The sequence below is a fragment of the Truncatella angustata genome (assembly GCF_020726525.1).
Source record: "Truncatella angustata strain MPI-SDFR-AT-0073 chromosome Unknown BKA67scaffold_9, whole genome shotgun sequence".
In the NCBI taxonomy this organism is placed as follows: domain Eukaryota; kingdom Fungi; phylum Ascomycota; class Sordariomycetes; order Amphisphaeriales; family Sporocadaceae; genus Truncatella; species Truncatella angustata.
Window position 1 is genome coordinate 1,169,462 of NW_025763389.1, and position 268,391 is coordinate 1,437,852.

Genomic DNA, 268,391 nt, shown 5'->3' on the forward strand with positions numbered 1-268,391 from the left:
GAACAACCCCGACGAAGGTCGTACGACCCACTTAGCTCCCTTGTAGTAATAGTACAGCCAACACTCACTACTTCAATATAACTTAATGACATAAACCTTTAAATCTTTTTAATTTATCTTGAAATTTATGTTATTTATTAAAAACTATTATTATTATAAATATAATTAATAAAGACTACATCGAATTAAAGGCTAATTATTAAGATATTAAATAACATTATAAAATCTTATAAGTTTAGTCTAAAAAGGGCATAAGATTACGTATTACTAATAAGACTAATAGTGAGTTTTAGTGCTAATGCATCCCTCGAAGTATTTTACAGTCCCACTTTAAAAGCCTAGTTCAAGCTTTAAGGAAAAAGGTATAACGCTTACAAAAGTAGTGACGAGATAATTCCGTCACTTGTATTTAACTGATTTAGCGGCTAATCTAATAGTAAACCAATGTGCCTTGAGTAAAATTGCAAATAGAAGGCCTTGCTTTAGGGCTAGTCCCTGAGGCAGCGACGATTTTAGAACTGCTAAGTAGGCGGAATTAAACGCTTCTCTCTCTAAAATAATACTTGGCCGTAATGCAATCTGATCGTATCGGAAATAATCATCAACGTAATTGCCATCGATCTTTCGATCGCCATACCTAATAATTTTCGCATGTACTGGGGAAAGCTTCCTCGTAGTTTTGATCGTCCCTTGAGAATCTAGTCCGACTGGAACCGCAATGCCGCAATCCGGTCTCTTTGGTATTTTGCGGCATTATCGCGATAGAAATTTTAGACTGATCCTGTGTAGGCACTGGAAAACCAAGGCGTAATGCTTCTAAGGCATGCGAAGGCTGTCGACGGCGGAAGCAGAAATGCAATGGCCTGGATCCTTGCGACATCTGTCTGAAACGCAGCTTACCATGTTCGTATAGGACTGTGACTAGGCAACGTCAGAGTCACCAAGGTGCAAGTTCTGGACGACAGCCAAGCTCCCCACATATCGCGAGTGTAACTACATCGATGCCTGATGGAACCACCCAGGCGCCTCTCGCAATCTTATATGATTCTCAGGTCAGAGGTGTACACGCAGCGCTTTCGAGGGAACAAATATTCAACTGCATCAGAATTATACATGCGAAAGGAAATTATTCTTCAAATTGTCCTGAGGTCGTATATGGTCCTTCATCCAATATCTCTCTTTGGCGTCACTTCCGCGCTCACCTTGACCCGGAGGTGTCTGTGGAAGCTGAACATGAGCATTCGAGTGGGTCTTACGAAGAGGTCGATGACGATCTCAACACATACAAGTGCACAAGGCCGGCAACCCTGGGCTTGGGACACAGTATCAATCAAGCGTTCGTTCGGTACGAAGTTGCGAATAGCTTAACAGAAACATTCCTGCGCATCACTCACCATGTTTTCCCTGTTGTTTCTTCTGAAGAGCTAAAAAACAGTTTGGAGCTGCTATACGACTTTGGAGGCGATGATGTCCTGCCACATGCCGAGAAGGCGCTCCTTCTCGCCTCAATGGCAATTGGATCAGCGCAAGGCTCTCCTGCGCGCTGCACGGATACTCTTGCCGCTAAGGCCCGGAGGGAATTAGACTACGCAGGTGACGCCCTCAGCTTCCAAGCTGTGCAAGCTGGATTGTTACTGATAAGTTGGTTCCTCATTTCTCACAACATTGGATACTAACCGTTGGTGCTGTCCACTCTTATCACCAATTTATGGTTCGGGACCAGAATCTTGGATACCTGTATTTGGGAAACGCTATTCATAAAGCACTAGCAATCGGTCTTCATCAGGGTGTTTTTGGCCAATGGCTGAGTAAAGAGCAATCCGAAATAAGAGTAAGGACTTTTTGGACGTTGTATTGCTTTCAGAGGTAAGAAAAATTCCGAAATTGTGCAAAACCCACTGAAGAAGTTTGGCAGCTTTGTTGGTTTGGCCCTTGGGCGACCTTTTGCGTTCGTTGCGTTCGACAGGGGTACCCTAGATCTGGCGCTCCCCAGTCGTTCAAGTTTTGAGCGGGCTACGGTAGAATTATGCATTATTACCGAACTAATCCATAAACTGTACCGCAATCAAAGGACATCCATAGGTGCAGACCTAAAAGCTGCATACGGTATCGCCAGGAGGTTACAATCATCTGCCCAAGTAATACAAGATGGTTTAGGAATCGAAATCGTCGATCATCCTCGTAATCAGGAAGGGAGTAAGCGATTAAAACAAATCGCTATATCATATCGTAAGTAAAATCACTCGTCTCTTTTCCAGCTAATGTTTACGGGGTGCAGAATACTTTCACATAACCTGTCTCACATTTAGACCTTTCCTTCTACTCTCATTAGAGCTCAAAAAGCGAAGCGACCGAGCGGATTTGATGGAGCAAAGAAACATGATGGCAATTATTTCGGCTGTACATGATGCCTGCCAACGTTGCATTTCTGCGTCACGTTGCATTATAGAGCTGACCGAAGCCGTTCTCTCCGTTCAACCATCTAACGAGGTAACAATGATGGTCTCCAGATGAATACAAGAGTTATGCTTACTTTTGTTAGTGGATTTGCAAATATGAATTGTACATTGAGACGGCATTCCAAGTCCTCATTGTGGCAGTATTACAGGATGAGATTTCTTATAGTACCAACTCATCTTACACAAGCCGGGCATTGGACTGCTTGGAACGAATGTCTGAACGCGCGGGCGTAACCAACTCGCTGTCCGAACTGAGGCAATTACTAAGGAGGGCAGAAGCGACTATGTCAAGACGATTCTCATGTGGACAATCCCTACATGAGCGGCTGCCCTCGCAATCCTTGGATCAAACGAAACAATCGTCCGTTGAAAATGTGTGCCTTTCGCATGGTCCAGCTGATATATCCGAAATACAACATTGTGGGACAAGAATTCCGCTGCGTGATTCTGGTTCTAACTCTATTGAAGCAGCGGTTGAGAGCATACTGTCTGAGCGATCACTAAGTTTTTCTCAACCATTGACGGATACGGCCTGGATGAATGAGGAGTGGAGTATCGATCTATCTACCATAAATTGGGATTGGTCGAGTTAGATGTGGCGTTTCTCCTGCCATGCGTGCCGTGGATGTTCCGGGATGCACATCTCGCGTCATTCGATCGCTACTGGGGCAGACAACAACGTTGTCGCCCTGAATAGTCTGCAGATGATGCAATATAGGAAAAACACTGGCCAGCTATTAGCAAATAAAGATGTTTACTTCGGTTATACATAAGGCTAAAGAAAAACAGAAGAAACATTTAATTTCGTAATAGCGTCTCCAGGAATAAAGAAACAAGCTTGATAATTAAAGGTAAGTATTGTAGACGGAAACCTACGATCGCAAACTAGATGGAGATAAGGCTTTCGCGAAAAGTGTATACTGGGCTGTGTGGTCACCGCCGACAGTTTTGTATCAAAATCAATAGGTTTTTACGAGCCATATTGGATGCCGATCCGTGCTGGCCCAATTGTCCTTGGTCGGCTCTCTCCGACGGCCACAATGCAGCTTGCAAACTACAGCATTATGGAAGAACTACCGGCGATTCCAGAGGGCTGCTCATAATAGCCTCATTATGTCACTAAACCCACAATCTGAAAATTCTGACAGATTAGTCGTATGCGAATTACAATGTGTTGTCCATGCGTTGTTGATCGTTGGAAAGGGAACCTCGTTAGTTATAGGAATTATGAAGAGCTTAGTTAGACACCGGAATTATTAACTGGGTACGCAGCAAATCGCGACAAGCGCTTTGCAAAAAGTGGAGGATAATATTGTAGTATGCTGGGTCAGTGTCCTACTCTAGCCAACCCGGAATTATCATGCTCGGAATTACAAGCTCGCCTTAGCATCCATAGAGCTTTCTAGCGCACGGAAGATTCTCCCGAGGTACTGCAACGGGAATAGAGAATGCAAAACGTTCATGAAATTAATAATGAGGAAATATCAAGAATAGACATAAATAAGCAAATCGCCTCGTCTCCAGGTCACAGAATTCGGCATCAAACATCAACCACACTCTCAATCTGGTCTTCTCGATCCTCAAACCTGCCAACTTACATAGTACTTCGTGTGTATAATCTTCAAGATGTTCTCCCTTGTTGCACTCTCATTGGCCGCTGCCGCGAACGGCAATGCCATCAACCGCCGTCAGTTGGAACCTGCTGCTACTTTTAGCTCTGCAACTCCAACAGTCAACGCTGAGGTCATCTCGACCGACGTCGCTGCACTTGAGAACTCTACCACGGACTACTATATTGGATTCCAAGGAGCCGATTTTGACCTGCCTTATGCCAAGTATTACAACCCTAACGTTGCGCCGATCTCCGATGCTTTGGTTAACGGCCTGGCTGGCAGCCCGTGGCCCAGCGCTTTCAGTAGGATTCCGATCCTGTACCATTTGCTACGATATAATCGCTAATAACCGCAGCCTACTCCGCTTGGGAAGCCCACAAGTATCTTGAGCAACCTGGATACCTTCAGCTTGAGAACGGTTGGGCTATTAGCGCCAATGGGACGCTCATGATCACCGTCCGCAGCGAAATTCCAGAGGGTAAAGAATCTTAAATCCTTGCCATGGAACCTCTACCTCATACTAATATAACTTAAATCAGTGACCGGAGACCAGTATGATTGGTGGTTTGGCTGGCACTCGGTTGAGACCCAGCGCTACAAGTTGTGGAACCCCATCGCTCACCAGTACTCCTACCGTACGCCATATAGTGAGAACTGGACCAATGAGACTTATGCTGAACGCTACATTGGAGCCACTTCATACATTGATGAATACGTCGGTAACGATGCTGCTAAGCTGAGCATTGAGTTCGTAGAGCCTGAGTCGATGGGTTTCAATACGACTGCTTGGCCAGATTTGGGTATTGAGACGATTGTCATTGGCAAGGTTTTGATTGGAGGTGAGTACGATTGTGATGTTTCAGAGACCACACCGGGTCGCTGACCATCCAAAATACTAACACAAAGGGTGCTCTAGACTATTCCGTGGAGGAATTCGATGGCATTTCATACCTGATGCACCAAGTCCGCCGTATGCCTAATGGTTACCGCGAGCTCCGTTCGCGCTTCTTCATTGACTCAAACAACCACGGAAATTCTCAACTGGGCCATGATCTTGCTGTTCACTGTAACATTGAAATGACACGTGAGTTTGAAGTATTTGACTGGATTATATAACGAGCTGACAAGCTGGGACAGACCTAGGAAGGTTCCTTCCCGCCATCTTTGAGGAGTTCAAGGACATCAAATAAAACACATTTGAGTACTGTATGGTTGACAGGCTGTTCAAAGTGGCTCTTTTTCGGAGTAAGCATAACAGGACTGTTTGCTACAGCGAAGTCATTGCTTTGAAATGTCTGTTCTATAGCAGCAAACTTGGGCGAGGCACGGAAACTGGCACATGATAAAGAGCCAGTGACTGATACCCCTGTTCAACCAGAAGTTTAAGAACCTCACCTCTCTGCTCCCTATGTAAATATCTTTAGAAAACTAATAAAATTATCATGTAGTAAAACGGTTGATTCGATTCGACTGAAATAGCATTCTAATTCGGGATTGAATTTCTTGTATCCTCTGGCCGAGAATATAGCCAATTTTTCTTATTCAAAGTCTGATGCTAAACACCTGCTTCTTAAGAGACACGGTGCTACCCGCTTCAACGCCTGCGAAATTCAGCAGTACCTTCTATAGGCCAATTAATTTCTGCTTGAAGTTAGCTTCTCCAAGTGTTCAGAGTCCTATCCTCGGCGGCTAAAGTGCGACCTGCTGGCTAGGTTAGTATGCTTTAGGGATGTCTCTACTATTATACATGATTGTGTTCTTTATTATCCTAAATTACTTATTTTCCTTGCTGTTAATTATAGTCGACCTATCGCTATATCGAACTCAATCGTAGCCCGAACTACTTCCACGTCTAGTATCTAGTCCTTATCGTCGCTATTTATCTTCCCGCCTAAACGGAACGAAATACTTCCTCTCCGGTTTTATATATAGTTAAGTAAGTCTTTACGATAGTTTATCCATTTTCTATAGTATAGGACGAAATACTCTACCGTCTCTTTCGCATATCCGTAATCACATTTTAGTAAAGCGACCACGCCGATCTAGGCCAGGTACTAGTTAAGTCGCGTCATTCTTTTTAAGAACCTCCGTCTCTAGTCGACTTCCTCGATCCATTCTTTCACCAACCTCGTCTATCTAGCAATTTCTCCGCCTAGTAGCTTATATTCTTCGGATCCTTCCGCCCTCGCCGGTCAGGACAGTGTGGCCTGGTTGTTCTGGAGTAGTGGCGATTGACAACTGAGCCGCAGTTCCGTGCCGATTGGCTGGCCATATCACGTTGGAAAAGAATATGGAAAATCCTCGGCGTACGCGCTTATACGCGGCTCATTTTCTGGAGTTGTCAATCCTTGATACTGCCTGACTATCAACTGTAAGTTAATGTCCATACATATAAAATCACCAGTTTACTAGGAGGACTCAGGCACGCGGAAATGCCGTAGCTGTTTACGAGGTTAGATTCAAGAACAATAGGACAAACCCCACTGTCACAGAGCCGCTTTCTTGTAGCGTCCACTTACGAACAATAATCTACGTAGATCACCTCCCCGCCATAGTCATGGACTGCCGTTGCAAATCATGAACCAAGAAATTGACCCCACCCATGGATAGACTCGTGCTTAAAATAGATCGTGGCGCATGATCTCCAAGGTCTGATCCAAACGGAGGTCATCCTCATCGTATAGCATAATATCTGGTCGAAGCCATCCAGTATCGACTACACGTTTAATCTCATGTTTTTCTAGTAGTTGAGCTTTGATTTCAAGTAATTGGCAATTTGTGGCAACTTGTCATGGTACTCCGGTTAAATATGGGCAATCGTCATTTTGAAAGGGAAATTGGATTAATCCTGTCCGCGAATAAACTCAGGGGTCGAGTGTGGAGAGATCGGTGTTCGTGGTCCCGTCCTCCAGATCTCATAATTTGGACAGAGTAGTAAGGATGGAAAGAATGTTAGGAGAAAATAAAACGAAGGGTACAAAGGAAGGAGAAAAAGAGCCGGAGGATGGGAATGGTAAATTTTTGCCTCTACCGTGCTTTCCTCCTGATTGAAGCGAAGCTACCTGGGTACCGGGACCCGTTGCAGGACAGCGACCTTTCTATACATAAGCACGTAACACAACTGTTGAATGTTACGCTCGACAGTAAATTTGGAAAGGAATGGCTAAGTTCATGTGCCAGAGGATAATGCTTTTAAATAAATGGCCACCAAAAAATAACTTGAATTTAGGGACCAAGTGACACCGGTCATAGAAGCCCTTCTCGCACTACTACCTTCATAACCACGCTTTCTCATCAGGCATTATGTCCTTTAGCCTTTGGCGGATGATAAAAGGATAATGTGTTTCCATGAAGATAGATTTTGCGGTTTAATATGAAGTGCTCGCAAGCAAGTGAATAAAATGGAGGATGGAGCTTAAAGCATGAAAAGCTGTCGGGCAATTCACACCTAGATAAGGCCATATCATTTTGAATGGATTTTTATGCGTTAGCTTGGTGAAACAGGGAAAAGAATTTTCATGGCAGCTGCTGCCTCGCAGCACTTATAATATCTGCTTGTCTTGACCCCAGACTAGTCGTACTTTCAAATAGACGCCCTGTAATGTATTGTCGTATTAGACTTGATAGTAGACATGAAGCTAGAATATGGTACCATTTCGGGACATGTCGGACTCCTGGAGGGTATAAGAAACCACAAATTCATCTATAAGTTGCCCAGGGTTTCAGGGAAGCTCGAGTCCTCTCGACTTTTTTGATTGTCAGATGTTCGTTAAACCACAAGAAAACGAACAAGAAACTCAAAAGAACATAACAATACAATAATTTCAACGTTCGTAGCCAAGCACGCTAAGTATGGAATGTCGGCTCAAGCGGCATTGCCAAGTTGAGGTAAGTTTAACATCTTGGATTGCGCAAGCGTCTCTTATAAATTCGTTTTCAACCCGGTAATTGGATATCTCCAAGTATCCACTGTTTGGAACAGAAAGTGCGGTCTACCATTTTCTGATCCCATAACCTCCAGTCTTGGACGTTGCTATGCCGGAACGATCATCTAGCGGAACATCTCATGGGAACGTGACACTGCGACATTATAAACACTTCAGACTTGACCGTAGTTGTGTTGCAATTTCAATGCTAGGATCAGCCGCAGCAATTTTCGAACTACTGCATATCGTGCTTTTGCCATCGATCATCACGACGTTCTACATAGCCTTGCTAATGATCCTTATACGCTTACAGAAAAGCACAGTTTATAATACGGAGAGAGAGAGAGAGAGAGGGAAAAAAAAAAAGGAACAAGAAAAAAAACTGAGGTATCTGATGACAATCGCGGATCTTACGAAGGCTTATTTTAGTGGAACTCGGCATCCTTACATAAGGACACTTTATGGTCTACTTACGTTACTATTAATGAGAGACAAATAATTTTTTCAGTCTAGTTCAAGTCTGTCGATTGGTTTTGAATCTTTCTGGTGGCTATCCGTTAGTCATTTCCCCTTCAACAAACTTTATTTTACAACAACTCTCGTGTACATCCCTATATATCAAGAAAGAAGAGTATCAGTGGATGGCCTAGAGCACTTCTCGCAGAAGACTACCCGCCATACCAATTCTGAGTACCCTAACTCGTCCAAAGATTAACGCTCATACGAGATGGCTCTTGGAGCCGACGTTTACAATGCGCTGTAGCGTATGGATAAGAAAAATGTATTAGGATCCTACTTGAAGCTGAAGCGGACATCGACTTCGCAGATGTCGCAGGAGTCACGCCACTCTGTGAAGCTGTGGCTAGGAACTTCAATTTGATAGCCTCTGTGTTACGGCAGGCAGGAGCGGATTCATTTATTGCACTCGATTGTGATATTAGGCTGGCGGAGGAAGGATTTGGTGTTAGCTTTCTCAGTAAAAGTCCCGACTGAGATACTCAATGGTTCGCGGCGCCAACCTAATCTACTAGTATAGTAGACATGTGGCAAAACAGGGGATCACCCTATTCGGGCTTTGGTGCTCGCTCGTGTCAATCCCTCTGATGCTAGAGCACTATATAAAGAGTTTTACGCTCCCGTTCATTCATTTTATATTTCCTGTCTCCTTTAAATTCAAATATTATAATAAATTCCTTTAACGTCATTATTTAGCAAGCGAGTTATGTCACTTTGCGGGTCGCCATTTTTAAAAATGAATATTACCTGTGTATCTCGGAAGCCGATACTCTAGCTGAGCTTTGCTAGGACATGGTGAGCATCTACACTGTGAGATAGGCTGTTAAGCAACCGACGTTGCGTTGCGTATGAACCTCTGAACTCAAGCTAGCTGAGAAGGTTACGATAGGTCGTCTTTTTTGCGCTGCCTTCGACTTTTTTTTTTTTAAAGCATGTTCGTCAAACAAACCCCTTATTTGCTTCCCACATCCCCTTAGTAGATTGCGGCCTCCGAGCACTCATCTCGGAAAGCTATAGTCGTCTGTGAGTAATACGCTATTGGGGGCTCTATCCACTATCGGTATATAATGCAAAACGCGTACGGTATATTGAGGAGCCAATCGCATGTGCATTTGGAGCGGTGGATAGGAGGGCAAGTCTTATAGAGTAGATATCAAGTGGTTCAAACTGATTTGGTTAGCTAAATGCGAGATCTAAATGCATGGATAGAGTCAAAAGAGCGCACGTGTCTCGTTCACGCATACCGCAAGTGGACATAACTAGTTAATGATAATTAATAATAATCTATAGAAGGAAGAGTTCTTGGACACACCCTCCCTCCTGGCGTATAGCTAAAAATAGGTGAAATCTGGAGAACAAGAATGCTAATTAATAGAACCCCGCAAGGGCGTATATCTAACGCTAAAAGTACGTACTTCTAAACGTAGCAGAGAGGTTGGCACCTGAGCTAGCAAGAGCCGTACACATTTTACTAGAAATAGTTAATAGATAAGGACGGTACTTTAACATGAAGAGCTAATATAAGGTAGGTTTAAACGCGAAACTACAACTCCTCCGTTATTATCCGTTTTTAATAATACCGTTTAATAAACGGTATTCGCTTATATTAAATGCTAGATATAAGACCTCCTTTTTTAAAGGAAAGGTTGCTTATAATTAGTAGTACTAAAGCGGGTAAATTAGCCTTTAAACCGTTAGATTAGTAAGTAGGTGGGTGATCACTAGGGAATCCCCCGTGTTATATGTGTTGTCTTTTCTTTATTCTACGCTTCTTTTCTTTCCCTAAAGGTCTATCTATATGTATCTTGCTACAACACCCAAATATCACATACGACCATAGCTCCTAGAAAACTCGGCATCCCGTCCGCTCTGCCCTAGATAAACTGGGAAGCGCTGGATTAGTACTCAGGTGGGTGACCACTGGGGAATCCCCGGTGTTGTATGTTTTTACATTTTTGGGTCACTCTTCTGAGTAAAAAGCACTTACCAGATCTGGCCATATCCACAGTAGCCTAACCTAGATTAGTGCCAGTCCACTTAACGTCAAGCGTACCCTCCGTGGACTTTTACATGCGCCGCTGACCAGCTTGTCAAGGGAAGCGTGTTCGTGACACGGCCACCTGTTTGAGCGGTACGCCTCAGGAATATTGCTCAATTTTTGCTTCGTTTCGCCGTAGGTCAAGTGGCGTCACAGGGCTTTGCGCGCGTTCAGCAGCAACTTTTATACATGATTGATATGGCTGTGCCGGAATTTCTTACGAAGCATGTAATGACCTAATATGATAGGCACAAGGCTACGAACAACGGGCGTCTACATTGAATCTTCCTTATAGACAAGGCTCAGATATTATACATTTTCAAGCAATCTAGTAAAGCGACTCGAAGTATTTTCAACACTACATGCTTCGTACCGTGTGAAATCTTGACAACAACATGATGAATTCTTTCATTGGCGGTCTCGTCATTGAATTAGTCGGCCGGAGTCTGGCAGTGGTCGCCACTGATGGTGTAATGGCTACATTGGGCTATTCCCTTACTATGTCCCGACACGGTGTCGATGTCTTCACACGCAATCCTGGCATGTACATAGAATCAAAGGAGACAATGCCACGTAAGGCCGAAAGGTCTCAGATGCCAGCCAGCGATTTTATAATCCATAATCCTGTGCCAAGTCCTCTCCAGATATTCTCCAGCTACTAAACTCTAGTGTTTTTTTTTTTCGGGCGAGCCATACGGAATAATATGAGCGAGCACAGTAGAGAAAGCTTCGTCACCTACGTATTTCTGCACATGGCTGTGCCTATGTACTAGTATCTTGCGAGCCATCGTAGATTCGCATCTATGTCGGCTTCATTAGATGCGAATCTACGATAGCCAGCTCGATATCGAACCGTATCGGTCATTTCATCCTGATCACAACAACCTGTGCACACGGGAGGGTCTACGGAAATGCCGCGAAAGCCAAGGATCACCCACGAATAATAAGGCTTGGATATCCCGCTGGAAAAAAAGGCTCGACCTCATCAGAACATCCCAACTAACGGGATTGCAACATTGGGTCCGAATACAACCAAGTGAGTGGGAGCCAAGTTAAAGCTGCGCCTGACGGATGCTATCATTTCGGCTTCATGCCGATCCTACCTGTCTGCCCCATGACGGCGCCATATTGCGAACGCTGAGAACCCGAGACAGTTGACACTCCAACACAATAAGGCTAGGTCGGGCTTCGATGCTGTGTTTCTGAGCAATGTGAACGCGGTGGCACCCGCACGGTACGGTCATATAAGCATGGTGAGTTGTTTTCAGAGACATATCAGATTAAAACAAGTATTTGTTCTCGTACGGATTGGCAGGTCGAGCCTGCAGTTGCCATCTGTTCTGCGTGTTCTGGTTGGCTCAAGGTATGACCGAGATCTTGAATGTGTGCTACCCGAAATAATGCATAGTCTCAGTCACAGACTGGGATGGCGAGGCCTTGTATGTCAAAGGGGGAAAATTACAACATACGTTGTTCGGTCACCCCGTAATTACTAACTTAGCGGATGCGAAAGATAAGTATCGTTTTGGATGAAGAACAAGTCTGAGTCCATATATATGGATGGATTAATACAAAGCTGTACATGGACCTTTATCTACAGAATACCGAGGTCTCTCTGTTTCTACAGCGTATGTTTAAGCAATAGCAAAGTGGCGGCACTCCCCGGCCTGCGCCTACCATCTTTCGCCTATGCTGTTAAGCTTGGCGGTTTTGGGCACGACAAAAAGCGCCTTTGCTTCAACCAAGACCTTGCCTTCCAATGTCTCAATGGACCCTCGGACTCGGAGCTTACGATCGCTCTTCTTTGTGCCGTCCTTACCTACCACTTCATCCTCTTCTGCGATGACTGGCTCCGTCTTGACCACGTAGAACGCATTGGTCAGTGTGGGTCTCTTGAAGGCAACTTCTAGGCTTGCCGTAACGCCTGTTTTCGCAGGAAAGCGTGCAATCGCACACCTGCCCAGGCTCTCGTCCAGTATGGTTGACAGGATGCCGCCGTGTGCCACGCCTGGAAATCCACTGAGCGCAGCACCAAAATATACAACATTGGTCATCTCGCCCGTGTTCTTGTTGTAGAATATGCGCTGATATGCCAAACCACGACATCCTTGGAGCGGGCCTGATGTGATGCTTGGGTTCCGTTGCCCCTGGCTTCTATCCTCATAGGCGTGCCACGACTCCCACGACGGGTCGGATGATAGAGCTTGCACGATGGGTAGGCTCTCGGCTGTCGCGTGGATGTCAGAAATGATGTATTCATCCTCTTTCGTGCCAGGTTCTGGTAAGGGGGGCGGCGAGACGGAAAGTCGGAAGAGCGAGCCTATACTCGTCCCGACCAGCAGGAATATCGCTGCGTATACATAGCCGCGACGCCAGCGGTCGGGTTTGGGTTCTTGCAGAGGCTGTGTTTCGGGTATTGTCGAGCTGGCTGCCAGGGTCTGGGGATTCAATTGCTGAGGATCGCGACGGAGTGGTGTTGTCGTGAATGCCCTCACGGTAAACCTCGGCACTCGAGCAAGGTTGAAGCTACTACTGCAAGATCGTGGGCCTCCAATCGGTAGGAGCCGTTGGTAGTTGGGGACTGGCGGCGCTACCAGCTTGGAGATCTGCTGTGGTCGAACCATGGTTGCCGGCCTGTTGCGCATCGTAAGTTGCATGTACTCCCCCGGGTTCTGCTGGTCTCAAAAATGTGTGGTGTATGGGGGGCGAGCTTGAAACATTCTGGGGAGAATCGAGTCAGACCGCACTCTGACCACAATCGACGGCACTCAACTGCTGCGAGCAGGTCTAAACTAAACCAAGCCAGGCAAAATAGAAAAGCTTATCTAGTTACTGAGTAACCTAGACAAATGGCAATTCCGCCGTTAGCCTTGGCCTTTGGTCTCTGCGCGTCTGTGCAGGGCAGTGTGCTGTGCAAGCTGTACCGCAGTCAAGCGTGCCGACAGTAGTGACTAAGGTTACTAACTTATGTGGCATGCGCGTAAATCACATTACAGCCCGGGATTATGTAACCATGTACTAACCTTACACTTGTACGCAGGGGATCAGTTGGCGACGGAGGTACACAGTACGACAGCGCCAATAGTTTCCTGCGATGGCGCGCTGCACTCTGCATTCTGCTCGCTTGGTGGACCTCTGCAGCTCTGTTCTCCAGATTAGCGCTGGTCTCGTGGCGCAGCAAAGAAAAATTCGACGGCACTATTGGTTGGTTTTCGTCTAACAGGCCAGAGAGGGACAACGGCGCCTTGTTAGAGCAGTAATTTGGGATGCCTCTCGACTGCATTTAATTGGCGGCAGCTGTCGAGCCCCGCAGATGCCGGCCTAACAGTTGCTCTCCAGATCCGTGCCCTCAGCACAATCAAATGGTGGGGTTGGGAGGACTCCAACGCCTCGAGGAACGGTCCAGCGTTCGGCCACCGCGCTCAGGGTGTCTTCTTTTAGGAGGAGCAGCCCCCAAGCCGCCGATGAGGCTGAACCTGGTTCCTTGGAAATCAGGGCCAATTCCGACGTCCTGTCATCAACCACACGTCAAACATGCTCGTGGTTATCGTCAATCGCTCATATCTATCAGTCGACGTGATCAGCTAACATCGGCTTCTTGAGGCAGCCAAACCAAAGGGCGGCTATAGCTGTAGCTGACCCGTCTCGCTGCCCTACAGGTCTCGCTGGGCGTCTCACCTCACCTCACCTCACCTCATCTCACACCACGCCACACCAAGCACCTGGGTACTCATTTCATGTGCGTCGGGGCACAATCTCCTACAGGCGCCAACTCTACCCGAACTGCGCTCGGAAACATGGACCCTCTTGTCCAGGTGCCCTCCTCTCGTCCAGCGGGGCTCATTAAACCCGTCCTGAAGTTGCAGTCCCCCAACTTGGAGACAATCCGTCGAATAGGTCGGAGGCGCCTGGAATCAGGCGGGATGGACCCACATCTCAACTCCAGAGCTGCAATTGCACCACGGTCAGACATGAGCGGAGGCGCAATCGCCGGGGCTGTCATCGGCGCCATCGTCGGGGTTGCCATCATATCCATCGTCCTAGGCTTCCTATACTTTCGATGGAAGCGGCGGTCTCATGACGAATCTACAGATGGTGATAAGCCATCTATAACTGAGCGAAGGTTATCGTTGTCTGGACTAGACCGCTCGGCTGAGCAACCTCAAACTGCACACGACTCGGACCATCAACAGGATTCTCAGCCATGGCCAGGAGACGGCCAGTTCGATCCTGATGGGATGCCATCCTGGGCGTATAGCATGGACTACAGCCAACAACCATTCCCAGGTCATGACCGAGAGTCCCCGGTCAATGCTGGCGGCTTTCAAGCTCGCCATCACGACCACTCCACTCGGAATGGTGACTCCACCTCACACCCGCAGGATCTCGAGGATACAGTTCTTGATACCTATGTTCCACCAACTACTGGCCCGGAGGGTGGTGCTGCAGATTACTATGATACGAACATCATTATGGAGTCGGAACCAGAGGCTGAACCTACCCCGGGTGGGCCAACACGGCAGATGACAGAGTTGTATGAAGAGCAACTCAAGCAAGCACGCCAAAGTCGCAAGAATAGTAAGGGCTCAACATGGAGTCGTCTTAAACAAGGCCTATTGCCAAAAAGAAAACGATCCACGCGTGTCTCGGAAATCGCCATGGAAGAAGGTCATCGTCAACCATCATCCTCGCCAACCCATCCTGACGTCCCTATCACTTCGATAGAAGGCTCTAGTAACAAGGCTTTGGAAGGCGATCATAGCTTCGGTCCGGTCACTGAGCTCTTCGAGGAACCTCAAGAAATAAGCGATTCAAGCCGTGTTGATTTGCATGCACATAAAAGAGCAAAGCGGCGTGGGCCCTCGGGGGACACATCTGGAATTGTTGCACATAGGCTAGATTCCCTGCAAACAGAGTTTACTTCGGATCCCCAGCTCCCTTCTTCGGCCCTGCGGCGCAAGCCAACGCTTGCTGATCAGTCCGCGACTCGACAGCCAACGAGGTTTCAAAGTCCTGATCTTCCAGGGCCTATGGAACTGGACGACAGTCTTTTTGTCGATGGCGACAGAACTTCGGCTGTACGCGGATCCCACTCTCCACCTAATGACACAGCGGGCTTTAGTGCAGTCAACCCAATGGAGATCATGAGACCTTCAAACGCTGCAGAAAAGGCCGTCTTTACAAATGCCGAGCTGACACGACTGACTTCTACATCCGTTTCGCCGCCAACGTCTCCTCCGTATAGTGCCTCTACCCCACCCGAAGCACATGTACAACACAACCCAGCTGTACGCGAGGCAGAGGAGGAGGACGACGACGATGCCGACGAGTCTGACTACGACGTGGAGGGGGATTTTGACGAATATATCCAAACGTTCGAGCAACCTCCGCAAATCGCCATCGACGAGACTTTCACCACGGACGGTCCTTCTGACTGGTCCACCCCTGCAGGAACGACATTGACCAATGCCTCAAGTGGACGTACACCGGCCACTGAGATGCTGTCTTCACCTTCCCCAGCTCCCTCGAATATGCTGCAACCTGACAGCAGCGCATCTCCGCCCGAAATATCCTCTTCTCCCAAACCACATCTCACATGTGAAGAGTGTGGTCGCATGTTCGATCAGATCCATAAATTGAACCACCACAAAAGATACCACGATCGCAAGCATGTGTGTCTCTACCAAGATTGTGGCAAGAAGTTCGGGACCAAAACGCATCTTGACCGACACATAAACGACAAACATGAGAAGAAGAAGGGATTCCATTGCACGCAAGAGGGATGTCAATACTTCAAAGGCGGAAAGTCCTTCCCTCGAAAGGATAATTGGAGGAGACATATGATCAACAAGCATGGAATTACACCGACAGTAGATCCCCAACCTGCTGAGTAAGACTAGAGAAGCTTACTTATCCGGACGCGTTCCTCTAAACAGATAGCAACGCAAGGCATGAACACAAGATTGGGCACGCTCCCGAACTTGTAGCCCATCTGCCACCTGCTGTCATGACATGGAATAAGAGCAACATGGCGCTAGAACCCAATAGGCGATTAGGACTTTCGAAGCGGGCCTTACTAGAATCTCCAGGATGACGCAAGTGGCTCGGGTTACGCTGTCAATAGTAAAACCCGTGGCGACTACACCTATTATTGTGCCTACTGCTTGCCAGGACACCTTTATACTAACCTATACCAACGGACCAGCAATTAGCGTTTTGTGTTTATTGTACATAATCGACATACATAAGTCACATGCATTGGCGGCGTTCTCTTACTGGGGCTCAACGACTATTCGTATTGAGCGGTGTTCGACGGTGGCGTTGTAGCACTCTTTTTTACCGTCTGGGCAACACGGAGCCAGATATAAAAATAATCACAGCATGCTCAAGAAGCTACTATGAGAAGCTATGGACAGACAGTGTACCCTGGCATTATACAATCATTTAAATATCTTTCAACGGTGGGTTACAGCCTGCTAGCAATCTAGACAACTCAATATGCTGCTATGAATTTTGTAACCATTACCAGCAACGAATCTGGGGTTTGAAGCGAGACCATGAAAATCTGTAAACAGCAACTGCAATGCCGATACCAACACATAACCCTGCATGGGTCCCCGTCCATCTCGTCACTGCCCCGTCGAGTCCCTTCTCAATTGCACATGCCGTTATTCATTAATGATTCAAATTGACTAGGGCCGTTTGCTTTCCAAAAGCCAAACAAGCTTTAGACTTAGCCCTGGCGATCCCAAGTTTGGCGGGTGGAGACGACAGGGGCTTCCTCAAACGCCAAGACAGCCAACGCCCAGCGCCTACACCACAGACGTTTTTTTTGTATCAGAAAATTGTATCCTCAAACGACTTCAGTTTGACACTTTTGAGACGATGCTTCCAACGGCGTTCAGCAATCACACCTTGATCGTGGAAATGACCGCGGCTGCTGGCCTGGTGGCCATAAGAGGGGCGTAATCGCCGGCAAAGTGCAGAGGGCTCTGCCATTCCTTGGCACTTGGCGTTTCTGCTTCTTCGCCTAGTCCAGCCAGCACCGATGGGTTATGAAGGGAAAGGGAGCATTGCGGCTCAAGGTGCAAGGGCTGCTGTCAAGAGATGGGCGACATGGTCACACTCCCCAGCGTGCGGTGCCGCCACCCTTCTGGAAGGTGGTTATGGTGGAACTGCGACGGCGTGAATGCCAGGAGGAGCCGTCTCGTTCTCTCGTTTCTCATCTCTTATATAATCGTTCCCCAGATTTTCTTAGAAAAGAAAGAAACTCCACGATTCAGGGACAGAAGTGACTCGGTCTGCCTCTTGTAAACTTCGTTCTCCCATCTCCTTTTGTTTCTTCTGCTTCTTCTTGCGACTGGTTCGTGCTTTTGGTAGCTACTTAGTCATTCTTCTTCCACATTAATTCTTCAGAATGTTGACCATTCGATCTCTCCTGGCCATTGGCCTCCTCGCCACGGCCGAGGCATTCCCCGGCCCTCAGCTCAACTCTCGGGCCAGGAACAAGGCCACCAGCGGCGGAGGCAGGCAAAAGGCGCAGACGGCATTCCAGCAGGCAGCCCAGGTCCCACAAGGCATCTCGACCGCCACTGACGGCTCGACCATCCTGGACATGACAGCACAGGTCAAGTGAGTCTCTCCCGGATTCTTCCTCTCCTTCTCCCTTGTCTCCGATGTGGCGGACCGCTGACGCCCAGCACACACAGCGGCCTCCCCCTGCGCTTCAAGATCTCCGGCCCGGCCGACCAGTTCACGACGGACTCGGGGGTCGACGGGGCGGCACAGGCGGCCAACGGGACGGGCGGGACGCTGGGGCTCAACGTGCTGCTGCACGGCGACGGGGGCCAGTCGTTCTTCGACTTCCCGAACCAGGCGGTGCAGCAGAACCTGGCGGGCGTGGCGGTGCTGGCGCCGGACCCGAACCTGTTCTGGGGCGGGGGCGCGGGCCTGCAGCGGACCGACGGCGTCGCGCACGCGCAGGCCGTCAACGACCTCGTCCGCACCGTCCTGCCCCAGGTCATGGCGTTCAACGCCTCCGCCGTCTCCTTCACGGGCGTGTCCGGCGGCTCGCTGATGCTGTCGGGCTTCTTCGTGCCGGCGCACATGACCAACTTCCAGGGCAACGGGGTGCTGCTGAACTGCGGCGGCCTGGCGCCGCAGGTCGACTTCGTCGACGCCGATGCCGTCGTGGCGAGCACGCGGATCCACTTCCAGAGCACGCAGCAGGAGCTCAGTTCCCTGCAGGGCAGCATCCCGCAGAGCGTCCAGGCGTACGAGCAGGCTGCGTCGGCGGCCGGGCTGAGCGCTGACCAGATCGGGGCGCTGCAGACGGTGGACAACTCGCCGAATGGTGGGCATTGCGAGTTTGACGAGAAGGACTTTGTGACCGGGGTTCAGCTGATGGCGGATAGCTTCTCGGCCGTCATGCAAGGCGGAAATGGGCAGGTCAACGGTGTCAATGTGTTGAACACTGTAGTGGGCAACGAGGATTTGAAGTTCACGGGTTCGTCGAGATGAAGAATTGATAAAATCCTGATGGAGTCAATCTGAGCAAAGAGACCGGCGGTTATACCATACTTCCTCAATCGCTTGGAGGCCTTGTTGAGGATCAAATGAGTTTTCAACTCCGGGAGAGGTTTAATATAATTGGATATCATCTATATATCATTCAATCTAAATTCTGAAATGATGTAGCCCGGCTAGACAACGCCAATGAAAGTACATTTAGAAGAACTTGCTGTCCTTGACGGTATACAGATCAACATACTCGTCAATAGGGTAGGACTCCAACTTCTTGCCATCGAGGCCAAGGGCAACCAAGTCCTTGACCTTGTTCTCGGAGAAGTGGTGTCCAAGATGTCTCTTGTACTTCTCGAGGATGTGGGGCTTGGCCTCTTCTCTTCGTAGTCTGTGGCCGAGGGGAGCCTCAACAACAACCTCGTCCAGGACAGTGCCATCGTTGAGCTCAACCGTCAGAGCATTAGAGATGGTTCGGAGAGCAGGGTCATGGTAGTCCTTGGTGAACTGTGGGTCCTCGACGCACTTGATCTTCTGGCGAAGAGACTCGACCAGCTCGGAAGTGGCAGCCTCGCCACCGTCAGTGTAGTCGGTGGCCTCGAGACGACCGAACACAAGCATGACGGACATCATGTACTGAATGCAGTGGTCACGGTCGGCGAAGTTGTCCATGGGCTTGAACTGCTTGTCAATGATGCGAACGCAGGCCTCGTGTGTTCGGACAGTAACACCCTTGATGTCGGCGGCGGATTTGCCCTGCTCCTTCAAGATGGCGTGGATCTTCTCCGATGCCTCGACAGCGGTTTGAGAGTGGAACTCGGCAGGGTAGGAAACCTTGAAGAGGACGTTCTCCATGACGTAGCTCGTGTATGGTCTCTGGAACTCGAACTTCTTGCCCTTGAACAAGACGTCATAGAAGCCCCAGACAGGTGCCGAGAGAACGGTAGGAATGCCAGGCTCGCCCTTGAGAACCTTGAGGGCCAAGTTGACAGCACGTTGACAGGCATCACCAGCGGCCCAGGACTTTCGCGACATGGTGTTGGGGGAGTGACGGTAGGTTCGCAAGCTTTGGCCGTCAACCCAAGCTTGGGTGACAGCATCAGCAGTCTGCTTCTCGGTCAAGCCGAGCATCTTGGAGACAACGGCAGTACTGGCGACCTTGACGAGCACGACGTGGTCAAGACCAACCTTGTTGTACGAGTTCAGCAGTGCCAAGCCACCCTGGATCTCGTGTGCCTTGATCATGGCCTCGAGGACATCCTTGACGGTGAACTGCTTGCCGCCAGCGAGGTTACCACCAGCCTTGTTTGTTCGCGTGATCCAATCAGCGACAGCCAGAATGGCACCTAGGTTGTCGGAAGGGTGTCCCCATTCTGCAGCCAGCCAGCAGTCATTGTAATCGAGCCATCGGATCATAGCACCAATGTTGAAGGCGGCATTAACAGGGTCCAGTTGGAAGTCGGTGCCAGGGACTTTGGGGCCATTGGGAACGACAGTGCCTGGGACGATTGGCCCCAGGAGCTTTGTGCATTCCTTGAATCTAAGGCCCTCAAGACCGCAGCCCAATGTGTCGAGGAATACCCATCGTGCTGTGTCGAACTATTATTGTGACAACAGAAATCAACGGTTAGCCGCGGCTGTTTTTTTTGTGGGAGTGCGGGACGCGGGGTACAAGTAAATGAGGAGGACTTTGGAGATGAGAGGAGATAAGATGAGATGAGATGAGATGAGATGAGAGTGCTTGGCATAAGGCATTGAAAAGGCTAACTTACAGCCAAGTCAGAGTCGACCGGAGTGTTGTGGACATAGCTAGCAATGTCCTTGATTTCAGGATCGTATTCTCTTCCTTCGGCAGGCATTGCGGGCGGTGCGCTTTGTTGAGCAGCTGTGGTGGAGAAGGAGCTTGTTCGTGATGCCGCGGCAGACGCAAGATAACTAGAAGCTGAAGCTGACCGAGGGGCAGCTCCGACCTTTGCTGAGAGGGCTAGAGGAGCTGTTCTCTGCAGCTTGCTGGGCTGGATACGCAGTGTTCTCGAGGCTGTGCGCAGGCTTCGGTTGACAGCAGACATCTTGTCTGAGCGATCAACTCGTCTGGTCTCGTCAGTGTCCCGGAGAGAGAGTGAATGTGTTTGGAGGCAGTTCGGGAAACGGAAATAATAATAAAATAAAAAGAGGTCAGGAAAGTCAATTGACGAATCAATGCAACAAGCAACCAACACCTGCCAAACGGCTACAGTGGGCTTAGCATGGCTTTAACCCTCCAAAGGCCCCCGCGCAATGCCGACTCCAGCTTGTACCCCAACCATCTCCAGCGAGCCAGCCTGCTTTAAGCCTCGGGACCCGCCTCCAAGGTTAGACTATTGGCCATTCTTTTCTGGGGAGGTCGAGTGGCAGAGTGGAAGCCTGCCCCACCCACGTTATCCTCGGCTCGCGACCTGTGACTTCATTGTAGCGGGCCAAAGGACCTCCTCCAAAAGGACTCGGACGTATGCTGAACCCCAGCCACGACGCATGGCAGCACATACTGGGTCGTCGGGATGCGGCCACTCGATGTCTATTCGCTAAGGGCTCCCGTTTCCCGCCTTAATAGATGGCAACGTATTTGGTGTAATAGTCTAAACCTTGGCGGCCTAGATAAGCCCTTGAGTATGGTAACGTCGAAGGGCAGATGTACACAGTCTTTACGAACAGTGCAGCTTATGGCAAGTGAATCGACATGGCTTACGCAAAACGCGAAAAGTGACTTCAACGTAAGATCAGCAGCCTCCACAAGCAAGACAGAAATGCAGTTTGGGGAAGGATCCGTCCTGCCCCAAAGTGGCGAGTAGACCTGTCATGTCTTTCTCTAAGCAAGAGAAGTCTTTTGGTTCGCAGCGTACCTACGCCCTAAGTTACTAGGCATCGATTGCACGTACTTTTATCATATTCTGTTCCATGATTCTGATTGCATGGCTCCATATAGCAATCGCGTTTAGAAATAGATTAAAGCTATACTTATATTTCACTTTTTCATCTTATCCTTCACAAGCGGAGTAGTATTAATCATATTTGTGTGAACACTAGAGACAGGTCATGAAAAATTAGCAATAGGATACATAGTATACAGAAGGAGGTAACATGCTCAACATCGACTGATAGCAATTCAACTCCAATAGCCTGTCATAAAGGCTGCAGATGCTTCTAGGCCCACCAGGACTTGTGGTTCGGTCTTGTACCACGTCCAGGAGAGCTAGATATCTTCCAAAACTTTCTTTGACTTTCCCATTCGTCCCTAATGAATCATTCGAAGAGACTGCGAAGCCGTCGTTAAGATTTCCGATGAGTTCGACCTGGGCGACCTCAATATATAGTATCAATATAGACTTAGACCATTGGAGGCGCGTGGATATGCTCGCGTGTTGCTCGTCATCGACATCGCCAGACAAAATTGCAATAAATAGATGATGCATTACTTCCTTCTGCTGGTCGTCTCTCAGCCTCTTAGATAACGTGTTCAGGTCTTCATCAATATTTATAACATCAGTAACTTGTTGGGTAACGCTTGTAGTCAACAACCGGTCCTCGGCTTTGACCAAGGTGAGAGTCTGCACGAGTGCCTCCAAATACTTAGAGATATCATCGAGGCCCTTGGAGGTTCCTTTACCCTCTTCCGGCCTGCCTCGATCTTCTGGATCTGGCCTTTAGCCATTCCAAGTAGACCTGAAGCAGCAGCAGCTCCAATGTCCTGGTCGTTCGTTAGATTAATTTACCGCTGTATAGGCGATATACGTATTTAATGACATTCCAACTTTCATCACCATGATTAATTACGATTGATCCGGACATTTTCCAAAAGATCGACGAGCCCGTTGTCGCTACTAAAAAGCGTAAGTTCTTGAGGCGTAATATAGCAATCAGTCAGTCTATTAGTCACTTTGAGTGCAAGGTTCTCAGATTATGAGAGACACTCTTTCAAAAAGCATGAGATCTTTCCAAACTTGCTTAATTGCTCTTGAAATGACTTTGCTCAAATCAATATCGTGGCATTGTCAATTGCCGCTCTCTAATGATCATCAAAATCCGACAAGCGTGCGGCCTTCGGGCTTTCTGTCATTCAGATGAAACAGAACTCACCGAATGGCTCTTCAGCAGTCGGGCAACTGCCCGATTGTAACAGAGCCCAGCTTGAAATTCCAATCAATTGAACCACAGTGTCTAACAGCCAATTTCAAGATCATGCGGCATCTTCCAGGGCAATGTTAATATGCAATTCAATGGCGTCCAGCGTAAGTTCTGCAATATATGCTTACAGACCAGCTGCTTACAATGCTGAAGCGGAGTTTTTGTCATCCATTCTAGCTGTGCTGCCGCTTATAGACCCTGTTGATAAGGGAATAGTAATGTTCAGACCTTGAGGTAAAAGCTCATGTGTCCCTCGCAAATTTCCTATGAAGCTAATATTGAAGAGTGAGCTTCGCAGATATTGCTTCTCTGTATCAGTGTTCTGGAACAGAGGCCCAGCGAGCCTATTCTGAGTTCATACAATATCCGTCTGTTGATCACCTCTGTGACGAATAATTACCTCAGTGGCTTTATACACAGGAACCAAAGCCCCACAATTGCGGTTTTCCGGTCAAGAGAACTATTTCGTGTCGGTCGGATATTATCGGGGAAGAATATGACAGCTATGAAAATATAGCGGCCTTCGTTCTGGACAGATGATAGGATCCTGTGTCACTGAGCCACGCTACATATTCCCCTTTGTTCAGTCAGCACCTAACTGATTCGTTCTATTGGCATAGACACAAACCAGTCACGGGTCCCTAAGATTACGGTCTTATTATGGCTAAGATGGCACGTTAGTATATTCTGCAAGCTTTACCATTTTTGACTGGTTTAGAAGCTCCAATTTCAGGCCTCTAGACCGCCCAACTTCAGGCTTTGTCAAACCAGCGTGTGTAGAGTTATGTAGAAGTTACTCTTGTATAAGAACGAAGAGGGAATTAACATCGCGGCTCCCAGGTCACTGCGTATGGAAAGTGACCATCAGATCACCGATGCAGATTTCGATCAATCAAATCTAAACAGTATCAATGAAATGACTTCTTTCTTATCAAGCTCGGAGAGCAATCCGGAGGTCGACTACACAAGTCTGAATCAACTAAGTCTAGACACTAGACTAGTGAACAAAGCGATTATGCGACTTTCATCCTGCCGAGCCATCTTGGAAAGCTGTCCACGAGCAGGCTATTATGCACTGCAATCGAACATAATAGGGATTCTTCCTGGGTATTTGCTAAGGAGTGACTACCACTACACCTATCGCTATCAAACTCTCTTCGGCAGCTAGGCGAGAGACAATACGCGAAGAAGACATGGCGTATTGTATGCCCGGGCTGGTGGGCGTAAACATGTTGCTGCTCTATGGTGAAGGCTGGAAAACGTTCAAGCGTCTGCATAGAGAGATTCTGAAAACAACGCAAGATCTGAGTGTTCTCGCCTGGGGCTTGGGTATGCAAGGGCAGGATATTATCATCGGCTGCTGACAACACCAAGCCCGCGATTACTCTGGGTAAAGTGTTTACACCATCTGTGAAACACTTCGGAAGCCCTAAAAGACCTTATTGGATTAATATCATAGTGGAGAAAATATTGCCAGATCAAAGGGTGGAATGGAGGTCGCATTTCCTAATGGCGAACTATGGGCTGCAGATAGCGCATCCTGTACCCCGTTACAATCGTGGTATTGCGTGTGCTTTGCCTTAGTCGCCAGGCAAGGCCGTTGGGGTTCGCCTAATAAAGTAACAGCTTTGCCTTTACGGCAGACAAACGAAATACGACCTGCCTCGCAACTGTGGCTCAAATATACGCATACCTCACAGAATCGAATCGTGTTGTCTTGTTGGTACTGCTCAATGGATATCGGCAATAATCATACATGGTACTAAGGGTAGGCATCCGGCTGTAGAGTGATTATATTGCAACGCTAATACATACATTATCTCTAATGTAACTTGAATATTTACGCCAGAAACTAAAACAACTTGTTATCAATAACAATACATCATTTTAGGTTTTCTGAGGGCAAGGTAACAATGAATTATAGCATCCGTGTAAGGGCAAGTGTACAACTGTAGTATAATCTAGATATCATCGAGCCACGCTTCCATATGCAATTATGCCTCAAGATGTGAAGGATGTATCAAGTTACTGTGCTCTTCTGCGCGTTATATCATTGAGTGTTCCATCGAATACTCCAAAAGCTTTAGCCAGTAACACAACTGTGGTGATTCATCTTGAAGACGTCTCCTCTGCATTGAGTCAAGGTTCTCATGATTATAATTTATAAACGGGTGTCTAACGCCCTTGACTTTTGGGGTTATGGGTTGACTCCAAGGAAATATTTTCAGTTAGGTCAAGGACTCTATTCGCGATAAAATAGGGACGAATAGCCCTGCGAGGCTCGAATATCTGGTATGACTCATGGCTCTCGATAATAATCATCTTGAGGCTCAGGTGACTTTGCAATGGGCGCCTGACTGTCAGCTTGGCCCACAGCGGGCACTTCGTGAAGCCGCCAGATCCGCTGGAATAGCGGCTAAATGGCACGATATACCCACAAACGGGCTACTATAATCCGTAGACAGAAGCTAGTCCTAGGGCGAAAGGTAATGTTGTTTGTGATAATTGTTAGAGTAGGCTTGGTATACAATCGTCAGACAACCACCTTGGTATGCACCTGCTCGCTGCCGGCTGTGTAGCCAATTGGGGTTCTGGTCATCCGAATTCGTATGGAAATTCGATGCCGTGAAGCAAGCTCATGTCAACGAGTCTCACGAGACCCTGCGAGACGATTGTCCCAACAAATGCAAGGTCAGTTAATCGTCATAGCCTCGCAATGTTGTGTATCGCGCTGTCAAGCGGGTATATGCACTTCACCGTGGCACAGCATAGCCCCGTTGTGAGGCTGCGATCATTGATGCAGATATTCTGCAGTCCGTAGGTCATTTACCCCACCGTTTTCTTCTAACAGCACTGCCCATTGTCTCTCTCCCGCATCGCAAGCTCCGGCAACCAGGTAGGCGAAGCACATTGGGTGGCAGGGTGGACTTCGATGGCACCTAGCACCGACCGAGACGCAAGCCCACACGGACAGCGCGACGGCTTCAGTCCGCCCTTACTGGCCTATCAATGCGGCCCCCAATGAAGTCCTACAGGGGAGGGGCAAGCCGCTCGTGTTTCATTTGCAGCTTCATCGGACCAGCCCCTCTTTAGGACGCATTGCAGTGGAGATTGCGCTGAGCTGTGCCTGAGTGATCCTTCGGCCTAGTAGAACCACGATACACATTTTTAATGATTCTAAATACATAAGGTTCCCTTGTGAGAGGCTCTCTTCCAAATTTCCTTCAGTTTCATGAGGGAGAGGCGTAGGAGTGACAATCTACCTAGTCAGCCTTGAAAGTGGAACAATCTCACGTTGCGATACCCCGCAGCCACTAAGAAGACAGACTCTCAGTAAAGACGGTCACGTTTGCATTGGCGCTTTCGAGCTCGACATAACAGCTTGAGATGTCTCTACAGGTTGATGACAATGGCCGCCGCGGTCGGTCCCGATCGCCAGGAGGACATCCTGGAGACGAACGCGATCGCAGCCGCAGTCGCGCCCCATCGCACCCTGACCCTTATATCATGGATGCGGTCAGAATGCCTTCACCTCCAGCGGGCTTCAGCTACAACGATGGCCACGATGCACCTTCGAGACGGTCTACTTATGGCTATGATGACCCTCGAGGCTATCGGGTCACATCGCCCACGGATGAGTCTTCGTATCGCAGAAGCCGTGAAAAGTTCGAGGACGATAGTGATCACAGCAAGCACTCAAGACGTCCAAGAAGAGAAACGGAGCGAGGCTCGGATCGTGATGCTGACAGAGATCGCTTGGCAAAGACCATTGGCGGGGCTGCCGCATTCTTACCGGCAAAATATGCCGAGAAGGTCATGGATAAGGCTCTACAGTCCGATAGCGACAAAGAGAGAAAGAAGCAGGAAAAGAAAGCCAAGCTGGAAAACGACCTCGCTTATGGCGATGCTGTCACGTTACCAGGTGGATACCCCCGGGATGACTCGCCGCCTCCCTCGGAGTTCAAATATGCCAAAATGCCAAGTTGGGAAGTCGATAACGTGAACGGCAATGTCGGATATAATATCAGGCAACCCGAATATAACGGCGGACGATTGAGCCCACCAAAGACCGAAAAATACTCACGCCGCGAACCAAGTCCGGGTCCGCAGAGGACATCGAGCAAAAAATATCGTGATGATGACCCGCGATCGTCCAAGTCAAATGTTCTGACAGTCGAGCCAGGCAGCAGCCGACGGGATCGGTCACGATCTCCTGCACCACCAGTGAAGGGCATGTCTTCACTCAGTGTGAGCACAGGCTTCCCTACAGGTTCCCACCTCTCGTTGGCCAATGCCCCCGGTTCTCCTTTGCTCGAATCATATCATGGAACTTACCAATCAATGTCGCCCATGCCTTCTCCGCTACTGACTGCCTCCAATGGCCCTCTTTCTCCTATCGAACCTCTCTCGCCTGGTGTTTCAGACGATGAGCGGGGCGACAAAAAGAAACGTCGTGCACGATTCAGCGATCCTGAGGATGATGCTGCCAGGCTTGCGAAAGCGCTCAAAGGCGAGAAGCGCTCACCTGACGTGGAACCGTTGATAGAGATTCTTCCTGGTTTAACCCATGAACAGATTATGGATCTGCGCACGGAATACAAGAGACTAGTGAAGACTGGAAGTGAGCGCAAGGGTGTTAACGTGGCAAAACACATCCGTGCCCGGCTCAAGGACGAGGATCCATTATTGATGAAGGCTTGCTATACGGTCGCGCTTGGCAAATGGGAAAGTGAAGCTTACTGGGCCAACTACTGGTACCAAGGCGATAAGACACGGCGGGAAGTACTTATTGAGTCCATCATGGGCAGAACGAATGACGAGATTCGGAGAATCAAGGACGGGTTCAGTGACAAGAAATACCGTGACAGCCTTACACAATGCATGAAGACGGAGCTCAAGGAAGACAAGTTCAAGAGGGCCGTGTTGATGGTATTGGATGAAAGACGGATGGAGGAGTACGACGAATATGGTCGACCACTCTCCATTGACAGAAGGCTAGTAGAGGACGATGTACACGATCTTCGAAAATCTGTCAAGAGCGAGAAGGGTGGCGAGTCTGCCATGATACAAATCGTCGTCATGCGAAGCGACTCGCATTTAAGAGAGGTGATGAAATTGTATGAGAGGACATACGGGTCCAACTTTGCTCGAGACGCGCTGAAAAAGAGCGGCAATCTTGTGGTCAGTACCGAGCCATCCGCCATGGCCAGTTGGCCAACTAAGCTAACATGAGATAGGGTGAACTATTGGCGCATATCCTCAACGGAGTGATCAACAAGCCGGTCCGTGACGCGCTCCTTCTAAACCATGCCCTCACCGCATCGAAGAAGGACAGTATGCGTCGCGAGCTTCTCATCAGCCGTTTGGTCAGATACCACTGGGATCGCCATCACATGTCAGCAGTAAAAAGAGCTTATAGAGAGCGATATCGCATCGATCTTGCGGACGCCGTCAAAGACGGCACAAGCGGCGACTTGGGACTGTTCTGCGAGCAATTGGTCGTCACGCGCATGCCGGACGATGTGAAGAGGTTCTCAAAGGTTGAAGCCATTAACCGATACTAATGTTCCGAGTAAAAGTTGCATACAATTAGTGCAGCGCTATTCATGCAGTCTGGTTGCATTTCATTTTCTTCACACCATTTTGAATAGATCTGGTAGCTGGTTGGAGGTAAGAGAGGATTTAACTGGGTTGGTCTTTTAGCAAACAGGATGAGACTAGTACCATGATAGGATTCGCAGTGTCTAATGCCGAATATTTTGGTACCAAACGCAATGAGACCATCGGCATTTGCCATTACACATATAGTGTGTTCGCTCCAATGCTTTCATGCGACTATTCTTCAAATCATCAAGACAGAATTTGGGTCAGCAACTGGAGGTTTAGTAACTCCTGTATATTGGTAGAGAAGTTTGATACGTGAAGATCCGCTCCATCGCACTGCTCGAGATAATCAAAATTTTCTCTACTAAGAGTCTATCTGTCTGTGCTGCTCTTTTCCAAGTAGAGAGTCCTCAGATTCGCATTCCCTTGATGTGAATGGATTGATCATAGCGAGGACGTAGTCATGATGACGCAAATGACAGCCAACCACGTTGCGCCAGTAAGTTTCCACCCTCATAACCACAAAACTCTCAGGTTTCAATAATGGTCGCTCTGTATATCAATTTGCTAAGAGTACATGGACGCGGAAGCTTTCCTATCTACCCATTGCCGTTACAGGGTGCATGGTTTCGAGCACTGTTTTTCAGTTGAGGCCCGTGGGCTTGTCCGACCTAGACCAGGTGAGGACCAGTGGGTGCCCCGCGATGCATCTGAGCAACGGCATCTCAGTCATTCCTCAGGTGGAGGAGAAAACCTAAAAGTACAACCGCAGGATCAGCACATAGTCCACCTTGGTTTTGTGCATCTGTTCTGTTTCTGTACTTCAAAGGCTGCAGGCGCACTCGGCTGTTTGCCTATATTTGTGCACTACAGGATCTTACGTCACATGCTCCAAGACAAATAGGGATCCTCGGTGACCCGCTTGCTATCAATGAGCTTACATTGCAACTTCGCGCTTCATCATTCGCAGATATTGCGACGCTTCCGAAATGGGTGATCCAGAGTATGTTTGTAGATGTCTCTCGTGGGCCCCACAAGTAGTGATCTGACAAGACGTGGAATAGGCGAGCCCTCCTAGCCTCACGAGCTGATCGCGGTGCGCTACTGATAGAGGAAGAGCGTCAGCTGCAAGAAGCTATCCGAATATCCAGATTCGACCAAGAGGATGTCAGCACAGCTAGCGAGGCCGGCAGCGAAACAGCCAGTGAGGATGAGAGTGTTGTTGAGACAAGTTCGACAAAACGCAAAGCTGAGGAGGACCTATTGAGCAAACGGCCAAAGGCTGCCCGGCCTTCCGTATCGGTTGGGCCTCCATCGAGCACAATGAAGTTTCCTGACGGCGCCATTCGCATAACACGTACCCCTGGTAGACAGCATGAAAAGAATTGTGTCAATCTGAAGGATGTCATCGATAAGCGAAATCTTGTCTCGGCATGCATTTACGCTTTCTTCATAGCGAACGAGGAAGTGTTTTGTCATCTGCCCTTCTCTCGTTCTTCGAATGCCGTCCCTGTAAGTGCAGCAGACTTAATACTTTAGACGCAGCTACTTAACGTTCGTTTAGATCTATGTTGGCCGGGATCCGAACATGGACCAAATGGTGCCGATTGCATGCGAGCAAGCTGGAATAACAATCAAGGGGAAATTGACAAGAAAACAACTAGAAACGGTGAGTGCCAGCTTGGATCAGCTGCATAAAAAGCAATATGGTAAGAATTACCATACCTTCTACGCCTGGTCGTCCGGCTCTTCGCACTCCAAAATTCTTGTTCTCCTTTACCCGGAGTTTCTAAGACTTGTGATTACGTCGTGTAACCTCATGGATATTGATACTGTAGAGGGCGATAATCATTGGTACATACACGACTTGCCCAAGCGCTCTTCCCAGATCAAGGGCTGCCCAACTCATTTCGAGGAGAATCTTTTAGCCCATCTACGAGCACTCGGATCGCCCGAAGATTTTATTGACTCCATTGAAGGCCGATACGATTACTCGAAGGTCAAGGCACATTTAGTTACGTCTCAGCCGGGCACTTGGTCTGGCGCCAAGGCTGAAGAGCAAGGTCTTCTGCGTCTCAGACGGGTTATCAAAGACCTCGATCTGGACTTGGCAAAGAAAGCTGAGAGCAATAAACTGCAGTTAGAAGTATGTGCCGCAAGTATTGGCAACCTCAACACCAAATGGCTCAATGGTTTCAGTGACTGCGCCTTGGGGAAGGCAAATCTAGCAGTGGCAGCGGCAGATAGCAAGGTTCCGAGACTGAAGTTGTTCTATCCCACCGTCGGCGACGTCAAAGGCGCACATGAATCAGCACAAGACGGTGCAAGCAACATAGGATGCCACACGCGCCCCTGGGCTTCTGCACCGAATGACATCAAGAACATCTTCCATCATTACGAATCCAAGGATGCCGGTTGTCTCTTCCACCAAAAACTTATCATGGCCTACAACCCTCAGGACAGCAACTCGCTACCTTACTTTGTTTACCTTGGCTCTGCAAATTTCTCACAGTCAGCTTGGGGTGCCCTCGAGCCAGACAAGAGCAAAAAAGCAAATGTAGAGACGGGTGGCACGAAGCTTGTGAAGATGAGCAATTTTGAATGTGGTGTCGTGATAGCTGGACATCTGATCACCGGCCTCCTCGAGACAGGCACTAAGAACTGGACTGATGGAATCGTACCCTTCCATCAGGACGCGGCACGTTATAATATAAGAAAAGACAAGCCTTGGAATGACCCGAGATGGGTAGAAGGCTATAGGGACGATTGGAATGGAGGCTCATGATTCGGTATATAATCTTGAGCTCGATATCGATAAATACTAAAGACCAAGCCTGTTTGTATGAGAATTGCTGGCAACCTAACATCAGTGAGTAGCCAGAATGGATATAAAATCGTGTAGTGGCTATTCAATGCACAGTCGTATCAATGTAGTCCCCAAGAGGGGCCATCCTCAGGGACGAAGACAGTGGCGCTGTGGATGGTTGCGGAACCGTCGGTCGCACTCCCTTTGTTTGTCGAGAATTTATTATAAGTTGGCAGTCAGAGGAGCTATGGGTCGGGTTGTAAGGTTTTCATTTTCGGAAGTTGTTCAAGTTCGACCATAATTGTATAGGGAATCCCCGGTGTTGTATGCATACATTTTTGCTTCGCTTGTGATCGTCTGATGTTTTAAATGTCGCTTGGTATTTTTTTTTTCGACAAGCATATTTTCCCAATGTTCTCAAAGTATTACGTATTTATGTATATTAACCTGGTGAGTGTATGTGGTATGCAGTACCTCCGATCCTCGCCGGACCCTTGGGATATACCGAACCAGACGTGAATAACAGTCATAAATTCGTGGGAACCTGCGATCCCCAAACATCCCTGTCTCTTAACGTTTGCTTTCCGCAGCAGGCCTGAGACGTCGAGTTATTGGTTAGACCTCAGAAGACGGGCGCAAAGGGGCAATAACGACAGGCCGACCAATCACAACGCAGAAATACTCGTCTAAGCGCTCACAACCATAATCCACCAACATGCAGATAGTGTTGGTTCCATTTTGAAATGTCTTGAATAACATTTGAAGTTGCCTCAAGCGATTTGAATTCTTCTGATAACCTCGTTATGCTCACCTCTTATATTCTGCGCGAAAGAAAAAAAATTGCCGTGTTGCGCAAATTAAACATCAGCTCCCAGAGGGACAGACATGTCTTGACAAATCGACCTCCTCATATTTGCTTCTCTTTTGGACTTCTAGTTTTTCTGAAACTATTATTAACTCCCATTTTAGCTTCGATCCGGGCTGTACTCACTGACTAGTCCACCACATCGATTGTTGGCCGTCCACGACAGCGGTCTCATCTAACGGTTACGAGGACCTCGAAGACGTGCTAATCCCCTAACGCATATCTTTGAATCACGATTCACCTTACAGACCTGTCATAGAAAATCTATCTCGAGAAAATCACTTTATTTCCAGCACATGTGGCACTATTTGTCTACTTCACGCACGGCGCTGGATAACTGCGTAATGTCTTTGAACTTTGAATTCAAGTCTGGTATAGTGCCAACGTGGCCGCGCCTCTTGGCATTACGAGGACCAAGAACTAAGATATACTTGATCACTCTTACATTTCTTATCCTGCTTTATCACTTTCGTGTGTGGGATGCCAGCCGCAGCCTGAAGTTGAGCCCGTCGATGGGTGTATATATCCAGCACCCTGCAGATGCAGCGCCGGTCCTGCTCCTCGACACGTCGCAGCCGCCTGGGCCGCCACCAGAGCCGCCAATTCCAGAGCCGGTGGGCATACCCAAGAAGATGTGGTTCAAGCTGGGTCCAAAAGGACTCGGCTCGGACGCCCGAGTCTGGACGGCATCCTGTATAGATCAAAACCCCGGGTACGACGTACAGTTTCTCACAGACGAGTCCGCGGCCGGGTTCGTAAATGAGAGCTTTGCGCATCGGCCGGATATCGTGGACACATACAACGCTCTCACGGTGCCTATACTCAAGGCAGACTTGCTGCGCTATCTGCTCTTGTACGCAGAAGGTGGTGTCTGGTTCGACTTGGATGCCTCCTGCGAGGGCATCCCGATAGACGATTGGATACCTCCGGAGCTTGAAGAGAGGGCCGATCTCGTGGTAGGCTGGGAGTTCGACGCAGGCTACCGCTTCCAGTTCCGCCAGTTCACGACGTGGGCAGTCCTGTCGAGGAGAGGAGTTTCACACCTGATGGCAGTGGTGGACGATATCGTAGATGCCGTGCATGAGGCGGCGAGGGCACACAATACCACGGTTTCGATGCTAGATAAAAACATGGTCGGTGACGTGGTGGACTTTACGGGGCCGATCAGGTTTGCGCAGAGCGTCATGAAGAGTATTGACAGGTCGACGAATATGGCTTATAAGTGGGATGATTACCATGGGCTATTGGAGCCCAAGTTAGCAGGCAATATTTTGATACTCCCGGGGTATTCCTTCGCAGCATCCTGCAATACATACGAGCCTAGAGACCAACATAGAATACGCCCACCCCTCGTTGAACACCATTATGCTGGGACTTGGAAGAACGACTACGGCGGAGAAAGAATCGAATAGAAATCACTACAGACGCATAAACGTGAATGTTATCTATTTATTTAGATAGATAGATGAGATCTTAGACTCTTATAATTCATTTAATAGCAGTAAAATACGCAGCCGTTTATAAAGTCAAACCAACGTACGCACAAAGCCATGCTCTATTCAACATGAATGAATATAGCCCACGCACAGACAAACATAACCGCTATATACCCCACCCCGTTTATGTCGTATTTGTGGAAGGATCCGTCCTTCATAAGTTGAGGTGCCATGAAAAGAGATAAGCTGAAGTACACGTTTCTCCGCGAAGATGAAGGTTTTGAAGTTATACAGATATCGTGATGGGCGCTTCGCAAATGTGTGACAACAACCTAAGATCTCTCTACATGGAATCGACCTACTATCTAGTAGGCTGAGACATAGGACAGGACCTTCCGTCCTCGGCAGGCTTAAGTCTACGGCATAACTGGCTTGACCCCCAACTCGCCACAGCGAGGATAGCCCGCCAAACTGCGTCCGGATCGTTGGCCCTCGACAAGCATTGATGCGAAGATAGGGGACCCGGTGGGGGATCATACCGCTGCGACGGGCTCGGGCGCACATGGTAGCGCGAAGCTTGTAGTTTGTCGCAGGAGGCTGGTTCGTGGCGAGGGAGATAAGCTCTTAGTCTGATGTATGGTTCGATATATCGGAGTATCTGCAAGATGTATGCGTGCAAAGATAATGATCCCACGATCCTCAACGTTTAGGCACCGTGGTGGAAGACGTGTAGCTTTTTACGAGCCACTTGATACTATTTACTAAATGCATATCAAGTTTTGTAAGGTGGCTTATCTGATAGAGCGTATTTGTTGTTGTTTGTAGTAAAGTTCCGTACTAGACTAGACTGGGAATACTTTTATATCGTCGCATTGTTCTCACATGCCGGGTCTTGAAGCAGTGGTCAGAACGAATAACCATGCAATTCATGCCATCCCAACATCAGTCCATTAACCAGAGAACCCAAGTCATTAGTGATTCCCCATAGCGAGTGCTCTCTAAGCTCAATCTCCAAGCTGTCTGTCGGAAATGCGGGAAATAACAGCAACACGGAAAAGCCACGTTCGACAGAATAACAGTCGCCTTAAGCTTAGAAGATACTGTTGACCAAATTTCCACCCAAGGTAGCACCGGCACCAAAGATAGCAGCATTGCCCAGCTTGCCACCAATCTTCTTTCCGTACTTGCCCATCTTACCCTCCTCGCCGGGTTGTTGCTGCTGCTGACCAGCACTACCCTCGGCGACGGCCATGGGCGGCACGCTCGAGTTGTACGGGTTTTGGCCCTGCGGGGGCGCCGGGTATCCCCCTTGTTGGGGAGCATACATTGGCTGGGCGGGGGCACCGTAGTATCCAGCTTTCTCTTGGGCGTGGTCGATCTCGACGTAGTTCTTGGGGAAGATGCCCTCGGCGCCGGTGCGCTGGTTCTTGCCCATCCACCAGTCGTCGTTCATATATTCAAAGACGGCGATCTTGTCGTCCCGCTCAAAGGTCAGGTCCCGGTCGTCCGCGGCGTTGTACTTATACAAGGCCTTGGCGTGTGCGATGATGGGCTTGCTGGGGGGCGGGGGAGGCGGTGGGTTGTTGCGATGGGGGAGAGAGGGAGGGCCGGTGGTGTTGTACGCTGGGGGTGCCGGAGACGGGGTGTGCATGGCCAGGTTGGCCATGGCATTCACGGGAGGTGAGATTGGGTTGTGGTGGCTTGGTGGCGGGCTGGCGACTGAGGCCTGGCGGGATGCTGGGGTCGCGCCAGAGAGGGGGGACTCGGCGGGCAGTATGGTCATGATCTGGTCGAAGATGCTGTCGTCGACGATGCCCTTCTCGAGGAGGCTCTCCAATTCCTGGACAAGGGGTTAGCGGTGAAATCGATATGAGACGCCCGTGAGGACCATGAACGCACATTCTTGATCAGACGCAACGACTTATTCGTCGCAATGATCTCTTGTCTGTCCGGCATCTTGAGTGACTGCTAGCCCGGGCCGCGCGGGTTGTGCTGGGGTAGGTTGTGTTAGGTTTAGGTAGTGGTGTTTTCTTTTTCGTCCAGAACTCGTCGGCTTCCTTGAGCTCGCAGAGCAACGGGTCTCTAATCTGCGGCTGGGTCGTATCGTATAGGAGATGAGTAGCAAGTAAGTGTGTAAGGAAGAGAGAGGGACGTTGGTGTTGCCAATCAGGTCATGCAAAAGCTCGTGTTTCGTCGTTTCGGTGGTGGGGTCGGTTCAAAAACAGAGTTAATGGAAACATCGAAAACCACCCTCACTAATTGAAGACACTACCTATTGTAAACTAACTAATCTTAACCTAGACTTCCTATGGAATGGAACACCCATACCTTACATAGCCCAGGTTGGGCGACTTTGACTTAAGGCTTTGCAGTATGGCGGAAGGCGGAGCAACAAGTGCAGCCCTGAGACCAAGTTGGGCCCCGCTTGAGTTCTAGCGCACATGCACTGCGACTTTAGGGTCCTTGGGCTGCCTGGGAGCCTGGATCTGTCTTTACCGAGCGACAGACCCCCCCGGCTTGGCGGGTTTTAGTGCTCAGACTTCAGGGTCCGCACCTTGCCGATCACCTTTGACGGGCCAGGGATGGGGTTGCGTGCATATGCCGACTTATCCAGCCCGACAGTTGAGCATCAACTACGCTATCCCATAGTCCGGTCATGGCTGCAACAATGTTTACTGAATATGCCCATAGTCCCAGGTGGCCTTCTTTGTGTGATGATAAGGCTTGAAACGAACCTTGGTCGGTATTCCGGCACCCTCCAGAGCACATGCCAGTCAATCGACATGCGAGGGTTTCTGCAGGTAAACCCCCCCCCAAAACTATTACCATTCATAAACCTTAACAGGAGCCATGCGCTCACTTCTATTCCTCGTTATGCTACTCATCTCGTCTCAATTATTTTAGAGCATCCACTCAAGTAGGCCAAAGAGGCTTCAAGTAAAACCAAGGCGGCCCAAGTCCCATTGCGATTTATGTTGTGGTGCGCGTCTATGATAGATTCGTTCCGAGGGTTGTCTATAGCCCAAAGCAGTTGCTTTGTAGCAAGTCAGGTCTACAAATTGTGACGCATGAAATGGTATCCCTTGCCGCAAGCCCCCAAAACGCCGTTCCTATTTCCAACCCAATGCTTATCCCAAGATTTCCCAAATAATAACCAAATTCAACAATCGTGTGCTTGTATGTAAATAATTTCCCCAGAGTGTGGGAATTTCAAGGGAAATCGTCGTGAGAGATTCCTCTGGTAGACCGGCTGGCGAAACTTTTAGTCCTCCTCACTGACATCGCTCTCCGATCCGGCCCCCAATTCGGCCTCGAGGGCTGCTTCCAGATCATCTTCTAGGTCATCGCCCATGTCTTCATCCTGATCCTGTCCTTGCTGTTGCTGTTGCTGTTGCTGTTGCTGCTGTTGCACTGGTGCTGGGGCCGGTTCTTCATCTTCCTCAGATGCGGAATCGTCATCGAAAGTGAGCGAAATCGTGCCTGGATCAGGCGCCGAGGTCGTGGTCTGGTGAACAATTGGTGACGGCAAGGGAAAGTGCTCCTGTTCGCTCATCTCCTCGTCCTCGTCTTCCCATCGGCGTCGTCTTCCTCCTCCTCGTTTTGTGCAGCGAACTCGCTGAATCTCCTGGGCGGGAAGGCAGGCGAGAAGTCGCGGTTCGGCGCAGCTGTGTCTCCAAAGTCTATTTCCAGGCCGCCGTTGTCATCATCGTCGCTCTCCTCCTCATCGTCGGCGCCGGGTTTCCGCTTGGCTGGGGCCGACGCGGCCTTGGACTCTGTTTTCTTTTGTGCCTTTGTTCCTTGCGACGTGGCACCGGCCTTGCCTTTGCTGGAGGGGGCATCTGTGCCGCTGTTGGGGAGGTGCGGGTGTTCCTTCTTCAGGCTTTCGGCATTCTTGTTCTCGGGCGTTGAGGTGAGGTTCATGTTGAATGTCGAGTCGACCTTGTGCAGTACGAAGACCTCCCTCTTTGGGTCGAATATGAGGACATATTGGTTTCCGTCGGTGGTGCGGTTGCCCCGGTATTTGTGCATGTTGCCCTTGTCGCCATATATGAGATCGTAAGAGCCCTTGAAGGTGATGTTCTGTCGTAATTTGGCCGAGTCCAGCGGTGCTTCTGGTCTATGGTTGTCTGGTTCCGAGCATGTCAGCCAGCCGTCGTTGTTCGCAGCAATACTGCCCGTAAGAAGGAGAGCACTTGGCGTCGCTTACATCTTACACCTGTGTAGACTTCGCTCGATCTCTTGCCCAGGAGGGCATCACTGAGGACGACTGGGTATTTGCCCGCTTTGGTGGGATCTACAATGCCCGCGGCAGCCATGATGTGAAGAACACTCGCGTGGCAATGGAATCAAGCTTCTCGACGGAAAAGACAATGTATACACATACATACATATATATCTATATATATGCATGCAAAGGAGCCCATGCAGAGAGAGACGGTCTGTATGGTGGGTAGATGGGGGAGGCAGGTTTATGTTAGGCAAAGAGGGAGACCAAGGTTAGCAGGTGGAAAGGGTGCAATTGAGGGTGATGCGCCGACGGAACTATGGACGCGGACGCCGATCACCTCTTTGTGGTTGGAACTTGGGGCGGGTCTGGGTCTGGGTCTGGGCTGACCTTGGCCCTTGAATCCTGCAAGGTTCCGAGCCGTCACTAACAGCGCCAGCCAAGGGGGCGGCGGCACACTCCAAAGACACTCTCCCAGGCTGCCAGGTTAGACTTGGCTCGACGCAGGGACGCACAAGTATAACTTATCCAAGGTTACATACATACGTGCATCCATTAACCTTAGTGTAGTCTAGTCTATACTATACTAGACTGGTCTTGGATTCATCGTACTTTCATTACATAAAATGACAGTCCCATCAGCTACAAGTTTAAGTGTTCGCGCCAAGCGGGGCACTCGATTCGGTCTATATCCCTTTGTTCTGGGTTGTTTCTTACATACATCGCACATCTTTGCCCTTGTTTCGGCCCCACTCCTCCGTGCAGATCTGATACCCGTTTATGGTGAATACTCACCGTTGATGCCTTTCTCTTTCATAGGACGGATTCTTGCGCTGGATTAGTTGACTCTAGAGCTCCAAATTTACGGTGCCAACTTGTAGTAAAATTCGTAGGAAAATTCCATGCTTCTGGTCAGTTACTGCAGTGAACCAACTCTGCGCTCCGGCACACAGAGAGGGTTGTAGCACCATAACAGTGCAGGGATCTATGTGTAAAACAACGTATGAAGTCACGTATTAAAATCACACTGTCCTCTTGGGAAAATCCATTCATTCTCGTGCTTGATGCATTCGATACAATGTTACACAGGATATATGCACGGCACCCAGCCCAACCTGTGGTCGTGCACTGTTCACTTCAACTGAGGAGAACACGTCCCAGAATTAGTCGACTTTTGTATACTATGATAGTATTCGGTCTCCATTCTAGACTAATCTTGGGTCGTCAACCAAATTGTGGATCTACCTATATTGCCTAAAGTAGTCAAAATGTTGGAAGACTATTACGCCCTTCTCGGGATCCCCAGATCGGCCAACGATGCCGCCATCAGGAGCAGTTATCGTCGTCTCGCGTTGTTAACCCACCCGGACAAGAACAGGGGCAACCCCACTGCAACCAGGAGATTTCAGCAAGTATGCTTAATGACACGTACGATATCGTCTCTGAAGGAGTACACTTTACTCACGTTGAGTTCTGCAGGTGGCCGTAGCTTATGAAACCCTTAAGGACCCATCGAAGCGAAAGGTTTATGACACTCAGTGGGCAGGAACAGCCCAATCTTCTTCCACGACGTCGGCGACGAACGACTCGTTTTCGAACAACACCACGGCAAGCGAATCTTTCTGGGGTAAACCAGACTCGCCGTCCACGCAGCAGATAGTAGAATTGGAGAAGAAATTGCAGGAGCTTAAAGATAGAGAGTTGTCACTACGGAGTGAGCGAGACCCCTTGCTCCCGATATTGATTGGCATGCGTAAAGTCATGGAAAGGTTTGCTGCAGAATCAGATGAAGATGACGAGCAAGAGAATGCAGCGAAAAGCTGGTTCGCGTATTTCTTCAAGAGAGAAAACTCGGAGGAAATCATCCAGGGCATAAAACGGCGCAGAACAGAACGGGCCACTGGACGACTAGTCCTCGAGGCGAGGCGAAGCTCTCTAAACTTGCGTTATCGTGCTCTTGAGAAGGATATACAGGAGAATACAGCTGCCATGGCCACTTTGACAAGGCAGATAACCGATGCAAGATACGCTGAGGCACAGCGTGAGCGCGCTGAACGTGCGCGCCGATATAACGAAGAGCTGAGAACGAACCATCAGCGGGCCGAGGAACAACGAACGAAAGAGCAAGAGGAGTTGAGAAAAGCGGGAACGAAGCGAGACGAAGAACAGAAGCGACAAGGTGAAGCCGGGAACCGGCCGCGGGCACACGCTTGGAATCAGTGGCAGCCCGGTCACGATCATCCCAAGCCAGATTCCAGACACCAACAGACCAAGAAAAATGCACAAGAGGGCAGGAAACCCGCGACCGGATTCGCCGAAAGCTTTTGTGATCACAGGGAGTGGTGGTCTGAAGTAATTGGTAGGCATGAGTGCTCGCGTTGTCATATCTTCATGGCTAAGTATGCATTTAAATGCCCCTTGTGTTCAAAAATAGCATGTGCAAGATGTAGAACGCAGCTTAAAGGTGGTCGTCAACAGAAGCATAGAGCGTAAAAACATTTACGTGGATTATCACAGAGCAATTGGGGTTTGCTCGAAAATCGGCAATGATGGCTGTAGCACGATGACAACGGCTACATAAGTATCAGCTATGTACTTGGGTTTTTGTATTTAGTGTACGCATTTCATCCTACTTTTGATGTCGAAGACCAACGCATTCTACATTGTGCCTTGATAACTTCATCACACACTTTGAAGCTACTGTCAGTTGGACAAGTACACATATTGCCATTTACGTCTTGAAGCCCAGGTACTTCAATGGGGCTTCCTGGCATGGCTGTTAACATGCTAGACCGGTAAGGTATCATATCTATGATCTAGAACGTCTTGACACTTCCACTTACGTTTAAAAGTGCTGCTGCCACTCAGCAGGTAGTATATATACGTTTCGCCTGGTAACCTATAGCATACCGCAGGAAATGATGGTATATGCTTAGAGCGAGTAACCTACATATGTGGCAAAGGGTCTTGGATTAATATATAAACCATTTCATCAACTCTAGGTATGGTTTACTGTATACCAAGGACTTGTTGACCATTTCATTCACAATGCGCACAATCTTAGGCTTTTCGTCACTGGATGCTCGCGTACACTTAGCAATGTGCCGTTACAAGATCATTGCTATGATGTAGCATTTGTGAACAATAGCTCTACGTCTTTGTATCCTGAGTGTAACGTTCTATACGAAACGGGTATTTCTTCAGACAGTTTCCCGTCGACGGCCAGTTGACCCTCAGTAAAAAGTCATTGCAAGTGACTTCTTTGGTGGGATCAAGAAGCAGTGTCTCATCTTCTATAGTTACTTCCCGACATCTATCAGGATCTTTAACCACGCGATGGGAGGGCGAGGGTTTCAGCTCAAGAGTAACAACTAAAGTGTGTAGAGACTTTAGCTCAGCCATGGCGGCCCATACAGATGCCCATGGAGTATCGCCAGGGGCACTGGCTGCATCCCAGCCTGGCCAATTTCGACTGAACGAATTATGAAAATATGCACTCATATGCTTCCCACGACCGTGGAGAGCTAGAAACAACCTGACATGATGCAGTGCTTCGAGATGCCGGGGGATCATGGCGCGAGGAAATGTCGTGATTGAAATCATGTTGTTAAAGTGAAGAATGTGCGTTCGGTACAGGGTATCAACGGACTCTAAGTATCTGTCTGTTATCAGTAATGAATGGAAGGATACGTGCAATACTGGGTATCATGTACATGGTGCGACAGACTGTCAACAACGCACCAACATGACGCTTTTCTTCGGAAGCCGTGCGCTCCTGTACCTCCTTGTATTTCCAGTTGATCCCCGGCGGAGAGTCGGTATTCGGCATGCCAATGCACGTTTCGTGGCCAGTTAAACCCAGTGATGCGGGATTCAGGCACCGTAGGGTGACTAGATTTTGCTCGTAGACAAAAATATGCAAATTCCCTTCTCCAACAATATATCCATAGATCATAGAACGGATTTCAGGAACGAGTCTTGTCAGGAACAGCGAGCTGGGTTGTGGTTCCGGTCTAAGTATCGCAGTTAAGGCCTGAGGCCGTGTACCAGACATCATCAGCTACTGTCCAGCTATCTCCTTTCCAAAGATATAATCTTGGCGGAAGCCCTTTTTTGTCCCAATAATCACAAAGTCATCTCCAATGACTGGCACTTGAGAGGGACAGCAACAGCAGCCAATTTCGATGACTTGGCAATATGTAGACGAGTTATGTCTTTATCAAACCACCACGGCGAAGGCAGAATGCGAAATGCGAAATGGCGGTGGTACCTAGATTTTTTTTTTTTAACTATTGGTGGTGAAGTCCTACGTCAGTCCTTGATTGGCAAGGAGCACAGCAGTAAGCGTTCTAACCTTAATGTAGTAGGCTCGAGTGATGACCACATTGCGCTCTGAGCTGAGCAAGGTTACATCTCTTACCAATTGTGAAGGTTCATTTAGACTATTGCCTTTGATGTAATTGTTGGCCTGAGTTATGTCGATAATGCAGTCGTTAATCGCTATGGCATGCTTCACGATAAATATTGGAGATCGGCGTTTGTTCTTGCCTGCCATTGTCGTGGTTCAATTTTATTCAAATTCTATACACCGGGTGGCTACGCAGCCACAGTTCCATAGTTTTCAAGTATTCCCCGCCACTGGAGGCAGGATGCCCATTCTCGAACGAAACCACACTATATCGACGTGAATAGAACAGAAAAGCATGGCAAACGGGGATCTAAGTCTATGTGATCTCGCGGATATTCTGTTAGCAGCTAATAACATGGTGCGAGATTATTGAGATGCAGACGACTGTGCCAAGCTATATCCCCGTAGATTCCAACAAACCCGCGATCACCTCACGGAGAAGTCACGTGTATAACCACAGTGACTGAAAACGGGTTCGACCTTACGGTAAGTTACAATGTACACCAGCTCCTTGCTCTTCACAAGTCACTGTTTTTAGGAGCATCTCTTAGTGTTCTCAGAATCCAAGGGTCTTCCTCGGAAGTCACAACATTTGATGTTTAGGTCCGAGTCTAGGAGAAGATTCCCAACATTTATATCGCAATGGAGAGCGTTCTCAACTTGGATAAAATGTAAACCCTACACAGCCTACAATGCCCATTTCATCCTTCGCGTTCAATACGTGGCGGGATTCTGGCGCAAGAAAGCTTCAATCGAACCGCCCACCATGTACTCGAGTAAAGAGGCCATCGTCGTACATACCTGTAGTGTGGATTTTGCGCCTCGACTTTCAGACCTTACAAAGTAATTTTTCTGAATTGTCAACGGTAGTTCCGGCCCTCCGAGGTGTAGTTGCCCGTATCTTTAAAGGATATGCCAGAACGGCTTTCATGTCGTAACCCTCCCTAAACAACATTCTTGCTTCCTGCCGTAATAACATCACCGGTTCTAACACTATTTGGGTACCAAAGGGGAAACCTGTTTGGATTCATGGCCGAACATGGAGCTAGATGTCAACAACACAGAACAAGAGAGGCTAAGGTAAAGTGGTGTAGATTCGGGCCAGGGAATCTCCCTTAAGTGACCCTGAACCATACGTCAAAATGGTTCAAAACACCCTTGCAGGCTCTATCACCAAATAGTTGCAAGGTTTATCAGCTCGCCTGTTATGCCATGCTATGATAGAGGAAGGCAGCTACTGTGACTAGTAGGTGACATTGGCGTACGGATAGAGCAGGACAACTCATAGGTAGGAGGCTGATCTTGCACGTCGTAACACGACAAGATACAGGTTTCTCTCCTTTGTTTGGATAACATTATTTGCTCATGGTAAGATAGTATTGAGCATTGAACAGTTCATTTAAAAAAAGCCTAGCAGCAAAGTAGTATATATTCAATGTCTTCTGCTTACAATTTGTATATCGATGATACTGGGTGCTTCAATTCTAACACACTACATACGCTTTGACACGAGTGTCAAGTCACGACAGGTTGCGAAGCGCATACTTACTGACCAATACCGTGTTTCTCTGCATACGCTGCTGACGTTTATGCTAGATTAGATCCCTACCTTCCAGGCGTGCAGACCTAGATGAATCTTCTGACGCTGCTCGATTTTGAACTCAGAATAGGGACTTTGTTATCAATCAGCGCCTAACCTAGTGTTATCACCACTAACTACGGTCAAGGCAGGTTGCTCCAAAACCATGATACTAAATTCAAAGGCAACACACCAGCCAAGAGCTTGCATTGGACGCACTGATGACTTGGCTGGGATGTGCCATTCCCCCGAGCCACGATTGGGGGAGGAGGCATGTCAGCCACGGTTCGCATTTCTTTGGGAGTCGTTCGCCGTCAATGAATCTGCAGTGGGAGATGTAAGGGGGTTATGTATAGGCATTATTTCGAGCTTTCAAAACGCGGGTACCCCTGTAGCACTCCAAGCCCCTTGAGCCCCACTCTTAACGTTCGAGATGGGTTTGGTCGTGACCTCCGTCCTGTCACCACCTTTCCCGCCAACAATCAACCCAAAACGCCCATCGACAACTTTATCCAAAAGCTTGGTACTAAAGATGTTCACTCTAAAAAGGATTTAGACGTGCATACGACGAACTCATCACGGACTACCCAAGTGCTAGTTATACTCCGAGTCTTCCTCGCTGCAAGTTGGCGACAATACCTTTTGTCTTGTCGCCGCCGAGCAAGCGCCCAGAGCACCTGTTTCGTGGAGGCTGAAACCGCGAGCCGTTCATCTCGTCGTCCCTTGCGACAGGTTCGGTCTCACACGATGTCATGCCCAGTACTCCTCACTGCCTCGATGGGCCACGTCCTCGTACCATGCAGACCACGGTGGGATGTCTCGTCTTGGCGGGTGGCCTGTCTTTGTTTAGCCAAGCTGGTGGATCTTGCTCTTGCTCTCGCTCTCGCTCTTGGCTCCTGTCGCCTTCGCCCGGCGCCCGGCATGATGCCAAATTGACAGGGCCCCATCGCGGGCTTGTCCGCTGGTTTTGTGTCGTGAACCTCTCTTCCTGTCTGTTTTCTCTTCCCTTTTTCCGCCTTTTCTTTTTTGATGCTATTCACGTCAGTTTGAAGATCCGTGATCTACGTGCATTCCTTTTCGTGTGGTTCGCAACTGTTCTCTTCTATAGTCGCTTGAAGCGTATTTTTATTCGATCTCTATATTCTTCGTCCCGACAGCTGGCCTGCCATACTACATTCCAGAAAAAGTGAATCGCCGCTCATTTGCAGACTCCACTATACCTCCAACAAAACTCACGACAGCTCGCCCCAGAGAAGAACAATGAAGACTGTTTTCGCCCTCATCCTCGCGGTCGCCGCCTCCATGGTCTCTGCTGGTGTCATCATTGTCCCCATCAAGCGAAACCAGATCGTGCCCAAGAACGCGGACGATTGCTTCTTCGGCGTTACGACGCCGAATGGTTGCGGGTACGAATTTATAACGTCTGGTTTATTTTCACAGTATAAGTAGGCTAACATGTTCCGCCAGACTTTTGCGGAACTGAGGCAGGCAGCTTTCCAAGTGCCACGGCAGCAATACTACGAGAGCTACGAGTGGATGACAGCGTGTTGGATTATAATTTAGCTTCCCATGGGAAAATGGGACGTTTTTGGGCGACTTTGCCCCGCCGCCAATGCCCTTATGTACGAAAGATAGAGCGCAGTTGTTGGCAAACCACTTTGGTACCATACTTGGACTGGCATCAGTCGTGGTCAACCGATCATGTCACTCAGACAAACGGACTGGACTTGGCACGTATGGAACAAAAAGGACAGGGCGCAATTTAGGGGTACCCTTTGGAGGAGGCCTGTGGTGGAGTTTTGCTTCGTGTCATAATATTTAAGATATCACTGAATTAAGAATAGACGTAAAAGCCAACCATCGAGATCCCGTGTGAATAGAGCGATACAATGTGCAATCGCGCATGCATATTAATGCGTAATGCTAAACCTAATTCGTACGAGTCGGGGTTCAGCACGACGACGAAACAAACCCGGCGATAGAACCAACGCGGCAATTTAAGGAGAGCTTTTCGAATCCAGAAGCTGATCAACTATACCCTTAAAACGCCTTCGATATGCGAACGTCACCATGATGCAAACCGAAATATAATGCTAAAAATAAGAGTCCTTCCAGTCGTTGTCCTCATGCACTTTCATTGTCATCGATGGCAAGGTTGGCCTTTGACTGCCGAGACGGGTCGTAAATACGGAATTGATAGAAGATAATCCCATCTTCGACCATGGTGCCGAAGGAACCTAGTAACCAGGGAATCGCCTTGACAATATAATCCGTCTCCTGAGAGTAGGCGAAGACGCTCGCGCCGTATGTCAGGTTACCGGTCAAGGACAGGAGAAAGAATAGGAGAGCAAGACCTGCATCTATGTCAGTCACACGACGAATACAACCAGAATCGATCGACGGACCTTCGCAAGACTTCTCTCGATAGTTCTTGATGATTTGGGGGATGCGCGCACACAAGTAACACAGCGCACTTATATAACCCAGACTCATGCCCACGATTGTGGCGGATGAGCTGGCTGCTGTAGGCGCGACTGGTTCCCCGGATCCGTTCCACGCTCCAGCTTTGTACGATACGAACCAGCCCACAATACCGACTATGTACACGGCGGCCAAGCTTAGGGTGTTATGCAACCACCGGTGGTTGTCCGGTGTCTCGTCTTCGCCCGTCACTAGATGCGCAAGTGAGTCGCCTAGACCGGATTCTTCGCTCCTGGCAGATGCTCTGCGCTGCGACCCCGGAAGGCCGGCCGACGATGTTCTACGGCGGCGCAGCAAGGGCTCGTCCTCGGAAGCGACGGAGTCGGTGGACTGGGCTCGTAGCCTCGCAGCCCTGCGGGCGTTGATGGTGTTGTAATACATACATTGGCTAATAAGCACGAGGTCGGTGAAGCAGAAGTACGCTGCCAGCGTAGTCGCACTTGGCGCGAGCCCGGTTACGAGTGCGCCTGCAGAGCCGTTGAAGTTAGCATATTTCTTGGACAAGTAAGCATGTGCTGCGATGGCGTGAAGGATATGGCCCGCTCGGATTGGTTCTTGGATCACGAATCTGCGAATATCGCGATGCGGGCGCGGACCAGGACTTGGGAAGAAGGCGACTCTAGCAGTGCTCAATTGCATATTGCGTACCAGACAGGTTCGTGATATCACCGAACAGCCATATCAGCAGGAATGGCATAGACAGGCCGTCGGCGCTCCGCGACTTGTAGTTTGTGATAAGCTGTGGGATCTGTCGCTCAACTGTCAGGACTGCCTCACGGGAGGGATGTTCTACCGGATTGGACGTACCAAAAGACAGATCCATGCCGTAAGACTAATACTGCCAAAGACCCCCGACAACGCCTCGTTCACCGGAACTTCACCCTTCGATAAGGAAAACATGTTGGCCGAGGAGGAGCCAGTTTCGAGACAGCTGGTTGAGAAGGAGTGCAAGGAAAGGGGTGGGAGGTGCGAGTTTCTAGGAATATAGGTAGAGGTGAAGTAGGAGGGGCTCGTCAACCTGCCGGCTGGGTCATGCGATCAGAAATCGTGGGGTGGAACAGAATGTTCGACATGGATATGGAAGTACTAAACCAAACTATAGATATGGGAATTTTCTCTCGACTTGCTGATAAGACGACTCGCTCTTTGTTGCGAGATAAGAGAGATTCCGCCTGTAATAGCTCATGCAAACGGTCTAGCGCCCGTGTAGTTTGCATGCAAATCATCTAGTGCAGCGGAGCTGACCGGGTTCCAGCCACTGAAAGTCCAGCCGTTCATCAGCGAGCAGGCAGCGCAGGCAAGGGACCGCCCACTGACGTCGTTCCTGCGCCTGTCTCTGCAGCAGCAACCCCACCGAAGTCGCTCTCCACGACCCCGTATCGTTGTTCAAAGGAGCCGCGGCTTTGTTGGCCGGATTGCAGTCAAACCCGCATACCAAGCAGCTCTACATCTGTGAACGGCCCATCTGAACCAAACAACAAGCAACTGCATGCTTTTCTACTTCTATTTTGTCCACTTAGATGAACCACTGCTGACGACTCGCCTTGTGTCCCATGATAGACACCGCCTGGTCATCTGATAAGCGACCGGGGCGAATGATACAGACCTGATTAGCGGTCACGTTTCCTTGCCAACCAGCGACTGTCGCTGGTTGAGCTGGCGCCAAAGTGCCTGAGAGCAGCGCGCGACGTGTCGGGCCCATTTAAGTTGACTCGACGCTATAGCCGTGACTCGGGCCCGGGATTGACCTGTAATCTAGTTCTATTACTTGACATGAATTGATACCTTTTCTTGTTTCCTCTTGCAATTGCCATTGACCAAGTATATCTATACGACGATGAAATTCGGAACAAGTGCTGCAGCTCTCGGGCTACTACTACCTGGTGTCACAGCCTGGGGAAGTGAGTGCACACTACTGCGCACGAACATGACCGATGTAGACACTAATCCAAGCGCGTAGGCTTGGGTCATATTACTGTCGCCTACATCGCAAGCAATTTTGTCAAGGAAGACACCGCAACCTATTTCCAAGATCTGCTGCGAAACGACACCGAACATTATCTGGCTGGCGTTGCCACATGGGCCGACAGCATCAGGTACACGAAATGGGGCCGTTTCACGAGCAACTTTCACTTTATTGACGCCAAAGACGACCCCCCGTCGTACTGCGGTGTTGACTTCGACAGAGACTGCAAGGAGGACGGGTGCGTGGTCAGCTCAATCCAGAACTACACGACCCAGCTGCTGGACAGCGACCTGTACGCCTGGAGACGGGCGCAGGCCGCCAAGTTCGTCATCCATTTCGTCGGTGACATTCATCAACCGCTGCACACGGAAAATGTCGCTCGGGGAGGGAACAGCATTCATGTCAAGTGGAATAACGCCGAGTTGAACCTCCACCATGTCTGGGATTCCAGTATTGCCGAGCAGATGCTAGGGGGCATCCGAAGGAAACCATACGTCGCGGCCCACACGTGGGCCACGAATCTCACGGCAGAGATCAAGACCGGCAAGTACCAGGCAGAAAGCAAGCTGTGGGCGGACGACCTCGACCTTGATGACGCCATTGCCACTTCGATGAAATGGGCAAACGAGACGAATGCTTATGTCTGCACACACGGTAGGCACTCATTTCCCAGTTGTGGTGTCTCGTAGGACTAACGTTACTCTCAGTCTTCCCCGAAGGCCCTGTTGCAATCGAAGGGCAACAGCTTGCGGGTGATTATGCTGCGAAGGCTGCACCGGTGATCGAGATCCAGGTTGCCCGAGCTGGATATCGGCTTGCTGCCTGGTTAGATCTCATTGCTGACAGGATCCGTGATCAAACTCAGACTGGTCGTACCGGCGAGCTTTAAAAAAACCCCCCCGACTACGTCAGATACAATATCTCATCAAATTATCGCGTAAAGACAATAATAGTTTTTGAAAATGATAACAGTTTTGGTCCACCCATACACGTGCTTGAATGGAAATGTGGAAACGTGGGCTGCAGGAGATGATATATCCATCCATTATTACATGCCTGGCTTATGTGCCTTGCAAGTCGTTAGAGCAACTTGCACGGTATTTGCTACTAGGACTGCCGAACAAAATCTTCTCTCTGTCAAGCGTCGCGAAGGTGACAGTTCACAGGCAAGGAATAATCGAAAACCTTATTTGAATGTGATATTTCGGAATTGAACTGACACAAAGATCCACGCAGTGAAGCACGGATCGCCTGTAGTGTGACCCGTAGCCTTGTAAAATAGAGGTCACAGGTTTTCGTTCGGAGCGGAAGACCCATGGCAATTCAGCAAAGATGTTTTCTGAGTATCTCCCCCCTCCAACAGCTTTCTGAACCACATGCCATCCTTTCTTGGAAACAATGACATATGGACGAGATTCTGCCAGGGTGTTTTCGGCTGAACTTTTTCTTTCGTGGTTTCAAGATCTGTCCTATTTCACGGGGCGGGCAATTCAAATCATTTTGCTCAAGCGCAAGGGATCTACCACGATCGTGAACCAGGGTCTTGGTGTTTCAGCACCAAGAGCTTGGTACATGCCTCAAACACGAGCGTTACCGCAAAGAGATCCCATCAAATGCATGCCGATTGCAGTCTGAGTCCTAAAAACCAGAGTTTGGTTCGGTGTTTACACTCCGAACAGGTCAGTTTCTTGGAAAATGGTTGAGACTCCAGTAAATTGGAAGGATTATAAGGTTACATCCAAGCAGCAAGGAAGCGCTCAGATTGCGGTAAGCTTGGGGTCAAATCGAACCTTTCACAAACCAGAAAGCATGCAGTTCATTTGAAGTGCACAGTTACACGAACTGCTTTTGTGCACTTCTGCCATTTCGTTGAAAGTTGAGATGCTTCTCAAAATAGATTACATCTCGAATAGATCAGAACGCTATGTTTGGATGACGTCCAGAAGCAGATTGCAGAGCTCTCTGGCCGATGTGTTGCACGGCACTTTGTCGTCCGAATTTCTGATGTTGGAAGTGTTTGAAACGATGCTTTCATCCCATATGGTTTTCTCAATGTTTGGAGGTTAAGCGAGTGGATTGTGTGGATTGATGTGTGATAGGGGGGGAAAGCACAGTGAATCCCCAGAGGCGATCAGTACGGATCACGAAATAGCCAGGTCTGAAGCCCAGTAAGTACGTGTGTTTGAGGTCTTGGCGCGGATGACAAGCTTGACTCAACGGCATAAGCGATTGTGAACGTCCGGCTTCGGGTAGGGTGCGGCGAGGCGAACCGACGCAGTTGCGATACTGATAGGAGCCAGGGTCCCAATGTGTCGCTTTGTGGTTGGGTTTGGGGCGTCATAGTCCTACGGCATTTCTTCGCTCCTCCGGCGCAGTTGTCCTAGGCATGGACCAACGATAAGTTCGGATGTCGGCAGGGCGCAGATGCCTCATTGCTTCGAGCCACGGTATATGGAATAGGGTTGGATTCTGGGTGGTTGAAGGAGCAAGCGCGTGGTGCATACTTGTTCGACCACTCCGAAATAGGCTAGACAAGTTCAATAGGAGTTGTCTCAACGCCCGGAGGGGTCTTGCTGGAGCCCCCAGAATCCTCGCCAAGGAGGCTCTGCAAGGGCGGTAGTAGCATTGGACAAGGCACCCTTGCAGCGATTTTAAGCTTCTTTTTGGGCGATATTAGATCCATTAACTTAGGCTTGAGGCGCGTGCTGGCCTTGACGGTGACAATGACTGTGCTAGGTTAGTTGTATCTATACAGGGGCTTGAGCATGGGCAAGGCGCTGTGCACTTGGGTGCTCAGCCTACTCCGTACATGTATGTAAGTTGGGAAGAAGCACTCCATTAACTGATTGTCGGGCCACAGGTAATTCGATTGTCCGGCTTGATGAGTTGAAATGTAGGTATCTGAAAGCTGTGCCTGGTGCAAGATCAACTACGTGTAGCTTGGCGGCTTCCTACAGTAGTTTCGCCAAGATCAGTTTATTGGGGCTGATGCAGTTGCGATTCCACTACCATCTTTGGATTGCGCCGATCTTATTACCGTACGGCGAGTAGCAACGAGGATGTTGTTTCGACTTTGCGCCGTTGGGATGCTGTACTGTAGTCTTGTGTGCATCCACATCGCAGTGCAAGTCCGGATGGTAGGACACCAAGGGATGAACAGCCACACACGATAGCTGGAAAATATGGGACGCGAGTGCACAATGCAGCAATACAGTCGCATTACAGGTGCGGTATTGTGTGCGCTCAGATTTCGCGCTTATCCATGTCGTCTCGGTCTGCTTCATCGTCGCTTGAGCCGAAACATGACTTGCTTGATATTCAAAACTGGGGGCGTTCGGGATTGGCTGCTTTCTGGCTGGTAGGGGTCTGGGGTGGGACCTGCGACATCTTGAGCCGCAAACCAAATCCATTTTCAAGCGACCTAGGCAGGCCAGGCCCCCGCAAAAGGGACGGGCGCCTTTCTCGATCATCAGCGGACTCAGTTCAGCCTTTACATACGCAACATGTGTATTCCCTTTAGGGAAATCTTGATAATATAATCAGAGTTACTGCGTATACTTCACTAAACTAGTCCAGTTTATGCAACGACAATTACTCGTGGAGTTATGTATGTAGTAACCTAACCTAGGTCAGTAACTCTGTTAAGCGAGCAGTGGTTATCGCAATAAACACACAACAGCTCCTCCACAACACCCCCGAACATAGGGCTTGAGCATTATTTGGATGGTGCCTGATCTATCATTGGGTATTATCATTGGAGACTGGGGCATGAGATTTGACGAGCTGAAATTGTCCCGGCTGATCAGTGTTGCAGTGCCATCTCGTTGTCCGTAACGTCTTCAGTCTGGCATTGGGGTCAGGACCCCCTGGTAGCGCCAAGAGTCAGACGAACAAGGTTCTTAAGTCTAACTTGTCGAACCGGCTCAGATACTCGCTCGCTCATCCTTCCCGTGTCCCGCTTCGAGGCCTGCCCGGGACTCATGCAAAGTCCTGTCATCTTCTCTACTCCGTCTCTTCTCAAGTTCCCTGTCGACGTTTAGAGATTGTGGATACGGGTCCTGCCCATGACACTCGACATGGGGCGCCGTGATGTAGTGCTGATTGTGGAAAGCTTGGCCATGCACCACCACCTTCAAGCACCTGGTCAACCTTGAAACCATTCTCTCCAGTCCGTATATAAGAATGTCAAGTCTTGGCTTTCATGCCATCTTGTTCAATCCATCTATTTCGTTCTTGGGTTCTCCAACATTTTCATCATTCTTTTCTTCTCTTCTCGCATTTGCGCTGGTAGTGTGGTCTTCCATTCATTCGTTCCTTACAGCTTCTTCTGTTTCTATCCACCTTCAACAAAGAGTCTGTGACCTTTTTATTTCAGCTTTCGAAAACGGTCTGGAACCAGTTTGAGCATACGCCCTAGTATTTATTATTACTTCGAAAAGAGTCGTCCAGACAACGAACGAGAATCCACGAATCATCAGTTCAGATCACGTTATCAGTCACAATGTTGGTCAAGAGTGTACTTGTTGGGCTCCTAAGCCTGTCCGCCATGGCAGAGGCTTCCGTTATCCGGGATCCTTTCGACAACGTTCTTCACCAGCGGGCTAGCCGGTCTCTTCAGGGTCGACAGAATCGTGGCGGCAACCGCGGCGGCAACGGAGGAAACGCAGGCAATGCAGGAAACCAGAACAAAGCTACCTCCACTGCTGCCGCTGCCACCAACACCGCGGCTACTGGAAACAATGGCAATGCCAACAACGGCGGGAACAACGGCGGGAACAACAACGCCGCCGGCAGTGCTTGTCTTGCTGCCAATGCTATTCAGACTGGCAGTGCCGCCGACGGCTCTCAGGGTGCCAGTGCCGGACAGGCCAAATCCGCAACGTGAGTGATATGGCATTTTGAGGGGCACTTTCCTCTACTAACATTGCGATTAGGGACGCGGCCAACTTCATCAACTTCTGTCAGGGCGAGACTCTCACCAACGGCCTGCAACAGAAGCAAGGTTCTTGCAACGGTATTCCCATGGGCAAAATGCCAGCCCAGGCCAAGATGATCTCGGCCGTGTTTGTTAACCCTCAGAATGGCGACAACATTGCTGCGAACCAAGACTTCAAGATTTCTGTTCAAATGGCTAACCTCGCTGCCGGCACCTTCACCAACCCTGATAGCACTTACTACTCTGCCCCTCAGGATCTTGATGGCAGCGGACAAGTCATCGGCCACACTCACGTTGTCGTTCAAGATACTGGCAACAGTTTGAACCCAACCAAGGCTCTCGATGCCACTCAATTCGCCTTCTTCAAGGGAATCAATGATGCTGGTAACGGAAACGGCTTGCTATCCGCTGATGTCGCAGGGGGTCTGCCCGCTGGAAACTACCGTGTCTGCTCGATGACTGGTGCCGCCAACCACCAGCCTGTCCTCATGCCCGTCGCCCAGCGTGGCCCTCAAGATGACTGTGTCCGGTTCACTGTTGGAGGCAATGCCAACAACGCAGGAGGCAATGCCAACAATGCAGGAGGCAATGCCAACAACGCAGGAGGCACTGCCAACAACGCAGGAGGCAATGCGAACGCAGGAGGCAATGCGAACGCAGGAGGCAATGCGAATGCAGGAGGCAATGCGAACGCAGGAGGCAATGGTAAGTAAATCTTTACTTTCAAACATTCCTAGAAGTCAAGACGCTATAGTACCGTCTCCGATCTTTTCAACATAAGCCTCACACAGATCATCCTGCCTTGCTTTACAAAGCATCAGATACAGTCACAGACACACTCTCCACAGCAGATTACAGCAGACTCTTTCCATCACAACAGCAGCTTCTTCCTCCACTACAACAGCAGCTTCTTTCCAATCACACAGTTCCACTAGCTCCTCCAGCCACTCCAATCATACATGATCTCACCACACCGTCAGTCGCAGCTTAGCGACTTCCAGCCTCCTAGGTTTGATTAGGTAACTAACAATAATATAGCAAACGGTCGTGGAGTAAGTACAAACAACAACTCCGAATGAACGTGTGCTCGGTCTACGAGGAAGAATCAGCTGCTGTTAAGATTGGTCGAGAGTCTGCTGAAGTCGATGCTTCTTACTTACACTATTGTCTACGTTGTTACCAAGTACCATTTACTGACTACATTCCAGCGGGGTCGTCAACGACAGTAAGCGCCGCCGTGGGCGGAGCGGCACCGGCAGTGACACAGTCTGGTGACCCGAGTCGGCCGTTTGCAGTCAAGTAAGTGGTCTAGTCAAAATCCAAATTGCAAGTATGTATGCTGACTCTCACTACAGTGGTAACACATTTGTCAACCAAGCAGCGGCAAAACAGCGGTCATGCGATATACAGTTCAACTCGTGCGCGGACGCAGTCAACGGCGGAAAGGCTAAAGGTGCCACGCTTGCGCAGTGCTCGGCACAGCAGACCACCTGTAATGCGTCTTAGAGCTTTTCTGGGAAAAGTTCGAGACTAGGACGTGTCGGGCCGGACTGTAGATGGCTGGCTGTAGAGACGAGGTAATGGGTTCATGCATCGGCAGCTGTCCGATTATGGGGGTTCTGAACTTGATGGTTCTTTGGATGAGAGGGATGGATATGTTCGCCTTCCTCGTTGTGTTCGTTGATTATTGCTTGCAATACCAGCCGACCGAGAATGGTCAGAGGCATATGACTCTCTATTTTATTTATGTTATAATGATGCTCTATACCACAAGTCGCTTGTACATTTAGAAGATTGATTGTTTTTCGAAAATTAGTTACATTTCTTTGTGTTCGTCCAATGGTTGCTGGATAGCTAGAAGAGAAATGGGAGACCATACTACAAGCAGCTCGTTGACGAGTTCCAAGCTAGACTAATTGGTGATCCTACAGTCTCCCTTGAGATACCGAGGGACAGTTCCCCAGCGCAAAAGATAGCCCACCGCACTTGAGATTGATGCGCCAACGATCGTGAGTCTCTTCTCAGCTGAAGGCAGCTCTGCCGAGTTCATTGGGATCGGGCGTCCCGACCTGCCGAAAATAGCCGCCAAGCTGGTTTCGATTCTGCGACACGGGACGGAGACTTAGCGGTTTGATCCACCCCCGACCCGCATACATCCTTTTGACGCCCATGGGAGCTTGACGCGAGCTGCGAGGTGGTCAAGGCATTTGAGCCCTGCACCAATTCTTTTGGGGGACTGGAAACTACCACCTAGATTAATTTGGGAGCTTGATAATGACAATGGCATACTCTAAAAATAGTTGAAAACAAGCTCAATTGCTCGATGTACTAATTATGCTCTGGACGCATTTGTTACCGATGGTCGAGATCGCATCTAGACGACTTGCACAGGCTCCACCTTCTACTGCTTGAGTTAGGCTTACAAACCCGTGCTGGTGTCAAGATGTGGAACGTGAAGCGTGGGAATATCATCATTAGAAAAAGAAATGTGTCATTGATGACGTCTCTCTTCCTTTGTCTTTCTGGGTACTTGCCCGTAGAAACGGGACCTTCCACTTCAGTGCCGGCTAATCATTCTTGTGGAGCTCTATGTTCGGAATGTACGTCTTTATGGCCTTCCCAAGTAATAACAATAATTGTGGCTCTAATGACCACCTGAGCGGGCTTCAATATGAAATAAGATGTTCCTCAAATACTGGTTACGAAGAGTTTATGATTGTTACTTTTTTTCTTGAGTGCCTTAAGAATATGTCCCGTTTATACGACTCTGAGGTCCCTACACTATGCGGCGCTAATAAACTGTGCGCGGGCTTGATGTCCCTGAGAAATTTATTGAACTTGGAAGAAGTCGATGTTGAGGATGGGGGATGAGAACCGATGAATGGCCGCCACTCGGTTGGAGCCGGGTTCCAGGAGAAACGGCAGGAAGAAAGTCAAGGAAGACGATCACTCTTATTTAACAAAATCTTAACATATTTGGGCGATAAATACCAAACACCTTGTCTATATCGACCTCGAAATTCGATAGTATACACTATTGATACTCTATACCTTCTACGGGGTCTACCTGGTTAACGTGAGGCGCTCACACAAGGCATGAGAGTTAATTCACAGCCTAGGTTTGATTGGTGACGTCTCGTCTGGCAACTTGTTATGTCATGGTTGGCGAGAGACCTTCTAAGAACTTCTTACCAAAGTCACATTGAGCGAGACAGGCAATGCGTTTGGTACTATCGACCCAAGCAAGAACAGTTCACGAGATATGTGGAGGGACAATTTATTGAACACTACGCTTCGTATTTCATCTACGGCAAATTATTTGTCCCTGCATCACTTTGCTCATGGTCTCACTTATAGGCATTATATCCCAAGTTCCGGGAATAGATCTGCCTGGGGAGCACACCCTCAAGAGACCAGTCCGTCGGCGCGATGGCCTATGCGGCGGTGGCTTCCTTCAAACTCGTCCCACCTTTAAGCTCTCCCACCTGGTCAGGAGCATTTCGAAGCTGGGCCGATCAGTAAAGAAATCCAGGTATATGTGATGGAGCTTATTGACAGTATTGATCACGGTGTCATTTCAAGTCGATGTTTTACGAACCAGACCGTAATAGTTGGGCGGGCGGTGGAGTTTGAAGAAACCCACGAATGCTACATCTGTTGAGTGAGCTTTGACTATTTATATGAAGTAATCCTAAAAGGTACCAGCACTAAATAGATGTACGATAGTTTTGAGGGAATGCTGAAGTATAAAACAAACTAGGTGGGTTATTGTGGTTGCAGCAATTGGATATTGGTTTCTATGCTACCGAGAACAGTTTGTATGTGCTTGCTTGGACACTGAAAAACATTGAGCTGAATGGCATCATAGCATCAGCTAGTCTAAAATAGAACTAGCACTACTACACGTCTGTATTCACTTCAGCAGAAAGCAGTTATGTTTCTGTGAGATAGTATTCTGGCTATGGTGAAAGTATCGACGAAAACCGGTTATTGAACCAAGAAACGATTCGAGAGCAGCGGTGCGTATAAAACCCAACACGAGCCTTGAGAATGAAACAAAGGTATAAATACCCATCACCTCGCTATTATTTATTCAGAACTTCTCTATGCCAACGTCCAGTAAATGCGTGCTCGTTGCCAATGATGGCTGGGTATATCCATAACTGAAGTGCTTCCAATCAAATGAAATAAAGGATGCGACGCGCCACAAGCTTGTCACAAGCTTTCCCAATGTGGTCGAAATAACAAAAACGCCGTGCCCACTTCCTGGTATATCCCTTTCGAAGCCAATGAAAGTATCACTACTGCGTATTACTCTGCCGGAACGCGTATTATGTTTCGTATCTCACTTTCCTGCGCCCGGTCGTAAATCATTCTTCCACAGCCCATAATCCGCCTTCGGAGGATTCCCTCTCCGGAGGCCACTCCATGGGGACCAGGATTGAGAACCTGAGACCAGTCTCTGCTTCTTTCTCTTTCTGCAATATTCTCATAGACAAACCCCAGCGCTTAGTGATGGTCTGCCTGCGTCGATGCAAAGTTATCGCAAGAGTGTCCTCCTGGTCTGCAAAGATAGATTCCACAGCCTCAACTTCCGCCCGGTTCTTGTCCTGGAGCTTTTCCAGCTCATCCTCCTGTCGTTGTTGGAGCTCCTCTAGAGCCTTTGCTTGCCGGTCTCGCATCACGTTTATTTTTGCTTGATGTAATTGTCGCATGTTCTTCTCCAAATTATACTGTTGTCCGAGTTCGCGAAGATCTCTTTCAGTGACAACGCGTTTGGGCATATCTGGATTTGTCTTCTGGCCAATACCGTCGCAATAGGCTTCCATGTGCTTGAGGCGAATGCGAACATTTCGTTCGCTTTGCTCCAAAGTGCTGCGTAGCTCGATTTCCGCCTGGACTTGGCGATCTTCCAGATTGGTCGTTGTTTTCGAATGCCGCTCTTTCATCTTCTCGATCGTACTTGAATGCTTTTCCACCAATGCCAATTTTTCCTGGGATTGCCTGGACCACATAAGCCATTTCGTCTTCCTTTCGTAGACCCGGAAGCGCTCCATTTCTTCTATTTGAACCTTTCGCAATACTTGAAATTCTCTAGACTCCTGGGTCCGCTTCTCGGCATCAGCTCTGCCTGCAGCTTCTTTCTCGGCTTCTTCTTTCGCGAGGGCTTCTTCCGCCTCTCGTGCGGCTAACCGTTCTGCTTCTTCAAGTCTTCTGCGTTCCAACTCCTCCTCCCCGTTACAGAAGTTGGGACACCCAACAGAAGCGTCCCAGACACCGCCACAGACGTAGCAAAACTAATAATGGCATAAGCATGTAAACCAGTGTCGATTGGCGGCAATGAAGGTTGACTCACCTGGGCCCGGCATCGACAAGTCATGTGGCTACAGCCCTGAGTAAGCTCGACCAAGTTGCGACACTTATAACACCTCCTCCAGCCCGATGCCTCGCCAATTTTCAGGACGGCTTCTAATTCCGTATCTGATGGACAATCATATCCTAGAGGATGTGCACCTCTTTTACACATTACACAAACTTTGGTATGACATTCGCGGCATGTGACTTGGAAGGGGTGTTTCGGGTCGACTTTGGTCTTTGGTGGAATGAACTCGTCACAGTTTGGATTTGAACAGAATACACGGTTCTCCCACGGAGTGGAGAACTGCTGTACTGCCTTCAGGAAAGCAATCTGTTCCTCACGGCTCAGAAGTGACCGGATGACTGACCCTGGTATTGGCTGCGTGCAACACCGTGGAGGCATTTTTGTCTCATCCCTCGTAGATTGGTTGATCATGATTCGAACACAGTTTGTACAGTAGCTATGGCCGCACGGCAGCTTCTCAAGTGTCTGATCAGGCTTGAAGTCTTCTCGACATGCGCTACAAGAACTATAATTGTGTTAGCCCAGCGTCATGCCATTATGACGTACTCACGTACTTGACAAAAACTTCCGGAAATGGTGAGGTTTTCCTTCTCCCGCGCAGCCACAAGATCCTATCCCTGATATCAAGATAGCCCTTTCTTGTGCTGATACTGAACAGACTGGGCGATGAATGGTGGCGCTTCGTTGGTGGAGGAATGTGTATGACCTTTGGTTGGCCAAGGTTGGGGTCAACTTGACTCAGGTACTTGTCATATTGAGAGAACGCCAAAGTCCGCGATCTTTTGCAAGTTAGCGCATTCGGCGCAGGCTCAATATAGTCATCGGCAGACGTGAGAGTAGTGCTGGCTGAGCACTTGGATTCGGCCGAAGCAGTTCGCGCATGGCTGGTATTCGATGTGGCGCTCGAGTCTGCGCTGGAGGTGTTGCGTGTTGCATGTGTGTCGGCGCTTGCGAATACGTTGGACGATCGCGGCACTGCGATGCCCAAACTTGCAGCTTTCTTGATCAAGTCTTCGACGATTGTCGCCGAGCTATCCGGCGTAACTTGAAATACCTGACTGAGGAAGTCGGCCTCTGCTAACTCAGGGAGGCTGTTCGCATTCATGGCGGTTGTGCTTCCATCTGGGAACGGAGGCTTGTGAGCCGGCATGGTCATCGCACGCTGGCGGGAAAGGTGAGAAGAGACGAAAAGCCGGGCAATGAGTGTCGAGATGTGCCCAACCCTCCGGCCGATAGTGGTGGGGGTGTGACGACCGATCAGTTGCCATTCAGTCAGTCCCTACAGTAATTCATTCAGTGGGGTTGCAGTGATTGGACAAGAGCATGAACAACAACTGCATCCATGAGATGACCGCCAGATGGCCCGGTAAGGCGGGACGGTATAGTGGAGAAGTGGTGAGAGGATGGGACCCGTCTTGGAGCCTCCAATCCGCCTCGTCACGGATAGATTACAAGATGAGGGTCTAATGAATAACCTTTGAAGATGAACTCAAACGCTGTAGTAGGAAAGAAGTCTTGCAAGAGCATATGTTCAGTAATCGGACAGACGTGGCGACGGAGCTGGCGCTTATGGTAATGAAGCTTCGATCACAATGAAGCGCAGCTGATGGGTCGATCACAGCGCAGACGTGCGAGCTAGATGTCCGGTGACAAAGTCCCAGTCCCTTAGACCGCTAAATCCGCTCGGGGTGTCCAATGCGAAAGCTGCCAGGCCCCTCGCAATGCAACGCAAATGCACGAAGAAGGGGGGTTGAGCCGCTGCACTATGGCAGGCCGGCAGCAGAGGAGAGTCTGTGATTCGCCAACAACGATGAGGGGATTATGCTCCAAGGCTCCAAAGATCGAGTTCGCCAGCTACAGAATAAGTGACTCTAGGTTGGAGGATGAAAACAAGGTATATCCCTCGGTAATTCTGAAGATGGACTGTTTCCGTCACGAGAGGTCCATCGCTGGGTCCATCGGTCGACTTCATGCAATTTGCTACATAATGGGTGGGGGCGGCATCACTTGTTGGTCTGTGGATGTTTGGCAACCGCCCTCCTGATTCTGAAATGTGTGAGTTGTAAAACAGCCATAAATCTTGCAGCTGGTTAACCCTGTGTGGCGTTCGAACCAGAATACCACAATTGCTAAATGAGGCAACAACGATAAACAGCTTCCGTCTGTGGGGGAAGGGGAACTAATTGATGGCTTTGAAGGAGACGGATGACTAGGGTGCTGGTGACGGCATTCCATGGGTCAACCGTCAACCGTCAACCGAGCCGACTTGTGGCCGCTGATGGTGCATTACTACTGTAGAAGTGGCTCAATGGCCGGGCCTCCCTAGCGCGAGGCGGGAGCCAAAAATGGAGTTAAATCTGATAGCGCCCGAACGGCGACGCCTTTGTAGAGAGTTTAGCCCAAGAAATAATACATGCAGCTGTCATTCTGATTTGTTGGCCTTCGTTTGGTCCTCACGATTTACAGGCTCGCCTGGGCAGTTACCTTCGGGGCTTACATGATGAGACCTGTGCAGTTTTCCGGCCTACGGACATCGTTCCAGACCACAAGAGACCATGAAGACGTAGATTTGGTTTGCTACTTAAAGCACTGCAAATCGATCAAGCAGCTAGACACATTAAGTATAACCCTTAAAAAGAACTCATTTTATTCTTCAATTTACTCGAACGATTACTATTTAATTATTATTCAAGTTAAAAAATCACCGTATTTAGCGGGGTTATAACCTCTATTAGTTTTCAATTAACTTAGACCTCGCTTTCCGAGAGCAACGAAAAGGTGCCTCAAGAGCACGGGGTGAAACTAGGACAGTGGCGCTTCTAGGCGAGCAACATCCATTTATACACGACCTTAGGTCATTCTTTTGGGTGTTCTTTTGGGTTTGCACCCCATTACGACGCGAAGAACAGAAACATCGGGCCAACGGAGTGTGATAGTTGGAATTACAAAAGCTATCATAAGCTAGTCTGATCAAAGGTTAGCACGATAAGTGACTAGAGTGATTTCTCAAGGTTATAGTAGAAAACTTTACGTTGTACTATCAGCCATTAATACCTTCAGTCAATAGACTACGGAGGAAGGTATTCCCGAACGGCGAGAAGTGGAAGGGACCGGAGCCGGAGCTCTATCTTTTGATGGGGGAAATCCTTCGCGAAGCCCGGGAGGACCCAAAGGTGTTGGCAGACACATGGTATCATTAGGTATTCTTCCCACGACCGTTGACGTGAGCTGAAAGCGATACTGGGACGGTAGTATAGCCTAGATCAGTCGGAGCAGATCGATGTTGGTGGGCGCCGTATGCCCGACTGAGTACTCATCATGATTGCCGTATAGCTTTTCAATATGCGATGTACCTTATGTTAAAGGAGGCGTAGAGCAGAAATAGGCGGTGATGGGGATCGGCTCTAGATTGAAGCATTTGAATACGGTATGTTCCCATGAATGCAGTAACTTCACAACTTCAAGCGATGCACGAAGACTTTGTTGGGCCGCTTCTCCGCCGTGGGGTCCAAGTTTCAGAGCCTTGCCAATCGTGCTTAGCAAAATGGGACTAGAAGACAGTACTGCGTTTCGCTAGCTAATAAGATATTCCAAAATGCTATGTGCGCTTTGAATGTCCCATCATGCTCGAGTGAAAACACCGAAACTATTCCATCAAATTGAGATTAACAAATCCAATTGTACTAATTAGCAGAAGCGACCGTCACTTTCTCTCTCTTTTCGATACTTATCGAACTGGTCCATCTTCCGTTTCACAAAACTTTCCTTCTCGGCGAGTGTCGCCATGTCCAATATCCCCCCGCGCAGATCCTTTTTATGCAGTGCGTCCCAGAAAATTTCGCCGAAGTCGAAGCTACTTCGTGACGCGAGGTTGAACCAGAAACGCCCGCTGTCCCAAGAGTCTCGCATGCGGGCTGAGAGGCGTAGTTGCCCAGCTATAGGCGGGGACTTGGCCTCGATGCGAATCACCGCACGTATGAATTGTTCCATTCGCGGTATAAAGAGGTCAAGAAATTCCTGTATTTCACCATCGCAAACCCAGCTTGCTGGCTGCTTAAGGAGCAACCACCAAGGTACGTCATTGGCATATTGCGATGGCATAGTATTGGTGAACTCCCAGTCAAGCACTGCGGTGATGCGAAGGGTGTTCGGGTTTACGAGCATGTTTGTAGGCCGCAGGTCGTCACAAAACAGCAGGAAAGGGCCATTGTCATCGATGATGCCGTGCTCAGGGATTAGTTTGGCAAAGCCGCGGCGTGCAACAAATTCATCCCTGGCGAGGTCTTCATCATCACCGGCAATGTTCCGTTGAGCTTCAAGGTGTGCTTGGAGGCATTGTGCGCGCGCCGCGAAGTAGGCACCAGAATGATCGAAAGGCTCCTTAATGACGAGCTCTTCCGCAAGGTAACCCCCCAAGGTGACAACTTCATTCATATCGTACGTTAGTGGCCGTCCAGTGACGGACCACTGGCCAGTGGCATTCTTGGAGATTGCACCGATTCGTGGAAATTCCAAGCGTGAAAGCTCTAGCATAAAGCTAGCAATCTGCTCATAGATAATATCCAGCCTTGTCTCGTCAATATCCGGGTCTAGAATTATGGCATCCTTCTCATTTTCGGCCGGCAGCTGCAAGAGATCGCTCAGGTCCTGCCCTCCCACAAAGTCCATGATTATAAAAGGTCCTAGCTGCCGCGGGCTGTCCTTGGTAAGCCCCCAGCAACGAACACCAGGAACAGGAATGTTAGAATTCTCGGAGAGATACTTCATGACCATCACCTCGTTCTTGACTTTCTCATCTCGCCATGGTCCATATATATTTCCTGGGGCAGGGAAACGAATCAGGACGTGCTCTCCGTTATCGCCTCGTTTCACATCCAGGCTTATATTGAAAGAGCCTTTGAAAAACCCGTCGTACTTCCCGGCGCCATCCCACTTCAGACGAGAGTCTACAAAGGATACAATCTCGTCGCGCGCGTCAAGGAGTTTGCGAGCGAACGCTAATCGTTCATCCTGGTTGTTTTTCTCCGCGATGAAGTCATACGGTGCCATTTTCTAAATATAAAACACAATGCTATGAATTGCTGCTGATGGTAGAAAACTTGAGTTATAGGCTCTGTCGGCACACGAGTTTGTGATAAAGAGTGAAGGAGTACGGGGAATAGGTGTAACAATCCAAATATGTACAGTCTTGCGGTGGTGAAAGTAGGGTGCTGAATTATTGACAGCCACACAGCCACGCAGCCATACAACATATTAAACGAGGTGGCTCAGCTTGGTACACAGCTGAAAGTAGAGAAATCATCACAATACATACGTTCTCCCTAAGCTATATCCTCCGCGGAATTCAATTTCTCTCTCTCTCTCTCTCTCTCTCTCTCTCTCTCTCTCTCTCTCTCTTCTATTGCCAATGCGCCAAAAGATTTCTCTTTGTTGTCCATTCATTTGAGTCAATAGTACGTCTATCTATCCTATCTGGGGCAAACCAAGTAAAATTTCTTTCCAAATGAACAAAACAGGAAACGACAAAAGGGCGATGCAGATAGAGGAGCATCCATCGACAGAATCTCTCCCCGCCATCCTCCTCATCCGTAAACCATCCGGGTAAAGACAAACTAGTTCTCCCCAGGCGACTTCAGCAGGCAAGCAGGCAAGCGGGTCATACTAAAATTGACGAATGTGCCCCATAATTGGCACGCAACCACAATTTGGGTTAAACTCTGCTCAACATTACTGTACTTGAACAATATAAAGTAAAACTTAAAAAGATAATCTTTATGGATTTAGTGCTTAAATCGGTGTTATCTATATTTATAAAAGTAGCCTTCGAAAGCCTCCAGAGAATTTTCATTTTCATCTAATTAGTGTCTAGACTAGACTTACCTCACGGATGTATCAAAGCTAAACATGATATTCGAGCATCTACGGATCCGTAGAATCTGCACTAGCTTTACACATCCCTTAAAATTAACGCCGATCTGAGGAAGACGTCAGTCACCCTAGAGGCTATTTATAGAACGGGCATATCCATTTAAAAAGGTCGCTCTAGCAATACTTAGGAGCAATTTGCGCTTCCAATTTATTAATTCATGATACGAGGTCTCAACATGCTCACCTTTCGTATAAATCTCGCGTGGATAATCGGCTTGAATTATGTTATCAGATAATCAACATATCAGGTCAAGATTGCAACCATATTCTTTTAAACGGTATCCAGATAATATTCAGATTCTATAAGACTCACTTTCCAATTCAAAACTGACGGATATTTTATTATATAAAGTTACGTTGCTTGTTGGCGTCGAATTGAAGGCCAGGCTAAAAGAAAACTCCCCGAATGCGTAATTTAAATATAGAAACAATCCATGACATATCTCTTTCGTAACTCTCTTCTTGAACTGATTACCGATGTGTAGTGGCTCTGATAGCCCCTATGGAATAGGAAAGGTGTGGCACTGCCAAAAAGATTGGAACAACCGTTATTCGAACAGTAGTTATCACTGTCCAAGTCATAGAGCAGGATGCTCTATTATATCTAGAGAGGCAAGCAGTGGCTGAAGACTTTGGTACCCGCGTCAGATCAGATAAAAGTGACAAAGTCATCATACATGTAATTGTCGCTATAAGACTTCGATGCGTACGTAGTTAAGGTGATAAGAATATGTGATGATGTTCATTTCCATTGAAATTGCCTCTATTACTTCTAAGGCCATGTCCCACTATCCCTGTTGCGAATAGTTCGCCAGTACTTGTACATCAAAACGAACAAACTTGGGATGGCAACCCTTAATATGGTAATAAATATTCACTTCTTGATGACGGCTCGGAGAATCTGCAATACTGCTGTTTTCGTGATCCGAGAGTGGTGACTCTCTGGTATTTCGATAGTTCTCGCAGCTAGAGAACCCGTAAAATGAGCCACGATATATGTTGCATCCATGTTTATTTTCGTGGTGAGGTTCTAGGACATCGGTTACCATCTTTCTTGTAGCATTCTATAAGTGGAATTTCAGGTATCCGTACAGACGCCTAGCCCATCGTTGCCATTCGTCTCCCAGACGTATGTTTATCTTGCAGGGCTGCCTAGTGGAAAGTTAATCATAAGTAGTTCATATGGTTCGGGCAACTTACAAGGATAGCAAGTCACTGCTTGTCCCACTCACATGAACGAATGTTGCGTCCGACCAAAACATCTTTTGGAGTGCCTGTGGTCTGTGTCGTCTTTGCATTGAGATTACCCTCTTTACTTAGTTGAGTCTCTGTTGGTTGGTGCTAAGCTTGGGCTCTTGCTAAGGGCAAAGTAATGATGAAGCTATAAGCATTAGAACGTAATCACATGGACACATGTCCAACTGAATTGTGGAACAGAAACCAGACACAAAAAGACCCTGGTATTATCGTCATATAGATAGATAGATAGATAGATAGACTGAGCTACCATGGCCGACTTCAGCTAGACTACCGCATGTAGACTTACATCGTGTTTCTGCAACCTTAGCTGCTGATACTTATATACAGGTTTGAGGTTTTACCGTCGTAGCGAGTTAAATCAAGGTTTTATGCTTGCTGAGAGGGTTGGCTGTGTAAACCGCCTTCCAAAAGTTCCTCCTGGTATGAAGGTATCCCTCCAGGAAACATTGATTTCAAATACCATCAGCAGTGCTACATTGTGGCGTGGTGCATATGCTCGCTCGTGGCCACCCCACCGTCACAGAGAGAACGAGATCACGTGGCTGCGAAAGGCCGTGAATCGTGACTGTTTTGTTTATGTGTTCTTAAGTACTTGTATTCATAGCTGGACAGTCAAGCAAGAGAAAACGAAATCAATACAGCGTTTGTATTACATCTTGCACAAATAGAACGGGAGGTGATAATATAGCTCAATTCACGCTGCACCTATTTGCAGGTCTGCAGCATTGCATCGCCCTGTGAGCTTCTTGCCACCCCTGTTTGATATTTGTACGTCTGGTGTGGGCTTCTTAGGTAGTCGTAGCTTTTGTGCTAGATAGATGAATGAAGAAGAGTCCACAACCAGTTACTATCCATCAGGTAGGCCGCAATGTGCGTGCCCGAAAGTTTGAGATACATGTACGGGAGAGCCAAAATGCGTAGTAGATTGATCGCCTGAGGATAAAGCAGAATAGAACAGCGTTGAACATGGACCAATAAAATGAAGAACCTGAGAGTTTGCCACCTAGACACAAGAGATATTTTAATTGATCTGACAGGGACAGCTAACTGACGGCCACCAAGACAAATGGTTACACTTGAAACACTGATCAGGGATATTCATCTCATCTGTGCTAGGACAGCCCGCAGATGGCAGCACAGACATAATCCAGGTTGTCCAGATCATAGCGGGCCCTCCATCGCATGGGTTGACTATAAATGAAAGGGACGCTTCTGGCGGTAGCATAGCTGTTGAAGCGTGCGAGCTTGTACTGCAGTGGTGGGGTATATTGCCGGTTGGGGACCACATACGCGGTAAATGAACCTCGAAGTAGGAGCCGCTCCAGTTTGAGGTTTGAGACTTTCCGTGTTCCTCAAATTGATGTCTGCCATTTCAGGGTGGTTCCAATTCGCCTGTTCTGTGTTGTCCAGTGATTCATGTCGATCAGAATGCCAAGAATAGATGCAGTACCCTTGCGCAAGATCGTCTTTACTGGCTCATGCTCGTGATGGGGAAAGAAAAGGCAACTCCGGCACACGAATAGGTATGTGTTCACCCTTGCTTGTGGACTGGCGCTGTCGTCCGGTACAGAATATATCGGTCGACGAGATTCTCCACCGTGATGCCCTCTTAGTACCCACGGCGGGCTAAGGTTAGTAACGTACCATGTTGGTGAAGGTCTAAGCCTCCATAGACTCGTCCCCTAAAACTGCAGGTCGAGACATACGAGCTTGCGGAAATTGATGTGCGCGAGCGCTGATGTATTTCTCGTGTCGTTGCGTCCATGTGGTCGCCCGAGGTACTACACTTGCAGTGCATCCGGCGTCGACGGAACAGGATGCTCTGCTTCAAGCGACCGGGTCTGCGGTTCACTGGGGGGCTACCAGAAGCAGCAGCCGAGCGGTTCCGGGGTGATCCAGGGGTCCAACTAGTTGACGATAGTAGCTTTTGACGAATAGCTAGCAAAGTTGGCGCATTAAGCATTGAAAATCAGCTCCTGCCATGTTTCAATGCTTCCTCCTGACCTGGTATTGCAGTTGAGTTCCTTTATCGAGATCCTACATTCATATTTGAACTTGGTAAAACGTATTACGCATTTGACTTGTACAATGGGAACATAAATAACCTAGCCAAGCTGTCAGGGTTGAGAGCGGGAGGAAGGCAGCCTAACGTTAGACTGGACTAACTTTTGCACTGCCATCGTCTTAGAGCCTTTGCGAATAAAGCTAGGCCTCGTAGAGCACTGAGCATTGAGCATCGAGCAGTCGCAACGCCTGTGCGTCTGCGCCCGCGTCAACTCAACGGGCGGCGGATCCACCTGATTGACAGTAGGTCACCCCGCTGGAACACCAGCGAGAGAGCACTTCCCTTGCGCTACCTGCGCTACTGGCTACCCATCCGGGCCCTGGAAGCTGGAGCTACCCTTAAAAGTATGTAAGTAGGTAGATACCCACCCACCCAAGCAACCCCCCCCCCCGACTTACCTAACCTAAACCTGATGGGTGCCAATGTTCACTTTCACCGGCACTGGCATTTGTTGATCCTCGACGTCAGAGACGTTTCTCATACCCAATACCCAGTACCCTACCTGATCAATGTGGCATTCCTAGCGAGAGCGCTTGACCTTCACTCAACATGGCAGACTTTACCCGCCTGTCAGTCGACCTTCCCGACTCCCAACAACCTTACAGCATGTCGATCGGAACCAGTCCCGTCGCCGACAGTGGCGGAGAAGCGCATCCATCGAATGGTGCAGGTGTAGATACAGGTGCAGGCACAGATGCCGGTGATGGTCCTGGTGCTGCCGCTGCTGTGCCTGGCGCAACCACCACCGCTGGTGCCGAGATGTCAAAGCAGGTTCAAGATGTCCTCGAGTCTGACGTACGTCTACGCCCTCGGGTGGTGTCCCCGTTGGGGTATCCCGTACTGACCTGCTTGCTAACACTTCGTAGATTGGTGTCTCAACCATGCTGAACCGACTGAAGCAAAGCGTAACATCGGCCAAGGAATTCGCACAATTCTTGAAGAAGCGTTCAATGGTAGAAGAGGAGCATGCCAAGGGCATGAAGAAGCTGTGCAGATCGACCCAAGACAGCATTCATCATATGGACCACAGGCAAGGCAGCTTTTCCCTGGCATACGAGGAGATGCTTCATCTACATGACCGAATGGCGGAAAATGGTCAACAGTTCGCTGCTTCTCTGCATCAGATGCACGATGACTTGCACGAGGTCGCCGCCATTTCAGAGAAGCATCGCAAAGGCTGGAAACAGAACGGTCTGGCGGCGGAACAGCGTTTGTCCGACATCGAAGCTGCTATGCGCAAGTCCAAGTCCAAGTATGATTCGCTTGCCGAAGATTATGATCGCGTACGAACTGGCGAAGCACGACAGGGCGGCAAGATGTTTGGTCTGAAGGGGCCCAAGTCCGCAGCACAGCACGAGGAGGAGTTATTGCGCAAGGTCCAGGCTGCCGATACCGACTACATGGGCAAGGTCCAGACTTACCAATCTGAGAAGGCCCAAATGCTTGCCACTACCAGACCAGAGGCAATCAAGGCCCTTCAGGACCTTATAAAGGAATGCGACGCCGCAACCTCACTACAAATGCAAAAGTTCGCATCCTTCAACGAGAAGCTGTTGCTCAGCAATGGCCTCGTCATCAGCCCACTTAAAAACCACCAAGCCAGCCACTCCCGCAGCCTCAAAGAAGTCATTCAGGCAGTAGACAACACCAAGGACTTGGAGGATTACATTACCAGCTTCTACAGCAAGGTACCACCTAAGGGGTCCGAGCCGAAATACGAGCGCAACGCTGTTCTGAATCCGCAGGCCAATATGTCCATCTCAAATATGGCACAGATGCATCAACAGCAGGTTCGTCCGCCGCCCCAGCAGCCGCCTTTACCTCAACCGCCACAATCACAGCCTCCAGCCTCACAAGCCCCCGTAATATCTCCCGTGGGACCGGGACCTCCAGGATACGGAGGTCCTTCCCCAATGGGACCTCCTCAGCCCACAGGCTTCCCCCAGCAGCGACCAAACTCGCCGCAGGGACGTGAGAGAAGCTTCAGTCATGGCGGCATCCTCAACCAATCATCTTTCCCGCAACAGCAGCAACAACAGCAGCAGCAGCAACAACAACAACAACAACAACAACAGCAACAGCAACAACAACATCAGCCGGCGCCAAATCAAAGGAACTCCACGCAAGCATTGACAAGCTCACATCAAAGATACGGTAACGGGGTCGGTTCAATCAGTCAGGCAGGCCCGCCTCAATTAGGCGCCCTGCCATTCCAAAGTCAGCAGAATCAAAGCCCATCTCCACCAAGGCAAACCGGCCCCTATCAGCCACCAGACTCACTGCGCTCGGTTTCTCCGCCAAGCACTGTGACCGGGCCATCCGGAAACATTGGCGCAAGACCAAAGCAGGTGTTTGGCATAACACTAAACAATTTATACGAACGTGATGGCACCGCGGTCCCCACAGTTGTCAACCAATGTATTCAAGCTGTCGACTTGTTTGGTCTAACGCTCGAGGGTATTTACCGGTTGTCTGGTTCAGCGACACATATTCAGAAACTTAAGAACATGTTCGACACAGGTAAGCAGATAGACCGTGCCCATTTGTGTTACAAAATTTTGCTGACGACATCAGATTCCGGTTCGCATAATCTGGATTTTCGTAATCCGGAGAATTTCTTCCACGATGTGAACAGTGTTGCTGGGCTGCTTAAGCAGTTCTTCCGAGATCTGCCGGACCCTCTGTTGACGTCAGAACGATACCCTGACTTCATAGAAGCGGCAAAACTCGAGGATGATATCCACCGTCGCGACGGCTTACATGCTATCATCAACGGATTGCCGGATCCCAATTATGCTACCTTGCGGGCGCTAACGCTACATCTACACCGGGTCATGGAAAACTCGGGGATAAACCGCATGAACTCGCAAAACCTAGCCATTATCTTCGGACCCACGCTCATGGGCACGGCGCCAAGCAGTAATATTGCCGACTCGGGTTGGCAAGTAAGGGCAGTGGACACGATATTGCAGAATACTTATCAGATCTTCGACGAGGACTAGGAGTCGAGTCCTCGGCTTGAAGAAGGGCAAGAGGCGAATCCGGGTTTGGTTGAGCGCGAGCTACCACCTCGACATGGCGGTATCACGGATAATGTAAATGACGAGTGGTGGTCCTGCTCGTTTGATGCTTGAAGCTGATGTACGGGAATAATGGAAACGCGTCACTTGTGATAGTACTTGAAGCGTTCAGCCAGTAAATTGTATACGGAAATGGTGTTTTCAAAGGCACAAGGACGAAACGGAAAATTGAATTACTGCTCTACTCCAGAGGTGTCGACAGTTCGGTACCCTGCGACTACCACCGCGTTCTTGTGATTTCGTAGTGCTCGGCCATTTTGAGCTCGTATTGCGCTACGCCGTCATGCTTATTCATCATGCTTATTGATACAGTCAGTTCGCAATTCTTGGTGAAGCACCCCGACACGGCTCGAGATGTATCCACCAAGATGCCGCTTCTTCTTAACCCATGATTACCAGCTAAATCTAATATTGGTCCTTTTCATATAATCTTACTTGTCCCAAAGTAAAAGTTCTTTACGCGGCTACGGGTGCAGCAGGCTGGAACCTTCAGGTCAGCAGTTGTCACTTCAATGTAATTTTGGGGTGTTAGGGAAGTAATGTGAAGCAGTTGCAACGAGCCCAATTGTCCCCGATAGGCAATATTCGCTCCGTGTACAAGCTAGAAGAGGGCAGAAGATAATTGCGAAAGTTGCGAAAATTGCTTACTCCGGTGCCAGTCCCTCTCGCGTTCGGGGGTGGTGGCAAGAACATGGGAAGGTATGTAGTCGCAAGAGCCATGACTGTTTGCACAAGACGATTGTTCCATTAGCACATTTCCCCATCCCATCAGGACTGACTTGTGGTTTCGACGTTTCCGCGTCCAAAGCACCAGGGAATAACATACCGCTCATGCCGATGGTAAAGTAACCGGGCGTCGTGCTGTTCTTGGTCGCCTCCTCGCTCTCTCCCAGCCAGTTCTGCACGCTGAAGACTATCGAGGCCCAGCCGATGTACCGGTTGCGCGTGAAGATGGCGGCCATGGGCAGGGTGGAGGACAGCGTGGAGCTGAAATCGGAGCTCTCGCCCTTGCCGGCGGGCGCCTGGTATGGGACAACTGTTGAAGGAGATGGCGAGTTAGTGCGCAGTTTAGGTAGATAGGGGGGGGCGCGGGAAGGTCAATTGGGACTTACTCAGGTCCGCTCGGCGCATATCTTTCTTGGTGGAAGCCATGGTTATCGTTTATCGGGCTAGACTAGACTGTGAGCTGGGGGAGGACTCAATGAACACACAGGAGGATGCTGTTGATTTGTGATGCTCACGATACGCTTATGCGCAGGCAAGCTCGATTGCGACGTCGAGTCGCGGCCCTCGCAAGGTACCGTATCGGAAGCCAGCTGGGAGGTTCCGCGGGCAGCAGGAGCGAGCTGGCAAGGGTCTAATGGTCCGAGCTCTTTAGCGTAGTCGATAACGATATCTAGCATTCGCCGCGATTTGCGGGGGTTGGCTTATTATGTCAGGGCACAAAGCAAGCAGCCCGCGCAGAGCGCCAAGCTTATTCCCTCTCTCTGGCCTGGACCCGGACGGCTATCGTAGTAGCCATTCGTCTCATCAGGCTCCTCCCCCCATCGAGACATTCTTGGTCATGTATCCGGTTTCGAGATCGTGGTTGGACCGAGACAAGTTCGTTAAGCATCAAGTGCATCTAGTCCCTCACAATCATTGGCTCGATAGTTCCATGGTTTAACACATAGTGCCATGAAACGAGACGGCATGTGCCACGACATGGAGGTACTATGCATTCATCGGGACCCCAAAGGAGATAGGAGGGCACACTCCTCGACGATCAAGGGAGCCAACAGTCTGCACAGCACATTACGCAGCACCCCGAAGTATACTCCTCTTGCACCGGATGCAGCAATTACCCAAGCCGGGAAATTCGAATCGCTGACAATTGTCAGTACCGCGTTTCCGAGACGACATGCAGTCAGCATTCGGGCCCCGAAAACAAAGGTGGCCTATTTTCGTGCCCGGGAATTAATCCCGTAGCCTGTTGTCCCGCAAGTAATGCGTGGTCAGCAAACCCATTGCGCCGCCGTGGCATTTGTGCTGCTCTGTAAGCCAATTTCGAGGCTGGCTGACAAAAACCCGAACAGTCCGTCCGAGCGATATCGAACTTGAAAATTCCCGCTCACGTGCCAATCACTTGGCAGACCATCCTCAAGGATCTAACTAGTATATCTGACATTCCTCGCGAGGGCAGAACTGGAAAAATGAAGCAGCGTTGGGGGAACATGTCCTTAATCCGAATCCACTGCATGTGTATGTCGTGGCACGCGAGATGATCGTCTCACCTCACGATCAAGCAATCGCTAGACTGTACGACGCGTAGATTCTACATCAGCAACTTGCACTGTACGCTACCGTGCCGGATGGGATACGCCAACTGTACTTAACAAGCCACTGGCACAACACAGCATGAGATTGTATAAAACATTTTATCCTTTTACATTGTCGTTGGAGAGGCGGGTTTTACGCAAGTGCGCGAATGTCCATCTACTGCTTGCTTTGGCAATCCGCAGCACCCTTCCCGTAGCCTCGCCGCCATATTAACAGCGCACCAAAGCCGCGCATACTTGGTGGTTGTTCTTCGGCCTGGTTTACCTGTTTTGACTAACAGCCAAGCAATACTGCCTGAGCCGTCTCGTTAATGGGACCCGACTGGGGGTCACGATTCCGATTAGCCTCGCCTAAGTGTGGTGGAACTGGGGGACAGCTGGGAAGCTACTGCACAAGCACAGTTTTTATGGAGTGACAGAAGCGCAAGCAATCAACCGCCTACCCTACTGTAATAATAATGAGTTCCGGACTGCAGCACTGGCACTGGATGGCAACGCACAATAAAGTTTGTGCGCGGACGAGGCCGAGACGCCCAGGCCGATAATAATTGGCAAACTATGCTGTCATAGCCCAACGCCTCAGCTGTTATCTGGGCCTATCGAGAAGGTGTTATTCAGAAGTGAGCTGTGAGGAGCCGGCCGTAGTGCTAATTAGTGGCCGAAACTTGACTTTCGGAGAAGCTGCTATGGGCCTCAGTGGGTTCAGAAACATTCGGTCAGATACAGCACAGCGTGACCGAACAGGAAACAAAGAAATGTCCAACGCAGATCCGATGCAACACTCGGCGATGCTCGACGCTCGACCCACGGGATGTTCTTGTTTCCAACTTGCATCGGACCACGAGTCACCGTTGAATAATGTATGTAGCCCGGAGTCGAGAAGCATGACGATGGGGCCTTGCAGTGTTTCCTTGAACGGCGAGCACTACTTTAATCTTTCCACACCAGAAAGCCCCTGCTGTGCTTGTGCTGTGGTGTCTTGGTTTCTTGACGACAGTTTCCCGCAGTTCCGATGACACCCTAAGACGGCAAGTGCAGATCATACCCTTGACAACCACGAGCATGGGGACAAGCTGCGGTGGCACGGCTGTTCCGATAGATTGAAACCCACGGCCACACCATGCCATTTTTGACGAACCTGAGCGCCGTGCTGCATCCACTACACCCTGGTTGGGCTCTGGACCCCATCCTGCCCGCTGACTGCCTCGACATTCAGGACCCAGGTCCCGTCTGCCTCTCAACCGCTGCTCACCAGTCACCACTTATCACTACGGATCCGTGTATCGCATGGGTCTTGTGCGTGCGGCGTGCTTGCGTGCTGGGTCATTCTCCAACGTCGTCTCAATCCGCCATCCCTTAACTCACCTCATTGCCCTTCCGTACCCTACGATTTAGATTTACTGCGCAACCACAACCCACCGCCCCCTTTCCAGTGCTTTGCCATTGCTCGAGGTTTTGGGCCCTTGGTATCCCCGGGCTGTTCCGGATCTCTCTGCCTCGCATACCGAAGCCGCCTAGACTCGAATGTTCGCATCGCGACCGCTGCTTCGCATCAGCCTTGCTTACACCTTGCCCTTTGCCTCCTCGCCCGTCCCCTCACGCCACGACACCATACCGAATACCACAAACTACTGAAGCGATGGCCCATAACGCTTTCCTTCCATCATGACCTCGCGGCCCCCTTTGGCCGTGCAGCAGCGGCAGCCCCAGCGGTCCATATCCGGCTCGGGGTTGTCGCAGCGACCGCCGCATCAGCGGACACTTTCACAGCAATACATCCCGCCCTCGCCCATACGGAAGGCGGAAACCTTTGGCGACTTGTCTTCTAACATGGCAGGATATGGCACCACACCCCGTGCGGGAGGATCCAAGCTCAAGTTGGAACTGTCCAACGATGGCATAACTCACGCCGGGTTCTCCGAGTCCCCTCTGACTCTTGATCCCCTCTCTGCCAACAAACCATTCACACCGTCACGTATGATGCCCATGGGCGACGTCTCACCTCTTGGCGACATGAGCGCACCGCCTTCGAGATGTCAGACCGCTGACAACGACTCGATACCGTTTCCCATGCCACCGAGGCGGGCACGTTTCGCGGCGCCCGCATTGAGACTTGGCAAGCCTGCATCAGCTCCTTCCGCCCCGGCCAAGAAGGATGTCAAGCCGAAGCCTTTTGTTCTCGAGACTCCCGCTGCTGCGCCTCGATATTCGAATATGGGAAAGGGGGAACCCTCAGGTAGCTCTGCCAAAAACACACAACCGGGCTCCCACGCGACTGACACTGGCGCAGGATATGCGGATTTCAGCCCATGGAATGGCAATGGCCCGGAAGACCGCTTTTCCGACACGGCCATTCGGACAGGCGGCAACTATGATAAGCCGCCGACTCAACCCCAAACCGAACAAGGGTCGGCGAAAGCCACATTGTTTCCTGCGCTCAAACACAAGAGTGGCCTACACACACTATCAACTCTATTTACAGGCATCATGAACCAGAGGCGGCATAGCGGCCAGATCACGTCGGCTTCGACTTTCAAGCCACCACCTCGTGTCACGCTTACTGATACGAAGCGTGAACTATGGCTGAAGGACCTTGCGAACCCTGCTATATCTCTTCGACGACTAAGCAGGACTATTCCACACGGAATCAGAGGAAGAGTATTATTAGACCAATGTCTTAGCAAGAACGTACCGAGCGACCGTGCTGTGTGGTTAGCCAAGTGCGTGGGCGCCAATGAAATCCGAGCATTCAAGAGAAAAGGGGTCAACGGCCATTTTGTGATGGGTGGTGAGACCAAATGGATCAGAGATTGGACTGTTCATATCGAGCAATTCGTCGACAGTGTGGTGAGCGCGTTCGGGGAGATTGAGTGGAAGGCGAGAGTCACATACGCAATCCGACTGGCCACTCACCTCTATTCTGAATACTTGCTGGAGCGGGATCACTATATGGATTGGCTTGTCTCCGGATTAGAGAACACTAGTCAGGCCAGGTTGCCCATGTGGATTTTGGTCATACGGATATACTGGCAAGACCTACTCCGATTAAGGAAGATTGGAAGGCGACTAGTAACTGCCGTCCTCAGCCATCATGCCGCCATATACCATCATCCGGACCGAGACGTGCTTTTACCATTGGCAAATCAGTTGCAATCTTTCATAAGCGTCATGCTGCTGGCTAGTCCGGACAGCTTTGTTCATCCACCGACTTGGACCAGGTATCGGAACGCCGTCCTGCCTCTGTTCTCGACGGGCCACGAAGCTCAAATCCATGCTGTTGAGCTGATTGACCAACGCAATGAGCGACTTACCAGCACGAACATCAGATCGCGGCCTGCGGTCCGTGGCATCGTCGTCAAGTTCCTGGACACTACACTTCGGAAACCCTACAGCCCAGAACTGGCAGTAAGTATTTGGAAAGTAAGTGAAGACAAGACGGGCCTTGCTGCAACGCTTCTTGAGTGGGGCATGTCGCTATATCGACCCGGAATCGCAAAGATCTACGTCACCGCAAGCATTTTAAGAGCATGGTCGGCATTCGGTATTGATATCACAGCGGCCATCCTCGACTTTTTGGACCGAGACCCGCTCCAAGACTCCGATCGAAAATACCTGGCATATCATCTCGTGTCGGAACTAGTTCGAACCAACCATTTCTCTGTTGCGCACTATCTCCAGTGGCTCATCGCCAGGGGTGGCCTAGTTGATCTGTCTGAGACGCAACCTGATGGGTCGTGCCTAACAAGGCTTCTAGTTGAGATACCGATACACGCTATTAAGGACTCAATCCGCAGCCTACGCGCTACAATACTTCGCAAGGGTGGCTTCTCTACCGAGTATGAAAGCGATGATATTACGAATGCAATCAAGTGTGTTCAACACTCGTTTGGGATTGCTTCTGATGGCTGTGGTTCAGCGCACCAGAAGAAACCATTGAGCATAAAAAAAATTGCGAAGCGTCTCACACTTAGTAGCCGAGCGCTTCAGGCAGAGGTGGGAAACTGGCTATGCAACGAATTCGTGGCCAGTTTCTCCCAACATACACATATGGGAAAGGGCAGCGTTGAACTCAGTGGTTCTCAATTCGACTCAGTGCGACGGCTTTTGGAAGCTACTCAGGATTACTCAATGCTTGAGTGCACGATCAAATTACTGTTGATCTCTTCAAATGCGGAACTGCTTGCATCCTGTGCGGACACCGTCAATCTGCATTCTCAGGTCTTCGCTGCGACTGGGTCTGTAAAATCGTTGTTCGATAGCCTTTTGGAACGCCTCAGGACGGTGAGCGAGCTGCAGGGTATCGGAGCGCGCCCGCTGCTGGCATCTCTAACGCGGCTTGCACCAAGACTTGTTGGTATGGGTGATGTAGCATCTCGTTTGCAGCTCGATCTGATGAGAATCGATAGAAGCAGCGCGCTTGATGCTTCGTCGCCGCTATCTGATAACATGGCTATGCAGCTGGAAGATGAGGAAACCGAGCTGAACGAGCAAATTGAGAAGCTAGCAAGCTTTACCAGTGCTGACAGGCCAACGATAGAGCGATTGTTCCACACGATCATCAACCGCCTGCAGAGCTGCTGGAACAAGGCCGACGAGAGACAACGGCCGTACTCCATCCTCCTGACCAGGCTGAGGGTTTTCGACACCCAACATTTCGATACTCTGATGAGGGGCTGGGTTCAACATATCCGTAGGCTCACTCACCGACCACAGATGACTCAGATCTACCCGCTGTTGATAAGTTCGGGGTGTTTGCCTTGGACCGCGTTGTTTGCAACGGCCAATAGAACCGGCATGCAGGGTGGCACCGCTATTGGGTTCGCGTCCATCTACATGCAGGAAATTTTACAGCTGCTGGTAACAACGTTGGCGCCAAATCTCTTCATGACTCCCGAAGACTGTTACCGATTCCGTATCATGCAGGAGCAAGCAAAAGTAGAGCGTGTTAAAGAGGTGACGCTTCTCATTAGGGGTGCATTAGCAGAATACTCTATATCACGCACTTTGCAACCACCAATTTCGCAGCCGTTGGATGACGACAAGACCAGAGCTCAGCTCTTGGAACTCCTGCGCAGCTTAGTACTTGTCGACCCTCAGGCTGTAAGCCAGACTTTGTCTCTCAAATGTCCAGACCCGAAATTATCACTACTTATCGAAAACATCACGACAAATCTGCTGGTGCCTGAAGGTGGTGGGGGACAGAAGACCTTCGAGCAGGTACTGGAACTGGCCAACGAGTTTACGTTGCCCTTTTGCCAGGTCAAGCTTTCCTTGAACATGGCGACTGACGACTCGAATGGAGACAGTGGAGATCGGCTTCAGTCACAGCTGGCGCTGCTATCCAAGGCCTTGGATAATGCTATCGATGCTAACAATATCATGTGGACTGGCATGTTATCGTCTATGAGCCCAGAGATTACACAACATATGAAGAGTCGGGCGGAAGCGCGATTTTTAGAGATGATGCCATCCCTGAAAACTGCTGCTACTCCCGATGCCCTTGATAATCAAGGTATCGGCATGGCTGAGAATCTTCTGGCAGTGATTGACATGATCATTCGCGGCACACCTGGGTCCAGATCAGCTCAGATTTCTCCTGTAATGGCGGAGAAACTCGCTGATCTGTGGGAGATCATATTATCTACTAGTCCGGAAGCCACAATCCTAAAGGAGACAACCCTTGAGCACTGGCTGCCACTTCTGCTTTCTTACGTCAACCTGCACACCTCAGGTACAGCTGATGCCTCGAAGCCTGCAAACGAGACTCGTGCTCGATCACTTCTGGTGCTCGCTGGTCTCGTTCAAGAGCTTGGTCACTGTCGAGCGTTAGAGTTGGCTGCGCGCGCTTATGACCTTGCCTTGCTCCTGGCGGATAATCTTGCTGATGATGCCCGCCTGCAGTGTGTGCGCGCTGTCAAGGATTCCACGTCTCATCATCGTATACGCTATCTCTTCAGCTTCACGCCTAATCCAGCTGAGAACTTGATGTTGGCGCACAAGGAGAAACCGCCATCCGGTATGAGCCTCAACGAGCGACGAGCGATGGCTCTTGGCATTGGGATGGGCATGTTGCCAGAAAAGCTCACGCCCTTTACCATGAGAAGATGGGAGATTCTTAGTGAGCCTACTCCGAATGTGGGCGAGAACGACACAAGTCTGAGCCTTCACCTATTTGATGCAAGAAAGATACAATGACTTTGACACCAAGTGTCACATACCACATACACATATCATAGCAGGGGTTGGAAGACCTCCCCTTTTTCATTTGTTTAACGATTTTGTTTATAGCTTATATCATAGCGGGCGTCTGTCTTGGAGTTAGGATTGGGGAGATCCAATTGCCTGAAACGTACACTCGTAATCTGCTGTACACCATGGGTGATACAAGGGGTAGATGCATCGCTCGTCATGGCATGGCATTGCATTGGGTTGGCGCTGGATTTCCTTTTTGTACCGTTTAGTCTAGTGATACCTTGATGTAAACTGGAAGCATGGAGGAAGCAGATGTACTGAATAGCGGAGCATCTACCTGGGGATGTGGGAATGAAGTGAAAGTGTTCTAGATCATTCCTTCCCTGCAGACCTGTTGTTCAGTCCGGTGGAAGTGTCATGGCCATACACTACTGTCGTGTAGCAGCTATTGGCTACATCTGCAGCGGTTTAAGTGCTAACCATACAATGCCTTTGCTGCACTAACAAAAAACCACAGCCGTGCATGATCCAGCAGTCATAACGCTTTTACTGCGACAATGGACAGAGCCAACTATCAGACTGAACACATTCTCATCACGTTCGGCTGTTTAACCTACACGATAGGAGACCAAACGGTAGGTGGAGTCAGGGAAACCTTTTTCTCTGAATATCGCGTGCAAGGCTCTGCTTAGCTATCCGCTGATTATATGATCATGTCGACGAACAATGGGAGGCCACGACAGGGATCACCATTGCGTAAGTTGAAAGCTTGAAGTGATGATTTGGATGATGATCTACCTGGCAACGAATTCGTGGAGTTTGGCCCTCCATCGGATCGAGTGTTCAACGTTGGGCGCTCTCGGAAGGACACGCAGCAGGTTGTGTGCGATCCACGGGACGATTTTCCCTAGAGTCGCAGGTAACTATGTGCTACCCAAACCAACGGATTTTAAGTTTCGACAGAAGACTTTGGGTTCCGATGAGCTCGCGGGTGAGCTCTGTCCGCCCCAGCAGTGCTAACACTTACCGGCGCATTCCATGCGACTGTCACTTCGGAACAGCTCCACTGCCGACACTGCCTGTGGCGTGGCAGAATGAGTCTGGGACTTTGCCTTTTTGTAGTTGTGGGCTCAAGTCCGCACCGGGCGTCGTATCTAGTTCTTCTTGCGCCAGCAGCTCTTCCTCTTTATGAAGTTTCCTAGAGCACGAATATGGATGAAGGGGTATTTCTAGCTTTAAATGAATTGAAGTCTCAGCTCTGATTATTAGTTCCGGATTTTGATATATTTCTATTACTGACAATAGTTCGCGATAGTATCTTATTAGACATATTGTAGACAGTGGTGGTAACAATTGAGTAAATATCTTTGAAAACTTCGATTAACGATACCTATCACAAGAACGTCAAATCAGGATGAGGATAGCGGCTAGAGTCGACATGGGCTTGAAAGAAGTGGCGAATTGAAAAGGAAGGCCTGGCCATAATCTTGGCGTGCACTCCATCGGTTTCTCCCCAACTGAGCACTTGCGGAAGCATCTCGATATCATTGCTGTAACAACGCCAGTATCACATTTACTGAGCTGGAGTGTGGGCCCTCAATCACACACCCGACGGGACTGGCAGTATGAGCTGTCGAACCCCCTGTCTCATTCTCCAATCACATATGTGCAACCTTCCTTGCCCACCCACACTTCATGAACGCGGCCAGCATCGACATCAAACCGATCACCGACCGAAAGCGTCTTCTTTACGGGGCGCTCATCGTTGGGGTACGTGAGTGTCAGCTGCCCGTCAAGAATGAGGTGCGTTGTACGTCCAGGGTGCGAGTGAGGGCTGTAATGTGCATTGCTATAGTCGTTTCCGTCAGCCTTGCATAGCGCATAGAAACGTGTCTCAGAATTATGCGACATACGGCCCATCCGTCCATGTAAATACGTGAGAAAAGCCCCAGGATTTCACCTCAGCTTCATACTCTTGTCGGGACTTTTGTGTCATGATGGCAGTGCGCTTCAGAATGCGTCTGTAGGCTCAAGTGAGCTGGTAGTTTCCGAGTTTTCGTTTATCCTTGGTTGGGTATTGGCCAAAGGCTCTTCACGTAATGGTGCAACGTCTCGTGGCTGTGTAGCTGGAAGTTTTCGCGTAGACCTGCGTCATGGAGCGTGTGGTGCATCCCCCCACAATTGAGTGTTGTCTTTACCATGGATGACGTTTGGAAGCTTTGTGCATATCACCTCACTGCCTCATATGGGGTCGCCTGACCAATGGACGCTCCGTCTGTCAATCGATGGTATGCCCAAATGCAGCGACCGAGCCAACCGGAGTTTTGGGATAAAAAGAAAAAGAAAATTTCGGAAGTGCGCCATTCCATTACTGCGGCTGAGAGGCACACTGCACATGTCCGGCATGATGAAGACACGATTATTCAAGTTATCAATCAGCAACTGGATGTTACGGATCTGCAATGCACATTCCAAAACAATTGACACTGTGGTCTCGCGACTATCCCCGGAGACCTGCACACTACAGAAATCAAATAAGCGTGTCCATACACAGGGGAGTGGTGAATGATGAGGATTTAAATAGAACAAACAATCTAAGCTACATAAGACTACTACATATGTATTCTGGGGGGGCGCGCTCGCTGGAAACTCTAACAGCGGCCGCTAACTTGGAAAGTGGAGTGGAAACCGCCGCTATGAGCCAAATTGGGGGCCGATCAAATAAAGACTAACTAATCCACACCAAGCCGAGAACTCCAAAGACTCAGCCCCCTCCCAAGTCCTACCAGGCATTCTGATCCCCGTTGCTGAGAACGGCTTGTCTCTCGATGAGTTTCCATAGCGCCCGTTGAGATATCGGGGTAACCTAAGCTAGCAGGTGTGTATCTCTTATGATACAGCAGCAATGGTCTGCCCTTCGTTCCAGCTGCTCGTATTGTGTCCCGCGACGAACCTAGAGGTCCGACGATCACAAGTTTAGCGACGCCACAGCCCTACGATTAGTTAGAGCTTCGTGCGAGGCAAGTTGATAAGTTTGGACTCAAACTTGGCGCCTCCGAGGCCCTGGATCGGCTAACTAACCTAGAACCTGTCCATTGGTGTAACGACATGGTACCTCCATCCATGCAGGCGGAGACGAGGCTGCCCTGAACCTTGAAAGCAGTCAGCTTTCCCCCCTGTCCGCTGACATTTTGATGTGAACTTATTTCATGACCATTCAATCTCTCCCCAGATCCCAAGTGTGTTGATCTTTCTGTTTGTCGTATCCCTCTTCACCATAGTTGCCGGGTTTATACTCCATATACTACCTCCCCGACTCTATCTTGTCAACCTAGAAGCGTTGGCAACGGGGTTTGCAGCATGTCGTAACTGAACGCCGCCCCTCTCTTTCTCTCTCTCTCTCTCTCTCTGTCTTTCAGCGACCTTGGAGATACCTATCTCGCAGCTCTCTTAGATTCAACACACGATAGGAGCTGCTCGTTAGGATCGCGCGATCCAAGTGCAGACCCAATGTGTTTCTCAGTATGTCATGGCGTCATGAGTTAAGCGACATTCTTTCGCTGCAACCCCGAAGTGCTATCCATCAGTGACTAACTATGCATGTGTTACTAGATGCGCAAATCGGCCAAGTCGAACGACCCGCAACCCATACGGCGCCGTCTCACGTTCAATCCTCATGGGCTCCGATCCGTCCAAGCCCTCAAGCGGGCTGCCAATCTGGCCATGTTCATATCGCCAACGGTCATCCATTTTCAGGGCGACGGCACGGTCAATGGCAGGAGGGATATTTACTTGAGTGCGATCATACAAAAGCGATTAAGAAAGCTCTTCGACGATTTACGGCAGAAAGACACGCTATTGTCGCGGCGACAGTTCGAGAGATTCCTCATTGACGACCAGGGGGAAACAGAGCCCAAGCTGGAGAGGGAAACCTACACTTTTGAACATTTCCTAGAAGTATGGTGGCTACAGTTCGGACTCAATGCATTGAAGCCAGTGGATGCCAGCAAAAAGGATCTGTCAAAGCCACTGACCAACTACTTTATCAGCAGTAGTCACAACACATACTTGACAGGCAACCAGTTGAAATCACGAAGCAGTGCAGACGAGTACAAGAAAGTACTGCGGAGAGGCTGTCGTTGCATTGAAATCGACGTTTGGGATGGCGACTCTCCCAGTTCAAGTCCTGATAGGTCTTTGAAGGCACCCACCAAGCCTGATCATGCGCGTCACTTGTCAGGAAGTAGTATGCACAGCGCTGCTGCCACGTTCGTCGAAACGGTCGAAGAGAAAATCGAACAAGCGAAACAAATGTTGACGGGCGGCGAGAAGGCTCAAGCTAGGAGCCCGAATTTGGCCCAGCGAGAGCTCGCAGGTTCTGCGTTTGGCCGCGAAAACTTGGCAACCCCAGATCACGCACGGCTCACCGACAAAGCTTCAGATCACAATGCGCGATCAAGATCGCGGCAATCCTTCCGCAGGGAGGAGCCGATCGTCATGCACGGATTTACGCTCACAGCACCTGTTGGTTTTCGAGATGTGTGTCGTGCCGTAAGTGAAAGCGCTTTCGAGACCAGCAATTTACCCATCATTGTCAGTCTCGAGGTCCATTGCAGTTTCGAGCAGCAAGAACTCATGGTGGATATCATGAAGGAAGAATGGGCTGGATTGCTTGTGGAAAGTCCCCATGAGGGTTGCCCGAAAGCCAGAACGCCCAGGCTGGAGGAGCTACTCAATAAGATCCTCGTCAAGGTCAAGAGAGCGTCGACTCCGGAAACGTCAACCGTTGGGTCTGTTCTTATACCATCAACCACCTTGGAGGATGATGCGGATTCTGACGATGAACGCATGACACCAAAAAAGCCCAAAGTTCCTATCTGTGAAAGTCTCAGCTCGTTGGGGGTCTACACCCACAGTGAGCATTTCAAGGCGTTTGAGGGCCAATCAGCCAAGGTTCCATCCCACATTTTCTCCATCAACGAGAATAGGATTCTTGATCTATATACAACGAAGCAAAAAGAGATGCTCCTCCATAATCGTCACTACTTCATGCGTGCTTTTCCCAAAGGCATGCGATACGACTCCTCAAACATGGATCCTTCACTTTTCTGGCGCAAAGGTGTGCAGATGGTAGCCATGAACTGGCAATCATGGGACGAAGGCATGATGCTCAATGAAGGCATGTTTGCTGGAGAGCAAGGCTGGGTGCTCAAGCCTTCGGGCTATCTCAGTGACGATAACTCTACATCTTTCGCCGATATTCCAAATCATACCCTCAACCTACGTATCGCCGTACTAGCCGGGCAGCACATTCCATTGCCACTTGAAGGCGCCAGCAGTGAAACCGGCAACACGAGGTCATTTCGACCCTTCGTCAAATGTGAACTGCACATCGAAAAACAGGAAGACCGGCCTGGCGTCGAAGGACTCACCCGCGTGGTCAAGAGGAAGCAAGAAACTACCCCCGGAAAGAGTGATCATCCCGACTTCGGAACTAGCAAGAACATGTTCGAGTTTCTCAACGTTCCGAATGTAGTGGATCAGCTCAGCTTTGTAAGGTAAGCGCCATGGTTTTCCTTTCTGCCTAAAAACTCCAGCCTTTCACGTCTCACTGCTCGCTTTTTGAGCCCTCAACAACGCTTGCCTACATGTTGGGTCCGGACGGTTGGAACTCCACTTTCCGCCACGGCCAATAAACCAGTTGGTGTGGGAGTCCACGCGAGCAACGACTGAGTTGGCATGTGCAGACGTCCGTCAAGTGGCAGGCCAAATCATATTATACGACACGCAGTAGGCCGAAGATGCAAGATTTTGCGCTAGGTTGCAGAAAGAAAAACGATATGGCGGTGTTGCACGGGCGGCTTCCGTCTTGACCGCTCCTCGCACGTGTCAACCTGACGTCTAGCCAATTTTGCACCGACATATGTTGTGTAGCGACACCACGCGAATGTTGTTTCCAGCCTTATATGTTGTCACGTATGCTAACCCAACGCCCTACACAGATTCAAGATTGAGGATAATGCGTCGGGCCTCATTGCTAACCCGTGTGCCGCTTGGGCATGCATACGTCTTGACCGTCTTCAGCCAGGGTATCGTTTTATACACCTCATGAGCCCTAAAGGCATCGAGACCCCTGGTGTACTTCTTGTTCATATTACGAAGAACTTGCGGTGACGTGGATGTTGTGTCGGTGTACCACGGAACGAACACGTGCCATCACGGCCCGCCTGCAGATATGGCGTAAGGCCTGCATGTTTTCTCCTCACATACTTCCGTTTGGCGTCTCTTTCGTTGTCACTGTTTTCGAGTTTGGCGTTTTTGGCTTTAATAGATACACAGCGGGCAACCGGCGCAGGAAAGGATTACAGGACGCAATGGGAAACAAATTCGCCGTTGTCATTTATGCATGCTTTGTATTTGTCCGGATTACAAACGGAGAGGTCATTGGGATACCCCGGAAGTCTTATAACTCCAGTACATTTGCGGGATCGTATTTGGGCAGATTGAGCATTATGGTATTTAGATCTTGAATACAGCCAAAAGAAAAACCGTGGTACACACCGATACTTGTTCTCGTCTGGTTTGTTAGTTTACGATTAGACCGATTGTTGTTGCTGAGCTTGCTCGCGCGCTATGATGAGGTCTGGTTATAGTCCTTGCTGCAGTAAAAAGAGAAAGTACCAACGCCGCTAGGCACCAACCCGCCCAGCAAGGTATCCGGTTGTGGACTTCCAGAAACGTTCCACCGCGACGCCCCGCCCGTGGCCCATCGGCAGCCTTCCGTAGGAACGACGTGCTTGTATTGTATGACACGCATCCGGACTGGTCACAATACGCTCACTCTTGCGGCTATGCGTGGCCTTTCTTTTCTTGCCAAGCCTCCGGTGTTTTGGTGGGGCTCTCCGGAGGTGCTTGCAAATCTGTTGGGCAGCAATGGCATGAGTTACGGCCGTGTAGATAGAGAGAGGTCTGTCTACGTGGTTGTTAAGAGCAATCGGAACCATTTTAAGAAGTTAGGGAGAAAAGGGGGGGGAGGGAGTGGACGATGGCATTTTCTGCATTGCATTGCATTGCATGGCCAAAAAAAAAATTTAGTTTCTTGTGATCAAATCCAGCCAAACCTCCGATCTCCTGCAGAATCGTCCGTGGCTACGCTGATAAGGAAGTTGCTTTTTGCTTCCTCCTCCTCCAGGCCATGCCCCATCGCTTCGCAGCAAGAAACTTGGTCTCACCCAGGGATATATTGCAGTAGCATGTACTGGTACTTGCTTTTCTTCCTTCCTTTTTATTTCATGTGATATGAGGAAGAGGTATTGCGGCATCAAGGGCAATTGCGATAGCTCAGGGAGGGGGAAGGGTGGAGAATATTTACAGTCATTGTTGGCGGAAAAAAGGAAAACAAAAGACTGACAAATTCTCAGAACAGGTCGACAGCGGCGTGAGGCATCGGCGCTGGAACAATATGACCATCTGTGATCCGTGCAGCGATGTGAGCGATCTCTTGTTCGATGGGCATGGGCGGCTGAGTCCAGCGGTGCCTCAAGTCTTGCCAGGGTTGGGTTGTGATTCGAGGTTCTCATTGGCACGAAATTCGTGCTGCCTACATGCAAGGGAAACCTTAAAATATTGTACTCTATAGCTAGTGATAGGCCTAAAGGTTTAAGTTCAAGCAATACGTGATGTTGCTCAACGAGGGACGGCATTGAAGTATACGAGTGACACACGGATGATTGAATTAGTATGATAGATCCACTTCCGCTTTAGACATCCGTATGACGACGAGTATAGCTACATTTTGTCTGCGGCTCTCCCTGAAATCTTTTCATCACACCGGCGGTGGCCAGAAGAGCTTCTCTCTCTGGTCCCGGAGGGTTATCTGAGGATTAGCAAGCATGGATTGCGCGGGAACGGCGCGTCCCTCTCGGGGGTTTAGCTAGTACGTCCATAAACGGGTGCTGAGAAAGGAGTGCGTGTCCCATTGTGGCATCAGGAGGAATAATGTCTATCTGTCAACCACGTTGCCGTGTAACTCAACAGGGTAGTGCTGCATCTATTCGCGGCAGGACGGATTGGTGGCTTGGCTTGTGGGGGGGCGAGGCGGCTTTTCGAGAACTGATGGAATGTTTTGTCACCCGGACTTTGATTCGTTTCCGGGAATCTGGCTCGACGTCTGCAGGTCTCGCCGCTTCTGCAGTAGTCTGATCCATGGCAACTTGGTACTCCTCTCACTAGCCAGCCAGGTACCTGGGTCGACACATAGCGATTGAAACCTTGATACCTGCAACATATGCAAGATCCCGGCATCTGAAGTGAGCGGTGAAATGTGAGATGATCCGAGGCGTTCATAGCCCTGGTTGCCTGATTGCCTTACTCGAAAGACCGGACTGAAGATGGCAACAACAGTAACGATGAGACTGCATAGTAAACAGGTAGCCATATACGCGAACGCCTGGAGCCGTAGTCAAAGTAGGAAGGAAGCAAACAGCTGGAAGTCGTAAAGAAGCATAATCACGAAGCTGTGCTTCCGGTTGTTATGAAAATTCGTCTTCCTGTTGTGTCTGGAAACATTTTCTATAATGCCTCCTCGTCCGCCGCGCCGGTAACGAAAGCTTTCAGAAAACTCCGCCGAGCCATTCCAAATACAACGATCCACCAGCGCGAGACAGAGAATCAGTTTCCGATCGAGCCTTGAAACTGACCGGTCAAAGGATCTGGCATGGTGGAATTGTGACAGGTCATATCCATCATAAACCTTAGTCGATTGCTTCATCAGATCGCATTTTCTTTCAACTCTTCTTCGGTGATCCATGATCACCCGCAGGATTGCGTTGTCACCAAGAAGGTTCGATTGGTCACTGACTTGATCGAGTAAGATCCGCCAGCTGGTCAATCAATATCTGGGGTTTTATTTTATTACAGAAATAGTTGAAGTAGAGTTGTGATGTGCTTCTTGATTATGCGTTTGACTACTAAGGTGCGCTATGACCAGGCGCTATTGCATGAACACGCCACATGATTTGACTGACGACGCGCTGCAAGCCCGCCGAGTAGAGCATTGTGAGGTGTCTGTCATATCTCGCTTTTACGATGGTCTTTCAGGTAGCATTCCCAGGTTCCAACCGGTTTCGGTGCGAGAACCGATGTGGATCTCGATATCTTCAAATTGCAACATTTAATTGTCGAACCTCGGGAATACCCATAGGGCAATTTCGAATCAACAACGTACCAATCCATCCTCCCCGGCCTCGCAATGATTTCCAGAAACTGCCGCCGGAAGGCTATTAATTTCTGGAGCAGCAGCAACGTTATTACCATCTGAGATAACAAAAGATTGTGGGGTTTGCGCAACACGTGTGATCTGATGTATTTGACACGCACTATTCAGGGAAATGCAACACACAGGAGGCAAGGGGCTTGCTTGCTTCGACGAATATACTCGAGGGCCCGTGGGGGCAAGCGCAGCTTCAGCGCACAGAGGCCAACGTTAGTCTAATGGCAGCTCTCCAGAAGCAGGATCGCCCCCGTTGTCAGTCCTAGCCTTGGCTATCGATCAAAAGTTGTATTTAAACCTCGGGATGCAGATGGCAGATGGCAGATGGAAGTAGTGGACTGATTGCTCTTGTTGCTAATATGGCCTAATCTGCGTTATGTTAGATTATTGTCCAGACTAGGGCTTTCGAGCAAAGTTGGTTGTTGCGACGGGAATAGTCCATTGGCCCCGTTTAATTCGCAGTTTGGCACTGGGTGTGCTGGAAGTTGGAAAGCTGCCGGCCGTAAAGATTGATCGGAGGGGCTTGCACCCTGCAGGATCGATCTCGAAACGCAAATCAACTGTGAATCGGCCAGGGTGGTTGCTGGCCAGGTTAAAAGTATTATGTCTGTGGAGATGCTGCCTTGAAGATGCCTTAGATGCTGCTTTAGTTCCTGGGCTTAAGTGCAAAGGTGGAGTTCACAGGCAAGAGAAAATAGACCTGTCGTAAAGTACGCCGGCAATCGACCCATACGTGCCATGAGCTGAATCTCGGGGGTTTGTTCTTTCAACTGCTACAGTTGCATACAGACTGCAAGCAAATCTGATGAGTGTTGTTTCCATCTACCCAATGGGCGATACATGGCAACGCGGTGTACCTGTTTCGCACATATCGCAGTATACTTCGACCTGCATCAGAACCCACCAAATAGGTCTTAGCTCTAGTGTGCAGCTTTTGAAGATGCAACCATGGGGTTTGGTTGGCTTTCCAGGTGTCTGGAACTTGATCCCGGCAGATCCTTTGTCACATCGCTCACGATTGGATCTCCTATCAAGAACCGGGGAGGATCGCAAACACCGTTTTTGCTTTTTTAGTTCTTCTGGTCACCCTGACCCATCATGGCCACGGTATCCCTGGTATATGGCCGATCAGACCGTCTCTGTTCGAGCCAATCAAGTTGCCCTTCAGCTCAGCTTCAATCACAGGCAGAGCTGCCAAGTCCCTCGATTCCTTTTGTACGTCTGTTGCTCCATGAGCGCCAAAACCCCACTCTCCAGGGACGGAAGCTCCCCATACCTAGCGTCATCCTCTACTCGGATGCTTTCTGTGTTGAGTGATTGCCGAATGATTACAAGGCGCTGCTGGCTCCCTAGACTGTGCTGTCTGAGGGGAAACTTCATTTGCCCGTTCTCCATTATCACTATCTTGTCCGATGTTCTTGCTGCTATGTGGCCCACAATGTACCCTTTGCTCCTGCGCCTAGCCTTCCTTGACATGTTTCCCATTGCTCCCATGCTCGGCGGATGCTTGCACTTCAACTAAATGGCTGGCCGGCATCTGTCACTTCCTATCCACAAGGACTTGCGCACAAGCCGTAACCGGCGGGGGAAAGTTTATGATAGTTCAGGCTGCTTCGTTTTCCTTTTTTGTTTTCTTCGACTGAGCACCTCACCGGTCCCCATTCCCTATTACAAAGAGCTTACAACGAGTATAAATATCGACGTGTGCCCTCATGAGATTCCCTCTACACCAAGCTGACAATACACTTCTCCAACTTCCTTCCATTCACTTCACCCATCCAAGGCTCATTGGCTATTGTTTCTGAAAGCTCCAAATCATACACAACTTATCAATCCCAACTCGGATAAACTTCACAATGGCGCTGCCTCCTTGCGACAGTCAACTCTCGATGGGCTCAGCCCACCCTGAATCAAAGCGTCTGACTCAGCACAGCTGCCCCAAAATCAATGAATCAGTATGTCCGACTTAACGTGATCACATTCGATAACTAACTGCGCCCATAGACGCCCGGCGTTAGATGTGCTACTTGTGCCTCGAGAGGCAGGGAACAATGGGTTTTGCCTGGCCGACCCTGTCCCATCTGCGGTACACCAGCCTTGTAATCTGCTCGAACTTGTGGGTCTGGAGTTCTTCATTCATGTGACTATCGATGTCACTAACCATGGTCAGATTTCTGGAGGCAAGAGCTATCCAATATCACAATCTATACCTCTACTACCCTTCATCGGGATCCCTCAATTGTCTGAATTCTTGAGAAGCGGCGTTTCTGGGGGGGAAAAAAGCATTGCATATTAATGATGTGGAACTATGGCCGGATGGGAGTCGCCGGCTAGAGAGGGCGTTGCAAAATTGCTATCATGGGTTCGGGTTTGGCGCATTGTGTTCATTGAGAGCATGTCTCGATCAATTTCTGATTTGGAGGGCATCGGGGCATCAGCATTGCAGATTGTGGCTTTTCTCGTCCATTGGTCATAAGCGGTTGCTAGAAATACTTAGAGATATAATGTTACATGCCGTAAAGCACTCCGATCAGTCGCAGTTTTTAATTGAAGCCGTTGAGAGCCTGAGACAGTCAAGTGAAAACATCATGGCTAGCACGCGCACAAGTCCAACGACCTAACCTTAGTCCAGTGAACAAGTGACAAGAATGACCACGCAAGAAGTCAAATCGGTTCGAACCAATTTCTTTGGCACCAAACGATTGAAACTGTTGCCTATATCCTGGACAGGCAGTCTTCTTATATTCGAAGGCGGTAACGCTCAGGAGATGTGATTAGTGTTACCCAACTGAATGAGCACAGTTGATCAAGAAACCTAGACTAGTCTAGTGGTTAATCAGCTTGGGATAGTCAGCTTGCAACTCGGGATACCAGGCGAACGATGTGACGCTCGTGGCCTGAAAAGACAAGTGGTTGATCAGATGGTTTTATAAGACTGGCCAATTAATCATCTGCCGCGCTTGCCCTAGCTGATGATAACAAATGAAAGCTCATGCTGAGCTAGGTCTTATCAACTCAAACCCTGTGTAGTCTCGACAGAAAGTTTGCCATGACCTGAAGTAGACTAACCTAAGGTTAGGCTAGCCTCGGTACCAATACATAATTGCATAGCTGGATATGACTGCAGCCCTATCCCAGGTGCTGCAAAATAAATCCGTACTTTAGTATCATATGTGCAAGCCCAATTCCATGTAAATTTTCTGGCAAGATAAGTAATGAGCAGGGGCAGTATGGCAGGCTTTGCCATAGCATATCGCCGATGGAACAATAGGCAAATAGGCCATTGACGGGAACATGATTCGTCAGCAGATGCCCTTAAGTATGGGGTTATAGCCAATCAATTGAAGTCATATAGATGGAAAATCTGGGGAAAAGTCGGGACCCTCAAGATCCCCCGAGTCCGTGAGGTCGCTTTTCTCTACTGTAAGGTTATTGTCCTTTGTAACTGCCGGAACCCCGCCTCCACTTCTTCCGTAACCTGTCCCGCGGCATTCCTCTCTGCCACCGTGCCTCATCGCGCATCGTCGCAGCCACGATAGCCTGCTATACATGTATATGTCAATATGACGGAGCAAAATGGCATGGATATACTTTGCGATGCCGTAGAGTCCGATCTTCTGACTTCTTTCTTGGCCCCTTCGCCGCAAGAGCAGCGCAGCACAAAGCGCGTCAAGGTGGCCGACGATGGTGCATCCCCGCCTGCTTCACCACACATTTGCCATATCTGCAAAAGGGTATATGAAAGGTACGACCGACCCGTAGTCCTGGACTTGTTGAAAGCATGAGAATGTGACTCGTTGCTGATCATAAAATGTGTAGAGCGGACCACCTGACAAGACATTTGCGATCGCGTCCGTCCCAGCACCCAGAACCATTATACGCTACAACATCCGACTGACTCTCCTCCTCAGATGAGAACGCGCGTCCATACCAATGTTCACGGTGTCCGAAGCGATTCAATCGAGCGTCAGTACCATTGTCCTATTGTGTACACGGTATAATGGGCTGACAGTCTCTAGTGACCTGCTAACACGACACGAGACAACACACGACAGGGATGACGGCGGAAAAGGCAAGTCCATTATACGGAGAAGTGATCGCGCAGCAGAAGCTTGTGTAAACTGTGCTGCCTCCAAAGCGAAATGTGACGACCAAAAGCCCTGTGGCAGATGCCGAAGCAAGAGCTTAGCGTGTCAAACTTTTACCAAGCGCGGCTCAGCATACGGCAACTCGGACGGTATGTCTTCCAAATATTCGGTCACTTTGATCCTCCTTCTGTTGACGGGGGCTAAAATAGTTGGCTTTGTGCAGCCGACCTAACTGTTATATCAGCACCAACAGCCGAGCCATCCTCGGATAGCCCAGGGATGACAAGTAATTCGGCCACAACGGTCGACACTCATAACGGGATGTCTTTTCACACGGAGCGCAGAGTACAGTTTCTTTCGGATCAGAGCTTGGAAGTAGAGAATAGCGTTACGGCGACTTCGTTCAGTACGGATTTTGTGCCGCAACCGTTGGCCGCGGACGACATGTTCTACTTCAATCCTACTCACAGTTTCTATCCGGATATGGACTTTACTACTTCTTGGGAGCTCAATTTTGACAGCTACACTATACCGCAGGTTGATCTGATAGGACCGAGTCCCCAGTCATCTACTACGTCTGCAACTAAGCATCCAGTACGCGATCCTAATCGCGGCTATGCGGCATTCAAAAGATCACCATGGCTCTGGGAACCGAAGACAAAAGACTCACTCGGAAATGAGCAAGAGGGCTTGATGTTTAACGAAAAGTCTATCGCGCATTCTCCAGCCTACGAAAAGATGCTAGCCTCCAGCACCAACAAGCGTTTAAAGATGGATCCAACAATCCGAGACAAGCTGTTTGCTCTAGTCTTATCCCAGCATAAACACCCTACCAAAGTACCCTCGTTTCCTAGCCTAGATCTGCTCAATTATCTGCTACAAACGTATTTTGTTCAGGATGACTACCAGACGGACAGTTGGATACACTCAGCTTCTTTCGACCCTTCGTCTGCTATACCCGAGCTCTTGGGAGCTTTAATATCAAGCGGTGCGACATTCATCGCAGACCCTGCGATCTGGCAATTTGGTCTTGCTCTGCAGGAAGTTGTGAGAATGGGACTTTCTGTAGTGGTACGAGGCTGAGCAAACTTTGACGCTTGCAAGTCATGCTGATAACTTGCAGTTCGAAAACAATAATTCCAAAACCAGGGATCTCCAGTGCCTTCAGGCTTTCATATTGGAACTCGATATAGGCTTATGGAGTGGCTTCAAACGTAAGATGGAGATGGCAGAGAGCTTTCTCCTGCCCCCGGTCACCGTAAGTTAGAATGGGTCATTGGCATGTAAGTCATATGCTTACACTTGATAGATGATGCGACGCGCCGGGACATTCTCTACACCAGCTGACACGCCGTACCTCGTCCCTTCTCCAAAAGACTCGCTCGAAGAAGTTGAGGCGAAGTGGCAGAAATTCATCAAACGAGAGTCTTACAAGAGGTAAATAACCATGGTACCAACCGTGGTTGGACCACAAACTAATGCGACCTAGACTTGCTCTCCACGTGTACTTCCATGATGGCCAGGCTTCTGTCGCATTACAGAATAAGCCACTCATGTCATATACCGAGCTGTCCTTCAGCCTCCCAGCATCTCGAGATCTGTGGCGGGCACCGACCGCTGAGGCTTGGAGGGAGATCTACCTTCGAAAGAAGCCATTACCTTCCGGCATTACGCTTCCGAAGGTGAATGAGCTCATGCATTCCATCACGCTACTCGACACGTTTGAAGAGTTTGTGGATATGGAGCTTTGTTACAGTGCCGTATTGTACGGATTCTGGGGCCAGATAACTGCATACAGAGAAGCAGTACGATTTTACGACCATCACTCAACGGCAGACAATCGCCGAGCATCTGTCACCCATCGTCTTTGGCTGACTTCTCAGCATCAAGAACTCTACCGCGATGTGTCAGAGTTCGCCATGCTTATTAGTAGCTCCCCAAAGCTGGCAACACAGTTGTCAGTTGTGGCAGAATTGTTCATGATGATTTTGCACGTCTCACCTGATGAGCTTCAGCGCTTCGCAGGCAAACACGGTGAGGATGAAGCAAGACATGCTGGTGGAAATCTAGAAGACAACTGGGCTGGCAGCCGAGACGCGCGTCACGCCGTATGGCATGCTGGCCAGGTGATTCGCAACGGACGAATACTGCCTCCTGCATCTTTGCGAGGGTTCAATGCTATTGCCGTCTATTACGCATCGCTGGCCCTATGGATTTATGGTCTTCTGTCGTGCTCCAACTCTACCCAAGGACAAAGACCACCGCAAATGCTTGCGCCGCCGACTTATGTGCTGGTAGACGGCAACGAGAGCAGGGAGACCCGCGCTTTTCTCCAATTGGACAAGGGAATACCGGGCATCACTCTCAACGGCGATGTTCACTCTGGCGTTGAGTCCTTATCGAACCCGGGGATGGTCCTGAATGTCACGAGGAATGTCTTCAGAGATAATTATCCTGTCCGCACAGAGCCGTTGCCTCCGCTGGTTGAGAGTCTAGGCAATCTTTTGAGAGACCTTGGAACCGGGCCTGCGGGTCGCGCTTCCAGGGTACAAAGTCGAGCGGCCAGCGAGGACAGAGGGTCGTAGGCAACGGGCGTTTAACGTGAAGGTACTATATATAGAAATTCAGAATTAGCAACTACAGGCCGATGCCTTGCTCAATCTACGGACTGCTTTCTCGGCAAAGGATCTCACATGGCGTCAAAGGGCGTTTACCGGACAGCTGTGCAGGTAGCTATCACTTCAAGGCTTTGAAACCGCAGCAAGACCATGCGGTCGCCGCGTAGTTCGGCTGAGACAACAATTGAGAATTGACGAAAGATGCAATGTTCTCGATAGCTTTGTCGGCATAACGTTTGTTAGTGTCGACCACAGGGGGACAACATCGTGACAGCTGGGCGTTGCGAACTCGGGCCGCAAGACTGCGATAATTGTTTGCAGTGAATATCAACACTGAGATGAGTTTCTCTATTGCAATCGTACCCGTAGTTTAGTTCACCTGTTGATAAATTGTTAGTACCGTCGCTGATGGAAATAATCGGAACATAGACGGTTGTGAATAGAGTGACTGGCATCTGTAATGTTGTGACAATGTTAGGTCTGTTAGCCAGTCAACTGTCAGTCTTCTGATCTGGACGAGCACGACTAATCGCGACGATGAGGTATAGGGAGAGAGTACTAGTCAAATCTTTTTGCAATGAGACGCGCGGGCTCAGTTAATCCAGTCGCTGGCAGAACTGTAGCAGCCGTGTCTTATTGCAATATAGTTTGACTAGTACTCTCTCTCGAAGAGCCACCGTCGATCAACAGATGATCGAATACCATCTGCTTCGCAGGAGGAATGGTTGCTCGATAACACCAAAAAACGCGCAAGAGAAATTTCGAAACCGTCATCCATCCATACATACCTAGGAAGTATCATACATAGATCCATGAAGCAACGACCATTGGCACCCAGTCGTTACATGCATATATCTACACGAAGCCTTGTTTCCGGGCGCAACGGTCATGCTAATATGTGTTCACACGAGCGATTTCCAAGCTATACGACATTAAAGAAGAGGGTAAATATAAAAAAAATAATATAAAACTAAGAAGGTTGTCCCACGACTAGATTGATGTATCACCCTAGGATAACAAATGGCCGCAGAACGTGCGGGTCCGGAACAGTTCAGCTCACAGCCGACCCATCTGCACTACCAGGGAATCCTTGTACAGAGTTGACTGATGCGAGTGGCGTCTAGCTCATGTGGACCGCCGTCTGTATGTTTGTGCACAGCTTTGCTGTTCATGCGAAACGCTGGCTTGAATAAGAACAGACACCAATTGAACTTGATAATATACGTCACTGAGCGGGCAGCTATGAGGGATCAACACGATTCATTACGGTGGGCTGGCTCGTTGGCACAGGTCCCTGCTTGGTCTTTGATCTGGTGGCATGCATGAAATCATCTGAGCCGAATGGTGACCTCGATATGGGCTGTACGACCCTTCACAAGTTACAGATGTGCAGCACGTTGACTTTGAATAAGTTTATATTCCAAATATGCTAAATACTTCTGAGCCTCTGCTGACTGGCCCCGGTGACCTGTGGATATAATGATAGGTTTAGTGTCTCTGAAACACCTTTCGTGTGCAATGGTATAATTCTGATTTTACTCGTAAACCCATTCGTGACTGTTGCTTTGTGCCAAAAACAGAACGCCCGCTAATTGTAAGACCATCAACGCAACCCAATGTATACCATCAACGGAGCAGTGCCAGACCAGGATGAATATGAAGACCTGAGAAAAATGAATGGTGGTGCAGATTGAGATAAAATTCCAATTTGCAGTATGCAAACATGACTCGAAACGCCGGCAATGCGGGATATCATAGACGTTGGGAGTCTCGAATAAAACAAAAACGTAGTATGTACGATGATTTTAACGTCCAAAGGAGAATAATGAGAGAATATGGTTGCTGGCCCATGGACGACTTTCGTGTTGTGAGGTTCAACCCCAGATCGGCGCATTTTTATACGCAGGAGAATTGTAGCTGTGAAGCACACGGTAGGGGGCTGAGACACCGTGGGACCCTAGGCTGTTCGTTCTCGCGTGCCTGCGAGACACATGTGGTGGAAGGCGGCCTTGCTGATCCAGTGACTGTGGCATAGACCGACCACTCCAGGGATCAGCAACGTACGATTGCCCATCTGCGTGCTTCATGGAAGGGAAAGGACCGTTATCTTGGTATAAGCTCTCCTCGTGGAAACGATCGGCTGCTGCTTCAGCCGCTGCCTTAACCTGCTCATAGCTGTACCCGTCATAACTGGATTGGTGACGGAGTACCATAGGCCTGGCAGATTTATGTACATGTAGATGTGACCTCGGCTCCAGAGAAACGGGATTTTGATGGCTAGCCTGGTCTACGGGGGAAGCACCACGGCTATTGTTGACAAACGAACGTTGAGAAAGTGCGCCATGGTCTGTCTGGACCTCCCAATTGGGAAGACGGTGCTCACCCTCCATGGAATTCAAACTTGTTAAGCGTTGTGTGTCGACTGGGGCGGGAGACCGACTAGTGATACAGCGGTCCAAGTTCTCATACACAGCCTGAGCTGGTGGGTAGCTGTGGACATTGTCACGGCTCGACCTTCTTGACAAGAGTGGCTGAAATGTTGGATAGCTGCGCATGTTCTCTCTACTGGATCTCGTACTCAGAGGCAACGCAGTAGGCCCCTGGCCACTAACTGGGGGGGTGGATTGCGCCCGTGAAGGAGGCCTTTTCTGGGAAGAACCTTTATTGCGCGTCCTCATGCTGACAGGTGGCGACCTCGTTCTTTTCATTTGGTCCGTGAGGGGATCTTCAGATAGAGAGGGCACGGAATGTGCAACGCTGATGGCGACGTCCTCAAACCCTAATTTCAAGTGTTGCAGTTCCGAATATGCCTTATTTCCTTGAGCGGCTCTTACTTCGGGCAGAGTCGACTCAAAAGAATCTTTTCGAATCGGTAAGGGCTTACGAGCGATTGCCGTGGGGCTAGAAACGAGTTCAATGGAATTTGATGTCAGTGAGACGTCCGCAGACCAGAAGCTGGCGTCAGATACGCTGTTCACGTCCAGCGCAGCTGCGTCGGCCACTATCTTAGGCAGTGCTGGTACCGCTGGCACTTCGTCGTTTTGACGTTTGCTCTCCACGTTGGTAGTGGGCTCTAAAGCCGCTTTACTATGCTCAGCCATGAGGCCCAGACGCTTCATGGAGAGGGTAAAAGATCCACCCCGCTCATTGAATCTTCCTTTAGGGCGCGAGGGAATGCTGGTTTTGTCGGAGGGTTGAGAGGCCTGGCTTGCAAGGGGCTTGCGAGCACTGTTCAAGAACCGTCCGAACTTCCCGGGCTTGCGATTGCCGCTACCCTCGCTCGAGCCGGATTGAGAGGAGCTTGAACTCTCAGGACTAATCAACGACTGGCCGGTTTCAGGAGGGGTACTGCTCGTCTTGCTTCGACCGTCTTGAACTGAAATCCCCGAGTCATAGGAAACATGACCAAGACGAGAAGCCTCGCCTCCTCGTGGACTGGAAGGTGGAAGATCTTTTGATGCAACGTCCTGAGCTGTCAATTGCTTCTGGGACAAGTGAGGTGGCACACGCGCCTGAGCTTCAGGCCCAGCAACTCCTAAGCCATTCGGATTGGTGTCGGCAGGATTTTCATGCACTGCCGATAACAGATCCTTTAGAGGCGTTTGCGGCGGGTCTTCTGTATCGGCCATGTGCTCTTCCTTCTCGGACACAGACGGCCTCGCGGAGAATGAGCGGAGTGACATATTGGAACTGTAGCCGGAGTCGCTTTTCGCCAGCGCTGCTTGTGCTTGTGGGATTTCCTCGAGAATAGGGGTCGCAACCACTCCGCTATCGGATCTCATCATTTCCCGACTGTTTCTTCCTTCCGATATCAAACGTGGACGAGGCGGCAGAGACTTCGCATTCAAGTCTATACGGACATCCAAGACTTCAGACTGACAGTACTCTGACTGGTCATCCTCGAACAGATCATCCTCCAATGCGGTGTGCTTGCTGGTCGTCAGAAGGCCTGTAGCATGTGCGTCGGAATAGTTCTCCACATCCACCGGGCTCAATTGAATTTCTGGCAGGTACTGTGAGAACTTTGTCGACGCAGGCACTGCAATCATATTGCGGGAAGCCTGCTTTGAAGTTACGAGCGGGCTTAGCAAATGTGTTTTCTGCGGTGTGCGCTCATTGTCGGTGGTAAGCAAGAGTGCTGTCGGAGCACTGTTGGATGGGTAGTCTGATTCGCCTGCAAAGTAACTGTCTCTCTCAGTTCGCTCCTGAAGTGAAGGCAACATATCCATGGGAGTTTCGACGGCCGGGCTCATCGCTGGGCTACCATTTGTGATTCGCAAAGACCCTATCTTGAAAGCGCCAATGTGGCCATAGTCCTCGTCGCAGGGAGTCGTCGCACGGGGGAATGAGTCAGGATTGATGCTCAGTGGCGGAATTGAAAGGATGCTACCGGCTATGGAATCTAAGGAATCCCGGCGAGCTGGTGTTGACGGCAGACTGAATCTCGCATACGACTTCCGTGGCATTGCCGGTACTGCCGGTACTGGTGGCGGTGGTGCTGGTGCTCTAGTGGCCACTCCAGGCGTCGCGATAAGCGATTTCCTCCTCATGGGCACATACAATGATACATCGGAGCTCGCCCTCCCAATGTTAGCATTTGCGGTTTTGTCTCCAACGGGGGACTGAATCGAAGCTCTTCGTTGAGGGCGTACAGCCTGGAAACAGCTCTCTGAGGCTATCGAGTTCTTTTCGTAGGCCGGTTCCTCCACCAGGTTCAGCAGTCGCTTTGCTTCGTACGAGTTAAGGTCGTAGGTTACAGAGGTACGACGAGATCCCGCACTCGGCCGGCTACGTATCACCACGCGTTAGTTGCATAAACCCCTCGACAGGACAAACTCAAAGCTTACACAGGAGTGTTCCACACAGCAACATTTGACTGAGCATAGTGCGGCTCGGAGCCGCCTACGATAACTGAATTCGCCCTGCTCGGCCTGGTGCTTTGGGAGGTGTTCTGCACCCCGATGCTATTCTGCCTCCGCCGCGGACTCTGCGAAGGCTGTGATGATCTTGACCGGAACAGGGCTGTAGCTGTGCGGGATATTGAACGAGACCGAGACTTTCTGTTCGTCGTCTCCTCTTTGATCTCGGGAGGGCCTTCCATTGCGGACTCGGTACTGGGAAACATTGGAGATGGAGCTGGCGAGGTGCCATAAGGAAGAGAGGCAGTTCTTGAAACTGAGAAACGCCGTCTTGGGTCAGTCAACCCGATAGGGCCTAATAAGGTGTTGGTCTCATGACTGCCGACTCGGGGTTTTGCCAGCTTATAAGTTGTTCTCCGGCCCTCCTCGACCGAGGCTGTATTACCCATGTTGGGCAGGTGAGGCGAGGAGGGTGCCGGAGGAGCGGCTCAAGTGTGCTATGCGTTGAATCATAGGTTCATTCCGCGAGTAAGGGAGGTTTCGATGGGCAGAGACCTTCGGAGCCTTGGGTATGAACACAGAGCACACTGATGGGTGAGCGCAAGGAGTCTCTGGTTACGGCTGGCTGGTTCGGGTGCATGAACAGAAGTGTCGGGGGTTCCAGGACGATGGTGGAACAGGGACAAGCCAACAATGTGTCAAACAAGGGACAGTGCTATGTTGCTACCAGACTGAGCGTATTGGAATTGAATTTCTTCTCTTTTTTTTTTTCCCCTTTCCCTCTTTCTACCTGATTTCGCTCATAATGATCTAAAACATGAGATGGGCAAGGCGAGACAAGACAGCAAGGAACGTGGAAAGCGATGGGCTGGTGGGTTCGTCGCCTATCATGTAGAAACCTGCAAAGGCGGTGGGTTGCAGTTGGTTTCCGGTTCTTGGTGGAATGGGGATTGTGAATCGCGATGTGTAGGCGGATTTAACAGGGAACTTGGCGCTACATGGAGCGCCAGCCCTTCTGGGTGATGTTGAAGGTAGCCTTCTAACGACTCTGAGTATAGGGCCTGTGAGTCGCTATCGCTGGCGTCTCAATCCCATCCCTGTCGGTGCTCCACGGGGTTGAGAGAAGACCAGTGAAGTGAAAGCTTGCCGGAGCGGAGCCTCGCACCCTTGACGAGTTGCAGCTAAAGTACAACTAAGTTTACCAACGCTACTGTAATGGAGCTGCAGCCAGACTAGCTGTAGCAGCAACTGTAGCAGTGCAGTGGCTGTAGCCGTAACCGTTAAATCCGGATTCTACAGTGCATGCCAACGAAACCTTGTGCCGCTTTGTTTAGAACCACGAATTCAACCATCACGGGTGGCCAATCTCGTTAATCCAAGTGACCCTAATCGGAAGGCATGATACAGAAAGCAAATGCGGGAAACACGATGGAAACTATGGATTCAATCTCCTTTGGTTATTAACCAAGACTGTGCGTGCCGCCCAGGGGTCGGTTGCGGTTTTGGTTGTTTCAGAAGATGAAGGGGTCACAGTTGCGACTCGTTGCGTGCTCTCGGTAGCCGGCTGTATCTCATGTCATGTCTCCTCCCTTTTGCATATTAACTCTATCTTGTCGCAAAGCATTCGCTGCCAGCGGTGCACTCTTCACCAGCCTCTGTTGGCCATTAACTTAGTCTTTCCTAGTCTGCTTTTGCTAAATCGCGCTCGTAATCATTCACCCTATTAAGTCTATTTCGATGCGAGCTCACCATTTTGGTTATGATCTTACAGAAGCCCTGCAGTTACCGCTTGCTGGCGCCTCAGATTGCGACAACAGTAAAGATGATATGCCCATATTGCATCATTTGTACCCAAAGGTACTTCGGACATGCCAACTTGTAATATCATAGTGGTGCTGTACAAACAAACTTGTAGCAAGAAACATGGTCAAGGGTTCCGGGCCAATTTTGCTTTCGGTTTTTGGGACGATTTGAAAATAGTCTCTGACCAAATCTACATACCAGAGTAGTAACTCTAGCCTCGAACCCCACCGTCTCTCATAATTCCGAGCTATGGCCCCGTTCCACTCTAACTAGAAAAAAACCAAAGACAAAAGGCGTCGAGTTCAGGAAAACGTCATACCCCAGGAATTCCCAGCTGCCAGCGCACACAAGTCCCGTTCCCATCCATCGTAGAATTAAACAAGATTTCTCGTTTCACGATATGGTTACGCGAAACAAGCGTAGTTCGTAGCCGACGAATCGGGCAGTTTCTTGCAACCTTCGGTGCCAAAGTGGCTGGGCAAGCTGGCACCGGCCGAATGCGTTCATCAATTACATGGAAGTCAGTGGGCCTTGCGCACCTCGCTTCACCTCGCTCACCTTTCCGCCTACAGTAAAGACTTGGTACCCCTCGAAATTGTTGGAAGACGCCCTGGAGGAGATCCTGGCAACAACCTTATTCTTCTTTCTCGGACCATCGTCTCCTGCCTACTAACGAAATTCGGAATCATACCGAAATAATTTAAGATCTACCAAGCATCGCTTTGTTCTTGTGACAGAATTTGTTTGCGATTCTTCAGCCTAATGACTCGTAGGGTTGTCTTTGTTACGCTCTCCGTTACGCGCTTTCCTGCAGGTTTTCAAGGATATGCACGATTGCCACCGGATCGCGAGAGTAAGATCTAGGCCTCAAGAAATCGAGATTTAGTGCCACAGATGCAGCTGAGGCCGCCAGCCATTTGTATGCATACTAGAGCTGAAGGCCGAGTATCCAGGAGCTGTTGCGGCGTGGTGACAAAATCATGACCGAATAATGTGTTCAAAAGCAGGTTACGCGGCGTGGGGTCGGTCGCCATTCTTTGTTCAGAGCTGTGAAGAAACTCCTTCGATCCATTGGGGCCCGGTATTCATTTTAATATCGTACCATCGCTCCTATCCAGCGTTTGGAAATTATATGCCAATATCGCAGACCATGTTCTCCAATATTCATCTTTCTGTCAATCTCCAAAAGCGGTAATACGACTACTGATAACACTGTCTTGCGGCGCAAGGGGTTTACCTGCCTGCCTGCCAAGCCTTCCGCCATTCCGGCTGCTTTGCATCCAACTCAATAGTATTAAAGTAAATTAAGATAAATTAAACTCGAGCTGTGATATATCCACCACTTCATGTTACGTATAGCTTAACTAGTCGATCACCTCAGAAAACCTTCACGGACGCGTACTGCAGTGGCGAAGTGCACAAACGCAGCCAAGGCAAGCGGCTTTGCCGGTATCCGGAGTCAGCGAATTGCTTGTATGGAAACCCTGTTTGTATGCTAACGGCTAAATGTGTTTTTAGCTACATCCAAGTGTGACAAAATTCTATGTAACTCAGTAATATAAACAGAAGGTCGGAATATATTCGGAATAGGCAGGTATCTGATAAAGTTGAAACAGTCCAATGACCTGAGTGGATCTGTGAACTACTGTGGTACATATGCGATCTACAGCGTATAGTATATTAGTGAGCGCCGTTTTTATGACAACTAGGTTAGGAGACTCATGTAGGTTCAAACGAAATTTCCAAATCTCTTCCCTTTCAACCCGCGGCGTTATTGCTTTGTACAGGATATTGATGCACCATATGTTCTCTACAACAAATGCTTCCAATCGTTAATCATTTTTGACACTGACATACGAGAGCCCCTGAATATCTTGCGTATAGTCCACCGGTTGTATCGGTAGGCATGGTTGACGAAATGTATAGAGTACACGAACGGCAGACAGACTAAGCACCGCTCTCTCATCATATACTATCTTGTGACATCTCATAACAAAGGTGAGTCTGATCAAACTTGTTCGCCGTACATCCGTCTCTGTGCAATACAAACCCAGGCCCGGACTATGACTGGTCGATAGCGTTGACTGTGTGGTCATGTGAAGCTATTCATAAATACAAAAACCAAGGATTAATACTCATGAGGATACTTAAAGTCGTAGCTCGCCCTCACAAGCCATGTGCCATAGTTCCAAGTGGTAGTACCTCATGGCGTGTTCCATGGTCGATGAAGCAAAATGTCGACATCCTACTGCAGAATCAAATTTCACGAAGCTAAATTAAAAAAATATATATAAAAAGTCAGTTCGAGATCATCTCCTTTTCCACACTCTTCTAAGATGTAACAGGTGTTACTAGGCGCATGTGCATAGGAGATTAGGTATTTTATGTACGGTCTTATGTTCAGCAATTGTCCCAGCGGATATCTTTATGCCCAGCCGTGAATATGTCAATATATATGCAGCAGAAATCGAAAGCAAGAAGAGCACAAAAATGGAACATTGAAAGAAACTTGATGTAGGTTATGACACCATTCCTCTGAACACAGGATTCCTGACAAGGTCATCGAGATGATCGAAGATAACCAGTATCACCACTGTTAAGGGCTTGCCTTTGAGGAGTCGACCAAGTCAAGGTGAGCCAACCCACCACAGACAGTACTGGTTGAAAAGAATATAGCTCCGTAGATATTAATACGTTTGGAAACTTTCTAGTACAAGTAGTCCAGTTCGTCATTTTCCATTACGTCGTCTGTCATGTAGCCGCAACCCCAAAACGCTCATCCTTCGCACAAAAAAAGAAAAAGGTCATGGTCAAGTAATACAGTGAAGTCAAGAAATTCTTTTGGTTCCATCTCATTATAACCGACCAGGCTGAGTCCAGGTGAAATCGTTCTTCTCCGAACTCCCTTCAAAACCCTTTACCCATGGATTTGTGCTCAACAGTGGTACTCTAAGTACGGAGGAAGGTAGGGGCCGGACCTAGTACCCAGGAGAGCGTCGTAGAGACACAGATTTCACCCGCTGGGGTAGCGCCCGACTCGAAAATATCTTGCGAGAAAGGCAGCCTTGTGGTAGCCAGACCGTCGCCAATGCCCCCGTTGCCATTGCCGCCAGTCGGCGCTGGTGTGGGTGTAGGTGTGGAAGGAGGGGCAGAGACAATAGCTCCGTCCACACATTGGGAGTCTAGGATTTTATCAGTATGCTAATCTAGGCCGGAACAAAAAGACACTTACCTTCGTAGACCGTAAGAGAAATAGGGATACAACCAGCGGGCCAACCAGACGACGCCACAAATGTGATGTAGGTCTCTCCGGATGGAACCCTGCAAAATCCAGCCTCGCCCTGGTAGAAGTCTGGGTGATACCAATGTAGGACGCCGTCGACCGATGAGAAGGTCTGGACGATCGAGCCAGTGGTAGGCTGCACAGCCAGTAGGATATAGGGAAACCCAGGATCAGTAGAAACGAACTGTCCGCCACTAACCAGTCGACCATCAGTCAGGTTGAATGAGGTGGCAAGACTGCAAGAATCAGGGTTGATAGGACCGGCATCACCAATAAAACCACCAGGTGCTTGTTGACGCTTTTTGATGCCCGGGAAGACGCGACCTCTGGTTAAGTTCGAAGCTGATCCCTGGTCTAGCACAACACCGAAGAAAATAGAACTATCTGCCACATCCTGGATGCCAGGGATGGTAGGGGATGCAGATGCAGCAGCACCAGTTTCTGTTCCCGTACCGGCCCCAGTCGATGGGTTGGGACCACCTCCGCCAGTGCCAGTGCTCTGAGGTCCCGAACTTCCCCCAGTACCAGACTGTGATGAACCTCCAGCATTGGTGGTGGTGTTTTGATATCCCGAACTAGCTCCGGTACCAGTTTGTGCTGCACTTGCAACGTTGATATCAGTGCTCTGGGGCCCTGAACCAGAACTAGCACCAGTAACAGTCTGCGATGAATCTCCAGCGATGGTATTAGTGGTTTGCGAGCCTGGGCCGTCGCCAGTTTGCGATTGGCCTCCAACGGAAGTGCCTGTGCTCTGTGAACCCGAGCCGTTGGCGGTCTGCGTCGCAATTTCAGTATTGCTGCTTATTGAGCCTGCACCAACGTTAGTAGCCGTAAAAGAACTGACTATGCTAGTGCTGGTGAAAATAGTCGAGGATGACGTGGTGGAATCAAGAGCAACAATGACAGCGTCAGCAGAATTTTTGGCAACAATGATGTTGACGAAGGAGGCATCTCGTCTCGAAAGCCACCGTCTTTTGGTGGATGGTGCGAGTCGATCACCTCCACCACAGCTTTGGTTCGGGTCATCCTTGCATGGAACAGCGCAGTTGCCTCTGTCTTCTTCAAGAGTCAAATCACCCAAGTTGGCAACGTTTCCACAGAAACAGTCGCCGTTGTTGTTCGCAGAAAGAGTGAAGTTGGCACCAGCGCAGACACCAGCACAGCCGGAAGCTGTACCACTCGCAATGGGATTTTCTGTGAAGTTGCGGGTATCATTGGCAGTGAATGGATTTACGCCTTCTGGAACCAGATAACAACCGAGGTATTGGATGACAAAGAGATCAGTCGAAGGCTCTCCAGTGACGGGATCATAGATGGTAAAGTTGACGAAAGCGGCATAGTCATTGGGCACCGCCGTCATGTTGAAGACTGCGTCGAAGCTCACTACATTAGACGATGCAACCGTCACGGTTGGTCGTGTTGAGTCATGTGCAGCCGATGCAGATGAAGGGGCTGTAGTTGTAGCTGGCGCAGAGGAAATAGTGCCTTGACTTGGCACTGCCGTCCTCGTTAAGCCTGAGTTACCAACATTACCGCCAGTGGGCTGCGTACTGCCACCATTGCTCTGCGAAGCTGCGGCACTTGCATTTGCGTTCCCACCGTCACCACCGGTTGACTCGGGTCCGGAGCCGTTATTTTGCGAAGCTGTGGTGCTTGTAGTTTGACCACCCTTGTCACCATTACTATTAGTTGGCTGGACGTCGTTGCTAACAGCGGTGGTGCTTGCAGATTGACCACCTGATCCGCCGTCGCTGTTGGTAGGCTGTGCACCATCACCAGCTGTTGTCGTCGGAACACTCGAGCTATGGCCTCCATTGCCACCGTTACTGTTGGTGGTTTGGGCATTACCAGCAGGCTTGGATGAGGCGCTTGTGCTCTGGCCATCATTTCCATCATTGCCGTTTGTAGACTGAGCATTGCTACCAGGAGATGTGTTTGACGTACCGGAATTTTGTTCAGCACCATTTGCTGACGTTGTAGATGCGCCATTGCCTTGACCATCAGTATTTTGAGTCGGAGTACTAGTGTAGCGGGTCGCCTCTCCAGAGGTTTGAGCAGAAGTATGTGAAGCAGATATAATGGTGTCAGGGTTTGAGACGCCGCCGCTACTTAGAGTTGGGGTCGGACCGCCAACAGTAGCATCGACCTTTTGGCTAATGACAGTGTTCGTCGAAGAGGTGATGGCAGTATCGGACACAGAAGTGTCCGAAACTGGAACACTGGTCTCAGGAGAAGCCGTTGCGCCATCTGTTACTGAATTTGAGCCAATTGCAGATCCGCTGTTGCTAGAGCTGGTAGTACTGTCAGACGCAGAACCACTCGTAAGGACGGTTGTGGAGTGAGAAGAGCCAGCTGAAGAATCAGCAGTGTTAGAGGCAGTACTGATAGAGTCAGTGTTGCTCGCTAACGAGCTTGTTGCAGATTCGCCGCCAGTTACACTTGTAACCGTGATGCTGCTGATCTCACTAGACGTGGTCCCTGCGCCTGCAGTGGTGGTAGTCCCTGACACAGAGGCAGAGCTCGTCGGTGTCGTCCCTGTCGACCTGTCGGTGTCGCTAGAAGACGGACTGGTTGAAGAAGTCGCTGTGAAAGACGAAACGTTAGATGAAATATCTGTAGATGTGGCGCTGCTTGAGCTTCCGGTAGTTGCGCCCGTCACAGTTTCTGACGACGTGCCTGTAGAAGTTTCTGTAGACAATGTACCTGTAGAAGTTTCTGCAGACGATACTTCTGTAGATGTACCCGTCACAGTTTCTGTAGAAGATGTGCCTATAGAAGTTTCTGTAGACGATACTTCTGTAGACGATACTTCTGTGGACGATACTTCTGTAGATGTACCCGTCACAGTTTCTGTAGAAGATGTGCCTGTAGAAGTTTCTGTAGACGATACTTCTATAGATGAGGTCTCTGTAGATGTGCCTAACGATGTTTCTGTGAATGATGTCTCTGTAGAAGATGTGCCCGTAGAAATTTCTGTCGAAGATGTACCTGTAAAGGTTTCTGTAGAAGATGTATCTGTCGAGGTTTCTGTAGAAGATGTTTCTGTAGAAGATGTGCCGGTAGACGTTTCTGTAACAGATGTTCCCGTAAAGGTTTCTGTGGAAGATGTACCTGTAGATGTTTCTATAGACGACGTCTCTGTAGAAGATGTGCCCGTAGAAATTTCCGTGGAAGATGTACCTGTAGACGTCTCTGTCGAAGACACACCTGTCGAGGTTTCTGTAGATGACGTCTCTGTAGAAGATGTGCCGGTAGACGTTTCTGTAAAAGATGTACCTGTCGAGGTTTCTGTAGATGACGTCTCTGTAGAAGATGCTCCCGTAAATGTTTCTGTGGAAGATGTACCTGTAGAGGTTGCTGTGGATGACGTCGCTGTTGAAGATGTACCCGTAGACGATGTTGCTGTAGAAGATGTACCTGTAGAGGTTGCTGTAGACGACGTCGCTGTTGAAGATGTACCCGTAGACGATGTTGCTGTAGAAGATGTACCTGTAGAGGTTGCTGTAGACGATGTCGCTGTTGAAGATGTGCCCGTAGACGATGTTGCTGTAGAAGTTGTGGCAGATGTCGTTGTAGTCCCTAAGACAGAAGTCAGCTCTGGGATGCCTTACTGGATGGAACGACATGTGTAACGCGGGACAGCATTGGCTGCGCAAGGCCGACTGGCCCCTGAGTCTGTAGATTGCCGAATCGAGCACACGAGTAGTGCAATCAACGTACCTGTAGGTGTACAGCTGTATGTCGGTGTCAAAGACCATGTACTGGAGTACTTTTGGTACCAGGCACCGTTGAGGCCTGCGCCACCGACAGCCTTGTTGACATATATCAGACCTCCGGGGTAATTAGAGTCGAAGCCGCACAGCTCAGAATTAGATCCGGAGCACGGCTTGCTGCAAGATGCGAACGTTTCCGTGTTGCCCAGGTTTGCGCCGATGTCTGAGCCGCAGATGCACTGAGAAACACCGCCGACGCTTCCCTTCAAAACTAACCAGTTGTAACTGTGCGTGTTGCAGTACTCGACACATGTATCGACGTTCACGACACTTCCTGTTAGTGACTGAGTCGGCACAGGGAATGCGTTTTGTACAAGTGGTGTGCCTTGCGCGCCGCCATAACAGCCGTAGGGTGTGAAAGTCACGCCTGGAGTCGCCGCAACCGTAGCGGTGGCAACAAACGACGCCGATCTCGTGATTGAGGCTGAGTTGTAATCGACATAACCAGTAGCTCTGTTGGCGATGAAACTGGGCGTGGCGATGCAAGTAAAAGAAGTCGCCACTGGCGTATCAGGAGCATTGGTCGGCTGTATGCCAGGAATCCTAGGGATGTAGCAGCCCATGAGAAGGGGATTCGCATAGACAGGTGCGACATTGTTGTTGCCTTGAGCACAGCAATTTTGTCCTTGGCAGCCACTGTACACGGTCAATTTGCCGTACTAAGAGAAGAACTTATCGAAATAAGGAACCAAGGAGACCAAACTGTTAGTTTGGACGTAATAACTTACCTTATCGAGCCGTCTGAACATTTGCTTTGGCAAAGCCCCAAGGTATCTGCGCTGTCGTCAAAGGACCGGACACCAACTCCAAAATCCCCTCCGCAAAAACAACGGAATCTGCAAAAGAAGGTCAACACAGGTTCAGCTCATCTCGGGGGACGGAACATTATACGTTGTAGCACCATCTCTGGCCACGCGTGCAATTGGTAACTTTAGGTCTGCGCAGTAAGAAAAGCATTGGTCGGCGCTCGAAACCGTCTTTCTGAAGTAACTCGGGCCTGGGATGTTGGGCCCACCACCGGGGCCATAGAAGCAACCAAGTTTTTGATATCCAAGAATCACAGAGGGCTGTATGGTATTGGTTCCCGAGGTGGTGAGGTCAGTCTCTTTGGTGAACGACAAATCAGCCCAGACTCGAATCGCAGTAGACGTGCCGCAGTTCTCGTTGAGATCTCCAGCGCATTGGTTTGCGCAGTTAGCCTCGGCTATTCGCGACCCCAAGGTCCTGACCTGGTCGTTGAGCGACGAGGCACATGTACACCCGCCATTGTACATGCCGGTATATTTGAACCCGTGGTGGCGGCAGAGTCGAGAACAGAAGTAAGGGTTGTTTGTAGCGTTATAGTTATCGTTGTTGTCGTATTCAACATATGAGAAAGATGGGTCATTGCTGCCAGCGATGTCGGTAGGGACACCGGGAACAAAACCGAAGGGGTCCTGACTGCCAGGCGCCGTGAAACACCCAAGGTATTGGAAGGTCTTATCAACGCAATATGGTCTGGTATCTTCGTAGAAATAACCTTGAGCCTTGACCCGGACGATGAAGGCGCATATGCCCACGAGGACGGCGGCCCTCACGGTGAAGGTCGAGACCATGTTGGCAACCGAGTGCTCAGCACACTGCAGGTCTCAATAACTTCGGCGAGCCTGGAAGACGAAGCACTACGTGATGAATATCAAAAGAGCGAAACCGGCAAATCAGGTGAGGACACGCTATGTAGTTGGGTAGATCATGTTTCGTCGAGACCGTGTGGTGCGGCGGCGGTGGTATTTGAAAGCATCGACCTGGAACGGCCAAGGGATGAGAGTCAACGGCATCAGGGGAGGAATGCCGAGCAAAGTCTGGCTTGCCCGCCTTGATTCATTTCCATCACAGGGCAATGCCATTGCAGCGTGGCGGCTGACCGACGCTTTGCACTTGGAATGACAATGAAGATCCAAACTGAAGCTGGAAGACGACTTGTGGGAAATGCAGGACGTTGTGTTGTGCCACCGAGGATTGCACACTTTCAAAAGACACTTTTCGACGTATCATTTAATATCATTGTGTCTTTCTATGGAAAGGTACTGTAGGCATAATAGCTACAGGTGTTTGCTGTTGCTGCATCGCCAGAAGATCCCCGTTGGTTCTCAACCAGTGTCATCGACGAACGCCAACAATAATTGTAGATCCAGAATCCCATTTCCCTGGATTCTTGAGGCTGGTAGTTGTCTCAGCCACCAACAGGGGAGACATGATAGTGGTGCCTAATGATACGGAATTCCTTCCTTACTGCTGTGGTTCAGCCCTAGATACACCCTAACGCAGAAAGCAAGCAACTCCCAATTCCTCATGAGTCCAATCCAGTCCAGTTCCAACCAAACTCCGCCCTCAATACATGCAACTCATCTAACTCTCAAATTCCACAATTCCAGGCTTTGAAGTGCTCGAATCTTTGATTGGTGCGCCCTGAGTATCGAGTAAAGTTTGACTTGAGTCTTCTTGGCCCTTAGTTGCTCCAGCTTCGGCATCGGCTCCATCCAGTAGATCTCGGTCGGTTGACCGCACACTCCGGCGTTCGGGGTCTGCAACGGCAGACCTGAGCCCAGGGATGTCATCATCATCTTCGTCCTCGTCGTCCTTTTGCCCGGGGAGAGCGTTCTTTTCTAGTTCGCGCTGGGCTTCCTCCATGCGGCGCCGCACTTCAGCTGCCACCCGAGAAGCGTCTGTAACAATATTATCCAGCACGCCTCGTAAGCTCCGCGTGGGCCCGCCAGGTCCAGGATGAGGAACCGGAATAACCGGAGCGGTTGCGCGGCTGAAGCTCGAGAACGTAGTCAGCGATGAAGACGGTGTGGCAGGGGTTGGCAGGCCGTCAATAATATGAATCGATGTCGGGAAGGACGATTCGAAAAATAGTTCAAGTAGTTCGTCTGCAAGCACTACCATGCGAAACGTAGGCAGCGTCATATATAACGGGTTGGAAGGATCGAGCGCTGCGTTTGCTTTCTCCGATTGTGCCTTTGAGACAGTCCTCTTGAGTTCGCCGTCTCCTGAAGGCTTTCCAATGGCTGCAGGTTGTGCGGGAAGATTTGGTCTCTTCTGCGCTGATCGAGGGCTATCGTCAGCTTTGTCGAAGGCCAGAAGATCATCCTCATCCTCATTTTCATCCTCATCATCGCCGATTGCAAATGCGCTGTTGTCGGCTGGCTGGGCATCGTTACGTGCCGACCCGCCACTCTTTTCATCCTCCTTGTCCAAGGGGTCTTGGTTGATTGGATGATCTGGGTCTGCATACTCAAAACACCGTCTAATGAAAGCACTAACGCTGCCGAGAAACCGCTCGTTCACACTACCTCCGATCGGCGGACTTCCTGGGCCATTAGCCTCAGCCAAAGTGTTCAAGGCGGGATTCGAGCTAGATCCACTAAGCGTGCCTTCCAGCCCACGACGAGACAGGAATAGTAAAGCCTCAGAGATACGAAGAATTCCTTCGCGGTCTACTTTGTCATCTCCATCATCATCGTAGAGCTCGAAGAAGTATGTGATGGTTCCCATGATGTCTCGCTTCCCTTTGATTTGAGCCAACCCAGTGACGACGTTTTGAAGTGTTAGTGTTGAGCTTGAATCGATATCCCAGCGTCTGAAAAGTCTCTGCATAAACTCATGGTCAGCTGGCTCCGGTCCTGCTCCCCAGGGAGACAGTAGATTACTGCTCGACTTTCTGAATGACCCAAAGTACAGACTCGGGTCTTTCTCGTGAAACTGGTCCCGCGTGGGCGTTTTTGGAGCATCCGAAATGGCCCACTTCGACATGGCTGCAAGAAATTCTCTGAATGCATCGTAATCCATCAAGCTGGTGCTTGGGCCAAGTCCAACACGGCCTTTGTCCACGCCGTGATCTTGATGGTCCGAGAATGCAGCAGCCGCCCGAGTTTTGCTTGCCTTCTCTCGCCGCAATTGCTCTTCCTGAATGATGCAATCGCGTTGCTGCCTTTCGTAGAGTATACCATAGAATCTGTCATAGACAGCGCCAAGCTCATCCGGGCTGAGGAGCTTGCTGTCGGGGCCAAGATTGCGAATAGCTGTTCGCTTGGCGAAGTTTTCAATATTATTGAGAACGGCGTCCTTGTTCTTCAATCGCAAATCCTGGATGCTGCTATGTGTGATTCCAGAGAATTCTTTGAAAGCCACAACCATGAGTTCCTGGAAGCGATTGATGGCGCGTAACTTTGGGTTCTCCGACTTTGGATGCGCTGATTCATCCAGGCGAGAGAAGTAGCCCTTCAAGACGGATATAAATGCGCCGTCGTCTGTTGCATCCAACAACTCCTCGCCATTGATCCGTAGTATTGCCAACCCGACCTGAAACAGTACCTTTGGGCCCTCAACGAAGAAAACATCGAGAACTCGGAAAGCAAATACTAGAGGCATTGAGTTGATGTACAGCGAAAGGAACCACGGAAGAGAGACAACTGAGAGTTGAATGTCGTTTTTGACGAGATGCTCCCACAAGATGGGCATGGTCTTTTCGACTAACGATTCGAAAACCTTTTGATCCAACAGGGTACCGTACATGGTAGTCGAGTAATAACCAGGGACAAGCCTATCGCATAGAGCACTCAGTAGAAAGAAAGCTTGAGATTCCGACATATAGATAAGTAGTGCTGCCACCACGATATTCATGGCCTGACAATAGCCGACGTCGGTGTCGACCCAACTGTAGGCAGTGAGGACGCGGCGCAGTCTGCCAATACCGTCTTCTGACTGGAAACCAGGATATTCTGGCAGACTGCGATTCAGGTCTTTCTCGATCTCGTCAATAGCGAGGGATTCCTTGCCCGAGTGTTTTGCCAGAGTGTCCGCATAAAGTGTGGGATTCTCGAGTCTGAGATAGAGAGAGCCTGATGTCAACTCCCACATTTCCCCCCTGAGACGGTTCGGCAGGCCAACGCGGATAAGTTTGTGGAAGGTAGGCTGGCGGATTATGGTGGCATTCCGGCCGTTGTCCCGAAGATACTCGGCCCATAATCTCATCTTGGCTCGGTCTCTGAGCTTCTTCGGATCGCCGGGGTATCGGAACACCATACCCAGGCCAGCATCGGGAGGATGCGCATCCTTCTCGGTTTCGGGGCGGAGAAGGTACTCGGAATAGCACTCGGACACGACCTTTTTCAGCTTGCTCACGTGGCCTACGGCATTTCTCAGCCCTTTCTTGAGCCCGTCGCAAAATCTCTCGCAAGCTGGACGACTGCCAGCAAGCTGTATGGTTATGCGTTGTTCTCTGAGTTGGCTCTTATCTTTGTCTTTGGCAGCCTCTTGTGTGATGCCGTTCCATGTCGTGATGGCAAGGGCGAACTTGGTGGAAGGGGGTGTCGTCAGCCTGGTAAGTGCTTGATGGGGGTGGAAGATTCTTGGCCTACCTGAAAGCTCTGGCTATTCAACCGCTCAACTCTTCTGATGGCGCAGAGAGGGAAGGTGAAGCCGTTACCGCCAGGGCCACTGCCGTGAGTCTGTCCCGTGAAGCCTGACGAGGAGGAGGTGGTAGCAGAGTTGACAAAGCTTGTGGGCGTGGTGGAGAAGCACATGTAAGCCTCGGAAAGGTGCAGCTTTCCAGCGTAGTGCCATCCTCGCTCGCGCTCTCGGTCGCCCTGTGTCGCGTTTGTGGGATTGGAGGGCGGGATAGTCAACTCGGCGGCAATCTCGTACAAGGGGGTCTGGGTGCTCGGAAGTCGGAATTGGTGCTGGAACAGAGTAGATTTGGCAGGATTCCTGTCCGAGTTGGTCAGATTCAGACCTGACATGGGATCAATCAGCTGCTGTGCAGCCGACTGAGCCTTCTGCACCAGGTTCGAGAGGTTGAACATGTTTGCTGGTTGGTCGCCTTGGAGGTCCAAGGACGTCGGTCAAAGCATGTCGTGGTGCAGCCGGATTTCAGGTTACGGCGCTGTGCAATGCGATGCCGAACCGAACCGAACCGAGGTGTCTGAAGCTTGTCTCTCGCAGTTGTGGTCTATCTATAGAATTACAGCATGGAAAGGAAGTGGCAGCAAATGAGAATGTGGTCATACGTCGCGGCTGGAGATCACCGTGGGGTTCAGGTTCAGGTTCAAGTGCAAGTACAAGTCAGTTAACCTAAGGTTAGTCTAGTCTGCAGTGATATGAATGGGCCAAGCTCAGCCCCGTTCGGAGAGAATCAAATCAGGGGTCAGCTTTATTAAGCCACATCTGCAGCCTCGAGAACGCTAACCATTGGGCAGGTAGTTACATGCTGTACAGACTATATGGCCCGCACAGTAGGTTACTACGGTTAGTGCACTTGCGCAGTCTACTGTACATACATACATACAGAGTGCCTGAGCCTGAGGCATGTAAGGTTAGGTTAGTACAGTAGTTTGCAAAGAGTACAGCTACTGCAATAAAGCCACCACTAGCTTAAGGTCCCCTGACGGCCAGAGACAACCAGAGACAGCCAGAGACGATCAACCCACCCAAATTCACATTGGTTGCAATCCTAGAGCCTCGTGTCGCGTTTCATGTATGTATGCAATGCGTGCGTGCGTGCGTGCATGTACACATGCTCTTGCGATCGTCGACGCAAATGCAGTCTCAGTCATGATAAACGACTCACATACGCATGCTACGTATCTGCAATGCCTGCAGGTAACCTTTAGTCCGGAAGCTTAGATAGCAAAGATCCAGACTATGCATTTACCTTCGTGCAGTGACGTAAGGGTATATTATCGGTTCGGTCGGAGAACTCAGATATGCTTGTTCAGTGGGCATGGTTGATCTCGAATGGTATTGAACTCTGGAGACGGTTGGAAAGCATAATTGGGAATCCCCATCGTCACCATGATCGTGCCATTCGGGGGTGCCGTGTCCAAACAGTAAGCAGGTGATTTGCTTTCCTTTGGATTCAGGTCCAAGACAGCATATGCTGTTTGGATGCACCTTCGTTATCACCCTTGTTAGATCCTTATAATTACTTCACCCCCCACCCCCCCCTCTCTTCCTCACTGGCTCAAGAACCATGACACTCTCAATATTTAGCCAAAGAAAACACCCTTGCCGTTCTCTCATCGTATTACTCTATTTTCCAATTCGCGCACTGGGCTTTTTCTGAAGTCATCCCGTTGTGAAACCCACTGTAAAGAGAGAACTCTGTTGCATGAACCCTGCTGCTAATCACAAGTGTGCGCTTTGGCTCATTTGATGGCATAACGAGAACACACACAGCTGCAGTTCTGAACATCACCGAAGGGAACATCTTACGCATTGGTGACTATCCAGTCGCTTGCCGTGTGTGAAGGGCGTTTGACACAGCGAACACCAGGAATCGAGGTAAGAGCTTGCTGCCCATGTTGGTTCATGCTGGATAATACGAACCAGAACAATCCGCGAATGCGTTTTCATCGGAGTTCAGATGATATGAATGAACAGAAACTTGCCCGTACAGCAGATCGTATTCAATGGGTGATATCGGCCAGCAGGCTACGATCATATTCAAGCACTTATTCCTGTACACTGGAATCTAAACGCTTCTGGTGGTGCCGTACCACTCAACACGTTGCGCGTCACCAGGTTACGCGATACCAGTATATGCTCAGTAACTATGAGCTTCAACTAAGTAGGTTAGGACTTAACCTATATGTGGGGCTTTTGCGGAATTGAAGCCTTCTACCGGTAGTACCGGTACCGCTTGAATGCTGGGTTGAACACAGAAGCAGTCTTCGCCACCATACTTTATGCTCCGTCGCTTTCGCCCAGCGGATATTGGCCGATCCGCTAGAGCAGAGCGACTTCAAATACAGCAGTTCTACGAGAAGGCGACTCTGATTGTGGTGATGCACAGGTGCTTTGAATTCGAGAGTTAGCGACAAACGAAGGCTGTATAAGGGTATCGAAACCTCTGAGGTGGGGGGGTCATCTGGGGTGTTGAACAAAGAACCCTCTTATCGGCCGCAAATCGCTAATTGGAGTTTCTGGTATTGACACCGAAGAATTGTACTTGGACTGAGATGAGACTTTTTATGAAATCGTGACCAATCAACGCTCAGATCGAAGAACCGAACAGCTGACATGTTCAGGAGAACAAGTGCCAAATACACATCTCTCAGGGACTATAATACCTCATGATTATCATGCCCTACAGTAATAACAAATCACGACTAATGCATTAACCTAGTTCTCGTAACCCCTATCTCCACCAGCGCGGTTCTACGGCAAGGACTGCCAAGATGGGCTCGAACCTCTAAAGCCGAAGTGGCTTATTTCCAGTGACATGCCTCATGTTGTCGGCCAAGGCCGTTCTGGAGAAGGCGATAATGGGGACACTTCCCAGTCGGGCAATCCGCGAGTCAAACAGTCAAGGATGGGAGTTTTTTCTTTCTTTTTTTCTTCCGGCTTCAAGGCAAGCCACAGGTGAGCTCGGCGAGATTTTACTCGCGTCAACGACGGTGAAACGACGTTACAGCAAGTTCATGCTCAGAGCCAGCATAAAAGCTCCTGACGTTGTGACAACTGCACATGCATAGTCCCCTTCTATCCGTACGCGCTGCGGTGGGCAGGCTCCCGTCAGGTGATGGGAGCTGCAAATCAGAGACGTGCTCTGCAAACGTGACGGCGGTTCAAAAGTCACGTTGACAGCTACATATATTAGTACCCAAACAGGATGGGGCTAAAAATAAAGAGTGCCCACACCCATGACTGGATCGAGACACTGTAGATTTTGAGGCCTAAAGAACGCATGGCACCCCCGCTTTCATTGGAGCCGCCTGCCCGCACAGCGCCCACCCAGCGCCCGCGTGGCACTCCCAGCGCAACGCTGACAGAAGTGGGAAGGTCGCAGATGTGTGGTGCAGCTATAACGTCATATGCCCACGATCGATAAGCTTGGGGGAGCCCGGCGGCACTTGAGTTAGAGCCCGCGCGATCCTCTGCGTCGGTAACCCGTCGCACTGATGTCAGTCTAGACTGTTTCGCCTGGTGTCTTTGGCTTGTTTTGTTCTAAAGGGGTTCTTAGCGAAAGGGGAGAGAAGTTGGAAGAAGAAGAAGAAGAGGAAGAGGAAGAGGATGAAAACAAGAACAAAAGACACTCCCTTTCCCGTAGTCCCATGCCCTCTGCCATGCGTTACATGTAAACATACTGCGGCGGTTCACGATCCTTGATCTGACAGAACCCCCATTTGCCTGCCCTGACGGAAAGTGAAGTGTCAGGTCTTGGTCGATGCGCCTGATGCCCGCTTCGTCTTACTCCCCAGCCGAAACAGCCTCTTATTAGCCCTGGCCACGAGCAAGAGACTCCACCGGGGGCAGAACAACAGACAAGTGAATGGAATTTGTGGATTGAGTTTTCGTCTGAATCTTGTAAACAAAAGAGCTTGGTGGAAGAGAGGTGACTCATCACCACCACCGCCGTACCTGTCCAAAGCCCTACTGCCATACCACTACTATTCGGGCGTATCTCGCCAGGGCCACGGGTTAAGGGTCATCACTTCCACTGGAATGGCTGCTGTCGCAACTCAGCCGACTCCCATTCCAGCCGGTGGGATCAAGGACACTGATGCCATGGAAATGGACCAAGCCAATGGAGGGGGGTCGCTCACGGGGCATGCGGGGCAGGAAGCAATCGTAAATGCCAACAAGAACGTTCAGCAGCCGCCAATACAGCATGCGCAATTGAGGCCCGACGATTTCAAGGTGGTGCGGACGCTGGGAACTGGTAAGTCGACCTCCTTGTCTTGGCCGCCCTTTTTTTATACTTGTATACACGCTCCTTAATCTTGTATCGGAGCGCGCTGGTACGGTGCTGCCGCTGCCGCTGCCGCTGTCGCTGCCGTTGCCACACATACCTAAGCCGTGGAAAAAGTTACTAAGGCGCAGACCAACTCTAAAAAGGCACCTTTGCGCGAGTTTGTCTTGTGCGACCAGCCGATCTGCCCGACGACCAGAACAACGACCAGGTCTTCGCCCTCAAGATCCTCCGCAAAACCGAAGTCATCAAGCTCAAGCAGCTCGACCATGTCCGACACGAGCGCGAGATCCTGGCCGACGTCGCTGGCCACCCCTTCATAACACGATTAATAGCCTCCTTCTCCGACCACGACTCCCTGTACATGGTACTAGACTATGTCCCGGGAGGCGAGCTCTTCAGCTATTTGAGGCGCCACAGGCGCTTCCCCGAGGACTGGGCTCAGTTCTACGCCGCCGAGATTGTCCTCGTCCTCGAGTACCTGCACGAACAACAAGGAGGGGTCGCCTACCGAGACTTGAAGCCCGAGAACCTGCTGCTGGATGCCCAGGGGCACGTGAAATTGGTCGACTTCGGCTTCGCCAAACGTCTAGGCCATAAGAACGACAAGCCCGTCGAGACATATACGCTGTGCGGCACGCCCGAGTATCTGGCACCCGAGGTCATCCAGAACAAGGGTCATACAACGGCGGTTGATTGGTGGGCACTGGGCATCCTGATCTACGAATTCCTGACTGGCTATCCGCCATTCTGGCACCAGAATCCCATTGAGATTTATAAACAGTAAGTCTTTGTCGGAAGCTGCTTGGGTTACCGCGACCACTAATCTTCTGCCCACCAGAATTGTCGAGAAGCCGGTCATGTTCCCAGCAGAACCTCCTGTTTCGCACCACGCACAACACATCATCCGCTCCCTCTGCACCGTGGACCGCTCGCGCCGGCTAGGGAACATCAGCGGCAACTCAAACGCAGTAAAACAACATCCATTCTTCAAGGCCGTCGACTGGGAAGCATTGTACAACAGACAGGTCCGCCCGCCTATCCAGCCGCACGTCCGATTCCCGGGAGATGCCCAGTGCTTCGATGTCTATCCCGAGGACGACGGAAAGCGGGACCCTTACACCGACGAGATGGCTCAAAAGTACGACCAATATTTCACAGGGTTCTAAACTAACTTGCTAGCAAGCAACGCGGGACGTTTTCTTTTTCCGGGGGGTACTTATCCATCATGTAGCCGATTGATGAAATGGTTTTTCTGCAGAACCAGAAGTTGTACATTACTAATGTCTTCACGAATGATTTATTCCCCCATAGCTTCGTAGAAGGGGTGGCGGGGAGTGTATTATACTTAAATGTAAAGGGGGGGACGAGAATGATTTAAACATGCCTATTAATGGCAGGGGTAAACGAAGAGCGTTCGTTGTTTGGGTTTTTCCCCCCCCAAATAATTTTGAATCAACATGGCTACAGCGTCTGGAGATGGGAGGGATCCTTTGTTTTATACCGCCTACGCTCATGTTTGAGCCTTTTGCCATTCAAAGTGGTTTTGTATATAGCTTTGCTTTTGGGCAATAATCGAAAAAGAAAAAGAAAAAAAAAGAAGAAGAAACAATTTTATGGTACTAGCAACGATGTCGCCGCCCTTGTACAACACATGTGGACTACTAGTTGTGTCTGTGAAGTTGCGCAAGCACAAGATACACCCGATGGACGAGCTGTAGGAGTCAAAACCACGATGTGAAGATCAAGAGCTCGATCCCCATTCCTCTATAATATTGTCACCTCGTATGCATCGGGACTTCCCGGTATATATCGTAACCGCCCCAGCCCGACAGGCCACGGCCCAGAAACCGTTCTGTCTGCAGGCCTCAGCCGCGTTGTTCATGACGACCGAGCGCCGGTGCTTGAGGGGTCAGCTCGTTCAAGAAACAGGAATATCCGAGAAGGGTCCGGGACGCGGAGACGCCATCGGGGTCTCGAGGCTGATCGCAGACGAAAAAGCCGCCCTTCCTAGCATCGGGGGATGATGCCACACGAGTATATTACAATCAGGCACGTACTGTTCCGGAGGGATGGGATAATGATTTTCTCTCTGGCAGAATCCAGGCAACGTTTCTTTCTTTGCTCCTTTGGGCAGAACGGGAACTACCCCTTCGATGTGGTTTCGAAGACATCCCACCAGGCGAAAGAAAGTCTGACCTCTACTTGCTCTCCGTGGATTTGGCATGCTACAGTCTCTTAGAGTGTATTAAGGAAGTGTAATCTGGAAGCCTTCATGTCACCGCCCGGCTAGTAAATCTTATCATCACTCTGAAACTCACTTAATGGGTGGCAGAAATATTGACATGCGTCAGATGGAGATCGGAAATGCACGTAACTACATAACTCGGATTTGTAATTACCTGTATGACTGTAGCCACCGATTCTATCCAACATATGCCTCTAGCTTTCCACTTGTCACAATTTATACAAAGTTAAGTCACTTTCGAAGCTATCAAGTGCTGCATCAAATATAGTCCGCTGTCGACCAAGTTTGCGCAAACATTTTGGTCCACTATTTGCGACGGACGGATGCAACTTCAAGGTTCTCTAATTTATTCGCCACGGTTCAACAATAACCGGGATTGCAAAGTAAGGCTGGGAATGTCCCAACAAACACATGGCAATGCCAATGCCAACATCCATGCCTAGGGTATACTTGCCAAGTTAACGCCAATGGTATAGCACTGCTCCAACCATGCAGATAATATACGCAATTGCATCCTTCCTAACGCCTAATGCCCCATGAAAGCCAACCACGCGCCTTCTGCTTCAGACCCTCAAGCTAGGAGGATTGAGCTCTAAACCACCAGGCACCAAGTCCGACAATCAGAACCGTCACGAAGATCATGATGCTCTGCTTGGATTGTGCGATAGTCATACTCCAGCCGATTGTATATTCCCATTTCTTCACAGCTTCTCTGTGCTCCCACGCCTCAGGTTCAATGGACAGTGGGAGCTTGATCCTCGGGTCCAGTATCTCACCATACGTCTTGGCTCGAGAATCGGCAGGCGGTGCGAGCTCCTCCGGAGAGAGAACGGGGATGTGTGCACGCAGGTATACTGCTCGATGATCACTAGTGCGGACTGCAGGTAAGCAGTTGTATCCAATTACCTTGATCTCCTTGTTGGGGTGCTGATCAACCCAAGGAGGTATGTCAAGATACAAGACTCGATCACACCACCCTGGCCAGCGGTGGGAGGCAAATTCCCACTCGACTTCATCTTGATCCTCTGCATCCTGTGCAATGCGTACCAGTCCTGACACGGACGGGCGCCTCTTCTTGTCTTTGGCTATATTGAGCTTGTAGGTCGGTGGAAAGTGAATTGGAGCCTCAGAAAGCCCATGCAAGGTGCGACCAGCGGCCTTCTCAGCAACGAGCTGATCCCGAGCCAAGAAGCGGGGATAATGATCTGCACTGTTAGGATCAAGGCTAGGAAATGTGGCGCCTGCTGGAGGTGACGTCTTGGAAAGACGATAGTTGAGATCTCCAGCGACAAAGAGATGGCTTCCGGGCTTGTAGATGCTGATGTCGTGTAACTGCTTTTCCGTCTCGGGGTGCAAAAGCAATGGCTCAGACTCGTCTTCCCGCTCGTGTCTCGACACATCCTTGGCAACAATCTTCTTGGGGTTCTCAAAGACCATGCTACTGACAACGCTGGCCCAGTTCTTGTTGCGACGCTCTAGATTCCACTCCATGGCTGCCAGGTGAGTGCTTACGAAGGTAAGCTCAGTGGTCTTCCCATCCTTTGTAAAGTCCATACGCAGGCCGGCAGCACCCTTGTTTGCCATATCTCCAGCTCCGAATCCCGCCTCGGCAGTTTTGACGCGACTTACGGCTGTAGGGTCTCGTGCAAAGAGCATGATGCCGGTCATACCAACGTTGCACGTCTTCAACAGGGTATAGGGCGTGTCCTTGGGCCGATTCTCGCGGTCCTCCTCGGCGATGTACTGAGCGGCAGCGATATTGAGGGCGGACTCGTAGCATGAGAGATATGGGGTCAAGAAGTACGGGCCGCGGAAGGCATCGTGGATGGGGGCTGACTCTTGCAGCGAGCTAGGGAAGCAGGTCAGCAAGTCATTATGTGGTGATGTGAAAGGAGTGCCTTACAAGACAACAAGCTCTGGTAGGTGGCCGGAGGCATTGTTGTTCTCCTTGAATGCGTTATACAGGTGCTTGCCGAAGACTGAGCTCGAAATAAACGCCTTCCCAGCGTTGAATGTCAGGTAGAAGATATCCACCACGGGTGGATCGCTGGTCGATGACATGGTTGGATCTGCGGCTGCCGGTGTGCACGTATACAAATGTAGTTCCAAGAAAGGAAAAAAGCCGAGGAAGAAAGAAACAGAGCAGCGAGGGATACAGCAATTGGAGTTTAGTATTGGTATGGGGTGGAATGGATTGGTATGGACCAACTACTAACTCAAAGCGAGCTGATGATTGATAGATATAGGCATGTGACGTCGGGCGCCTGAACGTGATGAACCTTAGCACGGTTCCTTGCCGCTTTCAGGAAGGGCGGGGACAGGGGAGGGGTAGTGCGCTTCAAGCAGCCTGTTCAGAACTTCTTGATAGTCAACTTACAGTACGCCCGGGTGCAATTCAGCAGTTTACTTCGGCAGCCTTGACTACCACGCCCGGGTGCAGGTGACAGGTGGTCTTTCTCTCTTTTCAACTACAAGGATCCTTTAGGAACCCAAATTAACCTACCTTACCGCGAGAGGGAAGTTCTTACGAGGATATAGACAGCAATATTCACTGCACCTGCCATGAACCTCCCACCGAACTAATATTTCATGGCTAGTGGTTGTCAAGTTGCACGGATGACTTCAAATATTGCCTCATTTCGACTGGTTGCCCTGTCAGCTGCACTATAACCTCGATCCACTGCAGGGCAGCATGTCAAACATGGGCAACAACAGTCTACATTCAATCCACAAAATTCCCGAGGTAGCAGCCGGTCTTCTTTCCTTTGTCCACAATATATCATGGCTCTGAGCGATACCGAAGCAACTGTCATGATTTCTGCTGTTGTAGATAATGAGGATGGTGATAACACATAATACCACCCACATCAACGAGGCGAGCGGCATCAGACTTGACACATGTCCTGGAATTCTGTAGAATATTGCCCTTGACTGATCAATCACCACCAAAATCACAAAAATGACAACTTTCCGCCCAAAATTCCCCTTTGCTCAGGGTATGTAAGCCCAGCCAACTCTTTAAACCTTCGTCAACATACTGCGTCATAACAAGTCATCAAGATCGGAGGAGCAAAACGTCAATTGTGAAGACTAGCTAGTATGTATGTCTGCCTGGAGGCATCGTGTACAGAGGAATCCCGTCACCAACACACGAGCACTAAGAGTTGACCATGGGCAAGGTGCCTTCTGACGAGTAGTATGTTCCATGCCCTCGAGTAACGTGATAGTGCTTCCACTTGGGCAAGTACACAGGAGTGGCCCGTGTCATAAGAACAGTCAGCCCCAAATCGCAGTAACCTCAGCCCGACTGTCGAATTGAGACCGTCTGCCTATCTTGACCATGAATTTTCTCAAGTAGCCCCGAGGGACGTCCACAGAACAGTAGTACCAAAGACCAGATTTCTCAACCACTCTGACCTCTCCTTACCGGTTGTAGAGATCGTGCTGACCAGAGATAATGCCATCCATCATTGCTGGTCGATCATGTCAGATATTATGCCTCCATTTGCTGCGAAAATCATGACAACAATTAAAGAAAGAAACCAAAAACAAAACCATTTCCACATTACGGAGCTGACGCATCGCAACGAGTCCCATACAGTTCCTGGGCCGTGGTAAACTAGACCCCAGAGAAACCGTAGGGTGAATTCTTCAAAGACTTGTTTCAAGGCTGCCCGAATGACATCCTCAAGACCAAGTATACGTTGCCAAAAGCTGCTGGTGGAACAGACACTTTGCTCGACTCAAAGTGTCGGACATGCCGTTCAGATGATCGCCGAGTTGCTTTGAAAAATGCTAACCAGCATTTTTGAAAGCTCCGGGACATCCGAGCAACATTAGACAGTCGTATAGAATTCATCGCAGAACGGAAGGAAAGCGATCCATGTGATATGAAAAGTGTACCGCGTAGTGTGCTTCATCGACCTTCTGGTAGCGTGTCAAGACGAATAAAACATTCATTCGTTGCACCGAAAGAATGCTTCAGGTTCTTCCTTGACGCCAGTGCCAGAGTGGAGAAGATCGGTGAGCTACGGGGTTTTCGGAGAGTGCGTTCGTGTTGGTCGTAATATTGGGTAATTACTGCCGGCTCAACACGGTGCGGTAGAGACAATCTTTGCAGGCAATCTCAAATCATTTGGGGCGGTACGATGTAGATGCAAATCCTGAACCCTGTCCCTTGGAAGCTGAGCGCAGCCTATTACCGTAGACTGAGTCAGCAAATGTGTCAGCAGGTCCCCTCGGCCAGCGTTGAGAAGCACACTAAACGCGAAGGAAAAAAGGAAAGAAAGATTCCTTACAAGGAATTCGGAGGCTGAACAGGGCTGGGCTGGCGAGACACTCACATCCTATCGCTTCCACCGACGGCACGGTTGGTGTCCGGAGTGTCAACGCCAGGGGCACCACGCTCAATCACCTTGCGGCGAGAGGTAGGAATGGCGTTGGGCTTAGCAGAAGAAGGCTGTCCAGCGGTGGCTGCATTGGTGCGGCTGGCACGAGCCTTCTCATCCTCGTCACCTCCAGCCTGCTGACCAGCAGCCTGGGCGATAGCCTGGGCATTCTTCTGGTACTTGTAGACAGTCCAGTCAAAGACGTAGTCGTATTGAAAGCCCTCACGAACGAAAAGATCACGGAAGATCTTGCGGAGGTAGCTGTAGTCGGGCTTGTCGTCGAATCGAAGAGATCTAGTGTAGTTCAAGTAAATGGCGAACTCGTTGGGGAAGCCACGGCAGAGGACCTCGGTCGGGGTCGTCATCTTCTTCTCCATAATACGGTCGTACTTCTGCTTCTTGGTAGCAGCCTTCAAGCCCTGCCAGGGCAGAGATCCGCGGCAGAAGTAGAGCATGACGTAGCCCAAAGACTCCATGTCATCACGGCGAGATTGTTCTGCATCAAATTAGTAATTTGTTCCACTGGCATCAGATACTGTGCAACACATACCAACTCCAAGATGAGTGTTGATGGACGCATAACGGGCGGTACCAGTCAAGTTCTTGTTCTCTCTGTAGGGAATGTGGAAGTGGGTCTTGGGGTCCCGGTACTTCTTGGCCAAACCGAAATCGATAACGTTGACCTGGTTGCCGCGCTTGCCGATACCCATCAGAAAGTTGTCGGGCTTGATATCACGGTGGATGAAAGACTTGGCGTGGATGTACTCGATACGCGAAATGAGCTGGTCGGCCAGCAGAAGGACCGTCTTCAGGGAAAACTTGCGGTTGCAGAAGTTGAAAAGATCCTCCAAACTGGGACCGAGGAGGTCGAGAACCATGGCGTTGTAGTCACACTCGGTACCGAACCAGCGGACGAATGGAATGCCAACACCACCAGCAAGAGACTTGTATACACGAGCCTCATACTCGAGCTGGGGGTGCTTGGCCTTGACGCTCTCGAGCTTGATAGCGATCTCTTCTCCGGAAATGATGTTGGTTCCGAGATAGATATCACCGAAGGAGCCGGATCCAATCTTGCGACCGATGCGGTACTTGTTACCGACGCGGAGATCCTAGAAATGAGTGTTAGCAGCTGCAAATACAGGGCGTGGTTGAGGACAGCAAGCATGTGGCACCATAATGAAATGCGTAAATAAGAATTGGGACTTACCATGGTGGTCATCGTGACGGTTAGGTAGAAGCAAGCGTGCTTGCCGTCGAAGAGTGGTCAAAGGGGATTGGTTGTGTATGGGAGTCTGACCACGGTGGGTTGTAGCAGATGCGAAACAATGTGGTCGGAGGGGGAGTGTCTAATGATGCTTTTGTCAGTATGGACCAGGCAGTTTGTTTTGTGGCGTATGTTTGCAGATACAGAGTTCGCGGAGACCGTTGGTGGTGGGGTTTGAATGCTTGACCAAGGGGGATGTGCAGGGGGCCAGCCTCACATAGAACCTGAGGTGGGTGGAAGTGAGGCCTAATTCTGCCTTGCCATGGAGCTCCCGCAGTGACAGACGGAGTACTATCCAATCCCCAAAGGAAGACCACTCGGTGAATGAAGATGGCTGTGACGAAATGAAGATGCAAGATGACAATGGTTGGATCGAGCTGCCTCCCAAGCTGGTACGGGGGAGAGAAGGAGCGGGCAGGGCCGAGTCTTGGTGTGATTTAGGTTTGAGGTGGTGACGGTGTGGTGAAGGGGGGGAAGTGAGGAGAGGTCAGTCCGACGTCGACATGGACATAGAGACGTAGATTCCATGGTACGATTTGAGACTAGACTAGACGAAAGCGAAGATGAGGGACTTACCCGACGACGGAAGCTGGATGCAAGGACGGTGTGGGTGTGTCCTGCAGTATGCTAGTGGTAGTAAAAGGGAGGAAGCAGTGAAGTGACTGGCAAGAGAAAAACGACTCGGCCGCCGAATATGGAATATTCGATGGGCAAGCTTCGGGTCGTCTCTTGTCCTGAGCTGACTTGACAGGAGAGATGGAAGAAGACGAAATGTCGTAAATTACGTGGGGAGAGAGGAAGTAAGAGAAGGGAGAGAGGAGAGTGGAAGGCGGGTAGGTAAGAGAAAAGGGCTCCAGCTGGTTCTGGTTTGGGTTGGTTTTGGCTTGGCTAGAAGCGGTTTGGTGGGTGGATGCGCTGGGTGGATGACAGACAGTGCGTTACTGGTTGTTACGTTGTTCGCGTTGCCGCAGCTCGCAAAGCCCGTTGACATGAACTCCGTAATTTCATGTAGCCTGAAGATCAATCGTCAGACAGAAGCCGGTCAGCTCTGATAGTTGGTGACTTACCTGCTTACTTACTCACTCTACTTACCGGGCTTTGAGGCGTCAGTCAATCGGGGACGAGGGCCTTAGTCAGGCAGCTAACTTAATTCAAGGGGCCCAGGGGGCTCAGGTCGAATTCATAACTGCAACGATCGTCCAGCTTGCTCCTAAGCAACCGATTTCATTTCACTGCTCTGTCGCACATGCCCATGTTGGGCTGCTGTCAAGCTTCTTCAGCTCATCGTACACGTTGGGCTGGTACACCTGCCTGACTCTTTCGCAAGTCCACGACTCAACGCTTTCGTGAGGATGGTTCGCGGGTCAATCTTCAAAGTCGGGCTTGTCAGGCTCCTACATAAGGCAGTGGACCCAACTAAGTTTGCCCCTTGTCAATGCCAGGGCGCTGGAACGACATCCTCGCATCATGTCCAGATACAGGGCTCATTCAATGCGCTTGCTTTACGATCAACTTCAGCCACTGTGAATGTCAACTTACTTTATTTCATGTCATGTCATAATCACTTTGCGCAGTGATCATTAACCATGTACACGTAGTATACTTGAACTTGAATGAATCACAAACCATCCATACTTGCATGATACAATCTAGCGACAGGTGCACCACGAGCTCCTGCCAAGGCAGACAAAGAATGGCAGGTATTCTACACCGATGGCAAATAAGTTACCTGAGCGTGATCCTTACTTTGACACATTTGCACTAACTAATACGCCACGCTATTTCAGGATCTTCCGGGAAGCCTTTTCGTAGCTGCCGAACACGGGTATCCCGACTTCAATGCTGCTCTCGTTTGGACGCCGTCATTGTTGAGGTCCATGGCCCTTTGCGGACCAAAGATATTGCTTGATTGTGATTGTCTATCTGGTGTTTGCCCAGAGCCTGATGATCACATTCCATCATATAAAATACTTGAACTTAAGCTGCCACCATATTTGAGCCTAACGACAAGGGATCATCGTTGCAACTACTGGCCGGGCCTATTGGCCATAAACCCATCGGGCAATTACCCCAAACATTTCGTTTCCCCTCAAATACATATCATCACTGCCTTCTCTCCATTATTGCTACAGGGCGCGCACCAATTTGCAATTCAATGTCGGAGACCAGTGTCTGTAAGATTCCTTGTATCGTGTGAACACGTCCCGTCAGTCATTCTTGTTGTTGTCTTGTCTTATTCAAAGGACAATCGACCTTTTAGTAATTGAGGATTTGCAACGTCTTCGTGCAACCATCTCATTTCGCCTTCGGTCTGAGAACCCGGAACTCCCTGCTTGTGCTACAGCTCATATATGCCAGACTGGAAGCCTTGTAGTACTCACTTCTTGAACAAGCTAAATCGCAGCTCAGCGATCTGTTTAAATATCGCCACAAATACTTGGGCGATTTTGAAGTCTTGTTCAAGAGCTATACATGACTATTTCTGACAATTCTGACAACCCTTCGCTGGTCGCCCGTGGACTGGTGCCGGTGCCGCGCCTATGAAGCACTCGCTAATTAACCGCGCTCTGCTAATAGTCTAGACTAGAGAGCAAAAATAGAAGCGGGTATCGGCACTAAGCAGCCCCCCTTGTTCGAAACCTGTGATGCGGATCTCTGTCAAGTCTAACCCCTAATCCTATCACTGCATTTCCGTTCTGCCAGTACCCAGGGCGGCGCAGTAAGGAATATCACAAACCTGTACGTACGGATTGATGTGCCCTGAGATCCGGTAACCGCAATCTCACGGGTTGGTTTTTTTTTCTTCCCGAGCAATCTCGCAGATCATTGCCTCTTCCTTAGTACAATACAGCCATTGGACCCCCCTTAGCCCACCGAAGATGCGGTGTATTGTTGCGCCGCCCTATCCGCAATCTCTGAGCCTTTCATCGCTTTCTGTAAGATGGCTTGGCGGTCTGACCCGAGCTGCCATACGAGTGGATGTTCTCTATTTACACTTCCATATTTTGATACCCCGCGTCAGATCATGGATGCAATGCAAGACATCAAGCGACAAGATGTGTCCAGCTGCCAGCTTCTTGACGCATATGTGTAGCTGCGGAGTCTGCCCTTACCCAATCATTTTGAAAAACGGTGAAAGCTCCTTGGCTGAGGAAGTTCTCGCCAGGTCTAGGCATTGCCGATCATTTTACGACTTGTGGGCGCTACGGGGTGTGACGGAGCCGTCCTCGCCGGCATCCGGCGGTCGTCAGGTGGTTTTGCTCGGCCAGGTACAAGAATTAGGTAGCAAATCCGGCCTTGATAGGATATTGGTTCATCGAAGTTGGCCAACTTCAAGAAACTCGGCTCGGTGTAGATCTACTACGTATGGTCGGAGTAATTTCCCATCAGCCACGCGTCCGACTGTCCACAGAAATTTACATCCGCGACGTCGCATGTTATACCTCTCCAATTCTCTCTCTCTCTCTCTAATGAGAGTTTTTCAGCTCGAGACAATATTATTGGCTCTACTTAAAGCGTGCCCTTTCTAGACACAAGGATGGTCGTTGCAAACAAAGTCACAGTCCTGCTGTGTAGGCTTGAGAGGTGTGCCCTATCATATGGCGAATTGGGCAAACAAGACGTAGGAATGCCAAATCCTCAAAGCGGCCAGGCTTCATTTTAAGTGAATGCTCACAAACGGGCCTGCCATACTTGTTCAAATCATGTTGGTAAATTTCCATGTTACCCGAAGAATTATCATGAAACATGAGTACGTAACTATTCTGTAGTTCTGTACTCAATACTCACTGTACTCTAACCTAGTGGCAGATGCTAGCTCCCGAAATTGGCGACGAGCAGCGCTTACAAAGGCTTGACCAGCTCACCGCCAAAAGTAAAATAATACACTTACAGGCAATGTCAACCTGTAACCCAGGGGAATGCATTGCAACCTTTCCCTCTGAAATGAACACGATCAACTACATACAATGTCCTGTGCGCCTCTCACGCGGGTAGACCGAACAGAGTCACCCTTGTTAATATGAGTTTAGGCTTAAGCATTTCATTTTATAGCAAGTCCCTATTCATAGAGTGGAGTGTATCGACATTGTCCGCTTAGCCTTGCCAAGTCTCAACCGACTCAACGCTTTAGGGGGGTTACCGTTTCCCAACATTACATACATAGTAGGCAGCCAGGCCACGAAATCTCCGTATGATTGAAATCTCCGGTCTTATAATCGCCGCCGCGAAGTTCATTAATGATAAGAAGTCGTACAATCCGGTGCAGGTGCAATATGCCGTACTTTAAAGATAATAAATTACTCTGGAGGCAAGACAAGTAATTCTCTAGTAGGGTCAGGACTGCTAGCTGTGCCCAGAATGACTTCAACGCAAGATACGAACGCATTTCTAGAGTTCACCAAGCTTAGCAATCAAGTATACCTTCGCCCTGCAACCCGTAGCGATGTGTTGTCGTCAAGCCCGACGGATCCGACCGCTATCCTCATCTATGCATGGGGCGACTCTCTTCCAAGGCACCTGAACAAGTACATCCTAGGCTATCTGCTCTTATACCCCAATGCCAAAATTATCCTCATCCTCGGCCCCATGGTGAAGCTCTTCTACCAATCCTTAGAGCAACGTTCACATAACATGGAGACCGTGGTCAATGCCCTCACCGGCGCTGGCGAGCGCGTACTCGTCCATGGCATGTCCAACACAGGAGGTGTCAACTACGCGGCAACCCTCCATGCATATCGAAGAATGAACCCCGGCAAGACGTTTCCACATGTCTTGTCAGTCTTCGACTCGACACCCGGTAGCACCTCGGTCCGAACAAACATCGGTCCCTGGTCCCGCGCCATGGCGATCGGCGCCGCGTCGTGGTTTCCCGGTCCAATGATTATTCCGCAATTCTTTGCAATGATATTCCTTCTTGGACTGCACGGCATGCTGTATCTGAGAGGGATACAGAGTCCAGCTGTGTTTAGCACGAAGGCGGTCAACGACCCAGACTTTGAAGGTCTAAAGGCACGAAGGATCTATTTGTATGGCACCCACGACGAGATCATCCAGTGGCAGGCACTAGAGGAGCATGCTGCTCAAGCAAAGCAGAGAGGATATCAGACGGACCTCGAGAGGTTTGAGGGAACAGGCCATGTTGGCCACATGAGAGGAGAGCCGGAGAGGTATTGGCGTGCGATTAGAGAGGCTTGGGCGAAAGCTATCGATGATTGGCCCTAGGTTTTGATACTACGGTTCAACATTGTCACCTGTTGGCCCTCAAATGGGAGCGGCGCATATAAACATGGTTCAGAATGTACCATATCGTAGGTGATGCGGCGAGGGCTACGGATTGTACACGTGTACTTCTAGTCTTGAATTCCAATGTTCATTCCATCAGCCTGAAATCAGAGTACGGTTGCATGTAAAAGTGCAGGGTCACTCTTTGACACGACATCCCGCCGAAACGCACACCTCTGTACGGCAGTATATTTATGCATGAATGCATGACTATGAGGTGCGGCTAATGTCGACACGGGACCGAAGCTTATCCGTTTAACTACGGCAAGGAAATTTTTCAGTCAGCGACGGGAACCTTTGCAGCCGTGGAAGACCTTCTTGTCGTATAAGTTGCACAAATACGTAGACTGTTACTCCCATTGGGGCGCGGTCCTATCCCGACGTGTCCTGTATCATACCACTCAAATTCCTCTCATGCCCCACTAGAATATCACTGAATACTTGATGCATAGCAGTGCCTTTATTAAGCTATTCTATACAACGGAAGTGAGACTTGATAGCTGTGCCTTAAATTGCCAGAGCATCCGGACAAACATCATTGTTTCGGATAACCTCATTTCTTTACCCTCTGTCTCAAGACGCAACACTAAGCCATTCTTTGTTCTGCAACAATGACTACCGGCAACTTTCGTCCGCAAATCTCCATAACTTTTGTCAACATGACCAGGTAAAGGGACAAAATGTAAATAATAAAGAAAGTTTGGAAGAACCAACGCATTATTGTGTCTGGACTGGAACGTGCTCTATAAGTTGCACCGTCATCCAGAATGTATAAACATGGAAGCCCAAAGCCACTCGTATCTTAAAGAACGATACTGTATTACGCGATGACCGATGCGCAAAGCTCCAAACCGGGGTTTGAGGTCACCACGTCACGACAGCCCACAACTGACGAACATGATCTAATATGGAAACCTCTCTACAAGCCACCCATGAACGGACTTGAAAAGAAGAAGGAGATCACATTACATTCAGTAGTTAATAACGGTATCACAGTGGTACTTATTGGGAGACAAGATGGTCATCGAGCCCCCCCTGCTGCCCCATGGATAACCGACGAGGAACTATGGTTCATGGATTGGGCGTTCAAAGACACTACCAGAGAGCTTCTGAGAGAAGACGTTACGTTCAAACTGGGCCGATTTCAGGGTATGCCAAACTTTCCACCACTCCAACTGGATAGAGGATACGGTGTTGCCCTCTGCGTGCGCCGGTCGAAAGCAGCACGGTATATTGGACCTATAGAGTTTCGCTCAGTGAACGATGAAGTCTTTATCAAAAAGTTGCAGACTCTGGCTTATGATGTCAGAAAAGCAACTTTCCTGCACAAAGATCTGGTCTGGTCCATTCGTATCACAACTTTCTTCTCTCAAAATCCACCAACCGGTGCGCCCAAATGGTGGAAACCAGAGGCCGAGCTTGATAGAGAGGAATGCGAGTTCGCTCCAACCTTGTCCATACCAGAAACACCCAAAACACTTGTACAAAACCAATCTGAGCAGATACTTTTACCCGCAACGCCAAAGCGCTATCAGAAAGGTCGACAGTCCACCATACCTAATACCTTGTCACCCAGCTCTCCGTCGTCGTCTACTCGACCAAATAGTCAAGCGAGACTCCGTAGTGGTAAACCCTCTCAACAAAGCAGAGCCGCATCGGTTTCAGGAGATATAGTGATCGAACAGCGATATCTAAATATTCCTACTATAGGCAGTGTTTTGAGAAGAGCTACAAATAGACCAGAAGCAAATGTACCGAAGAAGCCCAGTTGGCGACCGGCGGGATAACAGGAGAGCATGTTGAAGAATGAATTGTAAAGGGCGGGTGTATAATGCTAAATCAAATATTTCATATACTTACAATTGAGATAATTCAAGAAGCGTAATGTTTGGGAATGTGTATATAAGAAATTCGCATCCAGCATTATTACTACTTAGACTAGTCTAGTAGTAACACTGACTCAATAGAACGCATTTTAGCGCCAAAGAAATCGAATTTGAGCCCTCGCTGTTTGCCTACCTAACGTGCACCTCCCTAGACAAAGCTGCGACATTGTTTACCAACTCATGTTCATTTTCCCAAAGTAGTTGACAATGTTAATAGAGCATCGGTCTTGTCTTATAAAATTCTCACACCCACGACTTTCAACGCCAACAATTTCATCGATAGTCGAGGCGCCAAGTGACTTCTCACTGCTTTCACTAATTAAATCAATATTTTCATATGGGCTTTCCTGGACAGCTTATTTAAGCTCATCTTCGTCTTTTTCCAGACTTATTTCGTGCTTGGAATGTTTCTTTCAGCCATTCCGGAAAGTCTTGGAACGTGACTTCCGGTGTCTTCAGATTGGTCAGAAAGAAAGCCTGCAGTTGTACCGTTGTGAGAGTCTCCTCTTGTAACAGCTTTGCGAATTAGAAAGCCTGGTCCTGCAGCCCCATCGGCAGTCACTCTTCGCGTGAACCGCTAGGCGCGAACTTGCATAAAAACATGTCGCTGCCTGACTCCAAAGTTGTGTTCCCAAGATAAAACTGGCCACACGTCCTGGATGGGTGAGCACCTATCAAGATCTTGGGCATGATTCGTTGTCATTAGAACGGTTCTTCCTTGCTGCGTAGCAGTACTACCATCAAGCACATTGAGATGGACCAAGAGAGTGCAAGGTACCTCGATCTTACGCCCTTCTAAATATCCCTTCACGAAGACTTTTCTTTTGCTTCACGCTTCAGACCTACAACGTCAATATCCTCTATTAGAGCAATACATTTCGGTGGAAGCTCTACGAAGAGGTTCTCCAAATGTTAGTCACCAGTTAGCGTGGTAGATGAAGTACACATAGCCGCAGTTCAAAGTGGCCTGTCATCCAAATGCCAGAGTTGTCTTGCCAGTGCATATAAGAATCATTTGTCAGCCATTACGGTGCGTTGAGTTGATAATCGCCAAAAATGTTTTGCTTACCTGGAGGGCCATGCAGCAAGTACCCTCGCCGATAAGGTATACCTCGCGTGCGCTACGTAGGGGACCTCCGACTCTCTGGTGGCAAATAGCGAGCAATATCGCAGATTATGCCATCCTTCAACCCCTTCTCAAGATGAACCTTATCGAGCTTGCAACCAGGACGAAATTCGGTGGTGTCCCAAAGAGCTTCTTCATTTGGGGTGCATATAGCCACACATGACTTGTTTTATTCTTTCTGAAACTCTCCACATTTCTTCAAAAAAATTTATAAAGGAATTGTTAATGAAATTTTGCTCGCGACAATGAAATAAGGTAACGGACAAGGGCTCAAGCTGACGCTTTCCACTATTCTGAATTGTTGACTTACCGCTTGATTGGTTCTGCCGACCGACCCAAACACATCACTAAAAGAGGCTCCTCTCCGGTTGGTGATATGCTATACTAGTCCGCCTGATCGGTTTCAGTCTGGAAAGAATCTCGACAAACCATGAACAGACTGTGTTCGAAGAAAAACCACGTTGTGCCAAAGGCCGGTAAATGTTTGATAAGAGCCTCTGAATATTATCCACGATAATTTCTCTCACGCCAGACACGACCGCGCATCTGCGCCGTCAAGATTCTGGTCCTCTGCTGAAGTAGAACGTTGTGCCTGTTCAACTCGAGTACGTTTCAATCAAGCCTAATGTGACCAGCGATCGAAACGGAAGCAGTGAAGAACCTGACAATGAACGTGTAAATTCGGACTAGTATACCATCGAGCTGCGATATACCACTGGAGAAAGCACCAAGTATAGTGATACAAATAGCTATCGTGCTTATATCCCCTTGTACCTATGTTCCGAAGATATTCTGAGCTGTTGAAATCTCCGAAACGCACGACATGACATTGCGCGACAGAAAATTGCCGTCTAAGAACATGAACGTCTTGCCATTACTGGAAATTATGCTGAGATTTCTATTTGACGGTATGCGAGATATGCTGCTCGTAATGTTGTATTAATGACTATACATGCAGTCGAAATTTGAGAAATCGACACGGTGAATCTGTCTTTCGGCAATTTCAGGTGCAAGGTCTTGAAGCAAATTTTATAGGCTACCACATATTGACGATATATGTTAGGCCAGCCTTCAAAAAAAGGGTCACTTATTGTAAGTTGTACAATTAGTATCGTCATTCCTGAGATCTGGATCTGCCGAAATCACTAACAGAAGACGACTAACCGAATTAAAGCTATACCATTAACTTACATTTCAAATGGCCGAGATCAGAGACAACGAGTTCTTTGTTAAGGATTGTTAATCTTAATCTTAATCTAAACATAGGCTTCCTGAGACATTGAAATAGACTACTGACAAGAGTTGACAACACTAGAGCTCTTTCTTGCAGTTAAGGTCTTTCAAGATGGAGACAAAAGATTTTGATAGGGAAGACCCTTAAAACCGGGGGCTCATTCCCAGGGGTAGGCCATGAAGCGAATAAGCCAATATGAACAGAAAAAGAGCTTAGGTCATCGCTGCTAAATTGAAATAATCAGTATGGGAGAGCGATACAGAAAACAGTGTGCTGGCGCACTGAATGAACTTCGTAGAGAGTATGAGAGCGTCGCATTCTACATCAGCAGTAGATCAGGGAAATATGAGCGCCGTATCGACTTCAACAACGGAATTTACATCCAATTCATCAGTACGCGCGAAGGCTTGCGCAGCGTTGATCTTCGAAATCCGCGACTGGTTGATGCCCTGGTCGACATGGCTGAAACCGAGGGTTTAAGAGGACGTACCATGGTTTATGGGGTTGCAGCGTACTTCGGAAAGCACTCCGACGAGGCGCTGAAAAAGCATCAGCAATATGACGCCGAAAGAGAATATTGAAAAAGTCAAAGGACTATGAATAAAGCATATCGGAGATGTACAAAAATGCAACTTCGAATTCGGAATTTGCCGGATAGGCATGTAGCGTGGCGTCCAACCGACATCGTAAAATCATGCCGGGGAATGCTAGCGATATACCAATTTTACTGTATTAACTACTTGCACTGAGCTCATTCGTGCAGGTCCGCGAAAAACAAAACTTGCACGGCGTCCAGAGTTCACCTAAGATTCCTGTGGCTTAATGACTACCTTCTCGCCCGAAACGCCGTCCTTGTTCCTCTTTAGTGCCGTCTCGATGGCTGACAAACCACCTGGCACAACAACCGGGCGATTAGGTTTATAAAGCCCCTTTGCAATATAGCCATCTTCACCACCAAGGTTCTTCATCAATGCCTCGCTCAAATATCGCAATTCTGGCTTGCTGCCCAAGCCAAGCACTGGTTTGACCGAAGTCTTGGGCTCCTGCTCCCCGAGTTTCTTCACCTCCTCGTCGGCGTTCATCTGCACTGCGTAGACATATGTGTTCTGAGTCTTGGTCGTTTGAACAATCTTGACACCAAGCAAAAGAGTAGACTTGGCTGAGATAGCGTCAAAGACAAAGGCCAATGGCAAGTCGCCGACCGCGGAGGCAAAGTCCGAGGGTTCTGACTGCTTCGAGCGGTCGAGCACCACATCGGCACCCAGGCTCTTCAAATGCTGTTCGTGGGCAGCACTTGAGTTGGTGATGACCTTTGAAAAGCCTGAAAGTTTTGCCATTTGAATTGCGTATTGGCCAACGGAAGAACTTCCTCCAAGAATCACAATCGCCTTGTCCTTTCCAACCTGGTTGCCGTCCTTATCCCACGGCGGAGTAAGACCGTGACCCGTCGCCTTGTCGTAGAATGCCGTGAGGACGGCGACAGTGGCAAGACTGATGCCTCCAGCCTGTTCATCGGTGATGTTCTTAGGCGTCTTACCGACCAAAGCCGCGGGCATCTTGCAGTATTGCTGGAAAGTTGAATAGTCGTACTTTCCGATGATTCCCTGGAAGAAGACTCTGTCACCTTCGACGAGACCGTCTACTTCAGGCCCAACGGCAACAATTTCGCCGGCTCCATCAGAGCCAGCGACTGCTGGGAACTCGCTGAGAAAGAATTTGTAATCGCGCATTTTCCAGTCAACAGGGTTAATAGCGGTCGCTGTGATCTTGATACCGACTTCACCTTTCTCAAGGGGTGCCAGAGAGCGGTCCTCTATAATGTGTTGGGCACCAGCCTCCTGCATGATTGCAGCTTTGAAAGTCTTAGGGATGGCCATGTTTGCTGTTATAATCGAGTTGGGTTTGAAAGTGTTTAGACGAGCAGCATTAATGTGCCAGTACGAGCTACTTATAAATGAACCAGGCAGCTAGGACCAGTGTTAAAAATGGGAAGAGCTGAGGCCATTTACTATTAATATGCATGTTGTCCAAGAAAAAAGGCTCATCACGCCGAGTCTTCCATACGAATCCGTACATTCTCTCAATCTCTACACCGTCATGCTTAATAATACCACCATAGTGGGGCTGCCCCTCTTTGTTTGCAAATTTCCGACTTCGAAAAGAAGGCCATGGTGGCATCACGCAAAAGTCCGACAGTCTCAGATTTCATATCGTACATACACGAAACTCCGTACTCAGAAAATTTGTAGCTGCATGTAAGCAGCCGCTTTTATACAAACCTCTTACTTCTGGGCAAGCCTGCCAGCAATGCAGCTTTACGGTAGTCCAGGTAGAAAGATCGGAGTGCTGATAGTGGGGCAACGGTGGATAGTCAAGAGTCCCCACCCGAACTTGAGCGTCCGCGACTATAGTTCGAGATTTCCCCCAGATGTCAGACACTGCCATTCGCGAGTTTATGATCGTGCCCAAGTCGATCTTTCGAATGTAGACGTATTTATCCAATTCTCATTTTTGAGCTGTTGTGTTCGTTGAATCCATAGATAATGTTGACAGCGGTCCGACTCGAACATCTAGTTTGAACAAACCCTGGACGGCATTTTGAAACCAGCTCAAAGCTGCAGCGTTTTTCAGATCGGCTTTTGGTTGGGCTGAATAAACCATTGCTGAAAAATTCTAACAAAGCCTCCGTCAGCCAAACATCTCTTTTGAATTTTTATATTAGTTTTGAATCCTATCATTGTGAACATGTTCTGGCATGAAGTTCTGTGATCCCACGACATGGCTACGTGCAAACTAAGTTGCTTATCTTGGTCTCAAAATATCCAGTCATATACACGTTGGTTTGAGTCTGGACTACGAGTAAGCTTGTAACCGTCTTTACTCGGTTCATTGATATCAAATCAAAACATATGTTATTGAGCAAGATTACATCCGTGGCTCCATTTAAGTAGTCTTTGTTGAAACTAGATTAACCACCGGCGCGGGAGTATTTTCATACATGGACTGGTGTTGGTAAGATTCTCATTCTAAATTTTGATTATACGTAGCCTGGTATATTTACAAATTATCCAATATCAGCTGTGTATGCTTGTATTACCCGACACTACCTACAATGTCTCTATCGATGCAGAGCACTGTGATTTCAGCGGCTGGCAATGTGTTGTAGAGTATGGATTGCATATAGCCTTGAGTGTCAATATTAGGTTTGGCATGTCGAAAGAAGCGAAATTTGTTGGTATCGATTGAAAGTCCGTTGAGCTTCCGGTAACTTTAGATCAGATGATTGAGCATGCATCGAAAACACAGAAGTGTTGCACAGGTGGAACTGACATAATGCTATTTTTTAGTGACGTACTCCAAGATTGCTATTTTGGACGTAACTGCTTCACATTGAAAACTATGTGCTAAGCCCTCTTCAATTATCAGGAGCTGGGGCAGCTTCCGGATCGTCCGCCAACAAAGCTTCCACCTCTGCACCCCTTCTGCGTCGCTCCTCTAATGATATCTCGTGTTTCGGTGATGTAGACCAACCAATACCCAGTTCAGGATACTGGAGTGGGATATCACCATCACGTGGCAAGACGTCCAAATAAATTGGCCACGGGGTGCCTATCCAAGCGTTACGGGTCTCGTGATCGATACGTTGATTCGCAGTCAGCGGATGGACCAGAACACTTGTACAATATTAGTCTCAAGAAACAGACGGGTGAAATATAGCAGTAAAATAAGAACAGCGACTCACCTCAAACTACCTCGATTTGCTGCCAAATAGAAGAATACGTCTGAAAATGATGAATCAGGGACCCAGACTAGGGAAAACATTGTCAGTTTGTCTGAATAATCATAAAGTTTCTATGGAAGTATAATAAAACGCTTGAAGTCAATCTCATTCTACTTACTCTCATATGACCCAGCTGGGTGTGGTCCCATTGGGTACTCGTTAACTCTGAACAGAGGTACAGCAACGAATGCTCCTGCCAAGAGAAGCATTAGCGAATGACCTTGTAGACTATGCTGCGCGCTGATCACTTACCATCGCGGCGTAGTCTCAATACAGCATCACGAAGAGCTAGAGCTGCGGCGGTCTCGGTTGGTGACTGAAGCAGGAAATAGATGTGAAAATGCCATTCCCGGGTCCGACTCTCAACAACGGTTTTCAGATCATCTTGCGGGGCGGGAACTGTGGGGCGGGTCACCATGGTCATTATGAGCTGACGTCGGGAACAGGATTTATGTCGCCTATCCTACTGAAGCCTGATGTTGGACTTGGTGAAATTGATGTCGAACGTGGCTCCATCGACTCGTTGGAGTCTCGAGCGCAAGGACGTCTAAATGAGCACGCCATCCGTGTGGCTTTGGCGTGCGGAGATGCATGAGCTTCATTGTTCGGCTACCAGACAATTTAGGGCAGGTCAATAGCCGGTCCGCTCCGGGCCTTTAGGGCCACTGAAGCTAACTTCTCTCATTGTAGATGTATGTAAGGTTAGAAGATTGTTTGAGGGGAGCAAGTGCGCCTGATAGGCTAATACAGTGAGGTTTCTTGCAGCTGCCACTGAACTGCAGATCACCGCGTCTATTATCACGATAGAATGATTGTGGAACCAGTAATGTTCGGCCTCTTATTATTACTGGCCCCTTGTGACGTGTAGCAGGCCATAGACATGAAGGCTCCAGTGCATATCCTGTCCACACCAATGCTTCCCGTATGACCAGTACGAAATACTCATATAACGCGATGATTGACCCTGAATTGTGAGGGTTTGCTGGTATATCAGTCACCCAACAAGGAGATAATCGTAGTAAAACGTTGCGAAGATCGCAAATACAAATACAGACAACAGAATATTCTACGAAAGGCTGTTCGCCCCATAATATCAATTATCGTTCGTCCCTGGGTCTCGCGATGGCAACAGCTGAGAGTGCCAATAATACGGTAGCGATTGATTATGGTTTCTGTTTCAGCACAATTTAGTGATTCTCCAACGTCGGAGCAAAACCCGGACAATTATAGCGCGCTATGACAATATGCGAACCCAATCATATCCTCGAGTGTCGCTCCCCGCTGATGCGAGACATGTTGCACTATACTATCCCGCTTCCTTCCTGGGCCCAGCCCATCGTGCTTGGAACGCACGTAGGTACTACGCGAAGGCTTTAGCATCCAATAAGGTCGTATTTTGACTTCAACGAGCTTCAGCTGTGGCCCTACCAAAGATTGGCTTTGCAGATGCGTGCTTGCACGACTTCCGCTACCCGACGATCGCGGGGTTGAGCTACTAATGAAGCCACTGCATTAATGGTGAAGCATATCACGTATGGCTAATGCAAGGATCTGGGGAGAGTTCAGGCAGCGACGAAGTTCTGTTTGTCTCCAAATTTCTAAACTCAAAGAAGCCATTGCTGATCAACAGAATCGTAATGAACCGCAGCGTGCTATTGCGATTCAGTCGTTCTTGGCCGGCAGATGACTGAATAAGATCTGTTCAATCAATGATGTTGAGTGCATGTTCAAATGAGCACTATAAATATCAGAACGCCAAGGACCTAGACTAGTGCAAATAGCTATGCCACGGATTCGTGCTAATTCTTTGGTAGCTGTATTGCAGTCTAGAGCTGCGGATATGTTACTCATGGCAGCTCGACAAATTGCTGCATCGGGCTTCCATCTGTGGTTTACTGTGTTATAAATCGACTAGATGTAAGTCCTTATAATCCAGTCAAGTTAGAGTATGACGAGATGTTTCATGGAGCAAACTTGGGGAATCATGGTGGCGTGGGGTTTCGGCTGGTACGATGGGTTTATGGATCGGTCCGCACGCCTTGGAATTTTTGACTTTGACTATAGGATCAGCTTGAGAAGGGAACAACATTGCCAGATGCTGCATTTACTTCTCTTAACACAACAAGCTGAGCGAATCCAGTTTTGTCCATTATGGAAGCTTTAGAGACAGATCTGCTAAAGGATACTTCATTAGATGCAGAACAAGCGCGATGCAAGGTTGTCTAGAAATTGCTTCGTAACTCCCCAAGACCTATTGACGAACTCGAATCCGCACTCAAGCAGAACTAGTGGCTTAGTCTACCAGTCAGACGGCATGCTTTCAAGGTGCATACTGCTACTATGTACCGTTGCACACAAAGATTCGACGCTATAACAACTGATTTCACTTGGTAACATCAATGGGGTTATATTAATGTGATCCTCATCATTAGTCGACGTCCAATTGTGATTGGGGAAATGTTGAAGGGTTGAATTTTTGGTATGCATCATTTGTAAGCAAAGCAGACCGTTCCACAAAACAATGCGCAGCTACTCAATTACTTCCCCCGTTAGACTCGGCGATTTAGACTAGGTGTGATATCATACATGACTGCAAACCTATTTACGTCAATTGACATTATCATCCCTGTCATAGTTCTTTAAACCATGATAAGTTTGCGAGCAAACTACGCCAAGAAGAATCCCGACATGCTCCCTTCCGTCTTTAACTATAAACTCACTAAATTTAATTACGACCACAACGGCCTATGCTAACATGGCAAACTGCTACTATCTCTGGATCCCCTCCTAATCTATCTGTTCTTCCTAGACGCATCAGTAACTTGGAGCAAGAATGTCTGAAGATGTCGACACTTAAAACTTCCATAGATTCATTATATATAGCCTATACTCCGGGCAGATATGCAGCCTCAGAACCCGTGAGTTCTTCAGCACAGTTGCCGCTCTTTATAGTAACAAGGAATGCAATAATGAATGGTTGCAGATCATGAAGTACGATCATGAGGAGGCATAGACGTAGTGCGCTTTCTTGTCCACTTTTCCCATACGCAAGCTCGTGCAACATTTACTGTGGTAAGGAAACTACGGAGAACTTCATGCATATCATCAATAAGCGGTAAACTCTTGTGTGCCTTATCAGTACCTCGTCAACGCATAAGCATATAAAGTAGTCCTAGCTCATGAAAGATTGAAAAACAAAGTTCGGCTTAGTGGTCCGACAGCACGAAACAATGCAGCAAACAAAGTTACCGCTAATAACCAAGTCTATGATGCTGTGGTATAGTACACTACATCAAAAGATGTAGCATCGCTGGTTACTTATCCTTATGGTCTCTAACCTAAGTAAGTCCATACACTACTTATATTTCAACAAGAACAGGTATGCCGACCGAACTCTGATGAAGTACCAGATATTGATGTGCTTGATAAAAATGCGTGCAACTGATGAGGGAACGAAACAGCCTTTGAAATGCTGCAAGTTTTTCAAGCATAGCTAGTGGAGACCTATGGTTGGATCCAGATACTTTGCCTAGTACTCAATGGTTTGATGGCTATTTCCGCATCTCGGTCCAATTAATGCTGAACCCGCTTACATAGTTTGAGATGAATCCCTACCATGTAAAGCCCCTCAACAGAATGGTGACATATGACGTTGAACAAGTTGGAATTATCGAGGAACTATGCAAGGTCGAACTTTGAACATGAGGATCGTCCCAGCCATCTCTTCGGCAGTTTTCCACTCGCTTGAACGACCACCTAATTTTTCCCAGTAGCGATTAATGCCAGAAGGATATAATTCGCGAGCCTTCTGACCAATTTCAAACTCCTTCACTCATCCTGGCAAAATTCCACCAGCTAGGCATTCACTCAAATTCCAGATTTCTACTTTTTTGTAGTTCCTCGAGTCAACCACTGTTAAACTGTCACCATGGCTCCATCAGCTATGGAAATCCCGGAGATCTCCCCCGGCATCCTAGACAAGAAGATGGGTAAATTTGACCTGAATAATATGGACCGTATGTCTGAGATGGATATCCACGGCTTGGCCGTAAGTTCTGGTGATATTATGGACTCTTCATCATTCAGGGCGACATCTGGGTCTAAGAAGGGGTATTTTCGTGCCTCCAGCCCAACCGGCTCCATGCGAAGCACTTACACCACCCGGCACATGTCAAGTCGAATCATGAGCGGAGGCCTCACCCATTGGGGCAACCCCGAATATTCTAGCGAACTGACTCAGCAAGGTGAGGTGGAGTTCAAGGCTCTAGCGAGTCTCATGGCTACAATTTCAAACCACAGTTCGACCCTGAGAGAGGTTTGGACAAAAGTGGTAAGTACAGAAGCTTGTTTCCTTGTGCTTCACAATGGCAGCGTCGGAAACTGATCGACTAATTCCCAAATAGATTGCTGAGCGGGACGGGTACGCCTCAGCATGGGCACTCATGAGAGAACAAGTTGATCACCTTGAAGAACAGATTGGCAAGCGAGATGTGGAGATCAAGAAGTTTACTTCTCAGCTAGGAGAAAAGGAAAAGGAGAACAAAAAGCTAAAGGACGACTTCAATGCCTCCAATGCTCTCATCATTGAGCTAAGAGGACAGCTTGCTACTCGTGATCTTGACAACAACAACATACGTCGCGAGTTGAATACTGCCAACGGACAAAATGTACGACTCCGTGCAGAGCTAGAGGAAACAAAAGCGGCGCTGAAGCGGGCCGAGTTGAATCTTGTAGCCGCTACGGAGGAACTCCAGGTCTCAAAAGAAACTGCGGATCGATACCGTCGTGACTTGAACTCAATGAGTAACGAATTCATTGTCCTCCAGGGCAACAACGCTGAGCTCAAGGAGAAATACGAAGCCGCGCAGATGAAATTACAATTAGCTGCACAGAGAGAAGAAAAGCTTACAGCCAAGGCTCATGAGACTTTACATGAGATTTCGGTCATGGAGAGTACGATCGAAACCCTCCGAACTCGAATTGGTCAATTTGAAGAACAGGTGGATGAGATGTCCGAGTCAAATGAAAAGACTCTGGTTGAACTAGAGGTTCTGAAGACGTCCACTTCGACACACAAAGAAGACATGGAGAAGTCCTTGCGGAAGGTTGCGGATCTCAAGCGCAGATTGGACGAATCCAAGAAAGCCGCGGACGATGCCAAAGAAACAGCCAAGGAGTGGAAGCTGAAATGCAAACATTACGAGAATGAATACACCTCAATCGAAAAACACACCAACCAACTTCAAGACGAGCAAGTCCGGCTTCAGGCGATCCTTGCCGAGATCAACCAAAAGCTGCGCCAAGCCAACAAAGAAAAGCAACTAATGGCAGACAAATATGAGACTGAGAGCAAAAGATCTCAAGAGCACCAACGTAAGCTTGTTGTCCTTCAAGACTCTATGAATCGCATGGAAACTTCACACACGGAGAAAACCGGAGAGATTTCTAGCCTCACTGAGCGTTTAACACTCGTTGAGAGCGAACGGGACGAAGTATTGCGCAAATTCGGCGACCTCAAGTCTTTCACTGAAAAGCTGCAATCCAGTATCAATAGCCTGAAGGCAGAGATGAGCGCTGTGACCGAGAGATCTGAAAGCGCTTCGGAGCGCTTGCGTGAGAGCGAAACACGATACGAGGAGATTCATGATTCCATGATAGCAGTCCAGGAAAGCTACAACATCCTAGAGTCCGATCATGAGACACTGCGGAAGATGCTACTTGACGCACGTGAGCAGAAGGAGAAGGCCATTGAAGCTCGCGATGCTGCCGACAAGGAGCGCGATGACGCAATAGAAAGATACGAAGCAAAGTGCAGGGAGCTCGAAAGATACCAGGAATCGGTAACATCTCACTCGCATTCAAATGGTAAGTCGGAGGTTCGCAGGACCGTCAGCAAGAGCCAACACAAAAAAGGGGGTAAGCACGTGCACGTAACAGACGGAGCGTCCGCCTGACTAAGTTGGTGATTCTGGGACGTATTCAGGGCCTCAAAATGAATTTTCTACTTTTTTCTTATCAGGATGTTCATGGTCTCATAATTTATTCTTGGTACTGGTCCGGGAGGCGTTCAATGTATATTGAAGTAAATATAATTGATGCTTTCCAACATGAACAACTACAGTAAGCCAAATGGAGAGGTAGGCTTTTCAGCCGACTTCTCTTTGTCATATGGTGTTAAAATGCACGAAATATAGGACTGTAGCTGTGTAAATAGTTTCGAACAGCTTGATATTACGTATAGCTCACCAGACAAATTGGGTATCGGAATGAACAGGTGCCGAGAAAATGCTAAATGACAGCTGCACCTATGATACATCATGAGTCTATGCTTGTTCAGTTCCTCTGTGGATGCACGATTTGTTCGCGACTCGAACTATCGCTATCCAGCTGACTCCACTGTCGACTACCGCTTTTGGTATACCCAGATGGCCTCGGACCCAAGGCCCGCAACCGAGTTACCGATGCTTGTGTCAAAGGAGTCCCACCGATGGTTTCGACCGCTCCTCCCCGTTCAACAGGATCTGACTCCCGATGCGTATCTCTATAGAAGCTGAAGAGTTTACGAATAGGTGGGAGAGAGGCGGCAATGATACCGATGCCATTTTCAATGGTTGACCATAGCACAATATGGGCAAAGTAGTCTGAAAACAACCATTGTGATCAGTACGGATGGGCTTTCAAAGGGTATGCTGGTTTGTAGAATAAAACGCTGATCGATGAGTTACTTACACAGCTGATCCTCCGTGATGAGATAGTACTTCAGGTAAGGGATTCGAACGATGGCTGCACAACTCGCAAAACCTCCCATTGTGAGAACGACTATCAAAGATATCTTCACATGTCTCTTCATTGGGAGGTCTTTTAATAAGAGATATGGGATAATGGCGCAAGCCCAATCAAGTATTACTGTGAACACAGTAAAGAGGTAACTCAACTGCGCCATAACAACGTGAGTGGAGCAGGTTCCGAGATTTAGATCCCATTGAGCACCAACTGGACGGCAGGTGGAAACCAGCACAACAATAACCCCAAATGTGAATAGTGGCGGTGCTGTCAAAATCATCCATAATGGATATCGATAGCGCCGTTGTATAGTAAGTCGCAAGAGCGCGATCGCAATGCCTGCCTTGACTAAGTTGACTGAGACAGCATAATGCATTTGCCAATAGCCCATATATAAGGCAGCACGCGCCTTCGTCGGATCTGTCAATTCGGCATCAGGGGTTCCTAATCCATAATTTGCGGCAAGTATTACATATACGCAAGAAGGGATGAATACTAACTGCAGACTCAAGTCAATAAGCAATGGATGTACTCCACCGTGTTGTCACAAACTTACAAAGCTTAGAACAGCAAATGTATCGTCAAGTCCCCAAATTCTATCTTTTCTCAATAACCAAGCTCGAACATAGACTCGAAGCCCTACAGCTGTAGCGCTCAAGACGAGAAGACCTATAGTGATGATAGTAAGCGCCAATGAGAGGCCCTTCACCTCGATAGGCTCTTGAATCCAGGCCAGATCGATCAATGCTTGTCCGGTAAGAGCCGAAGGACTCGCCGCCGCTCGAAAACCCTGCCGCAGCATAATGCCGGTTGTGGTGCACGCAAGTATGAATGGATGCCTGCCGCTGTCAATCAACAAAAGTCCCAAATGCCAGCTCCAAGGTCGATACCGTACGTCAGAAGCAAGAATCCAAAACTAGAAGAATAGCCCTCTTCTACGAGGGAGAGGGAGGGGAGCGACCATCTCAAGTTACGCAAACTCTGAACCCGAATTCGGCTTGCACAACAAGTTAATGGTTTTGATCACATATCACATAGTGATGTGACTGTCGCATCTTCATGAAGTTCCGTGCAAATGCTGGTTGCTCTGCCTGGTAGGAGGCGGGAAGTGGCTCCGCTGCAGAGGCTGTCTGAAAACTGGCCCTCCTCGGTAAGGACATGATGTGCTCTGTGGATTGCAGCTCGGTATGACCTGTGATATTGCTCTGCTATTTGCTTTTTCGTTTCGTCGGGGCTGGTTTGATTGGTACCAGGGCTACCGACTAGCGAAATCCTGCTTCGCCAAAGCGAGCAACGGTCGCTAATGCAGGAGCCTCCAAGGGACCCTAGGCAGGTTCACCAGCACAGTGGAAAATATGAATCTCACGTCATGAAAGGTACACAACCTTCGTCGGCTACCAAGGACTTGTCAGTTATTCCGGGGCGTTTGAATATCAGGATGCCCGTGAAGGATTGTTAGACCTGGGAATTCAAAAGGTCCGGCACTATGTCCACCAGGATTCGGGCCGCAGTGCCATTTGACGCGATCGTTGAGATTCAAGAAACAGCTGCATGCGATATGTAATGGTGTACAGTGCGAAACAGGACACATTTGGCCAGCTGAAGAACAACGATTTTGACCATGTACTATGTATAGGCACATGCCCCAGCTTCCTGGTCAATAAGAAGAGGTACAACACCAAAATTGAGCGTCCCCTCCGAGTCCTTGCAGCACGAAAATAGCTGCGCTTGATTCCAATCACGTACTGATAATATACGAATGCACACGCTGAACAGAATTCAGTGCTCTGCGCCTAGAATATGGACTTGTTAATATGTGCAGTACTAGCGATCCTTGAATTGTTGGTGTATAACGGATCGCGGCAGCAAGTCGACAGTCCGTCAGCTGAAACAGTTTCTTTTCGCGTTGCGCAGTTGTGGCCCCTCGTCCTGGTCCAATACCTGGCCTTCAAATATTATCGTATCTTTATTTATCCTCATCACATCTCGCCACTGCGTCATCTGCCGGGACCTCAGGTCAGTAAAAAGAAACCCTTCTGGAAATGGATGACTGACTGGGCCCGGGTAGAATAACCATTTCTTTCTGGGACAAACAATCCATCTTTTGAGGGCAGACACTCCAACCACCCTTTACATTGAATGGATGAAACAGTACCCCGATGCGCCGTTCATCAGGTACCTTTCGTTTGCCAATACAGAAGTTCTGGTGCCTAACAGTATCAATTCTCACAAAGAGGTATTACAAGCGCAATGCTATTCCTTATCGAAAGCCAAATTTTTCCTTCGGATAGTCAAGGAGGTTGCCGGTCATGGCCTTATTCTTATGGAGGGAGATGAGCATAAAGCGCACCGGAGAATGCTTGGCAACTCATTCCAGTTGAAGAACATTCGCAAGCTTGAGCCCATATTCCAGGACAAAGCCAAAGATATATGCCGCTTTTTTGAAAAGAATATCGCGAAGAACGATGGTAGGACGGGCACCTTTGACTGTACTGACACGTTCTCGAAAGCTATTCTTGATATCATGGGCTCTGCTATCCTTGGTGTCGACCTCGACTATGTCAAACCGGATGAGGCCCGGAACAAGACCACAAATGGTGCTTTCTCACATGGTTGCACCTTTCATGAAGCTTAGTAAGCAAAAGTTTCGGGATTACTTTTTACCCTTTTCAGCATGTCTGTGGAACGCATACTGCCTATAAGAGACCTTCAGTTGTTTATGGCTGTTTCACAATAATGTTGAAGGGCCTCTGACCTATCATGAAGATGTGATTGCTGACATCAGATGCTGTAGTGATGTATTTTTCGCCCCTGGTCCGATTGGAAAATTGCTTTTGTTCTTCAATGGATTCATTCCTACCCGCTGGCTGCCTCTGAAAGCAAACCAAGAATTCCTCTTCGCTATGAGCTGGCTTAATGATGCGTTGACAAACATCATACGAGACCGTTATCGTGATGTTTCGACTGCCATGGCAGCCGGAAATTACGAGCATAAGGACTCAAGAGACCTGGTTACCTTCATTGTCGAGGAGAGTATGCCTGGTGGTTCCGCTCAAGGTATAGGCGAAAAGGAGTTCTTAGGCCACGTAGGTTTTTTTTCAACCTCACAAATGCTCTTCTATGGCTGTCTCGGCTAATTTGGGACCATATAGCTTCTAGAGTTTATGGCCGCAGGACATGATACCTCAGCAAATATGCTGTCTTGGAGTTGTCTAATCATGGCAACGAACCATGACATCCAAGACAAGCTGCGGGAAGAGATAAGAGGGCTGCCGATAAACTCAACGTTCGCAGAAATCGATAAACTGCCCTACCTGGAAAACTTTGTCAAGGAATCACTCCGCGTCTACTCTCCAGGTCAGTACTACCCAACATAGGTGAGAACTTTGGTCTTGTCTTAACCTAAATTAGCAACAACATATCATCGCGAGGCCGATGTCGACTTGACGATTGAGGGCATACGTATACCTAAGGGGACTCTTGTCGACCTCTGTCCTTCGGTCACACTTCTCAACCCTACAATATGGGGACCAGACGCGGAATATGTAGTTCCAGAACGCTGGAGCCGATTGACTGATAAACAGACATCTCCCTATGCCTTCAATGCCTTCTCGAATGGTCCACGCATATGTATTGGTCGGCAATTTGCCTTGTTTGAGATCAAGACGATTTTGGTCGAGATCATTAGAAACTTCAGGTTCCTCGCAGTTGAAAAACCTTTCAAGGTGGAAAATCCTGGGTTCACTCTCCGTCCTGCCGGTTTGGAAGTGAAGGTAGAAAGAAATCATTAGATGATTGACGGTTACCTTGAGATCGCGTGTCAGGGAGTTTGTCGCATCCAAGACTGCCGTACAACAAGCAGTGCCACTTATTGATTAAAGGATATGTATAAAAAAGATGAAGGGAAGAAAAGGGAGAGAGAACAAAGAGCCATTAAAATGTTTATTTGCTTAAATGATATTATTCAAGGATTGCTTTATGCATGTACAGCCTCGTGTACGTTAGAAGATATGAATGCATGACAGAGTAATGACGGCTGTCGGTTGGATGGTGTTTGTGGATGGTGCCGTCGCTTATAGCGCAAGGGTACGCTAAACCCCACGCAAACCTCGATGTTCTCATGTCTCAGCCCCCCTCATTGAACGCAAAATCTGGGTGTTGCTAATGTAGGCATCAGATATTTCTGATCTTCCTGTACAAACCATGTCTAATCGTTCTAGTAACATAGCAAATCTTAAGTCTCGTCTTGAAAAATGTATCAAGATGGACATGATGATAAAGACAAGGCTTTACAGGAGCTCACGCAGTATCAAGGCCAATTGATCATTGATCCCTTACTTGAGATTCAAGAATGTCAAATACGCTGTGGAAAAGGTTTGACCTTATCCAGAATCTTGAATGTGCTTATACAAGGTTTGTTGAAAATGAAAGCGAGATTCTTTGAAAGAAAGCCGCGACGCAAACTTTTCTGAACCGTCAACTATGCTTCTCCTCAATGATCCTACCAATGCATATAAGAAGCGGAACTACGTACGCATGGAAATTATCTGCTTCCAAAACCTCCCTTTTTTTTCTCTTGTTCTTTTTGGAAATTTTCAAATCAGCTTTTGAAAATCAAAATTTAAGACGCTAGTTCAAGGGCATCTGGTTGAAACCTCACAAGCAGTGATATTTGTCGTCTCAAACAACACCGAGCTCAGCTCTGAAGAAGTTTCCAGACGCAGGCTCTAGTGTAAGTCTCGCTATATTCGGTGATACTTTCTCAGCAGAGAGATTCTCTACAATGAACCAATAACCCCATAGGTGGCAGAGTCAGAGGATATACAGCCTCTTGGTTTCCCAGAAAAAAATCTTTAGTGGTTTTCATCGCCCAGGAGTTAAGCACAGTCTCACTTCTAACAAAAGATGTTGTTTCACGAAGGTGAGACCTACACATGATGGGCTCTTGACTCAAGGTCGTCTTTGGGTGTTTGAGCCGGTTATCGATACTGCAAGTTTCTAGGACAAATTTCTTGCAATTGATGGACCAGATAGAAGTGCTGAGTTCACGAGCAAAGAGGTATGTGGCAACTTGCGTACGAGCTGCAAGTATTATCTGATAAGCACCTAGCCGAGAAGCATGAATTATTTTTAGAGGTGATACCTAAAGTCTCAAAAATAAAGAGAGATCAGGGAGTTCTTTTCTTTAAGTCTATAAGCACCGTATGGCGACTGAGTTCGTTGCAATAATTAATGAGGGTCGGCTATTGAAGCTGGTATACTATTACCCTACTCCAAAATAGACTTAGAACATAGTGCTGTTTACGTGTGGGAAGGAGGTATTAAGGATGCTACGTCTGCCAAAAGTAGGTCGAGTTAACCTGGTGTTCAGGACAAAGGTCCATTGTCCTTCGTTTTCAAAGCAACTTGACCTCAAGATATCGGATGGGAAAAGCATGACCCGAACAACACTGTGATCATATATCTTTTGGGTTACTGTTACCAGACGATTGCAGAAACCAGATGGCTCTCCTCGTATATATACCTACTGGCGGTCAGGCTGGTTCTTCTTCAGAATATGTCCGCAAATAAACGTTGTCTTCCTTTGACTCCTAGGACGAAAGACATATTGTTAGGATGACTGGTAAATAAGTCTCATTGCTCAAGATACCTTTAAGAATACCTTCAGTCGTCCTAAGAAGCAAGGTGGCTGCCTAAAACGTCCACATGAAGTGTTTGATTCATGCCTAGTAGTGACATATAAGAACCTCGTCCCCCAATGGTGATGCCTAGGAATCATTGAACATTTGACAAGAGTGGGCAAGAAACTTTCACAATCATCTGTAGCATCATGGAAGAAACCGCTACGGTCTGAGTGGTTTGTGTACGTTCAAGAGGAGGCACAGCAGTACACTGCAGGTTGCCAGCAAAGTCATTGCCACCGCGTCAACTGTTGTTTCCCATTTGAGACCCACTGTCCCACCGCCGATAACAGGATCCACCCGGCCAAGGATGGCAATCCTTTTTAGCTCTGTCGCAATATATGATGTGGAGAATTTCGCGACCCCTGCTTCTCTATAGCCAGTCATAAATCAGCGAAATCGAATCAGTCGGACGATTACCGCGGCCGGAGCCCTCAAGCTATCCGAAGTTGCATGAACTGATGATTACTGGAGCATGAAAAGCGTTATAGGTTTAATTTCATATATTCAATTTCGTACAATCTTACTTTTCGATGGAACACAGCATCTACGAACAGCAAGATGTTAATGAACACAACCACTTTCAACAATACGAACTCCGTTCCCAAGTGCCGGTTCGTTTGGCTCCCATGTATATTTTTGCTGCGGAAATCTAACAATGAGAAGATTTTTGGGGACCAAGAAGCGCCTTGACATGGGTCCGGAATGCAGTGGTCGGGTAAGGTGATTGATATATGGTTAGAATCCGTTACACATCTGCAACCCCACTATACCAGAGCGTTGTTCCTTATTGGATTCGCATTGCGGTGAGATCTGCAAATACTTCAACTTGAGCCTTGGCTTAAGCGCGTGGAGGGAGGTTCCGCATGGCCAAGACTGTCTAATGCATATTTTGAAAGTTATCCCTGAGGCCGTGCTGACCAAACTCTTTGTCCGCACTGGGCCCTGGCGTGGAAATGTAACCTTGGAACCACGGCAATTGGTGCAACATTGGACGGAACCTGTTCGTACCTTGACAGAGTATCATTATACACCGCATCCCATGCAGAATAGTATCCACGATGTGGTTCGACTCTGCACGCCTCAGCAGTTCGGCTACTAAGTCTTGTTCATCATTCGGCTTGTTATGTCCGGCATCAACTCCATCTGGTACAGTCTAGAGATTTTTCGGAAGGTCGCCATAGCGGTCGTGCTACATATAAAAGGGACCTTCTGAACGTGCGTGGTTGACAAGACTAACAGTGTTTCTGACAGTCCGTATCGTACCAGCTTCACATTCCGAGTACCAAGTATGATCTTCTCTTCGAAATTTGTGGCCACTTCCGGCCTTGTGCTTTCGCTTGCCTCCATTGCAGCAGCCCACCCTGGCGAGGGCCACGAGAAGCGCATGCAAGAGGCCGCCAACGCCCGTACGGTTGCGTCAGTCAATGCCAGAGCACTTGAAGCCTGCAACGCGCGCCCCGAGGTGAAGGCAAGAAAGCAGCGCGCGATTGCTCGTAGGGAGGCCACCTTTGACGGCTTGCGCCAGAAGAGATCTCTCAAAAATGGTAAGGCAGAAACCCCACCATGTGTGGCAACTCAAAGGATCCAGTACTTATAGTTGACAGAACCATTTCTTCACCGGCGAGATGCTACGGATTTCGCAAAGTGGGCCGCTGTCGATCACAACAAGACCGGCATCGTCGATTTCAGTAGGGACACGCCCGCAGAAGAGCTCTTCGCGTCCAACACGAGCTGTGTTCTTGCTCCCGATAATGCCAATGGGCCATATTTTGTCTACCAGGAGCTCATCCGTGAGGATGTTGCGGAGGACCTCCAGGGTGTTCCCTTACACCTTGAGTTCCAGTTCATCGATGTCAACACGTGCGAGCCGGCTGATGTTTTAGTCGACATCTGGTCGTGCAACAGTACTGGCCAGTACAGCGGCGTCAGTGCCGACGGTCAGGGAGGTCTTGACTCGACCTACCTGCGTGGTGTCCAGCCCACGGACGTGGAGGGAGTCGTAAACTTTGATACTATCTTCCCCGGACATTACGAGGCTCGCGCATCCCACCAGCACATCATTGTCCACGTCGGGTCTGAAAGTACGTTCTCCTCGCTTGACTTTACACCCCACCCAAAAAGAGTTTGGCCACTAACGCGGTATAGTTCTTGACAACGGAACGTACACGGGGGGTGTCGTAGCTCACCTGTCTCAGCTTTTCTTTGACCAAAAGCTCATCGACATTGTTGAGGCGCTTGCGCCCTATAACACGAACGAGATTCCACAGACCCCTAACGTAGAGGACCTCTTCTCTGGGTACGGTGCGACGGCCGAGTATGACCCGTTCATCGACTACATCGTCCTGGGCAGCGATATATCTTCCGGTCTTTTCGCATGGGCCGAACTTGGTCTTAACACTGTAAGTGAAACGAACCGCAAGTATATGCGCCTGTCAGCTAACTTGCATGCTTTCCCACAGAGCTCGAACTGGGATTTCTACGCGCCTTATGCGTCCATCTGGAAGCCGGATGGCGGTGTGGATAACCCGAACTTCAACTTCTCCGTCGTTGGCACGCCTCCACCTACACATGGCTAAGTCTTGAGAACCATGAGTAATAATACAAGATTACTCCTTGACACACATAGCCTAACCTGATAGCGAAGAGGTTTCGTCTAGCTAGAACCTATTCTACTCAACATTGATGCATATATGATTGAAACACCCGGAGCTGCTCCTCACGTGCCATGGTTTGAAAGTAGTCCTAGGTCGTGTGACTCTCAAAAGCTTCTTGAGATGGCCATCTGTAAAACTTTACTCATAGACTCGCGAAAAGTAGTGCGTTGTTACGTTATACCGAACTGACTGTCATGGGTCCCTTTGTGGATTGACTAAAGTAGGTCGTCTACGCTGACATTACCAGGCGTCGCAGACTCGCCTGACTTATAATATGTCTTCTCATTGACCACCAAGACCATCTGGCTCAGCTCGATCGGCTGCACCTCCACTTCCTGAGTAACATCGTCCAAGACCGCCAGGTGAATCACGCCTTCGTCGGATTCACACAGTCGAAACTGGCCACCAACACCGTCCCGCGCGCCCGTCGCCCGATCACCCCGGGCCGGACCGGTGATCCGGGTATATGTGAACTGGCCGTCCGCCGCGAACGTGAACTCCTTCTGCTCAGAAACATATGCCTCGCCCAGGTCGATCAGCGGCGCCTCGTCTTCCCACCTCCAGGTTCCCAGAAGCATCTCTGTCGCCAACTCGCAGGCTGTCGGCTCAGGAGGTCCTCCTCCCTGGTCGGCGTTCGGGCTGGCATCGTGGTTGGCATCGTGGTGGCTGGCCGGTACGGATCCCGGATCCGTATGCGCTTCTGCGCCAACGTTGACTGGCTGGGAGGTATCATATGCCGCCAGGTTTGCCAGCGCCGCGGCGTCTGCTGCTTGCTGCTGCTCGAGCAAGGAGTTCATGATCTGGACCGAGGAGCCCTGGCCCGAGTGTGCGGCAGCCAGGGCATCCAAAATCCCATTCTGTGTTGGGTTGCCCTGTGCACCGTTGATATTATTCAATAGGGACGCGATGGATGCGCTCGACTGCTGTTGAATATATGATTGTACTGCTGCGTTTGTATCGCCGATTCCGCCTTGGGCGGAAGCACCCTGTGAGGCGGCCAAGGTGTTCAGCAGAGACGTCGTGGAGGCGTTGGCCTGTTGTTGGATGTAGCTCTGGATCTGCGACGTGGTGTCTACACCACCGCCCTGCGACGACGTGCCTTGCAGCATCCCCAGCAAGGACGATGTGGACGCGTCGGCCTGCTGTTGAATATAGCTCTGGATCTGCGCCGTGGTGTCTACACCACCGCCCTGCGAGGAGGCGCCCTGAAGAATCCCAAGCAAGGACGATGTGGACGCGTCGGCTTGCTGTTGGATATAGCTCTGGATCTGCGCAACGTTGGCATCTGCGCCCAAGGCCAAACCCCCGATCGAGGGCACCGCGCCTGTCGACTGAGAGAGCGCCGCCAGGAATGGGCTGGCATCCGCGCCAGGGCCGTCAGCATTGTTGGTGTTGTTGACGGCCACCTGAGCCAAGGCTCCTACCAAGGGCATCAGGCTGTTGAGGCCGCCAGCCGCAGTCGTCTGGCCGGGGACCGCGGCGCCGTTGGCGGCGGCCGAGTTCTGAGCGACCAGCTGGCCGGCTTGGTACACGGTCGCGAAGTCTGGATGCACGGCTGCGATCGCAGGCATAAGGGGATCGATGACTTTGCCGAGCACATCGTTGGTTTTCAGCAAGAACTCCTTGCTGTTCTTGTAAGCTTTTCTCGCGGTCTCCTTGTTCCAGTACCTGTCAGTTGCCTCCTTGCTCCAGGTGGACAGCCGCCTGGAGTTATGCGAGGCCACAGTCGAGAAAAGAGGTCTTGGAGACGAGTATGGATCCGACGATAACCGCGGACTTGAAGGCAGAGATGGAACAGGTGCCTCGGCTCTTGGTGACACGCGTTGTTCTAGATGATGAATTGATTGCGGGGCTTGGCGTTCCTTGATGGTTTCACTGGCGGGCATCTGCAACGGCCCTTTGATGTGCGAGGAAGAAGATCGTTGCACGGGCGAAGACTCATTTTGCACCTGGATATGAGTCGGAGACACAGACCAGTTTGTTGTGGTCGCGTCGGAGACGGACGCCACCGCTGGGCGTGAGGTGTCCGGTGGTGGTGGTGGGAAGTACGGATGAGGATGCGCCGAGGCAGACGGAGGGGGTGTTGGCAACGAAACCAAAGCTGGGGGAAGCGGAACGAAGAAGTCCGGCCGATTATGATGTCGGCCATTTTGCATCAGCGAGACATTCACAGACGGTGGTGGACTTGGGAGGCCCGGATCAACGGTGCTGGGGACGCCCTGGCCGTCTGATTTTGCGGGAGAACCACTTGAAAAACGCCGAGCATTAAGGACTGGGTCTACTGTATGAAACTCAAGCACCGAAGCCTTGCTAACCAAATCTAATGGCGGTGAAACTGGTGAAATTGGCGACGGTAGTGACGAGTTCTGCGGCGCTGGGCGACGGCTTACTGGTACAGGCCGACGTTTGATGGCGTAGGAGGCACCTTGGGGATTTGGACTTGAAATCTCCATGATTGAAGTGTCGTCTTCCTGAACAGGTATAATCGATTTACAGACATTGGAGAGAGATAGTAGTGATTACGGCTCAAATCCACGGTTCGAGTATGAAGCTCGGGTATTTCATATCACTGTTGGGGTCGACAGGCCTCCGAAAATCCTCTTATGGTCGAGTATCAAAGTCAGCCTTGTATCAAATGCTTGCCCTTCGCGGAAGAAGTGTTGCATGCGTTGCGCTTTAGGGTTGCTATTGATGCCGCAACGGTAAGGTTGGAGGGAGGGCTTCTCGTTCTTTAGGTGCATGAGCTGAAATACCCATGCCAGCGCCTAAAGCTAAGCCCTTCTTCAAAGAAATTTTATTGGCTGATATTAGCGAGAACAATAGCCGGATGCCAACTCACCACCCAAGAAGTATTGGACTAGCAGTCATTTCTTGAATTATAAAGGTCCAGACATGCCCTTGAACCATGTCACTATCACAATGTATTGAGTATAGCGCTTTCTCTTTGGAGGGGTGGTTCTCAACGCTTGATCATCCTGGCAGTATTGCCTGGCAGGACGTGTTCAATTTTGGATTAGTTATTACTTAGTAATTTCTTGACAGCCCATTTGACTGAGAAACTCCTGATATCTTCGTAGTGCTGGCCAACTCCGACGAATAAAACCGGCACATTCGTAGCATGTACAATACTGACGATGGTACCCACCATGTCTCCCACAGTGTCGCACTTTGATATGATGAAGCCGTCCAGATGCCTGCCTTGCCCGAACGATGCGTTGAAGTTCTGTGCTTGTGCAACTGAGTCGTTACCAACCAAAGCCTATTAGATATGTTAGTCAACGTTACTATAACAAGAACAAAAGCAGGACGCACCTCTCCAACCATCAAAATCTTGTCAGGGTTGGCGAGCTTTGCGAACTTCTCCAAGTTTGACATGAGTCTCTGGTCATTGTGCCGTCTTCCAGCTGTATCGATCAAGACAACATCGAAACCCTCATTGGCGGCTGTACGAACAGCATCACGCGCGACAGTCGCAGCGTCGCCTCCATAGCCCTTTTCGAAGAGCTCCACTTTACCACCTTCACGCTTGGTGAGCTCCTTGAGGTTTCGGACGTGCACCTTCAGCTGTTCCACCGCACCCGACCGGAAAGTGTCGCCGGCTACGACAAGCACTTTGTACTTGTTCTCCAGCAGGAAGAAGCAAATCTTGGAGAGATTGGTGGACTTGCCGACTCCATTGACGCCGACCACGGAGATGACGTATGGTCGCGCTTTGGTACTTGACAATGCCGAAGGTCGCGTGACAGCATCGACTTCGCGGAGGAGATCAAGCGACGAAGTTGGTGTGAGCATCTTTGTCAAGGACGCCTCCATGGCCTTTGCAATGCGGGTATCGATAGACTCGAAGCTGCCGGTCGTCATGCCAATAAGTTCATGCTCGACACTATCCCTCAAACGCACTGCGGCCTCAGGGGCTACGTTCTTCTTGATCAGGTGCTCTTTCATGCCTTCCATGGGTTTCTTCAGGTCATCTTTCGTCAGCGTCTTGCCGCCGACAACGTTGCGAAACAGGCCGGTGATGGAGGTCAGCCCTGCACCAACCAGACCGGCACTGCCAGATTGGGTGGCATTCTTGGACTGCGCCGAGGCAAGAATGTCATTTACTTCGTCGTCGAGATCCTTGAGCACGAATTGACCCTTGGAGGTTTTGGTGCCCCAGGTGGACGAGTCAATACTGCCCAATGCGCTCGGTCGACCCTCTGCTTCACTCTCGCTCGTGAGTGCGTTTGTGGCGGCGGAATAGTCGAGGACGGTGTCGTCTTCCTCGCTGGCGAATCCATCGGCGTTCCACCTACGTCCCTTCTTCGGCGCCTTCTTGGCTTTCCGGCTGGGGCCTTCGTCGCCAGACGATGCGGGGGCGGAGGTGTTCTGCATCTTTTTGGCCCGGCGCGACATCTTCCCCAGAGGACCCCCTTTACCGACCACGAGATGGCTGCCAGCAGGTGTGGCTGGGCGAGAGTTCGAGGGTGTAGCGGTCGGGGATGAAGCGGTTGGAGATGCTGCTGCCTGTGCGGCATCCTGAGCGCGTGTTCGGTGCTTCAGACCAGGCGGGAGAGGAGGCTCGTCGCCCAGGTTGCCGGATATGCTCTCATCCTCTGATGCGAAGGTGTTGGCTACCGCTGCTGCTGCTGAGGGGTGGCTGCTCTTGGTGGTTCCAGCTGACTCTAACTGGCGTACTTGTTGGTCAAAGTACTCGTCGAACTTGTGGCAGTGCACAAGAGTGGTGTTTGGTTTCTTGAGCTGGTCGCCATACAAGTCTACGAAAATGGTCTTGATGTTGTCGACGAGCTTATCAATCCACGACAGGTGCAGCAAAGATCGGTATACAGCCTGGACGTCGGGGGAGAGTTAATACTTCTGGTTTGGTCGCAGCTAGGTAGAGGGCAGTTAGACCATGAACGTACGACGAATATGACATTGATCTCTTTGGAGAAGGTCCACTTCAAGGTGTGCTGCTCTGCCTTGTATGGAGGGTTGCTGGCGGTTGGCTGGTCGTCCTTGGCTCCAGCGACGGCGCCTTTCTCCTCGATGAAGACATCTGCGATAAAGTTGTTGATTATGGAGGGGTTGACAGGGGCGTATGACCGCGACCATAGAACGACACCCGAAGTGGTGAGAATCTCGAATGTGTCTAACATGGCAACCGGGACCTCTTGCGCAAGCTTGAGGTGATTTGAGGTTGAGTTGCGCACTTTGAAAGGAGGCAAGATGCAAGATGCACGATGAGGTAAGTTAGCCAGGTAACTATGTAAGGGATTCTTTTTTACACGAAAGGTGGCAGCACCTGACCCTGCAGCTCCAGGTCTGGAGGTGGATGTGGGATGTGGATGGGCATGGGCTGAGCCAAGACCCGGCTGCGACGTTATCGGAGACAGGCAGCGTGGTTGCTCACAGTGTCTGCTGCACAGTACGGACAGATAATACTTTGTAGCATGTCCTGGCCGGTAGGTTACCTGCTGTCAATACTGTGGAGTGCGCCTTTCTGCTCGTGTGCACGCTGTGGAATTGATTCGCCCGGGAGCCACTTTGTACACAGTTACTAGTACAGCATGTAGCACAACGCGAGTGCCATACAGTATGTATTCGTGCCTTGCACAGCCTGCTGGGGGTTTGAGTATGGACTGCACTGTAGGTAGCCTAGCTTAGTGCAGCTTCCAAGCTCTCCGGGTGCTGCGTTACCACGGTACATTTGTACTTGGCTCCTCTAGCGCGCTGGAGCAATGGGATTGGACAGCTCAGCCAATTCCAATTCATGCCCGCTGGGTGAAAACACAGTAACCTAAGTCACTGAATTTCCAAGTCTTGAAAGAGCCCGTAGGAACTTGACTTCTGCCTTGGACACGCAACCCCAACAGACCACCTCACCACCAACTCTCAACCACCGACAACGCTCGTCGCTCTCACAGCAGCCCACCACGTCTTCCTGCTTTGCTCTCCAGGCCGACCATCCCCCACGATGCAGCGCCAGAACTACGGCCCCTCGCCGCCCCTTCATCATCCTGTCCCGCAACATGTCTCGACCGTACCACAACTGAGGTCGCCTCCTCCCCCGACCTCCTCCCAACCCCAGACCCAAGGCGCTTATACCAACCCCTACCAGCAGGGACAGCCAGCTCCCCAGGCCGCTCCCCAGGGCCCTCCTCAGGGGGCCAATGCCTTCGGGCAGTTTGGAAGCTATATCAATGACCCGACCGCACAAATAGCCGCCTCTATGGGACAGAATGCCTTCAAGCATGGCCAAGAATACTTCGAGCAAAACGTACGTTGATGGCCCCGGAGCTGGAGACGGACAGAACCGCTATATCGTATATTGTGTGTTATTTGTTACCTTGTTGCTGACACGCGGCCCAGGTCAACCGCTGGTTCAACCTTTCAGCCTTGAAACACTATTTCAACGTCAGCAACTCATACGTCGTCAACAAATTGTTCCTCGTCCTCTTCCCCTGGCGCCATAAGCCATGGTCGCGCAAGCAGTCCATCGGTCCCAACGGACAAGAGGGGTGGTATCTGCCGCCCAGGGACGACATTAACAGTCCCGATATGTACATTCCAGGTAGGTTTGCCTCATCTGCGCCCGTCTTCCTCTACCAGCGCGCGGACTAACAATTTCCGCAGTCATGGCGTTGGTAACATACGTCCTCTTGTCCACTCTGTTAGCAGGTCTCCGCGGCCAGTTTCAGCCAGAACTGCTCGGCTCAACTGCCTTCGTGGCTGGACTGGTAGTTGTTCTGGAGATCGCCTTTCTGCGCATGGGTTGCTACTTCCTGAGCATCTCCCATCAATCGCAGCTCCTGGACCTTGTGGCCTACTCGGGCTACAAGTTCGTCGGCGTCATTGTCACAGTGGCTACTGCTCAAATTGTAAATGGAGGCAAAGGAACTGGAGGTCTCATGGGCTGGTCCGTCTTCTTCTACACGTTCATGGCAAACTCCCTTTTCTTGGTATGATGAGCCCTACCTCCATCCCCGCACAGCTGGCAGCATACCATACTAACTAAACTTAGATGCGGTCCCTGAGATATGTCCTGCTTCCCGAGAACCCAAGTGATCCTCGAATGCAGACCGAATCCCGATCAAAGCGAAACCAGCGAACACAGTTTCTGTTTGGTTACTCCTACCTGGTGCAGTTCCTGCTCATGTGGGTTCTTACTAGACCTTAGATGTGTCTATATTCAGCGAGGAGTTCAGGGGTCGGCCGGTGCATTCTGATAGAAATGGTCTTGGCCAGGTTTATCTTGGTCTTGGCGGGGTCATGTCCAGGCTCGGCCTGGACGTATGGCGTAACTTTAGGCAATATCATGAGTTTTGCATAGAACAAAGTACATACTAGATCTGCACTAAAAGCATCAATGATCTCAACCAGTTCAAGTCGCCATGTTTTCCAATGCAGTTATTGACTGGGTCCACGCGTAGCCGCGCGGGCCTGTCGTCAATGATTGGTTGTCCAGCCGAGTCACCTTCCCAACAGGTCCTATTAAATGTGATCCTATTAATGTGATCTGCAGGCAGTTGCACATGTGTTTCCTTTGATGTTCCGGTTATTACACATGCGTATACCTTTTTCTGCTTCCTTTGTATCAGCGACTTTGAACTTTGAATAAATCTTGCCGGTTGCCTTTTCTCAACAAAGCCCCATCTCTGCCCACACAATCGTGCATAACGTCATCACCGAATTAGCCATCTTTGACAGGGGTCCAAGCTGCTCTGGTTCGCCATATTGCCCTAGGCACCCACGACACATAGGGACACCTGTTCATCTTCATCACCGTTCTCACTTCACATCTCGCATCTTTGAGCAATCAATCGAGCACAGCCGCACAGGTTTCGGGCTACAAAGATTCACTGAAACCACAGATCTCGGCATCATGGCTTTTCAGCTACCTCCCATTGAGGTTGCGGCCATCCAGTCCGCTGTATTGAACGCAGTCGCCAACTTGTTGGCCCAGTTCATTGCTGCTTACCGCAACGAGGTTAGTATATCATGGACCAACACGCATGAACTTGAAGCGTCTATGAGCGATGTTTGTGCCTCCTTGAGATCTCAACACCGCTAATACTACTTCGCAGACACCGCTTGTCATTGACTGGGTACCTGTCTTTCAGTTCGCCATTTTCAACTTCTTGAACACTCATCCAAACATCTTGTGGTAAGTGCTGACGATTTTGTCCCGGGAGTTCTAGGCTGCGCGTGAAGCGCTCTTGCTGAGGTTCCGCGGGGCTTGACTTTCGTTTGTTGTTGAATACTCAAGCCGTGGGATTATTGCTGATCAGCCCCAAGGCAAGAGTTTCTCGAGTCGACCTGGCCGGCCTACCATGCCTCGCCTACCACTGAGGCTGTCGCGTCTGCATCCAAGGGCGACGAGAAGGAACTGGAGAAGGAAGCCCAGGAAGGCAGACTAGTGGAGCCCAAGCTCAACATCACCAATACGCTCATCAAGACGGTCATGGATCAGATTTTCGGTGCCGCCTTCAACACCATTGTCTTCAGCTTGTTCATCCACGGTGTTCAACAGGCCATGCCCCGTCATCTCGGCTCTCCCCTGAGCACGCCCGATCAGAGTGCCAACTATCTGCTCGCGCTTGCCAAGGGCGCCATCCGTACGAGCAGTGTTGATTGGGACACCGTCAAGGCCAAGACTGCTGCCGATTTCTGGCCCATGATCTTTGCTGGTTGGAAGGTTTGGCCGATTGTCAGTCTGGTCAACTTTGCCTTCATCAAAACAGTTACTGGCCGTAACTTGTTGGGCAGCTTGGCTGGTATGGGTTGGGGCATCTACTTGAGTCTGATCGCTGGCCAATAAGATAAGAGTCGCATGGAGAGACATGTCATGGGACATTTAAGCTAAACTACTATGTAGCAGGCGGTCGTGCAATTGTTGGTTTAAGGCACAAGTACGGCCAATAGATGGAGCTTATCATAGAGTTTGGAGGCGGGACTACCAGATGCGGGACTACCAGACAGTTTTTAGAGGGTGGACTAAAGTCGATTTAACATACGGGATACTGGCCATGGATGGCCATGATATCCCAAACTTGATGCGCTTGATACAGCGAATGCGAGCGTTTTGAAGATGGGTAATGCTATTTGCGGAGAATTGGTCTTGAATAGTTGCAGCAGTCATGTCAGACGGCTAATCTTGATGGCTTTGCAATGCACAATAGTTGAAATTGCCCTATACCCATGACGCGCGACCGGATTTGATCAGCGGCGCCGCCAGCAGTCGCAAAGCGTCCTGTCCGCTAAGCCCATAGCAGATGCTGTAACGTTAGTACATGTGAGTTTCTGGTTTCAAACTTGTTCACTGTTGCGGATGTTGGCCGTTTCTTGTCTTTACCCAATGTTTACAAACACTAGCTAACCAGCTTCCCGACATTGATTCGTGAAAAGGTATAGAATTCTTACATCACGCGCAACGCCAAGCCTGCAGCTGTTCTGTAACCCCAAAGCTGGTCATAGAACGTCGTTGATACTCCTCGTTCACGCCCGCACTGTCCAAGATATCATATTTACAAGCAATCCGGGTGTAAACAAACAACCGAAGCAAGATCCTGCACGTGTCTCACGCCTTGTGCCCATGGTGAATCGTGACCCCCGCATGCTGACTGCATTGCTGCAACTTACCCCTGGTCAGGGGTCAGTATTAGTATTGAATGAATGACATGACGCGTAGCTAAGAGTTAGTCCGACTATAATACCCAGGGTAGACCGAGGCCACTGTTATTGGTCGATGTGCTACCTGGGCTATCCATGGCGCCAAGCGAAAACGATATAAGGGGTCTGGCCCGCGGCTGATCCCTTCTACTAAGACATTAAGTGGCTGGCTTGGCTTCCACATTCTGGTTGATCACACTGCATATCACAGCTGCAGTCTTAACTCAGCGTCGATATGAGGTCTAGAATCGGAGGGGTGAGGGTCTGAGGAATTATTTGTGCCGGACGACGAAAATAATATGGACTGTCTCCTCCCTTGTTCAAAGGCGCCAGTGATTGCACAAGCGATCGCCTCGAAACCACCATGTTGGGTTTGCCCAAGATACCAGGAGATATGTCCTCTTTGTTCAATCGTATCCAGAAATTCTCATACTGACTCTCTAGGTCTGCGCAAGCACGCGAATCGACCTTTCGCTTCGTCAAAGAAAAGTACGTATATCATTTCCTCGAACTTAGGCATGGCGATCTTCAAGGACGTTCCGCATGCTTTGGAGCCTTTGGTGGCATCCACCAAAGATGCCGTGGAGTCGACGGTGACCGAGATTGCCAAGAACGACTCGAGCTCTGCCGGGAGTGAGCAGCACATCGACGCTCTCACAGTCGTACAGCCCATTCGACCCCTTCCCCGAAGGTTCGGGTCTACCAAGACATATGTAGACTCAAGAAAGACCTGATACGTGATGTGGAGGAGAAACTGTTTTCATCAAGTATGAGAACAACAGTAGCAGTTCCACCCTGAGCGGCGATCTTTGCGCAGCCCTAGAAGTGGCGCTCACAACCATCAACGAGAAGAATATCTCCATCGCCATCGTTATCGACGGCCTAGGTAAGATCAGTGGCGACCTCGCTTATCCTGTACGCGAAGCTCACATTCACCAGTCCTTGTGATCTCACTCTCGACGGAACGAGTTCTCCATTAGTTCATGGTGCCTTCCACGCTCGTCCTATCACTGGGTATTCGTTCAACATTGGACCTGGCATGTTCGGCAGTCAACACTTGTGGGCTCCAAGGGCGATCTTTCGCTCACTCCAAATTTCAAGGAGAGGTGGCGGCGTTAATGGGTTAAAAAGTCTCTGGAGGCGCAGATTGTATACTAATGCTGGGATAAGGCTCTACCACTTAGCTACTCATGTTTCTTATGTTGGTATGCATAAATACTATGTATATGGGGCGTTGAAGTATGTGGATCTTGTCATATTGTATTTCCTTTATTTCATTATGTACGGAATGGTTGATCGTTGTAATCTTGCTGCAGAAGAACATATTGACACCAAAACGGCGTCCTGTAACGTGGTGTGGAAAGTAGAAAGACAGTTTGTGCATACATAAATAATGTCCCGTAATCACTAATCACGAAACTCAAGCACCTACTGGTGTTCACGTAGCCAGCTATCCGTTCCGTCTTGTAACATGCCACTGATTTTCTACTGGTACTAGAATCAATAACATCCAATGGCTACTCCATATTGCACCAGCGAAGTTTGCTGATAAACAGTTATGATCCGCATGAACTTCTGTGCCCATTACTTGAAAAGGCTACCTACCTAACAATCATTGTTTCGCTGTTTCCAGCATTTGGTATCGAAGGAGACTACAAGATGAAAGAAAAGAAAAAAGAAGCTAGACGATACCAGACCAAAGAAACTGAATCGAAAATATCTGCAAAAGAAAAAGTACCCACTGCCAGGATCGAACTGGCGACCCATGCATATCTCTTAAAACTGAAGAAGTATAAGAACATAGTGCTAACCACTACACCAAGCGGGTATTTGTGGCATAAATCCTCCTTATTGGTCTCTACCTGCGGTTCGTAGATGCTGCCCCACTGTCAAAATCCTCCGAACCTCCGATCCGCTTACCTGATGGCCATTGTAATGGATGACAAAACCGGGAAAGGGCATAATGGTGGCTGTTGCGCGTCGATTGTAGTCGAATTCGTGGCCTGGCTCTAGAAGACAAGCTCTGGAGAAACAGAAGAGAGTTTGCCACGAAACCCATGGGGGGGACCATGCTGCCTTTTTAGGCTTTAAATTGTTTTCCTTTTAGCGCACTGACTCGCTACGGCAAGACGCTTCAGGGACCCCTTTTTGTAAATTACTCCGTCCTTGACATGCGGTGAAGCAGGTGTGTCGTGGCGGTTGGCTGTGGCCCTTACAGACAGCCGTTTTTTGCCCTTGGCCTTCCTTGCATGCTAATGTTTTTGACAATCCTCAGTATAGAGTGCATATGTGTCGCCAAGTCTTCCCGCGATTTTGAAAACAAGTGTTAACCGTTTACCTACTCTGTAGGTCGCACGTGTAACAGATGTTTTCAAATAAAATGCATGGATGATGCCGTCACTCGACTATTGGTTGGCATGTGACTGCCTAACTATCAGAGCGATCCAATATCGATCGTATCTTGTCCCTCCGAAATTGAGAGCGCGCAGCTAGACATGGACCTGAAGTATATACATGTATTTACTTGGAACCTAAACCTAGCCAAGGGTCCATAGTGACGATTCAGATACAATATTCTACATCAGGCTGCCCTCGCTTCCTGCTATCACATAGAGCAACCGCTTCAACGTGAAGTCATGGCGAGAGGAAACTATTCTACATCACGTAAAGTCATGACTAGAGGAAACTATACAATATCCCTCTTCGTCCTCATCGAGCTATGTTGCACATTCGCAAACACAAAGACTGACATGGTTTGCCTCAATAGCATAAGAAATGATTTACTAAGAATACGCCCATATAACGAACAAGAACTATTTCTTTGTGGCAAGCAATTGGCCTGGAAATTTTATTCGATATCGCCATGCAGCAGTCACGAAAATCCTGAAGTTATGTGAAGAACATAATCTTTTGTTATCATCTGGTTGATATCGTGGCTGCGACACCGGTTAGGCAAGCAGTCGATGTGTCGCAGTGCCGCAGTACTGTAACATGATCATAGTTGATTTCTGTTCGCCTGCTAGAACCTTGATTGTACACAGCGGAGATGGAATACATAGACTTGCCATACGAAATATCGAAGTAGACCTACACGTTTCAGAAATTGAGCTGTACGAAAGCCCAACAATCCTGGAGATTTCTCAATTGCATGGTTTTTCCACAACCTATTTCCGGCATTGGCCGTGGCCAGTGCTGTGGGATTGCCATCTCCTCTTGTCATCTTTCCTTGTTTGTGGCTGGCATACTTGACCTTGGCGCACTCTCGCAGCTCCTCGCCTCACCAGCGACACCGAGTGATTGGGATCTTGCTGCCGCTACATAATTCATCCTGACCATGGCCTAATTCTTCTCACCACAGTACACGAATCTAGGACCTACCGCCCTCGCCACGAACCGTACGATACCGGTAGCGAAGTATGGTTTCAGGTGGCGCCCAGCACGTTATATGCTCTACCATATCAACCTAAGCATCCGCGCGTGGAATGTTGTATGAGAAGGTATGCACAAATTCCAACAAGAATTTGTCAGATATTGAGAAGATACCCAATCTTGAAGAGGCACTAATCAATTGACCATAGTGATGAGATGACCCATTTCAGGACTTCATAATTATCATCAGTCGCCATCGATGGCATTCCCATTGAGACGAGTGGCTTGACGTGATTCAATAACAGACACTGGCATTTGACGAGAGCATGTCGAGTGACGAAACGAAATGAGACGGTATAGGTAGTATTGTTTTGTCTTGATTAGATTTGGTTTAGTGCATACATTAATACAATTTCCATGGACATGCCAGGTAGATTTATCACAATTGCACCCTTATTCACGCAGTTGCCCGTGATTAAACACGCACCAGTGACAAGCGACTCATTCAGTAACCGCGTGCAATCTGCTTTATTAGGTCGTTTATTGTATGCTGTCCCCTTCGCCCAAGACTATTTATACTACTTCCGCTGCCTATACGTTTACCAAAACCATTTGTCGTAGCAACATCAACACATCTAAGACATCTTTACTAATGAAAGCACTATATAACCTAGTTTGGATGAGCCTTCCTAGCTCAATATGCTTTGCATTCCCAAATAAGCACTCTCGTATCCTTGAAGTAATAGATAAATACCTGTAGTTATATGTAATCGATAATTCGACGCATACTATAACGGTATAGAGTGTCGACTGGGCTGGTACGACTATAACAATTCCTAAAGGAGATGGACTTAGACTTGTTATCGTACTGACTTCAGTAGAGTGGGAAGTCCCCTATTTGTGTCTCCCTAAAAACGTAAGTGGGCTAATATATATAATATGGCTTGTATCCTGGGTGGGCATTTCCGGCGAGGGATGTGATCAAGGCGCGCTTTTGCAGGCTGGCGTGCTAAGCGAAGCAAGTAGTAGCCCTTTGTTTTATTGGCATATAGTAGCTGCTTATATTCCCTTCTGTCTAGCTATTAGATGACGGGAGCACCACGGCCAGGGCCTGGTATGAATGGTTCCCAGCTGGAGCTGAGTTTATAGACGCATTCCAAGGTATGAACTCATGTCTTTCTTGGGGTCTTATGTATAATTACGCTTGGTAAGCTGACGGCCAAGCAGTGCAGCCCGGAGATCATGTTGCCATTGGAGTACAGGCCCACAATACCACGACTGGCAACGCGTAAGTCAACTGCTCCTAAATCGAGCTTTAAGCAATACTAAAAACCAAACCAACAGTACACTCGAAAACCGTAACACAGGCGATCGGTACGATGTCAGCCTTGGTGCGGACGGAGTCACGCATTGGCAGAGTGTCAATGGGGGCGTACAACTTGCCGCAAGCTTTCCCATGGACAACAACCGGGTTCGAGTGTATTCGCCAGAATTGCCATGCCTTGCGACAAGTTCGAATGGGCATGCAGACCTGCACAAACAGTCATAAGCGTTGTTTGATGTTGATTGTTGAACTCTGACATGAATCATCTGCATCTGATATATGACGGTGGCGCAAGGATGTTACAGATTCTCAACAGGATGGTGACCACTGGAGCTTAGGTAATTCATGGTTGTTATGATGGCACGAGCGACCTTCATCACATACGAGCTAATTTATCAATTCCGGCGAATAAGTGGGAATGATGTTGAATAACAGTCGCAATATATTTATCAGCTAACGGCACGACCGGCAAATTCATGGGAGGAAACATCAAATACTCTTTGGTCAAGCTATGCCTCGAGAACATTTCCTACTCCCAACTACTTCGATTCTCCAAATCACCTTTGTGAGACCATTACCATGACTCCATTCATTGTGATGATCCAAAATAGAGAAGAACGCAACATGGCCATGATAGCAAGGCCGGATATCCATAACAGCGTCGATGCCATGTCAAAGAGAACAACCAGTCCCACACAACACCTCGTATATAATCATTTCGATGATCAGATAACATCACCCACGCTCTATATTTCTTCCTTGAACTTCGGTTGACTTCCAAATCGATCATACCTTCTCCGAATGCCCATTGTTAAGGAGCATTTCTAGCACGATCTGTTGTCCTGCAACCTCCGGATGCGCCATACAAATCTTGACAGTGCCCTTTGAAGCAAGGCCAAGCTCTCCTCCATTGGCTATTGCATCATGCCCATTGCTCGGTTGGTAAAAACCACCAGTCGGACCCCTAACACCATAGTCGAGGACTCTAACGTCCCTGCCCGCGATGATCTGCCTCAATCTGCCATTTTCGGCGTTGCGTACTTCGACATAATCCTCATTAAATAGCAAAAGGTACTGGCCGTACATTGTGGCACCTTTGGCCTTCTTCTGCTTGCCACTGTACTCCATGATGACGGAACGACTTACATCACTGTGTTTGTCGATATAGACAGCGCAGTCCTCATACGCGAGAAGGAATTCTTGAGTGTTGAGACGGAACATTCCCAAGGGCTTCTGGTCCCGGATGCGGCTGGCGATGTTAGCTATGGCAGGTTGTTTGACATCCGGTATGCTCATGGGGATCTTCTTGTCCAGCGTCATGAGCTCGAAACCTTTAGCGGTTGAGATGGCGATGTACATATTGAAAAGGTTGATCGAGTAACATTCTGTCGGCAAGTAGAAGTCGTCGAATTCACGGAACGTCTCAGTAGATCCTGAACCCTTGCCACTCTTGAAGAAGCGAGTCTTCCGTTCAGTGGACTTTTGAAAAACAGGCTCCAAAACCTTGAACGTGCTGTGAAGGCCCTCCTTCTTTCTGTAAAATACAAGCATACGATCCTTCATACGGGCCGTTGCAAAGAAAGATACATCTTTAGCCAATCTTTGTGGCGACCGTCGTACGTTGTCGCCTGCAGGGGCAGGGAAGTTAGAAGGAGGTGCAATGACATCCAATGGGTAGGAGATCAAACTCCTGTCTGCCAGAACAAGAACAACGGAGAATTCCTCTAGCACTGCTATTTGCGTGACTCTAGAAAGAGCAGTGGTCTGCGATGTTGTTAGTATTGTAAATCGATGAATTATAGACAGGGTTATAGACTGACCTTTAGCCAGCCTCTCTGATCACCAGCCTCGGCCACACAGACGCCGGCGTCTGTGCCTACCGCGATCATATTCTTTCCATAGGCTGAGAAGCCTGTTGCGCAATTGACTGGAGCCCGAGATACTGGCGGTGGGCCACGGCCTGGACCAAATGTCTTCTCGAGGTCACGAATTGCTCGATCAAGCGGCGTGTTGCGAATGTGAACACCACTGACATACTTGCCCATAGCGGAAACAGAGTCATATCCAAAGGCACTATCGGCAACGACACGAAGGCGGAATGGCTCAGCATTCTGTGCATGAAGGGCCTTTGCATGTCGTGTTTTAGCTTCGATGATTTTGTCGCACCATTCCTGCCGCGCCTGTGAAGATGGCGCAAATAGAGTATATACTTCATGACCTAGATGCTTGACTCGGAAAGGCCAGAGAATCTTGCCTTCGCTGTCGTTTGAATTCGTCGGTGCTAACCTAGTGACTGCAACTGAACCTATAGATGAGTTCGTGGCTGCGTGCTCTAAGCCGGGTCGGTCCCCATTAGCGTATGGCGTACCAGGCTTGTTCAGTCTGGGATCCGAGCCCTTTCTTATGTCTGTGGCTGAGTTTGCCGCACGAGTCAAGGGGGCAGCGATGCCCTTCTGCTTAGAGACTGGCTCGTCTTGACTGCTCTCGAGGAACAAAAGTGGCATCGGAATGGGCTGCAAATCGTTAATGCAAATCATCGTTATACTATACTCGACAACTTACCTCTTTTGACACATCGTACTTCTTGTCCGGCCGCCCATCTTTGGCCGCTACGAGTTTTGACAGGATCAGGTAGTGATCAAACAGCAGAGCATGCGTATCGACCCATCGTACACCCTTCGAGCCCATCCTTTGCAGATCACCTTGAATTATCAACTCGCGGCCAAGATGGTCAAGGTTGAGGTCTGCATGGAATCCTGGACGCAAAACGAGCATTTGATCGAGCTCAATCATGGTAACCTTCTTAGTCATCTCGTCGACCTTTGCATCAGCTTCTAGTACAACCTGCTTGATCTCATCCATAGCCTTGATCAGATTTGTCTTCTCTTCACTATCCTCAAGCATGTTTTTCATGCTGGTTCCTAGAAGAAGGTTATACCTCTGAAGCCGAGTAATTGGTGCTTTCAGAAAGGTCGTCCAGTCTAGCTTCTGCGACCGAGCATGCGTCCGATTCTGCTCCAAAAATTGTTTGAACATGTAGTTTCGATCCTTTTCTTTCCTGACGAGGTATGTAGCATACGGATATGCAGAAGCATATTCGATGTAAGCCACCTTAGCTTTTCGAATCCATTCTCGGAATAGGTCGCTGAATCCGACAATCCAAGGGCCCTGCTCCTTCTGCCGGTATTTCAATTGTGCCAACAGATGATCCTTATTGATTTGCTGAAGGGCATCAATCTTTCCGAATACGGCATTAACGAACCTATCGACCCTGTTCTCCGCAATGATACGTGGCTGAGTTTTCAGCAGTCGATCACGGTACAAAACAGCTAAAACGTCAAGCTGACCCATGAAGTCCTCCTCACTGGTGATAATCTCATGAAGATTATTCTGGCGCTCGATCTCCTTCTTGGTCTTGGCCTCCACATCTTGAGCCTTCAGGTTGTAATATGTTGCCCAGTCGACCTTCTTGACACCATCCCCAAGCACGTCATCCAGATTAGCCTTCTTTAGTGTCCGGCCGCAATAATGCGAATAGCAACGACCGAAAACTTCGTGCGTGGCAGCCTCGTCATCGACCTCGTGCAGTTTGGGAGCGTAACAGCCTGTCCCGGTAAGTTGCCATATGACACCAGTGATGCTGCCAGGCCCGAACTTCAACCACTCTTCCTCCGGAACCAAAATGCCAGCCTTGAGCATCAGCTCAACGACGGTGGTACTCAGACCTTCGGCATCAGCAACGTTCATCGTTGGAACCTTGGAGCAAAACAAGCGGACAAGCCCATCCTCGACCGTCTTGATCTTTAAATCTGGCTCCCCTTCGGCCATTTCCCGAAGCCATTTTGAGATACCACTAAGAGCCCATGGTTCAATACATGTTCTCGTGTCAACACTCGTTATCTTTTCTGGGATGAACTTCTTCCTCCTTCCACTTGGCAGTGTAATCACATCGTAGTTTATAGACGAGGCGCTAGCAGCATCGTAATTTTCATTTGGTAAGCCTTGCTGTGCGGATAGCTGCTGTTGTTGCCGCGCATGCTTCATACGATTGGCCTCTGCATCCGTCCTCGAACGATTGGGTATTTGTACTTGGGGGAGGTGCTGTGCCCAGATAACGATATAGATCTCTCAACTTGTAATTGCTGAGCATTTTGGCCGTAGTAGGCATCTGGCCCAGAGTATGGCCGAGAGTCGGTGCTGAGGGAGTATCCATGTTGGCTGCCGCGGTGAGGCGATTGCACGGACAGCATGGAACTACTATCAGAGTTTGGATTGGCAGGAATCGCAGGAAGTGGCCGGTTAGACAATCCTGGATGATAGAACATATCGGGATAGTCTTCCTTATATGGCGAATCACTCCCGCTTTGTCGCGAGTGTAACGAAACACGCTCGTCGCCTTCGTCGAAACTCAAACGATGGGCGCTTGGTGCCTGCAACCCACCAGTGCCTCCATAGTCGAGGTCGGCTTGCTCAAATGCCGGGTATGTACTGCTTTCTTGACTTCGCTGAGAGGCATGTCTACTGCGGGGGTGGCCAGGTTCTGACTGTCCTGCGGGTAAACATCGTTTTCAGGCGTTGCTAGATTGTTATCATAGGTCAGGTTGCCTGCATAACCACCACTGAACAAGCCGAGATCCATCGCAGCATAGTCACTATCGCTGCTAGGCTCTTCAGGCAAGTTTGGCATGGCAGGCAGACTGACTTCTGGCTGGCTGAACAATGGGAACGACATGCCCCCGCTTAGGCGGCGGTCGTCCTCATCTGCCTGCTGCATTGCCATCAAGCCTGCGGCTGCCTCTGGGTCACTCTCGTCAGCCTCATCTTCGGGATATGGATAAGGGTTCCGCGAATGGTTGCGGTTGACAGTGGATGCATTGGAAGAGAATCGCTGAACTCCAGAAGCATCGTCGGGTGTGTTTACAGTTGTCGCGGTGGAGTGGTAACTAGCCGTTGAAGTGAGCCGGCGCAGGTTTTGCAGATCGTTGTCTCCTATGCCACCATTCCGCTGGTCAAAAGCACGATGCCGGCTCTTATGAGAGTCGCCACCCGCACTCAGCTCATCTTCTATACTCTTCATGATATCGTCCTGTGTCATGTATTCTGATGAGCCATCAGGAGTGCCATTTGACTCTTCCCAAGGACTCTCGGCAGCAGGACGGCTCGGTAATGGCGCATTCGTCGGGTGCCTTTGCAGGCCCGGCGAAGGCGGCTGCCCTTGAACGGGCGGAGATGGGAGGGGTGAAGCTTGAGAGCTAGATCTCGAGGCACGGTTGTTCAGAAATGAATGCGGGTCGTTGGCTGAATAGTTTGGTCCTACAGGTATGTCTGAGTAGTTGGGATAAGGTGCTTGAGAAGATGATGTCGAATACGAAGTCCCGGGGGGGCTCGTGGCACTTGAAGGATAGGCATTCTGAGCAGGATACTGTGATTGCGTCGCGTCGTATGGTGGATAGCCCGGCGAAATTTGATCGTAGGCAGGATACGTGGTAGGCGGCGACGCGGTCTGCGCGGCCTGCGCTGGCAGTGAAGCATAAGAGGGCTGCGACTGCACGTAGTTGGAAGGATTCATAGCAGGAGTTGGCGAATAGCTCTGGCTATTGTAGCTACCGTATGCCGAGCCGGCGTACGTCGACTGTCTTTGAGGGATGGCGGGACTTGTACTCGTGTATGCGGCAGGGTTGTACGGCGCGGGCGTGTAGCTTGGTGTCGTGGTTGATGTAGGACTGTAGGGAGCAGCGCTTTGTGCGCCATAGCGACTCGGGGCCGGCGGTGGGTGTGCATGGGGGTGATATGGCAATGACTGCGACTGGGCTCGACCGACGAAGGTCTGAGGGTTGTATGTTGACGGCGTTGGTGGCGTCTGAGCCGCATACTGATGCTGATATCCCGACATTGCTGAGTTGGTCGAGCCATAATTCAATCTAGAATGGCCAGGCTCTGTCGGGCTTGCAAGAAAGAGCTCCTCCTGGCCAAGTCCCCTGGTGTTTATTGTGGGCTGGTACGCCGATCGGCTCCCAGGTCTTGCGGCGTAAGGTGTGGCGGCTCCGTCGTCACCGCTGTTGAAGCTCAGCCTTCTATTGGGGCTGCCCGGGATCTGATCATTCGCGATGGGGTACTGGACTGGCGGAATGTGGCCATACCGGCGTTGCTCGTCGCCCCGAAACGACATGGCTGCTTGCAAGCTGCCCCGAGAACAATAAAGACAAAGGCGAGACTTGGCGCAAGGCGTAAGCACAAGCACAAGTACAAGCAGAAGCAGAGCTACAGGCTCCGGTCTCTCTTTCACCAGGAACAGCACCGATTATGTTATGTTACTGTAGGGGACTTTGCTCTCGCTCGACCAATCTTATCGCTGATGCCGTGTGCGGAATGCGATTTGACCCAATTTCCTAGAATGAGTCTCCATTCGCCCCGCTGCCTTCAACAATGCACCATAAAGATTGATTTGATGATTGCGCCCGAGCCCCCACGGTCGAGTAATTGTTTGTCGTCGTGTCGCTACAAGGATACTTTGCTTGTCGTCTCTTGGACCATCTATAGTGGACGCCCTGATTCCCTAGTTGCGTGTCGTGAAGAGGTGAGACGTCGTGTGCTCTTCACGTCGGGAGAGATTGAGATCCCCTAGGCTAGTGTGATGCCACAGCTGAAGGGTATCTATTTAGGCTCGGCAATGCGTTGCACTGGCTTCGTAGCGCAATGGAAAATCGTCGGTCGGTGAGCAGATGGAGCGAACTGCGGCGGCCAAGACCCGGTCAGGTCAGGTTGATTATTGCAGTATTGCTACTGTATGTACGGATCCGTATGTAATGTGAATCCTCGGGGCAATAAAAAATACACTCGGGTCCCGCAAGTGAATGAGCGCCTCTATTCGAAGACCCAGACCGGTTCGTTCCCAAAGACGTATATAGTATAAAATGTGATTAGGAAACAAAAATGGAGAGGGGAGCGTTCAGGTTGGCATCGCCATGGCTTGTGCGTAATTGAACACCGGTACCAAGTTACCACCACCTTGCGAAGGACTTGAGAAAGGATGCAGGTGCTGTGCTGTGCTGTTAGGGTGGGTGGATTGGCAAAAAATAAAGCTGGGCTTGGGTTTGGGCTGGGGCTGGCTCAGCGCTGGCGGCGAGCTGCGTCTGGGGATGGCATGGATTGGATGAGCTGGGCTAAACAAGACACTTGAAGCAGGCAATGAGTAACTTAACCTAACCTAGACAGTTACTTGGTACCAAAGGTTGGCAAGTAGTCCAGGCAAAGGTCAGTTGGTGGGAGGCCCGACCGTTGATCAACATCGGAAGCGATGATGCAAGTTGTACACGTTCGCGTTCGCAAACCAACTTGGTAAGACTACACTTTTACATCTTGACTACTGCACAAATTCACAACGACCCGAAACCCTCTCTTTCATTTGAGTTCTGGCTTACAGTAAGTATTTACCACGAAACTCTACCAACACTCTATGAACAGAAGACATCTTCGGGGCTTCGCACCGTCAGCTTGTATGCATGTACGGATCCGTACGAACAAACATTGGCCACTTTGCGACCAGGCTGCGCGCTGCCCGGGCTCCCTCCAAGCTAAAACTATGGGGTTTTAAGCTATGCAGGGCGCTCTCCACCCAACATGGGACGGTTCGATAGGGCAGTGTGGACATCGTAATTCGTCTTATCGCAATATGCCCATGTTTATTAATAAACACTTGAAAGACCAAGAAGGATTTCATTCATGATTGAGAATATGGAATCCATTGTAGTCCACACAAGATGCCGTGCTTGAGTCTGGTGTGACATGAGCCTGTCCTGATGATGGTTAGGTTACGTTAGCGTGGGATTCACAAAAGTTGTTGGTCGATCATCACTCATTGCGACGAGCGTACGGAGCCGTACGTCACAGGTGGTTTGCCGCAAGACACTATTCAGAAGCCCAGGCAGGCAGGTCAGGGTTCAAACTCTCCAGGGCGAATTATTCTTGACTGATTGAGTTGCAAATGCCGTACAACGCCCGACGGAGAAATGAATGTGGCCCTTTGGTTAATGCTCTCACCTCTAATCCAGGCATTGGTCAGATACATGTACAGTAATACAGTATATCGTTAATTAGCATGCTCGTCTAGGCCGTAGTCCTCGAAATTTCCAAATATGCCAGAAGCAATCTTCTCTCTCAGCTGTGGAAGACTATCTACCTGGAATTACTACTAATCAATATTGTCGTTTGTTCCACAGCAGTTTTGTTTTCGGGATGCTTAAAGATCCTTTGCTTCCCACGTTTGTGCCCTGCAGTCTCACATCAGGTTGGTCGGTCCCTGCATTTTATAGCCTCCAAGACGACTGCACGTTCAATGGTCCACGCGAGTTTTACTTCAGCGCACCACAACACACATTGTGGACGCAGGGAAGCAGTTAAATTTGCCTCTTCGCACGAGTGAGAGGGAAGTGTACTAGTCTTAGACCTTCGAACTCCTCGGGCTGGTCTGATATTGAGCCATAGGGCTGAGCTAAGGTAATGCGCCAGGTCATGACATTGTAAATTCGAGTTCTGAAGGACGCGTTGCCGTACCGCATACTCGATTACAAGCCATATATCAACATCCATCTTGGGATATAAATATGATGCGAGTTGAAACTTTTTGCAGTTGTGGCTTCTCCATCCCTAGTAGTGTTTCAGATCCTTACTTCTGCCGAGTTTCAAGTCATCCGCACATTGATGCCCCAATACGGTTTTGTTACGGTGCCGATACCTTTAAAAGAAAAAAAGAAAAATGAAAGAAAAGAAGAAGAAGAAAATTGTTCTCATTGTTCAACTATCGACCAGAGACAAACGTTGTATACGTGTTCACTTAGGTTGAATCATAGGTACATTCCTACCAGCTGACAAGCCAGCTACTGTAAGGCAGGGTATATTCATAAGGCCGTACAGAGTTTTTCTGAATTTTTGATGATATGGCAGTACGGGCGAAACGATCCAAGTCTGGAAATATTCAATGTTTTTCGTATACTGAAGCGCTGGAGTCCGCGTGCCGCGCCGACACAAATTTCTGCATTGATCTTACAACATGTATTGCCAAACCCAAAATGTACGAGTATAGAATCTTTTACGATTACTTCTAAATAAGCATGAAACTAACTGAGGATTGTCTGCACCGAGCATCGGCCTCCGTGGCGCAGCTGCCCGATGACAGCGGGGCTAACAGAAACGAAGGAGGCTACCATGTTGTTCTGTTAATAAGGAGCTGTCTTCTTATGCAGGTGGATATCATGAGGAATCATGTCATTTGTAAGCGCCCCAAGCAAATGACGGAAGCGTTCCAGCGATGACCTCTTCGACGTGCGGGGCACTTATGCCTTACCTCACCCCACCTTAGCATTTCGGCATCAGCAAGAAAGTCCGAGTTCTCGGGGGTTGCTGGTGAAATGGGGATGAAATGCTAAGTAGAAAGAACCCCTCTTGTCTCGCATGTAGTAATTGACGTCTTCTTCATCTTCTTCTTCATTCGTGAACTATCATTGCTTATACAAAAAACTCAACACGTAAAGCAAAGCAAATCAAACAAATCAAAATCAGTCAAAATGGTCAAGGCCGGTAAGCATGTTATATACATTTCCCCAATTTCATTAGACCCCTCCAGCTTTGGTGGTGGGTTAAGTACACTGAGCAGAATTGCGGCCATTTTCGTAGAGGTAGAGGCGTGACAACCTTGATGGGTGCTTACCTTGATGGGCAACACTACCAAGGCGACGGGATTCAATCACAGACAGCTTTGCATCAATTGCCATGTGGACCCCATGTCCTCTTCCAAGACAGAGCCTCACGCTATAACTATCTGATAGCGAGTCATTTGCTAACTATTTATCTGTTTATAGTCGCTGTCGTCCGTGGTGACTCTAAGATCACCGGTACCATCACCTTTGAGCAGGCTTCCGAGTCCGCCCCTACCACCGTCTCATGGGATATCACCGGCCACGACGCCAACTCTAAGCGTGGCATTCACATTCACACCTTTGGTGACAACACCAACGGCTGCACATCCGCCGGTCCTCACTGTACGTTGGACGAATACTTTCAAAAGAAATAGGACGGAGAACAACACAAAACTAACACCAGGCAGTTAACCCTCACAACGCCACTCACGGTGACCGCACTGACGAGACTCGTCACGTTGGTGACTTGGGTAACCTGGAGTACGATGGCCAGGGTAACGCCAAGGGCTCCGTCGAGGACAAGCTCATCAAGCTGATCGGCCCTGAGAGTGTCATTGGTGTAAGTCATGAGCACAACCACGATATTAGACAGCAAACTGACCTTCTTACAGCGCACTGTCGTCGTTCATGCCGGCACTGACGATGTTGGAAAGGGTGGCAACGAGGAGTCGAAGAAGACTGGTAACGCTGGTGCCCGCCCTGCTTGCGGTATGTATCTTACAGCACAACTCTATCCTACATGTACTAACTAGTCACAGGTGTCATCGGTATCTCCAACTAAATAGTCCCTCCGAAAATAATAGTCAAAAAGCACGCTTCTGGGACATGTGGACTGATATGAGCTATGACCTGATAAGAGCTTTAGCACTGGCGAGCCCAAAATAGTTTTAAAGGTTTATAAATAAACTTTTTGAAAGGATGCTATACATATGTCCAGAAACATCTCCGCACTTCTGTGAACTAAGCTGCGAATAACATCTGTGATTGTGTATTCAGAAATTTCAGGAGGAGCTATTGTACCTAATTAGATATGCTCGTGTGGAGAAAGTTAGCTCCAACTTCTACAGTGGTTAAGACATCCGAGACGAATGGTCCAACAATCTCCAACATTAACTGCTTCCATCGGTGATTATGGTAAACAGCAAGCGCCTTTTCATGATTGCCCTCAAGAATTGAATGACTATACATTCATTTCAATGCGCCAACTAGATCAAAGGACTCGCCAGAAGCATTTCTATTATGGACATCAACACTGCAGCACGACCCCTCATTGCCACACAGCTGCCCCACCATTTAGCAGGACCCCTTTTTGCCCTTTCCTGCCCATGGCCGTCCAGCCCGCCCCTCGCTAAATGAACCCCTGGTCGATCCGTAAGTGGCTCGCCGTGGCTTACCGTGTCTCGAGCTTTGGAGCTTTTGGAGCTTTGGAGCTTTCCCCACAAAATGATGAAAGTTGCCCAGGTGTCAAATTCGGGACTCAAAGCACTCGACTCAACGATTCAACAAGAGCCATTCGACTGGAAGTTCCCTTATTAACTGAGCTTTCTTTCTTTCTTTCTTTGAGTTTGACAAGTTACTCTTCTCAAAACCTATATTCTCCGGGATTCATTTGAGTATCATTAGCGATCCAGGCCATCGTCCTCTAGCTCATGTAAGTTCAAACTCTCCTTCCTTCCTCACCTTGATATCCATCACACCGTCGATTCACACTGCACACCTTGCATCTCAACAAGCTGGCAAAAATACAAGCCAATTGCAGTTGTTACGATTCAAGACCTTTGGAACCAGTGGTAGTCGCTATGAGAATGTCGAAATATCTGGCTCTCCTACACCGCCTGGTAACCGCTTTCCCATCAACACCTTGATTGCCGGTGAATAATATGCAGCGGCATGAATGGTGTGGCTGCAGTATGCACGCGTAATCATGTCTGACTTGCTACCGGAAGAACACAATGAAAGAAGCCCAGTCTCTTTCGCTGTGCTTTCCGAATTCAAGAAATCTCAGCACTCGTTCGATTATACAGCATCCGTTGGAGAACTTGGAAGACACACAAATTGTTGTTCTACCGCACACATACTCTGCCCTGGACAGTTTCAGTCCGTTTCCTGGCTTGTTTGATACTCGTTAAATACTCAGGCGCCTATGCCACGTTTCCAGTATGCGAATCTGCTAGGGGTTCTACATCTAACGCTTTTCACATATCACGCTTTCAAGGAATTCATTTGAGAGGTTCTCGCCGCTGACAACACTTACAGGATATACAGAACTCGGCTCTAAAGCAAACTCTGGTCTTTCTCGTTCTCTCTCTCCGGACCTAGCATTTAGGTCTACTCGACCAATATGGCAGCCCCCAAGCAGTTTATGGCGAATGTCAAGTCGGTCTTGAGTGGCGACACTCTGATCTTGACTTCGCCACAAAACCCGACATTGGAACGCACCTTCTCGCTGGCCTACGTGGATGCTCCTCGTCTGCGCAAGGAAGGAGATGAGCCTTTCGCTTTTCAATCTCGCGAATTTCTGAGAGGACAGCTTGTGGGCAAGCAGGTTAAATGCAACGTATACTACACCATACCCACCTCAGGACGCGAATATGGCATCGTGCAACTGCAGGACGGCACAGACCTTCCAATCGACGCCGTCAAGGCTGGCTGGCTTAAGGTCCGTGAGGATGCTGGTCGCAAGGAGGAGTCTGAGGACCTCCTAGCCAAGATTGACGATCTGAAGGAAGCCGAGTCCCAGGCTAAGTCGGAAGAGAAGGGTGTGCACGGCAAGGGAGGCTCAATTGAGGTTCAGAATGACCTTGGAACTCCCGACTTTTTCAACCAATGGAAGGGCAAGACGGTCGATGCTGTCGTTGAAAGAGTTCTGAGCGGTGATCGCATTCTCTGTCGATTGTTACTGTCCGACAAGAAGCATCTGCAAGTGATGACCTTGATCGCCGGTATTCGTACCCCGGCAACCGAGAGAACAAACACTTCCACCGGCACATCGCAACCGGCTGAAGAATTTGGTAACGAAGCACGCGCGTATGTTGAGCACAGAATCTTGCAACGTAATGTTAAGGTCGACATGGTCGGTGTAAGCCCTCAAGGTCAGCTGGTTGGACACGTCGTGCACCCTCGTGGCAGCATCGCCGAGTTCCTTCTTGCAGATGGTCTGGCGCGGTGCAACGACTTCCACTCGACCATGCTTGGTGAGAAGATGGCCGCTCTCAGAGCTGCCGAGAAGAAGGCACAGATCGGCAAACTTCGATTGCACAAGAATAGCAATGTCAAGGCCACCGATGGAGGCTCTTCAGACATGATCGTTTCCAGGATCCACGCTGCCGACACGATTTACGTGAGAACCAAGGAAGGTCAGGAGAAGCAAGTCAGCCTAAGCAGCGTCCGCGCACCTCGAGCGAAGGAGCCGTCCGAGTCCCCATTTAGGGATGAGGCGAAAGAGTTCCTGCGCAAGAAGCTCATCGGCAAGCATGTCAAGGTTAAGATTGATGGAACCAAGGCTGCAAGTGAAGGATTTGAGGCCAGAGATGTTGCCACTATTACCCAAAATGGCAAGAATATCAACCTTCAATTGGTAGAAGAGGGTTGGGGTTCAGTCATTCGACACCGCAAGGACGACACGGATAGGGCCGAGAACTACGACGAACTACTTGCTGCTCAGGAAGCTGCCCAGTCGGAAAAGAAGGGGATGTGGTCCGGTAAAGCCTCCAAGGCCAAGACCTATACCGACGCGTCTGAGTCTGTCCAGCGCGCGAAGATTCAGGCCTCCACCTTGCAGAGACAGAAGAAGGTTCCTGGAATCGTTGATTTCGTCAAGTCTGGCTCAAGATTCACAGTCTTGATTCCACGTGAAGGCGTCAAGATTACCTTGGTTCTGGCCGGCATTCGTGCTCCTCGAGCACCTCTCCGTGGAGAGAAGGGCGAGCCCTTTGGTCAGGAGGCATACGATTTTGCCAGCCGCCGATGCAGCCAGCGCGACGTTGAAATTGATGTCTACGATGTTGACAAGGTTGGCGGCTTCATTGGTGATCTCTACTTAAATCGAGAAAGCTTTGGTAAGCAGCTGGTGGAGGAGGGTCTGGCCGAGGTCCACCAGTATTCCGCGGAGAAGTCTGGCAACGCAGCTGAATTAAATGCTGCGCAGAAGCGAGCAAAGGAAGGACGCAAGGGCAAGTGGCACGATTGGGACCCTTCGCAAGACGAGGATGCTGATGAAGCTGCTTTTGAGGAAACCTCAGCCGAGCCTGCAGCTCAGGACAAGCAAAGTGCACAGTACAAGGATGTCGTTGTCACCAACATCGACGCCAACGGAAAGCTCAAGATCCAGATCATCGGCTCGGGCACTGCAGCCCTCGAGACCCTGATGAGCGAGTTCAAGAAGTTTCACCTGGATTCGAAGAACAACAAGCCCCTGGCAAACCCACCAAAGACTGGAGATGTCGTCGCTGCAAAATTCTCAGCCGATGGCCAGTGGTACAGAGCGAAAGTTCGATCAAACGACCGTACCGCCAAGGTGGCCGAGGTTGTTTATATCGACTACGGTAACTCGGAAAAGATTGCTTGGTCTAGTCTGCGAGCTCTCGACCAAGCTCAGTTCACGACACAACGCCTCAAGGCCCAGGCTGTCGATGCTGTGCTTTCCTACATCCAGCTACCCAATGGCAACTACTTTGACGACGCAATCAACTTCCTCGCTGATGCGACAGATGGAAGAAAATTGGTTGCTAGCGTTGACTTCGCCGATGCTAAGGAAGGTCTCAGCTACGTGACTCTGTTCGACGCATCTAGTGGTAGCGCATCCTTCACCGATTCACTTAACCGTGAGATTGTGGCAGAGGGTCTTGCTTTGATCCCCAACAAGCTGAAGGCTTGGGAGAGAGGAACCCAGAGCACGGAGGTGCTGAAGAAGCTGCGCGAGGTCGAGTCTCAAGCCAAGTCCGAGAGACGTGGTATGTGGGAGTATGGTGATATCACTGAAGACTAAACTCCGTACCATAGTTATCCTGTATCATAAGCAGAGCAGAAACCGCTGCAGAAGAATGGTTTGACTATTCCCTAGTCTCAGGCATTCAGATATAATAAACGAAAAGCATTAGGTCTCTCATCTTCATTACTCAGTTCCACATGGGGGGTTCAAGCTTCAGGTATCTCCGGCGAGGTTGCGCCGAGTAGTGTTTTGTATACACATTATTTCTAAACAGATTGTTCCGTGGAAATGCTGCTAACATTGCCATTTCGGCGTTGGTTGTTAGCGTAAATGCGAAATGGCTTGGCAGTCGGCCTCATGGAGCAGTCGGACTACAGTGGCCCGCGCCAATCAGAACCGTACCATGAACCAGGGTTTACAAAGGTGTTACTCAATAAAAGCCAGGCGGTTCACGAGGCTCTATTGTACTCCGTAGTTATCGGCCAAACTAAACACGCGGATATTCCTTTTCTACTGCAGCGAGTTCGGGGGGCTCTATCCGGCAAAGTGCCGCGATTTGACGCAAGATGCGTCTGGATACCCTGAACAGCAGAGCAGGTTGAAACGCGCCAATCAGGTGCTAAATGGACGATTGTGCCGCCACCACGTGCGTGAGAAGAAGACAAAAGTCGGGTTGAAGATGAGTAAGGGCCCTGATATATTGAAGCGTCTCCTCGGTACGATGCGATACGAGCAACAAGATCAAGGGAACAATGCAAGTGGCAACTACTGTACGGTGTGCTGGCAAGGTTTGGTTCTGAAAAAAACGGTGCAGTCAAAATGGGCGCGCGACAGGAGTCCGTGGTTTATTATGGAAATCCAATGGGTGTGCTATGACAATGAATCGGTGAGGCGAGGCATTTTTTCCCATGAATACATAAGCAATTGCGAAATAGCCAGTAGTAAGTACCTGTAGCAACGACCAGGCCAGCAGGCGAATCCGCAGGAGCCGGGCCGCAGTCGTCGCTATTTCCATTATTATGAGGCGAATTATGGGTATCTGACGGAGGAATAAACGGGGCCTGTTGGTACTAACTTGACACTGGCTTGACTGGCAATTGAATAGGCTATGGAATCTGATGGGATATGACGCTGTTTCCACGCCCCGTCCACTTCTTTGCTTTGCGCAGAGCTGCCCCTCCAACCATTCCATCGTAGCTTTGAGTATTAAAGAAATCTGATCCCAACGACCCGAGACTAATCCTGTCTCATATTCCTCCATTTACCATTCAAAGCCTCTGCTCACTCTCGACGTTTTCCCCAACTTCTCAGTACCCGTATAACCAACCACAGAAAGATTCCACTCACCATGTCTAACTCTCTGGACCAACTCAAGAACACTGGCACCGTGAGTCTCCCAGTACCCCTCCTCCTCCTCCTCCACCCTGGGTGGCCAACAGACTGCCCCGCATCGTGAGCGAAGTTCTGCAACTTTCCATGGTGGGCATGTCTCACAGCGCATCCCAATGCCACGGGGATTGAGGCAAATAACCGCAGACTCGCCAATTGTGCTGTTGCGGCACGCCGAGCCACTATGATACAGAACTGACAGTGGATTGTTTCGATATAGGTTGTCGTCTGCGACTCCGGTGACTTTGCCACCATCGACAAGTACAAGCCTCAAGATGCCACCACCAACCCCTCGCTCATTCTCGCTGCCTCCAAGAAGGCCGAGTACGCAAAGCTGATCGATGAGGCCACCGCATTCGCCAAGAAGAACGCAAACGGCAAGAGCGTCGACGACCAGGTCGATGCTGCTCTGGACAGCCTCCTCGTCGAGTTCGGCAAGGAGATTCTCAAGATCGTTCCCGGCAAGGTCTCCACTGAGGTCGACGCCCGTTTCTCTTTCGACACCAAGGCTTCTGTTGAGAAGGCCCTCCACATCATTGACGTACGTTCTTAATTTTCCCCGTGCTCAACTTCCGTATGATCCGTGCCTACCCGGCAGTGGATGGAAGGCGCCTACGAGCTGAACCCGTAGCTGACAAAAATGCCGCGTCACAGCTCTACAAGCAACAAGGTATCGGCAAGGAGCGTGTCCTTATCAAGATCGCCTCGACATGGGAGGGTATCAAGGCCGCCGAGATCCTGCAGCGCGACCATGGCATCAACTGCAACCTGACTCTCATGTTCTCTTTGGTGCAGGCCATCGCCGCCGCTGAGGCCGGTGCCTTCCTTATCTCTCCCTTCGTCGGCCGTATCCTCGACTGGTACAAGGCCTCCACCAAGAAGGACTACTCCAAGGAGGAGGACCCTGGTGTCAAGTCTGTCCAGGCCATCTTCAACTACTACAAGAAGTACGGCTACAAGACCATCGTCATGGGCGCCTCCTTCCGTAACGTCGGCGAGATCACTGAGCTTGCTGGCTGCGACTACCTCACCATCTCCCCTAACCTGCTCGAGGAGCTCCTCAACAGCACCGCCGATGTGCCCAAGAAGCTCGACGCCAAGGATGCCAACAACCTCGACATCGAGAAGAAGGCCTACATCAAGGACGAGCCTCTCTTCCGCTTCGACTTCAACGAGGAGCAGATGGCTGTCGAGAAGCTGCGTGAGGGTATCAGCAAGTTCGCTGCTGATGCTGAAACCCTCAAGGACATCCTCAAGAAGAAGATTGAGGCATAAATCCTTGAAGTGATTAAAAAAAATATAAAAAAAATCTGACGAACGCGATGATACGAAACGACGGGCATAATATACCTTCCTTTTGACGTTCACTAGACTGGAAAAGTGTCAAGACGACAGGTACGGTTTGGGTCTGTTCATAGGATCGATCTTGAGATCAAAATGAGAATGCATAAGATTAAGCGCATTGTTTCTAAACTCCCTGGCTGCAACGAATTGTCATGTGCTCGCCCTTTTGAACCGACTTCGCCCTGACCCCTATCATGCATGAATAGACAGAATCGCATAGCTGAGTATTCAATTGAAGGGCTGTTTCTAGGTGTGCAAGCTGTTTTCAGGATTGTAGAAAAGTGACATTGATTCCTTGTTATGGTGAGCCGGAGATGGTCATGGGTATTGAGGGAGGTTTTATTTTTATTTTTTAAGAGAGCGATTAGACCAAGATACGTGAGATGATGCTATGCACAGCGGTACTGGTATTAGTGGTGCGATCTCGCCCGCGGGGCGGGACACGACGAGATGACCGATATGTAATGTAGCCTATAGACTCCTCGAAGAGAAAAAAAGACAACGCCGTCTGAAACAAATGCGCCCAACGGCATCTGCTGGGTATTATACACCGATTCGCTACTACCTCTTCTGCTCGTCGTCGCCTCTCTTTTTCCGCCTCTGCTCCTCGTTGGCTTTTGCCTTCTCCCCGGGTGCCATCTGGCACTCTACACTCACGAGCCTGTGCCCGACCTTCCCGCCCTGCGGCTCGAAGATCATGGCGGTCAGCCTGCCGCCCTTGACGCAGCTGCTGTCGAGGCCGAACGCGAACTTGCCGACGTTCAAGCCCCTCTTGGCGTCGTGTCCGTAGACCACCGTCGTCTTCTCGATGTCGCCGTTGAGCTTTTCCTGGTTCTCGTCCCACGCCTCGCTCCACGGCTTGCCGCCTCTCCCCTCGACAGGCAGCGCGACATTGCGGTCTGCCCTGCCCTCTCCCCGGTCGTGCGAGTTCTGAAGCTCCCTGTCGACTTCCTCGTCCGGCACGGAGACGCGCTTGCCGGCCTGCTCGGAGCGGATGTCCTCGAGCATCTTCTTCGTGCGCTCGCGGCGCAGCTGCTCGGCCGGGTAGACGAGCGTGCGCATGTGCATGACGGCCCAGGGGTCCTGGCTCTCCAGAGGTATGTCCGGGACCAGGCCGGCGTGCACTACGACCACGTGGCCGTAGGAGGGGAGGGAGCCCACCTTCAGTATGACGGGGAGATTTGAGAGCCACTCCCTCTGTTTCTTGTTGAGGGACCGCGCGACCTGCACCTCGGCGCTCTGCGTTCCCGACTGCCCGTCCAGTGCGGGCTCGGCCATGTCATCCACCAGCTCAGGGGACAGGCCCTTGAGATCGGCAATCTTGCCGCCCTTGTCCGCGGCCTTGCTACCGAGGATGTTCCGCGAGTTTTCGTTGTCCCACGCCAGCAGGATGCGGTCCTCGTGGTTGCCGCGCACGCTGCTGGCGCCGAGATCCATGGCGAGCTGCACCACGCCGGGCGAGTCGACACCCTTGTTTATCAGGTCGCCGGTGAATATTATGTGGTCGCCCCGTTTTTTCGAGTATTCAGCCTTGTCGAGGAGGGCCTTGAGCTCGTTGATCTGGCCATGGACATCGCCGATGACGATCAGGCGGTGCGAGGACGACGCCGAGGTGGGCACCTTGTCGGCTGGGAGGGTCGAGATTTCCACCAGGTCCTTGAGCGGCGGACGGGCGTAGGTACCGTAAGACATGGGCGGCATCGGCTTCTGAGCGGCGGCGATTTCTGCGAATGAGATGGCAGATTTACTTCCCTCCCCTGCTACTTCATCTTGTTGATGTTGCTGCTGCTGCTGTTGTTGTTCTTGTTGCTGTTGTTCCTCGCCGCTATCGAAGTTGCCTTCAAACGCTTTCAGGGGCATGATGGTCTTTGCCGTCTGTGCCATCTTGTCGAACTTGGTATAACAGAGATACAGAGTGCCGAATATGACGACTGTAGCGATAACGAACAATCGCCGCCTCCGCGTGCGCGGGTTCAGATGTGGGGGGAGGCAGAATGTTACCATTTCTGCAAGCTTGAGATGGCGGCCCGCCGGTTTGTGTTATGCTTCCTGCTTTCTGACGTAGAGGCTGCGTTGACGAGTGGCGGTTTGGAGGGGAATAGGAATTTGCGAAGAAAAAGATCGCCTAGCTTCTTTCCCGCGATGCCTTTCCCGGCCTCTGTCTCTCTCTCTCTCTTTTTCTCTCTCTCGGTCTCTCTCTCGACAACCCACTCACAGACCGACAAGGTCCTCGGAAGGAAAGGATCTTTATCTCTAATGACTTTAATCATCGATTATGTATGGGTACGCGCAAGGGGGCAGTAGACTCGGCCTTAGCTTGGTGCGTTGTGGAGTTCTGTTCCAGTATAAAATATGATTAGATTAGGAAACAACTGTGTTGAGCATGCATCATGATCTCCCAAGTTACAAGGAACGCGCGACTCATGGAACTCGATGCTCGTCATGGCGAAACAAGAGACAAAAACTGCACGATGTGGGAAAGGGTACAGGCAGACTCGGAGATACGAGACATGATTAGAATTGGCGAACTGGATTCGAGACATTGCCATGGTCAGTTTGCCTTGCCGGTAAAGACGGCAAACAAAGGAGCTAACCTAGAGAAATGAGTATTGAGGTTGGCATGTTTTCCCTTGGCGAGGGGTCCGGCCAAGCCTAACCTAACCTAGAAAGTTGGCACGCGAGCGTTGCTTTTTAGCAGCTAGCACGCGTCTGTAATGCAGTCAGCAATGTGCATCTGAGCTGAGGCTCAGGTTCAAGCACCGTGTTGCCTCTTTGTACCCCATTGTTGGTCGTGGAGACGGCTCCGGCACCCTCAAAGCCCCTTGGCATGCGCTGCCGGGCTGCCGGCCGAAGACCAAAGACGTTTGACTTTTAGCTGCAGCGAGACAGTTGTTTCCATACAGACTGTCAAACGGGCAACTGCCGCTACTCGCATGAGTCCTGTCATTTCTATCAAATATGGTTGGGGACAAATGATCGGCTCAGTGAGGTCCGAGCCTGGACTACAGGCACAAACGGGCTCGTATATACGCATCCTCGGAGACTACGATTTGATACGCTCCGACTTTGAATGATCAGCTGTGCCCCATTCCACACTCCCCCCCAGATCTACGACCGTGGTGGCCCCCTGAACGACAAATCAGGCAAACTATGTAGGTTTCGTAGGATGTTTGTGTTTGTGTTTCAGCGTCTTTGATAGATCATGTTGACTAAGGAGATCCCAAGGATACAATTACATCTTGCTCCAACTGCAGTCTAGAGCATGCTCTACCATGTTGTCTGTCTAACAGGAGCCTCTCGCCCAAGAGATGGGGCTTGTCTTGAATGGCCGCTTAGCCACGAGGTTATTGCAACCCAAGCAGCGGTTGCAGGCTGTATGGTACATGTCTTGCTTGATGTACATGTTTGGCATGGAATAGACGCATTATGATATGCCTGTTGAGAATATAGATGAACCACCAACGCCGCCCAATGCTGTTCTTGTTCTTTTTTGGCCGTCTTCGTAATCGTACAGTCCGTCCCGGTCACTGGCCTGGCGGCATGGTTTACTTGCCCTTTGCCTGTTGTTCCTGCCTGTACTTTTCGTTCTCGATTTCTCTCCAGTCCTGCGGCTCGGGCTCGTTTCCGTCGGTCTTCTTGACAGTGCCGCCGAAGGCAGACTTGCCGGCGTACAATTGGTAGCCGTCTCCCGAGTCGGTGGTGGACAGACTCTTGAAGGTGATGGGCTGGTTGCCCCTGAATCGCTTGCGCATATCGATCATGCCCCGCCGGCAGTCGCCGAAGCCCTTCTTCAGTTGTTTGCACTTGGTCGGTAGCTCGCTGGCAAGGGGCTCGCGAAGACATTCAGCAGCCGTATGTCGCTGGACCATGACGCATTCGGATTCCTGGAGGCATTGCGCCAACGCGTCTCCTGTGCGGGGGTTGGGTCAGTCCTGGATACTCGCACAACTGGGGTCGAGGCGCTCCTTACTTATCTCTTTGCAGGAGCTCGGCATCTTGTCTGGTCTCGTCTACGAGGGCGTGGGTTGAGCGACGCTTGGAGCTCAATGAAGCTGTCGCAAACTCGAAAAATCAGCCCATCAGAGCCGACGGCCGTGGAGTGTTCAACACTGGCCTTTTGATTGGTCAGAAGTCCGAAGATGGGCTCTGAACAGGCCCCCAATGGCTAAAAGCATAGTCCAGCGATCTAACTTGGGCCCTCTACTGTGCTGTGTAGGCCCTGAGAGCTAGTAGTACGCCTAAGGACAGCCGAGCAAACCCAGCAGCAGGGGTCTCTACTGTAGGCAAGCCTTGCAAGCCTCCAAGTCCACTAACCCAGCTCTTCGGTGGGCGGGGGGAGCTTCGACCAATGCTAATGCTAACACTAATGCCAATATGGCCCCCCTCTCACCTTGGATCTAGAACCACGGAGCTGGGGGCATATGTAGGTAATAAGGTACTAACCTCACAGTATGTACCAAGCCGAACAACTAACCGTAGCTTGAGGTCGTTTCGCAGCAGAGCTTCCAGCACGACTTTCACGTGTAAATTATGTCCATGACGGCATTTAGCAGTCCTCAATCCTCAACTGCCCATTGAGAACCCCCTATATCGCCGAGTACCAAGCACTCTGAACGAGCTTGTTGCCCAAGGCCCGAAAATAATATAAATTCTTCCCCTCCGTCTGTCTCATATGTGCTTGGTAATTAGTACTACAGTAGAATCCGCGTCCCTGGTCCCAACCCTGGCCCTGTCAAGTCAAAAAGAAAAAGAAGGGGAGAGGAAACTGACCTGCATTGGTCGGCGCTTGTGACATCACTCGTTTAACGACCCGAATTCAGAATTCCAATCCTACCACGGCCCATCCCACGAGCTTCTCTCGTTTCAACCAGCCAACTTCTGGAGATTGGTCTGCATTGTACCAATTCTTCTATCAGCGATATCGCCGACTGTATGTTAAAACTCGCATTCTCTAGAGTCGTCGCGCAAAGATGCCGGTACCTTTTATTGGGCGGTTAAATCCGTAAGTAAACAATAATGAAACTCTCTCGATCGCTTCCGACCAGGACCAGCCCTGGGCCCCGTCTCGCATCCACGCTGACGGAGTGTCTTGCAGCACCGAGTACGTCGCTCTGGTGGGATCTTTCTGTCTCGTCGGCCTCGAGGCCATTATCCGAATCCTGACCCTCGCCCTACGTATGTCCATGTCACCATTGCGTTGCGCTCTGGGACAACCGTCGAACCCCCCCGGAGCAGGAGACTACTTGGTACTAACCGCGCAACCGCAGCTAATTCCTTGCTCCAACTCTTCTACGGCGCTTCACGACGACTCTTTAACAGGTACACGTCGCCAAAGCAAAAGAAAGCCCAGGAACATCGCAAGTGTGAGCAATACCTCCGCCCGAGACTTTCAAGTCGAACCCGGAAAGGCTAAGACAAGACAAAACTCTAGCTTTATCAACCTCGATTCAGAATGCTTCCGATTTCGTTGATCTATGCGCCGCCTTCGGCTACACCGCAGAGGAACATGTCGTCCAGACGAAGGATGGATATCTCCTGGGTGTCCATCGTCTAGCATGGCGCAGGGGCGAGGAAGACATGAAGGTCAACAGTGGGCCCAACGGCTTGAACGGCTTGAGAAAGAAGGTCATCTATATGCACCACGGGCTTCTGATGAATAGTGAGGTCTGGGTTTGCCTCACAGATCCTCAGCGTTGTCTCCCATTTGTCTTGGTGGATAGGGGGTACGACGTCTGGGTAGGTTGAACTGCCACGTTCTGTTCCGTACCTTGTCTATCGCGACTGACGCTTGTGTAGTTGGGCAACAACCGAGGAAACAAGTACTCCAAGAAGTCTATCAAGACATCACCGCAAAACATCGACTTCTGGAACTTTTCCATCGATGAGTTTGCTTTCCACGATATTCCAGACACCATATCGTACATCCTAGAGTCCACCAAGCAGCCCTCGCTCTCCTACATCGGCTTTTCTCAAGGTACTGCGCAGTCTTTTGCCAGCTTGGCCATCCACCCGAAGCTTAATGAGCAGGTCAATGTCTTTATCGCGCTCGCCCCAGCCATGTCACCCGCTGGCCTGTCCAACGGCATTGTTGACGCCCTGATCAAAGCCTCGCCCCAGGTTTTGTTTCTCCTTTTCGGCCGACGCTCCATCCTTGCTTCGGCTACCATGTGGCAGTCTATCCTCTACCCTCCTATTTTCGTCCGCCTTATTGACATGGGTCTGGACTTTCTGTTCGGATGGAAAGCCCGGAACATCTCCATGTCGCAGAAGCTCGCTGCATATCCTCACTTATACTCCTTCACCAGCACCAAATCCGTGGTCCACTGGTTCCAAATCATCCGCAACAAGTCCTTCCAAATGTATGATGACGATGTGCATCCACCCCTCAGCAATGCGAGCAAGTACACCAAGGTCGCCAAATATCCAACCCGCAACATCAAGACGCCCGTTGTGCTTGTCTACGGAGGCAGCGATTCCTTGGTGGACATCAAGGTCATGCTGCGCGAACTTCCCAACAGAACTGTTGCCACCGAGATCCCTCACTACGAGCATCTGGATTTCCTCTGGGCTCGAGATGTCGATACGCAGGTGTTCCAGCATGTCTTCGATGCGCTCGATAACTTTACCGATGCCGAACACTCCAAGGAGGAGTTTGAAAGCTACCGCCGTGCTCGGCACTTAAGCTTAGGTGCTTCGGCATCCTTTCGACATCAGTAAGCAGGATCATGCACCATGAGCTTTACAGAAAACCTGACAGATAGTATAGCCGATACCGCAACAGCGACGCCTTGGAGTCCGATTCCGCATCGGGTACCGGTCTGCTTGAAAACAAGCCGGATCCTGCCATGGCGCACCATGCCCGGGAGAACAATGCCAGCCCAGCATTGACCGCTCCCGAATCCCTCGTAACCGACACGTCAGGCACGACTCTGACGAACCTTGATCCAGAGCCAGAGCCAGAGCCCGAGCCATCCTACGCTCGGGTTGCCGCCGAAACCCCGCCACCAAGCTCACCCAGTAGAGTTACCTTTGATCGTGGTGTGGAAACCCCTGTGCGCCAACAACGCGATACAAGGATACCAAGTCCCACTTTTAGCAATGTCGCACGAGGCTCCCATAGGAGACGAGGCAGCACAGCAAGTAATCTAAGCTTCGACTCGCCAAAGGATGGCAGAGGCAAGGGTGGTGGAATCAGAATAGGCACTTCAAAACCTATTGGGGGCTTGGTCTCCGGCGCAAGCAGTAACGCTGATTTGACCGCCAGTAGTGGGGACGAGGGAAGCCTATCCAGGAAAGACCAGTAGAGTTCGTTTAGGCAGAGTTCATGCCTGCTTGATATGGTGAAGAAATGTACAGATGAAGGGGGCACTACACTGCCCAGGTATCAAAGACTGGGAAGACTTGGTGTTATTCGGAGTCGGAGGTTTATGGGGTTCAGGTGTGTTTTTCTGAACCTCAAGACGTTTTGTATGGGCTCTTTTGGGCCACTAGCAATATGATGCCGGTTCTGGCACTCATTGCTTCACTTTAGAGAATATTTTTGTCTTTTGTTTTTGTCCAAATCTTGCAACAAGCATTCATCTTTGTCTAAGCATAAACGTGGCTAAATCTTAACTTCGAACTGGGGGTTTTCCTTCAGCTGGGAGAACCAATCCCAGGCCCTGTCAGCAATGTTGGTGGGATTCAGAGTGTCGTGCTCCGGTGACACCGGCCCCCCGACGTTGATCAGGCCCAGGTGGACGCCCTGCTTCCCGTACGTCATCTCGAGCGACTGCACCAGGTTCCGCTGCGCCGCCTTGGCCAGCGACAGCGCAAACAACTGCGGCATCGGTTCATGGGGCAGCATCGAGCTCGTCACGACCAGCGACGGTATCGCCTCCGCGTCCGCCTTGCCCAGTGCTATCAGGGAGGGTATCACCCGCTGCGCTACTATGTAGAGCGACGAGACGTTGATCTGCGTTGGCGGGATTGTGTCAGTCGGCGAGATTGGAAGGAGGAGGGGGTTTCTTCTTTCTTTTCTCACCTTGAAGTCCACCTCGATCTCCCCGACGTCGTGCGACAGCAGCTCCGACGGCTGCACCCGCGCCGCGTTGTAGAAGACGCACTCGGGCTTGCCGAGTGCGGCCTCGGCCTCGTCCAGCGCCCTGCTCAGCGCCGCCCCGTCCGCCACGTCCACGGCGTAGGTCCCGACCTTGACGCCGCCCACGGCGTCCTCGAGTGCCTTCTTTTCCGTGGCCAGCGAGGTGGCTCGTCGCGCGAACAGCGCCACGTTGGCGTAGCGCTTCGAGGCGAACAGAGAGGTTACGGACCGCCCGATGCCGGGGCCGATGCCGATCACGAATAGGGTCCTGGTTGAGGGTGCCATGGTGAGAAAGGGGTTATGCCCGACTGCGCGGCGGAAGGTGACTCTAGAGATAAAGCTTAGGGTGCTTAGAAAGTAGTGGGAGACTGTTGGTTTTGCTCCGGATGGATGAGATACTCGAGTTGCTACAAGATTCAAGAGGACAGAAGTTGACGACTTCTTATACACCCGGCTCTGATTACTATATCCACTGCCAATTTGGTTCGCATTGCGTGGACGCGTACTTTGTCACCAGGTGCGGGCGGGCGGGTCTTAGTGTTCGAGACTGAGTTCACCTATTATTTATCACACTATACTAACCTTAGGTTACTGTATAGTTAAAGTTAGCCGACGAACCGCAAAGCGATCCGACGCTAGTAATAGCATTCGCTTCGACGATTTGGTAATGTACCTGTTCTGTTGATGAGCCATTCGTCATAAAATGTAGAGATCCCTTGTTTTTGAGATCGTAACAATTACCCAATTCGCAAACATGATATCCGTCTTTTCTGCCGTTCGTGCCGCTGACGAATCAGATCGTCCAATGCCATATTGCATATAGAAGTGAGACTCTAGCGACAATGCGCCCGCCCAGCCCATGATCTCGCGTAAGCAGAAACATGCGGCCGATGTACCGGCAAAAATGGGACCTCTCCATTGGACTGAAAGGAGTGCTGTTAGATGCGTCGTACAATCCTGATACTTTGCCCTAGACTACTGGTCAGCTCATCTCTGCAGACGGAGCCAGGTTGGCCACCATGTCCTGTCGGTGGGCACAACAACCGGAGAAACAAAATTCGCCCAGGGGATGATTACGTTAGCTTTCATCTGTCAGCCAAGATAACACAAAGAGTGGTGGCAACTGAGCTCAAGCAGGGGGTGCAACCAGTTCGTGCGGTCGCGTCAACTCTGGGTGTCACTGGCAAGCAAGTAGGCATGTTTTATACTAGCCTAGATTATGGCGTTTTCATAGCCGTGAGCTTCCCCTTTCGTATTGTGCAACACCAAATCACTTATCGCTAAGAAGCTATTGTACAACAATAGCTGGTTGTGGCTGTTCACCCAGCAGCCATCGGCCATCAGCCATACTTGTCCGGATCGCTGGCCTCGTAGGCCTCAATACCACAGTTCATCTCACTTTCACTCTGAATGTTCCGATCATTCACCTCACTTTTCAAGTACATTGGCCGACGAGGGTATTATCTTGGTTTAGAGCGAGCTCAATGCTACATTCAGCACCTTCAGTCCCCCAGGCAAGGGCGCCACTGGCGCCATCACGTTCCTTGTTCTTAGGTGCTAATGTAGTCAAGGCGATGGTACACGGGTACGTGATCCGCTTGGCAGAGAACAAGAATCATGGGCTTGTGGTAACACGGCGTGAATTGGACCCGCTAACGTGCAAAGATCAGAGCCTCAAAGCCCCCCGGATACTCTCTTTCGGCTGGTAAGTTGTGGTACGAACCCAATCCTTTGTATAGAAAACTGTGATGTAAGAATATCTCTGAGCGGTCGTTGTCGAATTTTATTTTATTCTTGTCTACAAGACCTCGAATCATTCTCAATCACGTCTTAATAGGATTGTGAAATGACCAATACTTCGTAGCCGAGAAAAGCCGACATGGATCTCAAGTATCCCACATCACTCCTGTTCACCTTCGTCTTTGCGGGTTTCGTCCTCGCAGCTCCTATCAGGATTCCTATACAGACAACGGATAACCAGACGCCTGCTATCGACTACATCGAGGGCGCTCCAGCCAGCGTAGGACAGGGCGGGCCTAACGTGTTCCCCCCGGCAGATGACATGGAGCGCGCAAACAAGCGCTCTCCGAATGGGGACCTTGAAGTACCTACGTCTGTCGCGGATAGTTGGGACACTCCTTGGCCAGTACGACCTCGAGATGGGGAGTCTGACCTGGGTAGAGGGATCAAGGAACCTGTTGTCGCCACCACGAGCACCGACCTTGAAACGCAACGCGATCACGCCTGGGCCAGAAGAGATTCATCTGCGCACACTAGTGCCAAGTCCAGGTCTTCTCCCATGTCTCCTCGATCAGTGCCTGACTGGGATAATGCCGAAACAAGCGAGAAGACAGATGATCTCCTCTTTTGGGGCGACCTAGATATCTCAGTCCCCGGCAGCAGCGACGGCAACGTGGACGTGCAAACAAGATTCTAAGTGGGAACCGGGTGGCCGGTGACAGTTCTCTCTGCGAGCAGCAGCTGTGGACGAATCAGGCGAAGCAGAGACTCAAGCAGACTCCATCCACCTCCCCGCCGATCAGTCTTGAGCAGGCATGCACACAAAACGGGGCATGGCAGCCGACCCTAGGTGAGAGCCGAAGGCGTCAGCTCGCCCTCCGAAAGCCAAGCATGTTGCACAGATGCCAGCGGTGTGAGCCATAGGAAGCACAACCACGCCAGATACTCCTGCGCCAGCAGGCTGTCACCCACTGAATAGACGACAAACCGAGGGCCTGGTAGGTTTACGGGGAATTGGCTGTAACTCTGCCAGCAAGCCAAACAACGACGTCGCCGAGGCGTCTGCTGTCACGCCAGGAAGGAAATTCGCCACGCCGGCCTGAGCCTTTTATTGTAGGCGGCACACGCACGAGGACGGTCACCGGAGACAGAAGTGGCGATTTCTAGTTCAGCAGGCTAACTTCAGTACTCAGCCGTAACGACAATACTATCATGTTAGGTTCAGCGCTGAATGGAGAGGACGAGGAAGATCTTGATGGGAGGACTCGAAAATAAGGGAGGAAGAGGACAATTAACACGCCTGCACAAGTCGTACACTTCAAAACCTGACTCAGAGGGTAACAATCATCATGACTATCTCAGTCACTAGATTTGCAGTGATATTTAGGGGAGAGGCGTACCATTCTACACAATGCCCCCCCTTTTTTTTGTTTTTGTTTTTTGCATATGATCACTGGTGCCACTTATATGCCAAGGCCGAGTTTTGTTATTATCGTTTCTGGGTCAAGACGCAGCCACCATGGGAAACGCTACCCTCTAATTACATGCAAGAACCCATGGATGCTTTCCCGTGGCAGTTTATGCCTTTCCGTATCAAAGCCATGACCGCGTGGAAACAGTGCTTCCTCGGGGACAATAACCGCAGAAGCCATTACAGCAAAAAGTTCCGCTGGCATCAATGAACAAACGCCACAAATGATTCAACCCCATACACGCAATGCGAGCAATGCCACAACGCCCCATCACAGGGCCTTTCAACATCCAGGTTCCAGGCGCATTTCCTTGCAATCCATGCCAAAATACTGACCATCTCTGCAAACAATGAAAAGCAAAAAAAAAAAATTCCTCTTCAGCGGGGCGTCATGATTAAAATTCTTCTTGTTTAGAAATCTACCTTTTCAAGGGCATGCACCTCTTGCCATATCTTAGGCAGCTGTGGTGTTGATTGAGGCGCGAGGCTCTAGCCGATGGCAAGGCGACACGGATTAGTATTAGATGGCGCGGAAATAGTCGCCAGGCTTCTCTTCAGCGCAGGTGAAGAGATTGATATGGTGATCGCCACGAGCAGCGCAACCTAGTATCATGCGATGGGGGTGGAAGGCGGTGGTTGAGATAGGGGCACCACGGTGCTGTTGCAGGAAGCTTGAGTATGGCTCTACACCCGAAAGCTGCTTCCCCTCAAAGTTGAATACCTTGACATTGTGGGTAGATGTGCCACTGTTTTGTAAAGTTAGCAAGTGGTTATAAGATTTCTAAGATTTGATCAACTTACACTGAGAATACAGGCAGATGTTCATGGGTGCTCGCAGTCCTGACGGTGTCGCGAGTGGTCTGGAAGACCTTGAGAGGACTATCTGCACGAATATCCCAGAGCTTGACTTTACCGTTCCGGCTGGCAGATACCAACTCGCGCTGACCACCTCTTTGCATGTGGACACTCTTGATCCATTGGCGGTCGGCATCGTCCTTCCATTTCTTCACCATAGACTCTTGTGGTCGTAATCTAGTGTCGAAGACTCTCACAGCACCATCACCAAACCCGGCAACAAAGAGGTTACCCGTCATTTGGTCAGAGGTCAGCGATGTTACACATGAGCCCGAGCGGGCTGGGATATCCATAACGCAGGTCTCATAAGCTGCCGCCCATACCCGGATCACGCGGACATCGCCAGCTACCAAGACCCTGCCTGTGACTTGCTGCCAGTCGAAAACCATGCCAGAGTTGACATTGCTTGGCACCATATGGGTGAGTGCCCTCCAGGCGCTTGCCAATTCCGTGGACTTTTCTGCTTCGTAATTTCTATAGACGCGTAGCACACCATCGGATGAACCTGTCATTAGAAATGCGTTGTCGTCCTCGTTGATGAACTTCATGTCACAAATCTTTGAGCCCTCAGGATTGCCGTTGGAGAAATGACCTATCCGATGCTGCTTTTTCCAGTCCCAAATATTGACCGTGTTTCCATCGTCTGCTACTGCAAGATGGTCTTCAAACTGATGGAAAGTCAGTTTTGCTGGCTGAGCACCATTGTTCATAATGCAAAGCTGGTTTTTCCAGGGATGGGTTCCGGCGAATTGCTTCTGTGGCTGCGTCTCTCGGAGAATGTTCTCATTCCGCGACCTTCTCCACAGCCGCTCGTTATACTCGGTGCTGCCGGGCTCCTCTGACTCTGTGGGCTTCATTTGAGGCTCACGGAAGTACTCGACAGACCAATCCAGGAATGTACTCCTTAATGGCAGTGCCGCTGGTTTGTCAAGCTTTCGCTCTTTGAAACCGCCCGACACAGGCTCCTCGGTAACGTGGTAATCTGAAGGAGCCGCAAGATGGTCATTCTGCTCAGGTGGAGCAGCCCAGTCTGCTTTTGACTTAATTCTTTGAGAACCATTGCGCACAAGGCCGGGTGATGGCATCGGCGCATCCGGGCTTGCTTCTCCTCCCCAGATCGTACTAGGTATTTGGAAAAAGAGACTAGCAGTGCGTTTCAGCAAGCCTGGGGAAGGTAGCGGCGCTGTCATGTCAGCGGAGGATAGACCGTTAATATTATTGCGGTTAACAGACGGCTGCTGTCTATGACCCCTGAACCCGTGAACACGCCTCGTGATTTCCTCCATCATGCTTTGTGCATAAACGCCAGTTGAAGAAATTAAGAGCGCATTGTGGACATAATCTACGACGACTGTTGCGTCCCTCTGCACATCAGGATGCGGGTCAACTGTCAATATCAAGACATGCTTCCAGCAAGCTGCGAAGACTGTGTTATGGGATAGGCCCTGAGACGTGACCCTAACAGAGCCGTCAGCATTGCGGTGAGCTGGCCGCACATAGTGAAGACCCAGCTTGTATTCCGAGCCATCATCTTGGGGTGGGTAAAGCAAGTATTCTTTTTCCTCAGCCAGTTGTTCAAAGGCGGTCACCAAGAATTTGCTCTCGTAACGAAGCACGAATTGTGACACGAAGACAAGTAGTTCTTTGCGCACGAGTGGACTGCCGTCGTTCGCCATGTCAAGGAGAGTCCAGGCTATCGACTCTTCGATACGAGCAACCTCATCCGTGAGGTCAGGAATTCCAAGAAAAGTCGTCAAAGCATGAACCACTGCCGCCCGCACTTCGCAGCAAGGGTCTTTCGCCAAGGCCGCCAACTTCAGCGGTGCGTTCTCCCTGATACCTCTCCATTTAGCCTCGGGAAGATCCTGCCACAACTGACTGATGCACAAGCACGCCCACTGGCGCAGGAGGACGTTTTCTTCGTTCCTCAGATGCATCAAGCACGAAGACATGATGTCAGACTGATTGCATACCACTTGACCAGACTTGTACCCTTTGCACAGCATGGCGAGTACAAAAGCACACATGGCCTTGTGTTCGTCGCTATTAGCAACGGGCAACTGCTCATTAGGCTTTAATATCTGAGCGAAGTAGTTGTAGCCGCTGTCCTTGATCAAGTCAGGCTGACAAGAAATGTCGACGGCCAAAACTCGAGTCCAAATGAAGACCATGACCGGTTTCAACTCAGCGGCAGCAGATTGGAGGAGCTTCAGCACGTAAGGGAAGATACCAATGCTCAGGGCCAGTTGTACGGCCCAAGGACCCAGGTCCAGGAACCTTCCGAGAAGAATGAGGGCACGGACTCTGTGCTGTTGGCTAAGCAAGACCTGGAGTACAACAGGAAGTTGCTCAGGCGGCTTCTGAAGGTTTGCATCGCCCCGTGCGAGGTAGACCTCGAACGCCGTCAACTGCTCCGTGAAAAAAGTAGAGCTCTGATACTCATATTCGATACCTTCTGTCTCTTTTTGTTCTAGCATCGGAAGCTGCGCCAAGGCTAGATCAACGGCGAGATCCCAGCTTTCCCAAAGCGGATGTTGATGAGTATCTGGCAATTCCGGGTAAGATTGAGGGTGACACCCGTAGACGGTCATAATTCTCTGAGCGAGGATGAAGTTGCGGAACAGGGCGGCAACCATGAGATCCTGTCGAAAAAACTTCCTGAACAGCTGTCTTGGGAGAGAGGTCCAAGCAATTGTATCAGTAATGGCAGTGAAAATCCAGTTGAGCTCGCCAAGCGGTGTCCTTCTCTCTTGAAGACGACCAGGAAGCTTTTTGGCTCTTTCGGGGGTAAGCTTGGTTTTCAACGGGTTCTGTAAAACGAAGAACCACAGTGCCATCTCTATGGGCGTCGTGAGACATGCAGTGAACAAATCTGCAGGGAGGTTGGGGTTCGTTGGGAGATTCTCCTTGACCGCACAAGCAGCGAGGTGCAGGTAAGACCCATACTTGATCTTTTCATAGCTGGGATCTGCTTGAGCCTGAGCCTTCTCCTCCTCTTCGTGCTTTTCCACAAATCGATGGTAGTTGTTGATTATGTTGCCGGCTTCTGAACAGTCCCAGACGAATATGGTAGGGGCTTGTAACCAGTGCTGCAAATCATAAAGCGAAATGGGGATGTATTGTGTGTAGTTCTTGTTGAAGACCCATATTTCGCCAGAAGCAGTAGGTTTGGGGACACCATGACCATTGTAGTGCAGTAAGACGCGCTCGTCTTTGGCGTTCCTTCTGAGCGATATGCAAAACTTCTTAGTCTCCTCAACCGAAGGATCCAAATACTGCTTATACCTAGTACGCAGAGAGATGTTCTCGTATTGTGTTTGTAAGGATTTGCCAATGTTTTCCAGGGCTTTGGTAGAGAAAGGATCTATCCAGGCCTCCAGTTTAGCGCCCGGGTTCGTCTTAAGCTGGTCAGGCGGCTCAACACCTATGTTGAGGCATACGGCCAGAGCTGCTGAGACGGTCTTTAGTCGATCCCTCATCCGCCAGTCTTCGATCTCGTAGCTGGGAAGTTTGGGTTGTCCGGTAGTCTCGTGGCGTTTGTCGGTATAGTACATATACCAGTTCTTCGAGCAAAGTCAGCTTGGCTTCAACCCCACATGTCCACTGTCTAAGGTGAATATAAAATATGATACGGGGGTGAATCCGAACGGAATAATAATCGTCTGTGCACAGCTCGACAGATCTGCGGAGAAACGCTGCACTGTCTGGCACGGTCTGATGGCGGATCAAGGAAAGTATTGCCACTCACATTTGCCAAGTGAGATATGATATCTTCAGATTGGTAGTGGTCCTCGAACCCATGTCTTGCGCTCCAGTCGTACACTTCGTCATCGGTCTGTTCAAGGTCATCGTAGTTTCGTAAGATATGCTCGCTCTTGGAGCGCAGTAGCAGCGGTTTCGACAGGCGTCTAGGCTGATCCCGATCCGAATCGTCGAAGGAAGTGGTGCGAATAGCGAGCTGTCCCCTATTGCCTGGGGCGGATGATGGCCTCCGGCCGGAGGCAGCATCGTCTTCGGCTGAGGCACCATTTATGTAATGCGCATCGTGACCGTTCAGTAAATATTGCTGCGTCTGGGCTTGATGTAAACCGTTCGGTATGCCTTGATGTGGCTGGAGGTTGTAGGACGACATGGCCGCTGAGCTTCCGTTTGCTGGGGCGGATGCGTCGCGTGCGACTCTTGATGGCGCGAATGAGGCGGCTGGAGCGGAGCTCTTGCGCGATGGATGTTGCTGGACAGAAGGTCGCGAAGAGGAGGAAGAGACTGCTGGGTTGGGATGCTGCTCCTGTGCAGGATATGCACTACGTTGGACCGCGACAGCCGTCATGATGCATGACCAAACCTGGGTTGAAGACGCATCTACTGTACGGTTTTCTGCAGCCGGTGGAGAGGGAAATGGCAGGAGGAGCAGGCGAATGGGCGAAATAACAATAAGCGTGACAAGATCCAGATGGAGCTTGACTTAATTGGCAAGAGTGTGAATGAATGAATAGCTTCTCGAGAGTGATGTGACGTGAGTTTGAAGCCTAGAAGCGGCAACGACTCGTGGTGCAGCTCATCGCTGATCAGATCAATATTCAGATTCAACAGCTGCCGTCAGTTTCCCCAGCTCCAGTCCCAGTCCCAGTTCCAGTTTCCGTCACGCCCAAATCACAGTAGCTGGCAAGGCGTAGAGTGGGGCAGTTTATTAGCTCGACCGTCTCCAACAAGCCCGGAGTCAGCGTCAGCGTCAGCGTTAGCATCAGCGTCGACGAAGTAGGGCACGGTACTATATGCAGTATGTATGATTGCTACCGAGTCGACAGAACAGCAGTGGACAGGACTTGATGAATGCATATGCCTAGGCAATTCGTAACGTAAGATTGTAGCAGGGCGTCTGGTCAGTCCCTGGGAATTTATGATTTGACGATTGAATAAACTTAATACAGGCAAACCCAAGTTGATGTTGATGCTTGAGTTTGACGCTTAATATCAGGGTCTGGTCACCTGGGTGAGACAAGCGAGGCCATTTTTATTCTCAGCTGGGTGTAGTATGAACGCTGATACTATGCAAACCATGTGCACAGCTTCCAAAAACGTTGTATTGTAATCCAGTGACGTAGTGAGTCATGCAAAAGTTCCAAGTGCGACGATACGAACAGTCGTCAAAAGTGCTTCGCATTCTCTACAGGGCACCTTTGGCGATATGTCAGCCGCAAAGAAACACAAAACTCCTTGGCTTTGGTCTGGCCAAGAGAAGTGCAGGCGGTGGAATGGACCTGTCAAGCCGCACCACGGGGACTGCGCTAGACCTAGACCGAACGCAAGCTAGCTGCTCACGTGTCGGCTAACAATGGGTCCCAAAGTCCCCCAATGTTTCACGCCAACCCTTTGAGAATTGGACATGTAACCCTGCTGCACCTTCCACTTTAAGACCATCAGCAGCTTGAAGCCTCGAAATAGTCCTTGAAAACAAGGCAGTCAGGCTTCCGGGATTGTGCCTATTTGTATCTATACTGCGATTAACTTCCTTTTAACTTTTACTGTTACTGTTTGTAACGACTTGAACATCTCCTGGTATTCAAGGCACAGTCTTGTAATCCAGGACATGGGTGGCGGCCAGCATAAACTGCCTGATACATACCATTCGGTGACCAAGATCTGGTCTGAAGTACATATCAAGTACCATCAGACGAGCTCGACCATGTGTGTGTCCTCATCCGGTGTCCAATCGGAACAATATCGTGCATCAAGGGGTAACAATGTCTGCACCTGTGATCTACCAGTCTGCCAGTACAGTATATCACATATCTCGAAGCGAAAGTCTGGTCCATGGTTACAGCTCATACTTGCGGCCCAACATATAAATAGCAGATATTATTATCTCTTTACCCCATGATCACCAGCTCGACAAAAGGCGGCTTGCGGTGCGAAGCCATACAGAATATGCGGCGTGCTGCGGAGCTGAATGCATAAAACTCAGACTTGACTGGACCACGATCAATTGTCAAAATAAATAAATAAAAACGAACATGTTACTGCAACTTCTGTGGCCTTTCATGTCAACATGACGGATAGTTTGTTCCACAAAAGTTGAGATAAGGCTCGGCAATTGTCATGTCTCACCGAGCTGCTTATTATACTTTGACCAAGAAACTTGTGAAGTTGGGACGGGTTTATCTGATAGCCGCCCTGAACCTGCAAAATAAAGTGCTCATGTTGTGCTTCGTCGGATGCCGAACCGTTTTGTTTTTATAACCTTGATAAAGTGTCGTCCAATGCTGCCGACTTTACCGACATACACGGGCCGGGCAGTTGTTCATCGCGAGCTGGCGGAACTTAGCCTCGAGACGTAGGTCGCCTGCCTTCGACACAAGAAACAGTTGCGATTCTTTTGGGATTATGGGCGCATCTTGCGACTACCCCTGCCCGATATGCACGTCTGGCAATGCAAGACATCTCAACATTCCAAGGCTGATGTGAGAGCTGCTAGGCGGAAAACGCCACATACAACTCAAATCGATTTAAGAATATAGCAATGGCTCGGCGGGTCGCTTTGAAGGAGGCCAACTCGGCTGACTAGCAAAGCCCCGAAAAGTCACTGATGGCGAGAAGCGAGCTGAACGGTTTCTTCTCCAGTTTCTTACGTCAGACTACAACAGAGGTTTTATTTTTATTTTTATAGTTGAAGCTTGGTGCGATGGCATCAGAGTTCCTGCATGTTGGAGCTATTATAAGGGGCTGCATTTAGGGGCGCGTCAGACCAGGCACGATTTGCTACATACACCACAAAACTCGAAATGCTGACGAAGTCCCCATTTATGACGCCGGCAATGCGCTTTCGGGTTCGCCTCCGCCCACAAAACATTGAGCAAGTACTATGTAAGCAGGAAATCGCAGTTCGGGACGCATGCTGGTATGTATGTATGCACATAGGAACTGCATATGTACTCGGTACGCGCCAATGATGTCGGATCGGTCGATGCGAGTACCCGACTAGGTTTCCTTAGACGGGCTGATGGGGTTGTAAAGTGTACGGATCCGTATGCGCAGGAAGACATCATTTCAGAAAATTTCGAAAACGTGCCAGGCATGACTTGTTTACGGAAATATCAGCTGTCAATCCGGTCCTAAACAATCTCCCTTATGCCCTTGATAACCTATCACCTTTGAAGAATCCCAACCCCTGACGGCCAGGTGGTCTGGGGCCACCCAAGAGGAGTACTATGATGTACACGTCTATAAATCAGTGGCCCTCGGCAGAAGTATGTATACTAATACACGACGATAGCTGCTCAGCCACCAAAGATTGCAAACCACAACGGCTGTTCCAGTGCAACTACCGCGGCCTGTTAGCGAACTTGATCTATGCATGTTCCAGATTGACAGCTCCGAATTCCAGCTTTTGACCGATGCGAGGCAGCACACTGGAGGACGCTTCTGGTCGGCCACTGTACGGCATCGGCATGACTTTGCAGATTTGTACAGTAGCAAATGACAAGCACGAACCTTGTTCCATGCCCTACAGTAGGGGCTTCGTAGGGGCTTGTGGGGGCTTGTAGGGGCACGGTCATGGTGATCCTGGTCGGACCAGCCCGCCTAGAAAACAACTTGGGCGAAATGATTCAAGGCGGAGGGCGCTACGGCCCACCACAAGCCCACCCTCCTGTTTAGCCCCGACCATCCTCACGGCGTGGTACGCCAGCTCCAAGGCACGCAAGGCACCTTAACCCGCCTTTGGGAAATCCAGTCCAAGTGCGCGTTGAAGGGGGGAACCCCTGGATTGCCTTTCTGGAAATTTGCATCTGTTCTGTCCCTGTCCGTCCCCAGTGCTGTCCAGTTGAGGACAAAGAACAATCCCGTCCACGTCCAGTTCGCATCGTTGGCGCTGGCTTGCTTACCTGGGTCGTTGTCGGCGCGGACACCATTTTCCCCCTTCCAATTCTACACCTCACCGCGTGAGAGAGAAAGACAGAAGCCTGAACGCTGTTATCATCATTTGCTGGATGCTCGGTCGAGGAGGACGACAACGCTCGAGCAATTGCATTTCTGTCCCCTTCTTTTGTTTCACTGACATTGGAGTGCCTCGGGAACACTCCATAGACGAGATAGACGCACTACGCCCGCGAAACATCACGCAGGTTGCAAGTTGCAGTTGCGAGTTGCAGTAGCAATCGCAGGGCTTTCGGAACTCCTGTAATTGCCAGTCTGCTCCTTCTCATCCGCGCTGCACCCAGTCCATCACGACGCAACACGAGACGAGTTCATTGCACTATTTGCGCCCAACATTTCTGTCATTCTAATACGGACTTGGAGTATAAAAGACAGTAGTCGGAGAGGCTGCGAATCAAGACAGTTAGTGCGGCCGAATTTAAGATTTCAAACTTCCGCGAAGTTGTGAACATCTTTTTTTTTTTTTTGGTCCTCTCCCCTTGGACAGAGACAGGGACCCTGGGAGAATTCCCCGGCGACGCCATTTTGACTTGAATTGAACTTCCAACCTCCATGATATTACCAGCCATCTCAACTCACGACGGCCCACCTCGCGACGACATATTCCGCGACAGCCTTTCTTTGTCCTAGCCTCCCTAGTCTCGACAATTCGGCAAACACGTCGGCACTTCCACGATCGGTCCTATTGCCGCGCGCCCAACTCTGTCGTCGTTGTTCTGCTGGCCTGGCCATTAGCTGTACTGTAGCACCGACGGACTTGCTCGCTTCGACACTGCAATTGCATCGCCAGGCCTTTTTCGAAAAGAGCCTGGCTCTAATACGCCATGGCGTTCCTTTTCAAATCCAAGAAGAACCAGCACCAGGATAGAGGGCTGCAAAGTCGGGAAGGCCCTCCAGTTTCGGCACAGAACGCTGCCGCACGAGTTGCTCGGGACGAGAAGAGTTCTCGTGGGACGCCCACCGGAAGCCTGAACTCGCTTGACGATGGTGGCAGCCCCGGTCAAGACCTCGAAAAGTATGCCGTGCGCCGCGCTCCAGAACCCGCGCAGCAGCAGCAGCAGTCGACACCGACGCCGACGCCGCCTCCTTCGCAACCGCCGCAACAAGCGAGTGATCTGCCGGTTAGCATTTCTTTTGTCTACCTCCGTCTATGCCTTTGCCTTTGCCTTGACCCTACCCTGTCCCGCTGTGCCCCTGCTCTATTGCAATTCAACAAATGCTAATGTTACCATTGTACTGCAGTTTCGCAACGCCGCCCCTCCCTCGAATGCCAATGCGTCGTTATTCCCCTGGTCACAACGAAGACTGAATTTCACATCTTCGATACCAAGTCCCTTTCCTCGCTATGGAGCTGCGGTCAACGGTGTGTCCTCGAAAGAGGGAGACATCTACGTCATGGGTGGTCTTATAAACAGCTCGACGGTCAAGGGAGATTTATGGATGATCGAAGCTGGCGGATCCCTTTCATGCTACCCACTCTCGACTACCGCAGAAGGGCCTGGACCCAGGGTAGGGCATGCTTCCTTGCTGGTTGGCAATGCCTTCATCGTCTACGGTGGTGACACTAAGATTGACGAGTCCGATGTCCTGGATGAGACTCTATATCTTCTCAATACATGTAAGTGCCAAAAGCGCATGAGCACCCACTCTATCTTGGCTGTCGGCGTACATACTGATCAGTCTGCGGCTTAGCCACCAGACAGTGGTCTCGGGCGTTACCCGCTGGACCCAGACCTACGGGACGATACGGCCACTCCCTTAATATAATAGGATCCAAGATCTACATTTTTGGTGGTCAGGTAGAAGGGTACTTTATGAACGACTTGGCTGCTTTTGACCTCAACCAGTTGCAGCTCCCGACTAACCGATGGGAAATACTTGTTGAGAATAGTGAGAGCAACATCTCACCAAAGGGTAAAGTTCCGCCGGCCAGAACGAACCACACCGTCATTACGTACAATGACAAGATGTATCTGTAAGAAGCAACTCGTGATAGCCGCCAGTCGTACGGTGAACTGATGATTACAGGTTTGGCGGTACCAATGGATTCCAGTGGTTCAACGACGTTTGGTGTTTCGACCCCGCTGCCATTCAGTGGACTCAGTTGGATTGCATAGGCTACATCCCTGTCCCGCGAGAAGGACATGCCGCAGCTTTGGTTGATGACGTTATGTATATCTTCGGAGGCCGTACAGAGGAGGGCGCTGACCTTGGGGACCTGGCCGCTTTCCGCATCTCTTCCCGTCGTTGGTATACCTTCCAGAATATGGGCCCGACACCATCTGCACGTTCCGGCCACAGCATGACAACCGTCGGAAAGTCGATTGTTGTAGTTGGAGGAGAGCCCAGCTCAGCTACCAACCAGGCCAACGACCTGTCTCTTGTCTATGTCCTAGATACAACCAAGATCCGTTATCCCAATGACGCTCAGATTCAGTCCAACACACAGAAGCTACAGCAACGAAGACCGAGTGGCAGCGAAGAGAATGTGGTGCCTCAGCGTGCTGCGCCATCACGCGAGGGCTCTAATGGACCAGTTCAGAGACGTCCTCAGGAGGCTGGGCGTTCGGCCAGTCCTGCAAAAGCAGTCAATGGAGCACAGCTGGATGGAGCTGTTGCCGGGGCTGCGAAGACACCAAGATCTGTCATACAAGGGCCTCCTGGTCCGCCACCTCAAGGGCAACCTCCACGACCAACTGTCAATACCGCCATGTCTAATGGAAGGGTACGGAACGCCTCCATCGAGCGCATAGAAAGAGAGGCAGGTGGTGGATCTGGTGCATCCAGCCCAAGTATCCGCCATCAATCGCCAATTCTGCGAGAGGTCATCAAAGAGGAACCCACAAAGGAAGAGCCCCCGACCGTGGCCACCAACGGACGCCGTACCCCTAATTCGGGTCGCAAGCCTGAGGCGAACGCCCCCGAAACTAGCACAAATAAACCAACGCGGCAAACCCGTGGCCAGGGCTCGGTCGACAGCAACACTGAGCCTAATATGAAGACCGTCATGAACCGCCCATCGTCTCCGCCGCCGCCTGCCAACCATATCCGGCAAAATAGCAACCCCCTTGCACGAAGGAGTTCAGGCAGGAATTCGCAAACCGTTGCACTGCTCAAGGAGCTTGATGCAGCACGAAACCGGAATGCTTGGTACGCATCCGAGCTTGAGCTGGCTCGCAAATCAGGCTATGCACCCAATGCCGCCATGAGTCCGACCTTGGAGAGCCGTGCCGAGAGCTTTGATGATGAAGACAGACCATTGATCGAAGCTCTGCTTGCGATGAGGCAAGAGTTGGCCAACGTCCAGACCTCTGTTGACAAGCAAGCCGTGATAGCCGCTAAGCAGATTGCTGAGGCTGAACGTCAACGTGATGCTGCTATTCAAGAAGCAGTCTATGCCAAAGCAAAAATGGCAGCTCAGACAGGCAGCGCATCTAGCACGCCGCAGCTGGACAGTGATCGTGATGACAAATACCGGAAAGCGGAGACTAGCCGAAAGCTGGCATCAGCATTGAATCTCCAGAAAGACCTCCAAAATTCACTTGAACGAACCTCTTCAGACCTTAACGCTGAGAAACGTGCGCGTCAACTAGCGGACGATACTGCAGGTGCTTCGCAAAAGCGTATGACTGAACTGGAGACGTACAAGCAGCAGACTTCTCTCGAACTTCAATCACTAAGAGCCGAGCTTCATACAGCACAACGCGAAGCACGTGAGCATGCTACCAATGGCGCCGAAGCAGTTGCTGCTCTTGAGGCGCTCAAGGTTGACCACTCTGATCTGCGGAGCAAGTTTGCGGAGGACGGCACTACCGATAGAGACATGGGCACAGATCTGGACTCTCTCCGTGCAGCGGTCGCAGCATCGGACGATATGAGGACTCATCTGGAGTCAAAGCTCGACGAAGAACGGTCTAACCGGGAAACCATCGAGTCGAAGCTGACAAATCTGAAAGCTGAACACGAAGCGCAAACTGCCGAACTTGTGGCAGTCAGCCAACGCTTGCGTGATGCCGAAGAACTGGCTGAGCGACACGCGAACGAAGCCAAGACCCACCGCCAGGCTGTTCTGTCCGGTTTGGACAAGATCACGCAAGAGAGCACCAAATCCAGGCAAGCAGACGCTGGTCGAATCGCCGCACTGCAAACCCAGATCAATGCCGCCAACAATCTTGTGAAGAAGTTCCAGCAGGAGGCTGACGCAGCGTCTGACAAACTGCGCAGTGCAGAAGATCGCATCGCTGGCCTTGAGGCCTACCAAGAGCAATCTAGCAGAGAAGGCGTCACGATTCGAAGACAACTACAAGCAGCCTTGAGGGACACTCAAACACTTCAAGCCATGAACTCAGACCTGAAGCATCAGCTTTCTAACCAGCAACTTGAGACCAATGCCATGAGCGTACAACATAACACGCTCAAGGACATTCTGACGGAAAGAGGTATCAGCCCGACAGGTGTCGCGCGTGTTAGAAGCGTCAATTCCAGGACCGATTCACCCGCAACGAGCAATCTTGAGCAGCAGCTCACCGAAGCCCGTGCAGCGAACGATGACATGAAACAGAACTTCGAGATTCAAATGCAGCAGACCGAGGCTACATACCGTGAAAGGATTACTCAGTTGGAAAGCGACTATCAATCAGCAGTGCACTACGTCAAGGGGACCGAGAAGATGCTGAAGCGCATGAAAGAAGAGCTTGCCAAGTTCAAGTCCGAAAATGCTCGTCTAAAGAACGAGAATATCGAGCTTGAGGAGAGATCTATGAGCGCCGAATCCAACGTCAGCTCTGCGCCCGCTGATTGGGACAACCAACGCTCAACGCTCGAGAGGAAGATCGAGGTTCTAGAGCAGCAACTCCATGAGTCGTCGACTCAATTGGAGCAACAGCTGGTCGAAGTACGACACGAGTTAGAGTCTACCAAGCTCGAACGCGACAGTGTCAAGCACGAGAGCGCTAGTGCAGCGGAACGCCTCACTGTCATGGAGCATGGTCTGGAGCAGTTGCAACAAGAGAATGCGCTTCTTGAGAAGCGTGCACAAGAAGCAGAGCACAAAGTCGGGTTGCTCCTAGACCAGGTCGAGAATTCTGTCGACAATTACCGCCGCAGGAGTCGCCAGGCACCGAGTATTACAGAAGCAGCACCTAGTGTGCACCATGCCGGGCATCAGCGTCAAGAGAGCTCCGAAGCTGGCAGTATGTATGGCGGACTAGGCGGAGTCAGCGGAGTCAGCGGACTGGGCGGGCTAGGCGGTGATAGAAACAGCGCTGCGCTCGACAACCTGGCAGACGAGCTTGACCAGTTGCGGACAAAGTGGGAGGCGACAAACGAGAACTACCGCTTGTCTACAGCATTCGAGTTTGAATCCAGCAACAAGAAGAGCGAGGACAGCGTCGGACTTGGTCTAAGTGAGAGTCTAGCTGATTGGCGCAAGCGACTTGACACCGAGGAGCAGGAACCCACTGGTCAAAACGCAAGACGTGTCTGAGAAATTCTGTCAGACACCCAATACATCCACAACCGTACATAATTCGCATGACGCATACGGGTCCAATCGGCATGCACAACAAACCACTTTACGACACCTGCTGGGTATTTCCCTGTTAGGATTTCTACGACTAGTTTCGCATTACGACTACGTTTGATTTATTTGTTTTTCTTTTCTGTATTGAGGCGATCATCTGCAACACCCACACCTGTACTTGATGTGCACTTTGAAGATAATGAACCACGATCACAAAGACCTTTTACTGGGAGTTTTCGGGTGGAGAACCATTCTCAATATTTGACCTTGGTTTCTACATGTTTGTGCTATATGTTGCTGGAAAAGGAGGAGCGGCAACGTCTGGTTCCCATATGGAGCAGATGAATTGTTAAGACATAATGTACAATACTGGAGCTTACAACGGAGAGGCAGCAATTTGCTGTCCCTCCGCTTTCATGGATTCCCCGGAGAGTTTTTTTGGCGGAGATACCTCGTGGTTTGATGGTGATGGCACATTATACCCAGGTTGTTGTTGCCATCTGTCAACGCGAAGAATTAGTTGAATGACGATTGATATTCTAGTCAACTGTATATTGGTTCTCGTGTGTCTGGGTTGTGCCATTCGTTGGATCATTGTGCTCTGTTTCGGACACGTAACTGGCCGTAAGCCGTCCTGCTGTCACTCCATACCAGCTTGTACGTCTCCAATATATGTGCAAGAGACTTCTCCTTTTTTTTGTTCACCGTTCATCTCTACTGCCTAGCAACCACGCGCTTCGCTGGAGTTAATCTGGTTTCTCGGACAGAAGCCACCCCTTTTCCATGCGTATCGTTTAGCCCCCTCCCCCCCTACAGAACGGCCCTCGTCCTTTTTGCCACACGAAGTTTGAATCTATTACTCTCCCCTCGGCATCTCTGCGCCGCGTTCCTCCGATCTTGTCGCTTCTTCTGCTAGACTCCATACAAGTTCTTTCTTGCTTGGATGAAGCCAGGCGATCCTACAGAGAGAGAGCCTGCGTGCCCTCCCTTCCGTGTCTCTCCTAAAAGCCGCCATCATCTGGGTCAGGGAGGGCTGGCGTTTGCCGCGAAGCGCTTGTGTGGTAGACTTGATAGGGAACCACTCACTAATTACCTTGTCAATTTTCACGTCTACCGGAAACAGGACGACAGACAAAGGGGGATGTATCCATCTCATGGGTGCTGTCTGCGGAATACCTGACTAATATTTGCTGCCGGTTCTCCGGAGAAGAGCACATGTCTCAGATGAGGAAAAAAGAACCAACACAATTGCTCGGGTGAATATAAAAAGCTTGGATGCCAAGGTCCATTCCCATCGAGAAGACTTCTTAGGAGAGCCAACGGAAGACGAAATACGCAGTTCGTCTCAAATAGTAAAAATCGTAATAGGTAAAGTATATCAACATTATATCGTCCAACAGAAAAGTGCAATGTCCTCAATATTCCATAGTCTCTAATTAAAATGAAACTTTTAGCATCTGGAAAGCGATCTTCAAGAACACCAGTCTCTGCAGACTTCTTGCAGATCTCTCTATCTGCCTCTTCTCCAGATCCATGATTAGTTTCACGCACAACTGAAAATGCAACCACCTGTATTGCTTGCCAAATTGCAGAAGTGCTAGTGTTTGACCATTTTTCGCCCGCCACCAGAGGATCGTTCATCATGTCGTGTTCCGTCCACTACCAAACGGCCAAATCTTTGAGCCAAGGTGCCCGGCTTGGCGAGCAAACCACCGAGGCACGCTGATAGCTGCCAGGGTGGTACGCGAGATGAAGCTGCCGGTACCAGTAATCACATCTCCCACGGCCCCCACAGGATCAGAGAAGCTCTTTTTCGTGGTGGTGAATATGAAGTTGATGTCTCGACCTAACTCGTTGATCGCCCACGCAAGTGGGAAGGACACTTTCTTGGGAGGCTGCTTGACTTCAGGCTGTGATCCGGGGAAGGACGCCGGACCACGAGGTCTACCGGCGGCCACCAGGTCTTTCAGGGTAAGATCATGGTCCTCGTGGCCACGGTTCTTGACACTCTCTTTCGTGAGCTTCGCTCGAAGTCTTTCTTTCTCTTCAGGACGACAAGCTTCCCACCAACCCTTGACTGTGTCGAACATGTACTGTTGAATGGGGGTCTTCTTCTTGGGAAATGCCGGATGGTGCAGTACCGTCAAAATCTCGTCGATGGCCTGGTCCTCGTCAATGCTTGGGTCATCCCAGCACCTCACGATCTGTTGCGTTGTCCAGTTGGTTGTGACAGTGCCGACCAGGCCCGCTGGCTGATTCAAGACGTTGCCGAAATGATCCTTTGAAAGGTCGGAATGACTCGGGTCGGAAGCATCCGCACCATCTTCGTAAACGGCTGCAGATGCTGCTTTAGCGGCTTCTGCGTCCACTCGGTCCTTGGCTGCCTTGACTGCCTTTCGAAGCTCCTTGACCGAGGATTCAATCATGACTGCCAAAAAGCGGAATACCAGCTGGTTGGTATAGTCACTCAGCTGACTGGTAGAAATATCTGCCATCGACTCTTCAGTTTCCTCCGTCCCTTCCTGGAGCCACTTCGAAATCCGATCGTGCAGATAGAACACGGGCTCAATCGTCTGCCAGAGCAAGTTCGGGTTTGCGGCATCATCTGCTTTATCCTCAGAGTCTGAATCTGGTGGAGAAATGGTGTCCGTGGCCTTCTTGAAGATCATCGCTACAGCGTTGAGCTCCTCCATGAGTGGTACCTTGTCGGGGGTAACCTTGTTCACAGTTTCGATACCCTTCTTGATGAGTTCAAACAACTGCTCGAAAGCCGGTCCGCCGAAATCAAGCTTATCTTCGAGCGAGCCGAGTGTTCCTTTGGATTGCAGAATGGCCATGTCATCCGCCTCTCCAAGTAAACTATGGAAGATGTCCAGCATTCCGAAAGTTCCGGTGACAATAGGTGGAACTTTCTTGCCTGAGACACCGGGCGTCTTGACGCGGCATGCATCACCGACCAACGTGAATACGTTGTCTTCTCCGAGCTCATGCAAGCATAATTCGACGAAGTTGCTGTGAGCTGAAAAGTCCTCTAGCGTGTGTAGCGCGGCGCCGAGATGTATCATTGATTCCTTTCGTTGGCCGGCATTTCTCCTCTTTCGTCCTACCCTGCCGAGCGCGACACATTGCTTCAACTGCTCGCGGACATAATCTGCCGAGGTCCTCCATCCATGGCCGCTGTTGGCGATGTAATTCTTCATTCCGGTTCTTGAATCGAACTCAAGCTCTTCAGGAAGCACAGGACCCCGGAGACGCTTGTCTATGTCCTGGGCATTGTCTTGGTAGCCTTGGGGATTGTCGATATGCTCGACGTGCGTATAGCATCCTAGTCTTTCCCTCGTAACGTCAAACTCATCTGTTGCGAAGCCAAACTCCATGAACGCCAGTACAGACACTATGGCCCGCAGGATGGGCTCGGGAACGGCTTCTAGGCATGTCGTGTCGATGACTTGAGAAAAGTCGCGCAACCAGTTGCCAAAATAGATCTGCTTGCGCTGTATCTGCGTGAAGCGGTAGTGTGTGATGAAGGATGCGGGCAAGTATTTGAGAACCTCGGTGATGTCGCCATGCCGCCATACATAGCCCTTGAAATCGCTTCCCGACGGAACCTCGCCAGCGCCGAAAGCCGCCACAGGAGTCGCCAACAAAATGGCGACAAGCAAAAGCAGCAGGAAAGTTCTGGAGGAGAACATGATGGCCTCCGTATGGTTGGGTTGCCTAATTCAACACGTGCATGTGTGCGATGAGTTGTTGATAAAGCGTAAGGTTCTGCCTTGACTCGAAATTTCGCTCAAGCTGCGAGGCTCCACTACAAAAAGCCTAGCCGCCAGAGAAACGGTGGTTGTGTGCGCCTGACTGTCAAAGCACCAACTGGACAATATTTGAGCTCACACAGTGCATCGCATGATTGTCATTCAAGATCGTGTATAATATCTGGAGGGAATCTCGCGATACCCAAGTTTCGGCAGGAATCGTGAAATACTTGGAGTTTGTTCGGTTATGACGTAGCCGACCAGGCATTGAGATTAGTTTGTTCTTGTAGTGGGGTTGGTAGTCCTCCAGCCGAGTGCTGTACTGTAGGGACTGGCCTGCAAACTACGGAGTGAGCAGGTGGGAGGAAACCATGGTTAAATTATGCCGTCGGGATATGATCAACATCAGAGACGAGATATGCATATCACCAGTCATGTCTTACTTACTCTAAGTGTTATCGCATTGTTCAGAATTACGTATATTGTAATCTAGCGTCTCTCTCAGTACACATGTGCTACTCTTGCTACTCAACCTGCTGTAGTTTTTCGTGGAAGTGGCTTCACAATTGCAACCAGTTGAAGACGGTGCCGGCGGCCGGGGAGATCCACACACTAAGCCCGGGACCCCAGGAACGGTGCCAAAGCTTCGCCCCGTTTTGAGTTCGTATTCATCTAGGTAAAGCACTTGATTGGCCTCCTTTGTTTTCATGGCGGGTTTCGCATGACAACCAAACCGGCTGACTTGAGAGCAGATATGGGGACGGCGCTTTAGAGTTAGAAAAAGCTGTAAATAACATGGAGGCCCATTGTTCAACTGCTTTAGGATTCTAGCCTCCTCTCACTCCATACATACTACCAGATCCAAGACGACGTTACTTAGCACTCGTTGACCCCCAACTTTATAAACCATATCACCAACATGTCGTCAACAGTGACATCCGCTTCTGCCTCCCCAACATGTGGCTCGACCTTGTACAACATCCCTGTTGACGATGCGGCTTGTGCAATGCCATATGGTGGAAACCACACCGACATCATGGCGGCGTGCTGCAAGTCGGCCGCCGTGATTAGCTACTATGATAACTGCGGCGTCTACTGCCTAGCCATCGACCAGAGCATTTCCGACCTGACCGACTGCATGTACAAGAACGGTGCTCCCTATGGAAACGAGGTCTTCTGCCACGGAAACACAAGTGCGACGGCCACGGGAGACGCCAGCTCGACCCCCACAGGTACCAGCGTCGGCGCCAGCATTGTCGCCAGCGCCACCGATGCCAGCAAGACCGGCCACAGCACATCCTCGGGCACCAGCTCGAGTTCCACTTCCTCCTCGTCCGGCAATGCTGCGCCGAGGTCGCACACCAGCTACAGCATTACTACCCTGGGCCTGACGGTGGGTGCGCTTCTCTTCTCGGCCACAACGCTGGGCGCCTTCGCGCTATGAGACGGCAAGACGATTGGCGTTCTTTTGGAAATGCCGCCAACGAAAAAGGTCGCGAGCGGCTCTAAGTATATAAGGGTGGGAGGATTCGCGAGATGCGTCCGTCCCGCAAGAGTACCGTTTGATCGTGTTTCGGAACAGTCTGGCGGGAAATGTAGTGTGCTGCATTTTGATAACATTGTCGACCATCATCGGTAGTTGTTGCAGCCAGCGCCAAGTATTGGACGTGAGTGGGTTTAATGGATATATGTGCAATATTTCCACCATGAGAGTTCTCGAAGCATCGAAGCACTGCGAAAACTGTTAATGACGAGGCGAAGTGTGTGTGGTAACGAGACATGTGTATAGGGAAAAGGGGGTAAAAGTATTGTACATGACTTGCTGTGGTTTGGGTCAAATCATGCTGTTGAATTGACATAATTCATCATGGAGATTTAATTCACCGTACAACATATCGACTTTCATGTCCTAGGGCTTGCGTGTACTGCTGAAGATCTTTTCGTGCATACCCAGAGATTATGCTCTATCACATGAAAACGAGTTTCTGGGGTCCCCAGACTCGGCAAATCTTCCCCGCATAAAACCCCTGGCTAGAAACGCGGATCACACCTTTTCGAGCCAACCAGACGAGTCTCTTGGCCAATCATGAACGAGTATATCTATATCGCTGCTGGGTTCCATACATTAGGAGGGTGGGAGCTCGGCTGTAGAAATGAGCGGCGGGAGCGTAAGTGGCCTCGAAAACCTCATGCTGGGCACAACACTTTTGGTGATACAAAACCCCATAATCTGGATGGCTCTGTATCGCTGGATGTGATCCAAAGCCCCAGTCCAATAGCACCATGGTCTCTGCCACTAGCCCTTCGCGACGTTTCGTGCAATGGGCTGCGATCGTCCTGAGCTTGCTATTCGTGTGGAACCTAAAACCGCTGCCCTGGGAGAAGACGCCCACGCCGTCGAAAGCATCAATCCCTCTGCCGCATGTTGCCAACTACTTCGATCAAGCATACTCAGTTTCGTCCCCGTCTACACGGGGCTACGCGTATGTTGGGCTAAAGCAAGCCTGTGACCATGCCACCTGGGCCGAGGATGCGCCCTATCTGAACTGTTTCGGCATGCTGGCGGGCATCACGTCCATCATGTCCCAGGTGAAGGTATGCCTGAAGATGGCCGTAGACACCGGTTCAAATCTGGTGCTGCCACGCATGCCGCTACGAAGCTCCGACGACCTAAAGGCTTTCAACCTGCTCAACGAGGACGCTTACATGGCTTACGATCAATGGTTCGACGAGGACCATTTACGCGGCGCAATCGGTCGCGCATGCCCACGCATGCGTATCGTTCATCCAACAGAGCTAGACACCAACGTGGAGGTCAGGCGCCACTGGGCGGTATCCGTTGAAGAAGGCGCCATAGGTTACCGGAAATCACAATCATATTTCTGGGTGGGGAGAAGTTGGAAGAACTACTTCGATGAACACTACCTCCTCCTGAAGTTTCTGGAAAATTCGGACCCCAAAAACAAGGACAGTCCTAAGGCTGGTATCACGGTAGTGAATGTTGACTCGGAGTTCTTGCTCTTCCGCATCATGGATGATCCGTCAGGTCGAGAATTGAGATTGTGGAACGACTTGTCGCATGTGATAAGGTTCCGCGAACAGCCCAGACAGATCGTGGATAGAGTTCTAAGCAAGATCCCGCGGTCGTTCTATGGCGTCCATTTTCGTGTTGAGAACGACACAATCTGGTCAGGGCTGGAAAACCAGTTGAAGGTTGACTTGGACGCTCTGGATAAGGCCTGGGCAAAGTTCGGGAAGCCAGGCCAGCAGAAGCCCCTAGTATATCTTGCTTGTGGTGACCAGGTACAAGTCGAGAAGTTCGTCGAGGCCGGAGCGAAACGTGGCTGGGAGGTGACGCACAAGTGGAAACTGATGCAAGATGATGAAAACACGACAGAGATGATCGACGATTTGCCATTCGATTTCCAGGGTGTAGTAGATATGGGTGTCATGGTGCGGTCGGAATTTTTCTTTGGTATTACTGGCAGTGCGTTTTCAACAACTGTGGCAAACATAAGGGATATGACTGGTCGGTATAGAGGGAGTTCATTTGATGTATGGGATGACGGCGGTGCAAGAAGCCATTTGTTCTTTGAAGGGGATAACCAGTATGCATGTTGCCTATAATGGCAGCTGTCAAACTGTTGTTTTTGGTCAACCGAGCAATGTGTACATCGGAGCAACCTAATTCCATCGAGATCAAGATTACATATCACTCGAAGCATTTGGATGGATGGCGCTCATCGACCGTGGCAGACAACTAGAGGCAGGTATACGTGCTTAAAAGTGAAGCAGCTCGAACAACTATTATTTTTTCGTGTTCACAACAATCAACCATATTCAATGTTCCGACATGTTGAACGAGAACAATTATAATGATGCGTCAGGCCTTGCCGGAATTGCTCGGCGTGATCAGTTATTTACTCGCTATGTTCGATGCCGCTTGTTAGAAATAGTCATTAACTCAGTGGTATTATGTTAAACTTCAAGGATCGTATCTTTATTGAATCTGCAACAAACAGAACTTTTCTTTTTCTTCTCAGTCGCCCCAGCCTCTCTAGTATTCTCGTGGTTGTTGTCCCAGGAAAACTCATGCTTGGTTTCTTTTAGAGCTGTTTCTGCTCTCGATAGTCCAGAATAGACTCGACTGTATCTATCGGTGGTACTGAAACTACAGTCGTCTCGTTCATATTTCCACCTCGGTAAGCATATGTAAACGTCCAGCCCGACCCTGCGCCAGCATGTTGACCATTCTTGTCCACCACTACGATGCCACTCGAGATTTTTGGATATTTCTTCACCATTCGTGAAACCGCGTCGTTTGCAGCTTCTTGAGGAGACAGTCCACGTCTCAGACTCTCAACAGCTTGGTAGCATGGCAGGAACCTCATCATGACGTCTCCGTCGCCCGTCGCACTACATCATCCGGAGTCAGCGATTACTTCTTGAAAATGGGCTGTGTGGTCTAGGGGAGCATTGCGAAACAATAAGGAAGAGCTCAATTGCCTTGGATAAGTGATATACGCTCCATAGACATGCTGAAGAGGGTGGGAAAAAAAAGATTCCGAGAATCGCTTACCCGCACGCGCCAACCTCGCTGTCGACGTACGAACCACTGCCCGTAATGGGACCATCTCCCACACGCCCGGGAACTTTACGCGACGCGCCGTTCGTCGACGTGCCCGCTGCCATGACACCAGAGGAATGGATGGCAATCATGGAGATCGTATCATGCGAAGCCTGCACCGCATCCGGCGCAATCAAACTTCCATACGTCGAGCTCGTCGAGTTCAGCAACACCGGCGTATACGGCCCACAGGCGAGCGTAGCATTGGGCTCAACGTTCAGTCTATAGTTCGGTTGACACCCGCCCGCTTTCCACTCAGCGCAGCTCTGTCTGGAACTATCTGTACCCAGATCCTCCTCCACGAACCCGTTCTGCACCGCGAAGGCTGTCGCAAAGTCGCCCGCGATCAGCGTGTGCGACGTGTGCTCGAGCACGTGACGCGCGACGCCGATAGCATTCCTGACGCGCCGCAGCGCGGCCACGGCCCCGGACTTCATGGTCTCGCCGTCCATGATCATGGCATCGAGGGTCGTCTCGCAGTCCTCGTCCGGTGACCCGCCGTAGCCCACGCTGCCGTCGCACTGGTTGGCCTCGCAGGTGGCGCAGCCGATCTCCACGGCGTCGAGCGCGGACTTGGACGGGTCGTTTCGCAGCGCGAGGTACGCCGCGTCCGTGGCTGCGGTGAAAGGGCCACCCCAGGTATTGATCACGAATGGGAAACCCGGGGAGTTGAGCGCCAGCGATTGAGATGCCAGGAGAGGGACCAAGAGGAGCATTTTGGCGAACGCCATGGCGAAATTCGACTTGCGTCGTCTCTCACGTTCCCTTGGAATGCTCCTGTAGTTTCAAGAGATGAATGCGGCCCCAATGGTTCCTCAATCACCACAATACCAAACACAAGAGTCCGAAAAGTGTCCTACAGCATGTCCGCTTCCGCGATGTCTTTGATTAATCGCCATTATCGGCGATGCAACGTTACCGAGATTGGAAGCTTCTTGTGTAGAGGAGGGGCTAACTATCATGGATGCCCCACTAATTATATCATGAAGCGATACCCGGCTTGTCAGGCAATATGGTATGAGTGAACATTCCCATGCAGTCATGCAAACAAAAATTTCCTGCAAGTCAACATGTCTAAGTATTGGTAACATCATAAATGTCACGAAGTGGTGGAAGTATTGCCTAAAGCTCACCTTAATTCGTGCTAAACGTGTAAGTTCAACAAAGCGTAGAACTATAGATCAGCATGCTCGTCTTTACCTATACGGTATTGCTGCGATCGACATGTTGTGACATTGAGTAGTATGTTCTTATATCAATGTGGCTCATATTATTTATAATGATGTTGTTCTTGACGGCGCGAGATTTGTAATCCTGGATTCTCGTTATTTCTCTACATGACTGTCTTTATCCGATCAGCCGTATAAAGCACTGTCCTTGTCATCTGGTTACACGGTCACATACAGAGCCCTCGTGCTTGATTTTCTTCCGCGGTTATTCACCACCTGCTCAATGATCTTCTTGAACGCCTCATACCTTCTTCTCACAGATAGCCTAGCCGCCAGCTGTAGTTTCGATCCGTTCGCGGTGTGGTATTCGCCCGTAAGGGGTTGCAACAAGGTTGGTCCTTGAGAACAGTTCTGGAAGATTGAGCGTAGAGACAGCTCTTCCTAAAGACTCTCCTGTTTATTGATAAATAATGGATTCTCCAAAACTGGCAGGGTCTCGACTGCACCCTCACTTGTGTCATAATGACCTTTGCGGTGCATGTTGGGATGTTTGCCCTCCCGTGAGACAGAGCAAACGGGTACTATAACACATAGTGACGACAGCGGAGGTTCTTCCTGTTGTGCATGTCTGCTGTGATGACCTCGCTCTGCATGTGGACGGGTTGAAGTGCCTGCTTGTGGCTCCGTATCAGGTACTCCCTTCCTACTCTAGTTACGAGTGGACCTTTCAAGTATCCGACCTGTGAACGAAGGATCATGATGACCACACAGCAATGGCAGGATCTAAACACGTTCAAAACATCAAGTATTAAAGACAGCATTGCGAAAGCTCAAAAGGCTATATTGTTCCTTGGGTATATTAAGTATTACTACAAATCTTCCACATCCTCCTCGGCCTATGTATCTATCGTTGTGGCAATGCTTCTCTCTTCTTCGGGTTTTCTCTATCTCAAAAGAAAAATGCTCGAGCTCTGCGGCTCATGTAGGTGTGACCAGACAAACGCTGTTCCCAAACCTTTCACCGCCAAAAATGCTATTCGTAAGGATCGTAAGAATGATACAGTTGTAGTTTGTCACCTGTGTAGGGACGGTTTGGCTACACTAGGCCATTTACAAGGCAGCGACGGCGAGACCGAGGAAGCCAAGGAAGCCGATACCAGAGCCAATACGAGCGGCACCAGCAGTTGCGAAGACTCCAGTTGTGGAGGCAGACTTTGTGGGGTAAACTGCTCCAGTTCCAGTGGGCTGAGCAGTGATCAAAGTGCTTCCGACGTTGGTAGGGTAAGGTGCTGAGCCAGTGACGGGGCTGTTGCCAGTGGCAGTAGCTCCAGTGGGGGTGGCAGAGACAACGGGGACGGCAGAGTAGGTGCCAGGAACGACGGCGACGTCAGTAGTAGAAGCACCAGAGGTGATGCTGCTGAAGACGACCTGAGGAACAGTGACAGCAGTGCTGATGATGATGGTGGAAGAGCTGCCGGCAATGGTGGAGACGGTGGAGCCAACGCTGGTGGTGCAAGGGACGACGGTGGTAACATCAACCACGATAGTGGTGTAGATGGAAGCAGAAGCAGAGCTTGCTGGGGAGACTTGGCTGACGTATGTGGGAACGGCGGTAGCAATGCCAGGGTTGGAGCCAGCATAGTTACCGCAGATACCCTGGAAGTAGTTAACAGCCTCAGAGATCTCCTCGTCGCTCTCACCGTGGGCGTAGATGCAGGTGAAAACATTCTCAACGAACTGAGAGTCGGGGCAGTAGCAGCTGGCATCAGAGTTGTCCTTGCAGCCAACGGCGAACAACCAGGTGTTCAAGCAAGAAGGAACAACCGCAGGGCAGGGAAGGGTCTCAACAGGGGCGGAAGGAGAGGTGCTGGAAGAGACGACAACGGTGGAGGAGCCCTTGACGATGGTAGTAGAGCCAACAGCGCTGCTAGGCTTAGTCTCGGCAGCGTTGGACGAGGTCTCAACGGTGGTTCCGACAGCGGTGGTGGGCTTGGTCTCGACGGGCTTGCTAGAGGTGAAGGTCTGGGTCTCGGTTACAGGGCAGATAGTGGTAGAGACCTCAATGATCTCAGTGGTGACAACGGCGCCAGATGAGGCGGGGCAGTTGGTCACCTCAGGAGCGCAGCTGATGATGGTAGAGACACGGGTGCTCAAGACAGTGGAAGTCGAGAGGTAAGAAGTGACCGAGGTGAAAGTGGTAACTTCAGTTGCGGAGGAAGCAGATGGAACGGTAGCAATGGAGCTAGAGGCACTGCCGGCAGGGTATGTGGTGGCCTCGTTAGCGGACGAAGTGGTCTTGGAAGAGGAAGCGGAAGAAACGACGGCAGAGGTAGTCTCCTGCTTGTAGGTGGAAGAAGTCTCGGTCTCAACCTTGGTGGTGGATGACTCGACCTTGGTGGAAGACTCAACCTCGGTGGTGGACTCGACCTTGGTAGAGGACTCGACCTTGGTGGAAGAAGACTCGACCTTGGTGGAAGAAGACTCGACCTTGGTGGAAGAAGACTCAACCTTGCTGGAAGAAGACTCGACCTGGCTGGAGGACTCAACCTTTGAGGTGCTGCTGGACACGACAGCACTGCTGGTAGTGGTGGGGGTGATCTGAGAGTAGCTGCTTGAAGAGCCAGCGGTGGCAGTCACGGGAGAGGTGGTCGAAGAAGCGTGAGTGCTGGAGGTAGACTCAACGGGCTTAGAGACAGAGTAGGTGTGAGTGGACTCGGCCTTGCTGGAGGTGGTGAAAGTCGCAGGCTTGCTGGTGGAGGAAGTGATCTTGGTGCTGTAAACCTTGGTGCTGCTGGCGCTGCCACAAGAGAAAGAGATGGAGGGGACAGCGAAAGAGCAAGTCTCCTTGGGGATAGCGGGCTGCGAAGGGTAGACGATGGTGACGTTCTTGGCACCACCACACTGGCTGTTCTTGACGACAGTTCCAGACGAAGAGCAAGCGGATCGGTGCTTGCAGGTAGAGCCGTCAGGCATGTCGTAGTGGAACTCTAGGTCACAGTCGAACTCGGGGTAGACGTGGAACTCGCCAACGGAAGTCTTGTCAACGCCGGACTTGGAGTCACAGCCGAAAGAGGGGGATGAGCTCTTCTGGGTGGAAGCGTGTCCGGAGACGCACTTGCTGGACACAGCGGTACGCTTTCCGAGGTGGTCACGCTTGTTGAAGCTGCTCTGGCAGGTGAATCCGGACCATTGGAAGCCGGCATAGTTGCCGACACTACCATCGTCGAGATCAGTGAAATCCAGACCGGCGCTCTGCTTGTCGGTGCACTGGTTGTCAGTGTTGCTGGGGCACGAGTAGGAAGCGGCGTTGAGGAAAGAGGCCGAGACCTGGCTGATGCCAGCAGCAGCCAGGGCGAGGGCCAAAGTGCTCTTCATTTTGATTGATTAGATTTGTAGTATATTGGTGAGTGAGTGGCGGTTATGAAATGACCGGTGATGTAAGAAAACGAATAGTAAATGGAAATAGGTTAACGAATGACCCTGATTTCCTAAAGAAAATAAAATAGTTGTTGGTAATGCCCAAAGGAAACGAAAGTGTTGATGGAAGAAGTCCAGAATGAGCCTTGGAAGAGGAGGCTCACATGCATCATATATACCTGCATTCATGATGGGGAGGTATCAAGCATCACTTCGTCCGGACACGGCCACCATCAGGTAGCACTGACATAGACTAGCATTAGCTAGCCCAGTCCAGGACTGGATACTTCTCCAGATACCCATGCTAGTAGCAGCGTACATAGTATGGTGGTTCCTCTCTCATCCCAACTCGAGTGGAGTGGACGAACAGACATTCTGGTGCAGGCGTTACGGCATGTTGCCAGTAAGAGATCGTTGTCAGGGTTGAGGCCACTGGATTAGGAAAGACTCGGGCTCCACGAGGCTTTCCAGGGGTAAAGACGAAGCCCCGCTATATTGAGCCGGTCGAGAGCGCGCGGCTGCCGGGGGCTTTTGGTATTTTGCAAGGGTCTCAGTAGGCGTTTCCACAACGAATGGCTGCCAAAAAAAGAATTCTTCAGGACCAAGTGCAGACCCGATGGGAAGACCGTTGCCAATGGAATGCTTTGACCTCTGTACATTGGATGCTTCCGCGTCTGCAGGTGATTCCCACCTGAAATTCGTTTGCTTATGTGACGGTGCCGAAATCAGCAGCGGGTATTCCATTGCATGCGCTATTGTTGGAAGGGCATACGAGCAGGATTGCTGGCGGAGGAGTTGAAGAGACGCCTGAATAACTAACAAGTGGAACGAGCAGACAGGTCTACAAGTGCCGGTTCCTTGCATTCAGATCGCTAAAGAAGACAAGGCCCCCTAACCCACCCTCCTGGCCCTCCCGCACACCTCTGAAACGAGCATAGCCACTCACGGGTTGTGTCTGCATTGGGCTAATGCAGGTACGATAACCACCGCTAACAATTATTCCAACTCAGCTCTGTCATGTCATGAGGAAAGGTCGATGACGCTCTGAACATCAGCTTTGTGCGGAACCTTTCGCAACGGCTTTGATTGATTCTGTAAAGTCGCAATGGGATATATGAGCATCCGACCAAGAGGTCAGGCCCAGAGGACCCGAAGGGAGATATCATCCGGCATGTACGGATCTGTAGAGTCACTCACATCATCGATCTTGGTTCGATTGGGCCCGACCAAGAGTTGCTCTTCCCGTCCGTTGGCTTCAGTGAGATCCTAGCTTGCGATCATAAAGCTCTGGGGTTTGTCCAGGATGCTATTTCCAAACTTGCTGGCTACCATGTGGGATACGGATGGGATCTATTTGATATCCATCGCAGCAAATTGCAGGCAGTGCACTACAGTCAATAGACTTGCCGTGACATATCGATGATGGCCTGATAGTACATGTGCAAATGAAGCATTGATCGCATGGCACGCACCGTAACATCATCAACGGGTATGTTACGAACGCTCTGACTCTCAAGTGACCTCCACAAAAAGGAGAGATAATAGAGGCGCGAACGGTTGGTCCACCGTCAAGCTAGCATCGGCCTCGCCCCTCATGGCAAACCAGACCCACTGGAGGAGAGGGCGATCCGGTCTGCACTCCGAGAAGGAAATAACATCGGTATCATTGGCAAAGGGAATCTTTAGTGATCGAGCGAGAAGCAGTACACCACGTACTATAGTACACTTGAGTAAGGTCGTCTACCGACTTCTGAGATCTAACTATTGCAAGCGCTGTGAGATTGAGGCAAGTGAATCTATACAGATCTCCTTTTCTTATTTTAAGCTTCTTCAAGAGTCCAACGATTGGCTGTCATCTGATGTATGCAAGAGTCCAAGACCCAATTCGAGGCCTTTTGCCGCGGAGCCGCTCTTTTTTCCCTTCATCGGGCGCCAGCACAACAGGAAGCACAGGCCCCATGTCTTGGCAGTCGACATGTTTCAGTTATCAGCCACTCACAACCAAAAGCTCTCTAGATCGTTTCATCTTCCTGTCCGTCTCAGCTCGCTTGCATTTTTTTTCCCCCCTTCAACAGCGCTGTATCTCCTTCAGTCGAGGCGAGAGTTTCGAAATGCTAACGAGAAGAAGCTTAATTGGAATCTCGGTTCTAGCGCTAAACATGGTGCCTATCATTGAGATGACACCAGGCAAAGAGATGGAACCATACACACATCCTTGGGGGGTCCGTTCAGTATGCTTACAAGTTTACAAGCATAACTAATGGAAATTGGTTCTGGAGACGGTTGGCCCACTACAAACTGTCAGAATGCCACATTAAACTCGTATCGTACATAGTACACTTTATCGCAGAAACCCTTCTACGTTCTGGATATCCACGACCATACTATGTAGCTCTGGTCACAAGGGTCTAGCAATTCCGGAATTATTCCACTGTCTTGCGGCTTTGCAAGTGCAATGTTTTTCTACAAGCGCATCTTGGAATACGAACAGAGCATAACATGGCGGATACAACACGCCATATTCACACTCTAACGCCCAAGTCTTAATTCATGTCATTTCTCATCGTGCAAGCCGCGAAAAAAGACAAATTCCTTGGCCCCCAGACGCCTCTCAACTTGCAGTGTACGGCCAAGACGCCATCGGGTTCTGGTTCCGGTGCCGTACCAATCTTTTTGTCATAGCCCATTCATACGCCGTCGTGAAAACAATTGGTCTTATCAACACCACATGGCGTAGGCACGGTCACACGGGCCAACGTTGGCATGACGTTGGCTTCCAGTGGGCAAATGCAATGTTGTGAGAGGCGTCGGGGTCTGGCTAGCTGTCTTGACTGGGAATCGCTTACCAGGCCTGCGGTTCACCGTTTGTGGCTAAACCAACTACGGGCCCCCTGTATTACTGTTTTGGGCCACCAGCCCATGTTATGCCATGATTAACTTCCGACATGTTAATATAGGAACTTTTCTGGCACCTGCGGAGGTTTTCCCAGCCCAAGTCAAAGTTGGTACGCTAGATACCCGTCGGCTACGTGATGCTGTCCGAGATACATTGTGATCGCAAGCATTTCGCCCAGGCTCGGGTCCAACTACGAATTTACATGCCACACCGCCGCCGGCCTTCTGTTTGTACACAGGCTCGCCATCAGGCCATTCCTGCGAATTACTAACTGATCTGGTAGACGTGCAAATGACCAGCCATCCCAACCGATAACCGATGTTACCGTCACGGTCGGTCAGGACCCAAATAGCGCGTGGCCAAAGCTCTCTAATAGCTTTGGCGGGATTTTGGCCTTCTATTTCCTTTTCCGAGCAGGGCGAACCGAAGTCGTGGAACAAGAGGACTGATCAGTTAGATCAATCAAGTCCATTTAGTGGTTCTCCTGTGCTTGCTCATTATTGGTTTGCCCTGAAGTTAACCAGACGGTGCAACTGATCTCCCAGCTCCCGTGTGTTTATGGCTGGATTCACTCGAACACATATGGCAAGCATCACGAGGGCCCGAATTGGTTCCACACCGACGGTGACTTTTTACGATTGTTGCTCGTAGTTTGCGCTGTTGATGGGACCGGCCATAACAAACTCATATACGATGAGCTATAGCTACTCCACTGCACTGCACTGCCTTCACGCTGGCCACGATAGTATATAAGAATTTCATGCTGCAAGTGCCGAGCTGGGTGTACGAGACACGTCCTCGCCGGTCTTCTCTTTCCCCCTTATCCTGTTCCGTGAGCCTTGCAGAACTTCTTCACAGCCTCCCCGCATAATTCATGCGTTTCTTGAGCCCTCAGACCAAGAGCTCCTAGCGGGACGAAACTTTTTGGGTTATCCACTCGACCAAATTCGTTCAAAGATTTATCCAAGCGCTCTCTTTCCTGACAACTTCCTTGCGATCAAATCATTCCCTATCTGTAACGAGTATTTCGTAACTACGCAATTTGCCGAACCGACTCTTATTGTCGAGGCCGTTCCCTTTTCAAGACCTGCGCAGAAACCTTTTCCGGACCCCTGAGGAAGCATGTGGTAGCATTTCAGGATAGCCTATGCCCGAAAGAGGTCTTTCGCGAGCCCACCCACCGAGCAAGGATCACCGGGTTTCAGGTGCTTGTGCTACAGCATGCATGCGTGCATGCAGGAACAAACCAAAAAGAACAGGAAGAAAAAGAAAACTAGCCAACCACCAGCCCTGATCGGTTGTCGGGCGTAGAGTGTCGAGCGAAGAAGTCCGAAGGCGTAGAATTCGTATACACCACGTATTTGGCGCTTTTGTATGACCGGTGGGTTGATGATTTACTTGCAACTGTAAGATCAGTCCGGGCACGACGAGTACACGGCCCTGTGCTCTATTGTGCCTGGCAGACGGTCAGCTGTATACGAGTGCGCCGCCTGCTGGATGCCAGTCTATGTTCTCGAACCTTTGTACTCCGTCGACGAAGGGGAGAAAGCGCAGTGTAACCGGGTCATCGTAGATCAGCTTGGAAGAACTTTTTTTTTTTTTTTTTTTTGGTGATGATCTGCTTCTGTGCTTACTACAATTCCCATCAAGCTATTTCAAGGCGAAGGATGAAGGAGTCTGCATGAGATGGCTTCATTGAACGAGTTGGCTCTCTCAGGGTCTCTTCCTCATATGCACAACAGGATTCCTGTATTACATTCTCATCAAACATGATGGACGTGTTGGCGTGGTACGTTGGACAGATATATCCCATTCGCAGAGTGAAAAGACAAAAGGTCACACACGAGACCTGGCAGCAAACTTAAACGATGTGTTGGTGCTTACAGTGCATCTCGTGGGCAGATGATGCATCTATTCCGAACTCAACCAGATCTAAATCCGGCTACCCGCTGCCAGCCTGCATCCTTCGAAATCGTTCCTCAGCTGCCCTGGCCCTGCGCTCTCGATCCAACTTCATCCTCTGCTCCGGCGTAAGGCCCCTGGCCTCTTCCTCGCGTTTCTCCTGAGCCGTCTTCTGGACGCCACCGCCCAGTACATTTTTCGGTCGCGACGACTTGGAGTCGACCTGAGGCCCTTCGATTTTCAGACGAGCCTCCTCGGCCTTCCTTCGCTCTGCCTCCTGCTTCTCGTTCTCCTTACGTTCCCTCTCGTCGCGCTTTTCTGCTTCTGCCCGCTTCATGGGAGGGGCGACTTTCGCAGCCTCCCAGTCCCATTTGTTCTCGCCGAGCTCGTCGCGGGCTACTCGAAAGGCATCCCTCGTAGCTCTATCTCCCGCCAGCTCGAAGGCTGTCTTACCCTCGCGGTTCTTGAGTGTAGGATCTGCCGCTGCTTTTGATAACAAGCCCAAGACCAGAGGTGCCGAGTTTTGACTGGCCGACAAATGTAAACACGTAGGTGCATGATAGTTCTGCTGCGAGTCTGCTGGTTGGAAGAGGAAATCCGCGGGCACGTCATTGTTTTTGAAGTACGACAGCAGAGCAGGCAGCTTTGATCTTCGGACGAAGGCCTGTAACTGCGACGTGTGCAATAATGCTGTTTCTTCCTCCTCGGACAACTTTGGTGCTGCCGGCTTCGCAGGCTTAGGTGTCGCTGGTTTCGATGTAGCATCTGCCTGTGCCTTTTCCTCCTTGACCGGGTCGACTTCGCGGACCTTTAACCTTGTGAGCTCGATGAAAGACCGCATGAGCTCGTTCTGTGTCGCTCTTCTGGTATTGAATGGAAACCCTCGTATCCTCGGATCGTTTGCTCTTAGCACTTGACCCTCGTAAGGTCCAAATAAAGTCCTCCTGTTTGTTTGTCCCGATGCTCGTATGAACAGCAGTTCTGAGGTGTCCAGAAGATCTTTCCAGTCCTGTAAAAGTTGGCGCACCTCGTCTATGAGAGCCTGCTCGTTGTAACGACGGATGCTGGAACCTGCCGAATGAGCAGCGCCCTTTGCGTTATCGTTCGCGGACTGTGAGCCACCTTGCTTCCTTCTTGTCGTATACCTGTGGAATGTCTTGTGTGCCAACACTGTCGCCTCCCTATTCAGTGGCCCAGAAGCACCCTGTTTTGTCTGACGTGGCGCGAGAGAGACCACCATGGCCGCGAAGTGACCGCCTCCGATCATGCACAAAAAGATATGGGGCCCCTTGAGGGCAGAAGGTGCAACGGCGCCATCCGCGGCCGGTTTGGGAGGTGCTATTGGTTCGAGCTGTTTTTTCTTGATGAGATCGACGAGCTCTGTCTCCTTGTTCGCCTCGTCGGGTTTGAAGATCGCACGATATACGCCAAAATAGGTATTTTCCGGCAGCACGGGCGAACTAAACCATAGCAATGGCGGCTTCCCGCTTCCTCTCGGCCTCTTCGTCCCCGTACCGTCTTCTTCTCTGTCTCCATTGCCATTGTTGCGCTCCGCCAGCGTCGCCTGCTTCTTCAGCAGCGCCGTAAGCGTGCTCTCTTTTTTGTCGTCCTCATCATCTTCAGATTCTGACGAATCGGAGCCAGACAAGCTCTCATCCAAGTCCCCCACTAGCTTCTCAAAGTCTGCTTCGGATACGGCTGCCTTTCCGCGCAGCTTCTGCTTGAGATTGTAGTTGTGAAGGTCGGACTTTTGGTGTCCGCGCTGATCGAGCACGGTGTCGAAGGACAGGCCGCAGAGTGAGCATGCTTGTGCGCCTACGGACAGGTTCTCCGAAGACAACGTGTGCGTTATGGACGCGTCCGATGGCGAGGACGGAGGATGGACAGCTTCGGAAACCGCGACTTCAGGCGACGAGGCGAAAGTTAGGGCGTCAAGCACCTGGCGTGGGAGATCGTAAACTAGGAGCGGCGCATCGAGTTAGGTGCAAGTCTGAACAGAGAACGGAATGCGGCTCACTGTAGAGAGGCCGCTTGAGGAGGTCGTCAGCTGGCCTGTTTCCCTTTTCTGTCGCCATTGTCTTAATATCTTCAATCCTGCTGTGATTTGGCTGTAGAACATTAAGCTACCAGGGACTTTTGCGGTTTGGCGCAATGAGGTCACTTAAGGCACCGAAGGCATCTTATTATGTATTGATGTTATTATTATTATGTGGCGGCGGCATGGAGGGGCAGTGTCCACTATCGCTTCACTGAGGGTCCACTGTGTCTCCCCCCAAGATGTCATCGTGCAATGACTCAGCCGGCGACTGTACATCAACTTCACGCCTCTACATACATGCGGCAAATATAGTGCTCAGCTCTCACGAAAACTCAATTATGGACGAGGTTCTAGGTATTCTGCTTATGATCTTCATGACATTCAGGACTAGTCTAGGACTATAGGCTAGCTAGAACTCAACTTGCATCATGGATGCATTTCGTTTTGGTTGTCGGGCAAAAGGCAGCGCTCTTTGTTCAGCCAAGCCTTATAGAGAGCCAATCATTTTGTCGTATTACAAAGAAAACTGTTTTGTGCTTTCAAAAAGGCGCAAAGAAGAGGAACCATTTGCTCAATCTCATCATGATTCTATCCCTCACGGCGAAAGAACACTCTCATGGCTTTCAACCAGTACGACAATTACCTTGTCTCTCTAGAATACAAACACGACCACCCGCAATGTTACCCATGAAACAAAGACAACATAGATATATAGCCCAGTTAACAGACACTATCATACCTCAAATCAACGGAAACCTCTCGCTTAACCCTATTTCCTTCCCTATCGTCTCCCAGCATTGCTGATTTTCTTTTTAATCTATATATGCATATCCACATCAACAGGATGGGTTGCCAATGTACCAGAAAGAAGGTCACTTACAGCTGCCTACACAGCACCACAAAGGTGGAGAAGTGCTGGCGAGACGAATGGAAGGTAATGAATTCATGCGTAGGTATCTTCATGCCGAAATGCGATAAACAGCCCAGACATATCAGGAAGAAGAAGAGGTTTGGCTTCTGCGCCGAGTGCGCCGAAAACTTCGGTCTACCCATGCGCCCACATCGCTACGACAGGAAGTATGTGGAGAGGTTTCTGCAGTACAAGGAGCAGATGGGGTGGCGAAAGATGGCGAAAGACGCCAAGGACATCCCGTTCAAGGTTGTTCTTGACGATGTAGATATCAAGCGGATTCATGGTCCACAACAGAGTCCGATGCGTGTCAGAGCTCACAATAGCTCTACCGAAATTCCATCCGGACGTCTGAGTATCTACAGCCTCGACTCTGCCGCAGTTCGTGGTCTCCGCAGCGATTGTTATGTGAGCGAGGATGAGCGTAGCCCCCGTGTCCTACCATTGGGTATTGTTCCTCCGGGCTTGAAGAGCGCCTGGTCGACCGCCACATATGATATAAGCTCAGACTCGGAGGAGGAGGACGAGGTGTTCGAGATGGTAGAAATTGGGATCGTGAGTCCTGCTTCGACTAACCAATCCCAGAAGAATGGCCGCAAGCCCATCATCAGTTCCCTGTCTGCCCACCACGAGCAAGTGGTCACTCCTGGCGTCCTCTCTCGTGGCCACAATATGCTGGGCTTGGACCGAATTGTAGAAACTCAGGTGACACTTAACATTGATGCATGGAACAACAGCATCGTAGGACAAGACGTACCGGCAATCAGCGAGGTGCCCAAAAGACGGAGAGGTAAGAAATATTTCGAAATAGGCGAGGCCTGCCTCACCTCCCCTGCGGGCTACCAAAGGCGCATCAAAGTACGTAGTCGGAGTTTTGAAATACCTGTTCCGCCTCCGAAGGTCTTCTCCAAGATTTTCACCGGAGCCGGGCAGTGCGTCACCCATGGTAACCTTCCGAGCATCGACTGCGATACCTGCAAGCTCGGAATATATATGGAGGCAGGCGTTCCAACCGAGGAGGACGAGACCCGCCGCTTGTATCTTTCAGCACCGCCTATCATGGTGAGATGCCAGGTGCCCCGTCCCAACTACGAGTGCGCAGTCCAGGCTGCATGTTTTTGCGGCATGGGCCGTGAGACGTGTCTCACGTGTAAAGAGAGGGAGCAGCAAGCAAAAATTGTTGGGGCTTCTTTTGTGTAATCGACAATGCCTCCGAACACTTCTGCAGAGGCGGACTGGCTGGGAGAGGTAAGTATGTGATCAAACCATTTTAGGTAAACAGGATACTGTGAAAACATCTAAAAGGTCTGGCACTCTTCTTCTCCTTCTTCTTTTTCTTCTTCTTCTCCTTCGGATGATTATAGATGTAAGATACAGTATTGCTTTCGGTAGCGCCAATTCTTACGTTTAAAAATAGTGACTCGGGTAGCTTGTCGTTCAATTGCGGGTTAAACACAAGGCTAAGTATACTTGGCTATATAAATGGCTTTATAAATTGCTGTCTCTCCTGGGATGCTATGTATCTTACGTTAATGCAAGCCAGTAGCTCCCGCAACATTGAAATCTAGCAGCCCCGCACTTAGCAACTAGGTTAAGTTAGTCTAGTCTAACTAATAATACTGTACAACTACCAAGCGAATTTCGCAACAGCTCCATGGGGGTATTTCCTGACCAAGAACTTCCTGCCCTCATCCACCAACAAAATGAAAGTACCAAAAGCGAACGGAAGGAAGTAGTGCTCGACAGGGACCTCGGTGGTGCCGAGCACCGCCTGGAAGACGGGGACGTAGAGCCAGAAGATGGCCATGAGCAGCGCAAAGACGATGGCGGGGAAGAGCCAGAGGTTCTGCGTCAGCTTGTTGAACGCAGGCGGCTGCTGGAAGATGCTCCAGCGGCGGGTGCGCACGGCCATCAGGTTGAACCACTGCATCACGACCAGGTTGATGAAGTAGATGGACGACGCCTCGTTGAGCCTCTGCGCGTACTCGTCCGAGGTGACGCCGTCGGGGATGGTGCCGAAGCCGAACCAGAGCGTGCCGAAGGGGATGTTGTTGCGCGCCAGATACCAGTATGACACGGCGAAGGATGAGAGAGTCTCCAGCATTCCGAGCACACCGTATGCGTATACGATGAGTTGCCAGTTGACGAGGCGATCTTTCTTGACATCACGAGGTTTGCGGAGGAGGACATCGGCTTCGGGCTTTTCGTATGAGAGAGCAGTCGCGGCAGCACAATCAGTGAAGCAACTGTGCCATGTTAGTTGCATGCACACCAACTAATGAATAAACGAAGCTTACCAGATGATGATCATGAGGAAAGAAGACAAGATCTGAGGTAAACCAAACAGGACGTTGGTCATGACAGGCCAGAACTCGGCAAAAGAACCAGCCGGGAGCAGGTAGCAAATAACCTTTTTAAGGTTGTCGAACACGACACGACCGTACTGGACGGCCTCAACAATGGAAGCGAAGGAGTCGAGGAGAACCATATCGGCAGCCTCGATAGCGATATCTGAACCGCTACCCATGGCTATGCCAATATCGGCGGCTTTGAGAGAGGGTGCATCATTAACGCCATCACCAGTCATGGCAACAACACCGCTGGCCTGGAACTCCTTCACGATACGCAGTTTCTGTTCGGGTGTTGTGCGTGCGAAGACGACCTCTTCGTACTGAGTAAGTACCTTCCATTGATGTGCGCTCATGCCCATTAGATCTGGCCCGCTTAGCACGATGGACTGCCGAGGAAGCATTACCTTCTCGCTATCGCTGTCTGTCGATTCCTCACGTGGTAGAGCGTCTAAGCCGTGGACTGCAGGTGTAGGAAGCGTGACGATACCAGCCTCTTGAGCGATTGCCAAAGCTGTGAGAGCGAAATCGCCAGTGACCTAAATTGGTTAATATGGAATGGCCATGAGTAATCTCGGAAGCGACTGACCATGAAGAAGCGAATACCGGCACCGCGCAGAGTTGAGACAACAGACTTGATCTCAGGACGAAGAGGATCAACGATGGCAACAAGACCAACCAGTGTAAGCCCAGTTTTGGCCTGCTCAACCATTTCATCCTCAAACTGAGTGCTGCCAGTTTGGTTTCTGACGTCCTCACGCCTGATGGTTTTGCGGGCGAGCAGAATGCATCGCTTTCCTTGCGCGCTGTACATATTCTTGACTCCTTCGATCGTGGCTCGCATATCGGCATCGAACGGGCAGACATCTCCGGCACTGTTAATGTAGGAAGAGCATCGGCCGATGATAACATCAGGGGCACCTTTGATGGTTAACAGACTGTTGCGTGTGTCAGCTGTGTGTGTCATTGAGTTAGTAAAGCGAATACTTACGTGTCGCCCTGTTTAAAGGCACTGGCTTCAGCTTGCGGCAGTGTCTCAGCGAGACAGTCATCCTTGAAAAGGAAGAAGGTTCGGATCATGAACTTGTTCTTGGAGTTGAAGGCAAGCTCGTAGGTCTTTTGCCAGGATTGGCGCATGTGACTAACGGAGCCGAGTTTCTCGGAGAATCTCAAGATTGCTTGGTCGGTCGCATCACCATAGATTCGTCTCTGCTCGACGGGAAGGTTGTTCGTGGCAGCATCAAACTCGGCAGCATTGCAGAGTGCAGATAGTGCGCGTATCTGACTGATGCCAGTTGGTGCGGGATCAGTCCCAGTTTTGGCAGCTTTGGGGCCAAGCTCGAGCTCAGCATCTTCCGCAGTGATGGTGTGGGTTCCGATGGTGCACTCTGTAACAGTCATGAGGTTCTATATCAGGTCAGCCGGTGCTATGCATTCGTGATTTGGATGATCAATTACCTGTGTAAGTGTGCCAGTTTTATCCGAGCAGATGACTGAGACCGAACCGAGGGTCTCAACCGTTTTCAGCGACTTGCAAAGAACTTTGTTCTTTTGCATGATGTTGGCAGTAATGGTGAGACCGGCCGTCACCGCGATGGGGAGACCCTCGGGAATGAAGGCAATGGCAACACTAACACAGCTGACTATAAGTGCAGGAACACTGATCCAACCAGGGTGTTCCGCTCGCAACCAAGAACCCCAGACAATTAGCACAATCGCAATCATGGTGAACATGATGGAGCAGATAATGACGACAAAGTATAACACTTCGCGCTCCAACGTTGTCATCTTGGTCTTCGGCTCATTGGTGAGGTTTGCGATTCTACCAAAGACGGTGCGATCACCAGTGCCAACAACTATACCAGTACAAGACCCCGAGGTACAGTGTGTACCCTGAAGACCAATGTTTTTAGTCTCCAGGTAGTTGTCATCAGTTGAGTCGACGGTTGCTGCGAGCGGCACGGATTCACCAGTCAGAATCGAACGATCAAATCTGGCGTCACCGGAGACCTGAAGGAACCGTACATCAGCAGGCAGCTTGTTGCCAGCCTTCAATATGGTGACATCTCCGGGGACAAGGTCGACTGCTGATAGCAGTTGTTGTTTTCCATCACGAATGACTAGGCAGTCCTCAGGAAGCATGTTCTTGATACTCTTCATGACTCGGGATGAACTGAAGTCCTGCCACATGTTGAAGCCAGCTTGGATGAAGAAGACAGCAAGAAGGACGATAGCAAGAGCCTAGGTGATATGTCAGAAAGAAGGAGTGATGCAGAATCTTGCAAGTACTCTTACCAAGTTGGCGATGGCCGGGTTCGGCTCACCAAGGGGCTTCCATGAAACAAAGACCAGGATAGCACCAACGAGGAGGACAGGACCGAAGCCCTTGAACATGTAACCAAGATAAGTTGCAAGAGCATTAGACTTGGGTGGTGTAGGAGCATTGCGGCCGAATTCCTTGAATTTTCGTTCTACTTGGTCGGGAGACAAGCCCTCAGCAACGGATGAGCCCAAGCGGCGGATAGCTTCGTCGGTCGTGATGGTGTGCCATTCGAGGGAAGACAGTTCTGCAACAACAGTGTTAGAGAAAAGCCATCAGGGATTCAAGCCAGGATTGCTAACCTTTTGTTGCTACATCTTTGGCCTTCTCGAGCTCGACGGCATCTTTTGCTTTGGATTCTTCAATACCGAAAGAACTATTCGGATCGAGGTGTGTAAGTGATGCTGCATGCTTGAAGATAAGTGATCACAACTTACACAGTTCGATACTGGATGGGCAATGCGATGGAAGGATCTACTTCACGACGCGATCGTACGCTGTGAATGGACATGGAGCCTCGAGAGTGAGTACGCCGCAGGCCACGAGGTCTCGCAGCTTCTTCATCCTCCCAGCGGATGCGTTCTGCAACGCTGTGCTTGAGGTCCGGCTCATCTATTGACATCGACATATTGTCTCTGTACGAACCGAACTTCACTCTAAAAGTTCTGAACTTGAAACAATGTCTCACAGAGTTACTTTGGTGCTTACAGGACGCAACGAAGAGTAAACAAGAACAGAGGAAAATCCCAGGAATGCTACAGCGGGAAGACGCGTCTTGCAGAACAGCATGCCAATTATTTATATACTATATGCAAAGGACCACGTGCAAACCACCCTGCCGGTGACGGTTCCCGACGAGCCCCTGGGAACCAAGCTTGGAAACGAGATGCCATACTGTTTGCTGTATGGGCTACTGAGCTCAGAGCACAGTGCCAGACCAGTATAATTTACGCCATGTTGTGCCTACCCAGTTTGTTTAGCCCTGGGCTTACATCACCTCTTGCGGTGAGCACCAGCGGCGCGGGATTCTGTAGCTGGAATGAGGCAGTGCCATGCGCATGTTGGGTAGACGTTTGAGCCTGCAATGTGCGGCTATCCCACCTGCGTGCCAAGAAATCGCGCATGTGGTATGGGCTAGGGAAGCTCCGTTATATTACTGTATGAAAACAAGACTGTTGTTAGCGCTGAGGGGTTTAAAATCTTGCTTCGAGGTTTGTTAGGCGGAAAACTGATGCTTTGGTGGTCTCTGCATACGTGAATCGCTTACAGGAATATCTGTGAGGCCTCCCTCCCACCAGAGGCATCAATGACACATCGGCACCTTGCAGGCGATATTCCCGAAATTGACGCAGTGTCCGAATCTCGTGAGGTCGACTACGGATTCTAATAAACCGCAAAAGCGTTCCTTTTGTGCCGATTCCTAGCTGGAAAACAGCAAGAGACTTCCAAAAACCAACCTGGTGCCTCTTATCCTTCAAAATTAGTCTCATGGGCTGTGTTAGGGCTGGAGTCTATCATGGACCAGTTCTGCCGATTTTGGGACACCGTATAGAGTGCGAGCGCAAACCTTTCATCGTGCAGCGCTTGTTTGCATTCAAAGGCTTTTTGGAGTAGCTCTGGGGAAGCTTCCGAAGGCCATAGCTCCCGACAGGCTTGTCATCTACTCTAAGTCGTGATTGGCTAGGCAAGAAAAGTTTTGCAGGGCGGCTTGCCTAAAAGGGCAATTCTCACCATGCTTGAGCTCCATAGAAGACTCGGTGGAGTGATGTGGGATCCAAGACAGCCGCATAGGACTGGCATAAGAAACATTGCATCTCCAGCCGCACGGATATTGTGTACCATTTGAACTTGTGCATGGTTACGTTGCATATCGTTCCACTGGAGCCTCATACAGGCTTAAATTCTGACCATCTTTTGTGCCGTTTCTGCTGTAATTGCCATGTCAATCGCAAACAAAAGGCCATGTGCTAGAAGACCATAACATTCCATGACAGGACCCGATCTATGCAGAGTGCGTGGTTTCATGTAGATCATGTGTGGACTATCAAGCTTGAGGTCCTAAGCAACATCTATTTGTTGAACCAGATCTTGGATGAAGGGGCCCTGACGTCCCGCACCACATGCCTTGGGTCTAATGCATGCTATGCGTCTAAAAGCGCTCATGGCGCATGTCATTTCATTCTGTTAGTCACAGTGGCTATAACAGCCTGCAGCAGCGAGAACTGTCACACTGTAAGGCCACCCTGGTGATCCTGTGGATTATTGTTTCTCTCATGCAATGCAATCACTTCGTGGCTTTCATGGCACCGCCATGGCCAAGCGTTCCGTCTCCGGAGATTCGTCAAGCATTCACTTGCCGACGGAAATAATTAAGCAGGTCAGATGCGAGTATTAGCCGAGTGGAACGATGGGTGATCCCTTGAATGACTGATACCCTACCGAACGCCTGGTCACACTGCCTCACACATGGGGCTGCCATTTGATCGTTGTTTACACCACACCATCTATTCTCATAGCAAAATTGAAGCTTCGCTGACTGTCCATTGACATTGCTAGGCATAGTACTTCACCTAAGCATTGATACTAATAAGTCGTTTACAAACTAACCTACAAGTTAATCATCTAAGAGCCATCGACATTGCAGTCATCTCTCAAATAGTTCACTGTGCCTGCTCTCTCCATTTATAGTAGGCCTGGCGGGTGCTGCGCTCTATGTAACTAGGTTAGTTGCCTCTGAGTTCCGACACATGTGAGATATTGTGAATAGCGATTAGGACCCGAACCCGCCATTGAACAGCTCGCTATAATATTGAGGTCAAAACGATACGACTACAAGACTAGAAGGGTACGCAAGTCTTCCCTTAAGTAAAGCAATAATACTTACATGCACATTATATGATCCCAGTCTAATATACCAGCGAGTATATCGATAACTGTATCTTTCAGATGGTTGCAAACTTCCCCTATGGTCAGTTCTTCACTTTTCGATTCGAGGACAAACCACCATTAACTTCTACAGCCTGTTGACCAGTAACAGCACAAACTGATAACGGTAACCTGCGTATCTGCCACCCTCAAGCCTGTATATTCAATTCGCTACTATCTTAGACAATCCTATTTGAGCCATGCTGATTCGTCTTCAAACTGCCTTCGAACGTCGTCGCGTTCATCAAGTTCCAAAGCAGATTTACACATCGATTCAGCCAGGTTATCATTATCGCTACATTAAACGGTCCCATACTGTACAACAGGTCATACATAATACTCAACGGGAGCTAGAGCTGGTCGCCAGTGGGCTTTCACTGATATTGTATATGGAACAACCTTAAGAGCATATAAGTTGAAGGAAAAAAAACCCTTCCATTTTTTATTAGTGGGAAGCAAGTGTTGAAGGTGGTATGAATGGAGCACTTACAGCCACATGATAGGTATTGGGATTTATGCGACTTCGTCAAGCTGGATATCTATAGTTTGGCTATAACATACGCTGCAGCTACGAGCATTCTTACACTAAGACAAAATCCACGCAACTCTCATACGTCTGTTGAGCTGCAGTACCAAACCAAAACCATTGCAGAACGCAATCACCAGCTTGCGCGCACTGCCCTGCTTCCAGTTGTGGAATTGTGACTGAAAAGTCCGTGTTATTCGCTGGTAATTCTGCCAGGCTCTCATCCGCGTAGCTCGCAAACTCGATCAATGGATCACCGATCACAGCATTTGTGGCTGTATCGACAACTGAGACATTCATTGGTCCTTCGTGGGGGATGGGTAGAATCGCCTGCATCCTGATGATTTGACCGGCAGTGAAGCTTTGGACAAGGTCGACGTTGTCTTCAAACTTGGCGCCGCGGCATAAATCAAGCTGGCCTTGGCGTTGTTAGCTCCCTTTTTCGTCAGGAATGGAGGCCGCAATCCACTATACGCACATGTTGAAGTTGTCCCGAAAACATCTTCCAGCGGAATCGTAGCATCAGCTTCTACGTTTGCTACTGCCTGTGCACCACAGGCGGCCTGCATCGCTGGACCTGGAAGTCGTGCCGGAGGAGATGTGATGTTGCCGTGTGCCGACACACCGACCGCAAGCAGCCCTGCTGCACAAACAAGAGTTCCTGACCGCATTTTCTATTTTATAAAGATGAATAGGGAGTGGCCAGCACAAAAACGATTGAAGGAGCGATAGGTGAACAAAAATTGGCCACGATTCGGCTCAAGAATCAAAAGCTCTCATATACCACGCAAGATGTTGTGTCGGAAACCGGCAAAGGTGACAGGGAGTCATCTTGAAACTGGTGATCAACCATCGACTGTGTGTAGAGGACTTGCGACAGTGCCAAGATATTGTTGTTAAACAAAAGTCGCCCGGCCCGTCACAACAGCGCGTCATGGCTGTTGTCCATGCCGTTCATCCCTACACAGCAGTGCCAATGGGAAGTATAAGCACTTCTTCGTCGCCCAATCAAATCATTCAAAATGGAGAGTTGCCCAAAAGTCACATCGATGGAGGTCAGGGAGACAGATTGAGAAACCGCTGGATTTGACGGAACAAACACTTAGTGTACACATTTCGATTGCCTGCACAGAGTTGCCTTGTATCCCAGGTAGAGGATCTTGGAATGCATTATTACCCTCAGATGGTTCTGATCTGCTTTTTTAGTGCTCAGATTCCCTGTATTTAATTATCTTACGATTATATAATACAATACTAAATTATCCTTCGTCAATTCTGTCACCTAGCACCACCCAACCCACAATAAGCGGCTCCCGCAGCCCTCTGATACGCGAAACAAACAGGCTATTGCGCAAACGGTTTTAGCGGACAATGCCGCGACGTCCATGCTCTGATCTTACTTCTTCATTTATCTCCAGGCTTTTGCGCCACTAATTATTCCCGATATGTTTACTTTCTCGGAAGCTCCTCCTTTCCTGGACCAACACCAGTCTCACATATGAGCAATGGTTATTTGGAATCCATCTCAGTTAATTGATGCTATTACTGCAAGTAGACCTTGGAAACAATACACACGGAATGGGAATAACTTCCATTTTCACATTCGCAAAATTCGTCTCCCGTATCAATACTATCTTAGAAACAAACATTACCAAGAAATATCCCCAAAAAAATTTCCATCAACAAATGATCAGAAAACAACGATAAGTATGTTTTGAGCCTTTGAGCCTTTGAGCCCTTGAGTCACAACTCGGTTTAGTGCAGGTGTTCACGCAAACCCTGAGTGATTGCTTATGTGTTAGCTTGCCTATACATAAACATCAATTCGGATTCCATTGACAGTGACTTATTTCCACATATTTGAAATAAAACTCTTATGAGATAACCTCGACCTAGATCAAAGTGAGTGCTGTTCCGCCGTAGACGGCATGGTTTGGCATCCTGTTTTCTCTTCTACCTGAGAGGAACTTGATCTGAGAATAGGCTACTAAATATAGTATGCTAGGAAAAAGATGCCCAAAAATGTCAGGTTTCCCAATGATCTTTGCAATTTAATTAAAAGGTGTTGGGTCATGTGGTAAGCATCAGGTAAATTTCTCAGGTGCCCTCAGCAGCTAAGCGGGTTCTGTGGGGTGTCGTTGGAACCAAACAGTAACTGACAAGGACATATTACACATAATTAGCACAGCCATTGCATTAGATTATGGTTCAAGGGCTCAACCTGCAGCTCTGATCGGCAACTACGGTGCGATCAAGCTTCTATCTAACCGTGGTTCCAAGAAAGAATCCGCTTTGCCTAATTGTTTTTCAAAAAGAAGACAATGAGAAGAATACCACATCCTGGAACATCACCTACCACAAAGATAGTCTGCCAGAATGAACATCGTATTTCTTGCCACAAGGAACATTGCACACCAGAAGCATGGAGGAGATATACCGAAAAGGATGATTCAGCTTTTAAGCTATCCGGTTAAACTGAATGGTAATTCGTCTCCTTTCTGCGTTCAGAATCTTGCTTCCAAGATAACCCCAACCGTTTCAAGTCTTCGCTGTGTCCCGTTTATCCCGCGACAAATCGTGCCGGTGATATTGACAATTATTACAGAAATGGAAACATAATCCTAAGCGTATCAGGTAGATTCTTATGAGCATATAAGCCCACATAAATTCCTGATACGATGCTCAACACCATGAGTCCTCAGTTCTCTGAGTCCTCCGAGTCCAATGACTCATCTGACGGGGCTATTGTGTGGGCAAACACACTCCTGAGAACATCCCTGAAGTTCGACAAGAACTCAGCTCCTGTATTGCTCAACGAATTATTCACATTATGGTATGGCCTTTGAAAATCCTCTGGGCGTTCTTGTCGTGCCCGCCTGATCCATTCTCGCCTTGTGTTATCTGCACGTCTTGCCATCTCTTGACGAGCGGTCTCATTCAGAAGTCTCATCACCTCCCGCAGTCTCTCCCTCTCTCGAATTTGTGTCTCCTCCAGGATTCGGGCATGCGCCCGATTTCTGGCGTTCAGCTCCTGAAGTCTGGTAATCGACTCCTGATCCACTGCCTGAATCAATTCCGCCATCGCTGTTCTTCGTTCTAATTGACTTACTGTCGTGCCGTGACGTCTTGTCTCTGCCTGGTGCCCTTCGATATCATCACGTGCACGAGCGCGCTGAAGCATAGGTAAGCCCAGCTCAGCGACCTCTCGCGCTATTTCCTCCTGGGTAGGCTCCTGCATCGATCTGGCATCCCAGTTAGGAAGAGATTCGGGATCGGCAGAATGGTCACCGGCTTGACCCTGGTCCAGAGGCCATCCCTGTACGCGATATGCCGCCTTCAGTTTTGTCTTCAGCTCTCGCCTTGACAATCTGACCGTGGATAGGTCCCAACATAACTTGCATGGCTGTGCGAATGTGATCATCTTGCTGCCGGGCAGCAGATCGTCTATGGCAGGTACATGTCCACAGGCGTATACGACGTACCCGCGACACATGGGACACGTCGGTGCCCTAGTTATATCTGCGCGTGTTCCGAGAAAGCTGGCAACCCATGTCTTAATACAAGCTTTGTGGAAGGAGTGCCTGCATGGCAGCTGGACGAAATCCTCGGTTGGGGTATCTTCAGTGCAGACTGGACAGGCGGCCTGTTCGTCTTCTGCTGCGGCTGGCGCAGGTGGCTCCGGCTGTCTTGTTGGTGGTTTCTGAATTGGCAGCTGAGGGCTCGTAGCTGTGAGCTGATGCGCGCTGTGTCCTTCCTGCGAGGCGTTGGGGTTACGGCGCAGGGCTGCGAAAGCATGCGCGCGCTGTCTCAGAGTACCAGACCTCAAAAGAGCATCGCCATCTTCGGCCTGAGATAAAGGGGTTGGAGTCGGCTGTGCCTGACCACCACCATGTCGACTGTTTTCATGCCCTGTAGTAGGCATGATGCTGTTAAATGAGCTGTTTAATATCGATTATCCGGGGAGATACAGGTAACACAGGGAGCGGAAAATGTAAGAGTGGTGATGTCTCTACTAACCGGTATATTATTTAATAGACTGGCTGCGTGTGTCGAGGAGCTCTTCATAACAAATTTGATCTGTCGTTGCTTGTAAATGGGTAGTCATATATGAGGGGACCGTAGCTGGCAACGGAGAAAGCATCGCGAGCCATATTGCGAGGGTTAGTTGAGTGGCACCCCCAAACAAATTGCGCAAGTTGAACCACAAGGATTACAACAGCTTCATAGGCTTTGCGAACAACCTTATGGTGAATCATGTCCCAATTCAAGCAATCTACGCAGACGCTTCAATCACAATCACTTTCATTGGAGCGCGTAATACACCATCACATAGAGTTCTTGCCTCGAGTTTGTCAGTGTCTGTAGTTCCTGATAAGGATTAAAATACTCGTAAGACTGGCGAGTTGTCCTATTTTGACTGACCAACGGTGGCTAGTCTGCGTCCTCGACCTTATAATAGCCCTCAATATAATCTCTGCATCTGCCCGAATGATTTGAATCGAGTTCGCGACAACACCTATTTGTAACTTTCTCTCAATCCTTCCTATCTCCTACAAGTAGACCCCATCCCTTGTGGATCCCCATCAAGCATGCCCCGGTTCCTGTCTATCATTCTCCTGTCCAGTCCGTCCTATGTCGTGGCACCAGCAACATGTCCCTTTGTCTCGTGTTACAAGCCCTCTTCATAGGCTAGTCCAAGTCCCGCTATACACTAAAAATGCTGACAAACCCCGTCGAAGAATTTCTATTAGAGCTTGCCTGAGTAGAGGAAAATGGAGTAATGCCCACAGTACCTGTACTGCAGCTGCGTCTGACACATTGGGCATGCCGGCGTCATGTTGTGCGTAAAGAGACAGACGCAGGACCACTGGTTGATGCAGGCCGAGTAGTAGTAGTGGCTGCAGGGGAGGGCAACCATGAGTTAGGGGAGATGTCAGTTCTGTAGATGGTGCAGATCTCTAGGGGCCGCAGGGATCTCTATTCAAATTTGCCGATGCATAACAGAGGGCTTAGGAGAACGAAGGGAGCATGGCCATGATGGTTCTGAGGATGTAGATTCTCACGCAGTTGCCTGAGCTGGAGGTCAGAAGTGAGGTGTAAACGTCATCTTCTGTTTCAATTTGGCACAATGCTAATTGAGTCGAAGAATACTTGAGAATTCTCTTATTTGGGAATGATGACAGAATGACAAACTCATTATAGAAATTAGGAAGGGGAGAGAAAATGATTTATTTCAAGCATATCTTGGTACTTGCTTTTTTCTCTAGAGCTTTTGTCTCCAGCGAACATTGGTGAGCATGAATTATGTAGCATTCGGATATAGCTATGACCCCAGTAGGTTTTGAAAACCATGTATGGACTGCGCCATGAGAATGAGTGGAGACTTCCAAGACCTTCATTCCAATGTAATATGATCTGTTGCTAGCCCTCGGACACAAGCGGTTAAAGTATATCACAATAAAGGTTCTGTGAATTGCTGCGTTGCCTGAAAACCCCAATCCACAATGTCTCGTCATGGTTAATTTTGCTAGAGACCGAGCATCCATAGAAGTACTCGCGATTACGCAATGCAGTCATGTTTTACTATCTGCCTTCTTATTTTACCACTTCCAATCTGTTCTTTCCCTATTCGTTCCATCGAACGTCAACACCTATTACCTCTTTTTGTCACGACTCACAAACACCACAAAACCAACCCATACCGATTACAACCTCCTCTACCTGCAGGTCTGCGGTTCTAACGAAGCCATGAGTTTCAATAACGAGAGGTATCATGTAAGAATATGGACATGATTCCAGAGAAATAGTCCAACAAGCCAAATTGCCATTTATCCAGTTTTACACGGGATTTTCCAGAAACTCGTAGTGATACAAGTTCTCATACCAGATTGATGTGGATGTGGATGATGACCTATGGACCGGACAAGTGCAGCAGATGATCCACTTCCAAAGAATACATTTAGGCGTACGAGGGATAGCAACGTGGGCTCCCAGCTTGTATCAGATCAGGCTGGGGTCGGGACTTATCTGGAATCAAGAGTTTTGATCATCATCTTGACCTTCCGCTTATCAACAACGAGCAAGTTTCGGACGCTGAAAATGGTGTGCATTGTGTCGACGACTTTGTGGAAGCTGCTCGCAGCACCTCGCTCTTGCGTGAAGCGAACGATAGTGAGTGGGTTACGCTTGCCATGTTCTATAACAGTCATGATCTCGGCGGCGAAGGAAACCTCTTTCATGTTGAGATCTAGGGGAAATATGTTAGTAGGTATCGACGACAGTCTGGCGGGGACATGTGAATGAGCCAGCTATGCTGAGATCGGACACAACACTTTTCTGTTGTCGATACACAGCTAACTATGGAGTTACGAATTATCTGAAGAGAAGCAAGAGAAGCAAATGCACCTACAATTCTTTTGGCCCACGCGCCCAAAAACAATGTTGCGATCCTTGTCTACTTGAACGTCACGAATACCATAGCGGCGCCATTCTTTCAACAAGATGGCGATCTCCTGCCTCGTACGCCGTCGCGATATGTTGAAGCAAAGATGTTGCGTAGCAGGCTTGACGCGGAACAAGCGTGCAAGCCAGTTCTGCTGTGGCTCGATATTGCGTTTGGCAACATTGTCTTTCCACGTGCCATTGTGGGGCGGTCGAGCAGGGTGACTGAACATGCGGACTGGTTCTGGACTAGTATCGTCGTCAAAATCGATATCTATAGTTTATGTAAGCACACCACTATCGCCTGAATGGAGAGAATATGCCTCACCTGCAAGAGAAAGTTTCATATCATCTTGACGTTTGGAGTTGCGCCAGAAGGCAAGGCTGAAGCTTCTCTTCTTAGCAGGAGAAATCTTTGGGGCTGTTGAAATTGTGCTGTCCGTCTGAGGTGTGTTCTCAGTTTGATCAGCACTATAACCCCCACTCGAGCCGAAGACATCATTCTTATCCTTTGATGTGCGATTGAACCAGGAAGACTTTTTGCGGACAGCGCCAGGCCGAGCATCAGGCGCAGGAGTTGACGGTTCTTCCGGTATCGGCTCTCTAATTTCGTCGAAAGCATACTGTTGTCGAAGGCTCATCTCCTGCCGCGGCTGAGGGTACGCCGAAATAGCCCGGGGCGGCTTCTTCTTGCGGATGTTGAGTGGTGCAGGGACTTCAACTGGACCCTGCTGATTCGATGGTGACATGACCATGCGAATCGTTTCCTCCTGGCGAGCTAGATAATCAAGCCCATGCCCCTCGAAAGCAAACCTTGGAGTCGACTGCGCCACGGGTGTATCACCTACAGGAGCAGAGACGATGCGTTGCCGGCTAGTTTCACCTATCGATGACTCTCGCTGGCCTTCGAGGATCGACGGCAAAGGAATCGTATCTTTGCCCCACTGCGTGCTATATTGAGAAAATATCGGCGCAGAGACGCTTCGAAGACTCTCGTTGTCCTTTGAATGACCGGCTGGTGTCAACTTGTCGAGATGCTCCATCATGCGATCAACGTGGCCAGGTGACTCATCTTTCAAGGTTCCACGTTGAGCTGTGCGCTTCTTTGCCATCATTATCTCGTGGAGAACCGAATCTGTCGGAGGAGGAGCCAGGGGAAGTGGTCGATTGTCCCATCTAAACGTCTCATGCTTCGCCTCATTACTGGTAGATCCGGCCAGAGTCGGCGTAGCCATGCTAGAGAACAATGATTTCGTGTCATGAGTAAAGTTCATCACACTGGAACTCATGGCAGACGGGTCTTCAGTAGTCCTACCTTCGACGTACGACTCTGGCAATAGCAAAGAGCTGCTGAAAGCCTCGTCGCAGTCTTTCGCAATGCTGTGACTAAACAGACGCAGTTCGTCGTTCCAGTATGAATGGGGGTTTTTAGAGCCTGGTAGAACCATCGACTGCGTTCCAGTGCGTGCAGAAGACGCCCTGTACTGTCTCTTCGGGCCAGTGGGTGAGGCATGGTCTCGATTGAAAGTCGTATCATCGCCAGCAATACTGGCAGGACCCCTTTTAAACCCATTGCGACCATGTCCAAATGACTTCCCGCGAGTATGGTTGAAATTCACTCCTCGCCGAGGTCTAGAAATCGGCCGCTTGTGGGGAGTACTATTTGCACTATTGATAGATGTTAAAGAGCGACGCGAAGAGATCAAACCCGCTGATGCAGCGATATGGTGGCCTCTTCCTCCACGCCTAGAATATGTGGAATTGCTTCTCACCGAGCCACTTTTCATTCTGTGAACATTAGATGCTCGTGTAGAGCTTCTTACCATGCTACCATTGCGATGAACAGTGATTTTGGCATGGCTGGCTGCTGGACCATCCATGATTCGCGATGATTTGTAAGGATCATAGCTGTGGATCGTACCGGCGTCCGTGGCCGTTTCCAAGGCGGCGTCATCCGTAGCCACATTGGAGATAACCGTGAATCGCGACGGAATTCTACCATAACGGGCGGGAAACTCGAGAGTTGTGAATTTCTTGGTCCAATTGGCAGGACGCAGGAGGTGGTAGTCACTCGGGGAATGCGTTATGTCGCCAGCGTAGTTTTCTAGTCGCTTCTCCCGGTAGTTGTAGAGCAGCCAGTAGAAGAGCTTCTGATCGTTCGATCTAGAGGTTAATCAGTGATATGTCAATATCAGGAAGACAGTCCGAAACACATACTCATTATCTACAAGCTTGGAAGCCAGTTGCTTCTCTGTGAACATGTGCCACATGGACTGAAGTTGGCGCAAAGTCTGCATGTCAATGTCCTGAGGCGCCACGCGAGTGCTCCGTCCGTACTTGCGAATATCATCCAAGTTGTCATCATGTCGTTTTCCGTTGAGCTCGTCTATGTAGTCGTAAGAAACGATAAGCGGATCCTCCCAGATCTGAGAGATTGTGATTCGTTGCGAAGGGTTCGGCTTGAGGATCTTTCGCAAAAGGCTCTTGACTCCTGGGCTGAGGTGCCGGGGCTCGGGATAAATGGCCTTTCTGGCCTTGGCGAGGAGTCGGCCCATGTCTGCATCATCAAAAGGGAGACAAGCACAAAGGCAGGCATAAAGGATTACGCCGCAGCTCCATACATCCACGGTTGCGCCCGAGTAGCCGTTCTGCTTGCGGTCCACCAACTCGGGGGCAGCATAGTGAGGACTTCCGCAAGCTGTTTTAAGTTTATGGCTTGGGCTCTGCTGAATTGCCGCCATACCAAAGTCGGCAATTTTGACCTGGCCAGTGGTTGTTAGGAGAATGTTCTCAGGCTTTAGGTCGCGATGACAGATGTTGAATGAGTGACAATAGTCCAGGGCACTAAGAATTTGCCGGAAATAATAAATGGTTTCGGGCTCCGGAATGGTGCCGTTGCAATTGATATAGTCGAAGAGGTCGCCTCGTTCAACATATTCGAGGACTAGGTAACTAAGATCGTGTCAAGTCAGCCGCTATCCGAATAGCACAACTAATAGCGGGATGCCTACATTTCAGATCGGTTCTCCCAGATGTCATACAGTTTCATGATGTTGGGGTGGTCGATGAGTTTCAGAATGGCAACTTCTCTCTCGATAGAGAGGGGCATGCGCTTCTCCGAAGCGAACTCGGGCTGCCGCCGGTCCCAATCGTCAATGGCAGCAAGACTACCAGCTTGAGTCATGGTATGTCCATGCTTGGGTAGGATCTTGACGGCAACTTGTTCTCGAGTAGCATGATGTCGGGCAAGTCGAACCCTGCCAGCTGAACCCTTCCCAAGAGTCTTCCCGAGTTGCCAAGGTCCAATGTGCGTCTTGCGCTTCCCGCTCGACGCGCCACTTGAGGTCGAAATCTGTGAAATTCGCTTCTCCGGATCGCGATCCTCCATATTACTAACGGTGGGCCGCGATCTCGTAGAAGCAGACGCGTGCCTCGGGTCTGTATCGCTGGTGCGCGTACGCTCGCTTTGTCGACTCGAGTTGGAGGTTATGTTCATTCCCAACTGAGTTGCTTGCACGACTTGTGGGTGAATTTTCCGTCCAGTATGATGCACCTGACTGTTCAGAACGCGATCGGTAGCATCAAGAAGGGGAGCCCGCGAAGATCGTGCTTGAGAGGAACCTCTCGACGCCATATTACAGCATGTTCGGGCAATCTATGAGGTTTTGTGCGGCTTATGGTAGGGAATTTGTGAGAGATGGGGGAGGTTTCTTGAGAAGCAAGTGAAGATAGTCAAAGCTCGAAGAAGGAGAGATGGAGGTGGAAATGTGGGCTGTGAGACGCGTCGCAATGAATGCACGTAAAAGTTGATGGAAGGCGCAATTCCATAAATTGCTGGCGGGCTGAAGGAAAAAAAAAAAAAAAAAAAAAAGGGAATACGGCGAAACTGAATGCAGTAGAGAGCGACGGGCAGGGAGCAGTTCAATTAGCTGGAAGCTCCAATTTCATCTTGCAGTAACTCGTGTTATTGAAGAGTAACGATGGGTACGCTGATGTGTGATGCGGAGGTGGATGAAGACAGCTGGGTGTGAGCGTGAGGCAGTGGGATAGCTTCAATTTGAAGCTCTGAAGTCCAACCGCAGCTGTGTTACCCGGCCGGTCACGAACCGAACGAACAGATCTTCAGAAAAGAGACCACGTGCAGCCTGATTAAGTACGTTCTGGACTAGTTCTTTCGATACATTTTTTTTATATTTTAATTTTAATTTTTAATGGCGGAATATTTGGGTGATGCACTGAATTAATGCGTGTCACCCAACATGCACAATATAACCTCTCACACTGTCACGATAGACTCTCCTTTCTCCTAGAAGATGACAAGTTAGAGTTATGAAGCTTAAAATAAGCACAACTAAAGACAACTGCAAATACGACACCAAGCTATGTTGTATCGATAGATTGAAACAAGGCAGTTGCCTGGCTACTCCGTGTCAACCAAGCAACACTATTGGATCCATGAGTATAGGTGGTCATTTAGGAAGGATAAGATGCATATAATATTTCAATACTTAAGTATTAGTCGCCTATGCCTTACTTCGTGCTCAGGTGAGTTGTAGCAAGCGTGAATCTTGCGATACGTGAAGCCTCGCATCAAATACAAATAATCTTTGTCAATCTGCAGAGGACGTTCCATATAAGTGTCTCATGCTTTGGTCTTAAGAAAATATATGAGACTTCAGAGGCTTCCTAGTGAAGAGCAGACCTCAAAGTAAATTCGTGTGTCGCGGTCGAGGACGCGGGAGGGGGGGGGGGGGGGGGGGGGGGGGGTTGATTCGCCTAAATATTGATGTAGATGCAATTTTTGCCGGGGCTGGAAACACAGTTGTCCTTTGTGAGTCGTTTGCTCTATCGTCATCCTTATCGCACTGCCATATGTCGGAGCTAGACGTGATGGTGACTCCAGACTCCTAGTCGGCTTCCAATTGCATTCACACACTGCTTGGTTGTCGGAGATCGAATTACACTCATAAACAGTTCATGTGTTTCAGGTCTGCTATGATTGCCAGACCCATCGCCCAGAACCCCTGTGAGAACCACAGCGAGCAATTTTTCTAAGGTCGTCGAGTTCAACATTCGTCACCATAGCCCCGACCGAGAGCGCAGAACCACCCACAGCCGCGAGTGCGTAGTAAGGGGCGCTCTGCCAGCCAAGTGTCCACACACAGTCAGTCCGGCCGTCATGCGCCCGAGTAGTCTCCATAGGGGTAGACGGCTTATCACTGCGCCGGCGCGGGAACAGCGGAGGCAAGAAAAGCAGCACAGCGTTACTCCCAATACCGATGCGCCCGTTGTCGGTGACGTCCTGGTGCACGAGGAGGAGGCCGGAGAGAACGACCCACCGCACTGTGGCGAACAGCAGCGCCAGCGTGCAGCACGCCGAAGACGTTCAGAAAGCGAACCAGAAAGAGCGCGGCCGGCAGAGCTAGACCCAGAACACGTACGTCGCGGAGGAGAAGTCGACCCAACCCTGGGCGTGCACACCGCGGTATTGTTGGGGACAGCGTGTTGGGAGTCTTGACTCTCTCGGCGACGCCAGCTTGTCAGCTACGCGCTTGAGGAAGACCCATGTCCATATTGATATTTGGAAGTGTGGTTAGGAAATTGCAATATGATCTGATCTTCGAAATGAGTTACATAGTATTGTGCAGTGAGCTACAAACTTCATGGCGGCTTATTCAATCATACATTAGCTTTGCTTAACGCTTATGAGCGGATCGGAATAGTAAATCTTTATAAATTTGAATGAAATATAACTGCATTTACAAGTGCTCACAAACGCTATCAAGTCTGCCAACTCTGTCCGAACGTCTTATGGCAGATTGTCACCTTATCTATATACACGCGCCTGTTTTCTGCAAGGCTTGATTCTGAATGACCAAAGCTCTTTGTAACTTGAATCTCCAGTAAGAGTGCCTCTCAATTCATTGCCCATCAAGAGCTAATGGAGGAGACCGGGTAAACGTGCAGGGGGTACTCCTGCGATTGCTACGTACTTGGGTGGTAAGCCGTTTTACTCGATGAGAAAACCACACGCTGCTACATTGTAACCGCCTTTTACAATTCTCCTGTCCTCTACAGTCTTAGTATTAGATCCTCACGCTCAAGACTAGGGTTGGCTGGGTTCTGTGCCTTCTCGGCCGCCACTGCAGCCCTCCTCTTCCCCTGCCTGCTCCCTCTCTGTCAGTCTGCTCACATTTTCATGTGAGGGATGTAGACATCAGATTCATCCTTCCGGGCTTGCCGGGGTACATGCCATCATGTCATGATACTAATTGCCGTGACAAATCCGAGGTGAATTTTTCACCGAGAACAATTAGCCATCCGTTGTGTGCAAAGCACATAGGTATCTGAGGCACAGCACCTGGTCTTTGCATAAACAGTGTACTACGGATTGGTAATTACGTGCCACCGTGCAGGCCCGCCTCCTTATAAATGCTTCCATTCTCCCTTTTCCATATGCTCTGCCACCATGAAACAATATCTTTACTTCGGCATTAATGAAGTCTTGATTGAGGGCTTACTACCACTCTACCAAGATGTCTACAATCCGGAGCACACTCATTCAAACAGCCAACAGCTACATAGCGGGATTCAATACCAATACTGCGGAAGGAGTTATAGCATCCCGCACCGCAGATTGCAAACAAACTATCCATCCGTCCAGCGTTCCTCCACCATGGAACAGCCCACCTCGCACCAACGAGGAATACCAGGCCTTCATTTTGCCTGGGTTCAAGATGCTGCGGAACATCCAGATTGGTATCGTTGAGGGAGAGGACATGATTGTCGATGAAGTGTCCCGCAAGGTCCTGCTGCATCTCAAGTCTACAGGCGAGACGGACTTTGGCCCGTACTCTAATGAGTACATGATAGTGCTTAAGACGATCGAAGACGGAACGCTGATTAAAGAGATTGTGGAGTTCATAGACAGTGCTACTACTCGTGACGTGGCAGCGAGTCTAGCCCAGCATATCAAAGCAGAGTAATGGGATGGAGCAGGCGTATAGGCGATGATGAATACTAGCAACCAACTAGAATGGGAGTGCCGAATCCTATTTCGCTGACTAAATGCTTCGTGAACCTTGGTCAGGAGATGATCCGATTTTACCGGTCAGTGCAATCTGCATCGGCATGTCTTTGCAGGTCTCACTGGTGCCGGCGATAAACTCCTCGATGAGAGAGAAGACTGCATGGTTTTTTTTTGGATTTTTTTTTTTGCCATTCATGCTTGGGAAAGGCGTTCCAGTGTCTCGTTCCCAAGAATATTGGCACAGCTCCTCCCATCGAAGCGGCGACGATGGTACTAGGTTAGCATTCTTCGAGTCTAAAGAGCTCATCAACCCCTTTGCTCTACAACTGGCATTGAAGAAGAACGAGTATAGGGAGCTGATTATACTAACCTCACTCATATGGACCTAGGACCAGTCTGACTCGAGCAGCTGCCACTTGGATGTTTCATCGAGACCATACACACTCATGCCGCTAGCAAAGGAGTTGCGGGACCCATTCGTCGCTGAGGATTGACGTATTCTCAGGCTCGTAGCTAAGGGGCCTCGGGAAAGATGACGCATTCTCGCCGTTTACCCTGCACCATTCTGCCTTGCATCCGTATCGCCTTACAGCTTATTAGCACGCTGTCACCGATTTATGCGGCAGTGGGTATAATGAAGCAAGCATCATTGGCTGCTGGTGTTTTTGGGACGGAGGCTTAATAGGGGAGCTAAGGCTCAGTACTACGTACTAAGGTTAGTAATTTACCTGAGCCGCAATCCACACTTGAATACTCATCATTGCATGTTGTAATTTCTTGATCGACTGCTCAAGAGCGTAGGCAAGGTGCGTTCACGCGACATGCATTAACGAAGCCATCCACTAACTTGGCCAATGCCATGTTGTCTAAGGTTAACCGGGGCAATACTTCAAGATAAACCCCGCCATTTGAACCAAATCTTGGTGGCATCAATCAACGTTGCTGCAGACTAGTCTAGGTTAGACTGGCCTTAACTGCACGTAATCCATAAATAACTATGGTTACTTTGAACTTTACGCGGTGCGCGTCTCCCCAGCAGCCGCAACTTGAACCACGCGTTTGAACAATTTGCCCAAAGTAATCAACCTGAACAACGATAACAATCAAAGAATAAGAACAAAATTGAAAACCCCCGGCGGGCGCAAATCTAGCCGAGTGCTGCCACTTTTGCCACCGAGATTCTCCGTTCCTCCAACAGCCACTGCGTAACAAGGAAAGGCTCCCCTTCCTGGCGCCAAGATGCCTCCCCGTCGCCGCTCGAGATCCATCTTCGAGGATGACGATGAAGCGCAGTCAACGCCGGGAGCGGAATCATCCAAGCGTCAAAGGCGTCGCGACTCCGATGACGAAGACGAAGCCGAAGAAATCCAGGAAGTAGACGAGTTCCAAGAGGAAGACGGCCCATCACAGAGTGCATCTCAGAACAATCCTGCCGAATACTCCCCCGGAGCCGTCGTGCGAGTGAAGCTAGTCAATTTCGTTACTTACGAGAAGGCCGTATTCTACCCCGGCCCAAATCTGAACATGATCATTGGGCCCAACGGCACCGGCAAGAGTTCCTTGGTATGCGCCTTGGCCTTGGGCCTTGGCTACAATACGAGTGTTCTCGGTCGTGCAACCAAGTTCAGCGAGTATGTCACTCATGGCCAGGATGAAGCCACTATCGAAATCGAGTTACAGAAGCGTCCCAACGAGAGGTCCAACCACGTTATCCGCCTCGAAATCACAAGAGAGAACGACAAACGCGAGTTCTGGCTCAACAACAAGAAGACCCCCGTGAAACACATCCAAGCTCTTGTAGCCCGTCTGAGAATAGCCTGCGACAACCTGTGTCAGTTTCTTCCCCAGGAGAAGGTCGCCGAGTTCGCCGGCCTTTCCCCCGTCCAGCTTCTCCACGAAACTCTCAGAGCCGCTGCGCCCGAGGAAATGATCACGTATCAAACCGAGTTGAAAGGCTTGTTCAAGGACTTTAAGAGTGTGAAGACGAGGGCCGAGACCGACGTGGATCAGTTAAAAAACTTGCAAGATCGCCAGCAAGGTCTTCAAGCCGACGTCGATAGGCTGAATGAGCGAGAAGCTATCAAGAAGAGCGTCCAGGACATTAAGAAGGCACGTTGCTGCGCCGAATACAACATCGCTCGCACCAGGTACAAGGCGGCAAATGCAAAGAAGAAGGATGCAGAGAGACGTTTGCGCAGCCTTGAGCAGGCAATGGCCCCAGCACTTGAAGCTGTCAGGGACAAGGAGGCATATCAGCACAAAATCCAGGTCATTCTCGATCAGCGCAAGCGCGCTCTGAGAAATGCTGAGACCACTGCTGAGCAGGCTTCTCGTGCAGTGGAATCTGTAGAGGACAAGATCAAGGGTGTTCTGAATCAGATCGACAACGAGAGAAAGTCGTTTGATAACAAGAAGGCGGATGCGCGCAGAATCCGTCAAAAGAAAACCAAATTGGAGGCCGACTACAAAAGCCAGCCTCCACAATTTGATTCCACAGAATGGAATCAGAAGATTGTGGGTTCCCCTTCGCCATGCATCATATAGTCCTGCTAACACCGCATCCAGCGAGAGAAAGAGCATAACCTACGCGATATAGTGACAGAGAGGCGTGAAGCTGACCAGAGAGCCACTGATACCAAAACTTTGGGCAGGGGTGTGAATGCCGAGATGCAAACGATCAAGAGTAGCATTGAGGCTCTTACCACCCAAGAGGGTCAGAAGGCCAGCTTTCTCAAGAGGGTGAGCCCGGACGCTCATCAAGGCTGGGAATGGCTTCAAAGCAATCTGGACAAGTTTGAGAAGGAGGTCTTTGGCCCCCCTATGCTCACATGTTCATTGAAGGATGAGCGCTACTCGAATCTGGTACAATCCATGTTGCAACAAAACGACTTTCTCTGCTTCACATGTCAGACCAGAGCCGATCACAAGAAGCTCAGTGATCAATTCTACGGCATGATGAAGTTATCCGTCACTATTCGAACTTGCAATACAGATTTCCAATCCTTGAGACCGCCAATGGCAGCCGATGAGGTCCGCCGCCTCGGTTTGGATGGGTTTGCTTTAGATTATTTGGAAGGTCCAGAGCCAGTTCTTGCAATGCTTTGCACCGAGAGATTCTTGCATGCTTCTGGTATCGCTTTGAGTGAACTTAAGTCTGAACAATTCGACGCCCTACAGAGTGGGCAGAAGATAAACACCTGGGCAACGGGGCAAACATATTTCCGGGTCATTCGGAGAAGAGAGTACGGCCCTGATGCAACCACGACTAGCACCAGAAAGGTCAACCAAGGCAGGTTTTGGACCGGCCAAGCTGTTGACGTTGATCCCAACGAGAAGGACGAGTTGCAAAATCGTATGGGCCAGAAGACCGCAGAGAGGGAGACCCTTGTCCAAGAATACAAAGATCTCAGAGCCCAGGTCGACGAGCTTGCGAGCAAAGAAGAAGAAGTGACTCGAGAGATCGTATGTCACATCATACTCTGACTCTGACTAGTACTAACTCTCGGTAGCAACAACTCAGGCAAGAAAAGAGCGAATTACAAAAAGTACACACACAATGGACAGCGATACCAGATCAAATAGGTAAGGCATACACTAAGTCATCGAAATAGTAGTTTCTGATGTGCTAACGGAGAACAGAAAAACAGAACATCGACCTGGCGAGAGCCTTGGACGCAATTCGTGCAAGCAAAGCCACGATTTTGACGCAAGATCTCATACGAGATGAGCTAGTGATGGAGAAAGCGCATGCTATCCTACACCACAAAGAAACAGTCTTACAGATTCGCAACGCTCATATTGCTGTTCAAGAGGTGAACATTCGGCTTATTGAGGCCTCTTCTGATGTCAGGGGGCTGAGAGAACGGAACAGTGACATCGTCCGGGAGCTTGATGAGAAGAAGCAAGAAATCGAGGCATCCGCTGACGAAGCTGCACTCGCCAAAGCCGATGCCAAGCAAGCTCAAACACGGGTTCACGTCATTGTCGCTCAAGGCCAAGACGGCGACCTAGATCGCTACGAGGTGATGGTAGCGAACAAATCCCTTGAACAAATTGACCAAGAAATCAGCGCAGAAGAGGCCAAGCTTGAGCTTATCCACGCAGTGGACCCGAGTGTTCTTCGCCAGTTTGATGAAAGGGCCAAGAAGATTGAGCAGCTACAAAAGCAAAACGAGGAGTTGAATGGCAAGCTCGAGCGCCTCGAAGAACAGATTAAGGAACTGATGTCAAAGTTCGAGCCGAGATTAGACACCATCATCGCAGCTGTCAACGAAGCTTTTGGGAGGAATTTCGAAAGGATAAGCTGCGCTGGCGAGGTCGGTCTTTTCAAGCATCCAGACGATTTCGAGCAGTGGGCCATCGAGATCAAAGTAAAGTTCCGTCAGAACGAGGAGCTTCAGCTGCTGAACCAACACCGCCAATCTGGTGGTGAGCGTGCCGTCTCTACTGTATTTTACATCATGGCTTTGCAGTCCATGGCGCAGGCACCTTTTCGTGTCGTCGATGAGATCAATCAGGGTATGGACCCCCGAAACGAGCGTATGGTGCACGAGCGCATGGTCGAGATCGCCTGCAAGGAACACACGAGCCAGTATTTCCTTATCACACCCAAGCTCCTCACAGGCTTGGCTTACGACGACAACATGCGCATCCTTTGCATTGCCAGCGGCGTGCATGTACCGGAGGAAGGCGACAAGTTGGATTTCGACAAGTTGATTCGCCAGCAGCTCGCCCGTCGGAGTGCACGTGTCGGCGCATAAAAAGGACACGCTTTTATTTAGTGTGGCAGTTATGATAGCAGTCCTGAACATGTACGCTGATCACACTAGAATGCAAAGCACGATACAAGAGGTTCGTTGCTTGAACGAAGGTTTATTGTCATAGTATGGTGTTAAAACCAAACGAAACAAAGGCGAGGATGGGACTTCCGTCCCTCATTTTGTCTATATCCCTCTTAGAAAGGGATCGCGCAAGGCCACAGTGACGTTTTCTCGTGCTTGAACTACGTGGTGGATTCGTGTTATTCTGCCATAATTAGATAACGAGGAAATCTGAGCTGGTGGTGATTGTTTTGAGCACACCAATCATCAGAGTATTCTGGACACGGACGGATCCCTGAAGGGAACGATAGGGTTCCTCAGCGTCGAGCTGAACTCATCCCTCTGGGCTAGCCATGCTCTGGCCTCAGTCAATTTTATCGACGAGCTCTCGTCCCGCGGTAGTGTGGGGAGCACGTCCTCCGTTCCAATTCTGTATCCCCGTGGTGTTATCAAGGAGTCGCGGATACGGTCTGTACATAGCATAGTGTCAGGTGTACTTTCTTTAGATATACTAAACGAGCAAGATACTAGCAGTCTGGGGGTCTATCTCGGGAGTGGCTGCCGCTCTTGTATCTCTTTATAGACCAACAAGGGTGCTTTGATCTTACGTGGGGAGATCCGTCGCCGTCAGGCTCCGCAGGACTGACTGACTGAAAGTCTTAGGGGCAAGTTCCGTAGGAAGCCTTAACATTTGATTTCGCACATGCTAACAAGCGAATATTTGTTTGCCTCGTTTTTCCGGCGTGGTATTGCATAAGCCCCTACACCACAAAACCAGATAAGGCAACCACTATCCGAGATTCTGATGGTTTGACTCATTATGTCCACTAGGAGCAATGTCTTCTGATCAAACATATGAGTCTCAAGAATTCGCATCCTAGGCTCCACTTTCCTGGTATTTGGTCCCATCCCGGAAACTTGACGATTATTCCCTCGTTGAGACGAACGAGTCTATTGGATAAGAAGGCAAGCGATCTAGGACCGCTATGGAGCTGTACGGATCCTATGAGAACAATCTCTTGAACAACCCACAGCCTTTTGAAGTAAGGACGCTGGAACGTGCACTTCAAAGTGGGTTTCTTTTTTTCTTCTTTTTTTTATACGCTTCACAGGGGGCAATAAAATGGATGCTCTTCTGACCATGTAAACAATTCTTCAGAAGCTAGCTGAATGTGTATGCTAAGGGCTGACCTCATCAAGAGCAACATCACTGTCGGCGGAAGGCTCGCCCACTTATATCAGAACTTTCCGGGCTTTGCTAAATATCCGCGGCATGAGTCCAACGCGGGCAGATCGCTCGTCTTCGTCGGTGTGGTTGATGCAGACTGCGTCAACTCAGATGTCTCGATACAACTATGTTCGTCTCACGCCTCTGAGTGCGTTGTCACAGTTCTTAGTCATCAGGAGAACATCTCAGTACGGTCCGATGAACATCGGTCTATACTGTCTTGAATATCCTGTTTCGTCTCTCCAAGCGTATAAAAGGGCTTCGTAGTGCTCACTGGGCGATTGGGCCTATCTAAGCTAGACAACTGCGTGATTCCCATAGAGTGGCTCATCCGGAGAGCCCGGATACAATCGCAAAGTCCTGATCTCGTGCATGTACATGAGACCAGGGTATAACGACGATGAGCCCTTGGTACATGCGTGGTTTTCGTTTGCAATATTATTGACTGCCATGGGATGTCTCCTGTTCTGTCGCTTGAGGACTCTGGGATGATATATACTGATGCTGTCTGTTGGTATTGAACACAAGTAGGCTATATTAGCTCCGCAGTTCATCCTTGAGTTTGAGGTGCTATCATATGGCCATTTTGTAAGGTCTCATCGTATAGAAGATCATCAACCGTTGTAGGTGCATAGAATTTCGTGTAGTACGATGCACCATCTACAAGTTTCTCTTCTGGACGTCTCCAAGAAGTCTCGTGCCAGAGGGCCATTGCGTACCGGTTTGCAAGATCGCGGCCGAGAGTGATCATGTTGAAAGTTATGATACAAATCATGGTATGGCGAGGGTTTTGTCTCGCTTCTGCATATCTGGCACGTGCTAATGAGTTTATGTATTGCAACTTCACACAGTCGTCAGAGTAATCGTCGATGACCTTATAATGTAACAGAACAGAACGCTGCCCTCAACGTACAGTCCAACGGTAACATGAAGGTTGCCGTTCATAGCTGCTAAAGCTGTCACGGTCCGCACATCAAATAACTGAACTATAGCAATCTATCATCTTTGCAAAGGCTCCGGTCCTTTGCTTCTCATTACGAATGTCCACATGTTTAAACAGGCATGAACCTAAACTATGAATGAAACTAGGCCATCAAGATACATAATATTGTTAATCATCGAAGTCCCCTGTGGACAGAAGTTTCATAATTATGCTCCATGACAATATTATTTGCTACAATAGTCTCTGAAATAATCAGGTACATATATGGGGCATATCAAGAATTATTATTCGTCCCAGTACAACTACGGTATCACGAGCAATTGCAAAGCAAAGTTTCCACTAGTGTGCAGTCTATAAGAATATACTCATTAGTGACTGCCATGCAAGCAATGATACTAGAGCTGGTATGCTCCCTTAGGTCTACATCGTCGGTAGTGAAGAGGAAGAAAATATTTTGACAATGTTGCATTTAATTAGTTTCTATGAATGAGCGACGATTGAAGGGCGCAATCTGTCCAACTCAACGACAGTTATCTCTCGACATATTGTCACATTGCGATGATGGAGGTCCGTAGCATGCAACAAAATACGATTCCTAATAAGCCATTCGCTTTCTCGAACCCTTCCATACAATTGTAACAGGACTTCATGTCTCTGATGGAAGATTTGGTCGTTATTAAGATCGGCAGCTGCCTGGATGATGCTACATTTTACTACTCAGATCTGTTGACGATGATTTCAGATTGCTCATTAGATTCCAAAGCCTTGTCGTTGTTCCATGCCATGACGTTTTAATATTGACGAGTTAAGTTTGAGCACGCATGACAATGGACTCCGTCCCTGAAAGCATAATGTGCGAACATCATCCCACAGCTTCAGTGTCTCGGCGCGACAAGAGATCAGTAAATGAGCCCCAATCTTTTGCTCGTGCAGCCTCGTGACCTGATCGCGTAGGGCGACCTATGATATGCTTTTGTAATTATCTATCCGTCTATGAACTCAATTGAGTCATCGTTGATGAGCTTGGCACGGATCCATGCCACATCATTCAGATGTGCAAAAATCCCTCGCATTAGCTAAAGTATGTTCGCGGTACCTCTCGAGCCATGCCTCACGGCTGAAGCCACAGCCGTTGTCTCCAGCCATCCAGTAGATCTACTTGTCCCCATTGGGCGGGAAAGACCCCGGGTATAGAGCGGCAAATCAGTCTCAGATACCGTCATATTGGCCAAATCAAGCCACTGAGTTTTTCAATCTGGAGGCCTTGCTTCACACTCAATCAGGGGAAACTTTGACGCAAGCACTTAGTTCTTGCAGCACAAGACCTGTTGTCTCACGTAGTCGATGCCGGGGATCCGAGAGTTCGCCATCATTGCTCATCCCAGCCTCACAATCTTCTGCCCGACCTGTCTGGCCACTCGTGTTATTGGCCGGTCTTTCGCACCTGAATGACTCTTGCAGGCGCTTGTTTCTCAACGCCAAGCTTTTGCTACAGAGCTGTCATCTTGATTAGTGGACTGCCTCGCTTCAACGGCCGTACAAATACTGTCACTACGCAATCCACGTGCTCCGAACCGTTCACGAACCACTCCCCATCGCCCATACAATAGGCTTCGTAGATGCTTGCCGGATAGCGAGCGGCACGCTGGTCGCAACCTTCTGCTGGTTATGAGGCCGGACCAAGCGTGACGCTTGTCTCATAGCATGCAAGACTCGAATTTTGCTGTTCCGTTGGAGATAACGAGACCAGAGATACTTTGATGAGGTAGAAATCAAGCTTGCAATGCGTTGCAAGCATTCGTCCACGCTCCTTGGGTAGGTGAACTTTGATGTGAAACACCAACGAACTCTATAATACAGCACGACCGCCCTTGATCTCCTTTGATTCGTTGCAATACCAAAAGCTTGCGCTGGACCAGCGGGCTGTAGATATCTAGCTTCAGGGTGATGAACCAGAATTACAAGTAACAACTCTGACATTGAGGCGACAATAGGGCGTTGAAACCGGAGGAGATGCTCCTTTTGATCTAGCTTTAGCAATACCTATCCCGAATATTTCGAGAACAGGTCTCATGCCCGATACTCATGGATTCCTGGACGACTCGAATGCGTCCAGCCCTGGCCTCCTGTTTTGTGCAAGAAACCCCTATCGTCCATCAACCCGAGCGCTATCCGTTGTTAAGGCCTCGGTGCCGTAATGTCGCCATGTGGTTCAATGAATCGGTCCACATGATACAAAGTGTTCCTCGAAAGAGCAGTTTAATACCCACCAATCATATGCAGCACTTATCTTCAAGCGTAGAATTAAGTCAAGCCGAAATGTTTGTGTCTATCCAAGATCAGCGCTCCACCAGGCCACATACGACTATGATAACCAAGCATTCGACAATTGTGAGTTCAGCGATCGCAATCTGAAACCTATCATCGTTTGGAGAACAGATGGGACGAACTGATCGACACAAGGATCTGGGAGCTTATCGTGTGCGATACGGATTATATTCCTTAGGTACAGATGTGATCGCCGTCAAGCGACAAAAGGAAGCGATCGTCGGCCAAGCTCCACTGAAGGCTGCAATGCGGGAACGGTGGATCTCCTCACGCCACCAGCTGAAATCAAGGCAGGTAGGGAAGGGTGACGATCTAGGAGGAGTGCTGCACTTGAAAAAAATTAATGTAAATAAATTGATGAGGGTTTTTATTTTTTATTTTTTATTTGCTTCCCAGATCCGAAATGAACAATGCTTAAATCTTGTCCTCGCTCATGCTTGATGATTGCACTAAATACAACTAGCATCAAGGTCTTTCGTGACAGAATTGGAAGGGCAATTGAGTCAAGAGACACTTGGAGTACAAAAGCTAGGTAGAAATGAAGAAGAAGAAAACAGGCTCCCTCCGTGTAATCCGTATGTCGAAGTACAATGCTTAGATGTTGCTTCTGAACTACGCGAGACGCCAAATGCAGGCATTTGTGCCTGAATTGAGTGGAGCGGCCTTTGCACAAAAATTCTCGGGATCAGTACCGAAGCCACGAGCAAGCCATATCCTTTCAGTTGGGAACGCCGTGGCTCGCGGGATGGACAGAAAAATCAGCCGCCTATTACCAGGAACCGGGATCACACAGATCAGATCTTCCCCTCAAACGGCTGTATTTTGAGCCTCTCGCCAAGTAACTCTGCCAATCAGTACAAGATGGTGATCAGCACACGCATCCGGCATACGCGTCATAACTGAGCAGGGTGATTGCCCATTAGAACTGTAACATATTATGCGGTCTAGCCTCGCCTCTGGTGAATGACACCCCCCGCCAGCTGAAGCTGAGGTGACCCTGTTCCAGAGTTTGGAGTGATAAGCAAGTAAATCGTTTCGCAAGGGGCGGATTAGATGCTGACCTTAACCCAATGAGGATAAGACTCTACGAACGAGTACAGCTGAACTCGCCGAAGGCGAAGGGAAGGGGGCAATCTGCACTGGGTAATGTGATAATTATTTTCGGCGGTGTGTCGAGCCAATCTGGTAAACCGATGACGCAGCATAGCACAAATTAAATCCAAGAAACTCAGGGGAAGAAGAAATACAAAATCCCCAAACGGGTATTGCTTAGCGCGTGTATGGAACCGAGCATCCTTTGTCGTTGTGCCAGGGCTGATGGAGGATCGGTTGAGGCAAATGCTCTCTGCCTAAAACAGTTTGTAAAATGGCCAGCATCGGAACTTGCAATACTACTGATCGTTAGATTAGCCCTGCATCAGCAATCATGTGAGCACGTCAGCATATGATGCGGAGATGTGAACAAAACGTCCCACTCTTTGTCTGGCGGAGCGGAACCGATAGTTCGCCAGCGGAGGCTCGCTTGTGCCTGTTAATAAGGTAAACAACGCACTTGCCAGCTCCGAAAGTCTATTTATTGTGCTGGCTCCAGTATCTTTCCGCTATATACTGAGAACGTGATGGTACCCCAAGCTGCAGAGCAAGCCGACAGCCCTTGCATTGAACCCGCCGACTACCTGCGTTGTGAGCCACACCATTCATCAGTTCGCACGTAAGAGTCTGCGCCGTAGAGAGAGCCCTGTTAGTACGGTGAGAATAACCCCATGCCACCTACCTGAATGCAGTCGCTTGCAGGTGAGGTCTGGATGCTTCTCCTGCAAGCAGTGATCTGACTAGAGCTCGTGGCAGCCTGGTTGTTATTGCGTGGGATTAATATGTTGTGCCACAGTCGGTACCAAAGTGCAACTATTAGTTTCTCGAATAACATTCGTCGTGTCCCATGCTTGATACGAACTTGCATGCGTCGAAGGATTTGCTGAGTATGATCTCACCACGCGACCGTGGGTTCATGGCGAATGGACAGTACGGAGGGTATTCATTCAGACAGAGAGCAGATATACAAATCTGCACACTCAAAAGTCAATGCCAATAAATCATTTCAAATGTTTCATTCTATCGAACAGCATGGGGCACTGTGCGAAGTGAGCCTGCAAATCCCCGTATAAATTGCCCGTAACGCGCGGGTTTACTCCAAGCATTGAATCCGCCATCGCCCGAAGCCCGAATACTTGATTTTGTTGTGCATCTCGTGAAGGGGGGTTGCGGAATTTGCATTGCATGGTCGCTAGGTTCTGCTCAGGTCTTGACAGATATGGATCCGTAGTCAGAGCGAGAAAGATCGTACTTAGGTGTGCTTAAACAATGTTGCTCATCAGCAACATATGATTGGCAGTGGTTCGCATCGGATACAGCGGCTGGTGGTCCTGGGTTACATGCTTGTGGTGTGAACAAGTTTCCAAATCCTGCTGGCGCACTACTAGCCCTAGCTGCACTCTTATAGTCTTGCGATTGAGACAAATGCATGGTGGACAAGTACAAATGAGGATGCTGTATGTGTCAAGATCTCACGAAAACCCCTACCGTTACTTTGGCGGCCACACGTCGTTAGACGATGTGCATTGTGGCTATTTAACCTTCTTTGCGCCATGCAGATAATGGATCTTTGAGGGTTCGTGCCGCTGGGATCGTAGGATCGTGAAGTGGATGCGTTCTAGACTGCTCCCCTTAGCAACTTGGCAGCCTGCGAATGAGGACAGCTGACTACAAAAAGCGATTTTGCCCATTGCGGTCATGAAGCCGAAGAGACCTAATAAACCTGGTACGTTGCCATTCCCTCGGAGCCGAAAATGTCCAAGCTTGTAACTATCCAGGAGGGCAAAGGTTATCAACGGACGACATGAAGCTCTGATTTGAAGGCTTCGTGGCCGAAAGATGAAGCATCGAATAGCTCCAACACCTTTTGCAGCTCTTGGTCGTGGCACACCAATACTGCTCGATCCAACTTTAGATATCCCTGCGAGAGATGCAGTCATTGTGTACAGTACTTAGCACACAAACCAACCTATATCAGCTCTTAATAAGCTTGGTAAGTCGGAGCTGTCAAGTTACACAGGCATATGCGGCCAGTTACCAGTCGATGCAAAGGCGGGATGAATCACACATTATTGATGCCCGTATCAAAACCAGCGGCATACACCTACTCATATTGATTCTAAAAATGGACATAATCAATGTAAGTCGGATATTATTGATGGGCTTCCCCCCATCAGTTGCCAAAAATGGCCAGATGCAACGAGACCAGCACTGTATCAAGCCCGTGCACGTAGATGCAAGTTCAGTTGGTATTTATTGAACGCTCGGGCAGTAAATCTGCTTGCGTTTCCTTGTTACCTAACGCGGTCATTACAACTTGCAAAACCACCTACCTTGCCTATCGTTTTAGAATCTGTAATTTGCCATATTTTATGGGTTCCATGGTTCGCGTTCGAAAAAACATGCATCGAACCTGCAATAGACGAGAACGGCCAGCATCACCTCTCGTCTAAAATTCCCATTGCGAGACAAGCTCCGCAGCAAAAAGGTGCCTATGTAACTTATCTCTATTTTCTGCTTAGTACGGCAGAACTCCAACTCCCCCCATTCTCCAAAACCCATTCATCTCATTCATCTCATTTGCATTTCATTCATCCATTCATTATGTTGTGCACACGTATGAGGCCTGTCTCAACAGAAAAGCAAAATTACTGAGATGATAGTTGCTTCTTATCGGAAATGTCTGATTGTCATCCCAAAATGCCTCAAAAGGGGCGGAGCTGTCTAAAGCATGGACATTCTGTTTATTTTATTTTAGTTCGTAAGAACTGAATGTGAACTGTGTAGTTCTAGCCGATGGCGTCTGCTGAGAAGAACACTGGGGACTGTATTTGACAGGTCGCTAGTGTCA

The 268,391-nt window shown here is 49.8% G+C and overlaps 74 protein-coding genes and 1 non-coding gene across 75 annotated transcripts; 37 read left to right on the top strand and 38 right to left on the bottom strand.

Annotated features, from left to right (window-relative positions):
- Window positions 1-567: 567 nt before the first annotated feature.
- BKA67DRAFT_418819 (uncharacterized protein) lies at window positions 568-3,224 on the top strand. Its single transcript, XM_046096805.1, has 6 exons — window positions 568-740; window positions 790-1,637; window positions 1,694-1,866; window positions 1,916-2,229; window positions 2,279-2,490; window positions 2,543-3,224. The coding sequence occupies exons 1-6, from the start codon at window positions 719-721 to the stop codon at window positions 3,050-3,052; spliced, it is 2,079 nt and encodes a 692-aa protein (XP_045953412.1). The 5' UTR covers window positions 568-718; the 3' UTR covers window positions 3,053-3,224.
- Window positions 3,225-3,920: 696 nt separating this feature from the next.
- BKA67DRAFT_580859 (uncharacterized protein) lies at window positions 3,921-5,525 on the top strand. Its single transcript, XM_046103886.1, has 5 exons — window positions 3,921-4,374; window positions 4,428-4,550; window positions 4,612-4,911; window positions 4,989-5,156; window positions 5,210-5,525. The coding sequence occupies exons 1-5, from the start codon at window positions 4,086-4,088 to the stop codon at window positions 5,260-5,262; spliced, it is 933 nt and encodes a 310-aa protein (XP_045953413.1). The 5' UTR covers window positions 3,921-4,085; the 3' UTR covers window positions 5,263-5,525.
- Window positions 5,526-10,479: 4,954 nt separating this feature from the next.
- BKA67DRAFT_580861 (uncharacterized protein) lies at window positions 10,480-11,221 on the top strand. The gene has a single exon (XM_046103887.1). It carries the CDS (start codon window positions 10,948-10,950, stop codon window positions 11,212-11,214), a length of 267 nt encoding a protein of 88 aa, XP_045953414.1. The 5' UTR covers window positions 10,480-10,947; the 3' UTR covers window positions 11,215-11,221.
- Window positions 11,222-11,904: 683 nt separating this feature from the next.
- On the bottom strand, window positions 11,905-13,498 carry BKA67DRAFT_580862 (HotDog domain-containing protein). The gene has a single exon (XM_046103888.1). The coding sequence runs from the start codon at window positions 13,207-13,209 to the stop codon at window positions 12,226-12,228; it is 984 nt and encodes a 327-aa protein (XP_045953415.1). The 5' UTR covers window positions 13,210-13,498; the 3' UTR covers window positions 11,905-12,225.
- Window positions 13,499-14,141: 643 nt separating this feature from the next.
- BKA67DRAFT_418872 (uncharacterized protein) lies at window positions 14,142-16,544 on the top strand. Its single transcript, XM_046096806.1, has one exon. The coding sequence runs from the start codon at window positions 14,290-14,292 to the stop codon at window positions 16,444-16,446; it is 2,157 nt and encodes a 718-aa protein (XP_045953416.1). The 5' UTR covers window positions 14,142-14,289; the 3' UTR covers window positions 16,447-16,544.
- Window positions 16,545-18,506: 1,962 nt separating this feature from the next.
- Window positions 18,507-19,185, top strand: BKA67DRAFT_580866 (uncharacterized protein). The gene has a single exon (XM_046103889.1). It carries the CDS (start codon window positions 18,575-18,577, stop codon window positions 19,070-19,072), a length of 498 nt encoding a protein of 165 aa, XP_045953417.1. The 5' UTR covers window positions 18,507-18,574; the 3' UTR covers window positions 19,073-19,185.
- A 94-nt stretch (window positions 19,186-19,279) lies between these two features.
- Window positions 19,280-21,141, bottom strand: BKA67DRAFT_663273 (MmgE/PrpD family-domain-containing protein; the record flags this gene model as incomplete). Its single annotated transcript, XM_046108152.1, has 2 exons — window positions 19,280-20,671; window positions 20,845-21,141. The coding sequence occupies 2 exons, from the start codon at window positions 21,139-21,141 to the stop codon at window positions 19,280-19,282; spliced, it is 1,689 nt and encodes a 562-aa protein (XP_045953418.1).
- A 5,908-nt stretch (window positions 21,142-27,049) lies between these two features.
- Window positions 27,050-28,797, top strand: BKA67DRAFT_524483 (uncharacterized protein; the record flags this gene model as incomplete). Its single annotated transcript, XM_046098577.1, has 3 exons — window positions 27,050-27,147; window positions 27,262-28,414; window positions 28,471-28,797. The coding sequence occupies 3 exons, from the start codon at window positions 27,050-27,052 to the stop codon at window positions 28,795-28,797; spliced, it is 1,578 nt and encodes a 525-aa protein (XP_045953419.1).
- A 1,029-nt stretch (window positions 28,798-29,826) lies between these two features.
- BKA67DRAFT_540375 (tyrosyl-DNA phosphodiesterase-domain-containing protein) lies at window positions 29,827-31,622 on the top strand (the record flags this gene model as incomplete). The annotated part of the gene is made up of 3 exons (XM_046100767.1): window positions 29,827-29,840; window positions 29,902-30,349; window positions 30,402-31,622. The coding sequence occupies 3 exons, from the start codon at window positions 29,827-29,829 to the stop codon at window positions 31,620-31,622; spliced, it is 1,683 nt and encodes a 560-aa protein (XP_045953420.1).
- A 1,518-nt stretch (window positions 31,623-33,140) lies between these two features.
- On the top strand, window positions 33,141-33,920 carry BKA67DRAFT_595091 (uncharacterized protein; the record flags this gene model as incomplete). Its single annotated transcript, XM_046105121.1, has 1 exon — window positions 33,141-33,920. The coding sequence occupies one exon, from the start codon at window positions 33,141-33,143 to the stop codon at window positions 33,918-33,920; it is 780 nt and encodes a 259-aa protein (XP_045953421.1).
- A 1,114-nt stretch (window positions 33,921-35,034) lies between these two features.
- On the bottom strand, window positions 35,035-35,900 carry BKA67DRAFT_663277 (SH3 domain-containing protein; the record flags this gene model as incomplete). Its single annotated transcript, XM_046108153.1, has 2 exons — window positions 35,035-35,784; window positions 35,844-35,900. The coding sequence occupies 2 exons, from the start codon at window positions 35,898-35,900 to the stop codon at window positions 35,035-35,037; spliced, it is 807 nt and encodes a 268-aa protein (XP_045953422.1).
- A 1,279-nt stretch (window positions 35,901-37,179) lies between these two features.
- On the bottom strand, window positions 37,180-38,083 carry BKA67DRAFT_419025 (uncharacterized protein). The gene has a single exon (XM_046096807.1). The coding sequence runs from the start codon at window positions 37,971-37,973 to the stop codon at window positions 37,494-37,496; it is 480 nt and encodes a 159-aa protein (XP_045953423.1). The 5' UTR covers window positions 37,974-38,083; the 3' UTR covers window positions 37,180-37,493.
- On the bottom strand, window positions 38,049-38,456 carry BKA67DRAFT_580878 (uncharacterized protein). Its single transcript, XM_046103890.1, has one exon. The coding sequence runs from the start codon at window positions 38,258-38,260 to the stop codon at window positions 38,087-38,089; it is 174 nt and encodes a 57-aa protein (XP_045953424.1). The 5' UTR covers window positions 38,261-38,456; the 3' UTR covers window positions 38,049-38,086.
- Window positions 38,457-39,437: 981 nt separating this feature from the next.
- Window positions 39,438-39,702, top strand: BKA67DRAFT_524806 (chaperone, dnaj-like protein; the record flags this gene model as incomplete). Its single annotated transcript, XM_046098614.1, has 2 exons — window positions 39,438-39,581; window positions 39,649-39,702. Coding segments are annotated over 2 exons (198 nt in total), but the record flags the coding sequence as incomplete, so codon positions are not given.
- Window positions 39,703-41,274: 1,572 nt separating this feature from the next.
- Window positions 41,275-42,350, bottom strand: BKA67DRAFT_419038 (uncharacterized protein). Its single transcript, XM_046096808.1, has 2 exons — window positions 41,883-42,350; window positions 41,275-41,827 (listed from the first exon to the last, which is right to left on the bottom strand). Exons 1-2 carry the CDS (start codon window positions 42,224-42,226, stop codon window positions 41,320-41,322), a joined length of 852 nt encoding a protein of 283 aa, XP_045953426.1. The 5' UTR covers window positions 42,227-42,350; the 3' UTR covers window positions 41,275-41,319.
- A 3,066-nt stretch (window positions 42,351-45,416) lies between these two features.
- Window positions 45,417-45,639, top strand: BKA67DRAFT_663280 (uncharacterized protein; the record flags this gene model as incomplete). Its single annotated transcript, XM_046108154.1, has 2 exons — window positions 45,417-45,562; window positions 45,624-45,639. 2 exons carry the CDS (start codon window positions 45,417-45,419, stop codon window positions 45,637-45,639), a joined length of 162 nt encoding a protein of 53 aa, XP_045953427.1.
- A 371-nt stretch (window positions 45,640-46,010) lies between these two features.
- Window positions 46,011-47,467, bottom strand: BKA67DRAFT_580884 (PQ loop repeat-domain-containing protein). The gene is made up of 3 exons (XM_046103891.1): window positions 47,445-47,467; window positions 46,562-47,385; window positions 46,011-46,510 (listed from the first exon to the last, which is right to left on the bottom strand). The coding sequence occupies exons 2-3, from the start codon at window positions 47,274-47,276 to the stop codon at window positions 46,281-46,283; spliced, it is 945 nt and encodes a 314-aa protein (XP_045953428.1). The 5' UTR covers window positions 47,277-47,385; window positions 47,445-47,467; the 3' UTR covers window positions 46,011-46,280.
- Window positions 47,468-48,474: 1,007 nt separating this feature from the next.
- On the top strand, window positions 48,475-49,492 carry BKA67DRAFT_595094 (S1/P1 nuclease; the record flags this gene model as incomplete). Its single annotated transcript, XM_046105122.1, has 3 exons — window positions 48,475-48,538; window positions 48,598-49,257; window positions 49,311-49,492. 3 exons carry the CDS (start codon window positions 48,475-48,477, stop codon window positions 49,490-49,492), a joined length of 906 nt encoding a protein of 301 aa, XP_045953429.1.
- Window positions 49,493-52,934: 3,442 nt separating this feature from the next.
- BKA67DRAFT_419295 (uncharacterized protein) lies at window positions 52,935-54,562 on the top strand. The gene is made up of 2 exons (XM_046096809.1): window positions 52,935-53,484; window positions 53,538-54,562. The coding sequence occupies exons 1-2, from the start codon at window positions 53,105-53,107 to the stop codon at window positions 54,250-54,252; spliced, it is 1,095 nt and encodes a 364-aa protein (XP_045953430.1). The 5' UTR covers window positions 52,935-53,104; the 3' UTR covers window positions 54,253-54,562.
- A 3,347-nt stretch (window positions 54,563-57,909) lies between these two features.
- On the bottom strand, window positions 57,910-60,027 carry BKA67DRAFT_595096 (uncharacterized protein; the record flags this gene model as incomplete). Its single annotated transcript, XM_046105123.1, has 3 exons — window positions 57,910-58,836; window positions 58,896-59,427; window positions 59,477-60,027. The coding sequence occupies 3 exons, from the start codon at window positions 60,025-60,027 to the stop codon at window positions 57,910-57,912; spliced, it is 2,010 nt and encodes a 669-aa protein (XP_045953431.1).
- Window positions 60,028-62,526: 2,499 nt separating this feature from the next.
- Window positions 62,527-64,319, bottom strand: BKA67DRAFT_580918 (uncharacterized protein). Its single transcript, XM_046103892.1, has one exon. The coding sequence runs from the start codon at window positions 63,969-63,971 to the stop codon at window positions 62,610-62,612; it is 1,362 nt and encodes a 453-aa protein (XP_045953432.1). The 5' UTR covers window positions 63,972-64,319; the 3' UTR covers window positions 62,527-62,609.
- Window positions 64,320-67,222: 2,903 nt separating this feature from the next.
- On the bottom strand, window positions 67,223-68,073 carry BKA67DRAFT_540387 (uncharacterized protein; the record flags this gene model as incomplete). Its single annotated transcript, XM_046100768.1, has 3 exons — window positions 67,223-67,360; window positions 67,401-67,507; window positions 67,755-68,073. 3 exons carry the CDS (start codon window positions 68,071-68,073, stop codon window positions 67,223-67,225), a joined length of 564 nt encoding a protein of 187 aa, XP_045953433.1.
- Window positions 68,074-68,566: 493 nt separating this feature from the next.
- BKA67DRAFT_580926 (uncharacterized protein) lies at window positions 68,567-71,420 on the top strand. Its single transcript, XM_046103893.1, has 2 exons — window positions 68,567-68,970; window positions 69,042-71,420. The coding sequence occupies exons 1-2, from the start codon at window positions 68,725-68,727 to the stop codon at window positions 71,175-71,177; spliced, it is 2,382 nt and encodes a 793-aa protein (XP_045953434.1). The 5' UTR covers window positions 68,567-68,724; the 3' UTR covers window positions 71,178-71,420.
- A 507-nt stretch (window positions 71,421-71,927) lies between these two features.
- Window positions 71,928-72,401, bottom strand: BKA67DRAFT_498913 (uncharacterized protein; the record flags this gene model as incomplete). Its single annotated transcript, XM_046097065.1, has 3 exons — window positions 71,928-71,977; window positions 72,082-72,291; window positions 72,368-72,401. Coding segments are annotated over 3 exons (294 nt in total), but the record flags the coding sequence as incomplete, so codon positions are not given.
- Window positions 72,402-74,913: 2,512 nt separating this feature from the next.
- BKA67DRAFT_419399 (transcription mediator subunit Med12) lies at window positions 74,914-80,229 on the top strand. Its single transcript, XM_046096810.1, has one exon. It carries the CDS (start codon window positions 75,239-75,241, stop codon window positions 79,766-79,768), a length of 4,530 nt encoding a protein of 1,509 aa, XP_045953436.1. The 5' UTR covers window positions 74,914-75,238; the 3' UTR covers window positions 79,769-80,229.
- Window positions 80,230-81,412: 1,183 nt separating this feature from the next.
- Window positions 81,413-81,761, bottom strand: BKA67DRAFT_595101 (uncharacterized protein; the record flags this gene model as incomplete). The annotated part of the gene is made up of 2 exons (XM_046105124.1): window positions 81,413-81,614; window positions 81,679-81,761. 2 exons carry the CDS (start codon window positions 81,759-81,761, stop codon window positions 81,413-81,415), a joined length of 285 nt encoding a protein of 94 aa, XP_045953437.1.
- Window positions 81,762-83,488: 1,727 nt separating this feature from the next.
- BKA67DRAFT_524712 (PLC-like phosphodiesterase) lies at window positions 83,489-85,939 on the top strand (the record flags this gene model as incomplete). The annotated part of the gene is made up of 3 exons (XM_046098602.1): window positions 83,489-84,140; window positions 84,177-85,323; window positions 85,768-85,939. The coding sequence occupies 3 exons, from the start codon at window positions 83,489-83,491 to the stop codon at window positions 85,937-85,939; spliced, it is 1,971 nt and encodes a 656-aa protein (XP_045953438.1).
- A 780-nt stretch (window positions 85,940-86,719) lies between these two features.
- On the bottom strand, window positions 86,720-87,610 carry BKA67DRAFT_419634 (uncharacterized protein). The gene has a single exon (XM_046096811.1). It carries the CDS (start codon window positions 87,466-87,468, stop codon window positions 86,857-86,859), a length of 612 nt encoding a protein of 203 aa, XP_045953439.1. The 5' UTR covers window positions 87,469-87,610; the 3' UTR covers window positions 86,720-86,856.
- A 5,007-nt stretch (window positions 87,611-92,617) lies between these two features.
- On the top strand, window positions 92,618-95,709 carry BKA67DRAFT_524641 (uncharacterized protein; the record flags this gene model as incomplete). Its single annotated transcript, XM_046098597.1, has 8 exons — window positions 92,618-92,781; window positions 92,856-92,887; window positions 92,948-93,002; window positions 93,056-93,313; window positions 93,334-94,195; window positions 94,248-94,382; window positions 94,434-94,561; window positions 94,614-95,709. 8 exons carry the CDS (start codon window positions 92,618-92,620, stop codon window positions 95,707-95,709), a joined length of 2,730 nt encoding a protein of 909 aa, XP_045953440.1.
- A 1,907-nt stretch (window positions 95,710-97,616) lies between these two features.
- On the bottom strand, window positions 97,617-101,050 carry BKA67DRAFT_663292 (uncharacterized protein; the record flags this gene model as incomplete). Its single annotated transcript, XM_046108155.1, has 2 exons — window positions 97,617-100,530; window positions 100,590-101,050. The coding sequence occupies 2 exons, from the start codon at window positions 101,048-101,050 to the stop codon at window positions 97,617-97,619; spliced, it is 3,375 nt and encodes a 1,124-aa protein (XP_045953441.1).
- A 6,079-nt stretch (window positions 101,051-107,129) lies between these two features.
- BKA67DRAFT_419765 (uncharacterized protein) lies at window positions 107,130-110,253 on the bottom strand. Its single transcript, XM_046096812.1, has 4 exons — window positions 110,189-110,253; window positions 109,408-110,096; window positions 107,632-109,266; window positions 107,130-107,356 (listed from the first exon to the last, which is right to left on the bottom strand). The coding sequence occupies exons 2-4, from the start codon at window positions 110,021-110,023 to the stop codon at window positions 107,319-107,321; spliced, it is 2,289 nt and encodes a 762-aa protein (XP_045953442.1). The 5' UTR covers window positions 110,024-110,096; window positions 110,189-110,253; the 3' UTR covers window positions 107,130-107,318.
- A 1,595-nt stretch (window positions 110,254-111,848) lies between these two features.
- BKA67DRAFT_524740 (rab-GTPase-TBC domain-containing protein) lies at window positions 111,849-115,306 on the bottom strand (the record flags this gene model as incomplete). Its single annotated transcript, XM_046098607.1, has 2 exons — window positions 111,849-114,797; window positions 114,863-115,306. 2 exons carry the CDS (start codon window positions 115,304-115,306, stop codon window positions 111,849-111,851), a joined length of 3,393 nt encoding a protein of 1,130 aa, XP_045953443.1.
- Window positions 115,307-119,015: 3,709 nt separating this feature from the next.
- On the top strand, window positions 119,016-120,362 carry BKA67DRAFT_524625 (kinase-like domain-containing protein; the record flags this gene model as incomplete). Its single annotated transcript, XM_046098593.1, has 3 exons — window positions 119,016-119,163; window positions 119,340-119,976; window positions 120,035-120,362. The coding sequence occupies 3 exons, from the start codon at window positions 119,016-119,018 to the stop codon at window positions 120,360-120,362; spliced, it is 1,113 nt and encodes a 370-aa protein (XP_045953444.1).
- Window positions 120,363-122,017: 1,655 nt separating this feature from the next.
- Window positions 122,018-123,502, bottom strand: BKA67DRAFT_540398 (Endonuclease/exonuclease/phosphatase; the record flags this gene model as incomplete). The annotated part of the gene is made up of 2 exons (XM_046100769.1): window positions 122,018-123,290; window positions 123,345-123,502. 2 exons carry the CDS (start codon window positions 123,500-123,502, stop codon window positions 122,018-122,020), a joined length of 1,431 nt encoding a protein of 476 aa, XP_045953445.1.
- A 2,278-nt stretch (window positions 123,503-125,780) lies between these two features.
- BKA67DRAFT_663297 (kinase-like domain-containing protein) lies at window positions 125,781-127,051 on the bottom strand (the record flags this gene model as incomplete). Its single annotated transcript, XM_046108156.1, has 3 exons — window positions 125,781-126,325; window positions 126,380-126,941; window positions 127,040-127,051. 3 exons carry the CDS (start codon window positions 127,049-127,051, stop codon window positions 125,781-125,783), a joined length of 1,119 nt encoding a protein of 372 aa, XP_045953446.1.
- Window positions 127,052-131,455: 4,404 nt separating this feature from the next.
- Window positions 131,456-132,319, top strand: BKA67DRAFT_540400 (uncharacterized protein; the record flags this gene model as incomplete). The annotated part of the gene is made up of 1 exon (XM_046100770.1): window positions 131,456-132,319. One exon carries the CDS (start codon window positions 131,456-131,458, stop codon window positions 132,317-132,319), a length of 864 nt encoding a protein of 287 aa, XP_045953447.1.
- Window positions 132,320-133,206: 887 nt separating this feature from the next.
- BKA67DRAFT_663299 (uncharacterized protein) lies at window positions 133,207-134,166 on the top strand (the record flags this gene model as incomplete). The annotated part of the gene is made up of 1 exon (XM_046108157.1): window positions 133,207-134,166. One exon carries the CDS (start codon window positions 133,207-133,209, stop codon window positions 134,164-134,166), a length of 960 nt encoding a protein of 319 aa, XP_045953448.1.
- Window positions 134,167-136,870: 2,704 nt separating this feature from the next.
- On the top strand, window positions 136,871-137,206 carry BKA67DRAFT_663300 (uncharacterized protein; the record flags this gene model as incomplete). Its single annotated transcript, XM_046108158.1, has 1 exon — window positions 136,871-137,206. One exon carries the CDS (start codon window positions 136,871-136,873, stop codon window positions 137,204-137,206), a length of 336 nt encoding a protein of 111 aa, XP_045953449.1.
- A 36-nt stretch (window positions 137,207-137,242) lies between these two features.
- On the bottom strand, window positions 137,243-138,669 carry BKA67DRAFT_581018 (quinone reductase). The gene has a single exon (XM_046103894.1). The coding sequence runs from the start codon at window positions 138,500-138,502 to the stop codon at window positions 137,429-137,431; it is 1,074 nt and encodes a 357-aa protein (XP_045953450.1). The 5' UTR covers window positions 138,503-138,669; the 3' UTR covers window positions 137,243-137,428.
- Window positions 138,670-139,638: 969 nt separating this feature from the next.
- Window positions 139,639-141,134, bottom strand: BKA67DRAFT_611729 (dopa 4,5-dioxygenase). The gene is made up of 5 exons (XM_046105398.1): window positions 140,659-141,134; window positions 140,525-140,599; window positions 140,368-140,434; window positions 139,956-140,299; window positions 139,639-139,893 (listed from the first exon to the last, which is right to left on the bottom strand). The coding sequence occupies exons 1-4, from the start codon at window positions 140,828-140,830 to the stop codon at window positions 140,041-140,043; spliced, it is 573 nt and encodes a 190-aa protein (XP_045953451.1). The 5' UTR covers window positions 140,831-141,134; the 3' UTR covers window positions 139,639-139,893; window positions 139,956-140,040.
- A 5,605-nt stretch (window positions 141,135-146,739) lies between these two features.
- BKA67DRAFT_540406 (uncharacterized protein) lies at window positions 146,740-147,991 on the bottom strand (the record flags this gene model as incomplete). Its single annotated transcript, XM_046100771.1, has 3 exons — window positions 146,740-147,047; window positions 147,136-147,688; window positions 147,746-147,991. 3 exons carry the CDS (start codon window positions 147,989-147,991, stop codon window positions 146,740-146,742), a joined length of 1,107 nt encoding a protein of 368 aa, XP_045953452.1.
- Window positions 147,992-148,859: 868 nt separating this feature from the next.
- Window positions 148,860-151,240, top strand: BKA67DRAFT_581031 (cytochrome P450). The gene is made up of 5 exons (XM_046103895.1): window positions 148,860-149,205; window positions 149,258-149,823; window positions 149,984-150,275; window positions 150,342-150,546; window positions 150,601-151,240. The coding sequence occupies exons 1-5, from the start codon at window positions 148,990-148,992 to the stop codon at window positions 150,978-150,980; spliced, it is 1,659 nt and encodes a 552-aa protein (XP_045953453.1). The 5' UTR covers window positions 148,860-148,989; the 3' UTR covers window positions 150,981-151,240.
- Window positions 151,241-154,161: 2,921 nt separating this feature from the next.
- On the top strand, window positions 154,162-155,449 carry BKA67DRAFT_663304 (Intradiol ring-cleavage dioxygenase; the record flags this gene model as incomplete). The annotated part of the gene is made up of 4 exons (XM_046108159.1): window positions 154,162-154,417; window positions 154,478-154,954; window positions 155,019-155,272; window positions 155,333-155,449. 4 exons carry the CDS (start codon window positions 154,162-154,164, stop codon window positions 155,447-155,449), a joined length of 1,104 nt encoding a protein of 367 aa, XP_045953454.1.
- A 293-nt stretch (window positions 155,450-155,742) lies between these two features.
- BKA67DRAFT_540409 (uncharacterized protein) lies at window positions 155,743-157,980 on the bottom strand (the record flags this gene model as incomplete). Its single annotated transcript, XM_046100772.1, has 1 exon — window positions 155,743-157,980. The coding sequence occupies one exon, from the start codon at window positions 157,978-157,980 to the stop codon at window positions 155,743-155,745; it is 2,238 nt and encodes a 745-aa protein (XP_045953455.1).
- Window positions 157,981-158,540: 560 nt separating this feature from the next.
- Window positions 158,541-160,665, bottom strand: BKA67DRAFT_595117 (signal recognition particle, alpha subunit, N-terminal-domain-containing protein; the record flags this gene model as incomplete). Its single annotated transcript, XM_046105125.1, has 3 exons — window positions 158,541-158,786; window positions 158,840-160,357; window positions 160,432-160,665. The coding sequence occupies 3 exons, from the start codon at window positions 160,663-160,665 to the stop codon at window positions 158,541-158,543; spliced, it is 1,998 nt and encodes a 665-aa protein (XP_045953456.1).
- Window positions 160,666-161,276: 611 nt separating this feature from the next.
- BKA67DRAFT_581039 (YIF1-domain-containing protein) lies at window positions 161,277-162,892 on the top strand. The gene is made up of 4 exons (XM_046103896.1): window positions 161,277-161,786; window positions 161,879-162,080; window positions 162,143-162,468; window positions 162,531-162,892. The coding sequence occupies exons 1-4, from the start codon at window positions 161,484-161,486 to the stop codon at window positions 162,684-162,686; spliced, it is 987 nt and encodes a 328-aa protein (XP_045953457.1). The 5' UTR covers window positions 161,277-161,483; the 3' UTR covers window positions 162,687-162,892.
- Window positions 162,893-163,391: 499 nt separating this feature from the next.
- Window positions 163,392-164,327, top strand: BKA67DRAFT_663308 (uncharacterized protein; the record flags this gene model as incomplete). Its single annotated transcript, XM_046108160.1, has 3 exons — window positions 163,392-163,496; window positions 163,594-163,673; window positions 163,805-164,327. The coding sequence occupies 3 exons, from the start codon at window positions 163,392-163,394 to the stop codon at window positions 164,325-164,327; spliced, it is 708 nt and encodes a 235-aa protein (XP_045953458.1).
- A 2,586-nt stretch (window positions 164,328-166,913) lies between these two features.
- BKA67DRAFT_t162 lies at window positions 166,914-167,006 on the bottom strand. The gene has a single exon. It is a non-coding gene; the product is annotated as a tRNA-Ile (tRNA).
- Window positions 167,007-169,486: 2,480 nt separating this feature from the next.
- BKA67DRAFT_650150 (uncharacterized protein) lies at window positions 169,487-170,292 on the top strand (the record flags this gene model as incomplete). The annotated part of the gene is made up of 4 exons (XM_046106040.1): window positions 169,487-169,502; window positions 169,634-169,708; window positions 169,775-169,835; window positions 169,892-170,292. 4 exons carry the CDS (start codon window positions 169,487-169,489, stop codon window positions 170,094-170,096), a joined length of 357 nt encoding a protein of 118 aa, XP_045953459.1. The 3' UTR covers window positions 170,097-170,292.
- A 365-nt stretch (window positions 170,293-170,657) lies between these two features.
- Window positions 170,658-176,040, bottom strand: BKA67DRAFT_595119 (CNH domain-containing protein; the record flags this gene model as incomplete). Its single annotated transcript, XM_046105126.1, has 6 exons — window positions 170,658-171,635; window positions 171,692-172,384; window positions 172,434-173,972; window positions 174,005-174,366; window positions 174,417-174,759; window positions 174,793-176,040. The coding sequence occupies 6 exons, from the start codon at window positions 176,038-176,040 to the stop codon at window positions 170,658-170,660; spliced, it is 5,163 nt and encodes a 1,720-aa protein (XP_045953460.1).
- A 3,219-nt stretch (window positions 176,041-179,259) lies between these two features.
- On the top strand, window positions 179,260-180,490 carry BKA67DRAFT_581051 (superoxide dismutase). Its single transcript, XM_046103897.1, has 5 exons — window positions 179,260-179,447; window positions 179,729-179,908; window positions 179,974-180,125; window positions 180,178-180,274; window positions 180,325-180,490. Exons 1-5 carry the CDS (start codon window positions 179,435-179,437, stop codon window positions 180,345-180,347), a joined length of 465 nt encoding a protein of 154 aa, XP_045953461.1. The 5' UTR covers window positions 179,260-179,434; the 3' UTR covers window positions 180,348-180,490.
- A 1,417-nt stretch (window positions 180,491-181,907) lies between these two features.
- On the top strand, window positions 181,908-184,553 carry BKA67DRAFT_525359 (putative transcription factor; the record flags this gene model as incomplete). Its single annotated transcript, XM_046098655.1, has 1 exon — window positions 181,908-184,553. One exon carries the CDS (start codon window positions 181,908-181,910, stop codon window positions 184,551-184,553), a length of 2,646 nt encoding a protein of 881 aa, XP_045953462.1.
- Window positions 184,554-185,844: 1,291 nt separating this feature from the next.
- On the top strand, window positions 185,845-187,160 carry BKA67DRAFT_663313 (uncharacterized protein; the record flags this gene model as incomplete). The annotated part of the gene is made up of 3 exons (XM_046108161.1): window positions 185,845-185,883; window positions 186,106-186,426; window positions 186,540-187,160. 3 exons carry the CDS (start codon window positions 185,845-185,847, stop codon window positions 187,158-187,160), a joined length of 981 nt encoding a protein of 326 aa, XP_045953463.1.
- A 630-nt stretch (window positions 187,161-187,790) lies between these two features.
- BKA67DRAFT_525112 (Metallo-dependent phosphatase-like protein) lies at window positions 187,791-188,930 on the bottom strand (the record flags this gene model as incomplete). The annotated part of the gene is made up of 1 exon (XM_046098639.1): window positions 187,791-188,930. One exon carries the CDS (start codon window positions 188,928-188,930, stop codon window positions 187,791-187,793), a length of 1,140 nt encoding a protein of 379 aa, XP_045953464.1.
- A 1,844-nt stretch (window positions 188,931-190,774) lies between these two features.
- Window positions 190,775-191,224, bottom strand: BKA67DRAFT_524463 (cytochrome c oxidase assembly protein PET191-domain-containing protein; the record flags this gene model as incomplete). The annotated part of the gene is made up of 2 exons (XM_046098574.1): window positions 190,775-191,139; window positions 191,200-191,224. The coding sequence occupies 2 exons, from the start codon at window positions 191,222-191,224 to the stop codon at window positions 190,775-190,777; spliced, it is 390 nt and encodes a 129-aa protein (XP_045953465.1).
- A 975-nt stretch (window positions 191,225-192,199) lies between these two features.
- On the top strand, window positions 192,200-194,533 carry BKA67DRAFT_663316 (Alpha/Beta hydrolase protein; the record flags this gene model as incomplete). The annotated part of the gene is made up of 6 exons (XM_046108162.1): window positions 192,200-192,231; window positions 192,325-192,404; window positions 192,497-192,592; window positions 192,661-192,965; window positions 193,026-193,942; window positions 193,996-194,533. 6 exons carry the CDS (start codon window positions 192,200-192,202, stop codon window positions 194,531-194,533), a joined length of 1,968 nt encoding a protein of 655 aa, XP_045953466.1.
- A 299-nt stretch (window positions 194,534-194,832) lies between these two features.
- Window positions 194,833-195,594, bottom strand: BKA67DRAFT_524548 (uncharacterized protein; the record flags this gene model as incomplete). The annotated part of the gene is made up of 2 exons (XM_046098582.1): window positions 194,833-195,183; window positions 195,253-195,594. The coding sequence occupies 2 exons, from the start codon at window positions 195,592-195,594 to the stop codon at window positions 194,833-194,835; spliced, it is 693 nt and encodes a 230-aa protein (XP_045953467.1).
- A 433-nt stretch (window positions 195,595-196,027) lies between these two features.
- On the top strand, window positions 196,028-197,026 carry BKA67DRAFT_421126 (uncharacterized protein). Its single transcript, XM_046096816.1, has 3 exons — window positions 196,028-196,545; window positions 196,598-196,894; window positions 196,975-197,026. The coding sequence occupies exons 1-2, from the start codon at window positions 196,252-196,254 to the stop codon at window positions 196,781-196,783; spliced, it is 480 nt and encodes a 159-aa protein (XP_045953468.1). The 5' UTR covers window positions 196,028-196,251; the 3' UTR covers window positions 196,784-196,894; window positions 196,975-197,026.
- BKA67DRAFT_421145 (uncharacterized protein) lies at window positions 196,894-198,072 on the top strand. The gene is made up of 2 exons (XM_046096817.1): window position 196,894; window positions 196,980-198,072. Exon 2 carries the CDS (start codon window positions 197,189-197,191, stop codon window positions 197,744-197,746), a length of 558 nt encoding a protein of 185 aa, XP_045953469.1. The 5' UTR covers window position 196,894; window positions 196,980-197,188; the 3' UTR covers window positions 197,747-198,072.
- An 813-nt stretch (window positions 198,073-198,885) lies between these two features.
- On the bottom strand, window positions 198,886-203,142 carry BKA67DRAFT_421111 (WD repeat domain-containing protein mip1). Its single transcript, XM_046096814.1, has 2 exons — window positions 199,322-203,142; window positions 198,886-199,266 (listed from the first exon to the last, which is right to left on the bottom strand). The coding sequence occupies exons 1-2, from the start codon at window positions 202,927-202,929 to the stop codon at window positions 199,041-199,043; spliced, it is 3,834 nt and encodes a 1,277-aa protein (XP_045953470.1). The 5' UTR covers window positions 202,930-203,142; the 3' UTR covers window positions 198,886-199,040.
- Window positions 202,916-203,969, bottom strand: BKA67DRAFT_581076 (uncharacterized protein). The gene has a single exon (XM_046103898.1). It carries the CDS (start codon window positions 203,700-203,702, stop codon window positions 202,983-202,985), a length of 720 nt encoding a protein of 239 aa, XP_045953471.1. The 5' UTR covers window positions 203,703-203,969; the 3' UTR covers window positions 202,916-202,982.
- Window positions 203,970-208,004: 4,035 nt separating this feature from the next.
- Window positions 208,005-212,998, top strand: BKA67DRAFT_421170 (putative cell polarity protein). Its single transcript, XM_046096818.1, has 4 exons — window positions 208,005-208,428; window positions 208,550-208,925; window positions 209,000-209,282; window positions 209,336-212,998. Exons 1-4 carry the CDS (start codon window positions 208,132-208,134, stop codon window positions 212,790-212,792), a joined length of 4,413 nt encoding a protein of 1,470 aa, XP_045953472.1. The 5' UTR covers window positions 208,005-208,131; the 3' UTR covers window positions 212,793-212,998.
- Window positions 212,999-214,468: 1,470 nt separating this feature from the next.
- Window positions 214,469-216,520, bottom strand: BKA67DRAFT_540426 (heterokaryon incompatibility Het-C; the record flags this gene model as incomplete). Its single annotated transcript, XM_046100773.1, has 1 exon — window positions 214,469-216,520. One exon carries the CDS (start codon window positions 216,518-216,520, stop codon window positions 214,469-214,471), a length of 2,052 nt encoding a protein of 683 aa, XP_045953473.1.
- A 979-nt stretch (window positions 216,521-217,499) lies between these two features.
- Window positions 217,500-218,024, top strand: BKA67DRAFT_540427 (uncharacterized protein; the record flags this gene model as incomplete). Its single annotated transcript, XM_046100774.1, has 1 exon — window positions 217,500-218,024. The coding sequence occupies one exon, from the start codon at window positions 217,500-217,502 to the stop codon at window positions 218,022-218,024; it is 525 nt and encodes a 174-aa protein (XP_045953474.1).
- Window positions 218,025-218,699: 675 nt separating this feature from the next.
- BKA67DRAFT_581084 (uncharacterized protein) lies at window positions 218,700-220,507 on the top strand. Its single transcript, XM_046103899.1, has one exon. It carries the CDS (start codon window positions 218,864-218,866, stop codon window positions 220,205-220,207), a length of 1,344 nt encoding a protein of 447 aa, XP_045953475.1. The 5' UTR covers window positions 218,700-218,863; the 3' UTR covers window positions 220,208-220,507.
- A 26-nt stretch (window positions 220,508-220,533) lies between these two features.
- On the bottom strand, window positions 220,534-222,114 carry BKA67DRAFT_581085 (nucleophile aminohydrolase). Its single transcript, XM_046103900.1, has 2 exons — window positions 221,160-222,114; window positions 220,534-220,996 (listed from the first exon to the last, which is right to left on the bottom strand). The coding sequence occupies exons 1-2, from the start codon at window positions 221,936-221,938 to the stop codon at window positions 220,687-220,689; spliced, it is 1,089 nt and encodes a 362-aa protein (XP_045953476.1). The 5' UTR covers window positions 221,939-222,114; the 3' UTR covers window positions 220,534-220,686.
- A 1,100-nt stretch (window positions 222,115-223,214) lies between these two features.
- Window positions 223,215-225,751, bottom strand: BKA67DRAFT_630320 (uncharacterized protein; the record flags this gene model as incomplete). Its single annotated transcript, XM_046105588.1, has 2 exons — window positions 223,215-224,618; window positions 224,919-225,751. The coding sequence occupies 2 exons, from the start codon at window positions 225,749-225,751 to the stop codon at window positions 223,487-223,489; spliced, it is 1,965 nt and encodes a 654-aa protein (XP_045953477.1). The 3' UTR covers window positions 223,215-223,486.
- Window positions 225,752-230,631: 4,880 nt separating this feature from the next.
- BKA67DRAFT_663326 (uncharacterized protein) lies at window positions 230,632-232,666 on the bottom strand (the record flags this gene model as incomplete). The annotated part of the gene is made up of 2 exons (XM_046108163.1): window positions 230,632-232,550; window positions 232,609-232,666. The coding sequence occupies 2 exons, from the start codon at window positions 232,664-232,666 to the stop codon at window positions 230,632-230,634; spliced, it is 1,977 nt and encodes a 658-aa protein (XP_045953478.1).
- A 577-nt stretch (window positions 232,667-233,243) lies between these two features.
- BKA67DRAFT_421461 (uncharacterized protein) lies at window positions 233,244-235,104 on the top strand. The gene has a single exon (XM_046096819.1). The coding sequence runs from the start codon at window positions 233,453-233,455 to the stop codon at window positions 234,737-234,739; it is 1,287 nt and encodes a 428-aa protein (XP_045953479.1). The 5' UTR covers window positions 233,244-233,452; the 3' UTR covers window positions 234,740-235,104.
- Window positions 235,105-235,166: 62 nt separating this feature from the next.
- Window positions 235,167-239,226, bottom strand: BKA67DRAFT_684415 (Na,H/K antiporter P-type ATPase; the record flags this gene model as incomplete). Its single annotated transcript, XM_046108990.1, has 8 exons — window positions 238,645-239,226; window positions 238,510-238,583; window positions 238,183-238,454; window positions 237,346-238,128; window positions 236,879-237,294; window positions 236,477-236,825; window positions 235,837-236,426; window positions 235,167-235,785 (listed from the first exon to the last, which is right to left on the bottom strand). The coding sequence occupies exons 1-8, from the start codon at window positions 238,833-238,835 to the stop codon at window positions 235,167-235,169; spliced, it is 3,294 nt and encodes a 1,097-aa protein (XP_045953480.1). The 5' UTR covers window positions 238,836-239,226.
- A 2,017-nt stretch (window positions 239,227-241,243) lies between these two features.
- BKA67DRAFT_581133 (uncharacterized protein) lies at window positions 241,244-242,077 on the bottom strand (the record flags this gene model as incomplete). Its single annotated transcript, XM_046103901.1, has 2 exons — window positions 241,623-242,077; window positions 241,244-241,564 (listed from the first exon to the last, which is right to left on the bottom strand). A coding segment is annotated over exon 1 (277 nt), but the record flags the coding sequence as incomplete, so codon positions are not given.
- Window positions 242,078-244,194: 2,117 nt separating this feature from the next.
- On the bottom strand, window positions 244,195-245,355 carry BKA67DRAFT_581137 (uncharacterized protein). Its single transcript, XM_046103902.1, has one exon. The coding sequence runs from the start codon at window positions 245,149-245,151 to the stop codon at window positions 244,357-244,359; it is 795 nt and encodes a 264-aa protein (XP_045953482.1). The 5' UTR covers window positions 245,152-245,355; the 3' UTR covers window positions 244,195-244,356.
- Window positions 245,356-247,666: 2,311 nt separating this feature from the next.
- BKA67DRAFT_684429 (uncharacterized protein) lies at window positions 247,667-251,487 on the bottom strand (the record flags this gene model as incomplete). Its single annotated transcript, XM_046108991.1, has 6 exons — window positions 247,667-247,905; window positions 248,068-248,373; window positions 248,428-249,377; window positions 249,426-250,262; window positions 250,317-251,051; window positions 251,111-251,487. 6 exons carry the CDS (start codon window positions 251,485-251,487, stop codon window positions 247,682-247,684), a joined length of 3,429 nt encoding a protein of 1,142 aa, XP_045953483.1. The 3' UTR covers window positions 247,667-247,681.
- Window positions 251,488-254,420: 2,933 nt separating this feature from the next.
- Window positions 254,421-255,300, top strand: BKA67DRAFT_421765 (uncharacterized protein). The gene has a single exon (XM_046096821.1). The coding sequence runs from the start codon at window positions 254,636-254,638 to the stop codon at window positions 255,083-255,085; it is 450 nt and encodes a 149-aa protein (XP_045953484.1). The 5' UTR covers window positions 254,421-254,635; the 3' UTR covers window positions 255,086-255,300.
- A 1,068-nt stretch (window positions 255,301-256,368) lies between these two features.
- BKA67DRAFT_524644 (P-loop containing nucleoside triphosphate hydrolase protein) lies at window positions 256,369-259,889 on the top strand (the record flags this gene model as incomplete). Its single annotated transcript, XM_046098598.1, has 4 exons — window positions 256,369-257,643; window positions 257,695-258,591; window positions 258,639-258,711; window positions 258,769-259,889. 4 exons carry the CDS (start codon window positions 256,369-256,371, stop codon window positions 259,887-259,889), a joined length of 3,366 nt encoding a protein of 1,121 aa, XP_045953485.1.
- Window positions 259,890-268,391: the final 8,502 nt, after the last annotated feature.

Coding starts and splice junctions, on each gene's coding strand:
- BKA67DRAFT_418819 (XM_046096805.1), top strand. CDS start 719: ATGCCGCAATCCGGTCTCTTTG. Junction 1,638..1,693: donor TGCAAGCTGGATTGTTACTG/ATAAGTTGGTTC, acceptor GGTGCTGTCCAC/TCTTATCACCAATTTATGGT. Junction 2,230..2,278: donor ACAAATCGCTATATCATATC/GTAAGTAAAATC, acceptor TACGGGGTGCAG/AATACTTTCACATAACCTGT.
- BKA67DRAFT_580859 (XM_046103886.1), top strand. CDS start 4,086: ATGTTCTCCCTTGTTGCACTCTCATTGGCCGCTGCCGCGAACGGCAAT. Junction 4,375..4,427: donor CCCGTGGCCCAGCGCTTTCA/GTAGGATTCCGA, acceptor TAATAACCGCAG/CCTACTCCGCTTGGGAAGCC. Junction 4,912..4,988: donor TGGCAAGGTTTTGATTGGAG/GTGAGTACGATT, acceptor AGGGTGCTCTAG/ACTATTCCGTGGAGGAATTC.
- BKA67DRAFT_580861 (XM_046103887.1), top strand. CDS start 10,948: ATGATGAATTCTTTCATTGGCGGTCTCGTCATTGAATTAGTCGGCCGG.
- BKA67DRAFT_580862 (XM_046103888.1), bottom strand. CDS start 13,209: ATGCAACTTACGATGCGCAACAGGCCGGCAACCATGGTTCGACCACAG.
- BKA67DRAFT_418872 (XM_046096806.1), top strand. CDS start 14,290: ATGTGCGTCGGGGCACAATCTCCTACAGGCGCCAACTCTACCCGAACT.
- BKA67DRAFT_580866 (XM_046103889.1), top strand. CDS start 18,575: ATGGCGTTCAACGCCTCCGCCGTCTCCTTCACGGGCGTGTCCGGCGGC.
- BKA67DRAFT_419025 (XM_046096807.1), bottom strand. CDS start 37,973: ATGCACAAATACCGGGGCAACCGCACCACCGACGGAAACCAATATGTC.
- BKA67DRAFT_580878 (XM_046103890.1), bottom strand. CDS start 38,260: ATGGCTGCCGCGGGCATTGTAGATCCCACCAAAGCGGGCAAATACCCA.
- BKA67DRAFT_419038 (XM_046096808.1), bottom strand. CDS start 42,226: ATGATGTCTGGTACACGGCCTCAGGCCTTAACTGCGATACTTAGACCG. Junction 41,828..41,882: donor TTGACAGTCTGTCGCACCAT/GTACATGATACC, acceptor GATAACAGACAG/ATACTTAGAGTCCGTTGATA.
- BKA67DRAFT_580884 (XM_046103891.1), bottom strand. CDS start 47,276: ATGCAATTGAGCACTGCTAGAGTCGCCTTCTTCCCAAGTCCTGGTCCG. Junction 46,511..46,561: donor TCGAGAGAAGTCTTGCGAAG/GTCCGTCGATCG, acceptor ACATAGATGCAG/GTCTTGCTCTCCTATTCTTT.
- BKA67DRAFT_419295 (XM_046096809.1), top strand. CDS start 53,105: ATGTTGGTCAAGAGTGTACTTGTTGGGCTCCTAAGCCTGTCCGCCATG. Junction 53,485..53,537: donor GGACAGGCCAAATCCGCAAC/GTGAGTGATATG, acceptor CATTGCGATTAG/GGACGCGGCCAACTTCATCA.
- BKA67DRAFT_580918 (XM_046103892.1), bottom strand. CDS start 63,971: ATGGCACCGTATGACTTCATCGCGGAGAAAAACAACCAGGATGAACGA.
- BKA67DRAFT_580926 (XM_046103893.1), top strand. CDS start 68,725: ATGGCAGACTTTACCCGCCTGTCAGTCGACCTTCCCGACTCCCAACAA. Junction 68,971..69,041: donor AAGATGTCCTCGAGTCTGAC/GTACGTCTACGC, acceptor AACACTTCGTAG/ATTGGTGTCTCAACCATGCT.
- BKA67DRAFT_419399 (XM_046096810.1), top strand. CDS start 75,239: ATGACCTCGCGGCCCCCTTTGGCCGTGCAGCAGCGGCAGCCCCAGCGG.
- BKA67DRAFT_419634 (XM_046096811.1), bottom strand. CDS start 87,468: ATGCCGTCCCTCGTTGAGCAACATCACGTATTGCTTGAACTTAAACCT.
- BKA67DRAFT_419765 (XM_046096812.1), bottom strand. CDS start 110,023: ATGGGCTGCTACATCCCTAGGATTCCTGGCATACAGCCGACCAATGCT. Junction 109,267..109,407: donor ATACAGCTGTACACCTACAG/GTACGTTGATTG, acceptor CTTCTGTCTTAG/GGACTACAACGACATCTGCC. Junction 107,357..107,631: donor TGGTGCTGAACAAAATTCCG/GTACGTCAAACA, acceptor AATGGTGACAAG/GGTGGTCAAACTACAAGCAC.
- BKA67DRAFT_581018 (XM_046103894.1), bottom strand. CDS start 138,502: ATGGCCATCCCTAAGACTTTCAAAGCTGCAATCATGCAGGAGGCTGGT.
- BKA67DRAFT_611729 (XM_046105398.1), bottom strand. CDS start 140,830: ATGACCATGGTGACCCGCCCCACAGTTCCCGCCCCGCAAGATGATCTG. Junction 140,600..140,658: donor ATTGAGACTACGCCGCGATG/GTAAGTGATCAG, acceptor TTCTCTTGGCAG/GAGCATTCGTTGCTGTACCT. Junction 140,300..140,367: donor GCAAATCGAGGTAGTTTGAG/GTGAGTCGCTGT, acceptor ATATTGTACAAG/TGTTCTGGTCCATCCGCTGA.
- BKA67DRAFT_581031 (XM_046103895.1), top strand. CDS start 148,990: ATGGACTTGTTAATATGTGCAGTACTAGCGATCCTTGAATTGTTGGTG. Junction 149,206..149,257: donor GTCATCTGCCGGGACCTCAG/GTCAGTAAAAAG, acceptor GGGCCCGGGTAG/AATAACCATTTCTTTCTGGG. Junction 150,547..150,600: donor ACTCCGCGTCTACTCTCCAG/GTCAGTACTACC, acceptor AACCTAAATTAG/CAACAACATATCATCGCGAG.
- BKA67DRAFT_581039 (XM_046103896.1), top strand. CDS start 161,484: ATGCAGCGCCAGAACTACGGCCCCTCGCCGCCCCTTCATCATCCTGTC. Junction 161,787..161,878: donor AAGAATACTTCGAGCAAAAC/GTACGTTGATGG, acceptor CACGCGGCCCAG/GTCAACCGCTGGTTCAACCT. Junction 162,081..162,142: donor TCCCGATATGTACATTCCAG/GTAGGTTTGCCT, acceptor CAATTTCCGCAG/TCATGGCGTTGGTAACATAC.
- BKA67DRAFT_581051 (XM_046103897.1), top strand. Junction 180,126..180,177: donor GCCCTGAGAGTGTCATTGGT/GTAAGTCATGAG, acceptor ACCTTCTTACAG/CGCACTGTCGTCGTTCATGC. Junction 180,275..180,324: donor TGGTGCCCGCCCTGCTTGCG/GTATGTATCTTA, acceptor AACTAGTCACAG/GTGTCATCGGTATCTCCAAC.
- BKA67DRAFT_421126 (XM_046096816.1), top strand. CDS start 196,252: ATGCGTCGTACAATCCTGATACTTTGCCCTAGACTACTGGTCAGCTCA. Junction 196,546..196,597: donor ATTATGGCGTTTTCATAGCC/GTGAGCTTCCCC, acceptor ATCGCTAAGAAG/CTATTGTACAACAATAGCTG.
- BKA67DRAFT_421145 (XM_046096817.1), top strand. CDS start 197,189: ATGGATCTCAAGTATCCCACATCACTCCTGTTCACCTTCGTCTTTGCG.
- BKA67DRAFT_421111 (XM_046096814.1), bottom strand. CDS start 202,929: ATGTACTATACCGACAAACGCCACGAGACTACCGGACAACCCAAACTT. Junction 199,267..199,321: donor CATCTGCCTGTATTCTCAGT/GTAAGTTGATCA, acceptor TTTACAAAACAG/TGGCACATCTACCCACAATG.
- BKA67DRAFT_581076 (XM_046103898.1), bottom strand. CDS start 203,702: ATGACGGCTGTCGCGGTCCAACGTAGTGCATATCCTGCACAGGAGCAG.
- BKA67DRAFT_421170 (XM_046096818.1), top strand. CDS start 208,132: ATGGCGTTCCTTTTCAAATCCAAGAAGAACCAGCACCAGGATAGAGGG. Junction 208,429..208,549: donor AACAAGCGAGTGATCTGCCG/GTTAGCATTTCT, acceptor ATTGTACTGCAG/TTTCGCAACGCCGCCCCTCC. Junction 208,926..208,999: donor TCTATATCTTCTCAATACAT/GTAAGTGCCAAA, acceptor TCTGCGGCTTAG/CCACCAGACAGTGGTCTCGG.
- BKA67DRAFT_581084 (XM_046103899.1), top strand. CDS start 218,864: ATGGTCTCTGCCACTAGCCCTTCGCGACGTTTCGTGCAATGGGCTGCG.
- BKA67DRAFT_581085 (XM_046103900.1), bottom strand. CDS start 221,938: ATGGCGTTCGCCAAAATGCTCCTCTTGGTCCCTCTCCTGGCATCTCAA. Junction 220,997..221,159: donor AGCGAGGTTGGCGCGTGCGG/GTAAGCGATTCT, acceptor CGGATGATGTAG/TGCGACGGGCGACGGAGACG.
- BKA67DRAFT_421461 (XM_046096819.1), top strand. CDS start 233,453: ATGCATATCCACATCAACAGGATGGGTTGCCAATGTACCAGAAAGAAG.
- BKA67DRAFT_581137 (XM_046103902.1), bottom strand. CDS start 245,151: ATGTGTCGCGGGTACGTCGTATACGCCTGTGGACATGTACCTGCCATA.
- BKA67DRAFT_421765 (XM_046096821.1), top strand. CDS start 254,636: ATGTCTACAATCCGGAGCACACTCATTCAAACAGCCAACAGCTACATA.